Below are 248,476 nucleotides of genomic sequence, written 5' to 3' on the forward strand. Positions count from 1 at the left end.
GTCGGAAATGAACACACATGACCACACCCATTCGAGCAACATTTCTGTGTTCCTGGACAACTAGCATCGTCAGTACAAAGTTCAGCGCAATGACCAACTGTATTTGGAGGAAGAGGTGGACAAAACCCTGGTTTTACCACAGGAAGTACCTCTGTACATGTATGTCCACAACCGTTAGAACAATATTTCTGTGTCCCTTTGCAGTCCTCATCCTTGCTGCATTGTTCTACACATATTCCAACTTCAGTAGGAACAGGACACTTTCCAGGTTTTTCCATTGGTCCTATTAGTTAATATCAACTGATCAGTACAATACTTCAGCAATTTTATCAACCAATTCACGTGATTGAAATAAAATTAGATAATACAGGTATTTCCTTTCAACAGTTTCAGTATATTTGCATTCAAACATTTTCTGATTTTCTTATAGTATTTGTTTAAGTTTAAATATACTTGTACTGGACACTAAACAAATTTAGTCTTAATCATTACCTCACGAAAAGACTGGGAAATAAAAGCGATTCCCGTTGTGCAGAAACAAGCCCAAAATTCAGTGCGGTGAACATCTTGCAGCCACCCCCCCCCCCCCCCCCCCAAAAAAAAAAAAAAAAAAATGAAAAAAAAAAAAAATAAAATAAAATAAAATAAAATAAAACAAAATAAAATAAAATATACAGAAAAGCTCTATTTCTGGGGCCCATGCGTTAATATTCAAATTTTAAAGGGGAGTTATTCTACTTTATTCTGTGTGTACATTTATGTTCAATGCTGTATATGGATTTTTGATATCGTAAGTTGTCTATTTTCATTACAGATTTTTTGTTCTTAGCTGACGGATTTATTTATATAATAGTTAAATCCAATGTAAGTTTTCGAGCTCTGTTCATCCAAAGATGTTATCACAATTCGTGAAGATCATAAATTTATGATGCGTTTTTATTTTGATTATCAAAATATGTATCATATTATGGAACGCATATTTATTGTTTTGCCTACCATTTGGGCAACATCCAAAATATTCATCAGCCGGTCCACCCAAACAATGATATCCTGTCGGGCATTTATTAGAGCTTGCAACCATTCCACATGACAAGGTTTTATGTGGGGAACCATGTTTACAAGCTGGAAGAGAATCTCAAAGCTAAAGGATTTCAATTTATTCCTTATTAAAGCTGCATTAGCTGTCAAATTCGTAATATTTGTTTCTGTTGAAATATACTTTAACTTTGAATTATTTCTACTAATTTGTACTTTTCCTGTATAATTTCATTTGATATCCACACATAAAATGCATTAAATACATGAGATAGGTGTCTATATATTTATTGTCTTGCAAGACAAAAAATCGACCTAGTTAACTTCGTATGCATGTGACTTCTGGTGACCTTAATCCGCGCATGTGCTGTAAATCTGATTTGAAAGCGAAAGTGCTTATTCAACGGCAAGGAAGACCGGCGGACGCAATACTTATAACAAAAAAGTTCGAAAATAACGCAAGGATCCTTTTGAAATTTACGTATTGTGATATAATGTGGCTCAAATATGGTCATTATTCATTTGAAAAAAAAAACTAATCAAGAAATAGATGAAATGAAATGAAAGCAAAGCACGTGCTTACCTGTGTATCCGTTACTGTTATTTTTTTTACCAAGGTTAAAGTATTTGTAACCCACGTGTATGTCCTGTGGGCAATCTTCGTAAGTAATGGCGAAAAATAATTAGATCAGAGCTATCAATCTTCTCTGATTAAAAAAAAACCCGTTATTTTCACAATACTCTGTAGGTATAATCGACATTGATTGCCTCAATTGCAATACTACAAACTTATTTCATTGAATCAGCAGAATTGAGTACATTCAAAACTGAAGAAATTTGACAGCTAATGCAGCTTTAATCTCTAGACGATGCATTTATAAAACTTTGAAATTGTAAAATTTAAAGCAACCATGTCGTGACAATTTTTGGAGTATCGAAGGTGAATGTATGGATTAAAGAAGTAGCTCAATATTGTGTTCGAATGATAGTAAATGGGGAACTAAAATGAACACTGACGGATTTGTGTATTAAAATTAGTTCAGGATATCAAAATTCTTTAAGCTAAGACTATTTTTGTCTCCTATGTTATCGGCCTTTTATGTGATATATGCATTAACAAAATTCATAAGTTTGGATATGCAAATTAAACATTCGTGTTAGAATGTGAAAATATTGCCGTCTAAGGGACAAAGATGATATAATTGAACTGAACAGACCCTTTGATTTAAATCAAAAACGAATTCGTTTCAAATACTTATATTTATACAATATTGTTATGAAGTTTCTGATAGTTGTCCGATAAACACTAAAGTAATACAATAAGAAATAGACTTACGAATTGGACAATAACTACCAGGACCGCCAATAGGAGATCTAACGCAATAATATCCAGTTTGACACGGCCGATTCCCGGGTCCAATAATGCAATCATGAATTGGAATTCCTGATGGACACTCTAAAATATAAACGTACATATCGATTTCTTCAAATCATGCAAATAATAATACCCCTAGGATTCTTTCTGTAAATGAACACACACACACATATATATATATATATCAATGTAACAAAAGATGCTGTTGTTTGTTGATGAACAGGAAGTGAAATGTTCATGTTTTGATAATAGAACAAAATGTGAGGAGGAATGAAGCTTAAAGATGCAATTTTAAAGAAGACACTTGCACTTGGTTATAGACAACAACACATTTATGTCTAATTCACAACATGTACCCATTTATCATAAACATATTCATACATTATAGTACTTAACTTTGCACATGTGCAAAAAACAGAAGTTCTTTATTACAGTACTTTGTATTTCTTGTACCTAGATACAAATATATAGTTCTTGGTAGGGATTCCTCATACTTTGTAAGAAATAATTCCAAATCATCTTCCAAATATACAGAGAAAGATGTTTACAAAATGCTGGAATTTTTAATCGACAACATATTTGTCCAGTGTGGTGGACGTGTTTTTCAAAAAACGGTCGGCATTCCAATTGGAACAAATTGTGCTTCTTTACTTGCTGACTTTTCCTATACTCTTATGAGGCTGACTTTATAGCTGATCTGATCAGAAAGAACGAATATCGTTTGGCTAGATCCTTTAATTTCAGTTTCCGCAATATAGATGACATATTATCTTTAAACAATCCTAATTTCGGGGATTTGATACATCGCATCTACCCAAAAGAACTTGAGATAAAGGATACTACAGACACTGTGAAGTCAGCCTCGTATCTTGACTAACACTTAGAAATCGATGGTAAAGGAAAATTTTTGATCAAACTTTACGACAAACGTGATGACTTTTCATTCAGAATTGTCAACTTTCCTTTCATCTGTAGCAACATCCCTTCGGCTCCTGCGTATGGAGTGTTCATATCACAACTCATACGTTATGCAAGAGCTTGCCGAAACTACGCAGACTTTTTGTATCGCGCTAGCACTCTAACAAATAGGCTTCTGGAACAGGGTTATGTTGCTACAAGATTGAAGTCATCACTACAGAAGTTTTATGGTCGTCATCATAAACTCGTGGATCGTTATGGTGTATCCATCAGCTCCATGAAAACTGATTTATTCAACGGGTCATAGTTTTCCTTTCCTCGTTTGTCTACCCCGGACTTGACTTTTTATGAGCAACTCGGCGGGTGTTTCTAGAAAAGCAGAGGACGCTTACCCCACCGGTGCACCTGATCCATGCTCCCAGTTTTTAGTGGAGTCCGAGTTGCTCATTTACTTTTGTTACTTCGTATGTATGATTTTAGTTACTTTGTGTTCTTTGTTGTGTATGTCTGTTTTCCATGTCTGGTCTTTGTCCCTGGATTACATTCTTTTGATTACCGCTATAACCTTGGTTCCCTTGATGACTCTTGAATACGTTCTGATGTATATGTATGATGCCTTTATATTAGTGTGAAAAGGCCGATTCTACCGCACATGCAGAAATCCTGCATAAAACCCCTAACCCCGACAGCCAAATGCAAACGGACGACATCCCTATTGAGCATAGGGTAAATACAAGAATTATGGCTTTCGTATCGAAGAAGACTTCATCAGTGAAGATTTCTTCCGGGAAAAGGTTGAAGAGCAGAGTCAGGAAGCTCTGAAATGGGAGGACTTACCCATCGGGGTAATCTACAAAATCACGGAGGTGATAGAGGTGGATGGAAAGTTCGGTATGTCTAAGATCCACACCTTGAAGGATAGACAAGGAGAGAGCACCAAAGTATGGGCTTGCCCTACGCTCAACAAAGAAAAAGATCCCTTGAAAGGAGCAGACGTCCGGAGCACGGGATTCAAAGTGAGCAAAAAGTCCAAACAGGAATACCTCTCCTATGATCTGGTGAGGAAGTAAAAAAAATAACCGAGGGCTAGGGGTTCGAAATTTCCCAATCCAAATTACTGGATTGGGAAATTTTTTTTTGTCACTTGAGACTTTGATCTGGAGGATTCTGGAATAAGTGCAGGGATCGAGGCGTAGCCGAGCGAGGCGCGCGTTGGAAGAACCTACCTATGGCGCATGCGTAATAAGGTCTTCACTAAAAGTGGTGGTGGTGGTGGAAGGTTTTCGCAGCTGCTGCTTTTCGTCGTAGTAGAAGCCAAGACATTTCACAACCCCTGCAAATTCAGATTCATCGATATCATCCTCCTCCAGAGCTTTGCTCACTGCATCTTTGATCTTGGATTGGTAGGATCTGGCGATACGCACGGTATCTTCATGCTTTTTACGCTTTTTAATCTTTAATCTTACCGTACTACATATGCCAATAACCATAGTTAGAGTACATGCACATGTATTTTGTTAGTTTTCAGTGTAAATTTTTTGTTCACAGACATACAAATGTAAACTGCAAATTTTGCTAAGAAATATGGCTACACTGTTCTACACTAGCGATAAAAACAGTATACCTATCACCAGTTTTGAAAATTTTAAATATCTGTGTACATACAAAGTATATGAATAAATAATGTATACCTTCAACACTTACCTGGTACATTGTACATGTAAAAATGTCCATGAAAATCTGCTCTTAGAAAAGGTATACTTTTCTAAGCCTTGACATCCAACACATTTTCAATGCACTTTCATGGACACAGAATTTCAATCATAACTGAGTTTTTCTTGCGTTATAAAAATCCTGTTTCTTACTTTATGATCTGCGTTCTAAATAAATGTATCTGGTATATCTTGACAATGTACTAAAAAAGAACCATATTGATCATTAGTTATGACTTACATGGATATAATACACATGTACATTGTATTACTATCTCTCTAAATTCCACACTGAATAGTACATGCAGTATCAACAGGAGACACCTATATAAACTGAAGGGCCACTGGCCCGCGGGGTGATATAGGTCGAGGGTTGATACTACATATCAAACAGATTTTTGCATGTCATGTTCATTCTTTCTTATATTTGATCTATACAAAATGTACTTCAAATATGTTCTGTGCAAGGTATGATATATGATATGCTATATATGTCTAGGGGTGTGATATAGGGTATGCCATACAGGTCTATGGGTGTGATTTAAAGAATGCGATATAGGTTCATGGGTGTGATATATAGTATGTGATATAGGTCTAGGCGTGTGATATAAGGTATGCAATATATGTCTGTGGGTGTGATATATAGGGTACTTGAAATGGGTTTAGGATGTTATATGCGGTATGCGATATAGGTCTAGGGGTGTGCTATACAGAGGGCAATAAAGGTCTAGGGTAGAATGCAATATATGTCTAGGGGTGTGATATACAGAAGGCTATAAAGGTCTAGGGTAGAATGCAATATATGTCTAGGGGTGTGATATACGGTATGCAATATAGGTCTAGGGTGTAATATACATTATGAGATATGTTTACGGGTGTGGTATACAGTATGTGATACAGGTCTAGGGGTGTGATATCGGGTATGATAATTGTAATGGGGTATGGGATAAAGGTCTATTGTCGGTAGGGAAGTCTGGATTTTAGGAACATGTACAAGTGTATGTGTTAGCTCATGTGTCTACTCGCATCCCAAGAACATGACTTTATTTCACTGTATACTCCTCCTTTTTGATAGTTCAAGATTACCTTCTAAATGTGATGAATATGCCACATGACCTCCTTTCATCCTTAACGTTGAAACAGACACATTGTTTATGTCTCTGCTTTGAAATCATAATAATTTAACAATTCTGTTTATTTTCTATTTTAAATACTTCATTTGCTACATGTATGTACATGTGTGTTTACCATTTTATTTTATTTATGTACATGTACATGTAGTAATTAACATATATGTACACAATGCTTGTATTTTATGTACGGAAGATAAATTAGTGGGATCAAATTAATCAGACATGAATTTTTTTCAATAAAAAGGAGGGATGTCAACCCCATGCACCCTCTCCTGGATCCGCCACTGTAATCTATACTTACTACACAAAAAGTGTACATTGCAGCTCCGAAAATCCGTCATTAGAAGCCCCCGACATCTTCATTAAAAGGATCAGATCGAGAGAAATAAACTGGCAAATCTCGATTGAGCTTTCCTCACTGCGAGTGCGAATGTTCGGGTCAATTAGACAAAATTGTCCAGCTCTCTGCGTCAAAATTTAAACAGTTAATATCATATAATCATTGAAATATTGCGGTTCTACACATATTAAATAGCATTAATATTGTTATACGCCCATGTCGTGCGCAAAGTAAACATTACATATTTGGCATGGCGTATGATCGGCGACGGAGCGATATCTTAATGGAACTTTGCAAGGAGAATAACCCGCGGAGTGTTATTTTGGTAATTATATGTTGAAATGTCTACCTGGTTACGTAACTTGGTTGCCGACGATTTCTAAGTCAAGTTCAGTCTCTAAATAGACTTCTTTGAGAAAAATTAAAGAGCGGTCAAAATTATTTAATGAGAGCGGATTAAAGACACATTTTCTTCTCGAGAGGAGCCTGCGTTTTATTTTGAGTTTAAAATAATTTCTGTAGATAGTAGATGCTGCATTCTAATAAATGCAACGCACTTTAATATATTAATTGCTCGGAATAAATTTTAAGTAGAAAACAAATCTATAGTTGATTTTTGCGTAAATTACTTATTCCAAATATTGTGAAATTTTCAAATATGTAAATCCCATAATAAGCTGCTTAAAACACGGTCATGCAATTCTACAATGGATATTATTAATAACAGAACAAAAAGAACAAAAAGAGCTTCATCGGGCACAGTATAATATGACCGCAACACATTGAACTTATTTTTTTTTGTCCTGTTTCTTCAGCGAAGTTCTCATGTCCAACATAGCCCACATATACTGGTGGGAGAACTCGGAACCATGTTTGTAGAGGTTCCGCAATAGGAACATCATACTTCGTCTTAATTCGTCGCTGCTGTTAACCTCGGTCTCCCAATTATTATCCCCTCCATATTTTTCACTGAAAGGGTTAATTTATTAGCAGTGAATTAAACTTTTTTTAAGTTTCATTTTTGTAAGGATTTTTATAATTCCCATCATGAAATCCTTACAAAAATGAAACTTAAAAAAAGTTTGTTTATATGTATGAGTCCACACATTTAAAAAAATCTTCACTGCTAATTAATTAACCCTTTCAGTGCCACGGCACATTTTTCATTTTTTCTCTTCAGTGCCACGGCTTGTTTTTTTTTTTTTTTCACTTTCAAATATGCATTTCACTGCTGGAGTAAGGTAGCCTATAATACATGATTTTTATTTATTTTCAAAATTATACAGATATTAGTAGAGAAAAAAAACACAGTATACAATACAAGAAGAAAATATGATAATGCACGCCGTGAAAAATTGAAAATACGATCCAGGGGCGGGTCCAGGTAAGGGCGTAATGAGCGTATGCAACCTCCCCCTTTTCAAGAAAAAAAAAACAAAACAAAACAACTATCGTAATCTGCTACATATTTTTTGAATATAGAAATTTATCATATTCATTCATTAAACATGTCATAATCTGTTTTCCTTTTACACTAATTCTCATAATTACGCTTCCTCTACACAAATTTTGGTTCCGACCCTGCAATCGGTTAATAAGTGAGCTTGAAAATAATTTTTGGGATTCAAGAAAATATTTTATGGGGCTTGCACCTATTGTTTATCAAGTTGACACACCTATCGATTCCAAGAATTCAAGCAATCATTATTCATTATAATTAAACTATATCAAATAATCCAAATACATAGTCTATTCCTTATTTGGCGCGATTTTCGTTCTACAAGGAAGCACTAACAATGACATTACGTCACAATATATACTAGAACATCAAATGAAAAAAAACAAGTGGCTCAAAAGTGGCCCGCGGCACTGAACGTAGTATGAAAAAGTGACCCAAAAGTGGCCCGTGGCACAGAGATGGCTAAAATTGTTCGTTAGAATAATAGCAGCTTTAACTTGTATGTGCCACTTAAATTTAATGCCCGACTAGATAGAGAGACGACCTAAAAATAACTAAAATAAACATTTTGATTTATCACCATATGTTGCATGCAGTATCAATCGTGCAGAATGAGCTTGATAAACTTCCCAATTATAGTAGAACTGTCAAATTCGTAAAGCATGCAGATTTTGGGTGGTTGAGTATGAGGAACAGAATTCCAACCTCATACGGTTGTAGGAGTACCCACTAACCCACGGAGAGAAACACCCAGCCGGTGAAAACTATAAATTTTTGAAGCCTAACTGGCAGAGTGGTCTAAGGCTCTGATCTTGTTGCCATAGATGTATCACAGGGGTATGAATTCGAATCCTGCAAAGGAAACCACCAAAATATTTTACATTGACAGTGTTCTAATCGTATCGTGAAATTGTTTACTCGGGTAGTGTTTTAATCATGTGTGGATTATAAAAGAGTAATTAGGGGAACCAAGGTTCTAGCGGAAATCAAAAGAAAGTAATCCAAGAACAAAGAACAAACATGGAAAACAGAAATACACGACAAAGAACATTAAGTAACTAAAATAATACAAAGTAACAAAAGCAAATGAGTAACTCGGACTCCACTTAAAACTGGGAGCATGGACCAGGTGAACCGGTAGGGTAAGCGTCCTCTGCTTTTCTAGAAACACCCACCGAGTTTCTCATAAAAAGTCATTTCCGGGGTAGACGAAAAAGGGAAGAAAACTATGACAAATCAGTTTTCATGGCGCGATACAAAAAGTCCCTAATTTCTTGTGCAGTAATATATCAGTTTTCCCTGCATATGATGTTTATATTTCTCTGTTATTAAGGTACGGTATGTCAGAACTAGTTGCGACTATTCTGACTTTTTAAATGATGCAAACCAAGGTTTTAAGAAAATACGCCTTATACGCTGCCTGAAAAAAGTTTTATTTTCTATATCCATATCTTAATTATCTGAAGTTTTTACTTGTATAAGTAGTCAAGGACGTCTTTCTAGATCACTTTAATGACCTTCTCTATGGGGTTTTCTATAGTAAAATGTCTACTCGAACGGAAGATCTGTGAGGAGCCATTTTCAACAAAGCAGACACCTGGTTGTGCAGTGTGATGACTAATTGTCTATTATCGATTGTATGTTATACATGATCTAGTTTGACCTTTTATTGATAGTACGTTTGAATTTTGTTTGATTGATTTTAATACAAATTGTAACTGTTTATGTCTTTTTAAGTGTTACTTTTGATTTGAATGGACAACAGGGACTGTTTCATAGTGGTGTGGGTTAAAGGGATAATCACCTGTAGTGTCCTGATTATACCCAAAAACTGTCATACAGGTTTTAGCATTACCATCTTTCCAAATTGATTGTATTATCTCCCTTGATTAAATATATAAACAGGAGTGACGGCATGGTTCCTTGTTTCAATTCGCAAACACGGTTTAAACAAAACAGAAATACAAAAAAAAAACATTACATAGGCGCCGAGAAAATGACAGAAATCTTTAGCCTTCCTGTATTTCCATCATTTGACGTAGACACAGACAAATGATATTTATGATGCAGAAAGAAAGCAAACTGCAGCTGAATATAATGCTACAAAAAAGGTCCTGAAAGACCATTTTGACCCTAAACAAAGAGTACAAATGGAAATCTTTAAGTCCAGATCCTACAAACAACTTGAAGGACGATCCCTTGACGAAACTGTCACAGAGTTAGGAAAATTAGCCAAGAACTGCCAATTTGCAAACACTGACAAGAAAATCCTAACTCAGGTGATACAAAATTGTAGATCAAATACACTCCGCAGAAGGGCACTGCGCGAAACTGACTCAACGCTTGATAATCTCCTGAAAATGGGAAGGGCGCTAGAAATGGCCGATGCCTAAACTTCCACAATGGAACATGATTCTGTAAATCATGTCAATAGAGAACATAAACAACTACAAAATAGACAAAATTAAAGAGGTCAACATAGAGCACGAAAACAGAAAAACAATGATTTTAAAGCTAAGACGAACAAATCTAAATGTCGCAACTGTGGTGGACATTACCCACACAAGTTTGAATGTCCAGCAAAAGGTGCAACTCCTGTAGTAAAATGAATCACTTCAGTCACGTATGTAGATCACAGCCAACACATGACGATCATAAAGTTCAAAGTGCTATTCGCGATTCAGTTGCTCGAGTACTCAGTCAAACAGAAAACTGAACATCTTAGTGTAGTAAATGCAAAAAAATATACATTAAAGTAAATGACAAACCGTGTTAACTTACTATTGGACACTGGACCAACAGTGAATTTGCTTGATAAAAGAACTTATCAAAAAATAGGTGCCAACTGACAAAAGGAAAATCTCCTACTCTCCTACCTTACGGAGGCAGTGATCCAATAAAAGTTCTGGGTCAGTGTAAACTTACCGTAGAGACTAATCACTCTATAGACTGACACTTTCTATGTAGTGAAAGGCAACAGTGGTACTTTGCTATGCTATCTATTAGCGACAAAGCTAGGTCTTGTCAATCAGATAGCCAATCCGAAGGCGAAATTCCCGGAACCTTTTGATGGTATTGATAAAGAACAAAGGGTCACAAGTTAAGCTACACGTAGCCGAAAATGTCAGACCGGTAACTCAAAGGCACCGAAAATCACCGTTCCATCTCAGATATAAGATGATTGAGAAAGAACTTGATAAACTTAAAGAGCAAGACATAATAGAGAAAGTCGATGGTGAAGCAACATCGTGGGTATCTCCTATAGTGACACCTTCCAAGAGATGAAATCCGACTTTGTGTTGACATGAGAGAAACGAATAAGGATATAGCTAGGGAAAAACACTTGCTGTCTACAATAGACGAGCTAATCCATGATTTAAGTGGAACAACCACATTCTCGAAGTTAGATCTCAGGTCAGGCTACCACCAGCTTGAACTCCATCCTGATTCCCGTTATATCACAACATTCAGAACACATTATGGTTTGTATTGATACAAACGCCTAAATTTCGGCATATCATCGGCTAGCAAAGTGTTTCAAGAAGTAATCCGAAACGTCATTACTGGAATACCAGGCTCGAAAAACATTTCCGATGAAAAAATCATACATGGCAAGTCACAGGCAGAACATGATCAAGATTTAGAGGCAATATTTAAATGACTAAGTGACAATGGGCTTACACTGAAGTACGGAAAATGTGAGTTCAACAAAAATTCAGTCGCCTTCTTTGGAGTAAAATTCTCGAAAAATGAAATGTCACCTGATCCCAAGAAGGTTTCAGCTCTGAAAGGTACGACACCTCCGAAAAATGTGTCAGAATTACGCAGCTTGCTAGGAATTGCAACATACTCCTCACGATTTAACGAAAATTTTGCTACAATCTTTGAGCCTTTACGTCGACTTACACGTTAAGACACCGACTGGAATTGGGAATCTGAACAAGAATCAGCATTCGAAGAGCTCAAATCAGCACCTTCTAGTGACATTGTAATGACTAACTTTAATTCTAATTACACGACAGAGATACTAGTAGATGCGAGTTCGGTCGGCCTAGATGCTTTTATGTCTCAGGAAGGGAAGCCAGTGGCATACGCGAGCAGAAGTAAGTTTAACTGACACAGAAACACGTTGCTTAGAGGTGCTCCGTTAATCAGGATAATCACTGATCATAAACCTCTATAGCAAATCTGGTTTAGACTCAAGCCGCCTCTCCGAATTGAAAGATGGGGTCTACCACTACTGCCGTACAAACTAAAGATAATTTATTAGCCAGAGAAAGACAATCCAGCCGACTTTATGTCTAGACACCCAGCTGAAATTCATGTCAAATCTCGCCAGAAATCTGTCTCAGAACAGTTCGTCAAATTCATAGCGTCAGAATAAATGCCACGCGCAATGATCAAAGAATTCGTGACGGGCTGTCCTAAGAACTATGCCTTCAAATTAACCAAACCACAAGATGACGGAACGACGACCTGTTGTAAAGTGCGTGGAATTACGTTAAATCATAAAAACGCACTTCAAATCAACTATGAATTATTAAGAGAAATTGTAGTAAACCGATCTGAAGGCGCCACGTTAGAAGATGACAGAATAATTAGAAGGTTAGAAGAAAGAAACAATTGTTGACCGTTCGAATCGTCTTCGATAAACTTAGTATAAAGAAGGACTCGTACCAAAGCTACCCGTATGGATATTGAATTGTAAAGGCATTGTGGGATCTTCGATCCATATTGTTCTTATGACGGAGTAATACAATAATATGAAAGTTAAAATGTCTTGTTATTGAAAGGGAGGTAACTCGACTTCGAAACCTCCGGGTGAATGACCGCAAACGAAAACAAATATAACCTTTCAAATACATCTAAATACACGACAAGCAAAAATCAATAGTACATAGAACACGAGCAGACGACATCTGTCCCCCTTAAAAAGTCGTTCATCGAGTCAACTAGATAATTATCTTAAATTTGAATATTACATAACGACATTACATCAGTCGGTCGAATGTACATTGACATATATCAGCACTACCATTAAAAAAAGGCTCTCGATAAAAAGACCATCACTATTATAGATTGGAAAGCTCAATCAAATAATTTTTTAACCCACACCACTATGAAACAGTCCCTGTTGTCCATCTAATAATACCATTCAAATCAAATCAGTAACACGAAGAAAGATATAAACAGTTACAACTTGTTTTAAAATGAAACAAACAATCTGAGACAATTCAAACGTACTATCAATAAAACTAGTTCATGCATAACCTACAATCGAGAACATTAGTCATCACATTGCACAACCAGGTGTCCGCTATGTTGAAAATGGCTCCTCACAGATCTTCCGCTCGCGTGCACATTTTACTTTAGAAAACCCAATAGAGAAGGTCATTAAAGTGATCTAGAGAGACGTCCTTGACTACTTGTACATTATTATTTTATCTTGAACTTGACACACCTTCCCGGTCGACAAAGTTCAAGTCTTGGGCTCGAGACTTGGATTTACACATTTTTGTCTTGTATTTAGTTCTTTTTATTATACCCCACGCAACGAAGTTGTGTCGGGTATAATGTTTTTGATCCGTCGTGCCGTCCGTCAGTCCGTCATTCTGTCTGTCCGTCAGTCCATCTTCAGTTTTCCGGCCTTTTTTTTAAAAGCTTGTATATATTGACATGATTTTTGGGATGTAAGTTCACCATGATAAATTACAGGACAAGTATAACTTTCGTTCCGCTCCGATGATTTTTACCGAAATTACGGGCCTTCGCTTAGCAAATTCACAGCAATAACAGTTTTCCGGATTTTTTTTTTCTGAACGCTTGCAGATATTGACATGATTTTTAGTATATAAATTCACCATAATAACTTACAGGACAAGTTTTACTTTCGTTCCGCTCCGATGATTTTTATCGAAATTACGGGCCTTGAACTTAGCAAAATTCACAGAAATAACCGTTTTCCGGACTGTTTTTCTTAACGCTTGCAGATTTTGACATGATTTTTGGTATATAAGTTCACCATGATAAGTTACAGGTCAGGTTTATGTTTATGTTTCACCCCGATGATTTTTAATGAAATTACGGGCCTTAAACCTAGCAAAATTCACAGAAATAATCGTTTTTCTCTAAACGCTTGCAGATTATGACATGATTTTTGGTATTAGGTTCACCGAGATAAGTTACAGGTCAAGTGTACATTTTGTTCCGCTACGATGATATTTACTTTGGATTAATTATAACTCAAAGAAATCACAGTCTGGATTTAAAACTACCATTCCGAGTAACAGAAATCATTTAGATGATAAAGAAATCAAAGTACTCATGTACTGAATCAAATTATATAGATCGTTTGAGTTTTTACGCCTCAAATAATCGTCTTATTGCAAAATAATGGGATAAAAGGAAAGTACGGGAATCGAATTCAACCGTATCGTAACCTAAGCTTATTGTTATATATGGTTAATATTGAACTTTTTGTTTTGTTTTAAATTCACCACTTGATTTTTTAAAGGACATTTTAAAAACACACACCAAAATTCATAATGCATCGTAGCAGTGTGCCATTTTGCGTAATATTCAGGCTCGATATCAGTTTACATGGAACACCAAGATGAATGAACACAAAACTATCCGGCATAGTGCATAATTGAAATACAAATTACTAGTTGGCCATTCCCAGTTTTTAAATTTCCAGGTCTAAATTCTCAACTTATCTACCTCTAGGTCGAAACTCCCTGTTAAATCATTCAAACTTAAGCCACAATCATTGAAACAAATCATATCTTTGGAAACATGTTCCTCTCAACTAGCTACATTTCTCAGTTGATAAGCTTTATAGCTCAAATGCTACAAGTTATTCCATAGACACCTATGTGTCGTGTGAAAGCGCTTAGCTTCTGGGCACCTAGTCCAGAGACACGTACATTAACATAAACGATAAAGTCTTACACTATAATCACAGGGGCTTGCTCCCACTATTAAATATGTAGCCCGACTAGTATACAACACGAAAAGGGGGATCCCAGATTTGGGGGTAACTCAGTTCCCCCTAATAAAATCGAACATTTACTGCTCTGCTTTGTAATAAATAAATACAGGTATCACCACCAAATACTTCTTATTATAAACTGTCTCTTGCATATTTGATAGTGGGAGCAAGCCCCTGCAATATAATTCACCAATCATGCCTGGTGCAGAAAACATTAGCCATGAACTTTTAAGGCCCTGGAACACCTACAGCTCTATTTTGATAACATGCACATGCCCAAAATAGCCAAACAAGAATTATTATTGAAAAAGGAATAGCACCAGACCAAAAAAGACAAAATTCCCGAGAAATGCATGTATTTGCTATCTCCGGGCTTCCGCTGTCACGAGGCGGTCACCGTAATAAAATACACGATACAGAGAATGATACGTCATGGTTTCGGGGGTAATGCTAACCTTTTGTTACAAAAATGGCCGAACGATGAGCTACAAATAATAGCCTGAAACCCCTTTCTTTATACAAGTTCCTTGATCGGAACCACCTCCCCTTTTATCTGTCAGGGCCTGCATGAGATTTCTGAAGACAGTTCTTCCGATCAGTATTCCTCTTTATATTCCAATTCTATGGTTGAAGACTATTTTAATCTTGCAGGATTTTCTTTTCTAGCTAAACATCAAATGGTTTATTATGCGTTTAAAAATAAATAGGCAACTTGAATATATCGACACTGAATGACTTGTTTATTCGGTTAAATGCATAGAAATAAACAGGTACTGATAAGATGTCATATATTTAGTTCGCAGTAAAAGTTGTTTATTGGGTTTATTTATTTGCGTCAATAACATAGAAATTAATATATTAGAAATACCTAAAAAAGTGGACCTAACTTTCTGCATGTGAACCTTAATGAGGTATGCAATTGGGACTATATTCCTGCGGTAGTGCAATATAATTACAGATGCTATCAGGCTTCACAAATCGAAAGGCTCTGGCGACTGCTATATCAATTCTGATCTTCGACCTAAATTGATAAAAATCATTTCCAAATTTTTTTTCAATTTCATTTTGTTGCAATCTTTATCTAATGTCTAAAAAAAACACTTTAGTTCCTTTTTTATCGGGTCCTTCTCCATGTATTTCTCTTACGAAGAAATTTACTCGAGTATCCAACATGGGAACGCGTGGGGTATGTGAGCGCGCTCACTAAGGTTCTTTAATTTTCACTTCTTTATTGTTCATATCTTCTGTATTCTTTTGACAATTGGTTTTACCGATTTTGACTGAGGGCAATTTTATGCAGCCGATTTGTGTTGAAACAGACCGCAAGTAATGAACCGTATCATTATTTATATAAGTACACGCCTTTTAAAATACACCAGAACACCTAAAATCTCCAGTATCAGCAACTGTGTATTGTAATACATTAAAAAAAATTATTACTCTGAATGCATTCATACATTTTTAAAAGCTTTGTTGTATAAAGCATAAAAAAGTTTTTGTACGAGTGGTTTATTTTGGCAACCAAACTGAACTACTTCTAAATTGAAAGACAATTCAAGGTCTTTATGTAAAGAAACAACTTTTTTATTAGCCTTGTCTGTGTTTGACAATTACATCTTTTTAAGGTGAAGAGGGCTTGGATACGTCCATTTATGCAAAAAAAAAAATAAAGTTTTGATACACTTTAGCATAGGAACTTGCAGTTTATTATGGGCACAATAACTGGTCTAACACAAACTGGCACAAACTTTGAAATTCAATAAAAAAAATTTTAACATCGGACCAAAAGTTGATTTTTGGGATGTGGCCCCTTTGGCCCCTTTATAACTCAAAAACTGAAAGGGACATCTGAAATCTGATTGACAAACATCAATAACGGGCAATAATTTCAAGATGGCTTATATGGATATATGCGAAAAACTTCTGTCGGACCCTAATGTTCTATTTTTAGTAACGGCGGCCATGTTTCTCGACGGATCAAAAATCCCCACACCAGTACTATATATGCGGAACACCTTAAGTAACATGCATAACAAGTTTGGTTCTAATTGGTCAGGTAGTGACAGATTTTTGAAAGAAGTAACATTGAAAATAGCGAAAAATGTCGAAAACGGGCAATAAATCCAACATGACACGACAATTTGACCAGAAAGATCTCATCATGCTGAAGGTTTTCGAAGAAATAACATTAAAAATAGCGAAAAGACGTCGAAATATGGAAATAACCCCAATATGGCTTAACAAATTAACATGAAAATTTAACCACAGATAGATCTCATCGTGCTAAATACCTATGTAATAATTTGCCTATAACTAACGGTTTTGGAGATATATGTGAAAAACTGACCCCTATGTTCTACTTTAGTAACAACAGCAATGGATCAAAAATCCCCACATCAGTTCAATGTAGAGCACCCTAAGGAATATTCATACAAAGTTTGGTTCTAATTGGTCAAGTAGTGTCATAGGAGAAGAGTTCTGAAAAATTGTTAACGACCTCAGGCGATGAAGGATGATGACGATGACAGACGCCAGGTGAGCTATAAAGTCGGATGTTATTAGCGTAGCCCTTTGGCACCTCAAAACTCAAAATCTGTAAGAGACATGTGAAATATGACCGAAATATGCAGGCAGGAATTTTCATAAGGAATCAAGTAAAAAAGAATGTAAAATCGGACCAAAACGAATATACTAGAGGCTCTAAAAGAGCCTGAATCGCTCACCTTGCTTGATAAGCAATATTTTATTTTTTTGTAAAAGCGGCTATGTTTTATTCTTGGATTTAAATTTCTAAAGCTCATACCTAAGGAACAATACCAATTTTCATTGAATTCTGTCTGGTAATTTCTGAGGAGAAAATTTTTTAAAGTAATAACATCAAAAAAGCGAAAAAAAAACGTTGAAAAGAGCAATAACTCCAAAATAGGGTATGTAAGTGTCGTCAGTCTAGATATATTTTTTTTACCGGAATTCCCGATGTAGAACATATTGAAAACTGAAGACTGATCTGTATTTTATTGTTTACTTCCGGGTACTCGAAACTCAGTACAACAATGCAAAATCTTCTAGTTTATGTTTTTTTTTCTTACTACATTTATCATGTAGAAAAAGTTATTTGTCATTTTTTATCTGAATTTTTTACACAGAAAGATTTTTGCCCACAATACTGAACTCTAAACGACAAATCTCTATTCTGGTGAAGTCACGGGGTCACATGACGAGACTTATATACCCTATTTGACCCAGAAGTGGTAAGTGAGACCTTTAGAACATTTTATGAGTTTTTATATTATTCTTTTATTACATTTTATGAAAGCTTGTGGTATTGTGAGTCTAATACGACCAAAACTATCAAAATCAGAGATGGGACTACAAAGAAATGGTTATTTTTATATCAGTGATATTTTCCCTAAATTACTTAAAAAGATAATTTCATCTAACTTGTCATACCAATTTGATATCTATGATAATTCAAGAATTTGTAATAGTTAATATCACTGATCATTATGAAGAATGGACAGGTTTCAACAATAAATATCATGCCTATTTCATCACTGTGTGATTCTTAGTCTGAGCTGTATGACCTTTTGAGTACTTTGAATATCCTAAGCAGTGATGTTAGGTATTTCGGGGATGATCTAAAGTTATGAGTCAGTTTTATTGACCAAAAATCTTGTTGCTATATTGTTTTTACAATATCTTGCACAATGTACACCTAAAATATTGCCAGATTACCAATATCACAATTTTGATATTATGCGAAAATGGAAATAATGACCAGGAATGGCAAATTTCATCAAATTATGCATTTCTCTGAAATATGCCATAATTTAGTTTATGGTCTCACGTACCACTTCTAACATTTCTATTATTTCACACGTTAAAAAGTAATTTTCAAAGTTTTACTGTGAATTCCCAGGACAAATGACATCTTAAAGTTGCATATCATTGTGAAGCTTGGAAAATAAGGCTTTCAAAATCATTATGCTAATGATACGATCCTAGAAATTCTTTACAAAATTTACTTGCAAAAATGATACTGAAAATCCTAATTGTTTGCTCTCCTGCTAACTAACAGCATGGAGGCAATTAACTCACACATGTGAATAATATTCATACTTTTTGTGGTAAATTACAAGTATGATTTTAAAGTACACATTCTCAGCTTTATATTGACTACTTTTGATTAGAATACACACAGATAATTCACTTAGAATGCATAGACCTAGGTTCAGTGTGTTTTTGGTACTACATAGGGGGTTGGCCATAGGGTTTGTAAGTCTCGTTCTAGTTATATTATCTTTACCAGAATTTCCGATGTATAACGTATTGAAAACTGGACTGATTTGTATTTTATTGTTACTTCCAGGTACTCGAAACTCAGTATATCAATGCAAAATCTTCTAGTTTATGTTTTTGCTTACTACATTTATCATGTAAAATAGTTATTTGTCATTTTTTATCTGGATGTTTTACACAGAAAGATTTTTGCCCTTAACACTAAACTCTAAATAACAAATCTCCATGCTTTTGAATGATGGACTAGGACCCATTCTCGTGAAATCACGGGGTCACATGGCGAGACTTACATACCATATTTGACCCGGAAGTGGTTAGTGAGACCTTAACATATTTGGACCTTCATCAATGATCTTTGGCCCCGTGCGGGTCCGGGTGTCAAAAGAATAGGACCGCAACAGCGCTAAGCTTTTCGTAAACAGGGACTATATAGTGCCCACAATCCTAGCCGGACACTAGGGGCTCTGCCCACAGATCTATAGTCGTGTACCGTGTTAGGAAAGATGCCACGTTTTTGGCACGTTAAAGGACCCTGCTGTGGTATTCGATAGGAGTAGGAACCTTTCAGCTCCGCCACAGGAGGCTAAATTGCCCGACCCTACCCATCCCTTCCTATTTCTAGTGGCAATCAAAATTTGTCGACCCTATTATATCTGTGTCCCATCCCATTTTTCATATCATCATCATCAATTCATGTTCATTTTGTCATCGATTTCATGTTCATCGCTTGAATATGGCTGAAATATTGCTGCTCAGGGGTTAAACCCCAACAATCAATCAACCGATCAATGATCCTTGCTTTATGTGACCTTTCATACTAAAGTCTTTTTTAAATATATACTTTGAGAACCGGAAGCTGTAGAGATCATCAATGATCTTTGTTCCATTTGACCTTACATTTGCATCGAAGGTCAATGGTCAATGAGTGCTTTCTAATTAACTTGTCTATGAAATGACCCTGTTTCGTCTTTCAAGATATCATTGCCCAATTTGGACCATCGATAGAGCTCATTTAGAACTTCTACAGAATGACCATGTGAAGAATGTCATCATCCACTGTAGAAGTTACCTCCCGTTTATTAGCGTTTTTTTTTCAAAATGGTCAACATGGTCCCCCGAACACATTTTAGACATTATCATGATCCTACGTAGTGAACATGTAGATGTTATCATGTTCTATTAGAAAATGACCCTGCTAAGGATTCCATGATAATCTTTAAGAGTAATGTCCCTTTAAAACAATTTCTTTCAATCTTTAATATATCAAAAACCATAATAGAAAGGATCAATCTGAAAACAGTTTCATGTACACAAGCGAAGACCTTATAAATATGCATAAACATGTATTTCGTTATCAAACCATACAGGAGTTATATCCCTTGAAATCTCATACTTAAGTTTTTTTTTCAAATTTATCTTTCAAGAATCGGAAGTTGTAGAGACATGGGATTTTCATCATTGATCTTTGGTCTATGTGACCTTACCTTTGAATCCACGGTAAAAGGTCACATAGTGCTAGGAAGACTTCTCGCTGCAAATTCCAGGCCTTGATATTAAGAAAACGATAAGAGATAAGTGCATACATACAGCGTTTGAAATGACCTTCTCGATAAGCCCTTCATTTTGAGACCGAGTTTACATCTGTCAGACCGTCTGTTTAGAAGTTTGACAATTAGAATGTTTTGCAGAATCTGGTTTGTGACCTTGACATAATTGTATGACCAAGACCACGTAATCCTAAGATGTATGGTGGTAGTTGCATGTCTCTACCACTTCCGGTTCTGGAGTTTATTATTGCATCATATTTTAATAATCATTGTGCTCAAAATGAGCCCTATAATTGCCCAAATTGTTTTGAAATTTTTTGGCATATGTTCTGTAGATTATTATACAGTTTTCAGATTTGAGATATCTAGTCTAGTCTTAGACCTATTGAAATTTTAGTTTTTCAGAGCGGGATTGTATATTTCAAAATCTACAATAGACACACGAATGATCAGTACGGGGCGCCGAATGGGACTTGATCTTTTTGTAATCAAAATCAATTTTGTGAGACTAAAGTCCATTTTGTGTCACAAAATTCAATTCTGTGACACAATTCAATTCTGTGTCACAAAAGTCAATTCAGTGTCACAAATTCAATTCTGTGTCATAAATTTCAATTTTGTATGCAAATTAGTTACAGAATCCTTTGGATATGCAAATGAATTCAAAATGTGCAGCATCGTGTACATGTATTACAAACTTAAAGCATTCCCTGCAATTAAGTTGATAAGGTACGAATGTGCATGGATATAATAAAGCACATAAGTGAAAGAAATATCGGATATCGTAATCGTATAACCCACTGTGTCACTTAAGGTATAATACCACTATTAAGGAGAACCAGTCACCTGCACATACCAGAAAGTAGTCCGTGAAAAACAAAGTAGTTCTTAGGATGCATTGTATATTTTTTTTTTTTGTGATTTAGCCAGTATATGCAAACTGAATATCATCTTAGAGCTTGTCATGTCAGGTACACACTCAATACAACAGTTTTGAACTCTGATGTAGAGAATAATTTGTCAGAGTCTAGATCTTAAGCCCATTGATTTGTCAAATTTTTAAAAGGAAAGAAGTATTTTTAGTACCTGTCTACTTTCACTTCACCGTTTTTTCTTTGAAGCCATTAAAGGTATGCTTCAAATTTTATGAGAGAGTCTTTAAAGGGTCCCCTCTATGATAAAACCTGTTAAAGTTCATTTTAACAAACTTTAAAAAAGATTTGGACCTTGAAAATAGCTTAATTAAACATAGAAAGTAATGGGACTTTTAATAGTGGTTTTGCACCTTGATCTTGAATCGAAAGTTGCGCGTTTGTATACAAAAGGGAAAGTTAGACACGTACTATGTCGGTTTTTTATGTCGCCTGATAAACAAATCTCGTAGAAAACGTATAACGTATGATAGCAATTTTAGTCATTTCAAAACTGTTTTACTATAGAATGCAACTTAAAAGATTTTTTTTTAATTTCACTAAAAACGGCCTTAACCGTCCTGCGTTAAATTGCTCGAAGTAATCGGAAACCTGCGTCTGCGTATGGCAAACCAAAGTGGACAAAAATGCCTACTATAAATATTTATAAATAATTATAAATAATATGGGGTAGGCACTGCCTAAGTCAGTGAGCACTGTGAGCTTTACCATACATATACCGTCTGTGCAAGACTCGTAAAAAATAATAAATGACATTACAAAGACCCGGTTGAAAACGTTTGCTTCACAAGTGCAATATTTTCATTTATATTTAAGCAGCAAGCAAAATCTGTCTTTTTAATTAATGGGGGGAGTTTTTTTCAATAAATGAAAAACTTGAAAAATCCCCCCCCAAAAAAAAAATATTACAACTCCATACCCCCCTTTCCCTCGCTCTCAAAATGGTTAATAACTTTATAGCACCTCGCAATACTTTACATTTTTATCCCTTAAGGGCATCTCTAGCAACATTTCAGTTTTGGCATGTCAGATCAATCTGTACATGTACAAATACCGGGAATATTACAGTTCTCCACGGAAGGTGGGAATATTTTACACATATCATGTGACGTAAACAAAATTCAGACGAGAGCTGCAAATTCCAAACAAGAAAATTATTGCCTTTCCTATCTTAGAAAAGCTATGCTTTACGGTGGCAGAATGCGGCCATGAAAAAAAATGTTATGTTGTTCCCTCAAGAAAGTATGTAGTTCGAACAAGATAAGTTTCTCGTTCCCTCAACTGCTCAAGAAAATATGTTGTACCCCCAAGATACTACTTCGTTCCCACAAGATACATATATCGTTCCCTCAAGATAATATGTCGTTCCCACAAGATAATATGTCGTTCCCACAAGATAACTATCACGTTCGCACAAGATAATATGTGGTTCCCACAAGATAAATATCTCGTTCCCGCAACATCATTATAATTCCGTACAGACAACTCTCATTCTGCATTTGGGGACTACAGAGTCAAGTCCTTGAAGTAGGGTTAAACAATGTACAGTTTTATTTTACTGTTGGAATGGAAGAGGCTATCAATAGCAGATCTTGTGGTCTGCTGTTTAAAGCTCTCTGAGGTTGTGCAGTGTACAATAGTTGCCGGTAAGATGTTCCACTGTGTTATTGTTATTGGATAAAAGGAGTATTTGTACGCGTCTTTCTGTGTTTGGATATGTCTGAGGGAGAAATTGTGTGTATGTTGTCTGATATGGACGTCTAATGGAGTGAGCAGGTTTGTAGGATAAATATCTACTAAGTGATGAATTACTTTGTAAAAGAAGATGAGACGTATTCTTGTTCGTCGTAATTGTTAAGTTAGCTAATTTAGTTGTTCCAGCATGTCAGTTACGGAGCTAGTGTTGTGGTATTTGTTGCAGTTATAGCATGCTGCTCTACGTTGTTACCATACTATTTCAAACTGTTGTGTTTGTGATATGTTGTGAGGGTCCCACACGCAGCTGCCGTATTTTAGTTTTGGCCTATGAGTCAACTTTTAGGTTACGTTTGATAAAGTTTAGTTGTGTTGAGGCTGCTGGTGTTATGTTGTCTATGTGTTTGTTCCATTTGATGTTGTCCAAGATATTGTGTAGCGATTTCTTCTTGTAGTACACGTTGAAGAGTGTGTACATGTAGTTATGCTGTATTGGATTTTTCTTCGTTGTTGCATGGAGAACTGATCACTTTTCAGGATGGAAGGACATGAGCCAGTCCTCCTCCCATTCAGCTGCAGTTGATAGATCTTCTTGGAGCTGTTCAGCATCTGTGTATTTTTGATAGTTTTCGATATGATGCTGTCATCTGCAAAAAGCCGTTAGATACTATGTTTGATGTAGTCATTAAAGTCATTGATGTATACAGAAACAGTATAGGACCCAGTACTTTCCATGTAATACACCGGATGTGGCATGAATTGTTTCTGAAGTCTCATCTTCAACAAAGACTGTCTGTGTTCTTAGTGAAAGGAAATCGTCAATCCACTTTAAGATGTAATAATCTATTCCATAGTGACTGAGGTTATAAAGGAGTCTTGTGCGGGACCTTGTCAAAGCCTTTGGCAAAGTCCACCACAATTACATCCGTCTGAATGTTGCTGTTGTTATTTTGAGCAAGTACTTGAATAAATGAAACTAACTGGGTTTTGCAGGATCTTGAATGGTGAAATTCATGCAAAAGGCCGTGTAAGATGTTGTTACGCTCAAGGTGTTTCATTACGCTACTTGCAATGATATGCTCTTTGATTTTGCAGAGAATGCATTTGAGTGATATTGGTCAATAGTTTATTACGTTGTGTTTTTCTCCTCTTTTGAAGACTGGGCGAACATTTGCACTATACCACAATCTATTGGTATTCTACCGGTTTCAGTGTTTTTTTGGTTTTTTTCGCATGTACAGATGCATATTGCCACATCTGTACTTAGTTCTTTCAGTCCCTGTCCACATATCAGATCCGGCCAATGGCTTTGTGTGGATTTATTTGTTTTAGAGTTTAATTGCACCTTATTTTGTGATGTTGATTTTTCCATTAGTGGATGAGTTGATTTGTCTTTATATGGTAGTGGTTTATCAGTAGTTTCAGTTTGGAATGCTTTTTCGAATTGACAGTTGAAGATGTTTGCTTTTTCAAATGGATTTTCAGTAAGTGTGCCATTATTTCATAGTGCTGCTCTGCCGTTGTTGTCGTTTTTCATACCTTTGAAGTAAGTAAAGAGATTTTTTGGATGTTTTCCTGTTTTTATCAGGCTCGCATGCTAGCAAGTCAAATATAAAGTTTTGGATGTAGCACCAGTAGGCTTTTCTTATATCTTGTGATGATTATTTAATGATGTTTATACTCCTTTGTATATTCTGCACTCTTGTTTTTTTTTTTTTTTCATAAAGAAGTTTTGATTGGTAATTTTTTTTAGTCTGAGTTTGTTGTCAATCCAAGTAGTTTCTTGAAAACTGAAAAACGAGGTGAGCTTCGTAATCGATAGATTACCTATGTTTTAAATGTCTCACTCTTATTACCAAGTTTTCGATAACGTTTCATAATTCATCAACATTGTAGAGGAATGTTATTTATTTTGGGAATAAATTTTGGCACTTAAACTGTCCTTACCATAAGTAGATCCCCTTAATCTACATATTTCAATGGCTTTGAACAAGTTTTCAGTTAAGTTCAATATCTCAGAAACTACCCGTAGTTAATTTTCTTATTTGTTTGTTGGGTTTTAACGTCCGAGCAGCAATATTTCAGCTATACCCAGACGATGAACATGAAATTGATGACAAAATGAACATGAAACGATGATGAGATGAAAAAGGGATGGGACACAAGGACATTAGGGTCGACAAATTTTGATTGCCACTGGAAATAGGGAGAGGTGGGTAGGGTCGGGCAATTTAGCCTCCTGTGGCGGAGCCCTATGGTTCTTACTCCGGGAGAATACCACAGTAGGGTTCTTTAACGTGCGAGGAACGTGGCATCTTTCCCAACACGGTTCACCACTATGGTTTGCGGTCAGTATAGCCCGACAACCCCAGCATGTAACACGCCAGGGGTACCCCATTCCACCACCTGGGGCACACATCCCAGTTGCTTTGTGGGCAGAGCGCCCTAGCCCCCGGCTAGAATTCTGAGCACTATTTAGTCGCCTTTTACGACAAGCTTAGCGCTGCTGCAGGCCTATTCTTTTAACACCCGGACCTGCACAGGGAACCCGTAGTTAAGGGTTGATATTTGGTCACTGGATATATCTTGGATAGTCACCAACACATATGTCATGATTACAAGAATTAGGTCACCCTGAAGTTTTTATGATAACATGATTGAATTTCCATACCTTAGCAACCACAGTGGTGGAAGTACATGTATGCTTGGTCAGTCAGAAAGTGGATATGACTTGCTGGATAATAACTAACATGCGCACCAGGATAAAGTCGCCTTGACGTGTATTTTCTGCATGATTGATTTTATGTTTTTGGTCATTGTCATCTCAGCAACAAGTTGCAGACAGGTTGACATTTCCAATTAGTTAGTGGGTACATTTTACATATAGGTAGTAACCTTACAAGAAAAAAGTTATCTTGAAATACATCTTCCGCAGAATTGATCTGATCAAGTTTTTGTTAATGGCTATATCTATGTTCGCGTTGGACGGGTGCTTAACATTCTGCACATAACACTTGGTTAACGAGCCTTAAAACATCATCCCTGATCCACTGACCAGATACCATCCAATCTCTTATAGCCGTTGAGATATTTCAAGTCAAGTTGAACATGTTACTTAAACAACTCATTTGTGTGGCTTTTTATATTTTTTTTTGTTTTTTGTTTTTTGAAGAAAGACCAAGAACTTCTTTTACCTTTGTGCTTTTAGCTAGAGATCTCTAAGCACATCCCTAGATGGAATGTGTGACGGGTGGGGAGCAAGAGAGTAACCTTGATGTTTTCCAGAACTTGGAATATGTATTTCATGAGTGGTACTACAGAAAGGAAAATTTGCATTTTTCCATACTCGTCTGCAAATGTTTTTTTTACCTGAATATCTACTTACCGTTCAATCATAGATACAACATATACTCACATTTGTTTTGGTCGAATTTTATCCGTTTTAAATGGTTTAAACCATAAAAAATGAAATATGTGTATTCCTAAGTGTATGTACTAATTATAAAGTATCATTATTTCATAGAAGAAATTGGCAATGGATTGTAGAATTGCGTTGGAGCATGACATTTTCTCAACGAATTACCCGGAAAGTATTGACATCCGACATTTCGCTAGACGTTTTCAAAAAAGATGTAACTTTTTTGTTTGTACTGGAAATTTCGTCAAATGCCGACGTAGAATTGCTGAAAGTATGTACATTTTTGGAAAAATTAATCGGAAAAGAATATTGTGTAAATAAGTTATGACATTAATAACAGAATGATTACTGAACGCTCTTAGAAATCTGACCATTTACCAACACTTTCATTTTTGCATTGAATATTTTTTTTTTGCCTAAAATTAACGCAATTTTGATAACTATCTCAAAAAGAACACATGAAATTATTCTTCCATGCAAAATTTGGCAAATTTGATACCCTTTGCAATACGCAATTCACTATTTTAGCTTTTTTGAAACTGCTCAGTGTTACACCTGACATAAGGAATTTTTACTTTTTTTACGGGTCTTTGGAAAGTTTAATAGATTATAAAAAATTAGAAGTACCATTTGTGACAAATATTCAGAACTTATTATTAGTCCACATTCCAAGAGTATAGAGCTTTCACATAATAATAATTAATTGTATACAATAGTCATTTATAGTTGAGATAGGTGTGTTTTTCAACACTGCCGCAGTAGCGTGCGCAACGTCATATACTAAAGATTCTAGAGAGCTGAATCGCTCACCTGGTTACACAAATGTATAAACTACAGATGGCCAAATACTTATGCAAATTTGCATGAAGAATAGATCTTATTTGATCAAGCTTTTAATTATTTTTTCCTATTTACATTCAAGTAATCTGCTATTATTTCCGAAATAATCAGCAAAATGACACTTTTATGAGCTATTACTCTAAAAAGGATCAACAAATTTTTCTGAAATTTTAACAAATGACACACATTATTATTCCAACCATTTTTTCTCAATTACATTAATCATCAGTCTGTCATTGTTTTCTTAATAATCTGCTATAACTGGAAAAAATCACCAAGAATTACTCTTTCAATTGTCGTAACTCAAAGAAGGATCAACACATATTTCTGAAAAATGCACCAGGAATAGATCTTACAATGCTTAACAATTTTCAAATGTTATTTGAACATCAATCTGCTTCCGTTTTCTAAATAATAAGAAAAAAACTAGAAAAATTCATACACAAAAAATGACACTTTCAAGGACCCTAACTCCAATAAGAGTTACATTTTTTGTCTGAAATTTGAACCAACGATAGATTTTAATGTTTGGGGGTTAGGGAATAGTGAGCTAGTGTGCGTTAAGAGGCGCTTTACCTTTTCGGGATCAATCTCTTTAAGTCACTGTGACCATCACGTCTTGACTCCTTAGTCCCCTTGTGCAGAATGAGAGTTGTGTGTACATAAATAAATATAAATATGTTGTGGGTACGAGATATTATCTTGTGGGAACGAGATATTTATCTTGTGGGAGCGACATATTATCTTGTGGGAACGATATATGTATCTTGGAACGAAATAGTATCTTGAGGGGACAACATATTTTCTTGAGGGAACGAGAAACTTATCTTGTTTGAACTACATGCTTTCTTGAGGGAACAACATAATATTTTTTTTTCTTCATGGCCGCATTCTGCCACCGTCATGCTTCGATAATATAATCGGAGTTATGTTTTTTTCCAAGGCGAGTTAGGTTCTTTACAACAGCAACAGTGTAACAACGGAGATACACGTACGTACATCCACGTGTTTCCCGAAGTTTTTAAAAACATAACATTCACTTCTTTAAATAAGTAAAACAAATTAGAAAGACTTGAAAAACTATCAGATAAGATGAATTTATTTTTTACTGAAACATAATCCTAACCTATATTTTTTTATTTGTTTGATCGAAGGAAATAATGAATTTTCTCCGTAAGGACAGTCGATTTTTGTTACTTCCGGGACATGACTTTGTTTCGTTAGTATATTGGGGAACCTTAAGGAAAATTTAGAAATTACACGTACTATGATGAAGGTGAAACCTTTTAACGCTCCCAAAGAAACATTAATTAAAAAACAACTTTGATAATTTTTGTCAGCTCTGTCCTCAGATTTGATATATTATATTTACAACCTTCAAATATGGTAATTTTTGCATTTATATATGTCCTAACGCATTATACTTATTGTCATGGTCTGATATGTCTATTGGCCAAAATGTCCGGCATTCATAAGGAATTATTGGTTTTCATGGTCCGAAATGTCTTTGGGTCGCATTGTCCGGCATGGATAAACATTATGGTTCTTGTAATTTAAAATATATTTTTTATTCAATTTAGTTTCGCTTCATTCTGTTTCGAGTTTGATTATGTTTTTATTGCGATTTGATTTATGTTATCGAATTGATTCTTTTCGATTCTTTCTTTTATCGATTACTTTCGTTTCGTTTTGGTTCTTTTTCGTTTCGCAATTTTTATGACCCGAGAATTATGGGTAATATTGGTTACGTAATTTTCGTAAACATCTAGGCGCCGTACTGCAGACTATAAGGCCAACCCTATCTTGGAAAAGGTATGATTCGATTTGTATTTAATTATCGAAACTAGCAAATATTTTTCGAGACTGGTTTGGCTTTCAATCGCACATGTACAAGTATACGCAAATGAAGCTGCCATTATGCTGTTTTTCAGCTCCTGAAAATGCAGGTACAAACCGGATATTGATGCTTTTTCTCGCCATAAGTATATAGAACCTTCGGGAGCGTAATAACCGTAGAGCTCACACCACTTCGCGGCGCTCGCTATTAATAAATGAATTATAAATATTAATGAATTAATTATAAATATTAATAAATTAATTATAAATATTAATAAATTAATTATAAATATTAATAAATGAATTATAAATATTTATAATTGTTTATAAATATTTATAAATAGGCATGTTTGTCCACTTTACCTTGCCATGTCTGCGAGACCCGCGGTTGCTTTTTTTGTGACAGAGAATTGACTTTTGTGACACAAAATTGAAAATTTGTAGTACGTTATAAATTTTGTTAATCTGAATTTATTTTTCTTGAAAAAAATTCATTTTTGTCTGTACAAAACTGAATTTTGAGTACAAAAATCACAAGAGTCCCATTCGGCGCCCCGTAATCAGTTCACATTATCAAAGATATGATAAAGTACGACTGTTTGACAAACTTCCAAGGACCAATATAAAAAACCAACGATACTACAACAACTTAAAATTTTCATATTTTCCAATGGCTTTATACATTTCATTAATACCTATTTATAGATTTGATATTGCATCATTTTTTCAACTTCGTCGAAGGGGTCATGTGATATATCATTTTGAAGGTCTAAATGGGCACATTAAAAAAAATCAGTTTCAACCTCGATAAGTCATACATGTTCAAAGAGTAGGGTCATTGAGTGCTAAAATTTGAAGTTATTGGAGGGTAAGGTTGTTGCATATCAAATGACAGGTCTTAAAGCGTACATCCGAAATATCGATGTTTTGACTCGAAATAAATGAGTTGGAGGAGGTCAATGAGTGCAAAACTTAAGTTTTGATATAGTTAGGTTGTCGCATATCAAATTAAAGGTCATAACGTATACATCTCAAATATCATTTTTTTATACAGAAAAGAACCCAGTTGGGGTTAATAAGTACAAAATGCTAAAGTTCACAGAAAGTAGGGTTCTTGTATATCTAATGAATGGTCGTTAAGGTTACATTACAAAACTAATGTTGGAAACATCGACAATTGCATCTGACTAGGTTACCAAGTGCAAAAAATCCAAACTGTTGTAGAAGGTAGCATTTTATGTATCAAACAAAATGTCTTTACGTGTATATTACAAAGAGATAGTTCTTTCAATTGTTAACAAACAATTGCCATAATAGTTCTGCTTAAATTTCCTGTATGTGTGGTATCGTATGGGCTCAAAACCTTCATAAATTCTTAGTATTATCTAAATATATGTGACACCAAAAATATAAAAAAAAGCTTCACCGAGCGCAGCATGATAAGATCACAGCAACTTGAACTGAGTACAGTGTGGAGACAATAGTAGTTTTTGACACAGTAAACATGGGGACTTACAGTTCATTATGGACATAACAACTCATTTGGACACAACATTGCACAATATTTTGAAATTCAATTTTAGTATGAAGTTCTGCTTCAGGGTGCGTTCATTGATCATTTTGTACCTCATTATCTCAAGAACAGTAAACCATAGGGTAAATTTGGTAAGCAACTATTTCTTAAAGCTAATGTATTTTTGCTGGGATTTTCATACGGAATCCAATAAAAAAAATTAAAAATCGCACCAAACATTTTTGGGGTTGTGGTCCCCTCTGGCCACTTATAACTCAAAAACCTTAAGAGATATCTGAAATCTGATTGAAAAATACAGGCAGGAATTTTCATGAGAAATATAATTAAAAACAAAAATTCAAAATCAGACCAGAAATAAACAAGCTATTTGTTTCTTGTCCCTTTGTCGCCCGTCATTCCTACTTGGCTCAAGTCACAACCCAAAAAAATCAATCTAAATCTTCCGTTTGTGGTATGACACCTTGTACATGTAATACAATTTCACAAAGATTTATTCACTAATGGTCAAGTTATTGTCTGGACATGACGAAATTGCATGTTTCTGGTCCCCCTTTTTCGCCCCTAATTTCTGAAAAGTTAAAAGTCTTTACTCACAAAATCAATCCCAGTCTTCCTAATTGTGAAGGAATATCATAGACATTCCTATGCTTTTATTGGAGTTATATACTTAAATTCCACGAAATGCTTGTTTTAAGCCCCTTTTTGGTCCCTAATTCTAAAACAGATGAGGCCATAACCCTTAAATCTATACCAACCTTCCTTTTAATTGTGGTTTGAAACCTTCTTACAAAATCTTATAAAGATCATTTAAATAATACTGAAGTTTAAAAGCCAAGTGTCTACGGACGACGACGACACGGACGAAACACGATGACGACAGCGTCATACTAATATACGAGCAATGTCAAGCGTTACCTACGGCAACTGCAGTTTTCACAGTGTTCACAGCCTTTTTAATCAGTTGTAAGAGGTAATTATAAAAAAAAAGAGTATAAACACTAAAGGGTTACCAGACGAGTTGTCTACTCGATACATTTTCAAGCTACTGCTTTCTGATCAATTGAAAAATAGGCAATACTTACTTTTGCAAAGTTTCCCCTTTCCACTATATTCATACAATTTTCGTCCCAAAGTTTCTGATTAAAATTTCTAACCAGACGCCCAAGCTTCTTGTGTTCACGCGGATCGTTTGTCAGCATCACATCATCAGCAACTTCTTCGTCTCCGAAAAGCTCTTATAAAAATATTAAATTTAATTATAACAACTGGAAGATATCATACTCGGTGTATGGCAACGCTGCACTGAATTATGATAAATGGTAGAAACTTTAAAGGGTAGAGATTCATTAAGTTGAAGAGGTTTTTTTGTTTAAACATATATGCACTGTGTTACCAACAAATCAATGTACAGAAGCCGCTTAGGGCCACTTGTCATGCGCTAAAAAGTGATATGGTCTATGGAGAACTAGGACAATATCCCACTGAAATCGATATAAAGTCCAGGGTGGTGTCATTTCGGTCCAAAATCTTATTAGGCAAAGACATGAAACTGAGTGCTGCTATTTTCCGTTACATGTACATTTTAAGTCAGGAAACAACGTTCCGATCAAAATAGCTCGACAAAATTAAAAATATACTTGATACTTGCGGTTATTCTTATCTCTGGAGTTGCCAGAATACAACATCGAACTTACAGAAAATAATTAAAGACAGACTGGAAGATCAGTTTAGACAATTCTGGTTTGGAAAAAAACAAACTTCACCTAAATCCATAAACTACCGAATATACAAAGAATCTTTGGAATCTGAAAATTATTTGGAATACTTAGTGATAAAGACATAGTAACATTAGCAAAATTTAGGACGACAAACCACAAGCTGCCAGTAGAAACTGGAAGATGGATAAATATTCAGAGAGATCAAAGACTATGTCATTCGTGTAACACAACTATTGGGGATGAATACCATTATATTATGGAATTCACTTTATTGAATGACGATCGGAAAAATATAGATAGGCAACTCATAACAAATTGCAATGTTAAATTCAAGAAAATAATGAATCAGAAGAAATAGTCAAAACTAAAAATACTTGAGTATATTTATTCGTAAGATAAATGATATATTGGATTCCCTATGACGTTATTTCATTTTGTATTAACTTGTGTATTTATATTAAATAAGATGTTTTATCCCTCCTCGTCAACTTGAACAAATAATAATGTTTTGATGTAATTTGTTTTTCTGCATACCTTTGTACCTACATCGGTTTATAAGAATAAAGTTATATGTATATAATATGTCGTAAATTGCGATATAGCTATTACATTATATTTTTGGGCACCTCGTTCTTAAATGGTTCGAGTCACAACCCCCGGTAATTAATCCAGGCCCTCCTTTGTTAGTGTGGCACATTATGGTACAATTTCAAAGACATCCATTCAATTTTACTAAAGTCATTGTCTAAAATTTAAAAAGGTTTGGTTTCTGTCCCCTTTAAAAAAAAACCCTTCATTCCTTAATAGTTCAAGGCACACACCCAATTCAATTCCAACTCTCTTTTTGTAAAATGACACACTGCGGTAAAATTTTTAAAAAATTCGTTCACGTTTACTCAAGTTATTTTCCGAACATACAAATGCACTTTTCTGGACCCTTTTGGCCCCTGATTCTAAGATAGTTCATGTCATAACCCTGAACCTTCCTTTGGTAGTATGGCACCCTTGTCGTATAATATCAAAAAATTCCTAAATAGTTAAGACCTAAAGTCACACCCCCTAAAAATCAATCCCGGCATTCCTTTTGTTGTATGACACCTTGTGGTAAAATTTCAAAGAGTTCTATATATTCACATCATCCAGTTATTGTTTGTGTGTCATGAAAAGGCCAGTTTTGACCCCATTCAGTCCCCTAATTCCTAAACGGTTCAAGTCACAACCACAAAAATCAATGTCAGACTTCCTGTTGTAGTATGACACCTTGTGGTATAATTCCATAAATATCAAAACACTTATACCCAAGTTATTGAGTGGACGTGGAATTGTCTACGGACGACAACGCCGACGCCGGCGATGACGACGACAGCAGAATGATAACATTATACGACCGCAATGCCATGTTTTAATCTATCAATGATTATATCGCTTGCTTTTCCTTATAAGAAGAAACGCCTCGATGGTCTTAGGGTAGAGTGCTCACTTTGACTCAACCGTTCTCTTTCTCAACTGCATGAGATATTTGCTATACAAATGTACAAAATGTAAAATCAATGAATGTATCATTCTTATATGACGTGCCACAGGGACGAAAAAAGAGATAAACACATGACCAACATTTCGTGTGATTCAGAGGCTGCGTCTATTCAAAAATATGAAGAAACTAGTCCTATTAGAATCAAAATAATAGAAACCATGTCTTTTTGGTGTAGCCTAATTAAAAAAAAACTACTTGTACATGTAAAACTGTGAGCAAATTATGTTTTCTTGTTGATATCCCTTTTCGTTTCCTAGAAATCAAATAAGAGGTGCAATACGGCATGTGCTAATGTAAAGCTTCGCCGAGCGCAGCATGATACGACCACAGTGATCCAAACCCTGAACAGTTGGGGCAAGTGTGGACACAACATTAATTTTTTACACATTCAAGCATAAGGACTTAAAATTTATTATGGACCAAACAAATGGTTTGCACAAAATATGAAATTCAATCAAAAATTTTCAAAATCAGACCAAAATTAAAAAGGAGATTGGAAAATGTAGACAAAGATATCGATTTTCATGGAAAATCCAAAATAAAAAAATCAAATCGGACAAAAAAGCCATTTTTGGGGGGTGTGGTCCCTTTGACCCAGTGTAACTAAAAAAACACAAGATATATATGTATTCTGATTGAGAGATTTTTATAAGGAATCCAACAACAAAAAAATTGACATCGGACCAAAAATGAAAAAAGTAGATATTTTTACCCTTAAAACTCGAAAATTGTGCGTAATCACCAAAGTCTACCAGAATTAAATAAGGACCACAATAAAAAAAAAGAATTTTCAAAAAAAGGAAGGAAAACAAACATTCTACATTTTTATCTTTTCGGGCCATTATTCTAAAATAGTAGGGGCCAAAATCACTGTCCTGAACGAGCTCGGTTTAGATTTTTTGGAACCTGGTTTCGATAACGCAAGATGGCGGTCGGGCACTTTGACGAAAGGTAGGTGTCTTGTATATTATTCTGGTACGACCTAACGCATACTTGTAACTGCTTAAAATTGTAACGCACAAACAGCAATGATAAATTCTATTTTATTAACAATACTCGTATACGGACGAAAATGCCTTTAACTTCACATAACATCGATTGAAATCTTGACTCTGTGCGACGACAATAGATTTTTTGTTGATTTCTGTTCAGTGTTTTAAGGTTTTAAGTGTGACGAGGTACTTTCCGAATCGACACGACAACAAAAATTAAAATGTTTATCAGCTTCTTTGCTATCAATCGCACTTGCAGTACATTGTAAAGACAGCTAAATGAAAGTTTTCAATGATTTGAATCGGGTCCTCAGAACCTGGAAGGTCTAAACCGGGTCTCTTGTTTTATCTAAACCGGGAACTTTTCGAATGAAAAGTGCTCAAGGTCACTGAATGATTGATTAATCTAAACCAGGTCATTGGCTATTTTGTAAACGCCATAAATCTGCAGTTAATTACATGTTAATTTTTTTATACGGGAATGATTTTTGCCTGAATAAAATTATTATAGACAACGGTTTTATTCAAAAATAAGAGCGCATATAATATGAAATGATGGAAAGAATGCTCGACCCTCTGGTTGATTTCGTTTTTTTTTTTCACATTAAACAAGATTTCAATCGATGTTCTGCTGAGATTAAATATATTATTACCCGTATACGAGTATTGTTAATAAAATAGAAGATAGTTGCTATTTGTGCGTTAAAATTTTAAGCAGTTACAAGTCTGCATAAGGTCGAATCAGAAAGATATATAAGATACCTACCTTTCGTCAAAGTGCCCGTCCGCCATCTTGCGTCATCGAAACCAGGTCCAAAAAAATCTAAATCGGGCTCGTTCAGGACAGTGATTTTGGCCCCTACTATTTTAGAATAATGGCCCGAAAAGATAAAAATGTAGAATGTTTGTTTTTCTTCCTTTTTTGAAAATTCTTTAGTTTTTGTTGTTGTTGTTTATTGTAGGATTTTACCCTCTCCGAGGATTTGGATCGAGCTAATCAGTTCACAGTTTTGATTATATAATGCTTGTCATTTTAATTTATTTCTTTATAAGAAATACACATGATCTTTCTCTTTTGCAGGGAATAAGGATTACAAAAGAAGCTCACATCTAATGGTTTAATATTCCTAATATTAATGACTAGTGCTCATGGCATTTGTTAGTCTTTCCGTGTATCCGTGTATTCATTTGACCGCAATATGAAATAACTGTTTTACATAAATCAGTATGACCTTTGAGGGGGCTCACTATGGGTAGTATCATTAATTTTCCAAAAAATCATGTTTTTCAAATATGAGGGGGGACCCTGGGCCCCTCTTGGATCCAACTCAGTTTTTGCTGAACTTAAGTAAAGTTTTAATTATAAAACACATGTATGAAGTTTGGTCCCATGGATATCCACTTCCTGTTTGAAGGAAACCAAAGAACGGAAATGGACACTGCTTGAAATGCCTGAAGATGAATAAGTGAACTGACAAAACCTATCTTTAAAATTTCGTTTAGTTTGTTGCTACATCTACAAAATATAGAGAACTCTACAAATTTCTTATCTCATGTTAAACCTGTTGTATGTGTATGCAATTTTTGCATAAAAATATTCATAATACAATTTGTTTTGAAAAAAAGAATGTTATTGAAAAACATTATAATAGCACTATAGTGAATGGTTGTTGAAAACATTGTTATAACAGTTGTGAAACCATACATTTTTACGTTGTAAAAACATTTCTGAAAAATGTTTTCAGTCTTTTTATGGAAACGTTATAATAACATATATAATGGCTATTGAAAACGTTATTATAACATTTCTGCAACCATACATTTTTACGTTTTAAAAATATTTCCGAAAAATGTTTTCAGTCTTTTAAGGAAACATTTTTATTACGTTTTTGTGCTAGCTGGGAACATCACCTGCACGAAGTCCAGCGCCCTAGACCACTCGGCCAGCTGCGCTATATAAAAATATATATCTTTATTTTCATCGCCATCATGTACAGGTACAGAGATTACTGATAACATATTCAAGTACTTCTCTAGTCTTAGAATCAGATAAATAATGTATATAAGGTGTGGCACATGAAGAAATAAAACGCAGATATTTTTATTTTTATTCAATAAAGTATTTATACATTATAACCTCTAGAAATAACCAGTAAACAGGAAATTGTTTGTAAGCGTAATCAAGGGAACCAAGGTTATAGCGGTTATCAACAGAATGCAATCTAGGGACAAAGACCAGACATGGAAAACAGATATACACAACAAAGAACATAAAGTAACTAAAATCACACATACAAAGTAACAAAAGCAAATGAGCAACTCGGACTGCACTAAAAACTGGGAGCATGGACCAGGTGCACTGGTAGAGTAAGCGTCCTCTGCTTTTCTAGAAACACCCGCCGAGTTGCTCATGAAAAGTCAAGTCCGGGGTAGACGAAAGAGGAAAGGAAAACTATGACCCGTTGAACAAATCAGTTTTCATGGGGCAGATGGATACACCGTAAGGATCCACGAGTTCATGATGACCACCATAAAACTATTGTAGTGATGACTTTAATCTTGTAGCAACATAACCCTGCTCCAGAGGCCTATTTGTTAGAATTCTAGCTCGATACAAAAAGTCTGCGTAGTCTCGGCAAGCTCTGGCATAACGTATGAGTTGTGATATGAACACTCCATACGCAGGTGCTGAACGGATGTTGCCACAAATGAAAAGACAGTTGACAATTTTGAATGAAAAGTCATCACGTTTGTCGTGAAGTTTGGTCCATAGTTCTCCTTTACCATCGATTTCTAAGTGTAGGTCAAGATATGAGGCTGACTTCACAGTGTCTGTAGTATCCTTTATCTCAAGTTCTTTTGGGTAGATGCGATGTATTAAATCCCCAAAATTAGGATTGTTTAAAGATAATACGTCATCTATATAGCGGAAACTGAGATCAAAGGATCTAGCCAAACGATATTCTTTCTTTCGGATTAGATCAGCTAAAAAGTCAGCCTCATAAGAGAGAAGGAATAGATCGGCAAGTAGAGGAGCACAATTAGTTCCCATTAGAATGCCGACCGTTTGTTGGAAAACGCGTCCACCACACTGGACAAATATGTTGTCGATAAAAAATTCCAACATTTTGTAAACATCTTCTGTATATTTGGAAGATGATTTGGAATTATTTCTTACAAAGTATGAGGAATCCCTACCAAGAACTATATATTTGTATCTAGGTGTACCATCTTTTTTGGAAAAAACAACGATGTATAATGTTTTAAGTCGGGATTTTAACTGAGTATGCGGAATAGAAGTGTACAGTGTTGAAAAAATATAGATTTTAATGCTATTACATTCTGATAATAGTCTTGAACTGATTGTCTCCAAAAGATCTTTCGAATTTTTCAGGATCCACCTTGAATTAATACCACTACGGGAGTAACAAATTTTGTGATAGGACTGCAAACTCTCTTTGACAGCTGTGAGTATAGAAGTTAAAAGTTTTGAAAAAGTTTGGTGGTACATTTTGCAGATCCAGCTACGCAACGTTGTTTGTATGGATTCTTGTGGAGTTTGGGAATCCAGTACATAGACGGTAAATCACAGTCATCGTCTTTGGTAGAGAGACCAAAAGAGGATAGCACAGATTTATGGTTTTCCACAATTTCTTCTTTGGAGAGTGTGGTAGCAGTATAGGTCTTAGCACTTCTGTTATTTTCTACGCCTACCTCTGATAATAAATGTTGGATGCAAGACGTTTTGCAGACAAAAACAATGTTGTTTTGGGCTTTGTCTGCTGGTACGACAACATCATGTACAGTAGACAATGTTTTTGCTACATCGGGGTCTTTGAAAACTGATGTAGCATTGGCACTAATTGACCTACTTAAAACTTTTATTTGTTTCAAAATTAAAGACCTCGCAGCCTTTAACCACTCTGACAGAGAATCAATGTCTTCTTGTTCTCGTTTTATCCATTTTCTTGCATAGTCCTCCACGGCATTCATAAGAACTTTAAAGTTATAATTCCAATTTATGGAGCGTGGTTCACGGTACTTGGGACCTTTACAAAGAATATTCGTTTTCGATGATGAACAAATCTCCCGTAACGACGTGACCGAAAGGACCATTTTTGAATGTAGAGTTTTTGCAAGAACAGTCAGGTGGTTTAGTCTTGAAGTCCTCAATCTCGAGGTTCTGCAATAGCTTTTTATAATTGAAAATTTTGGATGCAATGGGTGAAGTATTGGAATATGAAATAAAGTTTGTCTTTTTAAGAAATTGATAGATCAAATTCAGTTGAAATGCACCATGGAAAGATGACGGGAAAATTGTCCGGCCCTTTCCCCTGTATAGCCAGTAAAAATATCTATGTAACAGATGCTTCAGAATAAATCTAAATAACTAGATGTATTGAATATATTTGAGGAAAATAAGACCAAACTGAGAAAAAAATTATGTGCCATCCATTCGTACACAGAATGGTACTTCAACTATATAAATAATAACGTAATTTATCAACAGGTTAACCAGGAGGCTCAACATATTTCTTTATAATTCTGACAAATTTACATACAAATGTAGTCTCAAAAGTTCAAGTTTATCATTTAGGTTCGTGGCATATTAGAAATTAATAATATTGGGATGTTGATAAACATTCCTACTAATAAACATCTTTCCTAGATTGATTTAAAAAAGACATATCATTATATAGTGAAACTCGTCACCAATCTCATTCATATTGCAGAGAGTACAGTATCTATATTCTCCTTGAACATTAGTCCATCTACCATGCCCAATAGGTAAACGATGGTTTGTTTTTCAAAATCTATAACAACAAAACCAAAAATTCTTTATCATTAAATGTCGAAGTTGAAATGCTTTCCAATTTTCATTAATCACATTGTTCCACTCTCGTTGGAACAGATCACGTAGATTGATTGTCAGTTTCAGCCGTATATCACTTACAAATGTTTTGGAAATCAATATATATGACAACCTAGTATCTTCTTTTATTAGATGAATTAACTAAGGAAATATGACGATTTTGTGAATGCATAACGTGCATTAATGTATACACAACAGAACATAGCTTTGATGGTTTTCCTGCTAAAAGTTTAGTCCAATGAGAAATCATTCTCTGCTTCACATCTAAAATAAGCGGATATCGTCCAAGTTCAAAGTATACCATACAATTTTATGTTGTAATTCTCAAATTCAGTAATGATTTACAAAATTTAAGATGCACTCTTTCAGTACAATCAATATTACTAAAGCTCCGTACCTCTGAGTCATATAGAAGAATGGGTTTTATAGTCTTATCAAATATATCTACATTTTGTAATTGACAGACGATTCAATTTGATAAATTGTCATATTTACCCCTTTTTAGAATTTCATACATGACCCTTCCTCCTCTATCTGCTTGCAATTGTATTGCTTTTGCAAACTTGCCGGTTTTCGATAGAAGTATCCCTGAACTCATTCACAATGTCATTATTTCTGTTATTAAACAATAATCTTGGATTATTTGTTATTCTGACATTACAAAAACACAAAACTTTTGTTTTCTATACATCAACTTTAAGTCTCCACGTTACACAATACTGATGAAAACAATCTGTGTTAATCTTTTGGTGTTATAAGTATAGTATCATCTGCGTGATTATGGCAATTTAAATATTTTCATAAATAAACTTAATTCATTTTCTATTTCATCTGACAACGAAGTTATAATCTAAGATATCATACTTGTTCATAAAGTCTTCTAAATCATTTAATAACAATGCAAACAAGAAAGGTGAAAGGTTTTCACTTAGTCTAACTCCAATTTCACGAGGGGAAATATTCTGATATTCTGGTGTACATTTATCATAAACAATCCGTTTACATATTTTGTATAACACTGAACATTTTACCATTGATACAATGTACTAATTATAATACATTCATGCCATAGCCCATCTCTTCAAACTATCAAACGCCTTCTCAAGATCTGCAAAGACACAGTATAACTTAATTTCTCTTTTTCTGTTTCAGTGTTTCAAAAAATGAATATAGGGTAAATAAATTATGTACAGCTGAATATCCCTGGGGAAAGCCATTCTGATTTTTTCAGTAATGAAAAATTTTCCTAATAACTGTTAAGGCGTTCGCTCAAAATAGCAGTAAAAAGTTTGCCAATGCAGCTCACAATTGTGGTCGGCCAAACGTTTTTAGTCCTTATTCTTATACAATGTATATTGGAATGATATTGCCAACAAGCCAAGTTTGGCATTATACCTGTATCAAGAATTACATAGAATAAAAGTTCATACACTTCCATAAGATATTGGGAGGTACTTTTAATGTACTCGTTCACAATTTGATTTTCACACAAAGCTTTGTTATTTTTCAGTTTGCAATTAGGGTATGTAAGTCTCGTCACGTGACTCCGTGATTTCATGAGAATGGGCCCTCATCTCCCATTCAAATGCATTGAGATTCGTCATTAACATAGCATTGAGTTCAATGTTAAAAGCAAAATATCTTTTTGTGAAATAAAATACTGATAAAAAATGACAAATATCTAGTTCTACTGGATAAAAATGTTACGAAAAGCATAAAATAGAAGCTTTTGCATAACGATACAGTGTTTTAATTTCCCGGATGTGAACAATAAAATGCAGACCGGTCTTCAGAAATCAGACCAGGGAAGAACTTGTGCAACCACTGCCGCCAGTGCCGAGCACTGGCATATTGTACCAGTTGATTCTGGTAAGTTAAAAATTACAAATACATTTATACTATGAGGCAGGTGTAACCCGTAAGAGCATGCAGTAGAGAAAATTGACATTTAAAAAAAATGTATGCCTTTTACAGCTTTACATCATCTTCAATTAATTTTTTTTTCACAAATTACACAATTTGGTAAAACTTTGTAAGTTGAAATTGTATCAGTCCCCAGCTGTAAACATGTAGCCATTGGGGTTGCTCGTTTATTATATTTTTTATACTTACTAGTTGTGACCATTCAGATTACTAAATATTTTAAAAAATGGCAGTAGTTATGATTTTGCAGCTATTCAGAGCACCACACTCAATGGAGCCAGATACAAAAGTCATTGACATAATGTCCACTGGACATTGTATTCGGTATCTGATTCTATCGCTGTTGAGTACCATTATGGGGACTTCATCCTCTATTAATTACAGTATAAATAGGTATTACTTTCAAAGTCATAGGTACAATGTAGGAAATTATATTCTACATGGTCATGCAATGGTGGGCTATAAAGCATAATATTAAAGCACAGATCCCATTACCACCCAAGAGTGGTAGTACGTAGAGAGCAAGGCTCTGTCTGAAATGGGGGCCTGTGTTTTCAATGCATATTGAAATTGATAGCTAGCTTTTTATATTAACCTGTCACTTGAATAATGTCCATTTCTATCTAGTTTTTGTCGATTGTGATTTATTATCCTCCATTTTTTCATGCATTTCAGGAAGAGAATGTTTGACCATTCAAGCTGACCTTGCCGAATGGCTAGGCAGAGAAGCAGTGCACAACTACCAATTTTATATTCGGGTGTATCTCAACCAGGGATCAAAGACATGCATATTTTGAGGGGGGTGGGCGGATGCCCGCCATGCCCAAGCCTAAATCCGTCCCTGACAATTTCACAACAGTTCAAGATAGGTCGATATCCCCTTGACGTATTTTATTTTCAGGACATAAACCATACATTTATATCTTTTTCGGTTCTAATTATACATGTACAATATAATTATAATTAGCTGTTATGATAAGCTACACTGCATTATACTCTGTAGCATATCAACCATAAATGATAAAAAACAAATGAGAGAAAAATGTCAATATGGGTCTACATTGAGTGGTGCAAGAATTCCCACAACAACAGCATGCCTTTGACATGCCCCAAAAGACAAATGCAAGTATACAGCAAACTGGGCATTATGCTACACCCTTCTCATGCATGCATATAAAAAATGAATCTCAGTGTTAACAATAGCTAGCAGTTATCCACATTAAAATCCCTTGAATTATTTTAAGAAGACATTTCAATAAGAATTAGCCTCCTTATTTAAGTTATGATACAATGTAGTAGAAATTGTATTTTACTGAATCTTAACTTAATACACTTAACTGCATCACATTGATACACGTGTTTACTATTAATACTGTAGACATATTAATAGTAAACATGTGTATCAATGTGATGCAGTTAAGTGTACAAAATACAGAACAAATGGTCCATATTGTACTGAAAAAACTGGGCATTTGTGTCCAAGACCGCTTATCAATACCAGATGTATTTTCTTTGTAATATTATAAACTAAATAGTAGTATTCATTAAAAGAGCGATATGTTGTTGTTTTTTCTTCAGAATGATTGCTTAGAAGTGAAATTATTTGCATAAATTATTATTTGGTCTCTACGTTTGAGGTTTTAAAAGAACCCTGTGAAATGCAGCTACATGTATGAAATGCACATCTCAAGAGAAATGTATTACTGAAACTGGAGGTTTAGTTGCTCAGAGCCTAGCTGTGAAAAGTCATTCAGAAAGTAGTTTCCTCTTGAAAAAAAAACAGTGATGGTCGAAACTTTTTTCACCCTGGAGCAACTAGCACTTCTAATGTTGCAATGTACATATGTAGTTGTTGGCAAATACTGTGTACCGACTCAGTAACCTGTAACCAGTCAAATGTAATGCACAATCAATCTAATGAGAGTAATTACAATTCACAGAAAACAAAAACATAACTGGATGGGCCCTTATCAGACAAAGATGTCAAACTGTATGCGATATACATGAACATGTATTTGAGGAAAGAGAAACCTCTGGTAGTAAGCAAATTCTGTGAAATTATTTATTACAAATTATCAATGGCTATGATTAGTGTGGAAGATTATATTTTACCCAAATGATTGGATTTTGTGCAGAAAGTCAAGAGTCTCTTAGCTCATTGCCCTTTTAAAGATGATGGAGACTTCCAGTAAAGTCCAAAACAAACGGAGTGGAACTGTCATGAAAACCAAGAAAAATGAAGAACCAAGTGAGATTTGTGAACTAGCATACTACACTGTATATTAATATTTATTATGTAACTAAAAATATGCTCACTGAATTTGTATGAGTGACTTGAAAGAAAATTTAAATCAAAATGTAAACAGTTTTGAAAATTGAAATTTGTGTATTTATCCAAACTTGCAAAATCAGCTTTAAAAATGGAAGTTTATAATGTAAATGATACATCAACAACAGGCAGTGTTACGGACAGTGTAGGTCTGTTTTATTATCCCCCCTTTGAAAAGCATAGTATACATGTACATATATATTGATCATTCTGTGTGTCGGTTCATTTGCTACTCCCCAAAAAACTAATAAATGGAATTAATGAAGTTTCCACAAATTCTTCGTCATATTTGAATGTTTCATTGTGCATTTCCACCAATAAGTGAGCTTTTCTCAAGGTATTACTAGTCTGTAGTATGGCCTGTAATACATGTAATAGGAGTATGATTTTAATCAACTCAAAAAGCTAAATAATTTTCATAATGAGGGTTTCTCTACTATAAATGGGAAAAAACAATATTTTAATTGTGAAAACTTTTTTATTGATGCAGACCATATATAATGCATATACAACATGAACATGTATGAGATTATTGAAGAAAAAAAACAAAATACATACAAAAAAATTCAGTCACATTCATGTAAGTTATTATATTTTACTATTTGTTGTGTTTTAGGCAGAAAGATTTGCTAATTTCTTGAAAAGTGAGTTTTAAATTAAGATATATGTGGAAACTTATGGTTACAATACATTTTTATTCAAATTGTCTACCCTTTGAAAGAGAGAAGACCTAATTTCACTGAAGTTTAGAGGAGTTATCAACAAGACAGAAATAAAATCTTGAGCTATTCTCAATCCAAATGTTCTTGTTTATTTTTGTTAGAAGATTGGCACTATTTGGTAGTTATTTCCCTTAAAGTGCAACTTAAAGTTAGTTATATTTTTGTTCAGACATAGATATTTGATACATTTATAAAGTTATAACCTTTGATTACCTTGTTTTTCATCAGGAACATTTCAATATGAATGGTGTCGAAATTATGTGATTTTTAGAAATTTTGATGAATTTCAGGGGCCAAAGAGGGGGACCAAGAGATGGTCCTCATTTTAGCCTCTTATTATTGAGAAGAATAAAAAATGAAATGTTACCCAAGCTTTGCTTAATTTAGGTACTATTTGGTGAAATTCAGTATACCTTGATGTATCGACTTCTACCTGGGCCTATTATAGAATGTCGATCGGCGACCAGGTGATTCAATATGTAAAATGCACGCTATATACAGCGTTGTATAGACTACAGTAGCATTTGCTGAATCTTTGACCCAGCAAAAATACTTTTTTGGGATAAAATCAGCACTTTCCGGTGCATGTAAGACTGATATTGGTGCATGCCAGTCAATTGACGAGAAATTTCCCAGGCAGAAAAAATAATGTTATGTTTTCGAGAACTATTCTAAAATTTAGTAGGGTCGGTATGTAGGAATTTTTATTTTCATTTGATATTTTTGAAATGACATAAGTCATACAGATACAATGAAAACTAAATATGCAAAGACTAAACATATGATAGACTCAGTCCACAGTCTAATCGCTTTAGGGATTTGGCCCATGAGTAATTTTTTTCTGTTTTGACGGAGGTGGTAAAAACAAAAAATATCTATAGTGCCGAATTACGAAACAGGGATTATCCACGACCAAGAGTACACTTATGGCACGGGTGTTTTCAATTTTCTTCTTTTTTCTGGAAGACAATCGGCAGAATTTTTACGTAATTTTTTTCTTCAAAATTTCAAATCAAAATTTATGAGTTGGGGGCCTGAAAGAGGGTCAGTAGGCCTAGGGCGATCGGAAACATTTTTAGGTCTAAACGGATGGTCTGTTTATTACTCCAGTAGTGCTAGAGGTTGCCTGGCAAGCTTTTTTTCTGACTTGATAAATGATATTGGCAGTGCCTCTTGAAATATTTTATACAGCTGCATAACAAGTATAGTTTTCCTCCAAGGAAACATTTTTCAGACTACTAATGTATGTGACTATTTAGAATTAGATAAAATTGTTTGATACAAGATTTAGTTGAAAGTTTGATTTTGAAGTGTTAAATTTGAGTCAGTACCCATGGATTTAGCCTTGAAGTCCTTTATATACCAGTATTTTATTTTTGTTTCATAAGAATTTCTAATATATATGCGTGTGTGTTTAATATAATAGAGTTACCGAAATAGTGCTGACAGCGTCGTCATCGTCGTCGTCGTCCATATTCACTTGATTTTCGTGCGATGACTTTATGGTTATGGTTGTCTAATTGTTATGAAATTTTGATATGATTTTACTAAATATTAATTAATGATTGCGTCTATTTAATTTTTTAGTTTATGGCCCCTACCATTTTTAAAATAGGGCCATCCATGTAACTGACACACCACACTGTCGGTTTCTGTTAATAAAAAAAAACAAAACAAAACAAAAAAACTGAGAGCCCAGAATTTTACCAAGCTAACCTATAGCTACATAAAGTAAATGTCCAATCATTATTAACATGACATAGCAAGTTAATTCTACACATCCATGCAAGTACACCTTCAAGGAAGAATATGTATATGACATGTCCTATGGTTGTGGCATGTCATATTGTGTAATGCTATTTTTCTTTTAAAATTTAAATTAGACCGGTAAAATCAATCCAGCAATGAAATTTTAAAAAAGAAACATGCAAAAAAGTTTGAATAGAAGCAATGTGAAGTCTAAACTAGTGGATACCCGACATAAATTCAACATAGTAGATTTGTTCCTTTTCAGTTCATCTTGATTGGCTATAAACAAACTAAAAAGGTAACAGTTTCAGTCAATGATATTTTATTTGTTGTCATTAAACAAACTAACATTCCATATACATTTTTAATTGATTTTTAATTGCTATTCGATAAATTCATCACAAAATGCAGGGAAAAAAGAAACAATGCTTTTGTTTTGAAAAGAATGAAAGTTTTAAGTTAAAGGAGCAAAAAAATAATTATATCTTCTCTTCGTTATTTTTTTCCCTTTTTTGTGATTCTTTCTTTTTTCTTTTTTTTTTGTTAAAGTTTTCACATGAATGAAAATACACTCTTTCATTGGCGATGAATGCCACCCAGGAAAAACCACGCTAAAAAACAATTTGATTTTTAAAAAAAGCGATGGAAACCTGTGACTCGAGGTAATGCCGACACCGCCTCCAGAGTAGGCGTTCAAGTCCTACGCCTTGGAAAAAAAAATAACAGAAATATAACAATAACTTCAACAACAATAACAATAACAATAATTATAACTTCACACATATTTACAAATCTTGTTCCATTTCACCTTTTGCTCAATTTTTTTTTAAAAAACCTGTCCAAAATTTAATTTGCCGTCACATCCATCACTATTTCAATGTAGTATTATCCCACACTGTAATTACATACTTATATGGAACCAATTTCAGCCCAAGAAAATAATTCCCACGATCAATATAACATTTTCATACCTCGACACTTTTTATCAATTTGAATGTTCCCACAAATTTTACTTGCTTGAACTCCCTGTTTATTAATCATAAAACATTAATGATATGATGGAGATTTAAACATCTTTCTAGGCTGAAAGGAGTCCTTCAAATCTTCAGCTCATTATTAAGCTTGAGCTAAACAATTGCCAGAAATAATTTAGACAAGATCATATTGAGCTGAATAATTGCCAGAAACATATTTAGACTAGACCTTATTCAGCTGAATAATTGCCAGAAAAATATTTAGACTGCGTCTTGCTGAGTTATTGATCTTATTGAGCTGAATAAGTGCCAGAAACATAGACTTGGTCTTGCTGAGCTTAATGATTGCTAGAAACATATTTACAGGTTACAAAGATGTATTCAATGATATAAAAGAATTATATTTTTGTGTAGTGTTCAGAAACAGTAGGAAAGTTCCTGGCATGAACCAGAAACATAAGGTATTTTGATACTAAAGGATCAATAACCAAAAAATAATGTAAAAAATATCTTTTTTCCTTCTTTTCTCTTCTATTTCTATTGCTTTACTTTTCTGAACTTTTGAATTCATTTGTCTTTTATCTTATTTTTGTTGTTGCTTTTTTGTACATTGATCATCATCATTTAACAATGTCAATTCCAGTGTCTTAATTCTGATCACAAATTAACTCGTTCTTTTATCGCCAAGTTCATGCTCCAGTCGCCACTTGTTGACCTGCAGCTTCTGTCTATTGCTTTTGACCTGCAGTTTATTTCATTTCACCGCTTTTTGACCCACAGTGTGTTTTTCCTGTAAATGACTGAAAAAAAAAATAAAAAGAAATAAAACAGACAAGGAAGAATATGAACATTTACTGTTATAATCAACAAATAATAAACTAGTGAAAGCATCAAAAAAGGGCAATAGCTTAATAGATTTACATGAAAAATTAACCACAAAATTTTGATTAAGGTTTATTAAGTTTTATTAAGTTTTGGAGATATATATTGGCCAATCAAAAACTAATACAGCCTCTGGCAGCCTTCTTGTTAAATCAAGTTTAACAAAAATCATCTAAGTTGTCCCTTTTATTATTTCTGCCAAGTATGGTCTCCATTGGCTAAAAGAATGCAAAGATACATCGTTTTTCAGTGACTTTCAGTGGCCACAGCCACCCGATGAGCCACTCAAGCCACACAAAAAGTGGACCTTTGTACAAAGCATTCAGGTCATTAACCCTATCAAGTTTGGCACATGTGATTTCTGAGGAGTTGATCTTTGAAAATTGGCCGATCAGAAGCTTAAATAGTCTCTGGGGACCATCTTGTTTAATCAAGAGGAACCAAAAGTGGATCCTGCATATATCCTATTTGCCAAGTTAGGTTTAAGTTGGTCAAGGGGTTTTCATGTAATTTAGCAAAATGTGAAAAGTTGACAACAGATGCAATAATGAAATAATCCTTTGAGCTACATGAGCTTAAAAGCATGTATGACCTCTTTCATTGTACATTAGTATACATACCTTCTGAAGATGTGACTATGTATACTGGAGCTATCTTTTGTGATCTTTCCCCAAGGACAGACATCCACTGATTACCCCCGCCAAATATAGATATGCCAAAATCCTCACAAGAAATCTCCCCAGATTTCTTGCAAGAAGTCTCCCTCTCATTCAGGGTTAAGTGCATGTGAATTAGTAAGGGGTTAAATGTGAGTTACATTAGTCTTATGAGTATTTTTTAGTACTTGTTAGGGTTGTTAGGGTTGAATGATATTATGGAAGACAAATTTGAATGGATTTTGAATATTTACTTCCCTCCCAAAAAATCCCCAAAAAGAAAAAAATTAGATCAAGAACCAGTTTCCGAATGTCCTGGGCTTCAGCTGGAAGTTTTGCTGTTCTGAGTAAAGCTGTTCTGAAATCACAAAAAGTTTATCATAGAGAAAAGCATATTAGAAAAGGTACATCTGCTATAAGTATTCAGTTGCTTTGAAATTTATGTATATAATAACTAGAGATGTCAAAGAATACTCGAGTATTCAAGTATTGCTCGATAGGTCCGAGAATCAAGCAGCAATTTAGCTACCAGGGTACTCTTATAAAAGTACGTGTTTTCGTGTTTTTCCCCATCCTTGCTACAGCTATAAGTATTCAAGAGCTTTGAAATTTAATTTCTATCTAAAGTCAAGTTTGTTCCATTGATTAAAATTTCTCAAATATGTGATCTGCCATTTTACCTCAATCAATCAACATGATTTCAGAGGAAATGTATTCAAAAGGTTGTAAAATGTAGAGAAACTCAGATGGAAAGATTCAAACAATGGAGCAATAAAGGTGGTGCATTTGTTTTTGGCAGATGCACTAGATTCTTGGACAGGGTTAATGGTGATATATGATTACCTTCAAACTTATTAAATTTATTACTTACCTTACCAATTTGGAAGGACTACATCACCTCTGTAATTCCTGCTGGGTACCTATAGCAGTGAGGCTACTGCCTGTTTGTGTATACAAGCCCTTCACAAAACTGAAAGAGTACAAAACAAAGAGCTAATTTTTCATTGCCCTTGAATAATTTGCATTTGACAAAGAGTATTTTTAACTAGAAATATGTGAGCAAGCTCACAAAAAGAATAATGTTAGACATTTGTTGGATTATCTCCTTTGGCTTCATCCAACAATAATTATATTCCTTCATGCCTTTCTGCATACGAGACCCAGCCTTCATATAAAAATATCCCTTGAGAAGTTCAGGTGGAGTTAGGCCTGAGGTCTTAACCTTGATTTGGATTATCTCCCTTTGGAGAAATCTGAGAGTTATGACTTTCCTGCACCATGAAGTTTAATAGTCATCATGAACTTCTGAATCAATACAGTGTATCCATCTGCACCATGAAAATCGATTTGTTCAACTTGTCTTAGAAAAGCTGAGGATGCTTTCCCTATCAGTGCATGTGGTCCATGCTCTCAGTTTTTAGTGGAGTCTGTGTTGCTCATTTACTTTCGTTCCTTTATATAAATTTTGGTTATTTTGTTTGTTGTGGGTGTTTTTTTTTGCCATGCCTGAGTTTTGCCCCTGCCCTTTCAATTTCCGCTCGAATCTAGGTCCTTGGATTACCTTTCATGCTCATCTACATGTGATACCCAACCTTCCTCCCTTGATTGGTTTAGTTGTGCTTACAAGAAATGTAGACAGACGGACGGATGGACAGACAGAGCGATTTGTATACACCCCTTTAAACTTTGTTTGTGGGTGTATAAAAATATACAAACTCAGCCTGAATAGTATTGTGTATTATTTTCAGTGTCTTTCAATTTAAAATAGCAGAAAAATATACCTAGGTGATACATCTTTGAGCCAATCCATATTCTGCAAATAAATGCCCCATAAAAATCAAATGCAGTGGAACATTGTTCAATTTTATTTTTATCAAGGCAGAATTCATTTTTAAAACAACAACTGTACCTTCCATAAACTGGGAAATACTTCCAAATACATGTTCCAAAATGATACATGTATGTACTGTTCAGTGTTGACCTTTACATAAACAGCCTTTAGTTCTTTACCTGTAAAAATTACACAATTAATTCAAGCTGACAAAATTACACCTCATAAAATAATACATTGCTGGAAAATTCATGACCTCTATCAAATCTTAATGTTTAAAACTGTCATCTGGTAAATGGGCAGATCTTTGGGTGTTTTCAGGCTGTTATTTGACCATTCTTTGTACAAAATAAACAAAATTCTAAGAGTAATGGCACTGTACATCGTAAAAACTGTGACCGAAAAAAAGGGTTCAAAACACACAGTAACACAGACAAGGGTAAAACAGTATACCTCACTCTCCTTTTGAGCAGGGGTATAAGGGGGTAGTAACACCTCTGGAACCCCCATTGGAACCGCCACTATGGTATTGTTAATATAAAAATATCTACACGTCCTGGATATTAAAAAAAACTATCATTATAAATACTATCAATAAAAGAACAGAGTGAAAGTAGAAACCTTCTACTAGGTTGAACTCTTCTTCATACAATACATTCTGTTTACTGTTTCTTGACCTTCAGTAAACATCCATTGGTTCTGGTGACCTGTAAAACATAAAAAATAAAGTACACAATTTTGGTTATATACAGTGGATTCCGCTTAATTGCATAGCCTATTTGCCAGTCAAAATTATGCAAATAACCGGGCTATTCTTATAACCGAAATTATGATTTTACCGGAAGTGTGAGTTCAGGTAAGACGACGATACTGTGGATCAACCAGGGATATCACTGTTCAACATTTCTGATCTGGTATTTAATTGTTATAGACCTTCTCATTGTATTGTTCTTTTATCAATAAATAATAATATGTATTGTGTTTGTCTTATTGACCTTCTTTACGTTGTGTGTATTTATAAGTAAAACCACGTGTTTCTCATCTATTAATAGTCAAGTAATTTCCTGACCTTTCTACGAAAGAAAATCCCATATTTCATATTTCAGCCAGGATTCAGTGTAATATTCATCAATGTTTGCAGTTTGTGGGCTTTTGAAATGGTCTGTGTGTTTTTATTCCTCTGTTCATTGTACACTGATAGTTGTGTATTATACGCATCATTGACCTCGATATATTCCTATGAAGTGTGGATAGTATGGGGCACCTTAGGGTAGTTGAATTTCATTAGACATTGTACTGAATGAATGACTTTTAATTTTCGTATGATATTTATGCCTAGTAACCCAAGCTCACTCAAAACTGCTCAGCTCATTAAATAAAATTAAATTTATATTGATAATCATTTGTAGTCAGAAGAATTTAAATAGGGACAAAAAATACCCCAAGCCGAACCTCAAGCCGCATCATAAGGTGATGTTCGGCATGTTGTCAGAAGTCATTGTTCACCTAGGTGCTTGGGTGTTTTATTTTAATGTAATTAGAAATCATTTATATTGTCTTTTATGTCAATTATTTTTTTAATCCATTATTAACACCTCCTGATTGATGATAATCTAGTTTTTACAACAATAAATATGATTGACATATTTATGACCCAAAGGCTTAAAATAGAATTTGGGAAAACCTGTCTTTACCTGGACGAGGCAAAATTCTCTATGCAATAAACCGAAATGCACCTCCAAGGCCTATGCAAATAAGCGATTTTTTCCCTAATAGAATAATAGGAAATGGTTTTGTGCAGGAGAAAATTATGCTAATAACCGAAATATGCAATAAAGCCATATGCGATTAAGTGGAGTCGACTGTATAATAAGCCTAGGATGACAAATATAACAGATTGTTACATTACAATTGCATTTGGTAGCAATGTACTGGATTTAATTCTGCAACCAGAATTTAATTCTTTGTATCAATTTCTGTCTAAACTTCTTCTATGGCTTTCTAAACAAAGATCATAGATTTTTTTAAACCATTAGTTCTTGTCCAACCTCCTAATGTTAAATCTGACTTGGAAGGATTCATAAAAATAAAATGCTTTCTACTGGATACTTATTGTAAACAGACTGGTAGACACCAATTTCCTTGTTAGGCTTGTATAAATGAAAGATTACTTACGTCTTGACCAATGTAAAGTATCTGTAATCGTGTTGCTCCTGCTTTGTGATAAATTGACCAGTATCCTCTGGAGGCCTTGTTGAGAGGTTATATCACATTGAGCAGGGTACCTTGGTATGTAGTTAAGCTTTACTACATACAGAAGGGCAGTATCACTGAAATCTGTGGACCATAATTTCAGTGAAGATAGCCAATCATTTGAGGTATTGTGTTGGCAGAAATCCTTCCTTGCTTTACTCGGGCAACACGATTTTCCCCCTCAAGCACAACATGGAAGATATAGCCTGCAGCAAATTAAAGTGAAGTGTTAGTGCATTTTTTTGGTTTTTGTTTGCATCATTGAATGACAACTCAAAAGTGATAAAGAACATTTATTTGAATACATATCTGTTATTTTATATTTATTTTTTCAATATGAACTTTAATCTTAATGATTGTTTTCTCATTATCAATTATTAAAACAAAAACTTGTTTTGTGGAAAAAAATAAATATAAGCACAATATCACATACAATATGTACTCAAATTTTACAAAACACTTCCAAGACTAATGTTAACTGACCCAACGTGGTGACATACTGTGTATCTTCTTCATTTGTCTTTTTATCTTTATTTTGTATTTTTTTTTTGTACAATGATCAGTTAACAATGTTTATTCAATTGTCTTAGTTTGATCACAAAATAAGTTGGTTTTTTACCTCCATGTTCATGCTCCAGTAGCCACTTGTTGACCGGAGGCTTCTCTACACTGCTTTTGACCTGCAGTTCATTCCATTTCACCACTTTAAACCTAGTTTTCTTCCTTTTCTTTCTGCTTTTGACCTGCAAATTTTCATTTTTATACTATATATATACCTTCCGATGATTTAACTTTACTTATACTGGAGCTATCTTATTTTATCTTTTCCCAAGGACAGACATCCACTGATTACCCCCGCAAAAGATGGTTTTGGAGATATATGCAAAAAAACTACTGTACGACCCCTATGTTCTATCATGCTGAGTATTAACTATTATCCGATATCAAAATTTGGCTAAAGCTAACGGTTTTGGAGATATATGCAAAAATCTGCTCTCTGACCCCTATGTTCTATTTTCAGTAACGGCGGCCATGTTTTTTAACCGATCAAAAATCTAAAGTCATTTTGTTAAGGATACCCTAAAAAACAAAAATACCAACTTCAATTGAATTTTGTGCAGTAGTTTTTGAGAAAAAAAACTCAGGAAACTTTACCTAGGTTTCACATTCCATCCAAACAAATGCAAACCTAGCTGTAAACAGTTAAGTAGATAAACAATTAAGTTAAGTGTAATAATAATAACTCCTGATGTTTAATCTATACATAAGTGGAACAACTCATGCTGAATTACATACATACTGACTTTGAAATTATTTACATGAATTTCTAACTTTAAGCTGACAAAATGTGAAAGGTGGGTATTGGCCTTAATTGACATATTACAATTGAATTATGATTAAATATGAAATCACTGAGCACATATATTATTAAAACAAGTACTGTACCTTCCATAAACTGGGAAATACTTAAAATACATGTACCAAAATGATACATGTATGTACTGTTTAGTGTTGACCTTCTCATAAACAGCCTTTGTTCTTAACCTGTAAAAAAGTACATACAACTGTCCTTACACAAACACTTTTTTTTCAAAATAAGAGGCTCCCAGGAGCTTGAATGGCTCACCTGTTTTTCTTGTCTTTCAAGGGCAATAAATTTAACAAAGAGTTGTCCAACAATTTTGATTCAAGAAGACTTGGGTAGAACTATCATAAGATCATTTCAGTGATAGAAAGTTTCTATCTATTATAGTTTTCAAGATATTGGCTGAAAACTGTAAAAAAAACCTGTCATCTTTCATCTTTCAAGGGCAATAACTCTTAAAAGGAGTCATCTGACAACTTTGATTCCTGAGGACTTTTGAAGGCCTTATAATAAGGGTCATTTCAACTATAGAAATAATTTTGCTAAACCTAACTGTTTTGGAGATACATGCAAAATACTACTGTCTGACCCATTTGTTCTATTTTTAGTAACAGCGGCCATGTTTTTCGAAAAATCAAAAATCCCCACATCAGTTCTATGCAGGAAACCAAAAGGAACATTCATACCAACTTCAATAGTGACAGAGGAGAAGATTTTTGAAAGAGATTACATTAAAAACAACAACAAAAAAAAAAAAAACCATCAAAAAAGGGCAATAGCATGGCTTCACAGATTACATTGAAGAAGTGACCACAGATAGATCTCATCATGCTGAACACAGTCAGAATTTGGCTAGACCTAACGGTTTTGGAGATACATGTGAAAAACTATTTTCTGACCCCTATGTTCTATTTTTTAGTAACGGCAGCCATGTTTTTTAGACAAATAAAAAATCCCAACACTCAGTTCTATGCAGGATACCCGAAGGAACTGTCATACCACCTTTGGTTCCAATTGGTCTAATAGTGTCAGAGAAGAAGATTTTTTAAATAAATAACAAAAATTAGCAAAAAATGTTTATAAAGGGCAATAACTCCAACATGGGTTAATGGATTAGAATGAAAATTTGACTACAGATAGATCTCATCATGCTGAACAGTTTTACCCTGTCAGAATTTAGCTAAACCTAACAGTTTTGGAGATATATGTGAAAAACTACTGTCTGATTGTTCTATTTTTAGTAATGGCGACCATGTTTTACAACACATCAAAAATCCCCACAACAGTTCTATGCAAAATATCCCAAGGAATATTCATATCAAGGTCGGTTCCAACTGGTCAAGTAGTGTAAGAGGAGAAGACTTTTTTTGAAAAATTGTTAACGACGATGACAACGGACGCCAAGTGATGGCAATAGCTCACATGGCCTTCAGCCAGTTGAGCTAAAAAAACAAATAAATCAAGCCAACAAATTACACCTTATGAAATAATACATTCATTGCTAGAACATTCTATGGGTTTATTTATGTTTAGGACTTACCTCAAATAAATATGACGTACATGGGCAGGTCTTGGAGAGGTCCCATTTTCCCATTTATGCTCAAATTTTGCACAATTGCACAAAATGAACAAAATATTTGAAAGAAGGGGGTCCACCATTGCAGTATTATTGATTTAAATATCTACACTTCCTTGATTTCAAAAAAACTTTTATCATTATAAACACTATCAAAAAAGGAAAATAGGTAAAGTAGAAACCTTCTGCTAGGTTGAACTGCTCTCCATACAATAAATTCTGTTTACTGTTTCTTGACCTTCAGTAAACATCCATTGGTTCTGGTGACCTCTGAAATATACACAATACCTAAATAAAGTATACTTTTTTGGTTGTATAAATTACAACTAGGATTATAAGCAAAACAGATTGTTACATTACAGTTGCATTTGGCAGCCAAACTGCTGTCTATGGCTTTCTAAACCATGATCATGGTTTTTTTTAACCATTAGTTCTTGTCCAATCTCCTTATTTTAAGATAGCCAATCATTTGAGACATTATTTCTGCAGAAATCCTTCCTTGCTTTACTCAGGCAACACAATTTCCCCCCTCAAGCACAACATGGAAGATATAGCCTGCAGCAAATTAAAGTGAAGTGGAAGTGCACTTTTGTTTGTTTGCTTCACTGAATGACAACTCTGAAGTGCTATAGAAAATTTATTTTTTAATATAAACTTTAATCTAAATTACCGTCTTCCTTTGACAATTATTAAAACAAAAACTTGCTTTATGAGGAGAAAAAATCAAAATAAGATTTGACAACATAACCAAATGTAAGTACAATATAACATACAATATGTACTCACATTTTACAGAACACTTCTAAGACTAATGTTAACTGATCCAACGTGGTGACATGCTATGAATCTTCCTCATTTGTCTTTTTATCTGTATTTTCTATTTTTCTTTTTGTACATTTATCATTATCATCAGTTAACAATGTTTATTCTATTGTCTTAGTTCTGATCACAAATTAACTTGGTTTTTGACCTCCAAGTTCATGCTCCAGTAGCCACTTTTTGACCGGAGGCTTCTTGCCACTGCTTTTTGGTTTATTTCATTTCAACCATTTTTGACCTACAGATTTCTTCCTTTTTTCCTCTTTTTTGGGGTTCTTTTGTCCCTTTCTCATCATCAGATTAACTTGTCAATTCTAATGTCACAATTCTGATCATAAAACAACTTGGTTTCTGGCTCCCAAGTCCTGCTCAAGTGACCACTTTTTGACATACAGTTTATTTCATTCCACCATTTTTCACCAAGGCTTATCTCTACTGCTTTTGACCAGCAGTTTATTTAATTTCACCTCCTCTTGACCAATGGTAGCTTTTCTTTTAATTGACTGAAAACAATAAAATAGGCAAGAATAAATGGGAATACATCCTGTTGCATGCAGTAAATAATTAACCAGAATTAACTGCGTTTCATATTAAGTGAAACAAGCATTCTGACAGTATTGCTGATGCAACACAGTGTCCCCTTTCGGCCTTTGAACTCATTGCCTTTGTGAGATTTTTTTTATATACATGTATGTGAACTAAAATGGATGGCGTTATTTTTTTAACAATCAAGAGAAAATGACTCTTGAACAGCAAAAGCAAATTCCATCAAAATCAAACCTGAGCTTCATTTTACAGTAATAACATTTTTGCATTACAGAAAGCTGCATAAAGACATTCTCTTTCTATCACCTGGAAAGTTGAAAAAAACTTCGTTATTATGAATTAAAGGGCAAATAACTCTAGAATGACAGCAGCAATTTGCATCAAAATGACGAAACATAAAATTTTATGTAATTTTCTATGTCAAAGGGCCACAAGTTCCATATAACCATTTTACCCAATGATATTTAAATTTAATTTGTCACTTGTCAAGATAAGACTAGCTAACAAATATGAAATCAATTGGATGAGGCATTACAAAGGAAAGTCTGGAAAACATAAACTTTAATGAAATTTTCTATGTCCAAGGGACACAACTTCTGTAAAAATCATTCAACCGTAACATCATTCGAACTTAACTTGTCATGATAAGACTATATACCAAATATGAAATCAACTGGATAAGGCATTACAAAAAAACCAAGTGTGAGTGATGGACTGACAGACTGACGTACAGCAAATCTAAGTTCCCTTCGGCATTTGCCGAAAGGGGACAAAAAAACATTTCTCTTTCATCAGTTAGCGAAAGAGTAATCAAGGGAACCAAGGTTATAGCGGTAATCAAAAGAATGTAATCCAGGGACAAAGACCAGACATGGAAAACAGACATACACAACAAAGAACACAAAGTAACTAAATTCATACATACAAAGTAACAAAAGCAAATGAGCAAATCGTAATCCACTTAAAACTGGGAGCATGGACCAGGTGCACCGGTAGTGTAAGCGTCCTCTGCTTTTCTAGAAACATCCGCAGTGATGAAAATAAAGTGATGAAATAAGTGTAGTTCAGAAATATAAAAGGGGGCATCCCAATAGGATCCACCTAATTTTCTGATTACTATAGGTCCGGGTGTTAAAAGAATAGGCCTGCAGCAGCGCTAAGTTTGTCGTAAAAGGCGACTAAATAGTGCTCAGAACCCTAGCCGGGGACTAGGGCGCTCTGCCCACAGAGCAACTGGGATGTGTGCCCCAGGTGGTGGAATGAGGTACCCCTGGCGTGTTACATGCTGGGGTTGTCAGGCTATAATACGGAAAACCTGACCGCACACCATAGTGGTGCACCATGTTGGGAAAGTGCCACGTTCCTTGCACGTTACAGAACCCTACTGTGGTATTCTTCCGGAGTAGGTACCATAGGACTCCACCACAGGAGGCTAAATTGCCCGACCCTACCCACCTCTCCCTATTTCCAGTGGCAATCAAAATTTGTTTACCCCATTGTCCTTGTGTCCCATCCCTTTTTCATTTCATCATCATTTCACGTTCATTTTATCATCCATTTCATGTTCATCGTCTGAATATAGCTGAAATATTGCTGCTCGGACGTTAAACCCCAACAAACAAACAGATTACTACAACAAAAAGAGGGAGGTAAAAGCAATAATGTAAAGCCAATTAAGATTTATTTTTAGAATAAAAACATAGATAGATCTGGTCATGTTGAAACTTTCACCAAGGCCGGATTTTCAAAAAACCTTATAGTTTTAAACATATGTGCGAAAAATGTCTGCCATTTTAAGAAATGATGGCCGTATTTTTTGTGGGATCATACATCTCCATATAGTTCTATGCAGAATTCCTTCAGGAACATCCATACTGTTTGGTTCTAATTGGTAAGTTGTGTCAGGAGATTATTTCAATTTAATAACATCAAAATAGGGAAAAAAAACATTAAAAAAGGCTCCAACATGGCTTAACAGATTTACATGAAAATTTTACAAGATAGATCTCATCATAGTAAAAGTGTTAAGCCTGATGAGATCTATGTCAAAATTTTGATAAACCTAATGATTTTGGAGATATTATCCTTTGGGCTAAGTGAGCTAAAAGCGTATCTGATCTGTTTCTTTATAAAATAATATACATACCTTCTGATGATTTGACTTTACACAAACTGGAGCTATCTTTTGTGATCTTTCCCCAAGGACAGACATCCACTGATTACCCCCGCCAAAGATAGATATGCCAAAGGCCTCACAAGAAATCTCCCCAGATTTCTTGCAAGAAGTCTCCCTCTCATTCAGGAGTTAGTAAGGGGTTAAATGTGAGTACATTAGTTTTATGAGTATTTTTTAGTACTTGTTAGGGTTGTTAGGGTTGAATGATATTATGGAAGACAAATTTGAATGGATTTTGAATATTTACTTCCCTCCCAAAAAATCCCCAAAAAGAAAAAAATTAGATCAAGAACCAGTTTCCGAATGTCCTGGGCTTCAGCTGGAAGTTTTGCTGTTCTGAGTAAAGCTGTTCTGAAATTACAAAAAGTTTATCATTGAGATAAGCCAATAAGAACATGTGATATATGAAGTTTCTTATGTATACAATGTATGTAATTTCAGGAGTCAATCTTAGAAATTTTCAAAAGATCACTTGTATTTGCTTAGTATTGCAAGACACAGCAACATGTCCCTAGTGTTGATGTCACCCAAATTCCATAACTCTTGCAAAATTTGTTAAAATTCTATTGAGTCCAAATATGTCTCAGTGGATTAAATAATGTTACACTGAATTTTCATCAACATCATTCAACTGAGGAGACCATGCTTACTATATAAACCAAATATTATTGAAATCAAAGATATAATAAAAATTAGCCGGGAAGTGGCAGACTTTCAAGACTATTATCTGAATATAATAGCATTAAAACCTATGATTTTTCAACACTGTATACTTCTATTCCCCATACTCAGTTAAAATCCTGACTTAAAAACATTATACATTGTTGTTTTTCCAAAAACGATGGTACACCTAGATACAAATATATAGTTCTTGGTAGAGATTTCTCGTACTTTGCAAGAAATAATTCCGAATCATCTTCCAAATATACAGAGGAAGATGTTTACAAAATGCTGGAATTTTTAATCAACAACATATTTGTCCAGTGAGGACGTGTTTTTCAACAAACGGTCAGCATTCCAATGGGAACAAAATGTGCTCCTTTACTGGCTCTGATCCGAAATATGTTCTACAGAAGTTTTATAGTCATCATCATGAACTCATGGATTGTTATGGTGTATCCATCTGCACCATGAAAACTGATTTATTCAACGGGTCAAAGTTTTCCTTTCCTCGTTTGTCTACCCCGGACTTGACTTTTTATGAGCAACTTGGCGGGAGTTTCTATAAAAACAGAGGACATTTACCCTACCAGTGCTCCCAGTTTTTAGTGGTCTGAGTTGCTCATTTGCTTTTGTTACTTTGTAAGTATGATTTTAGTAACTGGTGAATTTGGTCACAAAATGGCAGCAATTTTAAAAATAGCCACCTAAAAAACATTTCAATGTTGCCAGTCTACTCAGAATATCAAGATTATTTTATTAATGGCGCTCATCTTCAATATTCTTCTATGGTGGAGGAAATAATAACAAAATAGCAAAAATAGTATTTTGATCCCAATGTTCTATTTTTAGTAATGATGGATATGTTTTTTGACTGAAGAAAATGTTTTGTGTAGGATACCCTAAAAAACAATTAGGCAAAATTTCATTAAATTTTGTCGTATTGTTTCAGGAGAAGATTTTTGAAGTTGTACTCATGAAATACGACAAAAAATCTGTTTCACGGGCCATTACTCCTACATCATGCAACAAATCATTTTGAAAATTTTGGCATAGGTCCGTCTGATGGGGAATAATATGTAGCTCATCAAAATTTTGTACAATTCATTATTTTTTTTTAATTATTTGCAGAAAAATTGTTTGATCCCTATGTTCTATTTTTAGTAACGGGGGCATGCTTTTCCCTGTGTCGAAACAGAATACCCTAAGAAACATTCAAATAAAGTTTCATCTGATTCTGAATAGTAGTTTCAAATAACAGGAGGATCCCAGGAGCCTTAATTGCTCACCTGGTTGAATTTTGTCTTTCAAGGGCAGTAAATTTAAGAATTTCTATCATAGTTTTCAAGATGATAGGTGAAAACTGTAAAAAAAAAAACCTGTCATTTTTCTCTTTTCAAGGGCAATAACTCTAACAAGGAATCATCAGACAAATTTTATCCTTCAAGACTTTTTTAGCCCTAATAATATGAATCATTTCAGATATTAGAAGAATTTGGCTAAACCTAACGGTTTTGGAGATATATCCAAAAAACTATTGTCTGACCCCTGTTCTATTTTTTGTAACAGCAGCCATGTTTTTCAACATATCAAAAATCCCCACATCAGTTCTATACCCTAAGGAACATTCAACCAAGTTTGGTTCCAATTGGTCAAGTAGTGTCAGAGGAGAAGATTTTTGAAAGAAATAACATGAAAAATTGCAAAAAATGTTTATAAAGGGCAATAACTACAACATGGCTTACCGGATTAAAGTGAAAATTTAGATAGATCTAATAATGCTGAACACTTTAACCCAGTCAAAATTTAGCCAAACCTAACAATTTTGGAGATATATGCGAAAAAACTACTGTCTGACTGTTCTATTTTTAGTAATGGCAGCCATGTTTTTCAACAAATCAAAAATCCCCACATCAGTTCTATGCAGGATACCTCAAGGAACATTCACACCAAGTTTAGTTCAAATTGGTCAAGTAGTGTCAGAGGATAAAAGTTTTGAAAAATTGTTAATAACGACGGAGACGGACGCCAAGTGAGCTAAAAATGTCGAAAAAAGGGCAATAACTCACACATCAGTAGACATATTTTCATGAGAATAACAACTCAGACAGCTCTCATCATGCTGAATACTTTTATCCTGTCAGAATTTGGCTTAACATATGGTTTCGAAGATATATGCGAAAAACTGCTGTCTGACCCCTATCTTCTATTTTATTTATGGCAGCCATGTTTTTCACCAGAGTCTAAATCAAAGCAAAAACTTTGTGCAGGATACCCTACGGAACAATCGTTTTAAGTGTCATCCTAATCCATTCAGTTGTCTCAGATGATAAGACTTTTGAGAAATTGTTAACGATGACAATGACGGTGGACGCCAAGTGAAGGCAAGAGTTCACATGCCCTACTAATTTATTACTTACCTGACCAATAAGGAAGGACTGCATCACCTCTGTAATCACTGCTGGGTACCTATAGCAGTGAGGCTACTGCCTGTATATATACTGTATACAAGCCCTTCACAAAACTGTAAGATGCAAAAAAAAAAAAGCTTTAATATTTCAGTGTCCTTGAATGAAAAAAAAACTCAGGAAACTTTAAGCTGACAAAATGTGAAAGGTGGGTAGTGGCCTTAATTGACATATTACAATTGAATTAAGATTAAATGTGAAATTACTGAGCACATACTGAGTATTTTCCGGACTATAAGTCGATATTTTTTTTTCAGCAAAGTGTCAGCCATGACTTATCGTCCACTTATAAGGATTTTTCAAGAAAAAATGTTCATTTACAATGCATTTCATTAGATTTGTTCAGTTCACTTTTGATTGCTTTAATTCAAAATTTTGAGTAAACTGCAATCAACGAAAGCTGTCACTCAAACTGTCAAACCGGCAATCGATCAGTGCTGCTTTCCATTTTGAATGAATACCATGATAAATAATAAAAACTTTGAAACCGTAAAAATATATAAAGTATTAACAAACACAAGATGATACGTTTTTTAACTGGAAAGACATTATTGAGTGTTCCGGAGTTATCCGTCCTTTGATATGCAAATTTATACCCATTTACGGTATGTCGTAACACATAAGTAACATCGCTAGAATATATACTGTTAAAAACAAACTACTCAACTCGGATCACAGCTAACACCTACAATATACATGTACATGTCTGACCCTCGATTTATCTGCTGAATTCGACTTTTTTTCGTTGATTTTGGTCAAAATGAGGCAATTCGACTTGTACTCCACATTGACTTATAGTCCGGAAAATATGGTATATTATTAAAACAAGTACTGTACCTTCCATAAACTGGGAAATACTTCCAAATACATTTTCCAAAATGATACATGTATGTCCTGTTTAGTGGTGACCTTCACATTAACAGCCTTTAGTTCTAAACCTGTAAAAAAAATACATACAATTGTCCATACACAAACATCATTTTTCATAAAAACAAATAAATCTAGCCAACAATAACATTTTATCAAATAATACATTCATTGCTAGAAAATTCTTATGGGCAGGTCTTGGAGGGGGGGGCCCATTTGCCCATTTATACCCAAATTTTGCAGTATTATAAATATAAAAAAAAATTCCACTTCCTTGATTTTAATCAACTTTTATCATTATAAACACCATAAAAAAAGGAAAATATGAAAAGTAGAAACCTTCTACTAGGTTGAACTGTTCTTCAAACAATAACTTCTGTTTACTGTTTCTTGACCTTCAGTAAACATCCATTGGTTCTGGTGACCTGTAAAATATACACAAAACCTAAATAAAGTACACACTTTTATATCAATTAAGCTTAGGATTATAAGTAAAACTGATTCTTACATTACAATTACAATTACAATTGTTAGCAATGTACTGGATTTAATTCTTTGTATCAATTTCTGTCAAAACTGCTGTCTATGGCTTTCTAAAAAGGGATCATAGTTTTTGTTTTAACTATTAGTTCTTGTCCAACTTCCTTATTTTGAATCTGACTAGGAAGGATTCATGAAAATAAAATACTCTCTACTTGATACTTGTTGTGAACAGACTGGGAGACACCAATTTCCTCGTTAGGTTTGTATAAATTTAAGATTACTTACGTATTGACCAATGTAAAGAATCTGTAATCGTGTTGCTCCTGCTTTGTGATATATTGACCAGTATCCTCTGGGGGCCATGTTGAGAGGTTATATCACATTGAGCAGGGTACCTTGGTATGTAGTCAAGACTTACTACATACAAAAGGGCAGTATCACTGAAATCTGTGGACCATAATTTCAGTGAAGATAGCCAATCATTTGAGGCATTGTTTCCGCAGAAATCCTTCCTTGCTTTACTCTGGCAACACGATTTTCCCCCTCAAGCACAACATGAAAGATATAGCCTGCAGCAAAGGTAAGTGAAGTGTAAGTGCATATTTTTGTATTAATTACTTTCATTGAATGATCATTCAGAAGTGATATAGAATGCTGATTGATTTTTAATTTGAATACATGTCTGTCAAGCTAAATTATACTTTAATCTTGAAAAAAAATTAAAAAGCAGAGGACGCTTACACTACCGGTGCACCTGGTCCATGCTCCCAGTTTTTAGTGGAGTCCAAGTTGCTCATTTGCTTTTGTTGCTTTGTATGTATGGTTTTGGTTACTTTATGTTCTTTGTTGTGTATGTCTGTTTTCCATGTCTGGTCTTTGTCCCTGGATTACATTCTTTTGATTACCACTATAATATTGGTTCCCTTGATTACTCTTATATCTAATAATTATTTTATCATTGGCGGCATAACTGTAAGATTAAGAACAATATCACATACAATAAATACTCACATTAAACCGTATTTTGGTGTGTATTGTGCGCACTTTTTTTTACCAGGAAACTAACTTCAGAACACGGGGTGTGTATAATACACCCATACATCGTTTCAACACATTTTTACAGACCTTAGATCAGTCCAAAATTAACGACCTCGAGGGAGTCAATATTGAATCAGAGACCAGTTATGAGCTGCAAAAGCATATTTATGGATTTTTCATGAGTTTTTCGTTGACTTGTTACCTTTGTAAGCATTGATTGTCAATAAAATCTTCTTGAACAAAATCTGGTTTTGATTTATAACCTCCCAAAAGAACATGGCAGACTATGTTTACAACTGCCATACTTTTATTTTTGTGTATCGAATAACAATATAATATGTATATAATTATGTCTTTACGATGTATACGACTATTCCTGACTTGTGGACCAACATTTTGTCAACATTTATCTCCCTTTGGAGCGGGTGACTACTTGGAACATGCAAGGTTTTCCATCCGATATCAACGATACTTTAGAAAATCTCGAAAGTCAAAAGGGAATTTCTCATTCTACTGACCCTGCCATAAATTTTCTTTACCCGGAATACAAATGAAAATCATCCTTATGTAACCTACCAACAAAATGAAACACCCTGTAAATTTTAGAAACACTGTTGTGTTTGTCTGCTGGGGATTCCATTTTCATTTCAGTTACCTCTTTTTTCTGTACCCGAATCCAAACATCGATTAGAGAGACTTCGAAATTATACCTGCTCTTACGGGAGGTAATTCTGCAAAAACAGGATAAAATATGCCTGCATCCCCAGCTCCATAATAGGGAATACAACTTGTTAACGATTTGAAATAAGTAATTAAAATACACACAAGTTTTAACAATTTAATTACTAAATAACAAAATCTTCGGCACATTGCTCATAGAGCCCTAAAATATTTCCATTGGACAAAGTAGTCGGTTATAAAAATATATTGTTATTTACGCATAGTATTGAACTCTACTTCATAGTTATTAGATATTCTACTTTTTGAAAACATTGACTTTCTTTTTTCATTGAACTAATATCAAAATCCTTATCCAGTGTAAATACTGTAATTTTTTAACACAAACCCTTTATGTATCCCCGACACACATCAGAGAAAATTCTGCATCTCATTATCACGCTTGGCCGAGCTATCAACACACATGCCCTATTTGATGACCGTCTGCATTGTTCACTCAGACCCCTTAATTAATTGTAGTAAAAACAGTCCTTTTTCTAGAATTAGCAATTTTCAGAAATTGATTACTCTCAATAGAAACTTTTCAAAGGTAATCAAAATGTATGTCCAAGACAATTTCAGCTATTGTCTACGTTACGTATTTCTTACTCGAACAGTAAATGAATACACATAAACACTGACAAAACAGATAAATACAAAAGTAACAAAAACAATATTCTTTAATGAAATAAATACACAAAACAGACGAAATGGTCCCTTCTATTTAAAAATAAAATAAAGCCAGTAATGTTCGTGGTTCTATACATACATCGGTAAAAAAGTTTTTTACATCAACTTTTAAAGGAAAACAACCCTGCGCATTATACACAAATGCGCACTATACACACCAAAATACCGTAAAACACATCTAAGACTAATGTTACCTGATCCAATGTTGTGACATGCTGTATATCTTCATCTGTGTCTTCATCTGTTTCTTCATCTGTGACTTCATCTGTTTCTTCTGGCTGTATCATAAAACTTTGGTGTTATGCTCAGGAAAACAAAATCATTTTTACAAAGTACAAGTTCGAAGTGTATAATTCTACCTACAAATCATGCAGGGAACCAAGCAAGTAGTCCTGCTGGAGCTTTCAGTCCCTTTATAAGACCAAATAAAGGCGGCTAATGAAAGAAACACTACAAAGTACCAGAAACTTGTAGATTGTTGCATGCAGCAGGATGGAGTCCATGGTGACTTGAAATAGAAGTTGTATAAAGAGGCTTTGCAGGGCAGTCATTGTGGACCTTGGTATTGGTAGGGACTGATTATAGAAATGTGCAGAGAGACATCCCAATGGACTTGGAGGAAGAAAGAAAATGTGTGGGAAAGTGCAGAGTACTGATGAACAGTTATAGTAAAAAGAAAGTGCAGTGTACAAGTGAACAGTTATAGTAAAGAGAAAATATGTGAGAAAGTGCAGTGTAATTGTGAACAGTTATGGTAAAATGAAAATGGAAAAAAACACTCAGTAACTTAAGAACATAATAGCAATTACACCAGGAGAATCAGAATCATGTAGGCCATCCAGTTCCAGGTTCAGACTGGTCACCTGAGCAGGCGCACCTCTGGATGTTGTGGAATATCACTGAACAGCCAAGGAAGAAGGACGCTATCTGGTGATGGAATAGGATTAGCATCCATAAGTAGTTATAAAGGTAGAGGAAGACAATAAATGATTCACGTTTACCAGTGTAACACAATATTTTGACAGAACTCTATAGATCCCAGGTTTTTTTTCCTGGATTTTGAATGCTTTAGTCACTTTAACGTGAGAAAATGAGGCCCATTTTAATGGTATATTTTTAAAGTAGTATTTGACATAAGATATTTCAGTATCATCTGTTATTTACAGCACTGTGTAAAGACATTAAATAAAACTTAAATATACATTACATATGAGTAAAGCACATTATTTTTTTTTACTATCATGTAAGCATGTTTTCCAGACAATCCAAATAGCAAATATACCTGAGACTAAAAAAAAAACCAAACTCCCCACCCTTTAAGAATCATCAAAAATAGAAATCATTTTAGGACACTCTTACACTTAATCGGGGACTATATATGCGACGAGACTATTCACTACACTGCTCCATCGGATCAAATTGATACAGATCAAATTAATATAGCCTAGCTGGCCGAGTGGTCTAGGGCGCTGAGCTTTGTGCAGGCGGTGTTGCCATAGATGTCACAGCGGTATATATATAGCAAGATTTCAACTGTGCTTTTGGGATCCAGAGCGAGTTATATGACAATTTCACAGTTATATTCAGTATTGGTCTCTGAGGAGTTTATTGATATTGCCAATATGTAACTACAAAATGGAGTAACACCTGAGTACTCGTCATTATTGTCATTCTGAAATCTATCATCAATGACAGTAATGACGAGTACTAGAAAAATCACTGAATCTTTTAAACCACGTTTTCAGCAGTTTAAGTAGTACATGTATTAAATTTAGCAGAAATATAAAAAAATTAAGACCAGTCACAAATTACCTGCATATCTATACATGGATAATTATATGTATTAAAAAGAATTATTTTTAAGTGTTGTTTAGTCAAACTTATCTTCAATACTTAAAGCTAAATATCTAATAGGCAACAAATCACAAATTTGGGACTTTTCCCCTATAATTTCAACCCAGAAACTGAGGCACAACATGCAAGCAAATGTCAGACATCATTGACGAACAACGGGATTTGCAGCCAGATGACTAGTATTGTAAGGAAAATCTTATGGCTACTTCTGAAGAATGTTCATGTTGCTGGTGAAAAAAAATTATAGAACATTTCGTGCAATTGCAAGCTTGACAAGTCATCGCGTTTTGGTGATAAGATAAATATGATCGTAGAAATATTCACGGAATATTCTTTGTTTATATATTATTTGCAGTACTTGTATAAGTACCAAACCAAATTAGAGACGTCACGAGCCAATCGGACTCTATTGGTAAAAATCAATAAAGTCTGACTATGATCTTCCTTCAGATAGGAGAGTTCTACAAGATGGCTATCCACTTATATTTCAAGGATTTCGAACTTTGCATAGCCTTGAGCATTTTATAAAAGTGCATTTTGTATTTAAGGTTATTTATTTTTGTTTACGTGGGTATGATTTAGCATAAGAGTCTAATTTAATGCAAAGGTGGTCTTTCCCTTCAAGTTTTGAGAACTTTAGGTTTGTGTGAAATGATCCGTAAAAATCAGCTTTAAGGTTTCTGAGAATTCCAACCAAATCTGAGCATTTAAAATTTTTGGCAGAAAAAATCAGTTGCCATGGCAACTGGCAACATATCTTTCCATTTTTTTTCATAAATTGTTCAGCATGCAAAACACTATCTTTGTACCAAATTTCTGGTTCCTAACCAAATATTTTTCCAAAATAATGCAATGTCCTATATTTCATACATGTGAACCTACCATTGGTAGGAAAATCTACCGCACCATAAACAAAGTGTCCCAAATTGTCAAATTCATGTTTTTCCTAATTATTGCACTTGATCCTAATAATTGTTTTGTAATTCGAGATTATCCCCGTACTAGTGAATTTCTATGATTTGGTTTGTCTAGGTTCACTTACAAATTCACAAGTTCAATACGTAAGTACATATACTTTTAAAGTTTGTAATAAATCAATAGACCATGACTACAGGGGCATATACATGAAAATGATATGGAATTTTAATTTTCTTTGTGATGCTAATGCAACTTAACAAAATACCATTGACCTGGCATGAGGAGTTAACCGACCTAATAAAAAAACTTAACATTAAAATTTTAACATGAAATTTCAACGTCAATAAAACATCAAAAAGATATGCAACTGTATACCTAGCAAAAGTTATACAGTGATTCATGTTTAACTGACTTAAAATGTATGAGAAATCTTACCCTAAAATTTTAACAGACTCTGACTGGGGCATAAAAATTGATTACAAGAGACAGATTGTGATGTAATGACACTGACACTAAAAAACCATACTTTAGTCCATAAGTGATACAAAAATTCCTAATATAAGAAAATCAATAGACAAATAATGGTACCTGTATGTATATATTCTACCTAAAGAATTTGTGAAATTCTGAATTAATTAATTTGAGATAAATACTGTAATCTGATTGGTTAAAATAATTTTGTTATATCTCAATGGATAAAAAAAATATTGACACGCCCCTATTCAGTTAAATTCAGAGACACTTTTCTCATGTTTAAAGATAAAAATATGTTTTAAAATTAATTTATAAGAATTGGCTATGAAAAAAATTTTGTCTATTGAAAAAGAACAAATTTTCCATGTGCATATTTTGTTTATTGCACTTCCTGCAATAAACAATATGTACATGTATTTACGTTATTTTTCAATAGACAAATTTTTTATCATAGGCAATTCTCAAATAGCTCTGAGTTATCCAGCAACATTGTCCATTTCTTATAACCTAACTAAAAATTTCTGACATCAGTCTAGATACTTCATGGAGCGAAATGAAAATAAATAGTATTACTCTGATATGGTTGAATATAAATTTTCTGACCCTCCTCAGAATCAGATCGTCATCCCAAAGTTTGCACAGATCCATTCTGTCAGGCATGACAAGAAGCATCATTATTGTTTGTTGTGTGATATAAAAATTATTTGTAATTAAGTTTCACTTACTGGCACAAATCCACCTAAGTGCAGTTCCCCCGTCTTCTCAATGTGGTTCAGCTATAAATTAAAAGAAAAAAATGGATACATATGTCATAAAAAGCCAGGAAATCTGATGCTACAATATACCAGATAAAAACATTATTTGTACACATACAATGTATGTACTTGGCTTAACATGTACTTAATTACAAATCTAATGTCTTATGTCACTTGCACCGAACACCCTGGCTACTCTTCGTGAAAGGATAGAATTATCTTCCTTGTATCTTATTACTTTCAATATCTTCAAACATGACCTCTTTTAAGCAAAATTAAGATTTACGAGGGCCTAAACATGCTTTAAAAACCTGCTAATCCCATGTCTTTCTTAGGAAAACATTGTCACAGTTATTACAATCTTGATTCTATCATCCCCATCTGCATACATGTATTTATATTGCCTAGCAGTTTGATATTGATGTAATGATAAAAAAAAAATATTTCAGAGGTTTATTACCAAAATGAATAGATGGACAAATCTATATGGTAATTTCTTCTACCCCTAACTTAGAAGGGTATTAAAAAATAATATATGTAGTTAATAAACTGTTACTGAACATATTCATATATAATAACTGACAAAACAAGCTTAGCAGCATTGTTACTAACCTTGACCTGCTGGTATCCACACCAGTGTTTCCACAGTGTCAGAACCACTGTGTAAGAATTGCATCAACCTATCATAAAAAATAGAACTTCATTACCTTTTAATTGAGAACAGCAGACATGTGATCCTTTAGAAAACAAAAATAAAACAAGTGTGCATGTATACATGTATATTAAACAGCTGATAGAGAATACAAATTGATTTATATTTATGTATCAATAAATATCAACAAACCTTTTTATGAAAGGGTCTACTATTTCAGCAATTATGATGATTTGCTGTCTTTGGAACCGTGGGATGCAATTCTGTAGCTGTCTTTCCCCAGGAATCAGACTGAATCTTCTCCCGCCAAAGACCTCACAAGAAATCCCCCCAGATTATCTTGCAAGTAGGCTCACCACCCCATTCAAGGTTAGTGGTTTTAGTAGTATTAGTTGAATGAGAATGGACGAGTGTTTTGAAATGAAGAATTCAGTCAGAGGGTCCTGTAACCTATGGGAACTTGGCTTCTGAAGCTTGCTGTTCTGAGTACAGCTGCCATTTTCTGAAATAAATAAATCATCTTGTAATTTTGGAAAACCATTCAATAACATGATTGTTGGGGTTCAAAGCCCGAGCAGCAATATTTCAGCCATATTCAGGTGATCATTCAACAACATGTATTAATTATAAATGAAATGATGCAAATTCAAATGTTACCTTAAATATATATATATTTTTGAAAAATAAAAATTGAGCACATTTTAAAATAGACTTAGCATTTTATCATTTGTATTGAAGCCTCATTTACTCACAAGTTCAGTTTAACTTTGGTACAATCAGACGTTGAAGTACAACTTCAGTATAATTAGGAGTTGAAGTACAACTTTTACACAATCTATCATACACTAAATTGTATAATAGTACCTTCATCATTAAGATCATTGCATTAGGCGAGTTATTCTTTTAATTTTCAAAAATTCTCTGGTACATTTATATTTTAAGGTCAAAAATTCTAATAGGGAGACAAACAACCTCAACTCAATGAATATCTTACTTAGTATAATCATATGGATATTTTTTTCAATTAAAAGCTTTTTTCTAAAACTACAAGATTTTAAATTATACACATTAGAAGCAGCTTAAAAGTGCTAATTGCTACATTTAGCCTCTTCACAGGCAATAACTCAAATTTGGAGTTGCCACACAAGTTGGACTCAATAATGAATACAAATGTATTTCAAGGGCTTAAGCTGAAAAAGCATTTGTCACATTTTATTTTCCAGAATTGATAATTTTTATTGATAAAAGTTGTCATCAGCATACTAATGACACAGTTTAAGTACATACCTTGATACATTTGGTGACAATCCACTGAGTAGTTAGAAATGAAAATAATTTAAAGTAAGGTTAACTACAACAGATGATGACAATACATGTACATTTAGCTCAGGTGGACTGTAAGCTGAAAAATGCAACAGTGAATACTTTACCTGACGTATAAGCTTCTTTGACCATAAGACAATGGCTGACCTACAGGAGGGTAGGCTGACCCTTTCTATTGTACATGGTGGACTGCAGGGGCTTCCACCTCACACCACTCAGAATGTACCTTTAAAACAAAAAAAAACTTTTTCAATTTACAAGGTGTAAAAATCAGTATTATGAATGCACTGCTGTGTGAAGTGAGCTCCACAGACTGAAAACATACGTTTGTGAACATGTACATCTGACAGCACAATTTGTGGAACCAACAAAAATAGAATAAAATACACACATGTAGCCATCCACACATACATGTACCGGTACATGTAGTAGTATTTGTTCATGTTTACTCCTAATGTACATGTAAGTTTTTGTAATGTACTATGCCATGACAATTTAATGAAAATGTGTGTCAGCAAATAAAATATTCAATAATAAATACAATAACTTCATGCTTATTTTCTATGACAAGTTCACAATTATGTGTGCATGTGTGTATGTGGTGGGAGCTATGCTCTAAAAGTCTTGATAATAAACAATTTGTATCATATTATAAATTGGAAAGAAAACTGGAGTGCCCCCTTTTGGGCATTTTCAGATTATTTATCATACAAGGATTTTTATAGTCTACTGTAAAAATCCTTGGTACATACATGTACATGTATAAATGTATACATTTACATAAAGTAGGGTCTACTAAAATTTCTTCAAGTACATATGTAGTTAGGGAATTTATATTAATACACACTCCCTGATGAAGTCAAGATTAGAAATTTCATATCACCAAATACCCAGTAAAAATTTGTTTTATTAAGCTATTGAGCCATGAAATAAATATGATCTTACTTCATGCTAGTGACAAAAAAAAATTAAATTAACCACTTGGAAGGAGTGATTTAAATTTCTGTTAGCGATAGCTCACCAATTAAAATTTTCAAAGTTATCTATACATACATGTATTTCATGGGAGAAACCGGCTCTCCTGAAGCAAATTTCTTTTTGTTTTTAATGATTAAAAAATAAATGTTACAGTTTCCAAACTTTCAACTTTACATTATACATTAATCTGTATTTTGAGTGCCATAGCCAGGCCAAAGCAATGTGGAAGTCTTTCATAGCACAGAAAAGGGGGAATGACTTCTCGAAATTGAAATTTTAACTTACTAAATAACCAATACTCACAGTGACATCGCCGTAAAACAAATCATTTATAAATATAAACAAACAAGTGACAGATAAAATCACTTACCTTTGAAGCCAAGTGACAGCGCTGTAAATTTCTTTTTTATACAACATGTTTCCTACTCCTTTAATTACTACTGCCTTGTACGATAGCAGATGGCCAACTGACATAATAGCGGGAAATTTGTAGATAGAAATTACAGGAGCCAATAGAATTGCAACAGTGCTAGTGCGGTCCAATAAGAATTAAGATTATTTGAAATAAGGCCCGACATAAACCGAAAATGACCGAATTAAGACGATAGGTTCAGTTGTTTTCCTACGGAAACTGATACGAATTCGTGGCCTGGAGATAAATTAAATATTGCCCGAAATCAGGTCATAAAAAATCCAACTCAACATAACCCCCAACAGGCAAAAATGACCTGCAGATAGTAGCCTGACGGACGTATTGCTTTTCCGAAAATTTTGGGAGAGTCAGTTTTTTTGGCTTTTCCGAAAATTCTGGTTTTTGTTTTACTTTTCCGATTTTTGTTTTGTTTTGTTTTTTTGTTTTTTGTTTTTTGTTTTTGTTTTTGTGAAAATTATTTGCAGGTGAGATACATGTATTGGCAATACGAATTTTTATAGAAATTCCATTTATCTTTTCATCAAGATGTTACGAAATGGTTGAATATTACATATACTATAACACATATTACCAATGGCAGCATTTATTATTGTAACATGAATCTTCTTTTTTCCTTTGATCTTTTTATGGAATAACATAGAGACGACAAGCATGTACCAAAATGTATGCTCTAAATTGAAGCAACCAAATAATATTGCATGAAAGGTCACATGGGCCTATATAATGCAATGAGGAAACAGCCATGAAATAACCAAAACACTAAAACCAATATTGCATGGGTAAGCTCCGCCTCTTTGGGAAAAGATTACGCCTACAAAAAAGCACACATACAAATGTCAATTTTATTAGGTTTCATATAATAAAATACAAATCTTTAAATCTCTGCAGGTTTTCTTTGCCAGACAGTGTTTGCGTTCGTTTGAGACGATATCAGCTTTTCTATATCCTCATCTGAAACGGGTGCGATGAAACGCTCCGGTTCGACATTCTCATCTTTGAAGTCGGTTAGTAAGAAATCTCCAAGCCCAAACGTGCCCAAGTGGTAATAATCCACAGCTTGCGAAACACTCATGTCATAAAATGGTTCAATATTTTGATGAATTTGCGACAATCTAATATTCTCCTCTATTGTTGCCAACGCATCTGCTAATGATATATCTTCCTCGACATCTTGAAGAACCTGCAAAACAGTAAACAATCGTTTTAAAAAAATGAAATATCTATATTTCCAAAAATTAAGGGCCAATATAGGGCATATAAATGACATCACATCGGAGAAAAATTTCACCGATTTCCGATCAAAAGCACAGGTATTTTGGGCATGGACCCCCCCCCCCCTTTTTGGGTCCCAAGGTAAAACAATAAAATCTTTTCACTTGCGGATCGTGTGGATAGTAGAAAAGGTATTGTAATCGACTGGTTATGGAGTTTTGAGACTTGTTATATGCCTACATATTGTAGAAAATTGTAAATATGGAAAAATAAATAGATTTTTTTTACATTTGGGCCTAAAAAGGGGGTCCATGCCCCGAATAGTTGTGTTTAAAAGCCTTCAAAAAGACAATAAGCGTAAATCTGTCTAATTCAATTAAAAAATACACACCTGAGAGAGAACCAAATCATCGCTTTCTACATTTTCAATGTCAAGCCAATCTGGTAGAGAGAATGCGTCTGCCATACTGCCTACTGTGCGGGTTATTAGATTTTCCCGCCAAACGTTATTTTTTTTCTGCACGGACTGTCATGGGCGTGTCATTCATGTTATAAATCATTTATAGCAACGCCTTCCTCGTTAGCCAAATGAACTTCTCACGCTGCGCGTTCGAAAGTTTATTTGTCTAACTCGGAATACTATGCTATAAATATAACGTTCATACAAAGTAAACTACTATATCATTAACCACAAAAAAAAGACGGGATATTTTGACATTCGAATCTATTTACTGATTAATTACGTTTCCTCACCGTAACCGTAACATTATTAGTTTATTTATCTGGTCGCCATTTTGAACAGTCTACGAGTAGAAATACGTCCTCCAAAAATCATGTTTAAATTTGAAAAAAAATAGACACGTTAATTTAATAAAATAACTTTGAATCATAACAAGTTATATACCATCCATCATTGTTTTTGTTTATTTAAATGCAAATAAATAGCTATTTAACTCCTTCACATCACCAGACTTTGCGAACTGATCGCGCGACAATGTCTAGATGCAGATCTATGAATAAATATCCAGAATAGTAGTTGATATATTATTTTCAATGGTCACATAGAAAAATAAACACTATATAGATACTAAGAAACATTTATTTACTCAAATAATTCCAAATTACGTGCTCTCTACCACTCTTTGTGTAGTAGGACCGTTTTGAAATGTTAAGTCAATGGACTTGTGTGCCCAAGTCTAAAGTACACTCTAAAAATGACCAAAATCCCGAGTCAAAATGGGGATGATACCCTAATAAAATAACCGTGTTAAAATGATACGTGTTACTTTTGCGATTTCAGGAAGTAAACTTAGTGAGTATTGTACGCATGCGTACATGCCTTTCAATTTTTTTAACGGGAGGCTTTTAAACTACTTTATTTAAATGAAAAACCCCGTGCAGGTCCGTGTGTTCAAAGAATAGGCCTGCAGCAGCTCTAAGCTTGTCGTAAAAGGCGACTAAATATTGTTCAGAACCCTAGCCGGGGGCTAGGGCGCTCTGCCCACAGAGCAACTGGGATGTGTGCCCCAGGCCGTGGAATGGGGTACCCCTGGCGTGTTACATGCTGGGGTTGTCAGGCTATAACACGGAAAGCCTGACCGCAAACCATAGTGGTGCACCGTGTTGGGAAAGATGCCACGTTCCTCGCACGTTAAAGAACCCTACCGTGGTGTTCTCCCGGAGTAGGAACCATAGGGCTCCGCCACAGGAGGCTCAATTGCCCGACCCTACCCACCTCTCCCTATTTCCAGTGGTAATCAAAATTTATCGACCCCATTGTCCTTGTGTCCCATCCATTTTTCATTTCATCATCATTTCATGTTCATTTTATCATCAATTTCATGTTCATCGTCTGAATATAGCTGAAATATTGCTGCTCGGACGTTAAACCCCAACAAACAAACAAACAAACATTTAAATGAAAAACTGATAAATTTGTCAGATATTTGTTCAACTGGTAACAGTCATGGATGAAATGGGAAAGCTGAAAGTCGGTGTCAAAGTCGACATTCAAAGAACGGACGGTAATCTGCACTTATCCATATGACCTAAAGCGGTTGCTAATAACTCCCCAGCATGACTGGGCTTTTCGTCATTTACCATTTAAGCTAAGCATGTTGATTTATGTGCACTGTACAGTAGACTTGTTATAGAAACGAATGTGACGAACGTGTCTATTTGTTTCGTTGGTTTAAATTAAACAGGTTGGTGTAACTTTCAATTTATGATGCATCAGCCTGATGGGCCTTCAGGGATTTGATGTTACAGCTAATACTAGATACTGGGACTGGTCACTCCTTACAAAGTCTATATAATGTACAAAAGTAAATATGGCTCCCGGTCTAAATACTGGGTCAACTTAAAACATGAGATTTATATTTGACTTAAGCATACTGGGGAGATAGAAATTATTCAGGATTTTAGTTACAGAAGTTAATTATATTAGGAAGGCAATGACCTTGGCTTAAGTGCAAGCGAAGTCTGAAGCAAAAGTATCTGGTTCCCTTTTTAACAAATTTGAAATTTGTGCCTTTTATCATTTTGCCACCTTTTGTTAGGAATTTTTCATCAGTAATAAGTGGGAGACGGCAAAGGGAATTCCAAATATTTGTAAAATAATTGGAAGAACCAGGAATGTCAATAGAAGCCATCAACCAGCAAAAATGGAAGGTTACTAGTTCATCTATTGACTGCTACTCTATTTTTAAAAATGGGTGAACTCTTACAAAAGTTTCATCAGTTTACTTCCTACTTATTATATTATTCATGCTACTTAAAATACTACTGATATCCCACAGAACTGTTCCCGGTTCAGTGTAAATTGCAGGGTTTTATCAAGATCCAACTTGAAGTAGCTTTTCTAGATGTCTTTTAAACTATTATCTAGCCTACATTTTTACTATTTCTGACGCTTTAATAATACAGTATGTATCCCGATAAAGTGTTTTGCTTAGACAAAAGTTTCTCAGGTGTCAGTATAATGAATTTTAGACAAATTTCTATACATTTATGAGCTGGCTTATAGAATTAACAAACTTATTATGACAAAGTTATGATGGAAATACTGAGGTAGGGTGTGTCCACAAAACACTAAAATATAATAAAAATTTCAAAATTTTCCTGTAAAAATCAATAATTACTTATTAGTTTTCAGTAATTGCCCCTGAGAAAATTAATGAAATTAGTCGCCTTCTAACTTAATAATCCTCTTACTGACAAGCAGACATATGTGTCCATCACCAGCTCGTTGCCAAGCAGATATATATATCCTTTTTAAATGAAAAGGAACTTGTATCTTTAAATCTCTTTCTTTCCTTGCTATCAATGCATTAAGGTGTAGTGAAATGCACGTATGACTGTTTAAATATATAATAGAGTAATCAAGGGAACCAAGGTTATAGCGGTAATCAAAAGAATGTAATCCAGGGACAAAGACCAGACATGGAAAACAGACATGCACAACAAAGAACATAAAGTAACTAAAATCATACATACAAGGTAACAAAAGCAAATGAGCAACTCGGACTCCAACATAAACTGGAATCATGGACCAGGTGCACCTGCAGGGTAAGCGTCCTTTGCTTTTTCTAGAAACATCCGCCGAGTTGCTCATAAAAAGTCAAGTACATAAACATGATTACATAATTTCATTAATTACGTCATGAACGCTGACTTCCAAAGATCTACAAAGTATTGACACTTTCAGAATTTAAACTTGACAATGTCTGACTTTGATGACTGATGGTTTTTGACTTAGGACAACAGAAAAGGTGGTGAGGTTGATGTTGATGAGCCAGGCAATAAGACCTGAGTCACTCACCTTTGGAAATCAGACAAACTTATATGATGATTAATCCATTCAAAGTGCAGATGTCAGTCCACATCTGAAAAAATCCTTGTGCAGAGATAAAGCCTTCTTCATATGGGTATTATGAAAAAACCGACGTTGAATCAAATCATAGTTTCATACATGTGTACTGGCAGAAAGGATATAAATTTCAATTATTCAACATGCCAGCGCGTGGCTTGGTATTGAGAGAAAATCAACACATTTCAGAATATGTGTAATAAAAATTTGCCCTTATATACTCAAGTATAAGTTGATCCCTCCAAAAATTGGACCCCCTTTCAGTCTCAAATTTCTGGAACTTAGTCTTGTCCCGCTTATAAGTCAGGCTGATATTTGGCAGTTGCATTGCTAATATTCCTGAGTTACAATGAGTATACCTGTTTGTTTTGCTAACTTCAATAAATGTTGAAATAAATTAAATGGTCAATTGTTACAGAACAATTGAAAGGTCTTTCCCACCAATTCTCTCTTGACAACTATCATGTTCATGAGAAATGATCTTTGTTTCACGGCTAATGGCTTATTGTGTTCTAGCCGGCTCGATCTATTTCTTGTATATGTTCTAAAAGGCGAGGTTTTTGACAATTATTAAATTTGCAAAACAGCTCTGATTCTTATAAGAACGATGAATTCTGCAGTAACTGTGTTGTAATAAACTATTTTTTCCTGTCAATTCCATCAATACAATCAGTTGAGAACAAAATGAACTTGTGATTTTCATGAAAATAGATAAATTCAAAGGGAGATAATTATAAAGTATTGCAAAGCAAAAGGTCTCAATCGTCACTTCCAGGTCAAATGGCCACCCCTCTATGAAGTACTAAAACACACTTAACCTAGAATTATGCATTGTAAAGGTGGTCAAAATTAAACTCAGATTGTAAACTCTTATTTCGTACTATTAAGTCTCTACAAAAGTATGAGTATTTTGTATAAGTGTGAATAATGTGCCTCCATTGTGTAAGTTGGAACAACAATATCGGAAGAAAGTGATTTTACAAAATTACTGTCCAATAACTGTTTAAATATTTTGATAACCAAGAAGTCGGTCTCTGTTCTTGCTATTTTAAGGCAACTTACAGAGTAAATGAAAATTGATTCAGTACATGAGTACTTTGATTTTCCTATTTAAATGACAATTGAAAATTATTAATACATATTTATTTGTCGTGATATTCTCGCTATGCTGTTGTTTAAATGTTAGGCCATACATGGGATTGTTTTGCATTTAATGATCGTAAATAGTGGTTTTTACTGTTAAATAGCTGGACACTCCCGATTTAGGTGCCCATGATATGTCTAAGGCCACTTTTTAAAATTAATCCAGTAAGCCTTGTTGGAGTTATTGCCCATTTTTTGACATTTTTTGCTAATTTTAATGTTATTCCTTTCAAACCTCTTCTCCTCTGACACAACTTGACCAGTTAGAACCAAACTTGGTATGAACATTCCTTGAGACAAAAGCTGTGTTTAGATTTTTGATTCACCTAAAGACATGGCTGCTGTTACTAAAAATAAAACATAGGGGTTAGACAGCAGTTTTTCGCATATATCTCCAAAACCGTTTGGTGTAGTCAAATTCTTTCAATTGCTGAAATGATCCTTATTATAAGGCCTACAAAAGTCTTCAGGGAACAAATTTGTCAAATGACTGCTTGTAAGAGTTATTGCCCTTGAAAGATTAAAAATGTCTTTTTACAGTTTAAAGCCAATATCTTGAAAACTATAGTTGCTGTTTTATGAGATAATGAGGTACGAAGTGATGCATGAATGCACCCTGAACCAAACCTTATATACCTTAATTGAATTTTAAGATATTGTGTCCAAATGAGTTGTTGTGTCCATTATAAAATGGGATTCCCTATGTTTAGTATGTCAAAATCTTGCCTGAAATAAACAGAGAACAGCAGAACTGCAGTTGTGTCGAGCTTGGCTCGTCAAAGCTTTGTATGTGACATTGTTGTTCTTCATCTTAAGACATTTTGGTGTCTGGACAATTACTTGAGTATGAATTTTACCAAGAGATCTACATGAAATTCTTCCACAGGGGCCATTCACCAATAAAAGATTGACTGGCAAGTTTTAGGAATAATGGCAAAAAAAGGGACCACTTCAATGCTGGTCAAATTTGTATTCTGTACCAAATATCTGATTGCATTATAAAGTCAAAGCCATATCAAACTATACTCTCCTCAACTGTTTATTATACAACCTCTGAAGTTTTGTTAAGCTGTGCCTTTCTTAGAATTATTTTGGCTTCTACTTTAGGTAAGAAGTTCATAGAAGGAACTACTGCTGTAGTCCTGGCAGAAATAACTTCTAAAGTTACAGAAACAGAAAATGTTGAATATTTCTAGCAGAGTACAGCAACTTGAACAAGTAAGAATTCTAATGGAAACAATCAAGAGAAATTTTGATAGAAGAATATTCAGGAGATGTTACTTAAAGGTTACTTTATATAATCCCTTTACAACAAACAATGCAAGTGAAATGCTTTGTTCATTTGTTGATCCATTTACCTTGTTAACACAACACTTTCTAATTTCTGAAATGGAGTTTACTTTGAAAAAAAAACAAACAGAAGAATTACATTCAAATGACTGATTCAGAACAAAAAATATGTGAATGCACAAGGATTATTTTGAAGGTAGTCATGTGTAAATTGAAAATGAGCCAAAGTAATGTATCAGTGTACTTAACTTGCCCCTTACCCCCCTAAAAAAATGAGAATTCTGACCAACCCGTTCAAATCTTGGGAGTTCCATGCACAGCAACATTGGAGAGATTACTTTTATATTTAGTGTATTGTATTTACATCCTGACTTGTACTGTTTCTCCTTTTTCCAGATTTCTCACACACATCTATTTCCTGTATAACATAACAAGGCCTTACAACAGGTATCACAAACGCAGATTTAATCGTAATAAATTGAAACATCATAATAACAATATGATAATCTGATTATTATTTCTAAAAACAATGGCCGTCATCAACTGTTAACCAAATTATGTTCAATACCAGTCACTAGATTACACACAAGAGAAATGTTCAATACCAGTCACTAGATTACACTCTAGAGGAATGTTCAATACCAGTCACTAGATTACACACAAGAGAAATGTTCAATACCAGTCACTAGATTACACTCTAGAGGAATGTGATAATCTTTTGTTCAGCAGCACAAAATATAAAATTGTTCAAATTAGAATATCTTCCTGTTATTATAATAAATTGATTGTCCAGAAAATCACAAACAGTCCTTTCTAAAAAATAAATATTTTAATAAAGGTTTTAATTTTATTAACATTGCTGGTATCATATGATATTTTGACCACACGAAATATTGACCCCCAGGGTTAAAATATAAAATGATCTTAACCCTGGGGTCAATATATCGTATGAAATATTGACCCCGGGGGTTATTTCATCATAACCCCCTTATGATATTTTAACCCCCTAGAGGATGTTTATATATCACAGCAGGAGGTAAAAATATCATTATGGGGGGGGGTTAAAATATCGCAGCAGGGGGGTTAAATATCATAATTGTGGTTAATTTATCGCAGCAGGGGGTTAAAATATTGCAGCAGAGGGTGAAAATATAACAAGGGTTCTAATTTATTGTAGCAGGAGGGATAGAGCATTGCAGCAGGGGGTTAATTTATCACACCAGTTTGGGTTAAAATATCACAGCAGGGGGACTTCTATAGATATGCTTACAGCACAAGAATTTCTGCTAGACAATATTTCTATTCGCTTTGGCAATACTATTTTACTCATATTTGTAACTATGCTTTGGATTTCTACAAAAGTATTTTTTTTAAATAACTGAGAAATTACTACATTAAGTATTTTGACAAATATCACAAGCTCAAAAATAACATTCACAAATTTTTTTAACCAATACAAGGAACTCATTCTCAAGAACAGATGTAAACAACTGTAATGTGGGGGAATCAATTCTCACATGATATTTTATGGTCATATTATTCATCAAACATAAAAAGCTGAGTACTCACCCAGTAAGTTGATCTAACCGTTGAATAGGATCTTTATACCTGCTGCAAGCTGCAAACGATGTTTGGGGTCAAATTGGGTATATTTCATCCTGTCTGTCTGTCTGTCCACAGCTATTTTCTAAGAAGCCTGCAACACTGTTATGAAACTTTGTGGGATGTAATATAACCACATGGAGATGTGCATACTATCAGAATTTGAGTTGGGCAAAAATTATAGAAATGTTGGTTGATGGATTTTTTTCAGCCAAACTCGGTGTGATGCTTTGTCATCAACATACCCTCAATGACTTGCAGGATTGTTATGAAACCTGATGTTGTGTAAAATTACCATATTGGGATGTGCATATTGTCAGGAATTTATGTTAAGGGAAAAGTTGTAGAAATTTAAGGCGTTATTATTCAAATCTTGGGTTGGATGCGTTGTCCGCCACTCCTCCTCAATGACTTGCCCATTGTTGTGAAACTTGATGGCGTGTTTAATTACTACATGTATATTGAAATGTGTATATTGTCTGTAATTTGTGTTTGGGCAAGAAATTGTAGAAATGAGGGCTGTTCAACTTAGGTGTTTTGAAGCAAATCTTTGGTCAGATACATTGTCTGCAATTACTCCTGAATGACTTGCAGGATTGTTATGAAACTCAATAGAGTGTTAGATTGCCACAGAGATGTGTGAATATTATCAGAATTTATGTTTAAAGTCAATTTGCAGTCATATTCTTTTATTATTACTGATTTCCGTTTCTGTTTACCCTACATGTATCTTATATCTTTTTTTATAAACTTATTATTCTTTTAATAAAACTCTGTATCAAACTAGGGGAGGTAATTTACACACACACATGAATCACTTGGCTAATAATTAATCATAAGGTTAGATTACATACATGTATATGTATCTCTATTGATTTAATCTGATAAATAAATGATATTACTTTTTTTCATTTATAAAATCTCTTAAATTTTTCAGAAAGATCAAGAGAATGCAGCATGTATTAGCGGACTAAAAAAGCAGATAGGTAAGACTGTCATGATTTGCTCACATTACAAATTATATCATGGTGTATATATTCTCTATGTAATTTTATATGACCAGACAAACAAATGTGGTGGTCTTATTATGGTGTGATGCTGCCAACCATAAGTTGTAAATAAAAAACTGTCATGAAATTTTGATAGAAACAGTAATCAAGAAGAAAGAACATAATGTCAGACTAAACTATGAAAATAGAGACACAAACAAAGAACATGAAGTAACCAAAACTACATAGAAACAAGGGGAGCAATCCAGACTACTTTATAAACTGGGTCACTGGCCTCTACCAATCTGAACCGAAAAGTGTAATATAGTAGAATATTTATTTCAAATTGGTGTAGAATGTAATATATTGCTTACTTTTGATAATTTGTCCTTTTGAATTGTTCCTTATAGAATTCTGTTTAAGGTGCTTTTGATATTGTTTTCATAGCAGTAAATCTCAAGAACCACAAGAAAATAAAACTAGGAATCACAGACACTCTTTGGTTGGATTTGAAACTTCTTCGTCTCACCTGAGTCTTGTCAAAGAACTTGAAACTTTATCATTGGGTGTTGGAGATATCCCAGTTTTGCATTTCTGTGGTTACTAGATTCTAAATGTCTCAATCTTAAAATTACTTCCTGATTTTTGCAAGTGACCGTACACACTGTTCTTGTCCATATACTAGAAACTTTTATTTTTTTTCTTTCAGATGAACTAGACAGTAGTGTTCCTAGGCATATGAAAGGTTTGTTTGTTTGTTGGGGTTTAACATCCGAGCAGCAATATTTCAGCTATATTCAGACGATGAACATGAAATTGATGACAAAATGAACATGAAATAATGATGAAATGAAAAAGGGATGGGACACAAGGGCAATGGGGTCGACAAATTTTGATTGCCACTGGAAATAGGGAGAGGTGGGTAGGATCGGGCAATTTAGCCTCCTGTGGCGGAGCCCCTTGGTTCCTACTCCGGGAGAATACCACAGTAGGGTTCTTTAACGTGCGAGGAATGTGGCATCTTTCCCACACGGTGCACCACTATGGTTTGCGGTCAGGTTTTCCGTATTATAGCCTGACAACCCCAGCATGTAACACGCCAGGGGTACCCCATTCCACCACCTTGGGCACACATCCCAATTGCTCTGTGGGCAGAGCGCCCTAGCCCCCGGCTAGGTTTCTGAGCACTATTTAGTCGTCTTTTACGACAAGCTTAGCGCTGCTGCAGGTCTATTCTTTTGACACCCGGACCTGCACAGGGCCATATGAAAGGTAGGAGAAATATATAGGACTGAATGAATCAATTTAAGTATCAGAAAATCGAAGGTTTAAACAAACAACTATTATCATAGTTATATGAGGCAGGTGTAACCAGTAAGAGGACGAAGTTGAATAAATCAGTAATTTTTGTTTTAACTTTAAAAGGCCTGTTTCACTTTTACAACAGGAATTTGTTTTCTATATAATTTACCATTTATGACACATCAGATAGAGACGACAGTTACAGAGACAATACTGAGACAACAGGGACAGAGACAATACTTAGACAACAGATTTAGAGACAATACTGAGACAACAGGGACAGAGACAGTATTTAGACAACAGAAAAAGAGTCAATGTTGAGACTACAGAATCAGATTCAATACTAACACAAGAACAGAAACAATACTGAGACAACAGAATAAGAGATGATACTGAGACCAGAGTAAAAAAGACAACTGGAACATTGACAACAATGAGACAACAGGGACAGTCAAAACTACCACAACTGGGAAAGGGACAATACTGAGACAACATGAACAGATATTATTGAAACAACAGAAACAAAGACAATATTGAAACTACAGGGGCAGACAAAACTGAGGCAACAGGGACAGAAACAATACTGAGGCAAACAGAACAGAAGTATTACTGAGACAACAGGGACAGAGGCTCTACTGAGAAAATATGGACAGAAGCATTATTCTTACAACAGAAAAGAGACAATGCAAAGACATGAACAGAGGCAATACTGAAACAACAGGGATAGAAGCTTAAATGAGACAACAAGGACAGAAAAAAATACTGAAACAAACAGGATAGAGACAATACAAAAACAACATAAACTGAGGCAATACTGAGAACAGTAATAAAGAAAATACTGAGACCAAAGTGAAAAAGACATTTCTAAGACAGCAGCAACAGAGACAGCACTAAGCCAATAGAAACAGAGAAAATGCAGAGACAATGCTGAGACAACAAGGACAGCCAACACTGGTTCAATAGGGACAGAGGCAATACTGAGACAGCATGGACAGAGATGATACTGACACAACCAAGACAGAGACAATACTTTGACAAAAGGAACAGAGACAATACTGAGACAACAGGAACAGACAATACTGAGACAACTGGAACAGAGACAATACTGACACAACAGGGACAGGCACAACACAAAGACAACAGGGACAGCCAATACTGGTTCAATAGGGACAGAGAGAATACTGAGACAGCATGGACAGAGATGATACTGAAACAACCAAGTCAGAGACAATACTTTGACAAAAGGAACATAGGCAATACTGAGACAACAGGAACAGAGACAAATTGAGACAATAGGAACAGAGACAATACTGAGACAACAGGGACAGAGACTATACAAAGACAACAGGAACTGAGACAACAGAAACAGAGACAATACTTAGGCAACTGGAACAGAGACAATACAAAGACAACAGAAACAGAGACAATACGGAGACAATAGGTACAGAGAAAATATGAACTGTGACAAATACTGAGACAACAGGAACAGAGACAATACTGAGATAACTGGAACAGAGACAATACTGACACAACTGGGACAGAGACAATACAAAGACAACAGAAACAGAAATGGAGACAATACTGAGACAATAGGAACAGAGACAATACTGAGACAATAGAAACAGAGACAATACTGAGACAACTGGAACAGAGCCAATTCTGACAAAACAGGGACAGAGACAATACAAAGACAACAGAAATGGAGACAATACTGAGACAATATGAACAGATACAAATACTGAGATAACAGGAACGAAGACTATATAAAGACAATATGAACAGGGAACATACTTTCTGCCATGGATGCAGCATATAGAATATCCATCCTTGTCTATGGCAAGCCAAAGTGGACAAAAATCAATATTTTGTAATATTAGAAAATAATTTTTTAATATTACAAAATTATTTTTGTAATAATAGAAAATATTTTTTAATATCAGAAATTAATTTTGTAATATTAAAAATTCATTTTCTAATATTACAAAATCAATTTCTAATATTAAAAAGTCATTTTTTAATACTAGAAATTCAATTAAATTTTTAATATCAAATAACGATTTTTTTAATAATAAAAAAGGGTTTTGTAATATTAGAAATCAATTTGTTATATTTAAAAAAATGAATTTGTACTATGAATTTTTTTTTTTTTAATATTAGAAAACACTTATTTTTGTCCACTTTGGCTTGCCATACTTGTCCTTACTATTCAGATTTCAAATTAAATTGTGTCATTCTGCTAAACATTTTAATTTTTTTGATACACAAATAATTAAACATAATTTTTTTATTATAGAAAAATATCAGAGTTACATTGAACAATGGCAGGAAGATGAAGTAACATTTACTGTTACCAGGGCAACAGAACAGGTGACCAGATTGGTTCAAGAAAATGGTGTGGTTCTTGTTACTGGAAGTTCTGGATCAGGAAAATCCTCAATTATACATCATATTGCACTAGAATTACAATCAAAGGAGAAATATGATGTTATCCCAATGGTATCCTCTCCAGCTGATATTGTACAATACAGAGATTTAAAAAAGAATCAAGTTTTTGTCATAGATGATTTTTGTGGGAAGAATTTTATTAATGAACAAGACTTACAAACATGGAAAGAACAGGCTGACAAAATTGAGCAATTATTTCTTTCTGAAAATAAAAACCGAAAAGATGCAAAATCAAATAAAAAAGGGGGAACTTATGGACGAATGATAATTCTTATTTCTTGTCGTTTGCAAATATCAAAGGATGAAAAATTCGAGTCATTGAAGATGTTCAACAAACAATCAGTCGACTTACAATCCAAGAATTATTGCTTACTGCCTAAAGAAAGACATAATATGATCAGCAAGTACACAACTCTACCAGAATATGTTTGGTGGGAAATGGATAAAATGATGGACAAGTGTTCCTTTTTTCCCTTGCTGTGTAAAATGTCTAAGGGAAAACGAGTAAAGCAGTTGACTGAACTTTTCTCATCTCCTGTTGATAGTATAAAGAATGATATCAAAGACATGATAAAAAATAAACATTTTGAGTTCTGTGCCTTGGTATTATGTGTATTGTTTCCAAATGAATTAGATGAATCCAAGAACAACACCACAAAATGTTGAAGTGAAAGTAACAGAAATAGTCACTAATTTTAGAATCAATCTAAAAATAGAATTGGAAAGAAAACAACTTGTTGACACCTTCAATAAACTTGATGGAACATATATCAAGAAAACAGGATCAGTCTACAGTATAGCCCATGATAAATTGTATGATATGATTGCTGTAACTTGTGGTCAAAAACTTGAAGAACTTTTCATTGAATATTCACCTTCATCATTCATAGCAGAAACTGAGAAAGATTCAGACTTTTGTCAGGTCAAAATCTAGAACAAGATGATTCCTTCCTGTATTTATCTAATGATACTGAGCTTGTTTACTTTGACAGAATATTCAGAGATCTCAAAGAACAAGTTGGGAAGTCTTTCTTTTATAATCAACAGTTGAAAGAAAAAAGATATAAAGACAAAGTGATGGGATATATAAAGGAACACACAGATTCATGTAAACAATTATTCCTCCAGTTGGATGGTAAAGGTCTTATAGATAAAAATAGATATGGTGTTGGTTATGATTACACTAGTACACCAATGATTGAAGCCTCAAAGATTGGTTTTTATGAATTAGTTAAATATCTCATTTCTATAAAATTTAATGTAAACAAAACAGATAGGCATGGATATTCACCTTTGTACTATTGTTGTGAGAGTGGTCATGTAAATATTGTAGAACTGTTAATAACAAATGGTGTAAACATTCAAAATATTTTGTGTGAGGCATGTCGCCATGGTCATATTGATATCGTGAGAATGTGTCTAGAGAGAAATGTTGATGTGTCACAGTGTAATAGTAATTTTGATGGACACACTCCACTGTATGGTGCATGTCTGTTGGGTCATATTGACATTGTGAGATTGTTGTTACAGAATAATGCTGACCCCACACAGAGATCCAGGGAGGGTGACACACCTTTAGATGCAGCACGGAATGAACCAATTAAACAACTGTTAAGGAGTTACATTAAACATTGATATTCATTCTTCATGTCAATAATCTACACATGATTTATTTTTTATGACCTTTTATTTGAAAAATTAAATATCACTTGTGGGGTCTTGTTTTATTAAACTTTTCATTCTGAATCAGAAAATATTATATTTATGATCTGAGGAAAAAAATTGTTTTTCAAATTTTCTAGAATGTTACAGACAGTGGATGTTTTTATATTTGTAAGTTTTGTTCCCTGATTTATTTTTACATTTTTAGTTTTTAACTTCCTGTTGTGGGGTCTTGTTTTGTTTTGATTTTTTTAACTCCTGGAACTGAATTAGAAAATGTCAACTTTTTTTTTCCAGATTTGTGGAAAAAAGGGGTTGTTAGAGTGTTAGAGTTTTTTAAAGTGTTATTTCAAGATTTTACTGGGTTCCATTCAACTCATTGAACTGAAACAGAATAAAATGATATTATGTAAACAAAAGGTTTTTTTTAAAAATTATGTTTCTATTATGTTTTTATTTATAGTTTTAAAATCTGGTCTAGACAAGTGTTCGGTTTAGCAAGATTTAAAATAAAATTATTGGAGAGACTGATTTAGACATGGTTCGGTTTACCAAGGTTCAAATAAATAGATATGGAGGGACTGGATGAGACAGGTGTTCGGTTTATCGAGGTCGAAAACAAACTTATATGGAGAGACAGATTTAGAAAGGGTTCGGTTTACCATGGTTTAAAATGAACTTATATGGAGGGACTGGTTTAAACAGGTGTTCGGTTAACCAGATTTCAAAATAAATTTATATGAAGGGACTGGTTAAGAAAGGTGTTCGGTTTACCCATGTTCAAAATAAACTTATATGGAAGGACTGATTTAAACAGGGTTCGGTTTACCAAGGTTCAAAATAAACTTATATGGAGGGACTGAATTAGACAGGTATTCGATTTAACAAAGTCTAATATAAACTTGTATGGAGGGACTGGTTTTAACAGGTGTTCGGTTTACCAGATTTCAAAATGAACTTTTATGGAAGGACTGATTCAAACAGGGTTCGGTTTACCAAGGTTCAAAATAAACTGATATGGACAGACTGGTTTAGACAGGTGTTCGGTTTACCAAGGTCTAAAATATACTGATATGAAAAGACTGGTTAAGAGAGGTGTTTGTTTTACCGTGGTCTAAAACAAACTTATATGGAAGGACTGGTTTAGACAGGTGTTCGGTTTACCGTGGTTTAAAACAAACTTATATGGGGGCCTGGTTTAGACAGGTGTTCAGTTTACCGAGGTCTAAAACAAACTTATATGGAGGGATTGGTTTAAACAGGCGTTCGGTTTACCGAGGTATAAAACAAACTTATATGGAGGGACTGGTTTAGACAGGTGTTCGTTTTACCGAGGTCTAAAACAAACTTATATGGAGGGATTGGTTTAGACAGGTGTTCGGTTTACCAAGGTCTAAAACAAAATTATATGGATGGACTGGTTTAGACAGGTGTTCAATGATTTACTTTAATGTTTGATTGAAAAACATGAAACTTGTACAGTTCTGAAATTGAATATCAGGATATGAAACACACACATGCACTCATGTAAGAGTAATCAAGGGAACTAAGATTCGAATTATTTTAAAAGAGTAATCAAGGGAACCAAGGTTATAGCGGTAATCAAAAGAATGTAATCCAGGGACAAAGACCAGACATGGAAAACAGACATACACAACAAAGAACATACAGTAACTAAAATCATACATATAAAGTAACAAAAGCAAATGAGCAACTCCGACTCCATTAAAAACTGGAAGCATGGACCAGGTGCACCGGTAGGGTAAGCGTCCTCTGCTTTTCTGGAAACAACCGCCGACTTGCTCAAAAAAAGTCAAGTAAAGATACAGACCTGACAGGGAGGGGAGGGTGGACGGGGATGGGGGGGAATCGGTGGTTGAAAGGGTGAAGAATGGTGTTCCAAGGGATGGAAGACGGTGGTCGAAAAGGCAGCGGACGGGGAGTGAGAAATACGGGAAGCGGGGATATAATTATTTTTATTATTTGTGAGGAAAAAAGTTGTTTTATATCAAGCTTACACTAAACGACAAAAAGGTAACAGCCTGGTCACGATTTGTTACAAACGAACGGACGTAGTAATTACTATAGGGATTGATTGACTGATTATAGTTTAACGCCTTAGGGCATTATTATTAGCTCACAAGACTGGTAGGCATGTCTCCTCACTCGCACACATTATTCTGACTCTGAGCCAACCAGTCGTCACTCGATCTCCGTATACTGTGTTCTTGGTGCTACCAATTTTAAAATCATTGCGACTCGGCAGAGGTTCGAACCAACGACCTCCCGCAATCGAGGCGAACACGATATCCTGAGACCACCTAGGTGGTTATTACTAAAGGGCGTCAGCCATATAGTGGCAGAGCCTTAATGAGTCTGAAACCGCCCCACCTAAAGAGATCTGGTTCCGCGCTTGGGACTTGCTAATAAGTGTATAAATAAGCTGCGTTGCAAGGTTTGGTCTCATTGATGAAGTAAAATACCAGAGTTTCTTTGATATATACATTTTGTACCGGTTCACGTAATTTCTTTCTAAATGAAAAAGGAAAAGTATTATTTTGGTTATCAGTACAATATTCATTCTTGACCCTGTCTTTTCAGATTGCATGTTCTAAATGTCCATTACAATGCATTAGACGAAATAATAACACTTTTATGGTCGTGAAGGGGGAGGCGAAGAAAATTGTAGATCGTGAATATGATCGTGAACAAATTTCAAAATATTTCCTCAGTACCAAGATCACACGTTTTACTTATATGCATCAACTGATAACGTTTTTGTACAAAAATGTCTGTAAAATTCGTACAAAATTTTACTTGTATTGCTTCAAGTAAGTGTCATCCTGATATACTGCATCACATCAACTTGGATTGTCACACCGAATTTACCACGATAAACAAAATTAAATTAATAAATAAACCAAATTTTTGTCGACCTCGACACACCTGGAGTGAAGATTTCATTTTCATTCATTTTATTTTCTTAAAAAAAAGAGAAATTCTAAGTTTTCCAGCCAATACGATATGATGTACCGCCCAATTTTTAAATTACAAGAGATAATCAAGATCTAGGGAATCATGAAGGGCTCCCAAAACGCTCCTTATCTGAGATTCCAAAAAGAATCCAAACTGCCAACAAAATTTTCACTCGCCATGTCATTTTTACCCTTAAAACAAAATGTCATCCTAATTGGAGAATTTAATTTGTTTGGTGGTAAAGTCGATTTCCATGGCAATGGACAACATATTGGTAAATATATATTCTTATACGTAACTCCTGGTTGTACCGCATATGTGTACAAAGTTTCGTGATACTCCACCTTGCGTATTCTGAGATTTTAAGAGCATAAATTACATTTTTTCGTTATATTCTTTTCTCAGCTTGAATTTTTAAATCATACGTTATAAAAATGTATGCCATATGGTGAGATCTAGCCCCGTGCAGGTCCGGGTGTTAAAAGAATAGGCCTGCAGCAGCGCTAAGCTTGTCGTAAAAGGCGACTAAATAGTGCTCAGAAACCTAGCCGGGGGCTAGGCGCTCTGCCCACAGAGCAACTGGGATGTGTGCCCCAGGTGGTGGAATGGGGTACCCCTGGCGTGTTACATGCTGGGGTTGTCAGGCTACAATACGGAAAACCTGACCACAAACCATAGTGGTGCACCGTGTTGGGAAAGATGCCACGTTCCTCGCACGTTAAAGAACCCTGCTGGGGTAGGAGTAGGAGCCTTTGCGCTCCGCCACAGGCGGCTAAATTGCCCGACCTTACCCACCCCCCTTTTTCAAGTGGCAATCAAAATTTGTCGACCCTATTATCCTTGTGACCCATCCTTTTTTTTTTCATTTTATGTTCATTTTATCATCCATTTCATGTTCATTGTCTGAATATAGCTGAAATATTGCTGCTCGGACGTTAAACCCCAACAAACAAACAAACAATTTCCGGAAAAATTCAACAACTTCCTGTTTATTTCCTTTATATCGTAGTTGGGCGGGATATCACTAATGAACCATAGCTCAGAGATTTCTTGTTTAAGTTTTCATCTGTAAGGCACAAAATTTTGTTTGAAGGATAGTTGATAAACCGAGCAGTCATGATACATGTACCTAGCCAAGATAAATGGGAAAAAGATTACCCACGTCAACTTTTTTCAACTTTTCAGACACACAGATTTGATGATGCACATTTAGATATATACATAATAAATCAATCTTCCAGATCCCCATGTCGGTATATCTTGCATATAACTGCTTTTACGAGTCCCGAGTGGTAAGGCTGGAAAACTAACTCTGTACACGTAACAGTGGCACAAAGCTCAAGCTAGCGATCAGTAAGCCAGCAAACAATAAGCTAGATCAAGCTAGCGAACACTAAAGCGGGGAACAATAAGAAAGCGCGAAAAAAAAAAACATAAAACATAACAAACCCACAACGGACTGTGTCATTCACATGTATCATTTGGATAATTTCGTAATGAAATTTTTTACAATACTATTTTATACACGTACTTCAAATACATTTCAAATTGCTTTATTGAAATTGAGATTAAAAAACTTTTAAAATAAAATTTTGAATGCTATTTCTAGGCTTAATATTGACTGGATCTAAAGGCGACAGAATGTCGAGTCTACTAATTGCTATTTTTTAAATGTTTTATTTTCCATATAAAAACAGATTGAAAAATTGAATTCAGTCGTTATTTAGCTTTTCCTAGATAGGCATTAGAAAGTAGTTTTCATACTGATATAATTTATTTTGGACACTGGATTAGGGCCCTCATTTGTAGATCTGAGGTTGATAACTCCGATAACTTTAATTTTATAACACAAATTAGTTACACGAAGAAAGAATAATCTCATAAATAAGCAATTCCACTTCTATATAAATACAAAATATATAGATACAAAAATAAATTCCACCCCCTCTTTCGTCAAAACACACAAACAAAAACATATAAACAGAAAAAAAAAATAGAAAAAATAAACGAAATAAAAACAAATAATTACCCGTCGCTGAAGAATTTTACTCCTCAAATAGCATTTCTATAAATAGTTAATTCACGTCTAGAATGAGAAAAATAAGGTGTGTGTTGGAGGGGGGTTCTGATTTTGGGGGAACAATCTATATGCACATCCTAGTAATTGGCCGGTTAACTGACCAAAAATATTGAAAACTCAGCTCTTAATTGTCCACAAAATAATTTATAACTACTTCAAAAGGAGCTCCCTGAGTAACATAAACTGCCAAATTTTAAATGAGACTTCTTCAAAACTGTTTATATATGGACCCTAGAAATTTAGAGGTGAACTAACCGTTAGTGAGACTACATAACCTCACATGGCATAATAGTTCACCACCAAATTTTCAGGATGTGCACATGAACCGTTCTCCCAAACATGGAATTTGAATTTGGCAAAAAAAGTCATGTAGAGGACACTCTACATGACGTTTTTTGCCAAATTTAAATTCCATGATTTTGAGAACAGTTCATATGCACACTCAGGAAATTTAGTGGTGAACTAACCGGTATGGTGACTAACCAACCTCGAATGGTCTGTAAAATCTTTGCCGCAGGAACTTTTTATGACCCCTTGAAGAGAGGCCCCCCTCATGAGTTTTTTTTTCCCAAAATATAATTCAATGTTTCTAAGAACGGTTCCTATGCACACCCTGGATATTTAGTGGTGAACTAACCGGTATGGTGACTAACCAACCCTGAATGTTCTGTAAAAACATTGCCGAAGGAAATTTTTTATGACCCCTAGAAGAGTTATACAATTAGAGTTGATAGAGTTATAAATGTCAGATCCAGATATTTACAGATCGGGCCCTAAACCAGGGTCCAAAATTAGTTAATTAATCATATCAGTAAACTAATATCTTACGTCTATGAAGGCATTCAAAATTTATTTCAAAAGTTTTCAAATTTATTTTAAATAAAGCAATTTGAAATGCATTAGCAGTACATGCATAAACACAATAGTGTCAAAAATTTTATTACGGAATTATCCAATGATATATAAATAATATGAAATAAAATGGCAAAGTCTGTTGTAGGTTTGTTATGTTCTATTAGATATTGGAGTTTCCCACGCTTTTTTTAATTAATCGCTGGCTTATTGTTCGCTAGCTTGAGTTTGATAACAGTGGCTTAATGACGAAACTACGACTGCATGCATTATCTGGGTTCAGAGTAAAACTTCATATGCATACGCTGGTATTGCTTTGTGGCTAAACTACACTACTGCGACTTCAAAACGGAACTATATCGTTGCAAACGTTATTGCTTTAGAACGATTTAGAGCGAAACTACTACTGCACACGTATACTGCTTTGAGACCTCTCTTCCACTAAACACGGCATGGTTTTGTGAGACTCTGTGTTGTTGTTGTTGGAAGTCTTTTGTTTTTGTTTTTGCTTGTTTTGTTTTTTTGTTTGTTTTTGTTTGTTTTGTTTTTTGTTTCACCAATTTCACTGCATAGCATTTTTTCTGCTAATCGTAAGATTGAACCATATATTTTATGCATGTCTAAAAAGCTTTAAAATTAGGCCCAAAGTTACATAACTTATATGACTTGGAGAACCTCAATTTTAAAGCGTGGTTAACCACTGTTGAATCCTGTCAAATCATGTAAATTTGCATTTTTGCTGGCTAACTATCATTAATGAGAATTATAAAATCATACAATCAGGCCAGAGCAACAACAAAGCACCCAAACCAATAGTAGGACTATCCTAATATCTAAAGGCTGGGTTATATCCCCTCTACTAGTTAAAGACTGAATCCCGATAAGGAACAATCTGGAAAGACTTAAAAGGAATTCAAACTAGTATTTTTCAGAACTTTTGGGCTCCATATACTTGCTCGCTGACTAAATCAGAGAATTAGCAAGTCCCATTCTAATTAATTGCAATGCTGTGAAATATTCAAAATAAAAATAAACTGAAAACTTTTTTTTAAAATAAAATTTTCCCTATCTAAACTTAGAAAAGAACTAATGTGTTTCAATACGGGCGTTGTTCATTGTTGTGTTTATGTATTAAGGAGTAATCAAGGTTATAGCGGTAATCAAAAGAATGTAATCCAGGGACAAAGACCAGACATGGAAAACAGACATACACAACAAAGAACATAAAGTAACTAAAATCATACATAAAAAGTAACAAAAGTAAATGAGCAACTCGGACTCCACTAAAAACTGGGAGCATGGACCAGGTGCACCGGTAGGGTAAGCGTCCTCTGCTTTTCTAGAAACACCCGCCGAGTTGCTCATAAAAAGTCAAGTCCGGGGTAGACAAACGAGGGAAGGAAAACCATGACCCGTTGAATAAATCAGTTTTCATGGTGCTGATGGATACACCATAACGATCCATGAGTTCATGATAACGACCATAAAACTTTCATGATAACGACCATAAAACTTCTGTAGTGATGACTTCAATCTTGTAGCAACATAACCCTGTTCCAGAAGCCTATTTGTTCGAGTTCTAGAGCGATACAAATAGTATGCGTAGTTTCGGCAAGCTCTGACATAACGTATGAGTTGTGATATGAACACTCCATACGCAGGAGACGAAGGGATGTTGCCACAGATGAATGGAAAGTTGACAATTCTGAATGAAAAGTCATCACGTTTTTCGTAAAGTTTGGTCAATAGTTTTCCTTTACCATCGATTTCTAAGTGTAGGTCAAGATATGAGGCTGACTTCACAGTGTCTGTAGTATCCTTTATCTCAAGTTCTTTTGGGTAGATGCGATGTATCAAATCCCCGAAATTAGGATTGTTTAAAGATAATACGTCATCTATATAGCGGAAACTGAGATTGCAGGATCTAGCCAAACGATATTCTTTCTTTCTGATCAGATCAGCTATAAAGTCAGCCTCATAAGAGTGAAGGAATAGGTCAGCAAGTAAAGGAGCACAAATTGTTCCCATTGGAATGCCGACCGTTTGTTGAAAAACACGTCCACCACACTGGACAAATATGTTGTCCATTAAAAATTCCAGCATTTTGTAAACATCTTCCTCTGTATATTTGGAAGATGATTTTGAATTATTTCTCACAAAATATGAGGAATTTCTACCAAGAACTATATATTTGTATCTAGGTGTTGTTTTGGGCTTTGTCTGCTGGTACGACAACATATTTGTCATGTATAGTAGACAATGTTTTTGCTACATCAGGGTCTTTGAAAACTGATGTAGCCTTGGCACTCATTGACCTACTTTAAACTTTCATTCGTTTCAAAATTAAAGACCTCACGGCCTTTAACCACTCTGACAAAGAATCAATGTCTTCTTGTTCTCGTTTTATCCATTTTCATGCATAGTCCTCGACGGCATCCATCAGAACTTTAAAGTTATAATTCCAATTTATGGAGCGTGGTTTACGGTACTTGGGACCTTTAGAAAGGATATTACGCAGAGATTCGTTTTCGATAATGGTTAAATCTCCCGTAACCACGTGACCAGAAGGACCATATTTGAATGGAAAGGTTTTGCAAGAACAGTCTGGTGGTTTAGCCTTGAAGTCCTCAATCTCGAGGTTCTGCAATAGCCTTTTATAACTGAAAATTTTGGATGCGATGGGTGAAGTATAGGAATGTGAAATAATTGGTATGGATTTGTCTTTGAAATATGGGGGAATTTTGTTGGTAAGGTTTTTGTGATGGAATATGTTAGCCAAATTAATTGCATCTATACCTTTGTTGACAAACGGTAGTGGAAGAAATGATCGTTTTTCTTCATCTTGACTTTTCACACAAAATGGTTGAAAGAGTCTGTGGAAACCAATATCCAAAATGATGGCAACAAGTCTGTATAATAATGAGGTGGGGTCAGAAACAGGAGTGTCAAGACTTGTTTTGTAAAGGGAGTGTAGTAGAGTGAGAGGTATAGAATAAAGTTTGGTTCTAATGTGATGAAGTCCAAGAGGTTTTTGTATGAAAGGAAGGAGACCATCTATGGAGACATCATGTAACAGCAAAGAGAAAAAGGGTGATGCATTAGGACAACGAGCTAATTATAGTTTTTTTTTAATTTATTTATCATAAGCTAACTCAATACAAAAAGACTTGATGTTGTACAATTATAGTACATTGATCATTTAAAAAGTTTTCAATAATTACAATATTTTATAAATTAAATCTGATTTAAGATGTGAAAAGACTAAAATGATACATGTACTTTAAATCATTAAATAATATGTTATCTCCAAAAGGTATTTAAAAAAAGAAATTGTACATTTTTTTTTCAAAATTATGATGTAACAGGTTAGCACTATTTAGTGAAGTAGACACTTTTAACAGAAGTAGACAGTTATCTAAATGGTATATTATACATGTAAAATAAATCATTTTCGCAGAAATGAGGTTACGTTTTTGCATAAGAACCTGCGTCTCTTTAATAGTACCTAAGACTATATCAAAATTTGAAATGATGCTCATCTGCATGATGAAATGTGACGCCAAGGTATGGGGCCACAGATGCAGAAAATACTTAAGATAATCAAAACTTTTTTTGCAAATCAGGATGTATAAAGGAAGAATGATTTCCACATTGGCGGATGTTTTTGTGAAATTGTCCATCTTTTAAAATTAGTATAACTGTTTCCCGAATGGTGTCCCTTCTGCTTCAGCAACTTTTCTCCGAAGGTCACGTACGCGTACAATTATTAATACGCATTTGATGGCTGGCGACTGTTCGACTGTCATCACGTGATTAAACAGTCCAATGAAACAAGTCATCACATAGAGCGAACTTGTTATATGGACTTCTAAATGAAATGTCTCTTGCATGCTTGTTTTGATGAACTATGAATTTTATGGTTATTTTTATCCTTTCCATTGACTATGGTCTGTGTCTAGAAACTTGATGGCGGATACTTGGGTATGCTACTGTAAAATATGATATTATTTAACAAGGAGCAAAATTTCATGTGATTCCTACGTCAAGTTCAACCTCCTAAAAAGAAATGGAGGGGGAGTGTATAGTTTTTACTTGGTTCTGTCCAAATGAAATTGCACCCGTACAGGAGCGGATTGACATTTTTTTAAAAAGAAAGTAGCTACATGTATCTGCTTTTTTGCTGGTTTTGTTAATATTTTTTTTTAATTAGCATACTTTTCCAAAAGGGGGTTTAACCCCGGAACCATGTAGATCTACCACTGCATATATATCCTTTTTATATGCCGTATTGTAAGTTGTTGAGGGGAATATCAATGTGCATTTAATAGGCTAAGATAGGTTACATGCCAGATTTTACTTCGTCGTAATTATAGTCTAAAAACTATTTTAAATCTTAATTTAAGAAAATATCATATGATTGATGTGTAATTTAAACATTAATTCATTACTTAATTTCTGATTACAAACCATCTTCTAATAAACCAAAGAAGATGTTTTTCAAAACATGATGGATTTTTTTATTGGCAACATATTTATCCAGTGTGGTAGACACCTTTTTTCAACAAACGGTCGGCATTCCTGTGGGAACAGATTGAGCTCCTCTACTCGCTGACCTAATCATTCACTCTTATGACGCTGACTTTATAGCTGATGTAATCCAAAGGGAAGAACACCGTTTAGCCAGATCCTTCGAACTCAGTTTCCATTTTGTAGATGACGTATTGTTTTAAAACAAATGTAGTGTCGGGGATTTTATACATCGCTGGGCAGGTCAAGATTGTAACTACAGGAAAGCATACACACGGGGCAAGATGGGTTTCAGGCTATTTTTCGCACATTTGTGCCTTTATTTTTCACAAAATCAACTAAGTTTGCCAACAAATGGGGGTCTAACGCCACTTGTTTATACTTTAATGTGCCAAAACTGTGGTATTCGAATTTTTTTAGCTCTTCAATGGAAATGCTAATTCGATTAGACCGTTCAAAAACCACACTTTTTGGTACGTAAAGGTATAAAAAAAAAACTGGTATATGAGCATAATTCAAAGGCACGAAACATATATAATGGCCAATGCTATACTGTACAGGTAAAAAGTACATAAATTTAACATTTAGATATATGAAAACCCATCACCAATTATATTGTGTAGGCATATACATTGCTTATAGAAGCGAGCATTAAAGATTCAACATTTATTAACCCTCACTTTCAACTTTACGAGCATTTCAAGATTGAGGTAGTCCAATTCATTTATTGTATAAAATCCAGAATGATCATAGTTCTTCACGGATGGTGGAAATATTTTTCACATACACACGTAACATGTGACGTACACGCAATAGGGTTTGTAAGTCTCGTTCTATTTCATGAAGCAGTAGAATTTAAAGGAATGAATTGAAAACGACTTTATATTTTCAAGGATAAAATTACTATTTTTTTGTTTATTTATCCCGATGAGTGTTGATTTCTGATTTTTTCGATGCGAAACTTCCATTTTAAGTCTGTTTCTGCTGACTACCGCACGTATTCCGGTTAGGCTGATAGCTATCACTGGGACAATCTCAAAATGCTATTTTCACGTACACACACATTTCAGTTCAGCTCACTTTGTTCTCGCTATATACTATGTTTGTCAGAAACAGAGTATATTTCAATAAAAAAATAAAATAGAATGGAGTTTTGTATACACATGCTTGGAAATAGAAGGATATTCTTGATACATTCTGAACTCTGGTTTTGTTTATAAAGCATTAAACAGAAAGCTCACTGGCATTAGCATTGAAATCGGAGATAAAATTAAGGTTCGTCCTAATTGTGACCTATAATATCAAGCAAAGAGCTAAATCCAATAAACTCGGAAATCGGAGAAAAAATAAATGTAATTTGTTTAAAGAGTAATCAAGGGAACCAAGGTTATGGCGATAATCAAAAGAATGTAATCCAGTGACAAAGGCCAGACATGGAAAACAGACATACAAAACAAAGAACATAAAGTAACTAAAATCATACATACAAAGTAACAAAAGTAAATGAGCAACTCGGACTCCACTAAAAACTGGGAGCATGGACCAGGTGCACCGGTAGGGTAAGCGTCTTCTGCTTTTCTAGAAACACTAGCCGAGTTGCGCGTATTCGTTTGCTTTCATGATCAATTATGGAAAGAGCGATTTAATTCTACGCCATGATATGAGGTCTGTCTTACGTGTGGCTTTGTATAGATAAAATCATTCAGTCATGAGCACGAGGTCTGTCTCAGAGTATGGCTCTGTATACACACATAAGTATCATGCATATAACGATTCACCTTCATGAGCACGAGGTTTGTTTATTATATGTGCCAATGCAACAAGTTTACAGAAGCAGAAGCCCGTAGGCAGGCATGCCACCCAACTTGGACGCGTCATTATTCAGACTCCAAGACAACGAGTCATCAAAGACACAGGGACTACCAGTTTTATAGTTTTTGGCGGCGTGACTTGGCTGGGGATCGAACCCACGACCTCCCGCACTCAAGGTGTGTATACCAGCACAGGACCACCAATGAGCTTTGTTGCTTTTGGACTGGTTATATCATAAAATGATGGGGCATGTTTAATACAATTAAGCAATTACACTCCTTGAAACAATCACGTTTCCCATTTTAGCGTTCGTGCATCGTTTATCGTGCGTTTACATATCGTTTTGCGTTCGTTTAAACGCACGCTGAACGCACAATAGAAACGTTCGTTAAACTTACAATAGGAGCGTGATTATTTGATAATATTTTAATTTGATGAGAATCATGCCATTTGATTGGTTTGTTGACAAAAATCAACATTGTTTCAATTGTATAAACTTACTTGCTATTTAGGCCGAGCCCACCTTTTACGGAACTACTTTTTGTTTGTCAACATCCGAAACAACGTTTCCAGTCACATTGTAACGTTGAAACGTTTTTCTGACACCAAATTATTAAATAACTTTTTGTCCGCCGGGTTTATGTCAAATTCCTGTTTTAATAACTGTGTCTTCAATTATGGAAAATAACTGAACATTACCCAGTGATGAAATGACAGCGTCTTGCCGCTGATTTTAAAATGGCGGCCAATTTGTTTACACGGCGGGAAAATTAAAGCTGCTGTTTACTCAGTGTTAATAAAAGTGATGTATATTTCTTTTTTTTTTTATTTTTAACTAAAATATAATTAATGCATTTATACGCTATAACCTAATTTGGGTCCGTAAACTAAATTGAATACATTTAGGTTACAGACCACCAATTCAACCAATGAGCATTTGGAACGTACGCAAAAATAGTCCTACGCAGAAATTACCCCTGTTCCTCATAGTGCTGTGAAAAAAGTTCTCATCTTGTTTAAAAAATTTAAACAGTTTCTGAAAGGAAAAACATTTCTGTACATTTTATAGGTGCATTTTGCTTCTTGTGATGTGAAGCCTAATCTCCATAATGATTTTTAAATGTACCCCTATCTTGTGAAAACACTGGGATTTCCCATGCTATTTATAGACCCTTCACTTCCGGTGACCAGTACTGCACTGCAAGTCTGCTAACCCCACATGCCATTCTGAGGATTGTGAGCTGACATATGTAGAATCATGCTGATATATAGTCATCTGCAGGTTAAAGTTAAGGTAAAGTCCAGAGAAGCCATTGAATATTGTGAAATTAGCATAGAAGCCTATGGGAAGTGGAATTAGTGGTTTTTAGCCTTAAGATGAAGCCATGGCAAAATGAAAAGTTTCTTGAAATAGCTTTAAACTACTTGAAGACTTAACTTTGCCATGACAGGAATACACTACAAAAATCCTTCAAAATATGCATTTTTTTAAGTTATAGGTCCAAATTATGGAAAATTGGTCTTTTTGGCTGATTTTTATGTCCTATCTTGTAAAAAGTGTAGAAAATTTAGTAAAAATATCAAATATTAAACTTTGAGGGCTATATTTACCTAAATATGGTAGTAATAAGCACTTGAAATCAAGTTTTGTGTAGATTTGAGCAAAAATTAGGTTAGAAATGAGGAAAAACTCACTTTCATTACTGCGGTTAAGGCCATATCAGCATTCCCCTATGGCAACATGGAAAATCCATTATTGAGCACTTTTTTTGCTTTAGGTGCCCTTTACTGGTCATGTTTTAATGTGAAAACACTGTATTTACAAATTTAAAGCCAAATATATCACCTTTTGTGAAAATTTAAAGATTTAGGATTTTTGACATGTGATCAAGAAAAAGGGGGAGGCATGTCAGAAATAAATTTTTAAAAATAGACCAATTTCTCAGAAAATGATTACTTTTAAAACTATTTCTTCATTAATATTGTTAAAAAACAAGTTGTGGTTGATATTTTTTATTTGAAAAGTCAGAAAAAGTTCTTTGCAAATATTTAATGCATTTCAGTATGGTAGAATATTGTCACTTTTTTGCTCGCACAACTTGGTTACCCTATATTTAAAAATCAAATATTTAAAAAAGTGCTTGTCACATTTCACTGAAACTTTGCAGATGCATTCAGTATGTGTGTAGGAAGATACCTGTATAGTTATTAATTTTTTCTAAGACAAAAAGTGACTCTTTAGGTTACAGACCACCAATTCAACCAATGAGCATTTGGAACGTACGCAAAAATAGTCCTACGCAGAAATTACCCCTGTTCCTCATAGTGCTGTGAAAAAAGTTCTCATCTTGTTTAAAAAATTTAAACAGTTTCTGAAAGGAAAAACATTTCTGTACATTTTATAGGTGCATTTTGCTTCTTGTGATGTGAAGCCTAATCTCCATAATGATTTTTAAATGTACCCCTATCTTGTGAAAACACTGGGATTTCCCATGCTATTTATAGACCCTTCACTTCCGGTGACCAGTACTGCACTGCAAGTCTGCTAACCCCACATGCCATTCTGAGGATTGTGAGCTGACATATGTAGAATCATGCTGATATATAGTCATCTGCAGGTTAAAGTTAAGGTAAAGTCCAGAGAAGCCATTGAATATTGTGAAATTAGCATAGAAGCCTATGGGAAGTGGAATTAGTGGTTTTTAGCCTACATTCATTAAATATTTGTTCATCGTTCGTCTGTTGTGCGTTTAAACGCATGATAGGAGCGTTAGTTTATCGTGCGTTTGGTGAAAAAAAAAGAAACAAAAACAGGAACAAAAAACAAAAAAAAAACAAAAACAAAATGCATGTTGCTTATTTGATAATAGAAAGTGACACATAATGTTGTCGTTAGGCTCGGATCATTTGATTTTCTGCTTTGTATTGGGGAGGGAGTGTGTCTTGCCCAAATTTTTGTCCAATCAATAGTTAGGTAATCTCATGGCGTACATTTTGTTCTTGAAAAGATTTTTATTTTCATCATATGGAAAAATATCATCTTGGCAGGCGTACAAAGGATTCTCTCCTGCATTCAAATCCTAGCGTCCCCATCCTTCCAAGAAAATCAAATGATCCATGCCTTTTGAAGCATTAGAATATAACCTTATTTTTAGACCAAGCAGAGTAGAGAAGTGGCTCTATATTACGGAAGCGTATTAGGGTCATCCTTTTTTTCAAATTGTCGACTTTAATCTTGGAATTGTCAACTTTAATCTTGGAATTTCCAACTTGCACTTCGCGCAATAAACAATATGCACATGGAAAATTTGTGTTATTTTTCTACAGACGAAATTTTTATTATTGCCAATTCTGAAATGTATACTGTATTTTATGTTTGTATTATATGTGTTTGACTTGTCTAAATAAATATAAATGCAAATAGATAAATATATTATAAATGTCATGCTGCGCTCGGCGAAGCTTTTTAAATTTTGTTTTATTGGATTCCTAATGCAAATCTCGACCTGCACCTTTCAATCAGATTTCCGATATCTCTTGCATTTTTCGAGATACAAGGGGTCAAAGAGGCCATACCCCACAAAATCGACTTTTTAATGTTTTGTCTGATTTTGGAAATTCTTAATTGAATTTCAATTTTTGTGCTATATTCACGTGTCCAAACCAGTTATCGTGTCCATAATAAATTGTATTCCCATGCAGTGTTAAGAATCACGGTTCATCATTTGTCATACAATAAAGACACATGGTGTTTTAATTTCTATGTAAAGACCCTATGAGCGAATCACTATTCTTCCAAAAATGCCTAAGTATCGCAGCCACTATCAATTAGAATAAATGTTGTAACATCATCCAGGACTCAGTTCATTCGTATTGTATAAATATTGTGAGATAGTAGACAAAAAAGCATTAGAGAACAGTTATTAAAATAGTTGCCATCCGAATAAAACATTGTAAATTTTACGTTGAATTTTGCCTTTCAAGGGCAATAAATTAAACAAGAAGTTGTCCAACAAAGTTGACTGAAGAAAACTTTGATAGGATTTATCATAAGGATCATTTCAGTAAATGAAAGTCTAAATCTATTATAGTTTTCAAGACATTGGCTGAAAACTGTAAAAAAAACCTGTCATTTTCCCGTCAAGGGCAATAATTCTTATGAGAAGGCGTCTGACAAATTTTATGCCTGAAGACTTTTGTAGTTCTAAAAATAAGTATCATGCTCACATGGCCTTTGACTGTAAAGACTTGTCGACCTAGACTGTAGGGAAAAGGTAACCTTCAAAGTTGATCTCAAGACCATTGTAAAGACATGAAATTGCAAGTATATTGTATATATCATGAAAAACAAGTGAAAACCATGATAAGAACATGTAAAAGTACTAGACACCACTGCTAATATTGTGTAGTCCTGTAAAAATAAGACAGAAAATTGTTCATCACAAAGTGAGCATTATAACAGTCTGAAATGATATTTTATATGTTTAATAATGCAAGTTTAAATATGCTGATGAAGCAAATGGCAGTTCCTCGGGGGGGTGGGTGGGGGGGGGGGGTGGTAGCATTGCTGGGATAAAACTCCTGACTTCCAAAAATTGTGTTATATTTTACAAAAATGTGCAAAAAAAATAAATAAAATGGAAGCCAAATAAATAGTATTACCCACTTGATGGAGATAGTAAATAACAAAACAAATGATGGATCAGTATATTCAATTTAATACAGAACAAAGTTCATCACATACAAAATGCACATAACAACCATTGCTCAATAATTATATACAATTACAATTCATAGTGAAATGCTTTTTTATGACATTATACAACCATTATGTAGCAGGACATGCTGGCAACCTATCATGTAACACAAACATTTCCTGTCATTCTGTTCAATTGCTCACTACTAAAAATTCATAATAAGTGAAAACTAATAAGAGATTTTTCCTGACAGAGGTTATTTCTTATCTCAAAAGCAGGACAAGACATGGAAATGAAATATTGTATTAACTGGGGTCATCAGTCCCATATTGTAGTATCTACCTTGGTTATCTTTCAGAACAATTCACTATATGAAATTAAGCAGTGCTATACTAATGCATTATGATAAAATCATTTACAATTAGCATTCACTGTGAACTGGAAGAATATTCCAATACAGGCAAGTAGCAGCATCAAACCATTAAAATCTAAAATAGATATCACTTCCTGGTCTATAAAAGATGGTACAGAGAAAATACAAATATATCCCACTATAATAATAAAAAAATTACATAACTTGAAAGACTTGAAAAATACATTCAAATTCATTCAAAGATCAATCACACACAATAGATGATGAACATTCTAATGATAGATTATTTAAAATATTGTTCACATTTACAGTATCCTATAATTGGGATAAGTTTAGTCATGGATCTGCCAAACTGACCTGTTAAACTGGTGATTTCTCCCAGCTGATCAGATTATGTATTTCAAAGAATGATCTGTTTCATTTTCCACTAATATATAAGATAATAAAAATGAAGTTACAAGTTTAATTCCTTTTCTTCTACATTTGCTTTTTTTTTTAAATAAAATACAGAACATGAATTTAATATTTAAGATTCAATGTAAATTATTAGATTTGTAACAAGGAAAATACTTAAATTTACATGAATTGATCATCTATTATTTTACATAACAAAACTGTAATCAGTTCAGTCTGCAACCATTGGCTACTGATCAGACAATGATTAGTCATCAAACCATTACAAAGTTGAGCAGATCGGTTCTGGGACTGCAATATGGTCTGGTTTAGTGGTCAGGTGTCCAAATCAAGTCACTGACATCCTATATATTCTTCTGTCAAGTTTAAAAGAGGGACCAAACAGAAAATTCATAATTTCAACAGTACTTACAATACAAGACATACATTATATTGCACGCTTATATTCAGCTGTAACTACCTTGCAACTAGAAAATCAGAATCTACAGTGTAAACATAACATTTTAATCTTTATAGAAACATCTACACAAAACATGTATAAAGATGATATCACCAGGATACAGAGAGTTAAGTTCAGATCTTAGTCATCAATAAGCTTGATCAAGATCCATCTACTAATATTTTCGTAGTTTCTTCATCTAAGAATCAGGAAAAAAAAGCTGAGATTTTATTGCCTTAACAAAGTATTTGTACCAGATTATCTCCAGAAATAACCATCAAAGTGTTTGAAAAGTTTGCCTTTTTAAGATATTGATAGGTCAAATTTAGTTGAAATGTCAATTGAAAAATGGTGGGAAAATTTTCTCTGCAGTTACTTCTGATATAAGCTTCAGGGACACAGCATATCTACCTCACCGATGTTTCGGAGACACAGAATATCTACCTCACCGATGCTTTGGGGACACAGCATATCTACCTCACCGATGCTTCGGAGACACAGCATATCTACCTCACCGATGCTTCGGAGACACAGCATATCTACCTCACCGATGTTTCGGGGACACAGCATATCTACCTCACCGATGCTTCGGAGACACAGCATATCTACCTCACCGATGCTTCGGAGACACAACATATCTACCTCACAGATGCTTCGGAGACACAGCATATCTACCTCACAGATGCTTCGGGATATATTTTAAAAGCTGTTCAGTTGTTTTTTAAATGTACTGAATATATTTGAGGCAAAAAAGACCAAACAGAGAATTATGATGTGCCACCCATTTCCCGATTATTACACAGTATGGTACTTAATTCATCACATGAAAACAAAGTGTCTATGGACATTGAATACAGTTGTACAAAAAATCCGTAACATAAAACATTAACAGCACCTACAGAGCAAAATATGAATGAAAGCAAATGTATAAATGATAACCATAAAGGAAATGTGCACCTTGATAATATGAGATCTCAACTGCATTAATACTAGATAAATAAAATATTGAAAAGGTAATGCCAAAAACCTTTTCAATTCAAGCACAAGCCATATACATGTACAATGAAATCTGTCTAAACCGAACCCTCAATAAATTGATGACCTGTTCAAACCAGTCCCTTCATATTTATGTAAATACATTTTAAACCCGTATAAAATGAGCACCTCCCTAAACTGATAATTCCTTCAGTCCCAATAAGGTTCTGTTTAGGCAGGTTTTACTGTTATTAGGAGGAAACGGTACATGTATTTATAACTTTCGTCATGGAATTAATATCTGCCTTTGCTAAAAAAAAAATGATTGTATCACCTATGAAATATGAACCTTGAACATTATCTTAGGTCAATAAGAAATTTATGAAATCCTGGCAAATTACAGAACAGATGAAACTTCACACTTTTAGAAGTTCGTTTATCTCAGTTTTAATGTATTCTGAACCAGTGTAAACAAAATATCTGTCTAATCCAACAAATTCTTTCATTTGAAACAGAATGAAATCAGTCGAAGTTACTTTGATGCTTACATGAGGTTGATAGAAAATGCTGAATATAAACGTTCCAATGATTTGTTGAGAGTTGTGTCCCTTACCCTAGGTCTATCTCCTTAATAGGGCTGTAACAATACACTTACCCAGCGATACCTTGCGCATCAGATACAAGGGTGATGATACGATACATTTCGAAACGATACTTTTAGTCATGTAATTTTCAAAGTAGAATTTAGTGTTGCAGCTAAATGTTAAAAAGATGATTTAAAGAATTAAATTTACAAATGTACATTAAACATTATAAACAATGTTAAACTAAAATTGTTTACATTTAAATGTTCAATCTGAAACAATCAATAAAGTGTGCTGTAACAGTATTATATCCTTCAGTGGCTCTTGATGTCCAGCCATTGTAAGTGCAATAAAAGTAGCCATGCTTAGTTCCGACTATACTTTAGTTCTAATGTTTTCATAAAGTTTTGGAACAACAACTTTACTGAAATGGGCTCTACTTGGAATCACGTATCTTGGTTCCAGTGCATGAATCCTATTTTTGAAGCCATTATTTTCTACAACAGAATATGGACGCAATGAACATTCCAATATATTTGGTTATATTTTTTTACATATGTACTGTGTTTTGACAACTTGCTCTTGAATGGTAAATCAGAACATTATTATTTTTGTCACTGCTGTGTTTGGGTGTATGTTTACTGTCAACCCTTTTGGAAACTTTACCCTCATCAACCAAGTCGATCCTGTGTCTTCGATATGAATGTATACTCATGTTAGTTGTTGTTCCAGTTATGTACCAAACAAACCCAAAGCAAAGTTTACACACAGTTTTGATCTATCAGTGTTTCCATCAACATAGCAGGAAACCAAAATATTTCCATGCTGCTGATTGGAATGATGCAGGAGGCTCAACTACCTTTGGTCGATCTTATAAACCCCCTTAAGCTTTGACAATAGACAACCATTGTTTCAATAATTAATTTAAAATGTTATCTGATTAGCTGATTTTCAATGTTACCCACCGCATCTTCACGGATCAAACACAACTAAAAATACAGATCTAAAGTACCGAAAATCAAACAAGACGGAAAAAATCGCAGTTCACCAAAACATGGGTGAATCGTATCACCCCTACTCTTTAAAAGGGTTTGGTTTAAACAGGTTTCACTTTACTAATTAAGATAGCAGCCAGAGTTCAGTAACAGAATAATCTTAACCATAAAATTAGAGTTGTCTTTCCTTCAACATTTTCAGGTCACAATTTTTACCTTTCATTAGTAACATGTATGAGACCAGCTACAACACAAAATTCTAGCACCATATCAAATACTGGTTTCAATCAGAATAAAACCTATTGAGAAATGAAATCTCTGCTAAAAAAAAAAACAAGTTTACATTATACACTGACTGAATTAAACCATCGCTCATCTAATATTCTTAGAGAAATAAATTATCTCCCTTAGACTTTACTTTGGTATCAGTCTTGGAAATTAACATAGTCAGCTGACTAAGGATTTCTTGCAAATAAATAATTCCATAAAACTTTACTCACATATCACTAATTTCTTTTAATAACAATTAACAATGCGTAAGTGTTACGATTATACCATACTATAAACCATTGTTCATATTTATTTGCCAAAAAATTTAAAAGAAACACATACTTTTTTAAAACCCTCAATGTTTTAAGAACATCCGCTCAGGAATATGCAATCTAAGACTGGTTCCTATCAATCTAAGACTGGTACCTATCAATAACATTATTATGCCAAAGATTAGAAACAATGTTAAGACAATTTGATTTTGTTAAATGATAAGGAATGAACAAATTGCTTTCTAAATACCTTTATAAATGATAGTAATTATGAAAAAAAAAATATCAACAAATGTTCATCACAATCACACAATAGTTAACCCATATTGAAAATCATTTGTAATTGTCATTTGTGACAACTGGTTTGATAAAGTGGTCAGTTTACATCTAAAATGGTATTAACACACTGTAAAAAGTGTCTGTTTTAGACAGGTTTTGGATTATACAGGGTTAAATTTAGACAGCTTTCACTGTAAAAAATAAAATGTTTTTCTTTTATTTTGCTGATTATTCCAATCAATACTTAAAGAAACATTTCCTAAATACTCAGTTCATCCAAATCTTGCATGTATACTATACATTGATAAACATGAAAGCAATAATATGTGATGTTTCATCACTCACATGACATACACTACAGTTCAGGTAAACATGAATATTTCCACTGTGTACAGTGGAATATATAAAAAAAACAGCGCAACTCAAATCTGGAGACACAAAAAATGCTTCTGATAAAAGATTCATAAAAGTGTCTAGAATGCTCAATAAAATATTAGATTAGGAAGGTTGTGTTGTAAAGTCACTGTCACTAACTGTCACCCACCATGGACATTGTGAAGAATGATTAAAATGTTATGAACAACCAACATTAGGCCTTCTACTTCAATAAATATATGATTCTAGTGGAATATGTAATGCCCATGTATAATGCTAGACATGAAATCAAATCAAAGACAAGCATTTTCTGAGGGTTCAGGCTATTTCAGAATCAGAAATCTTGTTAATATGTAACTATAGAGGGCCTGTTCTTTGTTTAACTAAAGTTCACAAACCCTGTTCAGTGTTTAGAGGGCCTATACTTTGTTTAACTTAAGGTCACAAGCCCTGTTTAGAGGGCCTATACTTTGTTTAACTTAAGGTCACAAGCCCTGTTCAGTGTTTAGAGGGCCTATACTTTGTTTAACTTAAGGTCACAAGCCCTGTTCAGTGTTTAGAGGGCCTATACTTTGTTTAACTTAAGGTCACAAGCCCTGTTTAGAGGGCCTATACTTTGTTTAAGGTCACAAGCCCTGTTTAGAGGGCCTATACTTTGTTTAAGGTCACAAGCCCTGTTTAGTTAATCACAGCATTCAATGATGATGTTTAGGGAAAAGAGTTGTTCTACCATTGATAACTTGGTAATTGACTGCACAATTGAAAAGAAGATTTAAAATTTTTATTAATATCAACTGAAATTTATGACAAAATTTAAAACTTTTCTAAATTTTCAAGATAACTACCTAATGAAGTTCATCTACCGAGGGAAGTTTGATTAGGTGATGGTATCCATCTGCACCATGAAAACTGATGGTTTGACGTGTCATAGTTTTCCTCTCCTCTTTTGCCTACCCTGGACCTGACTTTTTATGAGCAGTACGGCAGGTGTTAGAAAAGGAGAGGACGCTTTCCTTACCAGTGCACCTGGTCCATGCTCTAATTTTTTAGTGGAGTCCGTGTTGCTCATTTACTTTTTTAATTTTGTATGTATTATTTTAGTTACTTTATACTCTTTGATGTGGTTGTCTGTTTTCCATGTCTGGTCTTTATACCTGAATTACATTCTTCTGATTTCCGCTAGAATCTTGGTTCCCTTAATTATTCTTTAATCAATGGAAGACTAACTCTGTCTCAAAAACATCATCATCTTATGGTTTATAAGACCAAAATAATTTCATTATAATTTCATAGTAAAATATTTAAGTGTACCATTAGCAGCAAAAATTCAAGGAAAAAGGACAAATTATTTTACTCATTTCAACATAAAAGTCTGGAACAGTTCATAGAATTTTTCATTTTTAACAATAATACAACATTCTTAATAACGTATGGAGGGTATAAAACTTTGGGATCTTAAAAAAGTATGTAACATTTGTTTGATACTGATGAAAAGAGATGCACTTAGTACTTAACAGTTAATATTCTGTAGAATTAATATTGCCAATTTTAGACAGACCGCTAAAATAAGCACCCCACAAAAATTACATTTTATTGGTATCAGATTAAAGATAAATGGTACAGGATAATCAAAACAAAGCAAATGTAGACTCACTTACAGTCAAACTGACTGACTTACAGTCAAACTGACCATTAAAGATAAGATCATATTGAAATATATTTCTGTTTGCAATAGCCGAAGTGCTCAAAAAAAAAAATTGGGTCTGTAATTATTCAATCATGTGTTATTGCAATACTGTCACTACTAATAATTTTGGTATTTGTACATCTATCAATAACATCAAAAATTGCAAACTAAAAAAATAAAAAATAAAAATAAAGAATCCAGAAATCAGAAAAAGAAAACAAGAAAAAAATAAGATTAACAATATACCACCAATAAAAACTTCTCAGTCTGAAGGTTTTTTGAAGTGTCAGTCAGGCTTTGCCAAGGATATTTTTAACTTTGGCCTAAAAAAACATCATATTCAGATTCATGTTCAACATAATAAAAACAACATACATAAAAATTAAAATGCCATATGGCAGTAAATACAGTATATAAATTGGTGACCATATTAGTACAGGTTTGTTCATCATTTTCAAATTTTAGTCAAACATCAGGAAAAAAAGTAAAGATTCAGTATTAAGGAGGGTGACCAAGGGTAAGGGACATAACTCATGAAATAAGTGATATGTTTGTATCACATTCAATATCACTACAGTCTTTCAACCTTTCATTTGAAACAGAATGAAATCAGTCCAAGTTACTTTGATGCTTACATGAGATTAATGTAAAATGCTGAATACAAACATTCCAATGAATTGAAAGAGTTGCATCCCTTACCCTAGGTCCATGTCCTTAAATTTTCTAACAATCAATAAAAGAAAGTTTTACAAAAACAATTACCACAATAAATAAATGGACCATTTGATACAAAAGTAATAAATATAAAGATCACAAACTCATATCACTTCTATCTGTCGATACTTTTTCCTTAAATTAGAAACTGGATCTTTAAATAGAACAGGGTCTAATCGTACTTTTGATCGAATCAAGGGCATATAACCAAACATCTGAACGAATTTGTCCATGCATGACTGTCGCTGTGATAGATGGAGCTGGTCCAATGAAAACGAAGTTTTTGTTCGACCATTATTCCCCAACAAGCCCTCTTTGTAGATTTTTCTATGAGTCACTTTGATTGGTGGTTGTTTGGTCACATGACTGACTAGAAAATTCATTAGTATATCCTCGCAGTTCTGTGATTGCTCAACAATGTTAGTAAATTGTGAACTCAATGAATTTGTGTAGAGGTGGTTATAATACCTGAAACATGAAAGTAATTATACTATTGACATTCTGTGAACACTTCTTAAAAAAAAATTCTGATTTATAAATAATTTTCTTTCTATAAGAGAATTTATATTACAAGATGTTGCATGTTATATCTTGGTCATGTTCTTGTTGTGTGGATCTATTTTTTTTAGTTGTTAAAAGTCTGTTCTTTTCCATTACCTGGTTCCCTTAATTGACATTTAATGAGAGTTCACAATCAATCAAGTGAAGCACACCCACACTGCCAGAATTTATTTTTGAATCCCTTTTATTACCTATGATATATAGCAGCACCAGTTAGTATCATGGAATATTCATTAGTAGATCTGGACGTATAACTCCACTGTTTTTTGGTAGTATCGTAGTAATGCACTCTAGCTGGGTAACCAATGATTCTCTGCGGGAATTCTCTCCAAACATGGAAGGCAAAATCAATCTGAAAATACCCATATATACAGTGAAATCCAGGCAATTTTGAAGTCACTTTATATCCCTTCAAGTACAATTCCGTGAAAGAATAAGGCGATGAGTGGAAAATCATAATTCTCAATATGGCCTTTTGCCGCAAACATATTCAATACATCTAGAAAGCAACTGAAAAGCTATTTAAATTTCTCCTCAAACATTGGTGACTTAGTTATTTTTTGACTGTTTATATAAGGAAAAAGTGTGCAAAAATTTTTCCTCCATTTTTCCATACCGAATTTCAACTAAATTTGACCTATTAATATCTTGAAAAAAACAAACTATACAAACACTCTAACAGTTACTTCTGGAGGTTATTAGGTATAAATACTTGGATTATGCAATAAAATCTACGTTTTTTTCCTTCATGTGCAAGTCACCTTACACACATTTTGTCTGATTCTAAGACAGAGAAGCAATTGAATGTATTATACACCTGTATAAAACAGATATCAATAGATCTAATTTTATGATGATGTTTTTATCTCATAACATTTAAAATCAAATTGAGAATAAATACTGCAGAGCAAAAGAATGCTGATAAGACAGCAGGGACAAAATTTTAAAGAATAAAAAAATAAAATGAACATTCTGAGAAATGTGACTTCTAAATAAGAAGGCCTTTGTAGTTTATTAATGACAACATTTACCTCATCTGTTGTTATTAAGGCATCTTCATCCAAACTAAAGACAGCATCTGTAACTATTTCTGTGTATGGGTGAAATCTAGCACTAACAGACTGAAAGACACAATTATAGTACTATTAGTCAATTTAACTTTTCTATTTGTCGTATGAATAAATTAGAGGTTTTTCTAGAAAAGCTGAGATGGTAATGGTGTAAGTTTTTGAAGATGTTATTTTGACTATTTCATGTTATTTGCAGTGTGTGTCTGTTGTGGTTTTTTATTCATTCTGATTACAACCTAAATACTGGTTCCCTTGATTTCTCTCTTACAACCTAATATTTTCTATCTCAGGCTACTGTTATGATAAAAAAAATTTTGACAATTCCCAATGAAACTTCATCAAATTGACTGGATTTCAACAATAAACAGATGAATGTCATTTTGAGTGTTTCCATAGAAACACCTTATCCTATAGGGCACAGAGTGATATTTTGTCTCAATTTCAAACTTTTGTTTTCCTGTATGTGGTTACAGAGATGGACATATTGCTTAGGCCCATGATAGCAAGTTATGGTTTAGGTTTATACTTTATATAGAAAATAAGTGTGAAGTCTTATTTCTTGTACAATATTGATTATTGAATGCAGATAATATTTCTGAAGTCCAGAAATACCCAGAATTTGTCTCTTTAGAAAGTTTCTTGCCCATTTCTTATATATGCCAACATGCAGTGCAAAAGAAATACTTTAATGATTACCAATTGCTCAAATATGCTAATGAAGAACACCAAGATTTAAGAAGTGTACAGAACCTATGCAAGATTTAAATCTCCTAGCATTCTCCACAACAACCAATTGATTATCCAATGTCTTCTCATAAATTTATTGCTATTTCAAAATAAATTCAAATTTCTGTGATAAGAACACTGACATTTAAATTCATCAGTAATGTCAAATTAACCAGAGTGAAAATACAGAATTTGTTTCACCAGTGAAATATTGAATTTATCAGTGATTTACTTACTTTGATATTTCTAGTTTTGACAAGGACAGGGACACCTAAGTTTCCTGGCCATCGATGTATTGGTGGTGGGGGTATATCACAGTTCCATATAACCATCATCTACAAAATACAATATTTATCCACTGTTTGTTTCTCATGATTGCAGTCTCCATTTTCTATCACTTGTGAGTTAGATATTAACAAGGTCATGGGATAATATTTCCAAACCTTCTTGTACATTTTTGTAAGTAATTATGTGGCATGGTTTCCTTACTGATTATTTTCTCATTTTCCTTTTTAAGTCTGTTGCATTCTGGGAAATGTTTCATGATTCAAGTTCACCCTTAGTACAAACTCTTTGTCACTGCAGTACCAATGTTGTTGTGCTAGGTACACCTTCACATAGGAAGTTGATATCAGACATCAAATAAAATTACTTACTATGTATGCCCCATTTATATAAAACCACAAACACATTGTGGATCATTTCATTCATTGGGAGAAAATTTTTCTACAAAAAAAAATTCTTTATCATTCCATAAAGAGGACTAGAAGCCCTGTTTGTCACAGAAGCCCCCACGTCATTTGTTAGAAGTGATGTACTGTTGGTCGATGCAGTAAATATTTGGGATGTTAGGCTAAGCACTGCAAAAATACTTGCATTGAGAAAAAGAGGACTGATGGACCGACTGACGGACAAATAAAAAATGTTAATACCCCAATAACAAATCCCTAACTTTGTTGCTTGGGGTATATTTCTGTCCAACTATCACCCAGTTCCGTAATATTCCATAAAAATCAAGATCTTATGACCTTGCACACCATCATTATGTGTAGAAACATCCTGCAAAAAATATTTTAGATGTAGTTCAAAAACTACAGGAGTAGTGAGCCAGACAATCCATATATTGGCATATATCTGATGAAAATGACTAACTCTAACTATTACCAATTTCCGTAATATTTCACGAAAATCAAAATCCTTTGGCCCTGCACACCTTCATCATGTGTAGAAATATCCTGTAAAATATTTCCGATGTAGTTCAAAAACTGTATGAGGAAATAGCAGGACAAGCCATGATCATGTGTAATCCAGACGGACGGACAAATGGATGGACAGGGGTAAATTAATATGCCCCCCGACTGTTTGTCGGGTGGGCATAAAAATGGGTAGAAGACCCATGAATTTAGACAATACATTTTCATACAATATGTGCACCATCTATATAAAGCCCCATTTCAAATTCGAAATTGTTCCAACCATTGGGAGTTCCAGTAGATGTAATTGCAACATAACAGAATGATGAATGGAGTGATTCCAGTATTTACCACCTATTCCTGACCTGATGGTATTATCTTTATAATGGAGTGATTCCAGTATTTATCACCTATTCCTGATCTGATGGTTTTATATTTATTAGGACTTTAATTTTGCAATAAGGGTAAATCAAAGTGCTGTTGGTACATGAGGCTATTGCTTCTTTTGAAAAGAGTACAATACACTCAATTTCAAAGATAACATGATGTAAAATAAAACTGTAATCATAAATTTGCATTTCCCATATACTTTAGAACTATTTTTCTTCTTAAATGTTTCAAACTGAATTTTCATATTTTTTTTACAGAAAAATAGTAATTTTAACCGAAAACCTACCTTTGCATGAGGCAGATTCTATTTTTTTTCATTGATTTAATGGGAATTCCCCTCTAATGTGGCAGGATTAACAGGTATGGATATGATATGTAGTTCAATACTAGTTAAACAATATCCAACTTCACACACATTTACAAATTAAGTTTCATTTCACCTTTTTCACTATTATTTAAACCTGTCCAAAAATTAATTTATATTCAAATATTCTGATTAAGAAAATAATTCCTTGATGCACATAACATTTAAAAAAAAATCTTAATATCATTTGTAGCAATGATAGAATATTATCAAGTTGAATAATTGCCTGAATCATAATTAATGATTTTGAAAGAGATTCTATTTTTTATAAAGGGAATTATAAATGGACTACATTCAGTGTATTTGTTCAGAAACCAATGACATAAAGTATTTTGATTATGAAAGCCCCAAGAAATGCATTTACTCACCACAATCATGATATCCTTAAATTACAATGTAAACTCAGGGACTAACCTTATGTATATATGAAGATTTAGCAAGAGTTCTAATAAGCCGGAATAGTGGTGCAGATGACAAAGTGACAGGTGATGTTGCATAGATAACTGCTGTGAACTTGTTCCCTGGACTGGTCCCGTTAGAGCAATAGTAGAAAGGAAAGTGCAATTTGGTTGTAGAATATTCCGACAGAACAGACAGAGCACCTGGGTATGTATTCCACACGTTGGAAGGTCTAGATAAATGTTGTGTGATTCTGTCCTTCACAATCTGAAAATAGAAAAAAATAGGGCATTATTGGAACCTTAAGTGCTACGTCTCCAAGTGATGGTGAAAAAAGGGGCACGGCAAAATGTTTTGAACTTGGAAACTACATTTCCAATTTTGCTGAAAATTGATCTTAACCATGTTTTGTGGTACTTTGCAACTGTGCAAAGTATAAAAAAATAAAATAAATTAATCTGTTTTTAAGTAACTATCTAAAAACCATTAGGGGACAGACAGACAAATGGACATGCAATTTTTCAAGGGTATCACATTGTGTGAAGGGTATAAAAATCACAATACACTCTTTGCCATGCCAGGTATACCCCACTAATATGGCAATCCTACAAAACAGGAAGTTGAATTGTTAAATTTTAGACAGTTTTTCCAGGTATTGAGTCACATCAAGTCTAGTTTTCTATATAAGTTAGAAGACACAGACATTAATATGACCACTAAGTCAGAGCAATGCAACCTGTATATTAAAGATAATCAAAAAGAGGAAGAAAATACAAGAAATTCACATGAAATTTAACATGATGTTCACCTGAAATATACTTAAAATGAAGTTCTATTTGAATTACCTCCCTTACCCCAGATAATCTTATCCACCATGAGAAAGATACTTTACTTCTGACATATGGGCATTAACACAATCAAAGTCATACCAAAGAGCTTAAAATAAGTATTCTGATCAATGACAAATGAGAAGTCTCAAGGATTCCTTACTTTTATACATAGATGAAAGAACTTTACAGTATACATTTCTACAATAAATATAGCTATATTGAAGATATTTTAAGCCATGCACCTGCACAAGTACTTATGTGGATTACTGTGTTAAATGTGTAACTACCATTGATTAAGATCTACCAAGTGTTGATAACACGAGAGTTTACAAACGGGGAAGGAAACATGTTTAAATAACTATCATTATTGCTAAATACATGATAGCTAAACTGAAGTTGTGTTTTTCTGTAATAGAGTATACCAGCATGCTTTACAGTGAAAAATACAGTTAACTTCAGGGAATAGAGTTGACCTTTCCTTGGTTAAATAACAATCATCTTATGAATATCATCTGGTAGTTAACTGGAATAAATTGACAAATATATTTAAACTTTCTATCAAACTTGTGTTACAATACCTATAAAATGTTAAATCTCATTGTTAATTGTTAAACATGTAAGACAATTCATCAGAAAATGCTCATTCAATCAAAAGTAGACCCGCTCTGCTATCCTCTGAAGTTAACTATACTATGTCTAGTAAAATGCCCTGTAACTAATTTTTTAAAATTTTAATCCAAAAAGATTTCAGTCAAAATACTAGTCAATATTTACCTAAATAAATAATCTCTACAACATAACATGTTCACTTACAAACTTCATTGATGGTACAAGCTAACATCCACACCTCTACAAGCTAACATCCACATCTCTACACTCTTAATTCAGCTAACTCTTTTGGCATTGGACATTCAATTGTGATAGTTTCAATATTCAGTTTCAATATTCATTTAGACTTTTCCACTAGTTGAATATTAACAAAAAACAAAAAAAAAAACATGGCTGCTTTGAATATTACATAGAAATTACAAGTAAAGACTTTTTAAAATTAGGTAGAGTTTTCTCATACACTTCCAAGGTAAAATCTCGCTAAATAACAACTGGATTTTCTTCAGACTGAGTGCATTACAGCTGAAAATTTTCACTATTCAAGTTAAGCATAAATTGCATATATGGAATGTTCATAGCAATAACTAATTTTCTTAGGGGTATGAAAAAAAATATCTTTGTACCCCTTTCAATTATAACAGAGGAATATACTGACTGACAAGGTCATTGGCCTCATCCATATGGGGATATGGGGTATGAAATCAATTAAACATTTTTCCTGGTAACCTCTCTGCCCCTCCCCTTTATTCCTTCAAAACCAGTATAAAAAAATTAAGACCAGAACTTGTTCAATATATACTTAAACTACTCAATCTTCAGCCATGTAACCACAAAGACTAAAATGAAATGGAATATGGCAGATCTAATGCATGGTATAAATCAACCAATATATTATCTTTAAATAAACAACCAAGCTTTCATCACAGACTATACACAAATATCACTCATTGTCTTCCTAATATGTATTAAATACCAATTCCCACTAAAAAGGCATTCTTCAAGCTGTCTACTGCAGTAAAAGCAAGAGAAATTCAATGATTATCAGGGAAAAACAGATCTCTCAAACTGTCAATTAACAGAATCAATGTCCTTTTATTTGAAGACAGCTTCTCTATGAGTCTGCACCTGAATCTGATCAGTAAAATTTATGGATATAAGCAGTAAAAGACCAATGTAAGAAATTTCTTTTGATTTATAAGTTCATGGTCCATTCAATTCACTCAGAAACATGAAGTCCAATTAATCATGGCATTAATCTGCAAAAAGTCAGTGTTTGAGGAATTTATATAATTTTATTATTAAAAAATCTGAATATAGCTCTTCTTATTGAACAAAAACATAATACTCTTCAGTGTTTTTACACTTGTATGGATGGACCCTTCCAGTTAACTAACAATAGCACATACTCTTCAGTGCTTTTACACTTGTATGGATGAACCCTTCCAATTAACTAACAATAGCACATACTCTTCAGTGCTTTTACACTTGTATGGATGAACCCTTCCAATTAACTAACAATAGCACATCCTCTTCAGTGCTGTTACATTTGTATGAATGGACTCTTCCAGTTAACTTAACAATAGTATAACATCTGCAGTGGTGTTACACTTGTATGGATGGACTCTTCCAGTAAACTAACAAGAGTATAACATCTTCAGTGCTTTTACTTTTGTATGGGTGGACTCTTTCAGTAAACTGACAAAAGCATAACCTCTTCAGTGCTGTTACACTTGTATGGATGGACTCTTCCAGTAAATTTACAAAAGCATCACCTCTACAGTGCTGTTGCAATTGTGTTGATGGGGTCATCCAGTGCTGTTACACTTGTTTGGATGGACTCTTCTAGTAAACTGACAATAGCACAACCTCTTCAGTGCTGTTACACCTGTATGGATGGACTCTTCCAGTAAACTAATAATAGCATAACCTCTCCAATGCAGTTACACTTGTATGGATGGACACTTCCAGTGAAATAACAATAGCACAACCACTTCATTGATGACTTTTTAATGGCTTTACACTTACTGGATAAACTGTTCTTTAGTGCTTTCATTCATATTGGATAGATTGTTTTAGTGCTTTTACACTTATTAAATATACTGTTTTAGTGCTTTTACTACTCTACAGAAAGAATCTGGAGCATGTTCAATACCCATTTTTATCATTAAAAAGGCAAAGCCACATGACCAAGGATTTTTCCTTATTTCTGTGCCATGAAAAATAGTGATCTCCCATCATGAACATATTGTTTCACCTGCTCTTCCATGACGACTATACTGATTATTAACAACTGCCTTACTTAATTGGCTAAAACAAAGAATCTGGCATGAATTTCAGAAACCAGAGAAAAATGTTAATAAACAAACACCCTGTTTTAATTGGCCTGACCTACCTTCAAACACATTTCTGATGGATTCTAAAGGCTAATGTCAATTGTTTATTTGATTTCATGGCTTTTAACTAGAAAAATCAAATGAAAATCTAACTCAAGAACGTTCCATGGCTTTAAACCAGGAAAGTCAAATGAAAATCTAACTCAAGAACGTTCCACGGCTTTAAACCAGGAAAGTCTAATGAACATCAAACTCAAGAACGTTCCATGTCTTTAAACCAGGAAAGTCAAATGAAAATCTAACTAAAGAACGTTCCATGGCTTTAAACCAGGAAAGTCTAATGAACATCAAACTCAAGAACGTTCCATGTCTTTAAACCAGGAAAGTCAAATGAAAATCTAACTCAAGAATGTTCCATGGCTTTAAACCAGGAAAGTCAAATGAAAATCTAACTCAAGAACGTTCCATGGCTTTAAACCAGGAAAGTCTAACGAACATCAAACTCAAGAACGTTCCATGACTTTAAACCAGGAAAGTCAAATGAAAATCTAACTAAAGAACGTTCCATGACTTTAAACCAGGAAAGTCTAATGAAAATCAAACTCAAGAACGTTCCATGACTTTAAACCAGGAAAGTCTAATGAAAATCTAACTAAAGAACGTTCCATGACTTTAAACCAGGAAAGTCTAATGAAAATCAAACTCAAGAATGTTCCATGACTTTAAACCAGGAAAGTCTAATGAAAATCTAACTAAAGAACGTTCCATGACTTTAAACCAGGAAAGTCAAATGAAAATCTAACTCAAGAACGTTCCATGGCTTTACACCAGGAAAACCAAATGAACATCAAGATCATTTCTTAAGAGTTCACTTTTTTGTCTATTTTATTGTTATATTTTGTCAATTCTAGCAACTCTAATTTACACATTGATCTTGACATTTATTTCCAAATCATCAGTTTTGTTTAGACGCTTCAACATTCACAACATTTTGTACCCATCTTTTAAAATTCAAGCATACCTCCAGCTATATATTCAGGGATCAGGTTTATATTTTACAAACTGCCTCAAAAATATATAAGAAGGGTTTGAACAATAATAATTTTGAATTATTATCACAAAAAAGCTGAATGATAAAACTTTATACATGTAACTATTGTGATAAAGGCACATTAAATTAAACTCCTGAAGTTGAATGCTATGAAAGCCATGACATCCAGTCTCCTACAGACTAATACTTTTTACCTATTGGCCTAACCTATTTCCTGCAGACATAAATAAGGAACATCCTAGGTTTAAAGCATGATAAAAGAGGTTGGCATGTGGGCAAACATGTCAGTAATTTACCTCAGTATAAAAGTTACTGGTTCATTGATGAAGGTCAAATTCTCTGACAAGACAAAGCTGAGAAAGTATTTCTTTCTATCAACACAATGTACATTTGGATAATTATTAAGGAATATACTGGAACTAAAAATGATTTATCATTATAAGAACTGCTCAAAGATTCTTTCGCAGTTGTCAAACAGCATCATTCAATATGCTGACCTGTAGTACTGACCTTCAGGTAGTCTCCATTTACTGGTAGTTTAATCTTTCGTAGCATTGGCTTTTAGGTAGTCTTCATTTACATTGACCTTTTGTAGCATTGACCTTAGGTGGTCTTCATTTACATCAAACTTTTATAGTATTGACTTTCAGGCGGTTTTCATTGACATAGACCAATGCAGTATCAGATGTAGAAAATTTAAGATGGTGAAGGTTGGCATGTCCAATGCACCTGTCATGTCTTTGATTTGAGCATGATCACTTAAAAATGTCTATAGATTCTTATAAATGATTATTAGAAATAATGGCCACTTTTTTCTATTTCATGCAGTCCTTTAGGTATAAATATAGTATATATTCATGATGTCACAAGGACCGCCCCTTTTGGGGAGAATAATCTGTCATGAAGAGAAGGCCAGTAGCCATGGGATTGAAAAATATTTTTTCAATTTAATGTATTTTGAAATAAAATTTCATTTTTGAACTTCAGAATATGACAGATCTTTGTTTTGCTGTTTAAATTTTTGTTCACAGCACTTTAAACGGTGGGGCTAGGGTCAAAATTTAGCACATTTTCACATCGTATGTAAAGAAGCCATGGAAATAGCCAAAAAATGCTGCATAACCCTATGTTTTGAAAGTTGCAAAAGATAACTTGGCTTGTGAACCTTAAAGAGAGATACATAAAACTGCTGGATTTCTAAAGGTTTATTCAAAAGGGGCATCACTTAAAATATGGGTTTGCATTGGAAGCAATGAAAGTTTTTTTTTACTGAATTTATTTCTATAAGTTTTAAAAATAAAGCTATGAAATGCATCTAAATTAAGAACACTGGAACTAAGAAAAATAAGTTACTTATAATCAGGAAGAGTGATAAATACTGTATAAAGGGTAATATTTGCCTGGTGTTAATTTTGGGGTACTTTAGCGGTCTGCCTAAAAACAAATCCTGTGAAATATTCGCTCTGGGCTTAAATACCTTGTGCAACACTTAACATCCATGAAAACACCAAAATGTTTTGCGTATCTTATTGCCTAAAAATTGCCATACTTTACACCTCCCAAAATAATCCACTATATGGTAGTACATTAAGTAACAAAATAATGAAATTAACCATGTTCCTAACTTGGTACAGTCATTTCAAAGTAAAGCAAGCTGACTTAATCATAAGTTTTAGCCAGTCATGTTTTTAAATGAGAGAAACCCAGATGGTTTAGTTTTTTTCTAGGATCTGAATCCCTTGTTTAAATGATCTTTCCTATCTAAGTCAAGTCTTTAATTCTTTAATCCCAGTTTTATTACCATTACAATATTTTAAGAGAATTAACAGTGAATAATGCAGTAAACTTCGGTCTTCTTTTGTTTGAATGACCTTTACCTAAGAAACTGCCTATGGTTTTATAAAGATTTTTTCATAAGTATTTGAATTTGATTTCTTTGTCATTTGTCCAATTATCTCCAACTATATTCTCTGAAGTTAAACATACAACTGACTGTAATTTCATCAGGTAGACCAATTATATTCTCTGAAGTTAAACATACAACTGGCTATAATTTCATCAGGTAGACCAACTATATTCTCTGAAGTTAAACATACAACTGGCTGTAATTTCATCAGGTAGACCAACTATAATCTCTGAAGTTAAACATACAACTGGCTGTAATTTCATCAGGTAGACCAACTATATTCTCTGAAGTTAATCATACAATATGCTGTTATTTCTCAGAATCTTCTGGTATTGCAATGACAACCTAATAACCAACACACAGTCTACAAATCCTCTCAGTCCTCTTTCCATGATTACAATTCCAATGAATTTTCCTTTGGCATCAAAGCAATAAATGGAATTATTGTAACATTACCCTGCTGTAATATATTTCTGTTAAATGTCCTTTTCAGAGTTAGACATTACAAATCAGACTATTCAGAAGCAACAATAATCAATGTTAGCTGGTCTAGCACAATGAGATTTTTATACCTAAATGGGATTAATTAAGATCCATATAAAATTTAGACACTGCCAAAAGTGATTCATGGTGTAGGAAAACCCACTCAACAAATGATGATCAAATGCTATATCCATCCATTGGGAGCAGAGACATGTGATGAAATTCCAATGGACAGACAGACAAGATGATACCAATTTACCACCAATTTATTGAGTGGGAGTATAATTAGTGAAAATAAACTGCTTGCAAAATTAAGTTGGTTTAATCTGAAGTCCTTTTCTGTGTCAATGACAACATTTAAACTCAAAGTTGTACAGACATCCAATAATTTACTACAACCCATTTCCTCCAAAGTGAGCTAGTCATGCCTTTAGTGTTTTTAGACAAGATGTTTAAGTAAGGTTTCCAATGACTCATTCCTCTCTGGAAATTATACATTTAACTATCAAGGATGTTGGATTCAAAACACTAATTCCCAGGGGTAATTAATTTCATTCTACAACCAACCATTCTTTTCTGACACCAAATACTATAATTTAGAAGTTATTGGCTTCACCTATCAATGTCATGTTTTTTTCTGAAGTTCTAGGAAAAGTTTATCTCTAGAAATCATAAGAAGGTTGTAACATGGCTTTCATCAAAGCAATGTCCACATAATATATGTACATGTATTATGTACATAATAGGAGAATTAAAAATTATAGAGCTGCCCCAGCAATGTATACCTGGGAAATTCAAATCAAGAATTTGTAAAAATCAAAAAAGAACTAACATCAATAGAATGTAACAAGTAACAAAAGTTTCGCAGAAATTGTAGGTGGTATCTTTTAAAGTAACTGTGAGAAATGTGGTAGACAGATAGACAGTCAAACAAAAGAGATAATGGTTTACCAAAGTATGTCCATTCCAAAAAGATGGGCATGTAAAAACTCGAAAAATAAATTACTGCTGTACTACACATGGTTTTGGACCTCACATAATTCTTCCGTTTACCAATATTTCGTCAAAGTAAACATTGTCTTATATTTGAGAAATTCCCAAAATAATTCTCGGTAAAAGTATTACCAAAGCCATCAATAATAATTTGCAAATATCTTAAGTCCCTAGATAAAACCTGACAACAAATTCAAAATACTTAATCAATTGAGTTTTTCTTTTTGTCTGAACTTTTGAACCTGAATATGTAGATATAATACAAATCATGCGAGATTTTTCCCATGAGTAATGCAAAAATCTTCAGTTTCCAATGCATCTGGAGTGACAAAACTTCCAAAGAATTGATTTGGATAGTTCCCTCTAACAAAACTGCACAGTGCTTTTAACCATTAAGTTCTAATAAACTTCTATGTAATCCTCATACTCAATGAACAAGACTCCACATCACAACTCCATTACATAAAATAAACTATCCCACATTTCTGTCTAAAGATAACTACAATGGCTTCAGATTCAGGAATGAATTGAATCTTTTTTAGGGTGACCAGCAAACACTAAAATTAAGGAAATTAATAGGAGCAAAAATTCATTTAATGGCAGTCCTAAATTTAATCATGAGATATATTGCCTTGAGTCAGTTATAAATGAGGCAGGTGTCTTCATGTTGTGTCATTCTTTACTTCACTGTTTTAATAAAAATCTGGTAACCACTGGTTACCGGCACCATTTCAGCACTTATCAGTATCTAAGTGAAACATACACATATTATCTTGCTTTGGTCTACTCCCACTCAAACCCACCAAACACGAAGTTGATAAAAATGTACCAGTATGCCTCTTTTATATAAAGCCACCAAAATCAATCCATTGATTGGTAGTTGAGATGGAATTTGCAATATGGCAGAAGACACCTATCATAGAGTCATAAAACATGGAACAAAAAAGAGACATAGTTGAAACCAAACATCAAAGAACTTCTAATGGCATGAATCATAACATTTATAAATCAAAGAAAACAACCTTGTCTTGTAATCGCTTTCTGATGTGGGGAAGAATTACATGCAAAGCACATGTATATTGGTGGAGGTCAATCTTCAAGCAGTTACAATACAGTACATAGCAAAAACTACATAATAATAGTCAAAGGTCAAATTCCAGGACAAATTATTTCAAAGTCATTTCAGTTATATATAATTGGTTGTTAGTGAAACAAATCGTTTAAGTCATATTACATTTTCTATGGGAAAAAATTCAGATGGGCAATTCAGGACTGTAATTGTAACAAAGTGTTAGATACTGTTGCTCATACTTTCTCATTCTATCTGTAAAACCCTTAAAAAATCAGTAACGTTCATAAATAACAGAAATAAACAGCCTTCTCTTTAGTTTAGATGCCACATCAGTTAATTAAAGTGACAAAATCAAAAGGGCCAGTTCAAGGGATTAGAACCATCCAACCCCTAATAGCAACATATTTTTGTAAATATCATTTTTTTTTCATTCTCAAATCTTGGTTCAATTGATTAACTCATCTTTGTAATGGTATTGACTGTACAATATAGCTTCTTTCTGACAGACTGAGATTCTACATCTGACATTCCCATTAACTAAATAAGTCGGTCACAGGCTTGTGAAATTCAAATTTTGATTTTTCACCAATTTCTTGCCTCATTTCACTTGGCCTTTACTTCTACATGTATTTACCCCTCCCCTCTAAACCTGAAATCCTGCATCTGCACCTGACTTCAATAGTGAAGGTTGACTCCTCAGAGAATTCAACATCTGTTAAACTCTTTAACATTGCAATAAAATGTTATGGCTATATTTCATAGTTAATTAGAATCAAATCAACATTAATTCACAGCTTGTCTCACTGATAAAAACCAGTTTAACAATAAGTTCCTGGAAAATACATGTAGGTAGAATTTTGACTGGAAGATTGGTTAACTTTTGTTGGTTATGGGGGATTTCTTACATACTGAGAAGTCAAATCTGAATTAGGCTTGGTAGTATTACAACTTAGGTTTAATTATTTTAAAATCATACAAATTTCACAAAAAGAAACTTTTAGAAAATTTGAACATGTTTTAATATCTCTTTAAGTCAATCCTCTGGGCCATACTCCAAATCCCCACTGTGAGAAAAGGTCATGAAACTAAAGATTCCCCACTAACCATATTGTCAAAGTCACTGAACTGAAAGTGGCTTCAGTCAGAAATGGTATCCATTCATATGGCTGGCATACATTTATACTTCTGCCTAAATATTCAGTGATGAAATATTTTGGTCACAACACTATAAGGCAACTTAAATGCTTTGCAAGGCACAGCTTAACACCACCACAGAAGTCAAACCCTGAATAGCTGGGGCAAATATGGACACACTATTCAAACTTGATAAGGGAATACAGCTTTGAATTTTTAATGGGATCCATTCCTTTCCGCCCAAATTATTGTCCAAACAATGTTTGTTTAAGCTCCTTTTTGACCAGTAATTTCAAGTCTTAACCAAGAAATCACTCCCGGGCTACCTTTGGTGGTATTCACCTTGTTATACAATTTCAAAGCAATCTGTTCAATATTAATCTAATTATTGTCTGGATGTAAGGGAAGTTTCTAGAATGTTCAAGTCTAAACCATCAATATCAATATTGGTATAAAATATTGTGAAAAACCATCACAGACATACCTATGCTTTTACTTGAATTATATAAAATTCTATGAAATGCTTGTTTTTATCCCCTTTTTGAGCACCTAATTCTAAAATGGTCAGGCTCAAATTCCCCAAAACCAAAACCAACCTTTCCTTTGAGGTTTGAAACCTTATTATTAAAAATTTATAAAAAAATTCCAATAATTTGTAAGAGTTGTGTCCCTTACCCTAGGTCTACCTCTTTGAAGTTCATTAGGCAATTGTCATTTAAACAAGCGAAGAAAACTCTATTCCTTGATGTTAACTATATCACCTGCTGTAATAGTTGATATAAATTTATTTGAAGGTATGAAGAACAGATTTATCTCTTCAACAATTTGTATGTTGATTGGTAAATTAAAAGAAAAAAAATTTGGCAACCCATCAAAGAAAATTGTTAGTGAGTAAAGTGTTGCAGTTTCTCCTTAGAACTGACGACTTTCAAATGCCAGCTTAGATCAATGAAATTCATGTAAGATTTTCCTGGATGGTTAAAATGTAGTACGGTAAATCCATTTTTTTTTTTGCTTAGGAAAAAAAATCATTTTTCTTCTTTCTAACTTGTATTTAATGTCTTATATAAATTAAATGAAAAAATGTTAAATAACATGTATGCTCAACCCTGAGAATTACTGTGGCTTTGCCTGCTTCTTGAGAATCATTCCATCAGACTATACATTCCTCAAGGAGTTCTAGACAGACAGACAGACAGACAGTGGTAAACCGCATGATGTATGTTTGTCAAAACACATGTTGTCTCCATAGTTGTGCTAGATGGTATCATACCACTTACAATGTATAAATATAAACGGTATCATCCCACTAACAATGTATAAATATGAAGCTGCATACCACATTGAAAACCAACCTTATTTAATGCAGTGAAAAACTGGAAAGTGAGACGAAACAGGATGTTGATATCATACATTCATCAAAATTGCTTTCATCATATATCAAATCTACCTACAGCCACATAGCAAAAATAAAATCAATCCATAAAAATTGGAATGTTATTTGGACCGAATAACAGATTGAAAGACAAGGTGATTCCAAGATACTACCCACTCGTAGAGATAGGTAGGGGTATAATAATATAGAGAGAATGACAGATGGAAGGACAAGGTGATTCCAAGATACTACCCACTCGTAGAGATAGGTAGGGGTATAATAATATAGACAGGATGACAGATGGAAGGACAAGGTGATTCCAAGACACTACCCACTCATAAAGGCAGGTAGGGGTATACCAATATAGACAGAATGACAGATGGAAGGACAAGGTGATTCCAAGATACTACCCACTCATCAAGGTTACTAATAGCAAAGCCTCTTAACTAATTAATTTTGATGTAGAGTTTCTATATAATTCACTGAAGTATGCATATATTATAAATTACTAAAATAATAACAAAGAATATTAACTTGATTAATACCACAAAAAAGAAAAGATAAAATCATAATTGTTTGTCTTTAAGATAAATATCTAAATTAAAGAAATTATGCAATCTTGTAAAGTATCCATGCTTGGCAGTGCAGATCACTCCAGAACAGGGGGTTGGATATAATTACACGTCATTTTGAAACTTAAAAAATAATTAACTTACTTCTAAGATCAATTGCATAATCTTCTTTGTGAATCAAAATTACTTCAAGCAAATTTCTGATTCTGTTATGTCATGACAGGCATAAGACACTTCCGGTCGTGAAATGCACCATATAAGTTACTGACATGAATCAGACAGTTTCAGCAAAAAGGAGGTCTTGTTTTCTGGTGTCATGAAATAAATTTACATTGGACCACCAATAATGGTTTAAGAAAAAATTCCTGCATCTCGACAGACAGATATCATAGAGAACAATAGCAGATTCAGGAGTCCCAGATTTGTTGGAAAATTTATTCACTTTGTGCAAATTTGGACAAAAATTACAAAATAGTCTGAAATCTCCATTTTAAAATTCTCTAGATTGCCCCAAAAGAAACTAAGGCTTCATTCTTTGTATTTCAGATGATAGAACTTTTAGGTGCTGTATATGGCTTCCCTTTTCAACTTGGATAGTTATGAGTAATGCACTTCTTAACATGTTCACATTTCCCATTTTATCAGATATCGTGCATGCGGGGAAACATATACATCTCAAAGAGTGTACCGGTACTTGTAGACTGTAGATATATTTGGTTTGCAATCTTCCTTTGTATTTGGTTCTAATGCTAGTGAGAAATTTTCCCTTGAAATACCTGTAGAGCAAACCAAAATTAACTATATTTATGAAAAAAAAGTAATTTTGTATTTCTGTGCATAAATTATGTTACAGATTATGCAAAATAGGTTGCTCATAAGTGTAATGAATGGAGTAGAACCAGACCTGAGTTAACCATTTGTGACCCAGGTATGATCAGAACTAATAAAGGGCTCGGATAAATTCCCATACAATCCCAAACTAAGTTTAGCCTCTGTAAAATATAATTTCCCATACCATCCCAAACTAAGATTAACCTCAGTAAAGTATACTTTCCCATACCATCCCAAACTAAGATTAGCCTCTGTAAAGTATACTTTCCCATACCATCCCAAACTAAGTTTAACCTCAGTTAAGTATCAATTAGTGTAATCAGACTATGCCTACTGTGTTGTTAAAAGTTAAATCATCCATTTAACAACCAGTAATCAAAGTTGATTTCTACTCAGTGGGTGGCTGGAGAACTAACAGTAACTATTGGTACAGTTTTGTTAAATAGGGCTAATCTGAATTGAGAGTATTACTAGAATATAAAACAAGTAAAAGACAAACAACTCTTGTCACTAAGCACTTCTAAAGAGCTTCAATCACTTAGAACTACTGACAAAGAGCTTATGTCACTAAGCATCTTCTGACAAAGAATTTCTGTCACACCCACAAACAAAGAGCTCCCATCACTAATAATCACCTGATAAAGACCTCCTGTTACTTAGCACATACTGACAAAGAGCTTCTGTCATGAAGTAACTCCTGACAAAGACTTTCCGTCACTAAGTATTTCCTGACATAAAAAGAGCTTCTGCTATTAAGTGACTCCTGACACAAAGCTTCTTTCACTAAGTAACATCTGACAAAGAGCTTCTGTCACTAAGTAACATCTGACAAAAGCTTTTGTCACTAAGTAACCATCGACAAAGAACTTCTGTCACTAAGCACCTTCTGACGAAGAGTTTCTGTCACATAGCACCTTCTGACAAAGAGCTTTTGTCACTTAGCACCTTCTGACAAAGAGCTTTTGTCACTAAGCACCTTCTGACAAAGAGCTCCTGTCACTCAGGACTTGCTTGCACAGAGCTTCTATATGTTGATAAAGCTATCTATGGTCAAGCCAATTAAAACCAAATACTGATGCTATAAATCTATTTAATTCAAAGACTAGTAGACCCATAGCACATGCCGTATCATCCCAAAATATCTAAATCTATAGCATATGTTGTATCAACCCAAGATATCTATATCAGCAAGTGGACCTTAGTACCTAGGAAAGTTATTGATTGAGGGTGATACAGCATGTGCTACAGATTTTGCTATAGAATATATGCTTTATCATTGACTAAAATTGGTGGGATTTGCAGTATATAAAATGTCTGAGAGTGCCTGCAAAGGAAATGATAAAGAATTCCCAGTACTTAGGGGTGCAATTAAAGGTTCAGACATGTGATAAAGGGTAGTGATAAAGTTGACACAGGCATCAGGTATGACAACTCAATGTTTGATGTGGATCTAACAATTAAGACTTTATCAGATATTCTAAACTGCTGTATTTACTAGTAAATGCATGATAAATGAACCTAATTCATTCTGAGGTCAGTAATTTTTGGCATCTCTATCCAGACTGTATCAAAAGTCAATGAATTTTTTCTTTATCAACAATCTTCAACATAACACAGATATACAAAACCCAACTAAATTACAATAACACTGCATTAAAAATTCATAAATCATGACAGCACAAAATGCACTAGCCAAATTTATGGCCCTTTAAATTTCAATATAACTGCCTTTTCCAAAGCAGTTAAATTGTTAAAATGACACCAACAGTCAAAATATCTCATAAGATATAAACATATGGGGCACATAAAACCACCAATAGTACAAAAGCCTTGACTCAGTAGACTTCTCTATTAGTAAGTCAAGTCAGTATAGATCAAGTCAAAAGTTACAGTGCACTCAACAGTACTGTTCAGGGGATAGATGTAAACAACAGGACAAATGAAAAAGAGATTTCAACTTTCTACCAGGCATAGATTATAATGGTGATGTTCTTCAGAGACAGAGTTGGTATGACCACTGAATAAAAAGGAGATTTAAACTCTGTACCAGATATATATTAAAATGGTGATGTTCTTCAGAGATAGAGTTGGCATGACCATTGAATGAAAAGGAGATTTAAACTCTGTACCAGATATAGATTAAAATGGTGATGTTCTTCAGAGATAGAGTTGGCATGACCATTGAATGAAAAGGAGATTTAAACTCTCTACCAGATATAGATTAAAATGGTGATGTTAGGGGATAGCGTTAGTCTTCCATTGATTGTATACCTATTATAAATGTTTTATGTAGTTGAGTAGCAGTTTTTCTAAGAATCATGTAAATTCTGTAAAACACCCCCCAAAAAAAGGCTTCACATGTTTATTTTTGTTATTCAGTTGCATTATGGGTGTATATGATGAAATGCATAATCATTCATTCCAATCTGTCTGTTCTTTGGAAATATTCCAAATTGAAATTTCAACAGAGTCTGTTGTATTTTAAAGTCATTTACAGAGTTATCTCCCTTAATTTTGACTCCTACAGTACATTCTATATAATTTTATCTCCTAAGAGCAAGGGTTGGCTTTCCAACCATGAATCACATTTTGCATGATTCTAAGCTGTAGTGCTACTTAACAAGACAAAGAAAATAAAACTTTCTATCAGAAACAGGACAAAGATAATTAAACTTTCTACAAGAGGCAGGACAAAGAGAATTAAACTTTCTACCAGGGACAGGACAAAGAGAATTAAACTTTCTACCAGAGACAGATCCATATACCTTTGGAATAACAGAAACTTTAAATTATTTTGTAAATTGTCCAGTTACCTACCTAACGAAGTTCAACAGGTGATGGTTAATAATTCATAAGAAAACCAACTACCTGAAGTTAACTATTATACTTGCTGTAACAAAAACTACCAGTAACAGTATTCTTTATATTTATCAACTACTTCCAACAGAGTTATACCAAATATCATTTAAGGCTTTGCATATGATTTTTTTTGTACTCAAATAACATTTGACTCTGTTGATAATACACCACAATAATGTTAAATGGGTGATGTCTTTACCAATGAGAATACTCAAAACTCTTATAACACATGCTACCATGTCTCTGTTAAAAAATCAAACAATCGCCTCCTAAATGCACACATCATTTCTGGAATATGACGTTTCATACAAAACTATTTTAAGACACAGAAATGAGGGGAAGCAGGTATACATATCTGGAGAACAATGGTGACTATTTTATTCACTGAGGAGTAGCAGGTCTATATACCAGAACAGTGCAGACTGTTTTACCCACTGAGAAGGTGTAGATCTTTACATACCTGGAGAACAGTGCTGACTATTTCATCCAATGAGGAGAAGTACTTCTACATACCTGGAGAACAGTGCAGACTATTTTATCCACTGAGAAGTACATCTACATACTTATCCACTGAAGAGAAGTAGACCTACATATCTGGAGAACCGTGCTGACTATTTCATCCACTGAGAAGTAGGTCCAATACCTGGAGAACAGTGCAGTTTTATTCACTGAGGAAAAGTCCACATACCTGAAGAACAGTGCTGACTATTTTATCCACTGAGGAGAAGTAAGTCTCCCACAGGAACTGCGTCTGTTGTTTCCGTGCAAGAATCTGGGGAATAGACAAGGATCTAACAATGGAAGGGACCTGTAACAAAATAAAATAAATCTGAATTTCAGAGGAGTATTTTCATTTACAACTTCTGCTAAATGTAACACTGGTCTAGACAAAAGAATATGTACTAGTACTGTTGGCATAATAGTGAGTAATGTAGTTCACTTCCAGAAAAAAATGGCCTTTCCTTAATTGAATGAACATTTAATTTACCAAATCAAATATTTTCTTGCTTCTGTGCTAAGCATGCCATACTGAAGGGGATAGAGTGGCTTGTAGTCAGAATGATGAAGTTAACTGGACATTTAACAAGGATATTCAAACTTTCTATCATTTTATAGGTTCTTTAAAGGGAAACTATGCAAAAAAACCATTTTTTGTAAGTTATTTATTATACTAAAGTGATATTAAAAACACATGTTTCACTACCATCTGATGTATAATAAGTCCACAAAGTGGTGACAAAAAGTGAACATGGGGCCACCATTACCACTATATCACCATTGGGAAAAGTTATGTGACATCAAGGATGGTCTAATGAGCGCAAAGGTCCAAAATCATAGTAACTTAAAATTAACATCTGATTTGTCAAACACAAGGTTATAGTCCTTTTGAAAAGTTCATTATTCGTCCTCATAAAAGAAAAGTTTGTGTTGCATAATATTTTTTAAAAGTATTTTTAACCATGAAGCTATACTTGGTGTATAATACATGATATCTGTCCACCAAGACTACTCTTAAGGAAAACCATTTTCCACAATGAGTGCATTTTCAATCAATAAAATTTGAATCATACCCTTCAGAAATTATAAATCAGAAGCTAATGTTGAAAACAAATCTGATTTTGGATAATTCACAACATGCACGACAAGTTTACCAGTAATATGAAAATGACTGAATGTACTGGTATGTGAATGTAAAAGAGGATAGTAAATTACAGCAATCTATGAAATGTACTCTGAGTGTAGTAAATTACAGCAATCTATGAAATATACTCTGAGTGTTGTAAATTACAGCAATCTATGAAATGTACTCTGAGTGTAGTAAATTACAGCAATCTATGAAATGTACTCTGAGTGTAGTAAATCACAGCAATTTATGAAATATACTCTGAGTGTTGTAAATTACAGCAATCTATGAAATGTACTCTGAGTGTAGTAAATCACAGCAATTTATGAAATATACTCTGAGTGTTGTAAATTACAGCAATCTATGAAATGTACTCTGAGTGTAGTAAATCACAGCAATTTATGAAATGTACTCTGCTTGAAATTATTTTTGCTGTTTTAGCATTTTATTTTTTAACATTTTGGTCCTTTCGAATGGATTAAAGCAAAGTAGAATTTTACAAATTTATGAATCTCCTCCACTTAGCAGAAAAGTAAGGACTACGATTTTAAAAGTTTTAGGTCGACTTGGCCATAGATCAACTCACATCCTTTGAGGTGTTCCAATAATACCATCCAACAGCTGTATTAAAAATGTATATTGTAATGAACCTCCACAATCAACATGTGTTAAATATAACAATAAAATGTACTGATATTTATTCCCAAATTTAATTCTCATTAATTTAATTAAAAATCAATCTATTACAAAGAGTTTTGGATGTTATTGACCGACCACCAAATAATGTGTATGATTGAAATATACATTTATATATGGTAAATAGTTGTAGAGAATAAAAATATGAAAAAAATACACAAAACAGATGTTTGTGCACATAGGAGTTCTTAAAAAATATTATTGAGTTGTATTAAACCAACATCAAAAATTATATTCTTAAATTAAATTACAATTACTGAATAGATGTAGTATATGCCTACAATATAGTACATTCCATGTATATAAACCATATATATACACCACATAAACCAGAACTCCTATTCCATGTACAATTTCTAAAGCTAAACAACCACATGATAAACTTCTTTTCTGAATAAGAAATAAAAGTGAAGGAGTAATCAAAGTAACCAAGATTCAAAAGAAATCAAAAGAATGTAATCCAGGGACAAAGACCAGACATGGAAGACAGATAAACACACAACAAGAACATTAAATAACCAAAATAAAACATACAAAGTAACAAAAGTAAATGACCAACTCAGACTCAACTAAAAACTTAGAGCATGGACCAGATGCACAGGTAGGGTAAAACAGATGAAAACATATGTTGCAATTTGTCCTGTGTAGTATGTGTGCACTAATGGTGTAGTGTACTTCTCTGTAAATATGCTACATCATCCATATTGATACAGGGCTCACTTTTAAATGAAACCTAATAAAAAACTCCCCATGGATAAAATTTAAACCTTCTGTAATAATATCATAGGAGCGAATGAACTGAATTGATTCAGAGTTAAAAGTAATTGAAATATTGAAAACTATTGAAAGACATGCCCTAAAACTTGAAATAAGTTGTTGAAAAATTTCATCAGTCAGAATACATATTAATACTTCCATTTTTTGCATTACATTGTACTTTACTACTTACAAATGTGAAAAAGAAAGGTGTGGATAGGCAGTTAAAGAGTTGCTCATAAAAAGTCAAGTCCTGGGTAGACGAAAGAGGAAAGGAAAACTATGACATGTTCAATTAATGGTGGTATGACACCCATGACCTTAAATTTATGAGATAGGACATTTTAAATTTCATCCCTGCAAATAGCTGTGAAATTGTAGCTTCTCCTGCTTTTTTTTTAATTTTGTGATTTGGTTGCAACTGCATTAGTTGTAATTTTTTATATAAAAAATAATAAACAAGCAGTTTCATTCTCAATGGCTCACAGCTACCCTGTAGAAATTCCAGATGTTAATCTGAAAAAAAAGTTCCTCAAGGCCTAAATTCTGAGGTTAAGGAACATTACTCAAGTATAACAGATCAAAGCCTCCCCCTGTAAAGGCCATACATGTACTTCAGAAATACCTAATTCCTTTCATCCAATTTATCTCAGATTTCAAAGAAAACTTCAATAACTTAATCTATTATAGATAACAATCTTATTCAATGGACTATGGTTATAATGTTGTAGACTTCATTCAATTTCTCTCATTTTATGGTTGAGTCCTCAAGCATTGCTACCTTTGATTAAGTTAAATTACCTGCAGACAAAGGTGAGGGAGGGGCAGGTACATTACAACTATCTTAAATTGAGGATAAAATTTAGAATTGGTCATCTTTTGTAAAGAAAATTATTAAAATAACTTATTTAAAGTCTTGGATCATTGATCTTAAGTTCAGAAAGAGGAAATTATTAGAATTACCTTTTAACTCACAACAGAGATCCAAAAGTCTTGTTAACTACATTGTACCAAGAAATCAGTCTAAATAGAATCCCTATGGTACTCCAACAAAGGCAGGTGTTTGGTTAACCAAGGTTCTAAACTAATATAAAGGACCTGTAGAAAGTGTAAGCTTTAGACAGGTTCTTCCAGGGTTCAGTATAGACAGACTTCACTGTAATAAGAATACATTTTTATACGCCCGTCTATATAGACAGGACGTATTATGGTATACCGTTGTCCATCCGTGCGTCCGTCCACACGTCGCGCGATAACTCAAATTCGCTTTTAGCGATTCAAATGAAATTTTAGCACATTATTAATATTAACGGAAGAAAGCTCCCTTTCGATTTTGAAGAATTTTTTATTTGTCGTTCCAGAGTTACAGAACTTTATTCACTTAAAAATTTATATTATTGTCAAATCTGATGTAATAACTCAGCTGTACTGATACTATTCTTGAAATTTTGCATACAGTTTTATAGACATGCTAGATTATGGTTGTATAATGGTATACCATTGTCCGTTCGTCCATCCATTGATCCTTCCATCCAACACTCAAATTCGCTTTTACGGATTCAAATGAAAGTTTAGCACAATATTAATATTCACGGAAGAACGCTCCCTTTTGATTTTGAAGAAATATTTATTTGTCGTTCCAGAGTTACGGAACTTTATTCACTTAAAAATCTATATTGTAGACAAATCTGATGTAATTACCACGACATAAGATTGCTGCTTACTTACAGTTTTGAAAAGCTGTATTATATTGGGACCAACAAACAACTTCAATTCTACAATAGACTTGGTTTTTATGAGTACTGACAATTATCAGAGTGGTACCATAGAAACTTATTATTCTGACCTCAAGGCAATATGGACTTCTTTACAGTAGAAGTAGAAGGAATTGTACTATTAACTGTAGGTCTTACCTCATAATAATATTATTACATAATGAATTATTTGTCCAGTTTTCAATTCTGTAGTTTATTATAGTTTTATCTAGTTCAAAAACAAAGAATCCTTTTTAAATGCTATTGTATACTTTCATCATGTCAAACAGTTGTAAGGTCATTTATACTTTTTGATGTTTGTTTGTTGGGGTTTAACGTCCGAGCAGCAATATTTCAGCTATATTCAGACAATGAACATGAAATGGATGATAAAATGAACATGAAATGAAAAAAAAAGGATGGGTCACAAGGATAATAGGGTCGACAAATTTTGATTGCCACTGGAACAAGGGGAAGTGGGTAAGGTCGGGCAATTTAGTCTCCTGTGGCGGAGCGCAAAGGTTCCTACTCCTATCGAATACCACAGCAGAGTTCTTTAACGTGCAAGGAACGTGGCATCTTTCCCAACACGGTGCACCACTATGGTTTGCGGTCAGGTTTTCCGTATTATAGCCCAGCATGTAACACGCCAGGGATACCCCATTCCACCACCTGGGGCACACATCCCAGTTGCTCTGTGGGCAGAGCGCCTAGCCCCCTTTAGCGCTGCTGCAGGCCTATTCTTTTAACACCCGGGCCTGCACGGGGCTATACTTTTTGAATAACTGAAGAAAAAACTTTGCTCACTATATATACAGACTAATTTTTTGGTAATCAGAAATCAGGTTATTGTTTTCTAAAATTTATACCATCAGCTATTCTTACGGACGGGCGTATCTTGCACTCTTAGCGCAGCTGTTTATTTTTTAAAGTCTTGGGTTATTGATCTTAAGTTTAGTCTGAATACATTGTATACAGAACAACAAATTTCATATATATATTTAGATTAAAATATAACTTGTTTATATATGCATTGTAAGTGTTTTTTTAAACCTTATATCTTCTACCCTATATCACATCCCAAGACCTACATCGCATGCTTTATATCACATCCTTTCACAGACCAAACTTAAAGTTGAAATATATGATATAATGAACATGACGTTAAAATCTATATCACATGGGGTAATAACCCTCAACCTATATTACACCATGGGCCCTTGGGGTGATATAGGAGTCTCGGGTTGACACAGCATGTAATACAGATTTTAACATATAATACTCATTATTAACCAACAACCCAAAAAACCTTAAAATATGTCAAAAACTGACCATTTGATATGAATTCAAACCAGGCATCTATATGGGGTCAATATGGAAAAAGAGGGCCAATATGGATCAAACCCGGGCCAATATGGTATCATAACTTCCCGTCGTTTGACACCGCCATTTTAAATTAGAATTGGATTTAATGAATTTAATGAACTTTTCAGGACTAAAAGTTGTAGAAAAATTTTCCATTTTATACAAAAAGGATATTTAAGACTGAATAATGCAAATTAACCTACATGTTCTTGATAAAACACGAAAACAACTGTTCCACAAATCATCTAGTTGAGTTGGTTAATAAAATTTTCAATAAATATGTAATTTTATATTGGCCCTGTTATAGGTTTCAGTCAATCATATTGGCCTTGACAGCCGTATTGGCCCTCCGTGATGCCTCGGAACCAAAAAGACCTTCGACCAATATGAAAGACCTTAAACCTATAACATGGCCAATATGAAATTACATATTTATTAACATATAGTACATACAGTGTAACCTGTTTAAACTAAACACATTTGTTTGCTTTAGACAGGTGTTCAGTTTGATCAGGTTCAAAATCAATTTAAACTGATATAAAGTGACTTTTAAAAACATCTGGTACAGACAGGTTTTTGGATTTTTCAAGGTATGGTATGGACAGGTTCCACCGTACTTACAAATACAGTAAAATCTGTCTAAACCAAACTCTGAATACTGTAAACCAATGATTCAGGATATCAATGTGATTTTTATTCTTGCTTATGAAATACTACTTACTTATGTTCCTTTTATATTAATTTGGAACCTTGGTTAATTGAGCATCTGTCTACACAGGACATATTACAAAGTCAATAAGGGATCTGATTTGCCAAGTTTTACTGTATGAATACCATTGTGAATTTTATCAAATAATTAACCAGAGAAAGTGGCTGATCAAATTTCCATAGCACCTGGCAAATACATGAATAGCGCAATTTTTCTTAAATACTAACATATTTTATATCAAACAACACAAGGTGAATAAGCAACAAATCCCTATAAGATTGGTGTACCTAATTTAAATGCCAAAGATTGTTAAAAAAATGCAAATTGTTTCAGAGTTGAAAAATCACAAATTTCACATGGTCTATACAAACATAATGAGAATTTTAAAGGAGTATTTTGAATCCTACATATTACTCTTAAATAATTATATTAACAACTGCAGTTTATCTACTTATTGTACTGACTGATCATAAAACAAATTGTCTATTATTTGGTCATTAGAACAGTTCTCATCGTGTAATGCCAAAGTTACAGGGACACGGCCCACCATGACATGAGTAATAAATACATGATGACAGCCAATTCACCTGATAAGTAAATATCTGACAGAGTTTAGTACTACTTATACTTCAAATCTGATCTTAAATAATCCAGAAGATTTCTCGTCAAGTTACACATCAAGCGTAGGGAGCAACCATATGATTTCTAGGTGGGTTGATATTGTTCAATTTTGTGAGCTGGATTTTTTTCAGCATATTTACTGACCCAACTTTATTTAATGACTTCAGTATGTCCAGGATTTACACAATTGTTCATCCTGTATTTTTTTTTAATCTTACATCTTCCTGCCATTTTACTTCAAATTTGAGCCACTTTTGAACTTTTATTAGATTGGAGATATGTGTTCAAATAACAGGTATGTGGATAAAGTCTCCACCAACAGGAACACATGAAAGTTGATGTCCTTAACTTCCGCTTTACCTCTCTGTTGAAAGTTGAAACAATCACTTCTAAACAATACCTACAAAATCATGTTTCAGACCACCAACATACATGTGTATATAGGATATTACTGAACAGTTCAGACAACCTACATGTACATACATGTGTATATAGGATATTACTGAACCTTCGTCCCTCTGACAAATAAAATCAATGTTCCATGTTCATAATAGTGTGTAGCCTGAAAATATTTTGCTTTTTATATTACTGTCATATTGTCTATGTTTGTATGCTCATTGTTTGTCTGTCTGTGTGTCATTTAATGTTGACTCCTCATCAGATTGGATTTGTTAGGTAGAAATAAAATTGAATGTGAAGTATCTTTTGATTGATGTTAATCTGTATTTAATACCTAGTCTCAAAATAGCATCTTGTATCAAAAACTTTCTTCAAATCTACAACTCCCAGCCATCTCATTATATAATACCACAATTAAGGAAGAACTTCAGTAAACTAAAGATGTTTTAATTCAAACAAAACCCACTTTTACAAATTACTTTTTGAATTTTTTTTTTCTGCCTATCTCCTGTACATGTACTATGACATAAATGAATGTCATCAGATTTACCATATTTTCAATCTTGTAATTATATAATGAATGAGCATTTTATTAACACTATATTTCTAATTCCATTTTCCTTTAAGAAGAAGTGTTGATTAGTTATTTTTCTATCTGTGTGTGGTACATGTATATTACAGCGAATAACAAAGTTAACTTTAGGGAACAAAGTTGGTCTTCTCTTGACAAAGAGATTTAAACTTTATATCAGGCAGGTAGACCTAGGGTAAGGGACATAACTCTTGAAATCAGTAATATGTTTGTATCATATTGAATTTCAACAAAGCATATCAAGCTTTCATTTGGAACAGAATGAAATCAGTTCAAGTTACTTTGATGCTTACATGAGATTGATGTAAAATGCTGAATACAAATGTTCCAATGATTTGTAAGAAATGTGTCCCTTACCCTTGGTCTAACTCCTTAAAAACTATATATTGGTAGAAAACCTGAATTATCAATTATCCAGTTAAATTGCTATGAAAGTTAATCAGGTGATGGTTATTCAATCAAGAAAAGACTACCTCTATTTTACTCACTGTAATACTGTATTTTCATACATGATCTTCTTTTCAATAGGAGTTTCATTCTTTACTTACAAGTGACTTTGAAGGTAAATTTTACAGGTGAAACTTAAGAAGAAATGATTTTGAGTTTCTCATTTGATCGCTACCTAAGCCAGTGTCACAATTAACTTTATGCTTTAATCACAATCATTCTGCTATGCTGCTAAAAAATAATGACAAAAGTTTTGTCAAATCAACAGTGATGAAGAGTGATAACAAAATTAACGTAATTAAACTGATAAAATAAAATCAGTTGTCAAATGGAAAGTCCATAAAACGAACGGCAAAAAAACCTGAAACCGATATCCCTGTTAAACATTTTGACAGAACAATACATATTTCACAATTAGGCACCAGTGACTTTTTTCTGTCTCAGCTTTAAAACTGTCATTATTCTGCTTATAACCCTTCCTCATTTCTCTACCCAGTCAGTGTTTTCTCCTGTAGTTAAACAATTATTCAGTTCAGAATTTTCAATATTTATACAGAATCAAAGGAAGTTCTTAAATGAAGATCAAAAGGAAGTACAAATAGTTTAATACACAAACAGTCCACCACTTAATGACTGGTATTCCCAACTTCTTTAATTAATCACCATCTTGACTCACAAACAGCTGATTTTCAAACACATACAGTTCTAGTATTAACCATAAATTATAATGAAAATGGATATGGTGAAGAGACAACAATCCCACCAAGATGAAAAAAGCATGTTGTAATCAGAGGGATAAGCATCTACTTTTTTTTTTTACATTCAACTAATAGCAACAAGTACAATCACATATAACATAAAACAAACTAAATCTGATGGATTAATCAACTTCATAGATTTCTGCATAAAAGATGCATTTTTTAAAGTATTGTCTATTCTTTTTACCATGTTTTCACTAATTGTATCCCTATGTAAAATAAAGTCATTTTTTAGTATGGCACCACATTAAATCTTTACTAAGTTCTTGATGTTACTACATTGTACTAAAAAATTGTGGACTTGAATTGTACTGACTGATTATTTCTAATACTGGTAGTTTTGATGGTATTGCCATCCTTTAACATGTTCAGAGCTGGCTTCCACTAACTGAAAGCATTCTATCCCATTTTGTCTATATGTTGTGGTACATGTATTGATCATTGTTTACCTTATATTACAGGTGGATGGTTAAAGTCATGTTGTCCAATTTTAAAACTACATCAGGTAATGGAGGAAACACAAAATATATTATCACCAGAAGTAACTATTTTACTGGCTGTAAAAGTAAATAGTTTTGTCCTATCTTTGTAAATCCCTTACTCTAGGTGTCAATTTAAAGATCAAGATTATGCTTTCTTTCAGAAATGGCCATTTGCAAGTTGAGGGGACCTGTGTAATATGATGGCACGAATCTCGTTTTAGCTCATTCTCTTAACCAACATCTGAAAAGTGGCAGTATCAAATGTAAGAACCTATCAATCTCTACTTCAGAAGACATATTCAAATTAATAGCCATCTTAGAACACAATATGTTAAACAAATTAATGAAGACAAATTAGATCTTTATCAGTGATGGCATCTGGATATATTTACCTTTACACAAAAGATCTAAGATTCTCTCTTATCAAACATAGGGAAATTCTTTGAGATTTTTTTTATAGCAAATTAATGATAATTGACTAACAAAAATATGTACACAATAAAGCAAGGTAAAGTAAGTAAGTAAAGAATTTGTACAGCTATAATATAACTGACTACCTTAGGTAGAAATGTGTCGCATCTGGTTCTGTAATAAATTTGACAATTTATTCATCCCTAAAAACTGAGAAAACAAATTTCAAGGGGAAGTTGACGATATAAAATGATTAAAGCATGATCCCAAGGTCATGATCCAAGGGATAGAAATACTGAAAGGAATCTGAAAATATTACAACACAATGTAGCTGTCAGTTGCAAAACTCAAAGGGTTGCAATTTCATACAATATCATCCAAACCTAAATTTGACCTTGAACCTACCAAGATTTTTTTAATTCAAGACATTGAATTCAGCGTATCGGATAGACCATAGGTCCTGTTGCTAAAACAATTTATCCTTTAGAAAGTTATCCACTGGATACAATCAATACTAGTTATCCAGTGGATAACTGGAAAGAATCAATACTAGTTATCCAGTGGATAACTGGATAAAATCAATACTAGTTATCCACTGGATAAAGTTTTGAAAAAATATAGATCCCTTTTGTGTGCATGGAAAGAGACCAAAAAAAAAGATAGATATGAAAACTGGTCACCCAAAAGACCTAAAAAAGTACACATTGAAAAACAAGCCCCTCAGTGATGAACTAAGGTGCTGTGAAAGGTATCAATTTCTTATAGTTCGACTGTTTAAGATAATTTAATCAGCACTTCCTGTGATTTTCAATGTTTTCAAGTCATCAAAGCTGACAGGTAAAATATACACAGTTTAAAGCAAAGAAAATATTTTAACACGGAAAAATGGCTGGCATACCCAAAATCATTTCTATTGCCACTGCTCCATGTCCTATTCTAGAAAAATATCACAATTCTGTATCATTTTGAGCATATTATATTTGGTAGTTATGCTTAATAATATTCCCTCATGTCAATATAAATTTGTTCTGCTCTACTGAAGGTGAAAAAGGAAACCAACAGGAAACCCAAAGTTTCATATCAATCTCTAAAATAATCTTATCTGAATATCAATTAAATCATTTTATTTTTGTTATAAAATGCAGACTTTATTGTGTTTACAAGACTTTATTACTGATTCTTAACCTTCTAAATACCAATGATGTTAAAGAGAGAATTAGCAATCTTTGTATGGTTTATACTCAGTGATGCACTGAATAGATAGATGTGAACATGAGAGAGTAATCAAGGGAACCAAGATTCTAGCGGAAATCAAAAGAATGTAATCCAGGGACAAAGACCAGACATGGAAAACAGACGAAGGACATAAAATTAACAAAATAATACATACAAAGCAACAATAGTAAATGAGCAGCTTGGACTCCACTAAAATATCAGAGCATAGACCAGGTGCATTGGTAGGTTAAGCATCCTCTGCTTTTCTAGAGAGGTAAGGAAAGTTGAAGGTAAGGCTTATTGTGTATTCCAAAATAAGCTACATGTAAATATGTTTTTCTATCAAATCTGCAAATTTTTCCACTCCAAAAAGATCAACCCATGAACATGTTTATTGGTCCATCAAAATTTTGCAGATTAAAGATCCTATGTTTAAGAGTATGCCTGACAGCAGATTTTAATAAAGTTAGACAATGTAGTTTTGTTCCTTACCCATTCCAAAAAGACCTCCACATGTTTAGAAATGCCCATCAAAATTTTATAAATTAGAGTCTGTAGATTTTAATCAAATCCAGGAAGAACTGTGTAAATATTACAGATTTGAATGATAAAAGACAGAGATTAGGCAGAAGCAGATATATTGTTAGCAGACATTAATCATCCCAACATTTTCTTCAGACAATGTAAAGTTCAACATCTGCAAGAATCATGTGGAAAAAAAGACAAGTTTTAATTAATCATTCAATAATTCTTTGAAGAGCCAAGCGACAGACGTTAGGGCTTGAGAATAAACTAAGCGCAATAAAACACACCAGAGATTAGCTGAAAATTAATTACCCTCCATAAAGAAGAGCTACAATACATTACCCAATCAATGGCCTTGTGTCATATTTGAATAGCAAAAATGAAGTGTAATGGACCACAACACTACTGAACTGTTATAATACAAAACAAGTTTCCTCTTTGTGCTTTTGTTTGCATTATTTATTTAAACCTCCTCAAATTTATTAATGATGCAGTATGTGCAGGGATCAAACAATCAGAAGAATTTAACAATGTCTTTCTACTTTGCATCTGACGAATCTAAAATTTTCCTGTATTCATGTTTTATTCAAATCATATGCCATTTATTTGCAAAGACAAACAAAACATTACTTCAAAACATTTAAATAAAGCATTTTATATACTGATGAAAGCCATCTGAAATTAGAAAGGACTTAAACCCTGCAAAGTTGGCTAATTCCTACAATTGGGCCCTGTATTGCTAATCTAAGATGAAGTTCCTGTTCCTTTCAAATTAAAAATTATCAAAAAAAATGTTGATAAAAAATTATCCCTAAAAAAATTTATCCACAACAAATCAATACTATATAAATGGCAAGGTTTAATACATAGAACCTGGAATGGAGAGACACAGTACAAATCATCCTACAAAATAAATATCTTAGCATTCCCTTCAATGGAAACTAAGAAATCTGTTGCAGAAAAGTATAACATACAGACTGACTGATGGACAGCCAAGGGATTTGCAATATAGCTCCTATGAGTAGACAACAAGATAAATGGTAACATCACTGTAAAACATATGTAATTACTTTTGGTAGAGATTACATAAAGCATTGCAACAAACTGCTTTGCTGACAAAATATTTCACAAAAGTTAAGTCTAATTTGAATGACATGAAAGAAAAAGACCAAGTAATTTACTTCCATACAATGACAAAGAAAGAACTGAGACTAGACATCCTGTAATATATATTAGGCCAACCTAATAAGTATTTTTGTTTACCAGGAACATGTTCAAATTACTGACAATTTAGGCCAACCTTACAAATATTCTTGTTTCCCAGGACCATATTCTTCAATTATTGAGAAATCTGACCAACTCTACAAATATTGTTTCCATGGACCCTGTCCTACAATTAGTGACTTACAATTGTTTTGTTTTTCAGACCTCATATTAAAATAACTGAGAAGATCAGTAGGTTGGTAGTCTCTCGATATTGACATCAAGCAAGGACTTTTTTTATAAGAATATATAATGAAAGATCTATATATCTACATCACTGATAATTCACTATCCATCTGCAGTCTCTGAACCACAGGCACAGATAGAAACTAAGTAAAATGATACGAAAGTAATCAAAATATACACTGAAACCTGTCTAAACCAAACCCTTTTCAAACTGCAGGTTTTGTTCCATTTTGGTAGGTATGATATACAGAGGTTCAAAACACATTGACATTGACAGTTGAGGGATTTCAGACAATTTCAGACAATAAGAGTTTACAGATTTCAGAAATTGATAGCAAGGGATTTTAGAGATTTCAGACAATATAAGACAATGACAGAAAAGGGATTTCAGATATTGACAGTAAGAAATTTCTGACAATGACAGTAAGGGATTTCATACATTAACAGTAAGGAATTAAAGACAATGACAGCAAGGGATTTCCAACATTAATGGTAAGGGATTTCAGAAGATGAAGACAGGTCATATTGTAGTACAGTAAGATTTGTAGCATTAAATCGTTTGAGAATTTCATTACCAATATACTTGTAAGGATATGTACTGAAATCTATTTTCAAATTGGCCATGTTCAATCAAAACAAAATTTCAAAACATTATACAAAAAAACTTTAGGTTGCATGACTATTGATAAATCAGTTCTAAAGGTGTAAAGAAAACAAAACATTTACATTTTTTGCTTCAAACTTCTTATGCACAGATTTTGCAAGTCATGTTAAAATGGTGTGTTGGCTGACCACATCTACTTGCCATATGTATGCAAGGTAATCATTTATATATAAAAAAAAACATACAATAACCATATGCAAGGTAATCATTTATATAAAAAAAAAACATACAATAACCACACTTACAACTGCAGTAACTACTTCAAAAGAGTTATTTTAGTTATTTTTCAGGAAGAATATAAAATTTGACATCTATATGTAACATGTAACATACAAGTGAAAAACGGCCATGCGATAATGACCTCCTAATCTGAATAGCTGTCAATCTGAAGAAAGAATCTCACACCTTACCTATTATTGTTCACCATGACACAATTCTATTTTTGACTTGCAACATCAATAAAAAGGGGGAGAGGTGTTCCAGCCTATCATTTGTAAGCAAATGTTTCCAAAACGGGGTAGGAGTGTGAACCTCCCTCCATCCTCCACCCCCACCCCCGATCAATATATTAAAATCAAAACACAAGCCATTGGCATGAATATCAAGCCTCCCACTATTTTTGCTGTTGGTTTATCATGAATTAAATAAAGAAAATTGTCTTTAATCATCATTATTCTTTCAACAGTCAACTTAAGTTTAAAATTTGTGGTTTTTGTGTGAATTCTATCACTTGTAATTGTGTGGTATAAGATATTATACTGACATCAAATTTAATATGTCTATGTACTACATTAATTGTACATGTACCAAACCACAGTTTCTTTAAATTGGCTCTTCAAACAAATACCCCACTACTGCCACCAAGCTTCTGACAACACCAGGATGGTACATAGTAATAAAATAGGCCTCAAGCTGTGGACATCATTCATCAACATTTTAGGTGTGTTTTTACAAATACCAATCATCATCCATTTAATAAAGCTAAAAAATGACCTGACTGGGTCACCTTATCAACCCAGTACTTATATCAGTCAAATTGTTTCTAATCCTTTTTCATCAGATTTGTACCAATAAAAACGACCCTGTCCACATTTTAAAACAAAAACTTGAAATAAATGAGCTTTTTATTGTTCAGGTTGGTTTATAATTTGATACCATAGTTTAAAGTATAGGTTTTTAGATGAAAGAACATTTTGTAAAAATGTTTGAAATGTTATTTGCCAAGTTGTTTCCAAACAGATAAAAAGCATTATAAATTAATTTTTAAATCTTGAACAAACAAATGAATATTTGAGCTCTGAGCTTAACACTGCATAGTTCCAAGTCCTATAAGAATCCCACGAACATTAATCTTGCAACCTTATTCTGTCAAAACAGTGAAAGGGCAAGACTGATGTAAACTTTCAAGTCAAATACAGCCAGTCAACACTGTGTAAGCATTGATTGGGTTAAAGGGGTCCTTGTGCCATTTTTCACATTCCAGCTGAAGGTGTCACATGGAAATCTGAAATTTTTACTACGAATTGGCCAATTCTCAAATCACTGTGTCAAAGAAAATTGATGAATGACTTGGTACATTTGTCAGTATTCTGTAGTCATATTTTTCAATGGATGAAAAATCCCCATAGAAGTTCTATGCAGGATACCATAAGGAACATTCATACAAAATTTGGTTCAAATTGGTCAAGTAATGGATAGGGGTACAAATTTACTTTCAAGTGAAGAAGGTCCAGGAGGACTTTTCTAACTTTCAAATCAACAGTCCATTTGAGGAAAATCATAACTCCACAATCAAGTAGTTAGATGGAAGTCCAGAATCCAGGTAAACGAAATTTCAAAGGTCCCAGACCTAGGACCATTACTAATGAATTACATACATACACTCACATTTATCTAGCTTAAAGAAGTCTCACAATCCGAAAAAAATACACGACCTCAGCAGAATCTGATTCACCTCGGTCTACCATTAATACATGTAGTTGTCCAGCTGAAGCATGCATCCACATGATCTAATGAATGATGGATAAAAAGTACCTGATAGCTTTTAATGGAAGTGAAGTTAGTATTGGCAGAAATTTTAACTGCCCTTGAATCATGATTAATTTTTTTGCCTTACAGTAACAAATTTATTTTACATCCCTCTAAAAATGTTCTTCAGGGAAACTCTGTCATATCATCTATATTACAAGACAATGTTTTCATATCTTTACCTTAATACCATCCAACATACCCAGTGGTGCCCCTGAGAATGACCCTTTACAGGCCTCAGCATAATTTGCAATAGGAGCAAAATTTTTACTTTACTGCATTTTAACAAGGGTATTAAGATTTTTTGATTGCTATCAAAAAAGAAACTCTAAAGTGCAGGTTAAATGTACACAGGAAACAAAGGTTATCTAACACTCACGATAAACTTCTGATCTTCGGCAACAAAATTTAAACCTTGGTTTGTAAAATTACTTCAAGGAGATTTCAGTCAGATTTTTTATATTTTAATTTTGTATAAAAAAGCATAAAGTGGGCATTAAATTTGTCAGCAATAAAGATTTTAATAGATTTGGGAAGGGTTTTAAACTAGTTTTTGTCAGGATACATACATAAACATCAATATGAAGATAATTAACCATCGATCCAATGCAAAATCTGAACAGAGCATTCATTGATATCAAACCTGAACAGAATTAGGAAACATTTCAGCAGTCCAAGTTAGTGGAAGTCTGAGATAAAGGACCATCAATATCTGATGGACCTTTGGAATTTAACTTATGTAGGCTCAGAACCTACAACTGTGTTCATCTGGACTTTATTGTGGTTGAGTCATTGATTTGACACTTGAAAAACTCCAGGACAGACCTTCCACTCTTGAAGGTCAATTTAGACCTCAAAAGTTTCCTGATTTGATGAAGATGGACCTGTCAATATATATTATATTGCCAGAAATTGATTGGCCAAAAAGTTAAAAATTAGTCTGAAAAAACATCATATCAAATCAAGTGCTGTTTTCCTACAAATAACCAAAACATTAGAAGCAATGAAGACAAGTGAGTTCTATTGATTCTTACATTTAAACACGGTTGGGTGTTATAGTAGGGGTATAGTTTTGGTTTCAAAGAAAAATTCTTATCACAAAGATTTACCAGCATTATTTATTACCAACTGTCACCATAATGATCGTATGCAAAAACTGCATTTTGAGAAATTGTTTTGTCCAAGTATATATCATCAAAATTTTCCACCTGCAAAAATTAAACCAATTAAAAACTGAGTTTGGAAGGAGTAAAATCCCATTATTCCCTGAACTCCAATCTTACCATTTCTACACAACTGCGTTTAAGTTTAAGTATCTAAGATTTCATATTAGGAGTGGCTTAGATAGAACTGAAAGCCAAGAGTAATGAGGCTAGAAAATTAGGGGTGGTAGAATTTATTAAAAATCGAGATTTCATGCAAAAAATTAGGAAGTAGGGAGGATACACCCTGAATGCCTTTTCCTGGATCAAAACCAGAGATTAACTTGAATAAAATATGGAAACAAAACTACTTTCAGAAGTTTCAGTTTTTGTAGGTATGACTGTAGATCTCAATATAAAAATCAATCACCTTAATTTGACAAGGTATGTGTCAGAGATGTACTTCAAAAGCTTGTGAGATGACTAAAAGAAACCAATATAACTCTCAGTCACAATTCAAACAACTTTCATTCATGGTGATTCACATTCCTTATAGAGATATTTAAATTACCCAACTCTACAAAATCTCCTATCTAAGCAGACAAACCCATGAAATCAGACACTACATTCCATTCACAAAAATTTTAACATTAAGTTTCCTATTTCATTGAATGAAGTCAACAAAAATTTGACAAAGAACACAAAATTCATGTATATAAACACACTGGTTCCTGTCAGTCATTCAACAAAGCAAATTACCAAGGTATTGTTGATACTTCACTTGATCAAAATGTAGCATTAAACTTCAGGGAATCACAATGAAGGGTTAACAACCCTGTACAAGAGAGTAAAGTAACAAGGTATTGACACTGTCACAAAACATTTACAGCGGATAACATAGGTAACTTCATGGAGTTTAATAACCAAAGAGGAGCCTCTTGCTCCTAGGCTCTTTTTTCATTTTTACCACTACTACAAAATAGCATATGAATACAATGTAGATTATATTATTTAACAGTGCATACAGTGATGTTCAGGAAATAAATTGGTCTCCCAATTATTAAATAACTGATAATACCTGATTATATCCTTTGTGTAGTTAATTGGACAAACTTTCTATCAATTTCTATTGAATTGTCTTCATAGAATTTAAATCTCCTTGTAAATTGACCAGTTATCTACCTAAAAATTGCTGTTTAAGCCAAAAAGACCACCTCAACTCCCTGAACATCACCATTTAACTCACTATAAATAATTTATAAATGGAGACAGAATAATCTTGCACTACAATGAAATTCCATCAAGAAAATCACTACCTACAGCTAAATAGACCAAAAGTTCAAACTGAACCATCAACCAGACAAAAGATATATCAGTTGTTTCAAAGTTGTACCTAGATGATGCACTTGGGATCAAGTATTCATTAAACAGGTTAGAATAAGAAAATTACATAGCAGTGCAATCACTCAGAGAATGAAGATAGGAAACAATATTAGGCCAAAAAAATAATAGTCTTGTTTCTTGCTACCAGCAAGAAAAAATACGGTAAGTAGGTAGGGAAATTATTTTATTTTTCAAAAACATTTTACATCAAGTTTATTGGGAAATCTAGACTTCAACAGTGATTGAACCAAAATGACCCTAAAATGTTTAGGGTTGGTACAAAAAACTAAGGTAGCAGGAAACAAACACATTATTTTTTTTGGCCTAATTTCTTACAAGTTGATTCTTATACTTTTAATATGAACAAAATGGTAATTCCAAGAAGGAACTTAGGTAATAGGAATCTTCTTACAGGAGCCAATGACTGACAAATTACAGGATGAATCACAGTTATGTCTATCAGATGATTGAGTTACTTGCTACAGTAAGTGGCAGTTTGCTCTTCCCTTTTTTCATAATGTTTTTCTGTATGCACTGTAATACATTTAGCTGTGCAGGGACAGATCCAGAGATTTATGAAAGGGGCTTCCAGAGGGGTTTCAGGCTTATTTATGATAATTTTCGCCTAAATCATGAACACAATGGAATTTCCAAACAAAAGGGGAGGCCTTTCTCCTAAATATGCCTTGGATCTACAGTCACTATTGCTGAGGAGTATAGAAATCAAACCTACAGCTTGTAATATTTTACTGTATCTTCAATAGGATACTTAATCCCCATACCTGCTTCATGTGCTATTTAAAGGAACATGAAGTTGCATGCGTTGTCAAGCTTGGCATACCCAACTCATACAGGAAGTTGATACGTTGTCAAGCTTAGCATACCCCACTCATACAGGAAGTTGATATGTTGTCAAGCTTAGCATACCCCACTCATACAGGAAGTTGATATGTTGTCAAGCTTAGCATACCCCACTCATACAGGAAGTTGATATGTTGTCAAGCTTGGCATACCCCACTCATATAGGAAGTTGATATAAGACAGCAAACAAAATCATTTACAACGTATGCCCCATCAATATGAAGCTACACACCAAATTTGAAATCAATCCATCTATTTGGGACCAAGGTTCTGGGGACAAAAAATTTCTACTAGTATCATTCCATTTAGTGAAAGGGTAATCAAGGGAACCAAGATCCTAGTGCAAATCAAAAAAATGTAATCCAGGGGCAAAGACCAGACAGGAAAACAGACACACAACAAAAAACATAAGATAACCAAAATAATATGTACAAAGAACAAAAGTACCAGTAATTGAGCAACTCGGACTCCAATAAAAGGAAGCATAGACCAGGTGCACCAGCAGGGTAAGCATCCTCTGCTTTTCTAGACTTCAATCTTGTAGCAACATAAAACAAAGTAGAGAGTTGATATCAGACAGCACCCAACATTGCTTAAAGTGTATGCCCCTTCTTTATGAAGCCACAGAAGCCACACAACTATCCACTGGGAGCCAAGATAATTGAGGTAAAATCCTAACGGACAGATGATTCTAATATACCACCCACTTGAAAAGGGGGAGTAGAAAAATAATTCCTGAAGATTTTTTACACTGATTTAAATCACTAGTGGTGTACATTATCATGTTATCTGGTCATTGAATTCTGTCTTGGTATATGAATGATGAGGGACAACCTTAGTGAATAATTGAAACCAATCTATAAGTACTAAATACAGAAACATGCAATAAATCAATTACCACCTGATGGACCAACTCCAGAGAAATATTCAAGTTGTAAAATCAGATAAAACTAATTGTCACAGCATCAGCCTCATCAACCTTACAATAGCTTCCTGGATACAGAATCTTTTCAGATTAAAATCTGACCTTACAGGTGTCTAGACTGATCAATCACATGTCAGAAGTATTTATCTTCCTACCATACCAGACAGACAGGGCTGTGTCCTCTTTTCTGTCAACCGGGGCAAGAGCAAATTTGGTGTGGGCAAGTTATATATTATGTTACACTTTCCCTTTGGCAAGTATATAACTTTTCGGAAAGGAATTGTCAAGTTCAGAAAGCAGACTTTAATCATTATTTACAATGTAGAATTTTCCTAAGAAACCCTAAGATTAAAAAAACTTCTAGAATAGATTTCTGAATCAACTATCCTTTGTAACCCTTTCTTTTCTAGTACATCATCCAAGGCTGACAGAGTATAATAACTGTGAATCACTGTACTAGGACCTTCTGTTTCCACCCAACAAGTTCACTCCTTCCCCACTTCGTACATCAACTTCTTGTTTCATACCAAACTACATTCTACAATTCTATCCACTTCAATAGAAATATAGTATACTCTAGGATCATACACAATTACAACCCTTGTTTGTGTTAGACCAGATCTGAAAAAAATAAAGTCCTCCCAGGACTTGCCTACAGTTCAGGAAATACAAAACCCTGACAGGGATTTTCAGCTCACAACCCCTGTGAAGGTCCTGAAAAGTTTGTATCTATTCTCAGTCTCTGCATTAGTAAATCTCTTATTCACTGAACTCCATCTGATGTCTAACAATCTTTACATGCCCTGCAGGCCTTTTCACAAGATATCATAAGTATAAAATTAGTCTTAAGGTATGACGTAATAAAAGACGTTTTTAGACGTCATAACTAACGTCTGATTTTACTCTTACGTTTTTTTGGTGAAATAAACCACTGAACTCTTGTCCCTTTCAGCCTACAACTTGTTAAGTGAAGCAATCTGATGTATATCTGAATCTGAATCCACCTACCTGGAATAGTAACCTCTCGTCACCCCACACTGCAGCTTTGCTCCAGTCAATAACTTCAGAGAAGGGTAACTCCCAACCATTGCTTAGTAATACCGGTATACACCCTGCCTGCAGGGACTCTAAAAACCTACAAAGATAACATTTACCTGTAACTTGAAGCTAGAGCAGCCTTAAATTGAATCATTGCAGAAATTCCACTTTTCCAAAGGCGTAATATTTCATGAAATATAGTCCTCTGGTAATATGCTTGGCCAGAATGCAATGCCAGAAATGTTCTACCATTAGGTACAGTAAACATATTTAGTTTTCGAGGTGCACTAATTTTTGCTAATTTAGAAGTCGATGGAAAACTGCAAAATAAGTACCCACTAAATTGATTTTGAACACTACATATAATGATGATAATTTGTTAAACCTCAGAAATTGATACCTGCAAATATGTTCACTAGACAGAATCAGCGAAAAATTAGCAACCACGAAAATAATATGTTTACGGTAACTGTCTTGTTGTGTCCTTGACATAATATTTTGTGAGTTACTAAACATGTCAACACCTACATATCTCATTGCCTACATTCATATGTCATGACAGAGAAATCAACAGCACTAAATCTTTGATTCTGCTCATCAGCATTATATATTAACAGGGTTAAGAACTATCTACAGGATTCTTTTGTTTTTTCAAGTTTTTTACATGTTTGTTGGCAGCAAGGTGACAACTATGACATATTTACTGTAATAAATACCTAAGATTGATCACCTAACATTCTTTGAAGAAAATATCATCAACATTTATATGAAAGTGATGTGATGGGTGCTACTGGCAGAGCTTATGCTTCCTGGACACCCAATATCACTCCTGTTTTCATAATGGAGTTTATATTGCAAGTGTTTTAGTTTTTTGTGTGGTATTCTGCTTTTTTATCTTCATTCTCTATATTACTCTGTTATCGACATTAAGTATGTGGATCTGATTGCTGATTTCACATTTTAGGCCAAGTGATTGGATTCTAACCTTCAAGACAATCTTTTTTCTTAATAATAATAATAATACAGAACTCAAATTTCGACTCATCAAATCACTTGAAATTGAAAAATTGAAGAAAATCTCAATTGGAGATTTTTTAATTAACCCAGGCTAGATATTGTAACTACTAAAAAAAATCACAAAAAATTGACCTCACACTGTAACCCACTATAGTACAACTCCTCTGTTCAGGCCAAAAAATATATGTTATGTTTCCTATTACCTGACCTGCAGCCCTTTTCACAAAAAAACTTTAATTAGATGTACATGTAAATTATGACATCATAATATATCAAAGTATTGTGACATCATAACTTACAACTAATTTTTCACTTACAGAATTTAAAATAAAATCCCAACTTACCCACCTGGAATTTATTGCCTTGGTTACAGGATACAGACATTTATGATTTCTTTTGGCCTTAAAATGATTCAAGTGTTATACAAACCTAAATGATCCAAGCCTTCTTCCCCTTGGAACCAAACAAAATGTGGCATTATACAGCAGCTTCTTATAATCATGTCTGAAACAGATAACATGTTGCAATAAGTAATAGAAATTAGAAACAACAGAAAGTCATGCTTGCATTATCAACGTACAGACAATTAATGCTGTGTATGAAGCCTCAACTGTCTCAAAATTTGTTATACTACATAACTTACTCAAATATAAAAAAAAATGAACAGTAATATATAGAGGGCACAGGGGGTTGGCAACCCCTTTTCATTGGAAAATTTGTCATTTTCACGTGTAAAATTGACAAAAACATGGCAAATAATGTCCTACTATCCTCTTTTTCTGAGAGGGAAAGTTGTTTATGATGCTTTAGTTCTCTTTGGCATGTGGAAAACTTGAACTTTTGAAAGGATTTCTTACATTTGGAAAGCAGACATTGATAGTGGGAATGTTTAGAGCTTTCTCGTGAAAACCTAAAATTTAAAAAAATCCTAGAACACAGTTGGAATCAGATTTGTCCTCCAGAACTCATCTCATGGCCTTAAATACATTTTGAACAATGGAAACTATAATAAAGAGAATTTAGAACAAATGAAAGCAATCTTAATTGTTATTTAATAGGAACTAAGCATCAGCAACCTACTACATTCATAGATGTGATTGTTTGAAATTTTGATGCAGATGCATGTATGATAGGAAGTCTTCCATATTCCTGTTGGTTAAGACATTACAGATATACATGTAACAACATAACGGCGCATTATCCATTAAGTTTTATGTAATTTGAGTACAAACAGCTCTGTCCCTTAAAAGCAAAGCCTAAAATCATAATAATTGCATGATATATACATGCACAAATGATACAATCCTACTGTCTGTAAGTCATTTATTTTTCATTAATTATTTACAAAGGCAATCTACCCAATTCCCTAATGCTCATACTAAAATCCCATCTATTGAAATATTGACATTACTGTCGTGAAACAAAACGCCTATTGACAACTAAAATAATGCATCTTTATGATATGCCCTGATATTTAGAGAAATAATGGAAAATAAAGGTATTTTACTTAAGTTTACATTAAATATTCAAATATAAAATATTTCCATCATTCTCAGTCTCCAATTTGTCCAACCAGGCAACAGATAAAATCAAACTATGAAATGAATGTTCCATAACTGTCAGTCCCCTGCTTCCACTTGGACTCCTAGACATGTAATTAAAACCATATTTTGAATTATCTCCCTTAGCCAGTATTTGACATTCTATAAAATACATTGTACATGTATGTACACATACATACATACGATACTGAGCCATGTAAAGTTTCAACCAATTTTAGCTGTTATGGAACTGCATTTAAAAGAAAGAAGATGAACAGACATTTCTAATTAATACTCATTTACTGGGGAAATATGATAGGAGTTAAGGATGAAATGTTTTACATGTATAAACTCTCATTATATGAGTTTGTTAAAATAATGATAACATTGGACTTATATAAAACTCCTTTTATACATGTATGATGAAAACAAATGGACTTATTCATCATCACCCAAAAAATACTACCCACAGAAGAAAAATTGTCTGTTTAAGGATATCGTACCCTATTTTTATTTTTTTCTGCCTACACTAGCACATTTTATTGATATTTTTTGGATGAAATACCACTTTATGATTTTTCAGTTGAGGACTATTTAAGTAAAAAAAATCCTCCAATAAGTGTCTATATAAAATAATTATGGAAAATAAAATGTTATTACCTACCTACCTAATAACCTATCCTAATTTTTCATCCAATGTAACTTTAAACAGACATATATTATTTTTCAGCTTCATGATCAGGCAATTAAGGAAATATTCCCAACAACAGTCAATGTTTAATACCTCAATGCTATAATTTTCAATACTATGACAATTTCTAGAACAGCTATACTTTATAATCGTCTATAATTCTACATAACAAGCTTATTAAGCTCATGGTGGGTGAATCTATTGCCCTAACTGCTGATTCTCATGTAAAATTAGGCATAGTTTATCTGAAGGAGTGATGGAGGGGAGACTTGGATTGGAATCTTGGAGTGGAATTTTAGAGTGAAAACATGGAACAGATAATAAGGTTTGGATTTGAAATCAAATGTTTGACTTTTCAATATACATTGTATTAATGTATGTATAATGACTGATTGATTATTGGGGTTTGACACCAGTGCAGCAATATTTCAGCTATATTCAGGCAATGAACATGAAATGGATGATAAAATGATGATGAAATGAAAAATGGGATGGGACACAAGGATAATGGGGTTGAAAAATTTTGATTGCCACTGTTAATAAGGGAGGGATGGGTAGGGTCAGGCAATTTAACCTCCTGTGGCAGACCACAAAGGTTCCTACTCCTATCGAATGCCACAGCATGGTTCTTTAACGTGCTAGGAACATGGCATCTTTCCAAACACAGTGCATCACTATGGTTTGCAGTTTGATTTTCCATATTATAGCCTGACAACCCCAGCATTTAACACGCCTGGGTTACTCCATTCCACCACCTGGGCCACACAACCCAGTTGCTCTCTGGGCAGAGCACCCTAGCCCTCTGAGCACTATTGAGTTGCCTTTTACGACAAGCTTAGCGTTGCTGCAGGTCTATTCTTTTGAAACCTGGACCCGCACAGAGCAATGTATGTATAATAGAGGTGTAATAAACCAGTCATAAATTGTCATTATTTTATAGATAACAGTGATTTACTGAATGTTATCAGTGTAAATTCACACTGTGAAATAAATTCGGTAATTTCACTCTCGGACTTCCACCTACCAAAATGTCACATTAGAAATATCAACCCGTCATTCACAAAATTCAAAATTCATGTTGGAAATAGCATTGAATAATTGAGGAAATCTATACAAGGGTAAAAATTAGGAAATACAAGCCCAGACCATACTTTTGTTTAATATTTTTAATATGTTCAACTGAATATTACCAAAAAGTTTGGTAGCCCAGCTCAAAATCTACTGGGCGACAGTTAATTTTTATTCCTGCTATATAATAAATAGGATTATCAGTTGGTTATCATGAATAACCAAATGATCACTAAGAAAGCATAAAGATTTATCTCATGTGCAGAATAAGTTCTGCACACTCTTTAAATCTAGGCATTCTTCAGCACTCGTGATCATGTTATGGTTATTCACTCTTCCCAATTACTTATTCTATTATCATTGACCTTTGCTAGAACAATACCTGTATCGTATCGTATATCCTAAATTCTGGTACTAAAATTTTACTTATTTTCTTATTCTATCTGAACTGTGGTTTCTGTTTGACTTCTTGTCATCAAGCTGAAAACGTTGAAATGCACAACAAGGGCAGTTAAAGAAATTGTAAATGCCCTTAAACAATGTTAATCAAGATTTGGAGGGTTCTGACTTCCTAAACAAGAGACTCCCAGGAGCCTGAATGGCTGACCTGTTTGAATTTTGCCTTTCAAAGGCAATAAATTTAAAAAGAAGTTATCCAACAATTTTGACTCAAGAAGCCTTTGGTAGAGCTTATCATAAGGATCATTTCAACAAATGAAAGTTTCTTTTAATCTATCACTGTTTTCAAGATATTGACTGAAAACTTACAAAAAAAGGTCATTTGTCCCCTTTTAAGAGCAATAACTCTTACAAGGGGTCAGGACTCATTAACCACTTCCGTGTCAAATGCCCCCCCCCCCCCCATCCCCCCTGTAGTACCAAAAACACACTGAACCTAGAAATATGCATTGTAAGTGCATTACTTGTGTGTATTCTGATCAAAAGTAGTTAAAATAAAGCTGAGAATGTGTACTTTCAAATTATACTTGTAATTTACTACAAAAGTGTATGAATATTGTTTACATGTATGAATAATTTGCCTCCATGCTGTCAGTGAGCAGAAAAGGTAAAAATGTTGATTTTCAGTATTTTCTATTCAAGTAAATTTTGTGAAGAATTTCTATGGTCATCGTACCATTAGAATAATGATTTTGAAAGCCTTATTTTCCAAGCTTCGCAATGATATGCAACTTTCAGGTGTCATTTGTCCTGGGAATTCACAGTGAAACATTGAAAATTACTTGTTTAACATGTAAAGTAATGGAAACTTTTTAAGCGGTTAGTGAGACCTCATCTGACAACTTTTATCCCTAAAGACTTTTGTAGTCCCAATAATAAGGATCATTTCAGCTATTGAATGAATTTGGCTAAACCTAACAGTTTTGGAGTTATATGCGAAAAACTACTGTCTGACCCATACACTGTATGTTCTATTTTTAATAACGGCTGCCATGTTTTTTGACGGATCAATAATCTCCACTTCAGTTCTATGCAGGATACACCAAGGAACATTCGTACCAAACTTGGTTCCAATTGATCAAATAATGTCAGATGAGAAGATTTTTGAAAGAAATAATAGCAAAAATCGTTGAAAAAGGGCAATACTTCTAACATGGCTTAACGGATTAAAACCAAAATTTTACCAAAGATAGAGCTTATCATGCTGAACACTTTTATCCAGTCAGAATTTATTTAAACCTAAAGGTTTTAAAGATATATGTGAAAAAGTACTGTCTGACCCCTAAGTTCTCTTTTTGGTAACAGCGGCCATATTTTTGACGAATCAAAAATCCTCACATCAGTTCTATGGAGAATACCCCAAGGAACAATTATACAAAGTTTGGTTCTAATCAAGCAAGTACTTTCAGAGGAGAAGAGTTTTGTATAATTGTTAAGGAAGACAACGACGACGATGGACACCAAGTGATGGCAATAGCTCATATGGCCTTTGGCCAGGTGAGCTAATAATTACTAATTACAGAATGTCAATTGTTTTTCCAAGACTATTTTTGCCGATGTTGTAAGATGAGTAGTGTTCAATAAACAACATACACCTTACAGTTTTTGGTACTTTATATGTTTTTTTTAAATCACTGTCCAGTTTAATAACAAACAAGTATATTCTAAACTACACCGTAGATTGAATATGTACATGTATTTATCTATCCAGTAAGTGAAAGGAAGAATTGAAAAATAATAAAATAATAAGTAATAAAAAACTACACTTCAAGATGCCACTCCATAACTCCACTCCATAAATTAAACCATGTCTGATTCTGATGTACAATATAAAATTATGACAAAACAATCAGATTTTTCACAGTATTCTTCACAACAAAAGCCATTTCTGAGACAGAATTCTATTGGCAATTATATAAACGCAGCAAGATTTATAACATCTTAATTGCTGAAGTAAGTGACTTCAGTTATGCAATGTTGTTTTTAGTGCATTTTGTCTTATTTTAACATCAATACCAATAAATCCTAACTATACAGTATAATCCACAGAAATTGGTACCTTTGGAGAAGACTATAACAATGTCTGCACAATTTATTAAAAAGAAGTGAACAAATATAACTATATATAGGCAATATATCAACACCTATAGCATTTACATAAAATGAAAGATAACAAGATTTACATGCTATGTCACGTCTTACTAAGAATATCCCTACTCAACCATTAGTGTCTAATTACAAAGTGATTTTCATACTGTTTAAGGAAAGGGGCCAAAGGCCCATGCAATTTGAAAAAAAGAGCTTGTAAGAACCATCTGTGCAAAATTTAAGTCCTATGGACAACAAATACAGTAATTTTCCTACTGTTTTCAGGAAAGAGGCCAAGGGTCTGTACTATTGGGGAAAAAAAAAGAGCAAAAAAATTGTGAATTACTTGTGAGAAAATGAAGGCAAGATTTTTTATTCAAAATTTTTAAAAAAATGATGTCTACATTTTATGGGAGTCAATGTGATGATTATCAGTAATTGAAGTGAAGAGAGGATTTTGTGAATTCTATAAATCTCCATTTCATTCATGAACAAATCTTGAGACAATTTTTCAAGTCAAAATTTGGAATTTCACTGCTGAAACTTGAGAAATTCAGCCCCAAAATAAAGGTTTGAAATTGACTGAAACGGGAACTAGATAAATAAATGGTATCACAGCCTTAGTAAAATTGTTTATGAACTGGTCTGACAACCTCAATTATGACATACCCCATACCCTGAAAACTTCTCACATACTGAATTTTGATTTATATGTAAGAGTGTAATTCTCCAAGGCACCGTAGCCCTAATTACCCTGAATCTAAGTTATCAACACCTGACCATTCAAAGAGAACACAGGAAATGGAGAAATGAAAACAGCAAGTAACTCTCAAGTCATGATATCAGGCAAAAAAATATGTATTTGTTTCCTGTTAAAAATTTCAATGTTGGTAGGTAGGGATTCTATTTTTTTACTAATATCAAATTAAACAAATTTAACCAAATGTACTTGGATTTATTCCCAGTGTGTTTCTTTATATTATCTAGAGGATAATTGTTATAGAACTGGCCTAACTCCCTTACTCTGCCAATCGCTACTGAGAGTGGCCATTTTCTTGATGGAGCCAACCTGGATCAAGCTATTTCTAAAATTTTAGAATAAACTTGGTACTGAACCATTTTTTTTCCAGAATTTCATCAGAATAGTTCCAAATCAGTCATGTAAAACAAACATATATTTCTTTTTGTTGTGGCCTAACCAGTCTGAGATGGAATACCTAGGAATTCATTGATAATCATTCTTTAGATAATAACATCAACCATCTAATTGTTAATTCTTTCAAATGCTCAAATTATTGATACCCTAAAGATGTATCATTGAACAAATGTAGCAGTGTATGTACATGTATATATATATATTGCAATACAGTACACTGGTTTCAAATATTGTTACTGAATTGATAAGGACTTCCTTCCAATTGTAAATCTACATGTACAGTACAACCAATGTTTTCTATATTCCATGACACCATGCCATACACAAAATACCCATGTAAATCACAGATATAAAATGCATATACATGCAAAATGAAAGCATACAGTGTACATGCACATACAAATGATTAATGTATACAGTCACAAAATAAGTTTGAGATTGTGTTGAAGATATCTTGCTAATAAAAGTACACAAATTACATTATACATGTAAATTTGTTCAGGTTACAATTTGTTTAACTACTACTTGAGCAAAGATTTTAACACATTTTCCCTTGAAATACACTGTGAAGTATCTGTAAGCATTACCACATTGTTTTCCAATCAAACCCATTTTTAAATTCACTCAAAATCATTGGACCCTAAAACAAGAGACTCCCAGGAGTCTAAATTGCTCACGTTGTTAGTCTTTCAAGGGCAATAAATTTATCAAGGAGTTGTCCAACAATTTTGACTGAAGAAGACTTTGGAAGGACTTATCATAAGGATTACTTCAGCAATTGAATTTTTTTTCTATAGATTTAATATTGTTTTCAAGATATTGGCTGAAAACTACAAAAAAAATGCCATTTTTCATCTTTCAAGGGCAATAACTCTTACAAGAAGTTGCCTGACAACTTTGATCCCTAAAGACTCTTGAAGGCCTTATAAAAAGGATCATTTCAGCAACTGAAAGAGTTTGGCTAAACCTGACAGTTTTGGAGATACTTGTGAAAAACTACTATTTGACCCATATGTTCTATTTTTAGTAATGGCAGCCATGTTTTTGATAAATCAAAAATCCCCACATTAGTTCTATGCAGGATACCTTACAGAAACATTCATACCAAGTTTGGTTCCAACTGGTCAAGTAGCGTCAAATGAGAAGATTTTTGAAAGAAATAACATTAAAAATAGCAAAAACCACTTTTACCCATTGTCAGAATTTGGCTAAACCTTACGGTTTTGAAGACATTCACGGAAAACTACTGTCTGACTCCTTATTCTATTTTTAGTAAGGGTGGCTATGTGTTTTGAGGGATAAAAAATCCCCACATCAGTTCTATGCAGGATACCCAAGGCATATTCAAACAAAGTTTGGTTCCAATTGGTCAAGTAGTATCAGAGGTGAAGTTATGAAAATTATTAACGTCGACGACTACGACAGACGCCAAGTGTTGAAGTGATGGCAAAAGCTCACTTTCACCTTTGGCCAAGTGTGCTAAAAATATGGATCAACATGGAAACACAATATTTCAGCTTTGTCCTTTATTCATGTACATGTAGATTTTGTATCAAAGTACTCCATATAATATGAGGAAAGGTTAATTTAGAAAATGGAAGGTCCAGTTTCTTTATACATTTGTAGACTTCAAATCATAACTCCACTTGATGTAAACTAAAACCAAATGTACTTCATAGTGAGTACAGGAGATTCATCCAATCCTAAACTTGTATGATTAGGTTTGTTTTTTGTTTTTTGTTTTTTCTTTTTTTTGTGATTTTTAGGTAAAAAGGTATGTGAAAAAAATTGGTGTTTCTTATTTTGGTGGGTGCTAATTGGAGTGCTAAGAACTTAAGCCCAGAGTAAATATTTTGCAGAATTTATTTTGTTGTTTTTAGACAGATCATTAAAATAAGCCAAAATTAGCATCACATAAAAATGACCCTCTATATGCTATGATTTTAGGCAAATGACAATAATGTTATGGGTGAAGTCTCAATCAACAGGGATGTGTAAGACTTCACAGAACCACTCACTCTGGGTCTGTTGTTAAAAGTTTGAACAATCAGAATTACATACATTACATACATCATTTCCGACAGAATAGTTTTGAGCCTTTCATTCAACAGACCCCTTTCATATACATCCATAGGATGTCACTGCTTCGATCCTAATACATATTTTTTTCTGATGATTCACTCGCAAGTGGCTTAGAACTCAGAAATTGGCTTCCTGCAAGCAGGGTTCATCAAATTTCAAGTGCTCATGCATATTAGGCCAAATAAAATATATGTCTGTTCTACCCTACCTACCCTAGTTTTTTGTGCCTACCCTAAACATTTTACAGCCATTTTGGCACAAGCACTATTTAATATGTCTATTAACTAAATCTAGAATGTTTTTGAAAAATAAACTTCCCTACATAATTAACCTATTTTTTCTTACTGGTAGCAGGAAACAAGAGAAAAGGTATAATTTTTTTACTATAACAATTTGACAAACTTCTCCTTTTTGCTTCAGACTCAGTGAATTAGTGAGTTTAAATGTCCATAACAGATTAAAATGTTCAATGCACTATACATTGTATGTCTTATTTCAAAACATGTACATGTACTGTTGCAGCAAACATCTTCATACATACATGTATTAATCCAAGAGATTAGAAGTCTAAAAAAAATCAGCTTTACCATGTGCCAATATTCAATGTCTTCCATCCACCCATCCAAAGGAAAAGAAAAAGGCACCAAACAATAAGTCTATTATGCCCTTGTACATTGTACATGTAATGATATATGTTTAAACTTTGATATCATATTTCAAATAAACATTTGTGCATTTCTTATCCACAACTTCAAACTGCACTCTATAGACATCTGCATCTACTTCAGTTCTGAGCTCTAAGCAAGAACTTAGTCATCAAAATAGAATGTTGGTACTTACAAAACAACTTAGGTGTATTTTAACATGTATTTTTTTTTGTAATTTATATTTTTTTTACATGTACATTGTACTATGTACACTGTGCTTGGAATTATGTTTTGATAATCTTTCAATTATTTTGCTATCTTCTTTTCAGCTAAAACACAATGTTCTGAAGTTTAAGCAAGTGAAGCAATGTGCACAAAGAAACCACCGCTCGCCAGCTCGCCAAATATGAGTAGAAGTGTAATTTGGCGAGTTCTCATTAGCTTACACTCATCAATTTGGTGACCATCATTTGATTGGCGAGTTCCAAGGAAAGTTAACCAGCCAACAGCTTATTTAGTTAAACATCCCTTAACATCATACATTAAAAATATGTTCCCTATATATTAAGAAGTTTAGCTTGAATATGTCAAGTGAATTTTGCACAATTTTATTGACTTGTAAAGCATTGTTTACGATCTCCCTTTTTAATTTTCGGTAAACGGGATGTGCCAAAACCTACGCGACAGTCTGGATCTCGTATTAGTAGTCAAACGAAATTATCTGGGTAAATTATGAAATGTTACCTTAGTTGTTTATTGTAAAAATAAAAATGAACAAGAAGCAAATAATAAACGTTTTCTTGTTTCATAATGATGAATCTGTTGTAATATAATTTTATTTTTAAAATATGAGTTCAGAAATGGAGTACTTTAAGTACTTGAAAAACTTCAACAGGAGGGAATATTTGAAAATGGAAAAGATTTTGATAAATTTAGAAACAAATGAAAAGATAGTTGAAGAAAGAATAAGAAAGGCAGAAGATAGTCAAATCTAAGTGAAAACAGATGATAGTACAGACAAAAACAAATTGGCTAGTTGAATTTCTATTTAGTTAGCAAGATCAATATTCCACTAGCCAGTATGGCAAGTTGGGGGAAAATGGTTTCCCACACTGTTTGTATTGAGGCAACAGCCTTCCTTGGGAATTCCCAGACTAACAAGTCACTAATACATACATTTCCAAGCAGTGCAATAATTCAAAGTTATTACTAATACAATGTATGTGTTCATGGGAAGCTTTCACTTAAACTGACTACTTTAAATCAAACAATGTCCTAAAATACTTCAAGTACAATCCATAATCTGTTTAAATAAACACTTAAATATCTTAAGTGACTTTTAAGAGGACTAAATAAATTTGTATTTCTTTAATGACAAATTTTTTAGGGTTTCTTTATTTGATGCTTACTCAATTAACAGGGAATAGCTTTTGGGATCATTTGCTGGGATTCACTGTGCTGTGTGGATAGAAGTACTGGTACATGTACATGTACATACACCTTTATGAGGACTAAACAAAGAATTTACTGTCCAATGTTTATACATTTCAGCCAAATTCAGTGGACTAAACAAACTAGTCAAAGAATGTTTATTTCTTCAATCACTAACAATAGGGTTTGTTGATGTTTTGTGGACTCAATTACAGCAGTGTTTCCGTTAATGCAAGTCTCTGCATAATTTACCCATATTCTAGGCTATCATTCAATGATGCAACAAATTGATGAAATGTAAATTTTGAACTGTCAGTAAACAGTATCCTTTTGGACTTGATGGTTCTAAAAATTTGCAACAATCAGCATGAGATCCACATCATTCTAGTGGTGACCACAGACTGGCAACATGTAATAAAAATCCGTTCGAGGTATTTACCAAAACTGTCCATGAAAAGTTGGACAAAATGAAGCAAACAGTTAAAGCAATGACTGCTATTGTAGTTTGAAGTTTGAAGAACTGATTAATCAACATGTGAAAAAAAGGATAAAATTTTAATTTATTTACAAAATCAAAACTTTTAACACAATTTATAAAAAGTGAGATACCCCAGAATTCAGCGCCAGAGAGTCATTATGACCCTTTCATCTCAAAAAGTTCAAAAACACTGAAGCAGGGACTTCACTGTTCATTGTATATTTACATGTACATAAACTTTGGTTATGCTGGCTATCCAGGCATACACATGTACATGTAATGGTAATACATAATGTACATGTACTTCACAGTTGGAATAAAATACACTTTAAAGTACATGTAGGTTAATATTATATATTTTTAAGACATTAAGAAATCAAATGCAGTGATTTTCCCACTGTTATTGGGAAAAGGGTCCAGGATCCATGCAGTTGAGAAAAAGCATGAAAATTGCAACTTTAAGAAATAATTCTATACACAAAGAGGATTTTTCAAATTACTGTATTTAAAAATTTCTAATAAATTTGCTGTATTTATATGAGACAAATACGATACAGTAAAGAGGATTTTTGATATCTTACAAGTCTCCATTTCAGACCCATCGAAATTTTTTTAAGCACATCTGACATTCGGTCAGACACAAGGTGATGACTTGTCTGACCGAATGACAATTTGTCTGACCAAAAAAACTCTGAACAATTTATCGACACGCTAACATTTTTGATGGGGGGTGGGAATCTCCAAGTACATTTTATTATCAAGCTGATTTTAAAACTACTGGGTATGGGCTCTTGAATTTGTTAATTTGTCACCATTATTCATTTTGGCTAGAGTGTATCTGATGAGTCTTCATAAACGAAACATGTGTAGTTTGTTTTGAGTTCTTTGTATTATATATTGTTGATTTTTTAAATTTGAAATAAAGTATTGTTATTAAATTATAAAATCTATTCTCAATCTCTGGCATAAAACATAATCATTTCAAAATTCAACATTTCATCTTGATAGTCAAAACATTCACTGTCTTCATAATCATCATCATTGTCAAATGAAAATTTGTTTTATCAGATGTTCAATTATTAATCTTTATCAATTTCGATGTAAAAGAAATATACTTTATTATTTTTTTCATTATTATTCTGACAATATAATGACCGCATGTTTCACATGTAAACGAGTAGCGAGACAACGGAAGGGACGATATATCAAAGGACGAAATGACGTTTAGCGAATGAACTGGAAGTTACATATTATTGTTTACAATCAAATTGATTGACTATCTCGCTAGACTGTAGACTAATTCACGTAATTATTAAAACGTTCTAGTTTTATTATTCACAAAAACCACTTCAGTTTTGAGAAAATCTTCTTTAACGTAAGAAAAAAACATCGGACACCCGGGTCGACAAGCAACGTGTATTTACCGGACCCGGGACAATTTTACCGGACAGGTCCGACGGTCCGGCAGGTTTCGATGGGTCTGCCATTTTAATCATCTATCACCTCAAGACCACATTTCAAGTTACATTTGAAGTTCACTGCTTTACATGTACATGTAATTTGGGCCTAATTTCTCTTCAGGAATGGGCTGAAAATCTACTAAAAAATAAGGGCTGGAAAATCACTGAAATGGATCATCCTTAAAGATTTTTATTTCATGTATTAGGTACATGTGTACACATACATGTATATTCATCATTCTAACAGGGGCCTTTATTTACCTTCAAAAAGTGGCAGTCCTTTTCATAAAAAATTGTATGTGTAAACTTAGTTGTATAAATGTCACTAACCACTGATTTTACACATTTACAATTTTTTTATGAAATTGACCACTGAATTTTTCCAAGTTTTCAGAGCAATGAATCACATCAGTTCTCAGTAATGAAAAGGGTTGATGACACCAATTCTAGGTATTAAAATGGAATTTAAAAGATCTCAAGTTAAACTGAGGGTACCAGACGTCAGACCCCCTTGTTTTTTTTTTTGCCTTCACAATCTGAATCTGTAACCGACTTGTTTTAGTCCATCCCCAGGGGTTCAAATTCACTTTGAACAGTGGAAAGTCCTACAATGGTCCACTTGAGAAAAAAAATAAGCCCTCAATAAAGTGTAGATGAAATGAATTGCAGGTCCAATTCCTAGGTACAAATGTACATAATGTAGGTCAAAATTTGAGGGTCCCTGTCACCACTTAGGTTAAACCCTGTTCAAAAGATCAAATAATCCATGGTTTGTTGCCTTTCAACCCAATTCTGTACATGACTTGTTTAAGTACTGTAAAATTTATTACCCAGACTACAATGTATGTCTGTGGTCTGCTTCCCACCACAATTATAACAGGTAAGTCTGGAAGACTGATTATCCCAGTACATCATAATATCTTTTCAATTATAAAACAGTGCAAAGCACTAAAGATTATGTAAGTTAGTTTTCATCAATGAATAAAACCCATACAACAGACATATGAAAATGTATACTGCTCTCAGCAGAGTATTGGGGTTAAATAATTATATATACACAAATTTTTACTAAATGATCTTAGAAATGTTTAAGACTCTCTCTATCTTATCTAAATATTTTTTTAATAATTCAACAAGAAGATTAAACATCTTACAGCAACAACACAAAAAACTGTTATGATTTGTGAAATGCCTTTTCATCTAATACATACTAACATCAAATGAGGCAAGTAAGGATTTTATCGCTGTATCTAACAAAGCGTTAATGCCTTATTCAAGAAACAAACCGAGCAATTTCCTTTTATTACAACATCAATATAAAAATTCCTTTTTAAACAAATAATGGGGAAAAACTTCTTGATAAAGACTACTAAAGTTGTTTGTTGAGTGACGTATGCTTCTGATTTACAATTTAACAGTGTAAATATTTCTTTAAGTTATTTTTTCACACACCTTCATCATGGGTAAAGTTTGGCTGTCTGAGTATTTACAGATGATAACCTTTACTGAACAAGTATATACTGCAGAAAGGGCATGTTCTCAACAGTCATAGTATTTTGGATAAGGCTAAATAAAAAAATGTGTGGTTCCCATCACCCTATCAACCTTAGTTTTTACTGAACAAGTATATACTGCAGAGAGGGCATGTTCTCAACAGTCATAGTATTTTGGATAAGGCTAAATAAAAAAATGTGTGGTTCCCATCACCCTATCAACCTTAGTTTTTACCGCCGACCCATGATCTTTTTTTATGCTAAAATGAAAAAAAAATAAAATAAAATAAATAAATTAAATAAAAACTGGACGCAGTTAAATTTTCTACTCACGTCCTGTTTTTACTACATGTACATACATGTATATCTAAATTGCATACTTTTACTTGGTTCAGTCATTATGGTACCAAGCATAAATAAATAAGGTTTTGAAACACAGACTTTGAGTTCTTAATGAGTTTAAAGGTGGCAGTAAAGGAGAAGACTATGTTAATATGCAGGTCATGAATATCTTGGTTTGTAAAGTGTAAATAGGTACAATATAGTTGATAATGACATCTGAAGAAAGTACAAATTTGGGACTTTTCTCCTATTAAAGGTTATTTAATTTTGGTTAGTGTGTAAGATTTTTCATAAGAGCCTTACTTAATTCAAAGGTGGTCTTACCCTTTACTTAATGATAATGACAACTACAACTTAAATAAAAAAAATTCTTAAATCCATACCTACCGACCCTGTATAAAGTGACTGGAACCACTCATATTTTTTTTAATTTGGCCTAAGCCTGATCACAGTCATGGCGAAATTCGTACATGACCGGTACTTTTAGCCGCCGGTCTGGTAAAATTTGCATGATTTCCAGACCAGATGTCCAGTATGTTTTTTTTTAACTTCTGGTTAAAAGATGGCATCCAAATCAAGGCAAATTTTCTTTCAGTCCGGCAGATAATGGTTCGGTTTAGCAGATTTTGTTAGATTGCCGGACCAAATGTCCGACAGGTCAAAAAATGATTTCGCCAGGTCTGTGATCATGAAAAATTGCTATCATCTACTCCTTCCCACAATAGTAAAGGAATGAATCTACTCTACTTAGTAAAGAAGTGAAAGCTGAAAAACACTTTTAAAAATATTAAAAATAAGATTGGACAATTTTTAACCATCATCAGAATTTCAATGAGTCATTCTTCCATGTTCTGTAATTTGTAAAAAGAAATTCGGTTTTTAATAGGACTGTCAGTGTCAGTTGGAATGTGATATAAGTTGCATGACCAATGTACTGCACTGTTGACCAGTTTAAATCTGCATACATGTATAGCACATGTATGAAATTTATATTATAGGCATTACATTGTCATTTTTTATGTTTCATCCATGTCTAAAAGAGCAGACTGATGTACATTTTGGCATGAAGCATTTCATTCAAAATTACTTTTATACACCAATTCTTATGTATACATGTGCACGTACATTGGACATTTGCCACAAATTTTTCCATGCATTCATTTCCATTCAAGTGTGTCTGAAATTAATTTATACTTCATCTAAAATATTGAAAGATTGAAATAAAATCTGCAAATGTTGTGTATTTGGCAAGAAAAATTGATTGAAAATAAAGGATTTGCACCTGTCAAAATGTTTCAACAATTTACAATATATAGGACTGCAAGTACTTAAAACAGTTCATTAAATTGGGATTAGTAGAAGTTTGACTTCAAGAAATTGTAGTTCACTAATACTTTTATATAAATATAAAGTCAAAAGTCAAAACAGTGAAATAAGAAAAGAAGTACATTGTACATGTACAACATGTATCCTCAATAATTCAATTTCATTCTGGTGTTTCAAATCAATGAACTACTGTATTGTATTCAACATAAAGAATCAAATGCACAATTCAATGAATATTTACACGAGGATAGTTGCTAAGAGAAGAAAAATTGTTTTGAATCACATACTTCAGAAGTATAGAACTGTTGTATGATTTTCACTTCTAAGGGTGAATGTAAATAATGCACCTTACGGAAATATCTGGGATTTTTTGGCATTTCATTGTTGGAAAACATATCAGGGTAATTCATTGAACATAATGTTTTGTATCCAGTAATATTTTGGAAATGTAATGTCTAAAATCAAAGTTTCAAACTAGTGTTAGGAGTCCCCTGATTTCCTAAATTTCTGGCCTATGACCTTCAAAATACCATTTACATACATGTACCTGGGTCCTAGACTTTCAATCCTTGACATTAATAGTGAACCCATTAATTTGATATTTCCAATCTTGAGAGTAAATTTGAACCCCAGAAAATTAAAGTTAAAGACTCAGGACTGCTTCAGATAAGGTTACATGTATTTCTCATCAAATATGTAAATATGTCATAGTAATTAAAGTACTCTGTATTCAATTGGACACTTCCAAATTTATTTTGAAAGTATCTTAACACACTAAAAGATCAATTTAAAACACGCCACATTGTACATTGTACAAAAAATATGTAAGTGCTATTTTCCCAACAGAAAATAGATTAAAGTGCATATGTATTCTCGAACTTTGAAGTTGTATCTCTAAACCACAAGCACATACATGTGTATATTCATCATCTCTTTGTTCATACATGTAAGACTTCGATATCAATTGAATATACCAGTTAATGTACAAATATGTATGTCAGGCTGCATTTGTCCCCAACAAGTACATGTAATTCATATAAGAACTACATATAGAGAACATAATCCTAAAATGACTTACATACCATGTACATGTAAATTTCCTTAATTCTTTAAATCATTCATATAATTTTTATTCATGAGAATCATTCATGTGATTTTTAAACATGTGAATCATTCATTTTTTTTCGGTACAGAACTTCTTGTTTCACTTCACACTGTTTAGAAATTATTGTTTACACCTTTACATCAATTTTAATAATTTGATAATTTAAACCACAGTATTAAACTTGGCCATGATGTATAAAGCATCACTACCCTAGACATACAAATGTCTTATTACTTTGAAGAAAAGTTCATGCACTTCAAGTTCATGAACACAATGTGAAGCTACATTTTACATACATGTACATTGTACATGTCCAGCATTTCAACTGGAATTAAAAAAAAAAAAAAAGTAAAGCCTTGTAAATAAAATTAATGTAAATGTAAATGTGCATGTACATGTAATTGCTGAGAATTCAGAATTTTCACCATTATAATTTTTTATTGATGTACAATGTATATGTACAAAATGTATACCCTCTGAAGTACATGTAAAATTTTACAAGAGATGAGTAAACCCTCAGTTGACATGGAAACATCCAACAACATTTGATATTTCATGAAATACTTACTTATCATACTGATCGTTATCAATCTTGCAGCGAGTATCATTAAGTTCTCTGGCTTTTTTCTGCCAATTTTTTCCATGTCGACATGTCGTCAACAAAATAATATCCTCTTGATTGTTTATGTGATAAAGCGAATTTCTTGTTTCCGAACCTATTCCAGTTAAATATCGTTTCCCTTTAAATCCTAATAAATACTGACGAAACGGTGGTATATTGTTTATAGAGGTAAAGACATAGCCTCTTTCCCCACCAACTTCTGGGTGTTCTTTGGCAAACAATGGAAAAGAAATATCGAATCCTGGGCGGAATTTGAACACAGATAAGCTAGCCTTGGCTAACATAGCCTCGCCAATATCAAAATCTAAACTCTCTATATAATTTGGCCATGTTCCTGAATATAAATTAAAAACAATATGATTCCTGCCATTATTCCATAAGGGCAATTGTTCTAGTTTGGACTGTATGTCCTTCGCGTAATCCTTGCTTAATGTATCCCTATCTAATGTATCAATGGATAAAATAAATAGACAAGCTTTCGATGGGTCCGGTGTATAAAATTTGGAATTCTGAATGGTATGTAAGATTTTATTGTAAGTGTCTGATACCCTTTCTTGAATTGGGTACGTGTAGACTTTGAAGCCAAGTCTACACCTGCTGAAATCAAAACATGTTTCCATCCTGCATCGTTGTTTTTTCGATTCCCAGGCGACCTCACGTCGTTGTTTTGAAGAAAAGTGCAAGTCCTCCTGGAAAATTTCATCTTCAGTATCGACAAAACTAAAGGTATTCCCTGTGAAGAATCCCCCGTGCTTTGCATTGTTATGGAACTTTGATTTGAACACACACAATAAAATAATTATTATTCCTATAGAAATTAAAAGAAAATATCGCTTTTTGGCCTGCATGGAACATTTGATCCTCTTACTCTATACTGTCATTCCGTTCTCTCAACATCTTATCCTACTTCAAACGAATTCCCTACAAAATCCATCAGGAACGAAATGAACACAGTTCCATGGTGGCCGCCATGTTTACGTCAACTGTTTCTCAAAAGGTGAAAGGTCAAACAAAAGGTTCCACGTGGGGAATTTGTGTATTGCTCAGTCAACAATTCAGTTAGTAAAATATTTACTACAGTTTGATCATTTTATTGGTTATTTACACTTAATTAATTGATATTTATTAAATAATTGCCTTGGGCGAGTATATCGCTACCTGTATAATTAAACCTGATGACCGGTTATCACAATGACGTTTGGTAAACAGGTTCTAATAGTAGACATTAATATTGTACACATTTATTTTTTATAACTTTTCTGATTAAACCTATACTTATCTCTAAACAATAGATACTTTTATACAAACTATATGTTGTACATCATGCACCAAAAGAGGGTCAAAGCGGCAAAAACAAGTAGACAACATAACTACAGACATTTAGTAACCACAAAACAAAAATATATAAACACACAATACCATCTAGAAAATAAAATATATAAATTTAGGTAAAAAGTAACAATCAGGTTTACAGGGTCATAGTTCAGAGTTCTAAAGATGTTCATATTACAAACACTTCACACAGCTGAATGCTCTTAAAACTGATATTTTTCTTTCTCAGTAATATTGCTTCTTCAATGAAATAAGCTAGTGTAGCACCCTCATGTCTTCCAAGTCATTAAATTTGGACCATATGACGATAGATTTACAAAATTGAAATTTTTCAGTCAGTTATTTATTTATTTATTTATTTATTTATTTTGTATGTCTAAGTACAATGGACTTTTTATCAGCATTCGAATGCATGGTGTTGGTGAATCACCAATCAACATAGATACAAAAATGCAATTCTTAAAATTTAACATATTTATAAGCAAAAAACTTATCACCCTTAAGTTAATATATAGTGAAATGTATTTTTCCCAATTAAAAAATAAAATTTGGATTAAAAAGGTCAATATTAATTTAGTGATTTAAGATTCTAATATGACGTGCTTCAAATATAAACTTTTAGACCCAGCTATGGTGAAAAAAATGTAATTAACACAATACCAACATAATGTGAAACACACAGGCTGCGTCTACTAAATATATAAAGACACTAGTCGTATAATAGAATCGAAATAAATCACGGAAACTCCATTTTATCGTTGTTTTACCACGGACTGGCCATTTATTTCGTTATTTAATCCCTCGCTATCGCTTTGGGTAAAACAATGCGACATAAATGGCCAATCCGTGGTAAAACAGTGATAAAATGGATTTCCGTGATTTATTTCTACATTTCATTTACTTATTATATCCCAAATTTCATGGAAAACATGCAACTTCAAAAAAATTATTGACCACTGGATCAGACTTTGTGGAAACCTGAAATGGATCACCATCTGTAAAACGTCGGGTCGTTTGGTGGTTCTTTTTGTTGTTAGTTGATTGTTGGGGTTTAACGTCCGAGCAGCAATATTTCAGCCATATTCAGACAATGAACATGAAATGGATGATAAAATGAACATGAAATGATAAAAAATGAAAAAAAAGGATGGGACACAAGGATAATACGGTCGACAAATTTAGATTGCCACTAGAAAAAGGGAGGGATCGAATACCACAGCAGGGTTCTTTAACGTGCAAGGAACGTGGCATCTTTCCCAACACGATGCACCACTATGGTTTGCGGTCAGGTTTTCCGTATTATAGCCTGACAACCCCAGCATGCAACACGCCAGGGGTACCCCATTCCACCACCTGGGGCACACATCCCAGTTGCTCTGTGGGCAGAGAATTAAAGAATTAAAGATTAAAGTGAACAGCAGCATAATATTCGGCTAGCTTTCGAAGACCCCGGCCGATGTAACAAAAACGTTGTCAATTATACATGACAAATATGTAGTTGTACAAGCAGACACAGCCCAAAACAATATTGTTTTGTCTGCAAAACGTATTACATCCAATGATTATTATCAGAGATAGAAGTAGAAGACAATAACAGTAATACTATCTATGCTTCTACCACACTCTCCAAAGAAGAGATAGTGGAAAACCATATATCTGTGTTATCCTCTTTTGGTCTCTCTATGAAAGACGATGATTGCATGTGATCTACCGTTTATGTACTGAATAAGAATCCATACAAACAACGCAACATAGATGTATCCGCAAAATGTATGACCAATTTAAGTTTTCCAAACTTTTAACTTCTACACGTACAGCTGCCAAACAGGGTCTCTAGTCCTACCACGACACTTGTGACTCCCGTATAGTGGCATTAATTCAATGTAATTGATTGATTGATTATTGGGGTTTAACGCCCAAGCAGCAATATTTCAGATGTATATTCGGGCGATAAAAATGAAATGAATGATAAAATGAACATAAAATGATGAAGATGAAATGAAAAAAGGGATGGGACACAATTATAATAAAGTCGATAAATTTTGATTGCCACTAAAAAAGGGGAAGCGTGGGTACGGTCGGGCAATTTAGCCTCCTGTGGCGGAGCGCAACGGATCCTACTCCTATCGAATACCACGGCACAGTTCTTTAACGTGCGAGGAACGTGGTATCTTTCCTAACACGTCGCACCACTATGGTTTGCGGTCAGGTTTTCCTTATTATGGCCTGACGATCCCAGCATGTAACATGCAAGGGTTACCCCATTCCACCACCTGGGGTACACAACCCAGTTGCTCTGTTGACAGAGCGCTCTAGTCCCAGGCCAGGGTTCTGAGCACTATTTAGTCGCCTCTTACGACAAGCTTAGCGCTGCCACGGGCCCATTCTTGACACCTAGATCCACACGGGGCTTAATTCAATGTGAAAAATTCGGAAGATTTTTTGAAAATCCCCAATTCTAGATTACTATCCGAATACAATAACGTTATAAAACCTATAATTTTTCAACTCTTTATATTTCTACTCGATCCTATATTCAGTTAAAATATTATACATCATTATTTATTTAAAAAAAAACGGTATAGATGCATATATTTAGTTCTTAGTAATGATTCCTCATACTTAAAAAAAAAAATTCCAAATCTGCATCTTCCAAATACAAAATGCTGGAATTTTTTTATCGACAGCATATTTGCCAAGTATGGTGGTTATGGTTTTCGACAATTGTCGGTATTCCAATGAGGAAACAATGTGCGCCGGCTACTTGCTGACTTATGCTGACTTATTCCGTCACTGTTATGAAGCTGACTTTAAAGCTGATCTGATCCGAAAGAAAGAATATCGTTTAGGTAGACCCTTCAATCTCAGTTTCCGCTATATAAATGCCATATCATCGTTAAATATCCTAGTTTCGTGGATTTTCTAACATCACACCCCAAAAACTTGAGATAAAGGATACTACAGACACTGTGAAGTCAGCCTCATATCTTGACTTTCACTTTTAGATCGACGGTAAATGAAAAATATTGACCAAACAAACACGATGACTTTTCATTCCACATTGTTTCCTTTCCTTTTATCAGTAGCAGCATCCCTTCAGCACCTGCGTATGGAGTTTTCATACCACTACTCAGAATTCATAAAATTTGGCTTCTTGAACATGGTTATGTTGCTACAAGATTGAAGTCATCGCTACAGAGGTTTTATGGTCGTCATCATGACTCATGCACGTTATACGGTGTATCCATCTGCACCTTGAAAACTGATTTGTTCAACGTGTCACAGTTTGCCTTTATTCTTCCGACTATCCTGACTTGACATTTTATGAGCAACTCAACGGGTGTTTCTAGAAAAACAGAGGACGCTTACCCTACCGGTGCACCTAGCTGGTCCATGCTCCAAGTTTTTCGTGGAGTCATAGTTGCTCATTAACTTTTGCTGCTTTATATGCATTTTTTTTTTGTTATTTTATGTTCTTTGTTGTGTGTGTGTTTTCTAAATCTGGTCTTTGTCCCTGGATTGCATTTATTTTTTTCCCGCTAAAATCTTGGTTTCTCAGATTAGTTTTGATAATACTCCCCCTATAAGACCTCTTTATCATACCATCCAATGAAAAAATTCCATATTTTTACCGCACAGATAATTTGTTATCAACATCCGGTTGGAGTTGCCATCGACGCTTTTGCATTCCAAAGTAGTAATGTGAATGAATAGACTCGACACCGCGAAGGAATGAACCCATCAGTATTTGTCAGTAGAATGATTTGAAAGATACCACATACCCTCCATTTTTACCAACAAAATAAACTTCGCTGCTTGTTGAAAATGAGCTCTTAGCCGGCTATATTTTAACGCATGGATATGGGGAAAATGAAGAAATCGATACGTATAAAAATTATAAGCATGGGGAATGCAGAGGTTGGAAAGGTATTCTTTGGGTTTTTGTATAGGCATTAGGTTAAAGCATTATAGTAAAAAACAGCCATTTTCTATGGAAATTGTATGTATCTGCAATTTAGTTGATGTGATATCCATTAATATCCAGTGTGAAATACTTTCACCTTTGGAAAAAATATAGGCTGTGGCTATTTAGCTGGGTCAGATAAAATAGCACATATAATGTTATTTGGCTATTTTGCCATCAATATTTAACAAAAATTCAACACTTTGAAATTCATTCATTCATGTCGTTATTTCCTCTTAAAGAGATCTGAAGAAGTTAAATATAGAAGGATTCGCATCTTGTAAATTATTGCAATATCTCACGTGACATTGATATCACCAAAGCAGGGGAAGCTACAGTTATTAACATCCTTATAAACAATGTCAGACCATTTTTGTCAATTTAAAACAAATTTTATGATGATCGTTTGGGTTTTGAAGAAAGAGTTGAGACTTTAATTTAGGAGGGAATGCCTATCTTGAGGGAGTGACTCCAGCTGCCATTTTTTTTATATCAACAGTTGGTCAAGTAAAAACATTCATATCATGCAAGAATGGGAGGCTACAGCTTCAAAATTTCTTACATATACCCTCGGACCATTTCTGATCAATTTGAAATAAATTTTATGATGATAGATTGGGTTTTGAAGAAGGAGTTTAAATTTTTAATGGGGAGGGTAACCGCCGTTGAAGGGAAAGCTACTAGTATTAAGCTTCTTGTATACACCATCATACTATTTCTGATCAATTTTTATAACAAATTTGATTACGATTGATCTGGTTTGGAAAAAGGAGTTTGAATTTTTAATGAGGAAGGAAGTATGCCTTTAAAGGTGGAACCAGATTGAAAATTTTATAAGAGATTAAAGTCTCAAATGTTGAGGTATTGATCAAAACAAAACATTGAAAAAGTCTAGAGGCAACTTGAGGTGGAATATTTTAATTTGTTTTTCAAACCATGTTGGTCAGAATATCATAATGAAAAGTTGAAACAATAGAAATTGTTGGAAATGGAAAACAGGGCATGCTTAGCATCATCGTAACACATCATGGGTAATCTCGCCTCATGCAACATATTTATTGTCGTACTATGTAAAATAGTGCGAGATTCCAATCCTTGCTAGATATAAATCATTGAAGAATTATTATTTATTTGTTGGGGTTTAACGTCCGAGCAGCAATATTTCAGCTATATTCAGACGAAATCATTGAAGAAATATAAAAGTTCAATGTAATCAGAAAGTCAACATGAAAAAAAAAAATCATTAAAGAGTACACAGGTTAAGTGATATATATACATGTATACCTAGTATATATAAGTTTAATTTGGTGTTTTCTGCATTTGTGTTTGCCACGTAACTCAGGAGTAAATTATACTTTCTGAGGCATTGCGCAACATGCATGTGACATAGTCTGACTGTCTCATGGAATTGTATTTGTTGACTTTGATTGATGTCAATGGTTTTTCTTAAAGTGCTTCAAATAGCTGGATTTCGTCAAGCTCATAAACCTCGGTAAATAGAAAAAAGAGGAATGTTTTCAATTTATAATCCCAAAACGGGTTTTGTAGAACAAAAGTTGATTAACAGTTACAACAAAAATTCGATTGCAAAGTTTACATGAACCCAGTGTGCAGTTCGGGGAGTCATTGAGGAGTTTAGTCACAAAGTAATAGTTCTTAAAGTCGTGGTGTGTCTTCATTCCATTAATAATAGAGTTAAATCTCTGGAAGTCATCTTTCCCATTCATTTTCTTTATAATTATTAATTTATTCATTAATGATGGATTTCCATTCACGTTTCGATGTGAAAGACCGGTTAGTAAGAATTCTTTGAGATATCCATGAACTTCATATGTTAATAATATTTCAAAAAAAGGTTGCTACAATTTGTATGGATGAGAAGTGAGAAAAGGATGAATCAAAAATATCTGTTTTGAAAGGACACTGTCACTTAGGGAAATCAGTTTCTGTAAGAAGAGGAGTTTCTTTTTCTCAATAGCGACAGTGATTGGATGTAGTCCCAATATTGCTTGACATATATCTGATCTGGTTCTGATTTTGTTTCGCTATGAAATATTGAAATCAATATAATGCATCAATGTCTGAAGATTTTAAATTAGTCCAAGCCTCACAACTGTACAGGACAGTTGGTAGCACTACGGAATTATAAAGCTTTATGAGAACTCATGGGTGTATGGATCTGCATTAAAGTTTATTCATAGCAAAGAAGGAATTGATTCCTTTTTGACAGGCCTTTCATGTGGGGTCCAATGATCTAAATGAACAATTCATAAGAAAACTGAGATGATTCCTCTTGTGTTGGAGGCACCTTTAATAGTCCAAGGAGTGCTTCTGGTAAATTGTACAATAGCTGACTTCTGTGCGTAATACTAGAATCTCCATTTACATGCATGTCTTGCGCACACGTCAGGGTCAGACAATTAGCCTCCTGTGGCTGAGCCAAATGGTTCCTACCCCAATAGAAAACCACAGAAGGATTCTATAACGTGTGACGAACATGGCATCTTTTCCAACTCATTGCACCACTATGGTTTGCCGTCAAGTTTTCTGTATTACGGCCTGACAATCCTAGCATGTAACATACCAGGAGTACCCTATTCTATCTGGCCTAGGTCCTGAGCACTATTAAGTCGCCTTTAACAACAAGCTTCATGTTGCTGTGGGCCTATTCTTTTGACACCCAGACTTGCACAGTGCCATCAAAATTAGGATTATAAATGGATGAAATTTTACACAAAAATTAAAGTACAATAAGAAATTGAAATATTTAAATTCGATACAGACATCTTTATATAAAAATAGGACTGCAGTTAAAAATGTTGTGTGTTAACATTGTACACAGCTTAAAAGACTACATCATTTGCAGTTGATACAGATCCAGTATATTTCTTTTTGGGCTGTTGTTTTATAGGAGCACAAGAGAAATGTTGAAATGTGCCATTCAAAGCATGAAATGTCCTTTATGCTCTTTACTAGACTATCTGCATCTTCGTCACAAGTTTAATTTAAATATTTCAATAGGATGGTCCAATTTCTGCCTAAAGAAATTGAACTGTACTCAATATAGCTTATAAATAAAGTCAGTAAGAATCTTATATATATAATATTTGATAACAGCATATCATCATTAATCAATATTTTAGATAGGTCCGGCAAAAAAGCCTTAGATGCTATTTTGCCGGATCTGGCTAAATAGCCACTGCCAAAAAAAATAATATCAAATTTAGCCTGGGGATATTTTATATTAGTTAAATGTTTTCCAAGACTATTAAACTGTTTCCATACTCAGCCTTATGATGATTAAACACACAAGGGTCTGAAAGTGTTTTCTTTAGGGGTAATATAAAAAAAGTTGGGCTTTGTTTGTTGTTGGTTAAAAAGAGTTCACAGTGTTATAGGTGTTAACGATTTGGATAGTTTTTGATGTGGCCTGTTATCCAGGATGCTTTTAGATATAAATTTTCATCCAGAATGTTTTCAGATATTATTAAGCATCCTGGATGAGATATTTCATGGATTGTTATACAAATATTTCTTCATCCACAATATTATTTAATTGGTAAATATTATCCATTTTATGAATTCTGTTTACTATTCATATGTGAGTTGTATTCAGGATATTATTTAACAGTATGAATTAATATTCTGTGTACAATTATGGGTTCTGTTCACTCTATGTGAACTATTTTCTGGCAGTAGGAAATAATATCCTGTTTACAATTAGGAATACGTCTAGCTTTTTCGTAATAAACCATAGTAAATATAATTGTTTAAGTGGTGGATAACAATTTAATAGACATGGACAATTTTTCATAGTGAAATAATATCCTCTCAAAACAAAAATACAATTATGGCTCTCTGAGGTGGTGAATATCCAAAATTGTCAACCCAAACTAGGGTTATTTTCCTGGGGGCTTAAGCCTGAGGGGAATAACCTTAGTGAGGTTGACAATTTCGGATATTCGCTGAATTAGAGTGTGTAATTGTTTTATTATATCGATCAAACAAAGGACAAACAAAAAATACATGGTTTTAAATGTGAAATAGGATTTCATCTATTATATCTTATAAGCATGGAATTTTCTCTGATCTTTTGTAATTTTACCTTTTTTTGGTGAAATCTTAAATGTTCAAGATATACAATGTATAAATTTATAACCCCAAATCTCAAGTCTTTGATTTGCTTGGTCTGATAAAATCTGTGTGACATTTTATATTTGGATGTTGATATGTGCATTATTTCTTTTAAGAAATCAAAGAGAAAAAGTGTCTTACATTACAAGTTTCTCTGATATTGACAGTGAATGCAAAATTTAAAAGAAATTACAGGACATTCAGTCCTGTTGATAAGAGAAATCCATCTGACTGAACCAATTTTCACATGACCGAATATTTTCAAAATATTTGTAGCAATTGAAACTTACTATACTCCATAATCAATCATATTTTGTCCTTTGTCATGACCTTTAACAACTGGAAATGCAAAAAATAGCGAAAATACCAAAACCAGATTCAGGAGCCACACTGACATTCAGGCCAGAAATTAAGCGTTTTTCACCAGACCTGCAATAATTTTAGTGGACTTGTCCCTGGTCCGACAGAATTTTGTTTTTCACTGTTTACTGTTTTTTTAGACCAGTGGTCTGTACATGTTTAATATAAGTATACCCACCTTTTGCAGAAAATGCACAGGAACCAATCTAAAACTTAAAAAAAATAGCGACAAATGCAAGTAAATTGATGTTCAAACAACTAATTGGATGCTGTATATACAGTTGGTGTTTTAATATGGCACTACTACAGTGCCTCTCCATTTTTTTGGAGTCTCTTAGCACATTGTCTTTTTATTGTACACCGCATAAGTTTTGATGGTTGTATGTAACACATGGAACCTCATGTTGGGTCATTCATAAATGAATTACAATTACCTTTATGTGATCTAAATGCTGTTGTTATACAGTGTGATAGTTATATAATGTCACTGTTAAAACAGTTCACCAAAAATTTCCTTTCCTCTAATTCCTGTTGCCTGACCCCCTTTTCCTCCACTACCCACCATATGTTCCCCCCATTCATGTCTGATTGATTGATTAGTTGTGGTTTAATGCCCTATTACAGTTATCACACATACAAATTTCAGGGTGAGAACAACTATGTTTGATCAATTGAACTGACCCTGCTTTGTAATACACTGAACTGGATTTTATTGTGCTAGCTTCCAGAAGCAACAGCCTACATTTAGACAACACATTCAACTTGGACACATTATTCTGCCTCCTAAAGAACCAATCATCACTATATATACCCTGTGCTTCAAGTGGAGAAGCAATGACTACCAAGTTTTTTAAAAGTCTTAGGAGTGAATATATTTTTTGTAATTCAATTTAATTATTATAATTGTTTGGTTTTCGTTGCTTCCATCATTACCTTACTGTTCATATTGAAACTCTTTTTTTTTTAAATTTGTTACAGAGCTGTATTATAAAGAGGTATTGCGAGAAAAGATTTGTCCACAAGTATTTAGCTACGATTGGAATTGATTATGGTGTAACCAAGTAAGTAACAATTTAAGATACTATTGTACTGATACAAAATAACTTTACTTTAGGATGTAGACTTAGGGCAAGAACCATAACTCCTGAAATCAGTGATATTAAGGTCTCACTAACCACTTCTGGGTCAAATGACCACCCCCTATGTACCAAAAACACGGAACCTAGACCCATACATTGTTAATGCATTATTTGTGTGTATTTTGATTAAAAGTTGTCAAAATAAAGCTGAGAATGTGTACTTTAAAATGATGTTTGTAATTTACTACAAAAGTGTATGAATATTGTTTACATGTACATGTGTGAGTAATTTGCATCCATGCCGTCAGTTAGCAGAAAAGGTAAGAATGTGGATTTTCAGTATTATTTATTCAAGTAAATTTTGTAAAGAATTTCTACAATCATCGTACCATTAACATAATGATTTTGAAAGCCTTATTTTCCCAGCATTGCAATGGTATGCAACTTTAAGATGTCATTTGTCCTGGGCATTAATAGTGAAACTTTGAAAATTACTTTTTTTACATGTAAAGTAATGGAAACGTTTGAAGTGGTTAGTGAGACCATGATATATTTGTGTCATATTCACTTTCACCTAAGCCTATCAAGCTTTCATTTGAAACAAAATGAAATTAGTCCAAGTTACTTTGATGCTTATGTGGGATTGATGTAAAATGCTGAATACCAATGTTCCAATGATTTGTAAGAGTTGTGTCCCTTACCCTAGGTCTACCTCCTTAAATTTGCATTCCTTTTTTTGTTTTGGGATATATTTTTGATCATGCACTATAGTTATCAATGGTCATGAATGTGTTAAGGGACATAACTCTGATAGTTATTCATCTTAATTGAAATTTGTGGAATAGAAGATTTTGCATTGTATAACAGCATTTCATGATCTCCTAATCATATGACATTTTAACCCTACCCCCTACATCAGAATTTCTGGTAATAAAAATGCTGACAGATCCTATGTACAAATGATAAGAATAATAATAAACCAGTAATGTTGACACCAATTATGATGATCATTTACACAGAGAAGGTTTAATGATGCAATAATTACCATTGTAATGTATGTATAATTCTATATTGGTTCGTCAGCGTAAACTTCATTAAATTAATGTGTACTGTTTGTAGGGTGACTATAAGAGATAAGGATGTTAAAGTCAATATATTTGATATGGCTGGACATCCAATATTTTATGAGGTAAGAAATATTTTGCATGATTTTACTTTCAAATCCAGAAAAAAGGGAGATAACTATGACAAAGTCTTGGTTAAAAAAAAATAGCATAAGAGCAAGCTTAATATGTTTTTCATTTTTTTAATCCTTCATATTTTTTAGCTCATCTGACCCAAACTATTGCCATCACTTGGTGTCCATTGTTGTTATCAAACTTCTGAAACTGCTGGACAGTAACCCATGAAATTGATTAGGATAGTTTTTTAGTGTATTCCACTAGAAGTTATGTTGTGACTTTTGATCCTTTGAAAAAAAATTATTCATCATAAGTGTCTGATACCAGTTTTTCACATGTTTTTCAAAAACCATAACTTCTATGGATCTTCTGTTTGTTTATTATCTCTAAAAATTTCAAGTTGATCTCAGAACCATGTAATGTTGATTTTTACCTTTTTGGAGTATTTGGTTATTTACATGAAAACTATAGCAGTAACCTGAATTTTAAAAATGTCTATATTTCCTTAAAGAGACTAAGACCTTTTATCAATCAAAATTTCAGAAAATCAGATAGTATTTTATGAATTTTCATTTATGGTCCCTGAAAGAACAATTTTTATGTTTTTTTTATTTCATAAAGCATCAAGTTTTGACAAATTCTAACAGGAATAAAAGTGTTCAGCTAGATGAAATCTATCCATAGTGAATGTTTTGTGAAATTCTGTTGACATTTTTTGTTATTCTTTTTGTACATGTACATGTATTATTTCTTTAAATCTTCTCAGAAACTATAAAGCAGATTCTTATCAAACTTTGTAAATATGTTTCTAAGGGTATTAAGCAAAGAACTGTTGTGGGATTTTCTTTCCTTCAATAAACATGCCTGCTGTTTCTAAGAAGAAGTCAAATAGCGGTTTTTTGCAAATTTCTCAAAAGCACCCAGTTATAAACGAATTCTGACTTGGATAAAAGTGTTCAGCATAATGTAATTTAACTATGGAGATTTTTTCGTAAAAAAAATTGTTGTCCCATGTTGGAGGTATTACTCTTTTTATCTTTGCTATTTTGGTGTGGGTATGTTGATTTTTAAAATTCTAATCCTCTGAAACCACAGATGCCAACGTTTTGTGTTAGTGTTGATGACTTCTAAAGATTTTCCTTTTTTGTGTGGCTGAGATGGTTCAGTGGATGACAGGAATGATGAAAGTATATCTTTCAATGATAAACGTTTTGTTTAAATGATCAAATGATAGGACTGCATGATTTCAAATTAACCAGGTGAGTGATTCAGGCTTTTTAGAGCCTCATGTTAACAATAAACAGGTTGTAAGTTGTAACAATATCATTTGGCTTCAGTTCTATATAGTATCCAACTTGCATATTAATTTCTCAAAAGGTGCTGTATATCTTCTACAAATATAGAATTTCTTTAAATTTTGTTGAATTTGAGTTTCGTTGTATAAAACTACCACATTTTGATAAGGACTTCAAAGCTGAAGATAAAAGTGTAATATCTTTTGAAGGTGCGTAATGAATTTTACAAAGATACACAAGGTGCTCTGATTGTATATGATGTATCAGATAGAAATAGTTTTGAAGCCTTAGACTCCTGGTTACTGGAACTACAGAATGAAGTTGGGAACCAGTCAGAGGTTGATAATATTGCTGTTTGTGTGTGTGCTAATAAGGTAGGCATAAATGATTTAAGTAGCTGCCTTAGAAAATCATAGATAAAAATCAGAAAAGAGAGGATTTGTGCATTTCAAAACCCATTAAATTTACTTTCATTTTTAATTTAGAAAATGCTACTGATCATATAACCAGTTTTAGTTTGTCATTTGGTTGTTGCAATTTTAATATCAGAATTGAACAGAGGGCACATGAAAGTGGCACTTTGCAAGAGTAATCAAGGGAACCAAGGTTATAGCGGTAATCAAAAGAATGTACTCCAGGGACAAAGACCAGACGTGGAAAACAGACATACACAACAAAGAACTTAAAGTAACTAAAATCATACATACAAAGTAACAAAAACAAATGAGCAAGAGTTGTGTTTTTTTTTAATTTGGTTGATTTAAGCAGTCTTTGCCATATAAATTTCTGACAACAAGCAAGAGCGAACTGATAAAGCATTCATTGGCATGTTAGCCAAATTCTGCAAGCCCGCCAGCATTTTAACCAGCCATGGCTGTCCTTCCTGGTTTCAATTTTGAAGACTGTTTAAGTGTAGTTTTCTATGAAACACTGACTGTACACTGGAACGCTTATACAATGTAGTAAAATAAAATATGGCATGTGTAGATGGATAATGTGTTGTTTGTTTTTTTTTGCACTTTAAATCACCTCTGTCATTGGCAGTGCCTGGATATTAAGTGGATTGAAACTTGTTATGCTGATTTTTTTTTGCTTTTTAGCGGAATTCCGCTACTTCAAATCCAGATTTTACTGTTATGATTATTTTTTTACTGTATATTTATTTCTGATTTGCCAATTTCCACTTTGTTTGTAAACCTCATAATATCATGTCTGTAATAGGGATATATTTTCATTCATTTGATAGAAAATAGGAAAATATTTTCTAAATTGACATGATTCAGTTGGTATAATTAAAATTAATGGCATTTCATAAGTATTTTATTTCCTCACTGGTACAGTAACTAATTACGCTCCATGTTCTCTTAACTCTCTAAACTGAACTATGGATGTATTTTAGTTTAAGGGCTTTTTTTCTGTTAATTTGTTAGGTGCTAACTGCTTACAGTTTGAAATTTTAGGATATCACTGTTTATGTATTCAATTGAAACTCATCTATACAGAACCCTTTAAGAGTTTGCAATTGTTCACTTTAGACAGGTTTTGGGCTTACTAAGGTTCAAAATACATTTAAACTGATGAGAGTGTCTGGTTTAGACAAGTTTTTGTGTTATTTAGGGTTCAGTTTAGACAAGTTTTTGGGTTCTTTAGGGTTCATTTGATACAGGTTTTTGGGTTATTTAGGGTTCAGTTTAGACAGGTTTTTGGTTATTAAGGTTTTAGTTAGATAGGTGTTCAAGTTATTTATTATATTTTGTATTTAAATAGCATACTAAGGAAAAATTATAAATATTACAGACAGATAAGAAAAGGGTTATAGATGAAGCTGAAGGAAGATTATGGGCAGACTCCAGAGGCTACCACTACTTTGAAACCTCTGCACAGACTGGAGAAGGAGTGGCAGAAATGTTCCAAGTAAAGTTAAATCAAAACTAAAAACATTTTTAATGGTCTTATTGATTAAGTTGTCAATGCCACTATGGTTCTTTAGTACTATGGACAGTCCAAATTCTCCCCCCCAAATAAAAAAAAAAAAAAATGATGCACATTTTCCCAAATGAAGAAGGATATGTTAGTTTGAAAAAAGCAAATAATACCCATTGACTTTGATTCTAGTAAAAAAATAATAAATGACTTTGACATAAATTTCTATTATGATTTATCAACCTTGAAAAATGGTGTGGTGAATATTACATATTAATGGGTTGCTAAGACGTGATAGCGGACTTATATTATTAAAGGTATAATATTGTAGTGGCATTTTCTGTTTTTGCCCTTTGATTAATTAGAAGGTTGATAAACATTTCTTTAAGTTTTTTTTTTTCTTTTTCTGTTAAAAATATGTAACAGACAGACAAAGTTGAAAAATAATACTAAGAAAATATATATGAATTTGACAATATGGGGACAAATTTTATGGTATTTAAAGGAATTGACTGTTTGTTTTTCAAATGTCAGAGGATGCAGAAAAGCAACTTCAAAGTTAAAAAGACTGTGAGTGGAATATCTCCCTTTGATGATGATGAAATTGCAATGCATTTCATACGGTATATATTTTAACCTTTAATTACTGATTCTTAATAAGGAAATCATTGTCATTTCTGCATTTCCGAAGACATTTAGATAAGATTTCATGGGAATGCTTGTGTTTTATTTCGGGCATGTTTCACCCACTGCCTGATTCTTACAGAGAATAACATTTAATATATCTGTATTCTATTTCAGGTTTTATTTGACAGTGTAGTTGTTGCTGTAGAAAATGGTGGAAAGAAGGCTCCATTTCAAACCCAGCTTGGGTACTCTAAAGACCAAGTAGATGCCATACAGAAACTTAAATCAGCAAAATCAGATTATGAAAGATTAGGTGTAATGCCAGGTGCTTCTAAGTAAGTAGAATAGTGTAATGCCAGGTGCTTCTAAGTAAGTAGAATAGTGTAATGCCAGGTGCCTCTAAGTAAGTAATGCCAGGTTCTTCTAAGTAAGTAGAATAGTGTAATGCCAGGTGCTTCTAAGTAAGTAGAATAGTGTAATGCCAGATGCCTCTAAGTAAGTAGAATAGTGCAATGCCAGGTGCTTCTAAGTAAGTAGAATAATGTAATGCCAGGTGCTTCTAAGTAAGTAGAACAGTGTAATGCCAGGTGCTTCTAAGTAAGTAGAATAGTGTAATGCCAGATGCCTCTAAGTAAGTAGAATAGTGTAATGTCAAGTGCTTCTAAGTAAGTAATGCCAGGTGCTTCTAAGTAAGTAGAATAGTGTAATGCCAGGTGCTTCTAATTAAGTAGAATAGTGTAATGCCAGGTGCTTCTAAGTAAGTAGAATGTAAAATTATCAAATTTAAAATATCCGTAATATGACATTAGCAACTCTGTGGGTGTTTCTAGAATGACAAAGAACACTTACCATACCAATGCACTTGGTCCATGCTCTTATTTTTTTGTGGAATCTTGGTGTTAAACTGTCCCTTTGTTACACATTTCTGTAACAGATTCAGGTGATCACATGTTTTGTCAGAGGGAATATCTAGGGAACCAAGATTCTAGCAGAAATCAAAAGAATATAATCCAGGGACAAAGACCAGACATAGAAAAAAGGCAAACACAACAAAGAACATATTAATTAACCAAAATACATACAAAGTAAAAATAAATGAGCAACTCTGACTTCATTAAAAATTGAGATTATGGACCAGGTACACCTGCAGGATTAGCGTCCTCTGCTTTTTATAGAAACACCTACTGAGTTGCTCATAAAAAGTCAAGTCTGGGTTAGACAAAAGAGGAAAGAAAATATTTGGTTTTTAGCTTTTACATGACTTGTACAGTAACCCTTTCAAGGTTCATTTAATTCTACTTCCTGTTTAACACATGATTTAGTAATCATTTAGGTGATTGTGTAGCATATTTCTCATGTTCTATTGGAGGGAATGCTGAGATATTTGGTACATTGTTTTGTACCATGTCTTCCTTTTTCATGTTTGTTGTTTTTCTATGTTTTGTTTACTGTTGATGGTTGACTGGTGACGGAGCTTGCAAAATCTTGTTTGTTTTAGATATACATTGACAACAATGCTGGGATACATCATTTTTAAATACTGTGTATATTTCATAATTCAGTAAATTATACAGTGAATTTTTAATCGAAATTTAGAAGTCCCCTAACAGCTGAGTAAAGAAAAAGTTTATAGAATTTTTGGTCTATTCAACAGATTTTACTGTTTTGTTAAGTACCCTGCATTTGTTAGAATAATCACTCACCATAATATTGCAATAAGGAACAGATATGATCAACACCTTCATACAACCCCCATAAAATAGTAAATACTTACAGAGATCGTTCAGTACACATTTTTAGTTTTCTGGGCTTTGATTTTTTATCATTATATTGACAGGAACTAAGAATATAGATATATACATTAACTGTTGTGAAACCCAATAAGCAAACATGTAGTTGGTAATTTCCATGCAAATCAAAAAACATTTGAAAATATGATAAATATACAATTAACTTTCACAAAAAATATGTTGGTTTCCTGTTCATCGTTAATATCATTGTCATCATCATCGCCATCGTCATCATCATCATCATCATCATCATTATTATCTAATCATCATCACTTTTTCTCTTGTTTATTTTCAGGGATGATGTTAACAAGGCTTACAGAAAGTTGGCAGTTTTACTGCATCCTGATAAAAGTGTAGCTCCAGGGAGTGAAGAGGCATTTAAACTTTTAGTAGCAGCAAGAACTACTTTATTGAAAAAATGTTCATAACAAAGGCTGATGTGTGTAGTTAAAGAATTGGTCTGATGATTAGTCATTATTCATATGTTTAGGTTCATTTATATTCAATACAGGTTTTTGTATGCCATTCTAAAAGTTAACTCACTATGTATTTGTTCTAGTTTTGTTTTTTTTTTCAATTTATTTACCTCTCAATAGAGGTGGTTCTGTGAATTCATGTGAAAACAACTATAAATTAACATTGAATCATCTGCAAATCAATATAAATCATATGAAGCTCAATTCCCAAGAACTTTGTGTGAATGCTTCAAACAAGTTCAGTTGAGGTGGTGAAAATAAGATGTTTTATGTTGTTGTCTCTATACTTATCCTGGTTATATTGATCAATTATTGAATACAGAGGGTCCAAGTAGAAGGTCTGGGATTTGTCCAAGTTTCACGACAATAGGCCAATTAAAGAATATAAAAATCCCTGAACAAACATTGTATCAATGAATATGACTGAAGGTCCATACCTTGGTAGATTAAATTTAAAATGTTGTGGATCATAAGTTTAAGGTCTTTGACCTTAGACCACCACTAATTTGAACCTCTGATGTACTGTACATAACCTAATACAATTCATCCTCAATGTCAGGGCTACTGTGTCCACTTGAGTCCATGGGATAGTCAAGGAATTTATGAATGAAGTTTGTTAGGGGTCCCACAGACACTAGTTGACATCGGAGCCCTGGCATTGTATGTATTTAATTTAGAATTATGTTTGCTCTCTTCAATAGACACACGGAATTATCCATATCATTTATAGTCTTGCTACACCTTACTGATTATACCTCCTGCTGGAAGGAGGTATATAGTGATCACGGTGTCTGTCCATCCATTTATCTGTCCACAACTTCATTTGTTACACCATATAGCATCCCAGTATAAAGCTTCTGTGAAAATTTCAAGTGGCTATGATAAGTAGTTACAGTGAAAATGCTTTATATAGATTTACTATTTGGTGGGGTTCAATTTCAGACGACAGTGATATCTACTTTCTGTTTGATGACTTTGTTATATTGACAATGGGGTTACTAGGGTGGGGAGCTAGAGTATCCTTCGTAAATTAAAAGCTATTTTCCCTAATGAAAGTTTTTCGTTTTGGTTGCTGCTTCGGCTCATGTCACTTTTGTACTGAATTATGGAATATGTATGTAACATCAGTACATACAGGTTTGGGTACATAATTACTTTTTTTTCATGAAATTTTTTTCCCTTTGTTTTCCATCAGTTTGTACACTCCACAAACTTTCTAAATTTACATAGAATTCCATAATTACCAAATATCCTTCGAAACAGGTACCGAAATATTTTTTTACTATTACATTTCACTGCTTTAGTATTTATAATCTATGAATGATTAATTAAGTGTCAGTCTTTGTTAGAATCAGGCAGTGGTGGAAAAATGGTAAGGAAAAATCCATAATTTTGAAAGTTTAATTTGACTATTTGCAACATCATATTAAAAGAAAAAAGATGATATTTTCCAAATCACTTTGGTAAATTGAGTTATAATTTCATTGAAATGCACTGAAAATAAACTTTTCAAAGGCAGATAAGGCTGTCTAAAGCCTCATTTTTCTAACATTCTATTGAAAAATTGCTGAGCAAATCCTGAGATGCAGAGATCAAAAGGTGGTCATTTCAAATTAAGAAAGCATCCTTGCGTGAAATTGTATTGTCAGATCAGTGGGTTTTTGATGTGCATGTTTCTGATTTTTACCATTTTGCCTGATTCTTACAAATACTTACATTTAAATATTTGAATGTTGATAATAAAATGTCATGTATATATTTCATGCATTATGAAGTGTTACATTGAATGAAATTTTGATTTGATTTACTTATATGGAGACAGACCTTTCCATTTGCTGTATTTTCTCATTTTGTAGGAAATTCCCTGTGTTTGTGAATTTGTCTCCTTTCATGTTGTTGCAAAGCTTTATAATCACTTTTTAAAGAAAAAAAATGCTGTTGATTATTTTAATGTCTTTTTACTCACTCAATGTTTGATGTGGAATTCTATTTTACTTACATTACTTAGCACATTTTACAGCGAGATAAATAATTTATTTCAGGAAATATAACTGATCTTCCCTTGATTAAATGACTGACATGTTAGTGATGTTACTAATGGATTAAGTATTTGATAATCAATTTAACTCATTGTAAAAATAGCTAATTTAAATGTTATTTTATAGTATATGATAAATTTGAACATAAAGGACTCTCTGGTTATAGGGTACCTATATTATAATGTTACTAAAACTTCAAAATTCTGAAATTATTATAATCTATTATTAATTGGTTATACCTTTTCTAATTATTTCTGATAATTGATTATGAAATATTTCCTACTGCACATCACTATATAATTCTTAATGTACTTAATAGTACAATGAACACTGGACATCTAAACTTTCAATCATTTAATTGTCAGTCTCTGTATGAATCGGGCAGTGGGTGAAACATGGTGAAAAAAAATCAATCATTTTGAAAGTTTAATTTGACTATTTGCATCGTCATAACCAAGGAAAACAAACTAGATTTTCAATATCATTTTGGTTAACTGAGACAATTTCATTGAAATGCACTGTAAATTACATTTCAAGGGTAAATAACTATGTTGTCAAAAACCTCATTTTTCTAACATTCTATTGAAAAATTTCTGAGAAAATCCAGTGATAAAGAGATGAAATGATGGTCTTTCCAATTAGAGAAAGTGTCCATTAGGGAAATTATATTGTCATTTCAGTGGGTTTTTGATGTGCATGTTTCTGATTTTTTCCATTTTGCTTGATTTTTACAAAAACTTACACTTAATAGGTATTTTATCTTTGTTATGTCAGCTGTCCTTTTACCTACCAAATGATCAGGTGATTGTCATTTAATCAAAGAAAGTCCAACTCTGAAATTAACTATATTATTTGCTATGATACTAGGTACTTATGGTATTTGAATCTGAAAATATTCTTGATTTTGTAAACGTTTTTTTTATGATACTTGACTTATAACTAATTACTCTACACTCTTAAGCAATGTTTGCAAATCTCCATCTTAAATCAAAAATGTTTTCATGTTTAAACAGTCCAACAATGGATATAGATTTATATTCAAAGCAATAAATGTATTTATTTATAACCATCTTAATGCTTATGTGTCAAGCAGCATGAATTCAATTGTCTTGTGCCTTTGTAGCCAAGAGGAGGTGTCTGGTAGCATTCTTGAAAGAACTCTCTTAACAACATGTGCTTTCAGACCCCTCTCTTTTCTATAGGCAGTAAAGGAAGTGAATTGACTTGAATTCGCCTTGAGAATTAATAATTTAAAATACTGAACCAGAATATTCTGGATATGTGCACTTTCAGACTCTTCTCTTTTCTGTAGACAGTAATGACAGTAAACTGGTGTATTTTGATATGCACTTAAACTTGTGTTACTAAATTTTAGAACAGCAAAAAACTTGTTTAAACCAATTACATTGTTAAGTACAAGTCTTTGAAAGAATTGGGCAAAATGGACCTTATACATGCATTTTAAAAACCCTTTGAAAATATTTTTTCATTCAAGCAGGTCTTCTTTATTTAGTAGTACTATTATAAATCTGATAACTGCATCAAAATGTTGCCGGTTTTAACAAGAGGTATTTCCCCTTGAAATATTCATTTGAAGTGCATTTCAATGAAATTAAAAATCTTATGACCAAAATTATATGGTAAAACTTGTTTACATTCTTCTTTTGGATGGTACATAAATTACACTCAAAGTGGTTTGTTATTTCATATCATGTTTTTTCCACCACCTGATTTTTACACAGACTGATACTTGAGTCTGCAGCATTTTTAACTTGTTTTAATCTTAACTTATCTAAATTTCTATTTAAGATTTTGTACTTTTTAAGTTTCACTGCAACTCATTTTATAATTGAAAATGATACTTAATAAACCTGAGATAAGTTGCTCCTTAGACTTTCTTGATATTCATGATGTTTTTATTTAAAAAAATAAAACACTATTAATTGTTATTCATTAGAAATATGTTATTCGTTATCCTATGTATCGAGCAGATCCATGATATGGTTGACACATTGGAAATTTTATCTCACTGAATTTTTTGTTCCAATGTAATGTTCATATCACATGCATGTCAAATAGTAGAAAGATTTTTTTTTATGTGATAGTGGCAATGGATGGCTTGGAAAAACAAAGCAACAAAATTTTACACCAAAAATCAAGAGTTATCTCCCTTTTTTAATCAATTTCAATGCTTTCTATGTATTTTTTTTCTCCTTAACTGTTGCACTCAATCAAAAGCCAACATTCAACTTTGAGAAAGGATGTGTTTATGATATGAAGTAAATGAATTTTTTTCAAAACAAAATTTGTCATGTGCAACCACTGCCTGATTTTTGCATAGATACCCTCTAAAAGACATAACAGACACACCTAAACCTGCCTCATATCTTGACTATCATCATGAAAAAGTCAATGTAGGCACTTCAGCAACCAAACTTTATGACTAATGCATTGATTTTTCAATGTCAGCTATCCTTTTTCTAGCTGTCCGATGTTACTTAATTTCACTTCTCTTACATGTTGCAAGAAGCTGTTGTCACTATAACAGTTTTCTGGTGAGTTGTAAGTGATTTGCACAGAAATTATTGGAACAAGGATAATGCCGTCCACAGACTGAATTCATAGCTTTGAAAGTTTTACTTTTGTCACTGTGACATAGTTTATTTTTATTTGTTCACAAAATAACCAATGCACTAAATTTGTCATGGATCATCAGACAGCATGACAGTCTTTTGAAGAAAATGCTTACCCTGATGGAGCACCTTGCCTCACCCTGGAATTTGTGCTGCTTGTCTCTCTGTATACTTTAATTTTTGGCAAAATATCACATAGATCAAATAGTGGTATGGTGAATGTTGATCAGGATGGAAAGAGAAATTATTTTCGTGACACTTTTTTCAGCAACTGCTTATCAAAGCCTCTTAGTATTTTGTATCCAGCATCAGGTATGGGTCCAGTATCATGGGATCTGATTTTAGGCCTACTTCCTGTTTAACGAAATTGTTCCATTTCTGTCTTTCACCCATTTTTTTGTTCTTGTCAATGTTTTGCCAAAGGACATCCCCATTTTTTATTTGCACTTGAATATTTTTTTTCCATAAAAGCTCATTATCTTGAGATCACATGTATTTATGAACTGAATATCTGGTTTATATGGTTAAAACTGATCATGGGCAGACAACTTATGAACATATAGTAAATTTTATAGATAATATTCTAGATCTCCAAGATTCACAGGTCTTTATTGTCACCTCAAAACCAAGAATTAAATGCCTTAAATGGGAGGATATGTTGATTACATCCGTTACTGATATTGTGATGCCCAAATTATCTTTACAGAATTCATATACTTATAAGCAATTTCCTTCATTTTTAGGTATTTTTTTAGATGTAGGGCAGTGTTCTAGGATTTTTCAGGAATTGAGGTTTCCTTGAAAGAAATCCATATAAAATAAACTTTCCCACAGTCAGTGACTGCTTTCCTAACAAAACAAATCCTTACAGCATATGAACTTTTCAACTTGCTACGGGAAAGTGTAACAGTATCTTATGTTCCCTGACCCAATTTTCACATGCTCCGGGTAGAGGGAAATAGGAATCCTAGAACACTGGTAGGGGTGGCAATTTTTATTACTTGGGCTCATTTGAAAGATAAGATACCATATAAATGAACCATATCATATAAAATCATATTTGAACTATGGTATTATAAAAAAAACATTATCTGAACATTACTTGATGTAGAAAATGAATTATCTATTGAATGATCCCATATTATAAGATCTTATTCACAGTGCAATGACTTGTAGAGGCTGTTATGGAAAATCTTAATAGCAATTGTTGTTAAATTGGTACTATCAAAATATTATAAGTCATGGAAAGAACCCCAAAGTTATCAACTGTGATGCTACTATAGAGGAAATACTGAATAAGCTTTTTTATTGAAGCATAAATACCCTTGAGGTTTTGACATTGAAAAGGATATCAATATAAGCAAATTTTTAAATGGGTTACACAGGCAAATGTGCCACACATGAGAATCATGTGGTTTGCATCATATGATTATCATATAAATCGAGCACCATATGAGACTCATGTCAATATGATTATCTTATGTTAAATATCACATGATTGTCATATGAATCGAACACCATATGATTATCATATGTGGCACATTTGCCTATGTACAGCAACATATTTTGGATTTAACTAAAAAACATAAGTATGGCTGTATTTTTTGTGATACCAGTTCAGTTTACATTTGTAATCTGATGATTTAGACAGGTAATCTGATTATTCAGGTTTGGACAGGTTATATAAAAATTCAGGTTTTAATTTAGATAGATAATCTGATTAGTCTGGGTTCAGTTTGAAGAGGTTTAATCATATAAATGCATTTTTTTCAACAACAATTGTATTGCTGTGATTTCTTCTTTTTTGAACTGTAAATAATATCTACAAGCACTAAGGTGAGATGACTTTATATGTCCCATTTTTAACAAGTCAATACTCTACTTTGACTTCTTCAAATGATAACTTCAGAGTATACCTCACTGAAATATTACACAATAAGGAATAAGTTAAGTGAATTTTTCACATATTCTTTTTACATAATATACAATGTACATAAAAATTTCATAAAAATTTTTTTCAATAGAGTTGTTCTGTGTACATAAACATACACAAATTGCTTCAATTATCACAGATCTATAAAATGTCTTCATTATCTTTTCATGAACATTCCACAAACTTTCTGAAATCTTCTAATGAAATTTTGCCTTCTGGATCTGATGTACACTGTCTTACAAGCTACAAAAAGGAAAATGTTTAATATCAGATTGGTTAATGCTAAAAAAATGTATTTAAAGGGAGATAATTGAACTTTTTTTAAAACCGATATTTTACAATTACTAATGGATAAGTACTTTTTGCACTAAGCCTATGCATTTTACTTCACTAAATTAGATGCATAATAAATATAATAAATCAAACAATATTTAGTATTTATCTTAAATGGTATATCCACATTTGTCTCTGGTCAAAACATGTATTGCTTGTTTTAATAATCATTCTAACATGTATTGTAGTAAAGAACAAAAGTCAAAAAAGAAATAACGTAGCAAACTTACTTCAACAATAACGTCATCATCAACAGGAAGCTGTAGACTTCTGCAGAGAGCTCTCATGTCCTCGACTCCAATAAATCCTTGTCTATCTTTGTTGTATCGCAGGAACATTGTATCAACTCTGGCTTTATCTGTTACAGCTATCTTCTTTAACTGTGTCCTTACTTGTCTGACCAACACTTCCAGGTCACCAGGACTGAAATAAAAATCATCCCATTATAATTAATGGTAAGAAAAGAGTCATATGATAACATGGATGCAAAATTATGTATTGATTTTGACTGTAAATATAAAGAAATTGCTACATTGAGAGATTTGAGAATAATAAAGTTTCAAAAATGTTTGAAGTTATAAACTGCTTTTCTTTTTGCTGCAAAAACAATCACTTTTACCAAAATATTTTCACCAGTTATATCAAATTTCTAAGAGGGGAGATAATTCAAATTTATATCAATTAATAGGCCAAGAAATATTACAAAAAGTATATGCTGTTATCTGTTTTTTAAACCTTAGAAATTGTTAAGCTTATGAAAATCCCTACTATGTGATGACATATCAGTTTAACCTTATTTAGTTTAGAAGTTTAAAAATTTTGTTAATTCCATACAAAATTATGGCAAAAAATGAGCAAATAACAGCCAAATTTCTGTATTTGCCATGCTATTCTCATTTCAGTGAGACGACAAACTTTAATTGGATTGGTTAATTGAAGAAATTAAACAGACAGACTGGAAGCCACTCTGAACTATAAAGTCAATCTGCCATTAGATGGAAAAATCTTTATGTTTCAATCGTAAATATCTTAGTATATAGAAATTAATATTTATAATGCTCAGGACTATTTTTTATAAATAAAGACAGCTGCAAAGGATTTTGAATTAACTTTTGATTTTCAGTGTATGCAAAACTGGTTCAGAGACTTTTGGACCAAATCTCAAATTTAATTGTTTTCTCCTATTTGGCCAACTAACAAAAATCAAAATTTTCTGCTGGACCAAAGACATTTCTTCGGTCTGGGGGTATTTTGTTTTCACTAGACTTTCTATGTAAGTAATCCAAAGGCACCTTTGAAGTGTCACTTTGCTACACCTCCTAGATCTGCCAGGATGTTCAGAAAAGTGAATAAGTAATATTTATCAATCTGACCTTCTCATGACCTTCATAGGTCCACCCTTTATTGTCTCCATAGGATTTATTGTCAGTCTTTCTCTCAGTGTCTGGATTGTTTGAGCTGTAATTACAGACAACACTTTAAAAAAACTTGTAGTCTTATATTTATTTTAACAAGCTTAAAATTCATTCAAAAGAATCTATATGTATGTACAACTACTGAACTAAGGTAATAGGCATGATTGTCTTATTATTCTTTAAGCAGGGCCTAAATTTTACATTGGTGACAAGGAGATTAAGGTACAGTAAATTATGTTTGAAAAATAATAAAACTGACATTTTTGTCTATGTAATCTTTTACAAAAAAATCTCCCTGTTAAAAACAAATGGGAGAAGTTTGTACAAACATGGAGAAGTGTTTTTTAGGCCCTGCTATAAGGAGTATACAACACATTTGTGACACATTAAATGAAATAAAAACAATTCAAATAATTACCAGCAGCAGAGTTTTCTTTTAACATGTTTCCATTGTAAAAATAAATTATATGACTATCAATGAATAAACTGCTCTTTTATGATAAAAGTGACACAAAAATTTGTTGTATAAAAATGAAAATAAAGGATGTCTTTTCCTTGTCGTTTCTTGGATGTCATCATTGCTTACATCCATTACAAAAAAATATGTTGAATTATGTGACTACTCATTGCATAAGATTGACACATCAATGACATATCTTTTAATAATTTATTGGTAACTTACAAGAGAATTGATTTGAGTGATCTTCCATATATTTCAGTACATATTCATCAGCATTTGTAATGATAAATCTGTGCTTGAATACATCGATGACAGCACCAATGTAAAAGTCCTCAGGACCATAAAATACTGGCTGGTCTGGAGGACAGCCAGGTTTAGCCACTCGTGTCCTCTCCAGAAATTTTCCACCAATTATTCCAGAGTTACGTACTGGTGGTTCGTAGACTGTCATCATATCATCAGCCAATCTATATGAAATGATAAACCTCCTTCCTTTGTCCTCAGGCCGTACTGAGTCCTATAAATAAATGACATTAAAATAGCTAGATATATATTTGATGCTAAAGGTTTAGACTAGAAGAGCTTATTTGAAAGTTTTTCTAAAATATAGTAAGAGAATTATTTCATAAATATTCTTTTTGTAGAAAAGATAAAAACTAGAAAAAGGAGCGAAAATAAGTACATTACAAAAAAATAGCTTTCATTTTATATGAAGTAAAACATAGATCTATATCCCATCCTGCCAAAGTTCATAATTTAGTATGACATATTACAATTTTCAGTATATTAACCATACACTTACCATTGTTGCCTCAAATCTGAGTACTTTGTGATCATTCTCCAACATTTTGATGAAATCTTTCTTGGGAGGCTGTGGTATCAGGGAAAGACAGGACTGTAGCGAATCTTCTAATGAACCAAAGTTATTGTATGGGGGAATTTCCTGATAAAATAGAAACTATTCATTAAGTTTCAATAAAATAATATAAACAATAAATAACATAATAAATAAAGACCTTTAATGGTGAAGCCAGGTAGAAATAAGAATTTTCTCATGCGGCAGTGATATGTGCTGCAAGGCATGTCAAAGTCAAGCAAAGCTTTCTTGCTTCACCACATAATTATAGATGCTTTTTACATTCAACATATCATAAGGACAAGTAAATTTCACCCTAGACCAGTAGTGATTTCTGCGCATTCTTTCTTACAAAGGCACATAATTAAGGTATGTTGATATTTTTATAAAATTAAAGTAAAATGTGCCCATCATAAGAAAACTCTCTCCAGCACCATCTGAAATGGGCAAATGTTCTTATTTCTACCCAAGACTGCAAGAGAAGAAAATTTGAGAAAAATTATTACTGAAGAATAAAATATTCTACATGTTTTATCACCAACAGTTACTTCAATCTTTAGTAATGTATGTCAGAAACAAAAAAAGATTGCAGATTGAAATAGTCCAAGTACATGCAGTTTCAATGTTTTAAAATCATGTGTAATGTGAATTAAAAGGTCTCCCATTTTTTAGCATAAAAATTATTTATTGTTTGTTAACAATATGAAATAGTCAGCTGTTTGGCAAAACTAACTTATAACTTGAAGTTTATTGGATATTTTTCATTCATTACTTCATACAGACATTATTTTGTCAAATACATTTTTTAATCCTGGACAGAAATATTCTTTTACTGTCAGAAATTTATCTTCTGAGTCAATTGTCAGGAATTCTATCTTCATAATATTATAAAAATATAAAAAATACTTATGATATATAAACTCATGAATGCTTATGACTCACCATCTTTGGTAGATTTTTCATTTTGTCTTGCACTTCAACAGTATTGAAGTCTGTAATTCCAAAATTTTGATAGAAAAATGCTTTAGTGAAATTGTCACAGTCATAGATAAAGAATCTTCTTCCATAAATAGTAACAGTTTCTCCAACTTTGAAGTCTTTAGGTGTGTAATAGTTCTTGATTTCATGATCTGATAATTCCATAACAACGGCAGGGAAAGATGACTCGACATTATATCTGTCTTTTGGAACCTTATGTCTTCCAATCAACACGGGAAATGGATCTCTGCCATCATTGGCTGTGTGAACTTCTCTTACTTCAAGTGTGTCATCTACTAAGTAATACTGTAGATAGAAATAAATTCATGTCATACACCAGAGTCCAAAATTCTATAAATGAAGAAATTAAAGCAGATTTTTCATTGTGCAGGCCTAGAATCTAGGCTTACCCATATTTACATAGAGATATATTAGTGTTTGACTTTTTAAATTTATCATTTAGGTGTAGTAAGAAGTAGATTACTGAAATTGTACTTAATTTTGCAAATGGTGGTTTCCAAACATATTCATGACTATTTAAGTTTGCATTAACTTGAAAGTTACCATATGCTAAGCACTTTTTATGAATTTTCACAGGTACTTATTATCATGAATTATTTCCTTAAGTCACAAAAAAAGTGCAGTTACTTATACAGTTACTAATAATTTCATATCAGCTTATGACAATTTAACTACTGATGAAAAGTCTTTAAAAGCAAAAAAAGATAGCAGACTGAAATTGTCCAAGTACATGCAGTTTCAACGTTTTAGAATCATGTGAATTAAAAAGTTTCTCATTTTTTTAGCATAAAAATCATTTATTGTTTGTTAACAGTATGATATAGTCAGCTGTTGTTGATTATAAATTGAAGTAGTCATAAAAATGGTGCTGACTTATTAATATTAAATATTGCAAACATACATATTTATATTGTGAAATTTTCTGCTACATGTATTCAAAATTCAAATACTAACATGTATAACAAAGGGCCTTTTTTCTCCAAACATCTGAGTTGTGTCATCCCATACAACATAGAATCTAAGGACTTTTCTGTCAAGTTCCAGGAATTGTTTCTGTTTATCGAAGGCAGAGGCAGTGGTATATGTTCTTAGTGCAGCTTTTTCTTTCCTTCTTTCTATGTAAGGGTCTGAGGGCATGTCTTCACCAGGATTTACATCTAACCCTTCGCTTTCTAAGAAGTTCTGAAGTAAATGTACAATGCAAGGTCACACAAATAGAACTGCTTTTAAAATAATATGTTCTCTATAAATAAGAATAAATAGTAAGTGTGCAGTAGAAAGTATATTTATCATCATTTTTTTCTTTCAAGTTACACTTTTTATGAGTTTGAGATGATGGAATGAAAATTTAAAGAGATAGACCTAGGGTAAGGGACACAACTCTTACAAATCATTGAAATGTTTGTATTCGACATTTCACATCAATCAAGCATATCATTGATTGCAAGAGTTTTGTCCCTACCCTACATCTACCTCAAGAGAATCCGTAAAAAAAATATTAGTCTGAGGAATAAATATCCAGGTAAAGAAGGCTATAATTTTGGTTCATTCTTGCTTGCAGTATTATTTCTCATAATGTATTAATTTCTTTAAATTTTTCTAGAGTAAAGAAGTTTCAAAATACCTTTGTAAACATATCACAGCTAACAATTCTGAAAATCTTTCCATAGAATGTGACATTGATACCATTGTTCAAATCTTTCCAGTGCCAGTTGTCCCCTTGATCATTCTTTGGCAGTCTCTGTCTCTTTATCAGTTTTCCTAAATAATGGATAATAGAGAAACCCTTGATAAAAAACAAAGTTGGTCATTTACATATAAATAAATAATAAAACATTGAAGCATTAATTCAAGCATCAGTCCTTTCCTTTTCCTTTTAAATAAAATAAAAGCATGCAAAATTTTGTCTCCAGAATATAAATCTTAATTATAAAAGGAGTCCTTGTACAAGTTTTCACCTCCAAAGGCTTTAATATAAATTTATCTTTCATTGTAAATTCAGTAAAATGATGTTCTTAGATTAGCTATTTTACTTAGAACTCACATTATAGAATTTTTAACATCATTACTTATCATGGAATACTTTAAAGTATCACAAATCCTTTTAATTACAATTTCAGCAAAGAATGCAATAATTCAGACACACAATAATTTCGGAATGTTACTTATTCTATTTTCTTTTTAACAATGCTTTCTAAAGAAATGAAAATTTTAACTTATTCCACAATTAAAATGACAAATTACTAATGCTTACCTTGAGGCATTCCTGAGTTTTCAACATGAGGCTCTACCACAGAAATACTATCATCTTCAAGATAGTAATAAATGTCAACAGGACGAACTCTGAAGTATTCATCTGGGGACTCGTGTACGGTCTGTTTGAAGTAGCCATTGAATCGGAGTACCTAAAAAGATAAAACTAGGAAATAAAAATCTAAATAGTAAATTAGATACCATTATTTACAAAGATAAATATGCAAGTTTGTAATCATATGGCAACACCAGTGATCAAAATAAACACTGTGAGGTTGGCCCATGGCAAGCAAATTTCAAAAGTCAAAGTCAAAGAGGTCTTGCCTTGCTGGGCCACCTTGATTTTTTTCTGTTCAACATATACATGTAATAATTCAGGGCAAGTAAACTTTACTCTGATGCTTACTTGATAAATTTTCTTATTTCTACCCATGGCCATGCACACAATCAAACAACTTATTATATCTTATATCATGAACATTTCATCTCAATTCATAATCATTTTTTTTACAGGGAAATTAGAATATGTGTTCAAATACACATACTTAAGACCTGAAAACATAATTTAATTACACAAATTACTCAGCTACTGAAATATCTACTATCTACGATTCTGACATGCAGCTCCTGAATTTGCTGGATGAGTATGATTTAAGTAAAGGAAAGCATTTAAATGGGTGTCATTTTTTATTTCAGACAAAGAATATACATATTCAAGACCTTCATGCCATGTGATTTTAATTCTTTCATAAAGAATATAATGAAGAGATACATTTTGAATTAAAAAAACATCTTTTTTCTATCATTTATAATGTTTTCTTTGTACAAATCATACTTCATTACAACAGTGGTTTCTATTGCAAAATGTTTTAACATGCAGTAAGTGAAATCATTTCCAAATGATTTAATCAAATTACCTACCATTGAAGAGTACTGATGTGTCACCCATGTACATTTGTACTTTACATGTATTAAACATTATAGAAAATTTTAGGAGAGGCCTACATGCACATGTACAGTCTATCAATCTTTAAAAAAAAACTTAAAATTTTCTTATCTTATGAAGTATTTTAAAAAAAACTGCTACCAATACCAAACACCAGTGGTCCTTTTCACAAAAAATTGTAAGTTATGACGTCATAGTAAATCAAAGTATTGTGACGTCACAACTTACGACTAATTTTACACTTACAATTTTTTGTGAAAAGGACCACAGCTTTATTCAAAGGACCAAAACAAATAAATTTGGGCAAATCCAAAATGAGTTTTTATTTCCAAATATCAACTGAACAGATTATATCTACTCTTCTCTTGTTTCTACCTGATAGACATGCTACCAGTATGACATGCTTATATGAGACTTACAAAGTTAAAACAGCTCTGAAAAGAAAGGCAATCTAGTATGATCATCTAGCAAACATTCATACATTTGCAGAATGATTGTTTGTTTCTAATAAAAAATTAAAAATAATCAGGCAGATGAAACTTAAACAAAACAAAACAAAAAAAACCATGTAAAGTGGCATAGATAGATATCTTGATTTTAACAAAAAGAGAAGACTTAACTTGAGGAGAGTAATTTACATACTAAGGTTTTTATCAGATTTTCTATTCTTTTAATGGTAGATATTTTTTTATCAATAACCTCTTTTCTTGCCAGTAGTATTAACATTAAATAAGAAACACGTCATATTAAAATTATACCATTTAAGAAAGTGGTTCTTTTTCATCAAAGTATAGAAAATACCTTTTTATCCCAAGCAACATGGCCAGGAACAAAGTCCTCAGGGGGAGCTTGTTTTGCCTGGCCATAGGTAAGAGTTGGATTGTAATTTGCTAGTTCATCAAGTTCCTGTTCTGATAACTGGTTGTACACAATGGCTTCACCACCAATTCCAACTTCTGGTCTTCTTGGGATAGAATAACCATTCTTGTAATCAAGGGTTTGACTTCTATGGTATTTCCATTTCTAAAATAAAAAAAATCAGTTAAGAAAATACTATAGGCTTATTAGTAAAATTGATATCTTATGGATCCAAAAAACATTAGACTGCATGGTAGCAGAAAAAGGGGTTTCTCCAACATGTATTTTCTTTAACTCCCACAATATAATGATTTAACAAAGGAACATATGAAAAGTTGTACCAAGCAGCTCCACCAAATATTGGGGCTATCTTAAGTTATTCATGAATGAATTCACACTTTGCTCTGAATGACCCCAGATTTGTCTCCAAATAACCTTTTGACGTCAATGAAACAATGTAATTTTATATTGTGACATCATTGATATTTAAGCTAAAGGAGAATTCAGTATGACAACAATTGGAAAATATATTATTTTCGTCAATGGCGTCCACAAGTGTAAATGCTCTGTATTTTTCAGAAAAATTTCAGGTTTGATCTGTCTCATATTATGTAAGAGTATATCAAAGTTTCTATTATTATGCATGCAGTAACTGCACGACCTGGAACCCGCTTCAGCGAACAACAGACATATTCACACGATTATATTCTGACATACACATAATAATAGTCATATCACTGCACTCATTGACTCATTATCTTCAAATAAAATAAGTACTTTTCTTGTTTGAATTAACACCAAGGTTGTTTGTCCAATAAATCATTAGTAAAATGATGCATTTGATGAACCTGAAGTATGATAGTTAAGATGCCGTCTGTAAACCTTTCTCAACGTGGCTACAACCTGTAGTAGCAGTCTCTGCCATCTGACTTTTTTTCTTTTAGTTTTATAGTTAATTTACTCAAATTTGGTTTAAGTCTTACCGTTGGATCCCTGAAGTTATTTCCTGGAAGAAATGGTAGCCCTTCCATCTTTTTTTCCGGTTGTTGTCAAATATGCAAGGCTGCAATGAAAGATCTTTATGGTTTCTCACAACAACCGTACACACTCAGTCACTGTTTCCTGCGTTGCTATGTAAACATTTAGTATCGTGAGAATTGACGAGACCGACTATCGTTGCTCCATCTAGCGGTAGATTAAATATCATTCCTCTTAAATTGAAGAGCTCTTCATTAGAATCGAAGTCTGCTGAAATATTGATAAACTGGGTTTTATATTATATTCTGTAATATGGAAGAGGTTAGATTCTTTAGAGTTTATGCATTTATATGTTAACATTATTAAGAACTTCCATCGTACGCAGATATCTCTTTGTTCATTTGAATCCCATTAAAAATAAAGTAATTTTAGCCTTCTTAATCCCAAATTTCAGTTTCATAATATTTTTTGGTCAAAACCAGTGCCGAATCCCAAAAGGGATTATTGGCTTCCCTGACTTCTAACAAAAATTATGACTATAGTATGATTCAACACAAACTGGACTTGATATTTACAATACAATTCAGGTCTTCCAAGTAGGGTTACAGTTAGAGTGGTCTTTAATTCTCATGAAGTTATCATTCCTACAACGGATGAGGTTGGAATTCCTTTCCTCCATACCACAACCTCTTACTTCCATATTGCATACTTCTCTTTCCGATGTTCTTTGAAATTGGCAGAATTATAGTAAAATATTTACCATTTAAAACATTTTATACAGTTTGTTCACCATGGGAGAAGGTGATTGAAGTGAAGAACTGAAGAAAAACAATTGACCTACCTGATTAGAAAATCCAGCAATCCTGAAAATCTTTTGTAAAAGCAGTTTAAAATAAATTCACATTTAGTTTTTAGCTTTTTGAATGTGTAATTCCGGTTGATAAATTACAGATTTTAAAATTTGCGTTAAGAACATATTAAATTGTCCAATTGGAACTACTATGCTATTTCTGCTACACTAAAAAATAAACTCGGATGCAGAAAGGAGAATTTCTTCTTGAAAAAATTGCCGGAAATGTAGTCCTACGCAAAACAAAGTAGTTCTACACACCAGGTAGTGCTAAATATTTTAGTTGGATATCACAAGAAATAAAGAACAACAATTCTTCCAACAATTTTGGCACGAAGCGAGGAGCTAAGAAAAAAGTAATGGTAAAAAAATCAACCAGTTTAACTATAATTCTAGAATCACATCAGGCAAATTCTGGACAGATCCATTGGTCTAGTGCCTCCAAGGTTTTTCTTTTGTGTAACTAGAAAGGCTGAGGTGTTCCGATTGCAAATTGCCTTTACCAGCTTTAAGTTCTTTTTTTTTCAAAATTATATTGTTTTTAGTAAAATTAGTGACCAAATTCAAAATGGCTTGTCACTTTGATAACTGTCTTCATTACAAATGTATCTAGATATTTAACAAAAAATTTGGATTTTTATTGCTTGATTTCCAGTAGGTTAAACTTCTTTTACATAAATAAAAGACTTAAAATATTTTAAAACACATGTTTAGCTAATTCACATTTGCGGTGGCTTTCATTATGTCAGATGTTAGAGGTTAGGATAGCACCAAGTCAGGAAATAGCTTGCCAGACAACATCTAGCACTGCTGGAGTAATGAAGTTATGTGAACTACCTTAACATAGATTTTTTTGTATACTAGTAGGACAGGTTTCTGCAACAACAAATATAAGGAATGGGATAATTCAAATATTTTATGTCAAAATCAAAAAAAAAAAGATGGCCTAAATGTTAACACAAGAAACAAGGACAACCCATAGAACAGAAGTTCCTCTACAATGTATTAGTTCCAAAAGAAGGAATACATGTATCACAGAATAATAGACTCTCACAATTTATTCCCAACGGAATATCCCTAATATAACAAATATTCATTACAAAATATTCAATAAGAAATGTCTTTACAACAAACGTGATGACTTTTCATTCAGAATTGTCAACTTTCCTTTCATCTGTGGCAACATCCCTTCAGCGCCTGCGTATGAAATTTTCATATCACAACTCGTACGTTATGCCAGAGCTTGCCTTAACTACGCAGACTTTTTTTATCATGCTAGACTTCTTACAGTTAGGCTTCTGGAACAGGGCTGTGTTGCTGCAAGATTGAAGTCATCACTACAGAAGTTTTATTGTCACCATCATAAACTTGTGGATCATTACGATGTATCCATCAGCACCATGAAAACTGATTTGTTCATTGTGTCATAGTTTTACTTTCCTCTTTCGTCTACCCTGGACTTGACTTTTTATGAGCAACTCAGCGGGTGTTTCTAGATAAGCAGAGGACGCTTCGGCCTACCGGTGCACCTGGTCCATGCTCCCAGTTTTTGGTGGAGTCTGAGTTGCTCATTTGCTTTTGTTACTTTGTATGTATTATTTTAGTTACTTAATGTTCTTTGCTGTGTATGTCTGTTTTCCATCTTTGGTCTTAGTCCCTGGATTGCTCTTATGATTCTGCTAGAACCTTGGTTCCTTTGATTATTCTTTCAATTCGAACTTCTGTTATAAGGAACAAATATATGTTGACATGTTTTGCGAACTGTATGGGTTTTTAAGTACTGTTGTACAATGTACATGTAATGAATGAATGAGACTAGCAATCTAGTATCAAAGGGCTTCTTTAGCTTGAACAACATGTGCATGCAATGTAATTAAATGGTGTTAGTGATTGATTCCTCCAAACTTTATTGAAATTCTTAAAAAATAAATGAGAAAACATTTTATTTACATACATGTACGTTGTACAAATGTGCACATCTTCCTGTCATTTTATTAGTTCTGTAATGGGAGAACATGATTTGACTCACAAATTATACTCCGGCTCCAAGGATCGAACCTATTACCACTCGTTGACAAGCCAGAGACAAACCCATTCAGCTAAAGAATAAATCCTTTAGCCAAATTAGTTAACTGGCTATTTAAATCTCACTACCTACTACAATGCATGTAGGCCCTCCTGAAACATTTCCCCCACCTTAAGAGTCTGGGACATTTCTTTCTTTTCATTAAAAGCAGTATATGAGAAAATGTAACTAAATTTCAGTAATGCTGCTACCAAATTATAAAAAAATCATCACCATTTAAAATAAAAAGTATTTTTTTAAACTACTTCAAACAAAACTTATGGGAAGCATCCTGCATAGTGAGTGAGTGTTGAAAGTGCAAAAAAATATTAAAAAAAAGAATTGAAGATTGTAGGGGAGGTAACTCATTTTGTAATAATGGTAATTTTACATACATGATTCTACAAATTTTAGACCTGTTTGTTTGACAGTTTTGTTGTTATTAGCTAATTAATTGTGCAGAAGAAATTAATCTTTAGAAAATGATTGGCTCTTGAAGTACAAAATGAAGTGGTAAATCCAATCAGGATTATTTTCCTACTCTAAATCATTGCAGCTGATTGCTCCTTAGATCTTATTTATTTGCCATTTAACAGTGTTTTCATGTTTCACCAACATTTGATAATTTGTCTAATTAACAACATCCAATTAAGGTTAGGGATTTAGGGGTCTTCCAAAGGGTTTTATATTTTAACTTCACCTGTATTTTACCTTTTCCAAAAAAATGTTGGATGAAAAGAATATTTTTTCTGTTTTTGGAATAAAAATTCATAAATTAAAACAATTCAGATATTTTTTTCTTTTTTAATGGTTAATATTGAATTTCATATTTGAAATAAGATAGTTTTAGTTTGTTTTGCAATATCTTGTTAAACACAGGTACAGCCCCATATACATGTATGTACACCAGCAACACAAAAGTAAACTAAAAGTAAAAACAAAACAACACATATATAGGCTTGGGACAAAAATGTGGCAGGGTTAAAGTTTTGGCATGATCACAACCCTCCCCTTTTTAAATCTGGCCACTGTGGAAAAATATTACTCTATGTATACATTATTTTATGTAAAAGTGGTTATACATTAATTTCAAGTAGTATTTGAAGCACATTTTTCTGAAGAAGGTATACATGTCAATTAATGTACATTAATTTTCAATTTGTAAAAGTTCAGGCATATATGTACCTTAAAAATAGCGTTTAAAGGTTCATGGATGATGTAACTCGAACTGCATGTGGCTGTTCTATCTAGAAACTGATTTACCTTTTATAAATGAATACATTGTATATCAAAGTTCCAAAACAATGTTTATTGAAGGTAGTGTTTGAATATCTCTCTTTGTCAAGAGGACTTTTTATAAAAAAAGTGTAAGATGGATATTAATACTTGATAGTGAAGACAGATTCATATTTTGAAAAAGATTAATTCAAGCACAAATTCTTTTCACGGAGAAAAAAATACAAATTTGCAAAATATTTTGAAGGAACAACTGTCTTCGTCTGATGGAAAAAACGTACAGATATATGTATAGTAATTTATTATTATAAAAAAATTATTTTGAAAAAATAATTAGCTTTTCTTAAATATATTTGTAAATTAAAATATTTTTTAAAACATTAAAAAAGAAACACAGTGATTTGGATTAGTAGTAGGAGCATGTGCCATCTATCACATTCAGGGATAAAATTTGGCAGTAGCCCAGTCGCCCATTGCTACTTGATTTTGTGATGGGCTACCAATCTTTTGGGTAAAATTTAGTTAAACTTATAGTAAGTATTCTACAAAAATGTTATCTGGGGTACCAGCTTAAAATTTCCAAGTTTTACCCCTGACATTCCAGCTGAAAAAGATCAACTAAAGTTCAGTATGTTTTTACCAAAAAAATGGTAAGAAAATGGCTTATGTATGTAAGATGGATTGCAGTTGTATTCTAAAGATATATTGTGAAAAGGATAGAAAACAAGAAATAATTAGAAATTGATGAACAAAACCAATTTTTAAAAATAATGATAAACACATGTCAATATACTATTTATATTTTAGGTGAAAAGTGGAATGGTTTCATTACACGATGGCAAATCAAGACCACAACCTGTAAAACTACACCTCACTAATGATGCATTGATATTGTTGAAAGAAGAATTGGTTCCAATTTCACAAGATATAGATAATGAACTTAAAAATAAGGTACACATGTACTGTTCTTGTAATGAAAGATTAATGAAACAGCAATATTAGTACTGACAATACAATGAAAAGAGAAAAAAAATAAATATGTCACACTGTCAAGTTAGAAAAATGCTTGGGAATAGATCAATAACAGATATCAAGAATTACATCTAGAATTTTAACAGAGTTGTTGAAAACCTTTGGACCTATTGATCAGAAATTTGAAAGGGCTGGCAATAACTGGTTTTGTGCCAGACTGAATGTTGGATTGTCCGACAAAGTATTTAGACATTTGGGGCAGTCAAAATCAAATTTGTGTCAGTCCTGAATCCTTTCTTGCTTCGATTTATCCTCAACGAAACACTTATGGTAACTTTAAAACTTTGAAATGTTCCCGATAAACAAATTCGTTAAACAACATTCTGTTACCTACTTTTCCAAATTAATAATAGCTTCACGTCAAGCTTGAAAATCGTAAACCAGTCGGTGTCCTCACGGCAATATTCGTAATTATTGTATTGTTTATGAAAAACAGTATGGTTTCATGGCCAATAAAGTTTATATCTGATGCAAAACCGTGTAAAAAAGGCTTCTACTGAAAACCCATGATGCCGACAACAAAGCAACAATGCTCTTCTAATCTCCAAATACTCTTGTACAGAGGAGTGATGAAAATGTTTGAATTTTACATGATGAATTTTTTAAAATAAAATGTCAGTCAGTATTCAGTAAAGTATTAATATGGTGTTGGTGTTGATAATTTAAAGTTGAGTTATTCAGGAAATAGGTTAAATAACAGAGGTAAGCAAGTGGCTACTCTTTGTATCAGTGCTATTCTATAACAGAGGTAGGCAAGTGGCTATTCTTTGTATCAGTGCTATTCTGTTGTTGTCAGTTGACAATGATGTAACTTCATATTTTTACAGGAATGATTCAAATTTGGTGTAAAAATGCAGGTATGGCAAACAGTTGATAGGTCTGGTAAAGATGGCTTTCTTGTCGGACCTAATGTCTGACAAAAAAAAAATAAATTTCAACATCTCTGTTTGAAGGAGAAATATGTTATGGATTGTGAATAATTTCTGTAAATCTGCCACTTTTACTCACAAATTTGGATGTCTGTCCAAATGATGACCATTGTAAAAGATATAGAGTATTGCAGCATCAATTTTAACAAACCATTTTTCAGAAATTGCAAAAAGCAACTCTATCAGACAAAAACATTTTAATCATTTATTCTAATTAATTTCCTATTTTGACTAAGTGCTTCTTTTTACTGAGACATTAGGCTGTAGTTTAGGCAATTTTTGGCTGTATTTTATGTAGTGAAAATTGGGTTATTGTATGGTGAATGTTGGTCAGGTGAGCAGGCAGTGGGCTAGGAAATTATTATGTTGGTCAGGTTGTCCATTTTGTCTTTGACCCATTTTGTTCATATAGGGGCCATACACATTTGACACTCTACTTGAAAGTGTGATTATTTTTTGTGAGTAGCTAATGTTTACTGTCATCCAATATAAATGTATGAATGAATCATTTTCAGATATTGTTCTCAATAATCATTCTTACAGAAATCAAAAATATTATACATGAACAAAATGTATGTAGTGGACACAAAAATCATCACTGATCAATAAAAAACAAATATAAAAGCCAATTGTTTTAGTCTTCCCTTTCCATTTTGGAATGTGAGACTATGGTTTCCGGAGTCGGCATCCATGTTAAGATTCAGGCAGTTTGATATGAAACACTTGTAATAATGTGTTAGGTCAGTTATATCTAATATACAGTTGTATGAGCATCATTATATTACAATTCTGTAATCTGTTTTTGTTTGCATATGCCCCAGCACTCGGGGTCGGTTGACTTTAAATTTCTTGTTAGGATTTTAATGTTAAGTTTTCTGATTACATTTTTGTGGGTCAATTACACATGAATACTTGTACTGGTTCATTGTACTTGGTATGTACATTGTAGGTCCACTATCATCACTACATGTGCTTCACAGTTCCATTTCTATTTAATGCATATGACCCCACAGTCACCATCTAATGACTTTGAAATTTTATGTACATGTAACTGTTCCATCTATGCAAACAATAAAGTAATCCTGAGAAATCTGTCCACTTTGTAGGTGTCAAACGGTTGTAATACAATGTATGGATATTGTGAATTGACCATAATGTATAAAATTAGTAATTGTCAGCTTTTGCTTCACAGCATCCATATGCTACCCCAGATGGTAATCTTAGCATACTCTCATCTGGTATGGAAAGTGCCCCGACCAATTCAACTAAAAGTACCCAATCACACGTTCAGTCTGCAGACCATCTATTCCAGTACAAAAATTCTGACTATTTTAAAATTATCAAACCATGTTCCATCACTTTAAACGATATATTTGACTACAACGATGACGAACCACATTGTACCATATCAAAATGTGGTATTGAAAATTGCAAAACATGCAACATTCTTGTAACCGACCTTTACTTCTCCAATTCCCTTACAAACAAAACCTTCCATACAAGAAGTCACAATGACTTAAGTTGCAAATCAACAAACTTAATATATGGATTAGAATGCAACTTATGTGGTTTAATATATGTCGGAGAAACGCAAGAACGATTAAATAAAAGAATGGGCGGTCATCATTCGGGAATTAACACCACCAAATTCCTGACAATTTATCAACACTTTAATCAACAAGATCATTCAATCCTCTCCATGAAAGTTCGATTTTAGAAAAAATTTACCATCCTACGAAAAGTCCCGTTCTAAGTAGGGAAGGAGAGGAGTACTGGATACTCAGACTAGGTACTGCAATACCTTACGGATGCAATGACAACATCAAAAGTATAGGAAACCTTTCAAGCCAATATAACAATAACATAAATGTGATGAATTTATTTGACAAAAATCCAAGACGGGAAAGGAGTCATGGCCATCGCCACTATACGTCACCTAAGTTACATGACGTCTCCTTCCTTTCATACAAAAACCTCTTGGTCTTCATCACATTAGAACCAAACTTTATTCTATACTTCTCACTTTACTACACTCCTTTTACAAAACAAGTCTTGACACTCCTGTTTCTGACCCCACCTCATCATTATACAGACTTGTTGCCATCATTTTGGATATTGGTTTCCACAGACTCTTTAAACCAGTTTGTGTGAAAAGTCAAGATGAAGAAAAACGATCATTTCTTCCACTACCATTTGTCAACAAAGGTATAGATGCAATTAATTTGGCTAACATACTCCATCACAAAAATGTTACCAACAAAATTCCCCCATATTTCAAAGACAAATCCATACCAATTATTTCATATTCCTATACTTCACCCATCGCATCCATATTTTAAATTATAAAAGACTATTGCGGAACCTCGAGATTGAGGACTTCAAGGCTAAACCACCTGACTGTTCTTGCAAAACCTCTCTATTCAAATATGGTTCTTCTGGTCACGTCGTTACAGGAGATTTAACCATTATCGAAAACAAATCTCTGCGTAATATCCTTTCTAAAGGTCCCAAGTATCGTGAACCACGCTCCATAAATTGGAATTATAACTTTAAAGTTCTTATGGATGGACCCCGATGTAGCAAAAACATTGTCTACTATACATGACAAATATGTTTTCGTACCAGCAGACAAAGCCCAAAACAACATTGTTTTTGTCTGCAAAACGTTTTATATCCAATGTTTATTATCAGAGGTAGACGTAGAAAATAATAGCAGTGATAAGACCTACACTGCTACCACTCTCTCCAAAAAAGAGATTGTGGAAAACCATAAATCTGTGCTATCCTCTTTTGGTCTCTCTACCAAGGACGATGATTGTGATTTACCGTCTATGTACTTGATTCCTAAACTTCACAAGTATCCATACAAACAACGTTTTATAGCTGGATCTGCAAAATGTACCACCAAACCTCTTTCAAAACTTTTAACTTATACTCACAACTGTCAAAGAGGGTCTACAGTCCTACCACAATACTTGTTACTCCAGTAGTGGTATTAATTCAATGTGGATCCTGAAAAATTTGAAAGATCTTTTGGAGACAATCAGTTCAAGACTATTATCTGAATATAATATCATTAAAACCTATGATTTTTCAACACTGTATACTTCTATTCCCCATACTCAGTTAAAATCCCGACTTAAAACATTATACATCGTTGTTTTTCCAAAAAAGATGGTACACCTAGATACAAATATATAATTCTTGGTAGAGATTCCTCATACTTTGTGAGAAATAATTCCAAATCATCTTCCAAATATACAGAGGAAGATGTTTACAAAATGCTGGAATTTTTAATCGACAACATATTTGTCCAGTGTGGTGGATGTGTTTTTCAACAAACAGTCGGCATTCCAATGGGAACAAATTGTGCTCCTTTACTTGCTGACCTATTCCTTCACTCTTATGAGGCTGACTTTATAGCTGATCTGATCCGAAAGAAAGAATATCGTTGGGCTAGATCCTTTAATCTCAGTTTCCGCTATATAGATGACGTATTATCTTTAAACAATCCTAATTTCGGGGATTTGATACATTGCATCTACCCAAAGGAACTTGAGATAAAGAATACTACAGACACTTTGAAGTCAGCCTCATATCTTGACCTACACTTAGAAATCGATGGTAAAGGAAAACTATTGACCAAAACTTAACGACAAATGTAATGACTTTTCATTCAGAATTGTCAACTTTCCTTTCATCTATGGCAACATCCCTTCGGCTCCTGCGTATGGCGTGTTCATATCACAACTCATACGATATGCCAGAGCTTGCCGAAACTATGCACCTGGTCCATGCTCCCAAGTTTTTGGTGGAGTCCGAGTTGCTCATTTACTTTTGTTACTTTGTATGTATGATTTTAGTTACTTTGTGTTCTTTGTTGTGTATGTCTGTTTTCCATGTCTGGTCTTTGTCCCTTGATTACATTCTTTTGATTACTGCTATAACCTTGGTTCCCTTGATTACTCTCCTACAGACATACATCGGTGATAACAGTTATTTTTTTTAAAAGATACATTGCCTTTGTCATTAGACATATCTTTATTTCAGACGAGAGAGGTTAGAATTGACAGGGAAGATAACTCTGGATTAGGATTGAGTATAAAGGGAGGAGCAGACCATAGTTTACCCCCCTTGATATCTAAAATTCTACCAGGATCTCCAGCTGCTGCATCAGAACTACTGTTTGTTGGAGATGCAATCATCAAGGTATTAAGCTGCAATTGCATTTCCTGTGACCTATATGTATTTTGCCATTTTCATATCTATCATGCATGTATGCATGATGGTATGTAAAAATGGATACAATGTGACTGAGTAAAGTTTTGTCAGATTTTGTGTAATCATTCCGTAGTCTGTTGTTATTAGTTTCCATCAACTAATTCATGCAATTTCACATCAGCATAAGATTTTGTAAAACATTTATAAATTTTAAGGTGAAGCAGATTTAATTCTGAAGAACCTTGCCCATTATTTAGAATATTCATTCATTCAAATAAGTCAAACTATTTATGTCATACATGTATTTGTCTTTTAGCTTCATCATAATCAGTTATTCTTTAAAGCTTTTAATGCCATATTGTGTTTGTCATTGACGTCTTTCAACAAATAAAAAGATGTATTGATTTCACAAACAAAAATGTTCACAAGCAGGAAGTAAACAAAATATTCTGACCACTCATGGCATTTGATTTACCAAGGATTTCAGAAATATACAAAGAAACCTGTCTATACCAAACTCTGGATATTCAGATAACCTGTTTAAACCCAACTAGATATTCAAATAACCTGCCTAAACAAAACTGGATATTCAGGTAACCGGTCTAAACTGAACTTTGGACATTCAGATAACCTGTTGAAAGCAAACTCTGGATATTCAGGTAACCTGTCTATACCAAACTTTGGATATTCATATAACCTGTTTAAATCAAACTCTAGATATTCAGGTAACATGTCTTAACCAAACTTTGGATATACAGGTAACCTTCTAATACAAACTCTGGATATTCAGATATTCTGTTTAAACCAAACTCTGGATATTCAAATAACCTGCCTAAACCGAACTTTGGATATTCAGGTAACCTGTCTAAACTGAACTTTGGATATTCAGATAACCTGTTTAAAGCAAACTCTGGATATTCAGGTAACCTGTCTATACCAAACTTTGGATATTCAGGTAACCTGTCTATACCAAACTTTGGATATTCATATAACCTGTTTAAATCAAACTCTGGATATTCAGGTAACATGTCTATACTAAACTTTGGATATACAGGTAACCTTCTAATACAAACTCTGGATATTCAGATAATCTGTTTAAACCTAACTCTGGATACTAGATAACCTGTTTAAACCATACTCTGGATATTCAGGTAACCTGTTCGAACTGAACTCTGGATATTCAGGTAACATGTCTGAACCAAACTCTGGATATTCAGATAACCTGTTTAAACCAAACTCTGGATATTCAAATAACCTGTCTAAACCAAACTCAGGATATTCAGGTAATCTTCTAAACCGAACTTTGGATATTCAGGTAACCTGTCTGAACCGAACTCTGGATATTCAGGTAACCTTTCTTAACCAAACTGGATATTCAGGTAACCTGTTTATACCAAACTTTGGATATTCATATAACCTGTCTAAACCAATCTCTGGATATTCAGATAAATCGTTTAAACCAAACTCTGGATATTCAGGTAACCTGTCTAAACCAAACTCTTGATATTCAGTTTTAACCAGTCTAAACTACTGTAGTAACTATTAAAAGTCCCTTCATATAAATTTAATATATTTTAGTACTTTGTAAACCATTTTTTGTCTTAACCTAACCAAAAGTCCAAAAGGGGCTTGGTTTTGAAAGTTTCACTGTATTACAGATAAATGGACAATCAAGTGAAGGACTATCACACAGTGATGTAATGACTGTCCTGAAAAATGCTGGGAATACTGTTCTTCTGACCGTTAAATATTTCAAGCCTGCTGCACCATTTCTCAACAAACAAGCCACAACTCCAGGTAAATATGATCTAATACCTTAAGGTCTCGGGCAATATTTTTCCTTCGTGTAGTAATCTTTCATACCACCCTCAACTGCAGGCAGTATGTATATAATATCAGAGATATCCAAGCACCATTCAATATCATATATCAGAGATATCCAAACACCATTCAATGTCATATATCTGAGATATCCATGCACCATTCAATATCATATATCTTGAATGGATAATGAGTTGACAATTTTAGCAAGTACAATCTAAAACCTGAAATGATGTAATAGATGGAAAAATATATTTCTGTTATATGTATGGTACTAATATAACTTCTGAGGTCTTTTAGACCATAGCTGTGGTAAAACTTTATATTGTCATAGATGTATGATGTTCTTATTTCTGAGGTCATAGATAAATTCTATCCAATTTTACCAAAATTACAACAGAATTTTGCTCCATAGTACAGACCTGGCAAAATCATTTTTCAACTTATCGGACATTTGGTCCGGCAACCTAACAAAATCTGCCTGACCAAAAAAAACAATTTAAATTGCCTCGATTTGGGCGCCATCTTTAAACTGGAATTTCAGGTTGAGGTGTGTCTAATAAAAAAACTGTACCGGACATCTGGTTTGGAATTCACACATTTTTTCCAGACCGGCGGCTAAAAGTGCTGGTCATGTCCAATGGTCCGACGAATTTCGCCATGACTGATAGTAGTTGCCATTTTGTACAAGACATTACCTGGGTCTGTTGTTAAAAATATGAAGAAACAAGTCTCATTAGAATTTAAATAAATCATAGAAACTCATTTCATTTTGTTATACCAAAGGCTGGCCATTTATGTCAATATTTAACCCCTTGCTATCATAAATGGCCATCTTGTGGTAAAACAATAATAAAATTGAGTTTTCGTGATTTATTTCTTGATTAAAGACTTACTTTATCTCTTTACATGTATTTGTAGACAGCCAAAACAACAATCACCCTGGGACAAGTCAGGTAATATAGTTTTCATTTTTAGCTGGTATAACTACATTGTATGACTGTCATTGGTAGATTTCTGGATTTGTTTAAAGGGAGAACTTTGCTTAATTGTCAGTCTCAGTAAGAATGAGGTGGTGAGTGAAAAATTGTATGAAAAAAAAATACATCAAAAGATGCAATTTGACTATTGAAGAAAAAAAATATACCAAAAGGTGCAATTTGACTATTGAAGGAAAAAAATGCATCAAAAGGTGCAATTTGACTATTGAAGGAAAAAAATACATGATTTTCCATATCACTTTGGTAAATTTAGTTATTATTTCATTGAAATGCATTGAAAATGAACATTTCAAGGGCCAATAACTCTGTCAAAAACCTAATTTTTCCAACATTCTACTAAAAAATTTCTGCGCAAATCAAATGATGCAAAAATCAAATAATGGTCTTTTCAAATAGTGGAAGCATCCTTGAGTGAAATTATTGAAGGGTTTTTGACATGGATGTTTCTTTGATTTTTTTTGTCAGGTTGCCTGATTATCACAAAAATTACACTTAATATACTCATTCCAATTTTGAAGGAAAATAATAAAAAATTATTATACAGATAGCTGTGAATTTTGGTAATTCCTGGGTAATAAATTTTGATAATTCCCATATGAAAAAAAAATCGTTATTTTCACTCTTAGACTTCCTCCTGTAACAATATCAAAACACTTTTTCTCTTGTGGTGTTAAATTTTGACATCTGCTGTTTTAGAATATCAATCCACGGATCACAAAATTATAAAAAAAAATTTGAATTGACTAAAAATTATGGAAAAAAAATCGATATAATAAAAAGAGTGATCAGTTCTGATGAATAACCAAAATATAAATATAATTCCTTGTATCGAAGACGTTTTGAGATTAACTTGTGCACTTCTCAAATCTAGATATCTTTTAACACTCATGATCATATTTTAGTTATTCACTTTTTCCCTAATTAGTATCGTATAAATTTTAGAAATATGTATTTCATGTTTGAATATCTGTTACAGATTTAGGACAAAAAACGCCACACACACATATGTAAAATTATGATTTCTTTATGTAATTCTGTCAAGAACTTGGAAAAAAAAATATCTTTTAATTAAATGGTGCAAGTATTCGTTACTTTGTAAGTCCATCGGAAACATGTCTGCTTTCAACAAGGATGAGTTGATACACACATATATTTTTGTATGATTTACTTGCCAGACACCAGAAATGTTCTTAGGACTGGAAAGACAATGGAGGGTTTATATATCAGTTCAGCTATTGTTTGCTTATATTACCAGATACTGTCCTGGCACTGATAAATTGAGGTAAAGAGAATATCCTTCCAGTTGGAGGGATGAAATGGACATAAATATCTTCTCTTCCTTGTAAAAGTAAGAGAAGATATGTTGTGATTTCCATCATGTTTTTCTAACGTTTAGTCATTTTGATACAATATAACAACACAGTTAAGAGGCATGAACAATTTTAAGTAACATTCCAGCTAAGAATCATGTAAAATATGAAAAGTCTGTTACTTAGTAAAAATTGCAGCATATGTTTTCCATGTGTTTTGAACATATGACTCTCTGACATGTGTTTTTCATTTTTTATGGTATTCAGTGTATAGTTACATTTGCATCACTACATTACAGCAACCATGTGCAAAAGACAAGTTATATCACTCAGATAGTGAGCTCTTCTGTAACATCCACATGTGTTGCAGAAAGAATACAAAATAACAAAAAAAATTGCCCAATAATTAGTCCGAGTCTAAAAAGATAACTTTAAGAGCAAAAGAAGGCTTGGAAGAAAATACAATGTTTACTTTATTAAACATGCTGTACTTATATATATAATATTATGCATATGCCATATACAGTTGTCACAATGAAATGCTGTGCTTGCTTTTAGGCAATGTTTTCTCCATAATAAGAATTAATTGTTTCTTTTTATCACAGAACCAATGCATTTGAAGTGATTGGAGTTGATGGTTCTTCTACGGGTATCATTCATTGTAATGATAGTCACTCATTGGCTGATTGGATCAGAGCTGTGTCCAGTAATATCTCATTTCTAATATCTAAAATGGTAGGTAGATAGCTGATTGGATTAGGACTGTGTCCAGTAATATCTCATTTCTCATATCTAAAATGGTAGGTAGATAGCTGATTGGATCAGGACTGTGTCCAGTAATATCTCATTTCTCATATCTAAAATGGTAGGTAGTTAGCTGATTGGATCAGAGCTGTATCCAGTAATATCTCATTTCTAATATCTAAAATGGTAGGTAGATAGCTGATTGGATCAGGACTGTGTCCAGTAATATCTCATTTCTCATATCTAAAATGGTAGGTAGTTAGCTGATTGGATCAGAGCTGTATCCAGTAATATCTCATTTCTAATATCTAAAATGGTAGGTAGATAGCTGATTGGACCAGGACTGTGTCCAGTAATATCTCATTCATCATATATTGAATGGTGGATAGCCTTGTATGAGATGAGAACAGTCTCTGGTAGCATATTATTTCATGGTATGTTGTCTTCCAATGTGTGATATATCCTGTAATTCCAGTCAGTTTTTTTACACAGCAATTTTCTTTTTCCCATATTGGAAACAGCTGTTACTGAAGACTTACTTGGACATGAGGTTACGAGAAAATAATGTTCCTTTTTTTAATTTTCAGATCAAAATGAGTAACAGGCTCCTTGTACCAGAGGAACAGGTAAAATTAAACTGCTAAAGGACTTTATATATAGAATCTTACAGACAGTTCGTTATTGTATTTTTACAGTAGACAGTTATGCTATTTCGAATATTTACAGCAGAAAAATCATATTCTTTTCCAAATGTCTCATTATTGAAAAATTAAAACTGCAAATTTTTATTTCATACAGCATAACACTGCCTACAATTTGACTTCAGTATAAATAATATTTTGCTGATATTTAAGATTTTCACAAATATTTTGATGAAAGCTTCCTCTCTCTCTCTGTATATATACCATATTTTCCATACTATAAGTCAATACTTTTTTTAGCAAAGTGTCAGCCTCGACTTATTGTCCACATAAGGATTTTTCAAGAAAAAAATGTTTGTCTACAATGCATTTCATTAGATTTGTTTAGGTCTCATTAACCACTTTCAGGTCAAATGGCCACCCCTCTATGTAGTACCAAAAACACACTGAACCTAGACCTATGCATTGTAATGCAGTATTTGTGTGTATTCTGATTAAAAGTAGTCAAAATAAAGCCGAGAATGTGTACTTTAAAGTTTAAAATCATATATGTAATTTACTACAAAAGTGTATGAATATTGTTTACAAGTGTGAGTAATTTGTCTCCATGCTGTCAGTTAGCAGAATAGGTAAAAATGTTGATTTTCAGTATTTTTTATTCAAGTAAATTTTGTGAAGAATTTCTACGGACATCATACCATTAGCATAATGGTTTTGAAAGCCTTATTTTCCCAGCTTTGCAATGGTATGCAACTTTAAGGTGTCATTTGTCCTGGGAATTCACCATGAAACATTGAAAATTACTTGTTTGATATGTAAAGTAATGGAAATGTTAGAAGTGGTTAGTGAGACCTTAGTCATCAAGGATTTATATATAGCATAGCTTGTTTTATTCAGAATTTTTCTTAAACTGCAATCAATGAAAACTGCCGAACAAACTTGAGGATTATTGATCACTGCTCCTATCCTTTTTGAATGAATATGACAATGTTAATAAAAACTGAAACTGTTAAAATATATAAACGAACTCTAGAAAATACGTTAGCAAAACTCTTTTTTATCTGGAAGGACATTATTGAGTGTTTGGAGTTATCGGTCCTTTAATATTCAAATTTATACCTATTTAAGGTCTGTTGTAACACATTCGCACGTGGCTTAAATTATAATCAGATAAGGTGTTATCTAAGTGGATAATTGCATTCAAATTTACAGGTAACAATTTTTTTATTGTATTTTGTAATACCAGGTAATATATGTTTATTAATTACCACTCGCAATTATGACCTTTTAAACTAATTTACCACTAATTTCACACATGGGTGCCCATGCTTCACATGTTTACGATTTTGTACACCTGATGATCTAAGGCTTCAAAGCAATTGACTCGCAATTCAATATAAATAATTGAACTCACAGACAAAGTACGCTTGAACAAAAATACAAATATTGATTTTATTCAGAAATACTATACAAAGTAACATCGCTGGAATTATATGCAGTTAAAAACAAATTGCTCAACTTGGATATCCGCTGACATCTACGATATTAATGCACATGTCTTGCACTTGACTTATCTGGCAAATTGGACTTATCTATGTTTTTTTCGTCGAATTTGGTCAAAATTAGGCAATTCGACTTATAGTCCAGAAAATACTGTATGTCATATTTTGGGATATGCTTTCTGACCCAGGTTCTATGATTACAGGACTAGGTATATTAAGGGGTGTTTTTGCCAAAATGTGCAGTTCAGATAATTTAGGTATAACATTTTTGTTCATCAGTTTAAAATTTATAAACGTATTAATATTCACAGAAATAAGAGAGCTGAATTTACTCATCAATGTACCTCACCCTTTTTGGTAAGTTAGTGTTTTATCATGTCTATTTATAGATCTTAATGATGAACTGGATGCAGGAAAGAGTATCACCTTCCCTACAGAGACCAGTATGGAGGCCAAAGTTTGTAGCCATTAAAGGACCTGACATCTACTTGTTTGATTATCCTCCTGTGAGTCTATAACCTGATCATCATGTTCATCATGTCAGCCTGTCCTGGGTTGTATGAGGGTTTCCTTGTCATTTATTGAAGATCAGTAGGTGGCCTTGAGCTGAGATTTATCATCCCGGTCGGGTTGTTGTCTCTTTGACATATTAACTGTATCCATTCTCCTTATGTCATCATATTCCTTCTGACTGACTCACTCATTAATTAAGTACATGCTTGTCAGCTCATAAGGCCTTGACCAGGTTATGCCTGTTGGCCCATAAAGCCTTGACCAGGTTTTGCCTGTTGGCTCAGAAGGCTTTGGCCAGGTTTTGCCTGTCAGCTCATAAAGCCTTGACCAGGTTTTGCCTGTTGGCTCAGAAGGCTTTGGCCAGGTTTTGCCTGTCAGCTCATAAAGCCTTGACCAGGTTTTGCCTGTTGGCACATGAGGCCTTGACCAGGCTTTGCCTGTTGGCACATAGGACTTCAACCAGGTTTCACCTGTTTGGCACATCAGGCCTCAACCAGGTTTGCCTGTTGGCACATAAGGATTTAACCAGGTTATGTCAGTTGGCACATAAAGTTTCAACCAGGTTTTGCCTGTCAGCACATTAAGGAATTGACCAGGGTGCTTGTCTTGATACATTAAGAATTGACCAGGGTGCTTGTCTTGATACATTAGGAATTGACCAGGGTGCTTGTCTTGTGTTTTCGTTAAAATCTTTTCCAGGCCTTCTCAAGATATTTCATCTCCGTTTCTTACCATTATTTTGATAGTTTTGGTTATTTACCTGTATATCTGATCACACTACATATGGTACTTTATTAATTGTATTATTGCTATTTTGTCTTTACTTTGCAGATGCAGACAAGAGACTGGGTGAGATGTGATACAGTGTTCAGGGTATATGAATGTATGTTACAAATCTGTCAGGTACAGTTTTATTTTACAAATTTGATAAAATTACATTTTATAACCCCATCGTTCAAATTGGGGGTATATAGTGTTAGGGATGTCTGACCTTCCATCCAGGTTTGTTGTGATAATGCCCATTTACATGATCACAATGTTTTTGACAGTGTTAACCTGGATCAAACACTTAAGACAAAAACTTAGGAGGCTTTGATGAATCAGAATTCAATCCTATTTTGTAATTAACTTCGCAGGCTTTGATGAAATGGAACTCAATTCTATTTTGTGATTAACTAAAGCAGACTTTGATTCACTTTTATTTATCAAATGTGTTTTTGGAAGCAAAAAAAAAAAACAAATAGCAGTTGCATGTGATAGGTATTAGTTGCTTAACTCTGATTGTGTAAACAAGCAGTTTTGATATACACTGATTGTGTAAAGGTGCATTTAGAGATGTCTGACCTTTGCTCCAAACTTCCCTCCTTCCTTCCTTGCAGAGGGGTACCCTTCTCTAATCTGTTACTTCTACATCACTGTTAGAATTAAATCTAACTTTCCCAAAAGTGTGTGAAAGTCTGAGAAAGTAATTACAGATTTTATTATCAGTTATCAAAATTTATTACATGTATATAGATAGCAGTGTTTTATTAAATGTTCCCAGTGTAATAAATTTCAATAATTCAAACCATAAAATGAATTGGGTAATTTCACTCAAAATATAATCACCTGTGCTGAGAACACTTGAGGATTTAACTCATGCCCGGAACAAGTTCCACACACTCATTAAATCTAGGGGTTCTTCGGCACTATATTTTGGTTATTCACTCTTTCCAATTAATTATCTTATTATTATTACACAGAGAACATTTAATTATTCCCTACTATAATATATTTTTATAACCCTACACTAATAGTTCAATCACCTTGTCCGTCCTTCTGTTACACTTTTTGTAACAAATTTCATTGTTTCTATTGGAGGTAATGCTTCAATATATGGTATATTTCTTTTACATGATGATTTGTACCATGTCTCCCCTTTTCAGCTTCCTCCTTCATCTACTTCTCTTAACTGATCAACCTAGTAATTTTTCAGTTTGTGCATAATGAAAATTTTTGTTGTAACAGATTTCTCAGCTTTTATTTGAGGGAATGCTTAGATATTTGGTAAATCGCTTTTGCATGATGACTTGTACTTTGACTGTAATGATTGAGTTAGGAGTACATATTTCTTCATGCAACATGTTGTTATTGATAATGTTCTGTTTATTGTTTCAGGATAAGGAGCTATTGGACGACAGACAACATTGTTGTAATGTTCTCGCTGGTACTGGAGAGAAAATATATCTCAGTGCCGAAAGTCGCGCTGATCTTTTACATCTGGAAAAAGCTTGGTATAGATCTAACCATAACAGTATCTCTAAAATGAAGGTGAGAATGATACTGTTAATGTAATTTTTATGCCCCACCATGTGAGGTGGGGAGGTATTATGCCGTACCCTCCAAAAAGTGTGTCTGTCTGACCATCTGTCCTTCTGTTTCTCCCTGACGGTTTTCACAGGATAACTTAGAAGATATTGAAGGATCTTTTGGATCAAAACCTCCCTGGAATATTACATTGTTAGGTGGGAGATTCTTAATTATTCAATGATTTTGTTAAGAGTCTCCCCTTGAATATGGAATAGTTACAGTATGCATTTTTGTATACAAATGTCAATAGATATATTATTATTTTGAAGCACAAGACATTTGGATGTACTTGGAGAGGAAAGCTCTGTGGTCTGACATTAGATCTGGATTCTGGATTCTCTCTCTTTGATAACAATACAAAAGTAAGTATTTGGAAGGCTTAAAACTTTCTGAAACATTTGGTGGAATATAGTGGTCTAAACCAGAGCTTGATAGTATACAGGCATGGGTCCATGGATGGATATGCAAGCGTGTTCCCACTCCCCCTAATTAAAATTGGGAAATGATTTTTTTTTTGCATGAAATTTTGATTTTTTGCTCTGCATTTATTCTATGTATGACCCTGTCAACCTGAAATCTATGATCTGCCCTTTGTATATACTTTTCACATCCAACATATTACATTTGCTTTTAAAAAAGCTTGAACATTTTTAATGAAGTACATAATAATGAATTTCTATTTTTCTCTGAGGTTCAAGAGTTTGATTTGCTTTCTCCTTTATGCAAATTCTACTTTAACTTTCAGAATTTGATAACAAGTTTACATGTACATACAATTGGTGTATTACTAAGACACAGGTCCTTGTTGGTCTGGCCAGTGTGAATTAATAATTCAGGCCAGTAAAATTTCGTGGATTTTTGCAGTTAACTGAAAATTTCAAGTTTTTGAATCTAAGAATTTTCATTCTGAAGTTGAATTTCACAGACTGTAACAATTTAAATATGCCTACCTCAAGAACTTTTCTACTGGAACACCTAATAAATTTATTCCAGTGGAACATCTCAAAATCTTTCATAATAACACCTAAAAAACTGATTCCAGTGGAACACCTCCAGTGTTCTAAGATTCCTATTTCCCATTACCTGGGGCAAGTGAAATTTGGGTCAGGGAAAGTTAGGTACTTAGTTACACATTCCCATGGCAAGTTGAAAATTTCATATGCTGTAAGGATTTGTTTTGTTAGGAAAACTGAATGTGGGAAAGTTGATTTTATATGGATTTTTCCCGAGGAAGCCTCAGTTCCTGAAAAATCCTAGAACACTGGCCTCAAAAAACTTATTATGGGAGAGGAATTTATAAAACTGTTTAACACTTGTTTTCCAATCCCTATATTGTATTACATTTGTATCTGTCATTTTCATATTTCCTAATAAAAATACTGATGACACTAAAAAAAATATTCCTGTGGACAAATTTTAGGGGACTGTTTTCTTTCCTGTTGGCAATATCATAAAACAAAAAATGTTCTGTGTTGTACTTAAGCATACTTTTTCAATGTTTAGAATATACTGTGGTCGTACAGATTTTCACAGCTGAAAGGTTCATCAGATGATGGAAAATCAAGGCTAAAACTACACTTCAGTAGTGATTCTACTGGTGTTTCTGAGATAAAGGTAAATCTTGAACATCAACTAGATATATCAAGCATTCCCAAGATAAAAAGTAGTCTTGGCTGTTAGTTTTGGTGCTACTGATTTTAATTTACTTTGTCCTAACATTAGCTTGAATTCAGTGTTTGTCTAGTACCACTTTTTCTTCTTACTGTTGTCAAAGTTAATTAGTATCAAGCGGCAAAGTGTCCAATTACAATAGATTAAATTCACTGAAACTCAAATTAGCTATATCATATTTAACAGAGCGGAACAGATTTTCTGGGCAGTTAAGACTTTCATACTTAATACAACAGTGTAACAGTCAAAGAATTTTATATCTAAAATGCGAAATTAAAGTGTAATAAGATATGATACTTTCATGTGTTCTATAAACCTACGAAACAACCAATATAATTTGTTTTTCATTGTTTACTAAACCATGGCCTTGTTTTGTCAACTTGAGAAATATCCCATGATTTTCTGCATGCACCAATAAATTGTATGTAGGAGTGAATAAAAGAATTATTTCAGCAGTTTACTTTTTTTATCAAATGAAAGATCAACATAATTTTTAAATTTTAATATTTTTACAATCACTTTTTATTAACAAATTTTTATCATAAAGGTTATAGAAGAACATCTTCGCCAGCTGATTTTTCCTTTGCATTTTATTAGCAAATTTTCTCTGTATTTAGCGTAATTCTACTTTCATTATATGACAGATGTGACATTAAGCTGTGTGAACATCGGTTCCATGTTTGTATATCCTTTTTAAAATCTGGTAAGACTTAACAACATACATGTTGATTAAGTAATGGAGTTTTTTTAATTTTTATTATTTTCTAATTTTTACTGATTGTTAATACTTTATATTTCAGGAGATAGAGTGTACAGGCCTTCACACCTTACTTTATTGTATGAATGCATTTCTGTCAGCTAAACTTGCCTCAGTTGATCCCACATTTTTATCCAGCTGCTGACTATAACTGACAGGAAATTAACCATTTAGAGCAATGCATTATGGGATAAATGTCTGCCTTGTTAAAATTTGTGTATTGGAACAAAGGAAAACATTATGTTACTTGTTTTATGAGCTGATAATTTTACTTTGAAAACTATGTTATGGAACATAGATCTGCAATGTTGTATTTTGAAATACAATTAATTTTTCTGGCCTGTTGAAAAAAATGTTCATGTGTATTATGAACTAAGATCTGTCATTTTGCCTTTGAAAATATGCAATCTCCTGTAAAGAGGTTTATTTGCTATTACAAAGATACTCAGTGCTAAACCCTGCTCTTTTATGCAAATAAGTAAAGTATGCTGTTAAGACCTTGTTTTGTAATTAAATGTAGTAATGATTATGCACTGTGAATTTTTCAACATTCTGTATAAAAATATGTAAAAGCTAGCAGAATAAAACAGTGAATCAGTTGTAGGTCTGTGAAGGAGATTGAGATTGTTCATAAACTGTGCAATACAGCTGTTGACAGTTACAACTGTGCAGTACAGCTGATGACAGTTTTGATAACTTGTACAGTACAGCTGTTGACAGTTATGATAACTGTGCAGTACAGCTTTTGACAGTTATGATAACTGATCATGTCATTATGTTTCATTTTTGCTTCCAATTATTGGTGCTGTGATTGCATTACAGCAAGTAATTTAGTTAACTTAGACGAATAGAGTTTGTTTCCTCTTGTATTGAATGACAGTTTCCTGATAAAATGTCTTAGTTAGGTATATAACTGGACAATTAACAAAGAGACTTTCTATCAGACACTGCAATGATAGAAAGCAAATATCTCCGTGTTAATTGATTGTTTAGTTAACTACCTAAGGAAGTTCACCAGGTGATGGTCTTTCAATCAAGGAAAGACTAACTCTATTCCCTGAAGTTAACTATGATACTCTCTGTAATACTGAAAAAGTTTGTCGGTATAATTGATTTCAATTAGCAGGTCAACAATTTTGTATTTTTTGCTGTGAAAATTAGTTATTTCATTTTTGCAAAAAGTAATTTTTGGGAGCCAGAATCTCCAGAATAAACAGAAGGAGGAATAAGTTTTCTGGATTTTTTAAAGTTTACTTTTGTTTTTATCATTATGTCCTAATCTACTGCAAAAAAAGTTGAATCTCCACCAAGAAAAAAAAATGCTTAAATTATATATAGACTTAAAAATTGTGTAAAGTGTTAAATTTTTTTTTACGTATGAATATTGAAAAATACTCTAGAAGTGAAAGCAATATACAGTCATACCTGTCTGAATAGACATTATAAGGGAAAGTAAAATCCCGGTCAGGTATTTTACATAGACTGCAATACATTGGGAAATTTCAATTACAGTCTCCTAAGACAGGTTATTGCTGACAACAGGCGGTTGCTCAGACAGGTTATTGCAGATTACAAAGGGTTGCTCAGACACGATATTGCTTACTACAAGTGGTCGCTCAGCCAGTTTATTACTGACTACAGACTTTCGCTCAGACAGGTTATTGCTGACTACAGATGTTGGCTCAGACATGTTATTGCTGACTGTAGATGGTTGCTCAGGCATGTTATTGCAGACTACAGACTTTCACTCAGACCGGATATTGCTGACTACAGACAGTGGTTCAGACATGTTATTGCTGACTGTAGATGGTTGCTCAGGCATGTTATTGCAGACTACAGACTTTCACTCAGACCGGATATTGCTGACTACAGACAGTGGTTCAGACATGTTATTTCTGACTACAAGCGGTCGCTTAGACAGGTTATTACTGACTGCAGGCAGTTGCTCAGACAGGTTATTACTGACAACAGGGGGTTGCCGAGGATAGGATTGACTGCAATGAACAACCATGGAAATTTGTTATGTAGTATTGTATTTATCAACTCCAGTATAAAGGATACATTTTTGTTCCCAGCTGCAGAAAGTGACATAGAAATACTGGCATGCATCTGGTCACAGCTGTGTATTCAACTTCTTGGAAACAGCTTGACAAGTTTATTTCAAATTTTGTAGGATTGGTAGTCACTTTAATAATTGATGGTATTGTGACACAATTTTGATTAGACAAATTTTTCAGTAGTTACTTGACTCTTCCTCAATAATTTTTTTGTGGCAGCGGGGCACATATAGCTACGACTTGCTTGTTTTACTAGTTTTTCATTTTTCTCGAGAAATAAAAATGGGCCCCCTTTTGTGTAGCTGTATCTTCCAGTGTACTTGGTTTTCGATTTATAATTTACAGTCTGTTTCTTGATGTATTTAGATTTACATATTTTTAAAATAATATAGAGGTAAAACTATGTTGGTTTGTATTTCAGGGACGAACTTCCTCATAGAAACTTTTTTTGTAGTGCAAAAATAAAAAAAAGGTATTTTGGTATAAACATAGTGTAGGGTGCAATATCATTGAAAATGCAATGTACAATGTAAAATTACTGCAACAACAGCAGTTGTACACAATGTATATTAAACACGGACTGATCTAGAGATTTTAGAAAGAGGGGCTTAAAGTAAAGTTGCAACCCCCTGACCCTCCTACATTATGAAACTCACATTTAAAAAAAGTATTGACATTGCTTATGTTTTTTGGACTAATTTCTTATTTCTTTTATCTTCGTAAAAATGTGCTTATATTTATTATCAATAATGATTGATTATAAAAGCTGTAATAACTTGAGATGGATAATTAACCTGTCTTAACAACAAATGGGGGATCCAGATAGGGGGTGCAAGGGGTTGGCACCCCCGTTTTTATTGAAAATTTATCATTTTCATGTGTAAAATTGACAAAATAAGGTAAATAATGCCCTAGCACCCCTTTTTCTGAGGAACCACAGCTTGCATCCCTCCTTTTCGAAGTGTCTGGATCTGCTCAAGGATTTGAGGAAAATTTTAACTTCAAGATTTTTTTATGAAACCTAGGCCAGTCAGCTTATGAAGTCTACTTAAACCAGTTAAATATATTTTGAACTGTAAAGAGCTGACTGATGAAGTTACTCCAGAAGTGGGTTCTGTTTAGACAGGTTCTGACTGATAAAGTTACTCCAGAAGTGGGTTCTGTTTAGGCAGGTTCTTACTGATAAAGTTACTCCAGAAGTGGGTTCTGTTTAGACAAGTTTTACTGTATATTTGTATGAAATACTGTTTTGTTTCTGATACCTTGTTGTAATTGACAGTGTGTTCTGTTTTTTTTTATATTGTTTTTAGCCTCTGTTGTTGGTACTATAATCCTTTTGATATATATATGTAAGTTATCAATAAATGTTTACATTGCCTCCTTTGTTTATATGTCAGGTTTTAGATCAGCTATTCTTTAGGTTTATAGATGTGATGGTGCTACACTCTGGAAACTGTTCATAAAAGTAGCTGCTCATTTGGTATTTACTGTAGCTTCCATGGTCCATCAAGATCTTCTTGGGGTTGGAACCCCCCCCCCTGCCGTTTGGTGGAAAATGTTAATTTTGTTCAGGATTAGTTAAAAATCACCAAATAATAGCCAAGAACCCCTTTTGGGGTTTTTGATCCTATTTCTGAATACTACACAAAAATATAGTCCAAATGTAATTCCTTTCGTATCATTCAATACATCTTTTATAACCAGTAAATATGTTTCTTGCAATTAATCAGCCCAGTAATGTTCTATTATTTCTGCAAATAAAATAAAGGTCTAGTCTTCATATCAACTCAAGATTTGAAGGACTCCTTTTTGGCCTTGAAAGATATTTAGTAATAAATTTGCATTTAGGGAGTTTATTTCTTTCAGTAAAGTGTCTGGAAGCATAAAACATGTTAAGTATTTTCATTTTAACACACTTAAAAGTCATGAATTTCTCAATCCTATCATTAATATTTCACCTTTTATAAACAGGTTGTGAAGAGCAGTGATTTTACCAAGTAAATTGGGCCGGAAAATTTATAAAACTGTCTAGTTTTGAAAATCTTGTGTCATGGAAATTATTTTCTTAAGCTGATATTGGTTTTATTTGAGTATAATTATGACATAGGATAAATACTCTGTTTATTAAGCTTTTGAATGTTAATGCACCTTAACTTTTGAATAGATTTAAAATTTAAAAAAAATTATAATCTTTGAAATTTTGTTCATGCTACAATTTTCACTAGAATCAAAAACCACCAGTGCTATCAAGACTTTGATTCTGTCAGTACGCGTTTGAAAACTCCCTCCTTTTCTACCTTTCTGGTTCCGCCCCTGCACTCCTGATGAGTTTTATTGTGTTAACATTTTCAGCTTACTCCCAAATTCACTTCCTGTTCACCTGATGTACTATAGAAATTCAATACGTATATATATCCGTCCTTATTAATGTATTGCAACGTAATAATTATTGTTTAAACTTCAAATTTCACACAATTTTTGTTTTGATTCACCACCTGGGGCCCATTGTATATGACTATAAATTAAAATTAGATATCAGTTACCAGTTTATAAATTTAAGTATATGACACCTAATATATTTTTTTTAAAGTGAAATCGTCGTTTGTTATTGTACGCTAGAATTTTTCAACAATGAATTCAAAATTATACGTAATTAAAAATTTGACAAAGTATTTGATATGTACAGAATCAATCGAGCAGAAGTTGTGGTTTAAAAACCGCAATTTTAATCGTTATTGAAATCAAAAAACGCTAACATGCTTCCTTGTAAAATTTCCTAAACCTATCCCGATAGCGCTAATCGTACATGAGTAAGATTATTTGGAAATACCTTTTTATTTTTGTGTTGTAAAGATACATGTAATCGTATATATTACAACCAACAAATATTAACAATATAACGTGTTAATTGAGAGAAAAAAACTGATGTAACATAAATGAGGTGTGTTACATGTTTTGTACATATAACAGGACACTCCCTGTGTCAAATATCAACGTTTTACTTTATCAATTGATATAAAACCAAAACTACTTAAAATCGAGTAAAGATTATAAGGTGATTTAAGAAAAATGTACAACACGAGCTCCAGTAAAACTTGAATGAATTCAGATGCGAACCGTTCTTGCATCTTGCAAAACACCCACTGTGCCAATTTCCTGCACAGAGGGTATATTCGCCATTTCAATACTTTGCACCCCTCTCACACTTTTTTAATAGTTTATGTAAAATAAGCTCAGTACAACAGAAATAGCTTTGTATCAGGTGCTCTGGAATGGTTAATACGACCTGCTCCACCATCAATACCTGTCACATTGGAAGTGAAGGAAATCCAGTAAAAGTCTAGGTACTTTGATATAGAGCCGCAACACACTTTGTCTGAAAAAAAGAAAAAAAAACAAACAACGGAACATACTCAGGCGTGGCACCCATATTTGGGACATCAGTTAATCCATAAGATATTTCTTTTTTTTTGCAACATCCTCTATAAAGTTCAGTAACGAGAAGCGGAGATAGTTTTCTTGTGATTTTACGATCTAGACTTCCTCGAAAATGATTTTTCTTAATTAGGTACGTACATATTTATGTCTGATGCTTGTCAGGGATACATTACTATATCCAAATTAACAAAACATTAAAAAAAAGAAAAAAGAAACCAAGGGCACCAGGATTCGTGCACTAGTACAAAGAATATAATCCAAGGATAACGACTGGACACACACAGCCAAGAACATGAAATAACCAAAATAACATGTGCTAAGAAACAAAGGTAAAGTGAGCACCCTTGTGAGCATACAAAAATATCCCTTAAAAAGAATATGAAATGCACCTTCAGGTTGATGGTTTGTATTGTGTGCATGCATTACTACCGGTCAGGTTGTTTCCCTTTTAAGTCGACAACCGTTCATGGGAATCATTTATTATCAATGACTGTATTGTTTAAGTACAACACCTAATCTCCCTAAAATTAATACCCTTTTAACTTCTGAGATTATACATCTTGTACAGGTTGTTCCCAATTCTGAAGAGTAAGTGAAATCACACACAGTGTGTCTTAAATATAGTTCATGAAATTTTAATAAGCACTTTGCCAATTTTCAGTTCTAATTCATGAAAAAAGGATAAATGAATATTTAAAAAAGACAAATGTGTTTGAACCGAAATTTACCTTTCAGTACATAACTAAGAAAGCAACAGTTCTAATTACCAGTTGTTTATCATTATTTTATTAGCAGCTTCGGTGGTCTCGAGATAGCGTACTCGTATGGAGTGGGAAAAGGGTTGGTTAACATATATCTTATGTAATGATGGAACAATGCATTATCCATGAATGTTGGTTATATATGTCTTATGTAATGACTGAACAATGCATTGTCCATTGGGGTTGGTTTCTCATGTAATGACAGAACAACGCATTGCCCATTAGGGTTGGTTTACACATGTCTGATGTAATGACGGAACAACACATTGTCCGTTAGGGTTGGTTTACATATGTCTCATGTAATGACGGAAAACACATTGTCCATTCGGGTTGGTTTACATATGTTTGATGTAATGACGGAACAAATGCATTGTCCATTAGGGTTGGTTTAAATATGTCTGATGAAATGACGGAACAACACATTGTCCATTAGGGTAGTTTTACATGTATCTGATGTAATGACGGAAAAACACATTATCCATTATGGTTGTTTTACACATTTAATGTCGTGCCTTGGGTAGACAAGCTAGGAAAACTATGACACGGTGAACAAATCGGATTGATACTCTATAAATATCAGCCCACAATGATTTTGTAGTGATGACTTAAATCTTGTAACAACACATTATTGGGCCAGTTCTAAGCTTAATCGTAAGACGTCCAGTATGGTGTAAATGGAAATATTATGTTTGTTCAAAGAAGATTGCACTCGAAATTCTATAATTAAATACGAGCTTATACACGTATTTTGTAACCACAAGTAAGGCCTTACGATCACTTATATAAACGTGCTGTACTTCGAATAAACTTCACAATATTTCAACAGAGAGTATATCAGATGAAATGTATACAGTATACTATATCTGATACTGGGTTAAAAATATAATGTTGGTCAATTGGAATGACAACGACCATGTTAACTACCAACAACTCCTGTTCCTACAAGAAGTATCACAGAAGATATGAACATTAACGGTTTTGACAGGTTTCACTTAAACATAAAACTTGATAACACCTGCGTATGAAGAGTTCATATCACAACTCATACGTTATGTCAGAGCTTGCCGAGACTACGCAAACTTAATATAACACTTGATTACACCTGCGTATGGAGTGTTCATATCACAACTCATACGTTATGTCAGAGCTTGCCGAGACTACGCAGACTTAACATAACACTTGATAACACCTGCGTATGGAGTGTTCATATTACAACTCATACGTTATGTCAGAGCTTGCCGAGACTACGCAAACTTAATATAACACTTGATTACACCTGCGTATGGAGTGTTCATATCACAACTCATACGTTATGTCAGAGCTTGCCGAGACTACGCAAAGTTAATATAACACTTGATTACATCTGCGTATGGAGTGTTCATATCACAACTCATACGTTATGTCAGAGCTTGCCGAGAGTACGCAAACTTAATATAACACTTGATTACACCTGCGTATGGAGTGTTCATATCACAACTCATACGTTATGCCAGAGCTTGCCGAGACTACGCAAACTTAATATAACACTTGATTACACCTGCGTATGGAGTGTTCATATCACAACTCATACGTTATGTCAGAGCTTGCCGAGACTACGCAGACTTAACATAACACTTGATAACACCTGCGTATGGAGTGTTCATATCACAAAATGTTTCGGTTAACTTATGGGTATTGCACTTTTACATAACACAGGTTAATAATAAACTAACATATATCAAAGAGTAATCAAGGGAACCAAGGCTATAGCGGCAATCAAAAGAATGTTATCAAGGGACAAAGACCAGACATAGAAAACAGACAAACACAACAAAGAACATAAAGTAATTAAAATAATACATACAAAGTAACAAAAGTAAATGAGCAACTCGGACTCCACTAAAAACTGGGAGCATGGACCAGATGTACCGGTAAGGTAAGCGTCGTCTGCTTTTATATAAACACCTAAGTCTGTTTTCATGATGCAGGTGGATACACTATAACGTGGATTTCCTTTACCATCGATCTCTAAGTGCAGGTCAAGATATGAGGTTGACTTCACAGTGTCTGTAGTATCCTTTATCTCTAGTTCTTTAGATGCGGATGCATACGTACAATCCCCGAAAACTAGGATTCTTTAACGATAATACGCCATCTATGTAGCGCAAACTGATATTAGTGGATCTAGCTTAACGATGTTCTTTTTTCGGGTCAGATCAGCGATAAAGTCATCCTCGTAAGAGTGGAGGAATAGGCCAGAAAGTAGAATACAATTTGTTCCAAAAAAATTCCAGAATTTTGAAAACATCCTCTTCTGTATATTTGGAAGATGATTTGGAATTACTTTTTACAAAGCATGAGGAATCTCCAACAAGAACTATATATTTGTACCTAGGTGTACCATCCTTTTTTTGGAGAAACAATGATGTATAATGATTTTGAGTCGGGATTTCAACTTAGTATGAGGAATAGAAGTATACAGTGTTGAAAAATCATAAGTTTTAATGCTGTTATATTCTGATGGCAATCCTGAATTGAGGGTCTCCAAAAGATCTTTCGAATTTCTCAGGATCCACATCGAATTAAGACCACTACGGGAGTTACAAGTGTCTTCATAGGACTGGAGACTCTCTTTTTAACAGCTATGATTATAGAAGTTAAAAGGTTTGAAAGAGGTACGTTTTGCAGATACAGCTATTAAACGTTGTTTATTTGGATTCTTGTGGAGTTTAGGAATCCGATACATAGACGGTAAATCACAATCATCGTCTTTGGTAGAGAGACCAAAAGAGGATAGTACAGATTTATAGTTTTCTACTTTCTCTTCTTTGGAGAGTGTAGTGGCAGTATAGGTCTAATCACTGCTATTAATTTCTACGTCGACCGCTGATAATAAACATTGGATGTAATATACGTTTTGCAGACAAACACAATGATGTTTTGAGCTTTGTCTGCTGGTACGACGACATATTTGTTATGTATATAGACAATGGTAGAAAATTCGCTTTTGAACAGATATTACAATGATGAATATTGTACATGTACATGTAAGATCTGTATAATCCAAAAACATGTATAAACCAGACACTTCTTAAAGTTCTGTTATGTCAATTCAAATGTATTTTCAATTTTGGTAAATCGAACACTTAAAACAAATAACAATTCTTAAATTTAAAAGGGTTTCTATGTAACAATGCATTGTCAAATTATTAATGAAGAATGCCATTTGAATTTTGCTTCTCTGTTTAAAAATAACAATGATATCAAAGGTATGTGAAATCTTTTAAGATCTTACATGCTAGAACAATATAAAAATAAGAAATAGCCTTTTACATTTTCGTGAGGAAGAATTTCTCTGGATTTTCCATAGGTTTTGACTTAGCAGATTTTATCTATTGAAACCCCAATAAATAAGAAGAATTTCATAGTAAAAACTTTTTAAGGTGTGTTTAATGAAATTATGGAAAGAAAGTTTGGCTCACTGAGTACAAACTGTTGATGCTTATAAAATGGATAAAACCAGAGGATTCCGGAAATCTGACAAAAATACTGAACGTGAGCAGAGAACATGCTTTGCATAGTAGTCGGTGTTTTGATTGACATGGCAAAGATTATTGTTTTCAGAAGAAGTAACAAACTTATTCAAGTTTTACTGGACGATTTCAACAGCAAAATAAAAACGGGTTTATAAATAGCAACACTTTGAGGTTATTATAGGGGAAAAGCTAAAGGAACCCGGATTCCAGGCATAACGGCTAGACAAAGTAGACACAAACTACAAAGAATTGGCAATATCGAAGAAACCAGAGAAAGGAATAAAAAAAACGACGACAGTTCAAGTTTTTCCGTCTTTAGGCGAAGACAAACCAGTAAAATCATTTATTACAAAGAAGCAGTGATTTTTCGATAATTCACACTGTGAATAAATTCTGTAATTTCACTCTCGGACTTTCTCCCGTCAAAACGTCACAACTTGAATACCAATCCTCCCATTACATGATTTAAAATTTATCTTGAAAATAGCACTACATTATGCAGGAAAATTATACAATGAATAGGATAATCAATTTGTAGTATTGAATAAGCGAAATATAATTACTTTGTTGAAGAACACTTGAAGACGCACTCTCATTACATCTATGCGTTCTTCGGCATTCGTGATCATATCTTGGTTATTCCCTCTTTCTAATGAATTGTTTTATTATAGTTTTATATAATTTGATAATAATAAAGTGAAGCGTATCTAAAGTGTAACCTGGAAACACCAGAATGTTGATGAACTCTTACGCTTATAACTTTTTAAATCGAACAATACGTTCAATATGGATTGAGTTAAAAATTCGTTTTTGTGTCATGTTATATTTCCATTCTTAGTATTTTACAGTGAAACCTGTTTCAACATAGCTCCCTTTGTTCGGTTTGCCAGATTCAGAATTAAATTCATTTTAACTGACTAGTTTAGACATGCTTTCGGTTTATTGAGGGTTCGGTTTTTGTAGATCATCCATATTTACATGATCTAGCTAAGATTTAAATTTCTATTCATTGTATTATATACAGGCGCGTAGCTGAGGCCAAATTGAAGTGTAGGCAAAATTACGGCAGGGGGTCTGGGGACCACTTAAGGCCCCCATCAGGTCCAGGGGCGAAGCCCACTCGAAGCTCCGCGGAGATAGCCTTTTAGAGCATCATTTATGCCTCTCCTGGCATTTTATTTTATCTCAAAAAAAAAAAAAAGAAAAAGAAGGCAAAATTAAGTTCAGGCAAAAGGTTTTTTGCCTAATGGCAGCTTCGCGCCTGATATATGCAGTTAATATTCACTTTTAATATTCATCTTTTGATGACTTGATCTCACATGACACAAAAATAAAAAAAAATATTTTTATCATTTTAAACGTTGATTATTAGCTTTCGTTTTGCTGTACTATAGAGATGAGGGGAAAAAAATCACATTTCAAAAACATGTACAGACGGTTCCTGTTTTATACACATGTAAAGTTGGTTTCTGTTTCAATCTCATGTATAGGTGGGTTCAGTTTCAGACACATGTATCGGTGGTTTCAGTTTCTAACTCATGTAAAGGTGGTTGCTGTTTCCAACTCATGTAAAGGTATAGGCATATTTTAACATTTTAAAATAGGTACGGTATATTTGTCAAAGAGACAACAACCCACCTAGATTAAAATGTCAGCCCAAGGCCACCAATTGGCCTTCAATGAACGATGAGGCTGCGGCTGGCCCCAAAACATCATTATATACAGGTACAGCGAAACAGTTGCCCTTTATTCTCAAGTAACTTAAAAATAAACTAAAGATGAAAACGAAACAAGCCATAGAGAGAGCACAAATTCCTGACTTGGAACAGGCGGGGTTAAAGTTCTCCCCTTTAAAATCTGACCACTATAGAAAAAAAATTCACAGACAAACTAAAAATCAGTTCAAAAAGGTTTAAGTCCCTTGTTACAACGAAAAAAAAAAGAAACTGCATATAAATAACACAAATGTAACATGCCAGCTTCAGACCAGTTTAAACTTACAAAAAGTTATGTCTTCACCGTATGTACAATCATCCCAGTTCTTCCCAAACGGGGGTTGCATGAGAATCACAGTACATCACAAGTCATACAATAGGGACAAGTAGTATAGCATGAGCTGTAGCATTATTTTTCGGGTGGAACCCGGGTGGACTACACCAATGCGCATACATATAACGTCATAGTGGACCGAAGGGTATGACCGAAAGTGGACATTTGGTATGACCGGAAATTGACATAGGGTGACCGGAAGTGGACTTAGATGGTGGGGGGGGGCATGACTAGTAATTGAAACAGGGGGTCCCTTTGACCTAGGAAGAGAGGGACTTAAAGGTTGGAGGGAGGAAACGACCTCCATTGGTATCTACATAAAAGTATTTTATAAGCAGGTAAGTATAAAAATGGCGGGTGTATTTTGACAAGAGTTATCTTTCTTTGTTTATATTTTTTTACTTCTACATTTTCATTATCTTTTTTTTTCATTTTTGTAAATTATTTGTTTGTAATTTCATTGTCATTGTGTAATAATGTCAAATTGATTGGTCACTTTGAATAGATGTTTTCAGCAGATATCCTTCTATCGCTTTTTTAATGTAAAGTGGCTTTGTTCATGAATATATTTAAGGTCCAACTCGGATGTTTGATTTTTGTTCATTGTTTTAATCATTTTTGTGTAGTTTAATTGTTTTTGCGTAATTTATCTATTTGTTTCTTTTTGTGATGCTCGATTGTGTAATACAATTTGAATAGATGTCTCACGGAATAGACAGATGTTTAAAACTTTCCATTACACTGGTGATTTCAATAGCCCATGTATTGATTTTCAGCCGTTTTTATTGTGCTTTATGAATACATTACAGTTATAAGGACGTGTTGTTTACCACTGAGAAATAATTTCTTATTATAGTTTTAATTAATTTAGTTTAATAATGTTTAAATTTTTTTGTACTCAATGTGAATAATTAATAATGCAGTTTTATCATTGATTATGTCAAGATTATACTGACATTTGTTATTGACGTTGTGCAAATGATGTTTACAACCGGAACGTTAAGAACCGTTGAATGGTATAATGCCTTTCATTTCAGATTTTTCATCACCTATTACAGACGCATTCTACCGTTTCATTTCTTATGGGGCTATATCGGGTATACCGGTTTTTTTTTTCAATATATATAATGTTTACATGTCGCGTGTAAGTCTTCAAGCGGATATTCCTTCCATACTCTAGCACCCCTTTTGGGGCTATGTTTGGCTCTTTCCTACCCCTATATTTCTTTTGACCCTTTATATTGACTCTTGACTCCTAATCCTGACTACTCTTGACTCCGACTCTTGACTCTAACGACTCTTTACTCCGACACTTGACTCTAACGACTTTACTCCGACTTTTTACTCTTACTCCCGACCTGTGACTCTTACTCCTGACTCTTTACTCCGACTTTTTACTCTAACGACACTTTACTCCGACTCCTGATTTTTACTCCCTACTCATGAATTTTTACTCCGACTCTTGATTCTTACTCCCAACTCTTGACCCTTACTCTCGATTTTTGACTCCGACTCTTGACGCTAAAGTCTCGACTTTACTCTCAAGTCTTACGACTCTTGACTCTTACTCCCAACTCTCACGACTCTTGTCCTTGTCTCTACTGTACTGATTCTAGTCACATACAATTTCCCCTCCATTTCTCCTAACCCTAACCCGTTGACCGATTTTAACTCTATTACTATGTTTTAAGTAGCAATCCACCTAAGAATCGTGCAGTGGGTGATTTATCGATGTCAGACATTTGAATCAAATTGACTTGCAATATGTAGGATTTAATGGAAAAACAAGAATTAATATAAAAAAAAAATGAAAATTGTTTTCACCGTTAACATAGCAACGACTATTCCTTAGCAACAACCAATTTTGGGCCTAAAAACACAAAAACATCTCAATTTGAATGTATTTTTTTTATATCTAATGGTGGAAATTGGTCAAACTACATAATTATATTAATGAAGTATGTCTTTGGAAAAACAATTTACAATAAAGTTCAAAGCAATCTGATTGGTTCAGATCTGGTTACCATAGCAACCAAAATTCTTAATTTTTGACAATTTGAAATGTAAGAAAATAGGCTACGTTCAGACCCGTTTTGCTAACAAGAGCAAGAAGATGTTATCCAAATATATGTATAGATGTGTAGTAGGTGATCTCCACTAAAACATATCAAAAATAAAAATATATAGCACATCATTGTTTTTTGCTCATGTCGACCCAAAAGCACCCCCTGTAAGACTTATTCTTCGTATCGTTTTTCATACAAACTTTGTCCAGACCATGACATTTTTGTCTTTTGACCTAGACTTCTAATTTTCGGTATGTTGGTATATCCTCTCAGGGTAGATTGTCGCATACAGAGCGGGAGACTTTTGACCTTGACCTTTAACCTCAAGGTCAAATAACATAAAAATTTTGGCAACATACGATACATAATTTTGTATGTACTATCATGTTTTGGTCTTTTTACTTACATATCTGATCTTTGGCATTTAAGTATATCACACCAAAGCAGGGAGTAATGTTTTAGGTAGGTAACATTTGACCTAGACTATTGGCCCTGAGGACAAATAACATAAAGGTTTTGGCAAAATACCATAAAAAAACATTGTCTTGGCCATATTGTTTTTTGACTTTTTACCAAGATATCTGATTTTTGGTATGTAAGTAAATCACATTAAGGTAAAGTGTAATGTTCAAGATAGGTATCCAAGGTCAAATTACATACAAAAGTTTGGCCAAATACCATAGAAAATTTTGTCTGGGCTAAAATCGTTTTGTCTTATCGCTTAGACATCTGATATTTGGTATGGGATTATAAAACCTGACTTTTGAACTCATGTTCAAATAACATACCAAAGTTTGATGCCATTCATACAAAATTTGTCCATAATATAACGCTTTTTATCTTTTTTCCTAGACTTCTAATATTTAGCATGTTGGTACATCCTCTCAAAGTGGAGTGTTGCGTACCAGAATAGATGAAATTTTACCTTAACCTGTCCACCTCATGTTTGGCAAAATACCACCCAAAGTTTTGCCTGTGTCATAACTTTTTGCCTTATTACTGACATTTGGTATGTGGGTATTTCACGCCAAGGTTGAGTGTCATGTACCAAGTGTGTGACTTTTGAACATGACCTTTGACCTTATGGTCAAATGACATACACAATTTTGGCTTAAATTAATTACTGATTTCATGCAATATTTCACCTCACAGTATTTCGTAATTGTAAAGAATCACTTACCCTTTATCACCTGATTGTGCGTAACTCCAGTAGCAGTACTAATCTTTTACATGTGTTATGGAATATGTGTTCTCTTAATTTCAAAGGAGAAGAACTCTGAGCTTAAATAATTATACCCCACACAATGCAGTTGCGCAGGGTATAATGTGTTTGACCTGTCCGTGTGACCGTCAGTCCATTAGTCTATTTTAAGTTTTCCAAATTTTTTTTTAAACACTTTCAGATATTAAAACTTTTTTTTTTGGTTAATACTTTCACCATGATAAGTTAAAAGTCAAGTTCACTTTACCGAAATTACAGGCTTTGACATTTTTTTTTCTGAATATTTGCAGATATTGACATGATTTTTATTATAAATTAACCGTGATAAGTTACAATACAAGTTTGTGTTCGGTTTCGCTCCGATGATTTTACCGAAATTACGGGCCTTGAACTTAGCAAAATTTACAGAAATAATCGTTTTAAGGACTTTTTTTCCTAAAAGCTTGCAGATAATGACATGGTAAGTTCACAATGATAAGTTACAGGTAAAGTTTACTTTTTGTTCCAATACGATGATATTTAATTGGGAGATGATGAATTGAGCGACATTTTGCATTTTTTTAATTTGAGCGACATGATCTTTTCGGCGACAAAACACATATAAATTGAGCGACTTTTTATTTTTTAAATTCTGCGACATTTACCTGAGAAAAATACTTATTACCTCTTCCGTTAGTCAGTGTCCCCTGCTCACCACGGGGAGGTGGAAGTAGGATTTTGAGCAGGATATAGTGTTTGTTTATTGTTCACTGAAACCACATAGTTTATATAAAATACTTCATGTACTATTAGCTTGTGTGGCCGTTCTGTTATGCTGTCTTCAGCTTTTCTCTTGCAAGCTTGTCTGATGTTGTGTCTCTATATCTTTCTTTCTTCTTCCTTTTCATGGTTATGCTCATTACGTCCATCCAATATCATCAAATCCGTTAAATCTGTCTTGCATCGGGCTTTGCATTTGGCTTTTATACATCTCCAAAGATGTGTGGCACTATATGATTTGTCAAGCCTATACTTAAATCCATCAACAACTATACCTTCTTTCCCTCGATTCGTTGTGTACTTCTCATTCTCCATTTTAAATGTATTTCACTAATATATTTTTGTCTTTATTTATTGTCGTTTAATCTTTTGAGT

At 33.5% G+C, this 248,476-nt stretch overlaps 8 protein-coding genes across 10 annotated transcripts in view; 4 read left to right on the forward strand and 4 right to left on the reverse strand.

Moving 5' to 3' along the window:
- Positions 1-6,633, reverse strand: part of LOC148597655 (uncharacterized) — an 8,486-nt gene extending 1,853 nt beyond the window's left edge. The window contains exons 1-4 of the mRNA XM_088562054.1: positions 6,475-6,633; positions 2,372-2,491; positions 997-1,122; positions 1-283 (exon numbers count right to left, since the gene is read on the reverse strand). The exon at positions 1-283 is cut by the window's left edge and continues 20 nt beyond it. Of these exons, the coding sequence (XP_088418180.1) occupies positions 1-283; positions 997-1,122; positions 2,372-2,491; positions 6,475-6,514 (569 nt within the window). The 5' untranslated portion in view covers positions 6,515-6,633. The remainder of the gene's footprint in view (positions 284-996; positions 1,123-2,371; positions 2,492-6,474) is intronic.
- A 40,570-nt stretch (positions 6,634-47,203) lies between these two features.
- Positions 47,204-76,141, reverse strand: LOC148597656 (uncharacterized). 2 transcript variants are annotated; one of them, XM_088562331.1, is made up of 23 exons: positions 75,897-76,141; positions 74,231-75,473; positions 72,990-73,108; positions 71,752-72,061; positions 71,520-71,587; positions 70,878-70,928; positions 67,101-67,184; positions 64,747-65,030; positions 64,318-64,403; positions 63,949-64,049; positions 63,064-63,167; positions 59,954-60,334; positions 59,300-59,437; positions 57,229-57,764; positions 56,625-56,712; positions 54,947-55,045; positions 54,120-54,243; positions 53,423-53,706; positions 51,869-51,954; positions 51,326-51,426; positions 50,288-50,386; positions 49,381-49,774; positions 47,204-48,678 (listed from the first exon to the last, which is right to left on the reverse strand). In XM_088562331.1, the coding sequence occupies exons 1-2, from the start codon at positions 75,969-75,971 to the stop codon at positions 75,168-75,170; spliced, it is 381 nt and encodes a 126-aa protein (XP_088418457.1). In that variant the 5' UTR covers positions 75,972-76,141; the 3' UTR covers positions 47,204-48,678; positions 49,381-49,774; positions 50,288-50,386; positions 51,326-51,426; positions 51,869-51,954; positions 53,423-53,706; positions 54,120-54,243; positions 54,947-55,045; positions 56,625-56,712; positions 57,229-57,764; positions 59,300-59,437; positions 59,954-60,334; positions 63,064-63,167; positions 63,949-64,049; positions 64,318-64,403; positions 64,747-65,030; positions 67,101-67,184; positions 70,878-70,928; positions 71,520-71,587; positions 71,752-72,061; positions 72,990-73,108; positions 74,231-75,167. The 2 variants fall into 2 exon arrangements, with proteins under 2 accessions (XP_088418457.1, XP_088418456.1); XM_088562330.1 differs by lacking the exon at positions 59,300-59,437.
- A 5,554-nt stretch (positions 76,142-81,695) lies between these two features.
- LOC148597657 (uncharacterized) lies at positions 81,696-88,810 on the forward strand. Its single transcript, XM_088562334.1, has 4 exons — positions 81,696-81,734; positions 84,346-84,394; positions 85,107-85,142; positions 87,993-88,810. The coding sequence occupies exons 1-4, from the start codon at positions 81,696-81,698 to the stop codon at positions 88,808-88,810; spliced, it is 942 nt and encodes a 313-aa protein (XP_088418460.1).
- Positions 88,811-89,221: 411 nt separating this feature from the next.
- On the forward strand, positions 89,222-90,225 carry LOC148597658 (uncharacterized). Its single transcript, XM_088562335.1, has one exon. It carries the CDS (start codon positions 89,222-89,224, stop codon positions 89,777-89,779), a length of 558 nt encoding a protein of 185 aa, XP_088418461.1. The 3' UTR covers positions 89,780-90,225.
- A 16,526-nt stretch (positions 90,226-106,751) lies between these two features.
- On the reverse strand, positions 106,752-176,706 carry LOC148597659 (exostosin-1-like). The gene is made up of 10 exons (XM_088560065.1): positions 175,675-176,706; positions 158,169-158,243; positions 156,693-156,819; positions 135,567-135,686; positions 118,846-119,097; positions 116,721-116,819; positions 115,720-115,809; positions 114,880-115,040; positions 112,745-114,595; positions 106,752-112,667 (listed from the first exon to the last, which is right to left on the reverse strand). The coding sequence occupies exons 1-9, from the start codon at positions 176,574-176,576 to the stop codon at positions 114,232-114,234; spliced, it is 2,190 nt and encodes a 729-aa protein (XP_088416191.1). The 5' UTR covers positions 176,577-176,706; the 3' UTR covers positions 106,752-112,667; positions 112,745-114,231.
- A 4,060-nt stretch (positions 176,707-180,766) lies between these two features.
- On the forward strand, positions 180,767-195,832 carry LOC148597660 (dnaJ homolog subfamily C member 27-like). The gene is made up of 7 exons (XM_088561219.1): positions 180,767-180,987; positions 186,497-186,579; positions 187,717-187,786; positions 189,283-189,447; positions 190,871-190,987; positions 191,798-191,958; positions 193,709-195,832. The coding sequence occupies exons 1-7, from the start codon at positions 180,916-180,918 to the stop codon at positions 193,839-193,841; spliced, it is 801 nt and encodes a 266-aa protein (XP_088417345.1). The 5' UTR covers positions 180,767-180,915; the 3' UTR covers positions 193,842-195,832.
- Positions 195,833-200,513: 4,681 nt separating this feature from the next.
- LOC148597661 (EF-hand domain-containing protein 1-like) lies at positions 200,514-209,756 on the reverse strand. 2 transcript variants are annotated; one of them, XM_088561216.1, is made up of 12 exons: positions 209,598-209,756; positions 208,558-208,779; positions 208,176-208,190; positions 206,812-206,962; positions 206,182-206,318; positions 205,512-205,739; positions 204,501-204,842; positions 203,505-203,645; positions 202,925-203,219; positions 202,201-202,285; positions 201,058-201,250; positions 200,514-200,737 (listed from the first exon to the last, which is right to left on the reverse strand). In XM_088561216.1, exons 1-12 carry the CDS (start codon positions 209,643-209,645, stop codon positions 200,660-200,662), a joined length of 1,935 nt encoding a protein of 644 aa, XP_088417342.1. In that variant the 5' UTR covers positions 209,646-209,756; the 3' UTR covers positions 200,514-200,659. The 2 variants fall into 2 exon arrangements, with proteins under 2 accessions (XP_088417342.1, XP_088417343.1); XM_088561217.1 differs by lacking the exon at positions 208,176-208,190.
- Positions 209,757-209,782: 26 nt separating this feature from the next.
- Positions 209,783-235,667, forward strand: LOC148597662 (gamma-1-syntrophin-like). Its single transcript, XM_088561218.1, has 14 exons — positions 209,783-209,913; positions 214,551-214,694; positions 219,755-219,913; positions 221,584-221,722; positions 222,668-222,702; positions 223,923-224,029; positions 224,663-224,792; positions 225,389-225,427; positions 227,334-227,450; positions 228,289-228,360; positions 229,615-229,767; positions 230,076-230,168; positions 231,310-231,420; positions 232,278-235,667. Exons 1-14 carry the CDS (start codon positions 209,905-209,907, stop codon positions 232,377-232,379), a joined length of 1,410 nt encoding a protein of 469 aa, XP_088417344.1. The 5' UTR covers positions 209,783-209,904; the 3' UTR covers positions 232,380-235,667.
- Positions 235,668-248,476: the final 12,809 nt, after the last annotated feature.

Source organism: Perna viridis, chromosome 14 (genome assembly GCF_037379345.1).
Source record: "Perna viridis isolate PV_CMFRI_1.1 ecotype Kerala chromosome 14, ASM3737934v1, whole genome shotgun sequence".
In the NCBI taxonomy this organism is placed as follows: Eukaryota; Metazoa; Mollusca; class Bivalvia; order Mytilida; family Mytilidae; genus Perna; species Perna viridis.

Coding starts and splice junctions, on each gene's coding strand:
- LOC148597656 (XM_088562330.1), bottom strand. CDS start 75,971: ATGGCAGACGCATTCTCTCTACCAGATTGGCTTGACATTGAAAATGTA. Junction 75,474..75,896: donor ATGATTTGGTTCTCTCTCAG/GTGTGTATTTTT, acceptor ACTGTTTTGCAG/GTTCTTCAAGATGTCGAGGA.
- LOC148597657 (XM_088562334.1), top strand. CDS start 81,696: ATGTTGAATATTTCTAGCAGAGTACAGCAACTTGAACAA. Junction 81,735..84,345: donor GAGTACAGCAACTTGAACAA/GTAAGAATTCTA, acceptor TAAATTTTTCAG/AAAGATCAAGAGAATGCAGC. Junction 84,395..85,106: donor CGGACTAAAAAAGCAGATAG/GTAAGACTGTCA, acceptor TTTTTCTTTCAG/ATGAACTAGACAGTAGTGTT.
- LOC148597658 (XM_088562335.1), top strand. CDS start 89,222: ATGGGATATATAAAGGAACACACAGATTCATGTAAACAATTATTCCTC.
- LOC148597659 (XM_088560065.1), bottom strand. CDS start 176,576: ATGCAGGCCAAAAAGCGATATTTTCTTTTAATTTCTATAGGAATAATA. Junction 156,820..158,168: donor AGAAGGCTTGGATCATTTAG/GTTTGTATAACA, acceptor TTATCTTTGTAG/GTTTTTAGAGTCCCTGCAGG. Junction 115,041..115,719: donor CCTTAATAACAACAGATGAG/GTAAATGTTGTC, acceptor GGGTATTTTCAG/ATTGATTTTGCCTTCCATGT.
- LOC148597660 (XM_088561219.1), top strand. CDS start 180,916: ATGGATATGGGGAAAATGAAGAAATCGATACGTATAAAAATTATAAGC. Junction 186,580..187,716: donor ATTGATTATGGTGTAACCAA/GTAAGTAACAAT, acceptor TACTGTTTGTAG/GGTGACTATAAGAGATAAGG. Junction 191,959..193,708: donor GTAATGCCAGGTGCTTCTAA/GTAAGTAGAATA, acceptor GTTTATTTTCAG/GGATGATGTTAACAAGGCTT.
- LOC148597661 (XM_088561216.1), bottom strand. CDS start 209,645: ATGGAAGGGCTACCATTTCTTCCAGGAAATAACTTCAGGGATCCAACG. Junction 208,780..209,597: donor ATAACTTCAGGGATCCAACG/GTAAGACTTAAA, acceptor TTTTTATTTTAG/AAATGGAAATACCATAGAAG. Junction 205,740..206,181: donor GCTGTGATATGTTTACAAAG/GTATTTTGAAAC, acceptor CATTTACTTCAG/AACTTCTTAGAAAGCGAAGG.
- LOC148597662 (XM_088561218.1), top strand. Junction 219,914..221,583: donor TTGGAGATGCAATCATCAAG/GTATTAAGCTGC, acceptor ACTGTATTACAG/ATAAATGGACAATCAAGTGA. Junction 227,451..228,288: donor ACTTGTTTGATTATCCTCCT/GTGAGTCTATAA, acceptor TTTACTTTGCAG/ATGCAGACAAGAGACTGGGT.